The sequence below is a fragment of the Anabas testudineus genome, chromosome 11 (genome assembly GCF_900324465.2).
Source record: "Anabas testudineus chromosome 11, fAnaTes1.2, whole genome shotgun sequence".
NCBI lineage: Eukaryota > Metazoa > Chordata > Actinopteri > Anabantiformes > Anabantidae > Anabas > Anabas testudineus.
Genome location: NC_046620.1, coordinates 15,610,579 through 15,837,236, shown reverse-complemented (window position 1 = coordinate 15,837,236; position 226,658 = coordinate 15,610,579). Strand labels below are relative to the sequence as shown.

The 226,658-nt window shown below is 41.1% G+C and overlaps 6 protein-coding genes across 7 annotated transcripts; 2 read left to right on the top strand and 4 right to left on the bottom strand.

Annotated features, from left to right (window-relative positions):
• Window positions 1–6,373: 6,373 nt before the first annotated feature.
• Window positions 6,374–147,373, bottom strand: dlgap3 (discs, large (Drosophila) homolog-associated protein 3). Its single transcript, XM_026347788.1, has 13 exons — window positions 147,279–147,373; window positions 52,698–52,771; window positions 19,919–21,108; window positions 16,003–16,211; window positions 13,575–13,677; window positions 13,260–13,476; window positions 11,653–12,188; window positions 11,302–11,396; window positions 10,126–10,345; window positions 7,865–8,159; window positions 7,680–7,771; window positions 7,342–7,488; window positions 6,374–6,710 (listed from the first exon to the last, which is right to left on the bottom strand). Exons 3-13 carry the CDS (start codon window positions 21,032–21,034, stop codon window positions 6,405–6,407), a joined length of 3,336 nt encoding a protein of 1,111 aa, XP_026203573.1. The 5' UTR covers window positions 21,035–21,108; window positions 52,698–52,771; window positions 147,279–147,373; the 3' UTR covers window positions 6,374–6,404.
• Window positions 90,528–91,830, top strand: LOC113154091 (THO complex subunit 3-like; the record flags this gene model as incomplete). Its single annotated transcript, XM_026348099.2, has 3 exons — window positions 90,528–90,766; window positions 90,936–91,036; window positions 91,393–91,830. Coding segments are annotated over 3 exons (504 nt in total), but the record flags the coding sequence as incomplete, so codon positions are not given.
• A 6,765-nt stretch (window positions 147,374–154,138) lies between the features above and the next one.
• cx39.4 (connexin 39.4) lies at window positions 154,139–159,668 on the top strand. Its single transcript, XM_026346639.1, has 2 exons — window positions 154,139–154,415; window positions 157,493–159,668. Exon 2 carries the CDS (start codon window positions 157,502–157,504, stop codon window positions 158,666–158,668), a length of 1,167 nt encoding a protein of 388 aa, XP_026202424.1. The 5' UTR covers window positions 154,139–154,415; window positions 157,493–157,501; the 3' UTR covers window positions 158,669–159,668.
• A 4,983-nt stretch (window positions 159,669–164,651) lies between these two features.
• On the bottom strand, window positions 164,652–166,474 carry smim12 (small integral membrane protein 12). 2 transcript variants are annotated; one of them, XM_026346899.1, is made up of 2 exons: window positions 166,405–166,474; window positions 164,652–165,666 (listed from the first exon to the last, which is right to left on the bottom strand). In XM_026346899.1, the coding sequence occupies exon 2, from the start codon at window positions 165,636–165,638 to the stop codon at window positions 165,363–165,365; it is 276 nt and encodes a 91-aa protein (XP_026202684.1). In that variant the 5' UTR covers window positions 165,639–165,666; window positions 166,405–166,474; the 3' UTR covers window positions 164,652–165,362. The 2 variants fall into 2 exon arrangements, with proteins under 2 accessions (XP_026202684.1, XP_026202685.1); XM_026346900.1 differs by lacking the exon at window positions 166,405–166,474 and adding an exon at window positions 166,067–166,167.
• A 2,195-nt stretch (window positions 166,475–168,669) lies between these two features.
• On the bottom strand, window positions 168,670–172,930 carry pef1 (penta-EF-hand domain containing 1). Its single transcript, XM_026349656.1, has 5 exons — window positions 172,910–172,930; window positions 171,841–172,087; window positions 170,310–170,465; window positions 169,850–169,993; window positions 168,670–169,729 (listed from the first exon to the last, which is right to left on the bottom strand). Exons 1-5 carry the CDS (start codon window positions 172,928–172,930, stop codon window positions 169,500–169,502), a joined length of 798 nt encoding a protein of 265 aa, XP_026205441.1. The 3' UTR covers window positions 168,670–169,499.
• Window positions 172,931–173,244: 314 nt separating this feature from the next.
• On the bottom strand, window positions 173,245–177,280 carry cx30.9 (connexin 30.9). Its single transcript, XM_026346623.1, has 3 exons — window positions 177,182–177,280; window positions 174,493–174,958; window positions 173,245–174,366 (listed from the first exon to the last, which is right to left on the bottom strand). The coding sequence occupies exons 2-3, from the start codon at window positions 174,880–174,882 to the stop codon at window positions 173,932–173,934; spliced, it is 825 nt and encodes a 274-aa protein (XP_026202408.1). The 5' UTR covers window positions 174,883–174,958; window positions 177,182–177,280; the 3' UTR covers window positions 173,245–173,931.
• Window positions 177,281–226,658: the final 49,378 nt, after the last annotated feature.

Here is a 226,658-nt window from a genome sequence, read left to right as displayed (position 1 = left end):
GAAACGAGGGGATTCAAAATGTCAGATGAAATATGTAATAAATGTTGAATCAACAAACACAGCTACCCTGAAGTAATAGGAATGAAATTGTCACAAATATAATAGAGAAATACTGAAAAGGCAACTGCACTGATTTTTCAACTCGTTTCTCGGGGTTGTACTTTGACGAGTTCATGCAAACTTCTCTCTGCCTCCAACTGTAAAACTCTGCATTATCTTACATTGAGTTCAGATCTTATCTGGTTTCTTGATCATGGTTGATCTGCTTCTTCAGAACTTTTCCAGCTGACATGTTCTGAATTGAAAAACCTCCTCCAGATGATGTCATCTGCGAGATGTGGCAGAGTTAGCCTTGCATGGTTTCTTCTTGGCTGCTGTGTAGCTATGTTCTGGCCCACTCATGGCTCAGATTATGACCACAGCGATTCTGCTATGTGGTAATCAAGTTGAAAAACTGGTGAAGTTGCCCTTTTACTCATTGCTCAGATTAATTTCTTGCTTTTTTCTTTCAGCTTTTAAATCTGGTTGATGGAGTCAGAAAATAAACACAAAAAAAAAACGACAAAGGAGACACAGCACCCCTCATTTAACTCGCTAAAATAGCTTTATAATAATCATATTAATAGTAATAATATTAGCCATTAGAAAATGTTTTGACAACGTTGACAGTGTTACATTCTGTGTTGGGGTAAACCACGTCACAGTGTGCCATCTCTCTGGGCTTCAGCGCTATCAGACGTGCTTCATTGACAAATCTAGATCCATAAAACATACAAGATCAATAAATAAATTTGTATGTACAAAAATGAGAACCACAACACAACGAAGAGAATCATGATTTCCGCGTCACTGTGCAACACCCTTCAGGTTCAGGCTGTTCCCATGTATCTTGTGTATCCACTGGTGGCGTTATGAAACAAATTTCATATCTTATGGCATCACTATTGCTATATGCTCTTTTTGTAGGAGAACACAGAAAATAAACAAAAGCAGTCAATGCTTGTATGTACAATATGCTGTGTTGGCACAAATGCGTCTAAAAACAAGAGAACTCAAAGATAAAGCCGAGCTCAAAGACAGAAAAGCCGGCTGTATCAAACCCGTGTGATTGAAATGGTGTTCAGTGAGGAATACAAGGAAGAGATGAAAGAGGAGGGCAGGCGGGGACATTGCAGAGGGGCTATAAAGGTTTTGCTACATTGCAGAGTAGAATACAGAGAGTGGAGTGGCTGTGTCAGTTTGATGTCCGTGTTGTTTTCCTTCTCCGGCAGAGCTAAGAGTACAGAGTGGAATAAAAGCACATGTAGAGAGAAGGTTTTACGTTTGGATCTTCCATTCAGCCCATCTGTTCCAAGCTTACTTTTCCCCTTTTGGCGATCGCTCACTCCTCACAGGAGTGTCCATCATTCATCCCAGAGAAAAATGTCTTCCCAGAGTTAATGTCTGTTTGCTTTTCTTCTACTCCATCTCCTTAGTAGCAGCGATTTAAGATTTGTCATCATAGATTAAACTACAGTATTTTGTACACAAGACTCGCCCTTGAATACAGAACAATGTTTACCCATAGCTATAATTGACAACACCATGTAGAAGAATGAAAGTGATGGTAATAAGTAATCCTTTTAATGGCATGAATCATACTAATCATACTAATAATAATCATACTGTAATAATATATGTAATATTGAGAAGAGCAATTTCCATTGGCAATATCTATTTACAGTTTTGTAAACGTGAGCGTGGCAGGGTAGTAATATTATTTTTTTGTTAATTACATAGTAATTGCTCAGTTGTCTCTGACCCACTTGGTTGCCTGTGTACGTGTACTGTAAAGCAACATTACAGTGGTAATACACACACACACACACACACACACACACAAACAAAACACAATTACACGTGTGTTAAAGGCACATTGGAGTTCCAGTTAAACATCGTTTTAGGCGTGAACTGCTCTGGAGGCAGAAGGAAATTAAAACCTCTGGGAGGAAAATAGACTTTAATAACAAATGCACAACAAAGTATGAAGTATTAACAGTATCATCCGTATGACACTCATGAAATCAGATTTAATCAGACATTTTTATAAAATGATTGTTTACTCAGCTTTAGCCAATGGACTTATTTACATCATTTTGCTTCTTAAGGGTGTGCCATTCCTGAACTCAAATGAAACCCCTACTCATGCATTAGAGATTCTTCAACAGCTGCAAAGAAGGACTGCCTTTAGACAAAGAAGTTACATATTTACTTTAAACTTGTTTTTCACTCTGATTTCATGTGCAAATTGAAAATGGGCATGATGGAAATGCTCTTACTGCTTACTGTTCTCCTAACGCAGTATGTGAGTTAAATTAAGTTGCTGCTAATGCTAATGCAAACATTTCCTACTGTATGTAATGACTGGAACATGGGGTGATTGGGACTGATCATTTAATAACTGTCAACAGCATATGATGTGGTGATGCTTGTAACACTGGGTCAGTCAGGGTCAACACTGCACGGCTTAACGAACAATCTAACAGTCTAGACTAACAGCCTCATTTAGTCGAGGAGATTCCTTGCTTCGTCCACTGAATTTTAACTTGGCCAGTGACTTTACTTTGCCTCCAGAGCAGCTTAGCCTCTGATAAATGTCAAGCTAGAACTCAAATCTGCTGCTACAACATTCCTCTTGCCCCACTTTGTTGCAGATGCACAGTACACATCACACACAGATTGGCTACAGTTGAGCTCTTGCTTCAACCAGTGCTTTCATCACTGCCTCTGACTCAGCAGCTCTCCAGTCAAAAAATGGCTACTGGAGAACATGGGCTCAAACAAACCGTCCCCCCCCCCCCTTTGTTCAGAGAATATGGACAACATTCCATGTTCAGGGTCTGTCAGTTTTGTGGTACTAGAGAATCTCCTGAGGACAGAGGCCTGGGTCCGGGTTGGAGACACTGCTGCTAGAAACTGAGGTACTCAGAGTTGACTTCTCCGTCTGGCACGTCCACATGGGGTTTTTGCACTTCTAGAAAGAGGTGAAAGGGTTTGTACAGTAGTCTATCTGCTGTGTTGATGAGCGGTTGGGTTGTGTCAGTACAACTATACACCCAGATGCTATTTTTAGCTGAGGCCTCTTTATACTGTGCTGATAAATAGTAGGACAGATGGATGAGCGAAATACTGAATAAAATGTATGGAAATCGCAACCACCAAGTGTGTTTACAAAGGACCTGTTCCAAGGCAAGGTGGCTGGCTAACACCTCAACTTGTGATCAAAAGTTTAGAAGGAGAAAGTCGGTGAGAATTGAAAGGTAAAAGTAGTAGTTGCTACGGTGGATCAATATCCAACAAAGCCTCTTTGATTCCTGGCGTCTCCCTCAAGGCCAACGCGTAACAGAAAGACCTTGCCATTCCCTCTGCGTGTAGGTTTTTGAGGATTGTGAGGGTGGAGTCAAGAGTCCTTCACAGTGGAGTAACAGTATAAAAGCAGGTCTTTGTGCTTTGTTTGATGAGGGCTGTATCAAACGCCACTGAGATGCTGTCAAGTTTGAGGGTAAGAGAGGACAAAAGGCCGCTCCGCAACCCACACTGCTGCAAATGAATTCAATTCTCAGCCCTTTTCTCTTTTCATTGCTAGGGCAGCTTGTTTTACACTGAGGCCGTTAAATCGAGCTGTTGAGAATCAAATCAAAAACGCTGATTGCTGTTTCAAAGTCGCCGGTCGCCATTGTCCTCCTCAAGGTTTTAATCTTTGTACAAACAAGTGACATGTTGGAATAACTGCATTGTAAAATCCCATCAATTTTTTTTTTAAAACCAGAAACAAAAATAAACAAACAAAAAATTTTAGAAGCTACAAAATTTTCTTTCCTTTTATCGAAATTGAGCGCCAGACTTTTCACAGGAGGTTGCATGCAGTATTAACATCAACAAAACCTGCCAGTCTTACATGTGTATTGCAAGTGAAAGTGAGGGAGACAAAGGATTGCATGTCAGTACAATAAAAATCTTCAACAATATTCTCTGCAGATTTCTATATGTTTCTATTTACATATCTTTCTCTCGCTATATATATATATATATTAATAGATACTGTAAACTGTGTTCAAAGGAAACCTCCACATATAGCTGGTTAGGCACATGTAGTTGGTTCTAAAGAGGAAATACAGGTGGAAAATACAGCAGTATACGTTGTTAGAACCACAGACACATATACAGTAGGCCTAAGGAGGATCTTACTTGGCAATTACCACGCTTGCCAGTTATACCCTGTGAACCTGACCCAGCACTCACAAACTGAAGATAATAATAATCATCTGAAATTATTTTTCACATGTACTGAGTTCGGATATGCTCACACAGCTGTAGTATCACACAATGCTATAATCTATCATAATGATACTGTAGTATTTCACATTTTGATATATGCTTTTTTTTTGTACATATATTGTACTCACTAATCTAGAAATGTAGATTATATTATAAAATATACATCTCCCGTTAAAATATCCCCTTTAACCAACATATTCCATCCAAATGTTAGAAAAGAAATAAACAGGTCATGCTAAAAGATTCAAATATTTAGCAATTATTTTGTCTTTGTAATGGCTGATTTGGACTTTATAGTATTAATAGGGCATTTGCACATTTCGCTAATGACACCGCAGCCCTTCATGTTCACACCACACACACACACACACACACACACACACACACACACACACAATTCAGCCTGTACACAACATCCGTACAAAATACTTCAATAAGAAATATGTGTTCTGACGTAAATTCGTAAGTGAGACGCCTTCAAAGCTTGTGGTACATTTTAAGTGAAAACACCAGATAGTTAATTTTAGGAAGATGGTGGGAAAGGAACAAATAGTGCAACAAGCATACAGTACAGTTCTATTCATAACAAGTGTTATGAGCAATACCCTACCTACTTACTTCTTTACTGTCACTTTACATGATATGGATTCTTCTCTTTGATGACTCTTTGGAATAGGTTTGGAGAGAGCTACAGTACACTGAATATGACTCCTTTTGTTTATCATTTCATTAAACAAACTTTGAATCCTCTCTTCAGCGCTGTGTGACATTGAGATTACTGTACTTGAAGCTAGGCGAGTGGATTCTACTGAAGATCTTTTATGCCTTCTTAAATATCAAGGGAAAGTTCACTCAAACAATATTTTAGAGAAGAGAACCACACACAGATGGGAAGAAAAATATAGAAAGTAAACTCATCTTCTTTCATGAGTGTTTCATCAGGGTGTCTGCGAATTCCTAACACCTCCCCCTGACGGGGAAAGAACCGTCTACAGCCCACTGGTGTTGTTCGGGTCCTCTTTGGACCACTTGGTGGCGCTGTAATCTCACAGTGAAATAGGAGTCTCCTCAGCAAAGTCCTGAAAAGCCACCAAAACATATTCTGCTAAAAACTCAGTAGCCCCACTGCTGAATGCTTGAAACTTCAGAAACACTACATAAAAAGCAAAAGGCTCTGTATCTTTTCTTCTTTTTTATCTCTACCTGTAATGGCTGTGATGCTACACTGCAAAAATGGTTGGTGACACTATGTACAAATAGGATTTGCACATTCAAACAGCCTCACTGCTGAATGCCGAGGGTACTGGTTGGATAAGGGAGACTCATGAAATGCAGGAGAGATACAAAATTGTTTCATATTTGTTGACCGAGTGCCTGGGTGGACAGATGGTGAAAGGTGCCGGCTGTAGCTGGCTGGCGATGCTCGGAGGATATTCTTTGGGGACTGCCAACCATCTGACTTTAAGGGCATTTAAACTGATGGCAAGATTAATCTGTGTTTTTCAAAGTGGTAGCATCAGTGAAAAGTATGGATACATCTTGTGACTGAGAAACTCCACAAATATGACACGGAGTTGATCCCACTGCAAATGGCATCAGAGATCCATACAGGGAGATTCTGTCAGAGGTTTTGTGCCTGTTAAGCCCTTTATTTTTCAGAGATGGAGAAGTTCTAAGTGTACACGCACAGGCATGCTACTACTGCGTGAACCTCTGCTGATCGATGTTATAAAAAAGACAACTGTTTGTTGTCCGCCAAAATTGAGAAAAAAAAAAAAAAAGGAATTCAGAGACGTCAAAAGGTCTGTAACTCATACCAGCTAGCTACCATTTTAGGTCTAGGCCTCTTTGCCAGTAAAATGTCTAAATTTCAAGACACTAAAATGGCTGTCATTGCTTATTTCATGAGCACGATTACAGAATTTGCAGTTGTGGAAAGTGGACAGATGGAATGCTAAGAGGACTGTAGCAGATTCACAGCAATGACCTGCAGAATACTATGTGCAGGTCTGCTTCGCAACGGGAGTGGGGGGTCGGGGTGTAAGGGTAAGTGAGGAGATGGAGAGGGAGACACCTCAGTCTTGAGTTCAAAGACGAGTCTGGGCTTCAGGGATGTAGATCTCAATGCTGTCTGCGCTCTCTGTGGCTGAGTTCTGCCGGAAGGAAGCTGTTCTCTTCGTCTGTAGCAGCCTCCTCCTTGCTTCTGTCCTTTGCCGGTCGCCAAGATCCAGGGACTTTTCCCTGATGGGTAGGGTGTGTCCACCAACGCGAGGCACCACCAGGCCCCCTGACCCACCTCCGGTGCCCCCGTCCGTGACACTATCGACGCGGAGGCTGCCACTCACTCCGCCTGCTGGCTTCTTTGGTAAGGGAGGAGGAAGCTTCTTATCCTCCTGGCCCGGTGATGGTAAGATGTAGATATAAGACGTAAACAGACAGTGGATTTATCATGTCGGGTGGTTAAAAATGTTTTTGTATGGGATCCCATGCACAAAAAGTGAAGGGTTTTGGAATGTGACAATGAGAAACCACAGAGCAAAATCGACATAAAAAAGGATCAAATTCAATTGAGGAACAATGTGGACAAAGAAATACAAAAATCAGCGAAGGGTATTTGAGCATGCAGTTGCACATTGGGCGATGTGAAAAGGAAATGAAATGGGAGAAGAAAAGGTAAACAGAGATTGTGAAAAAGGAAAAAAAAAAAAGAAAAGAGAAACAATTGTTAGTTTGTTATCAAAAATAATGAAGTGGATCAGTGAGTAATTTAACTTTGATAGAACAGACAAATACTTCCTTCAGTCTAACCAGCTTCAATAAATGCAAAAATGCAATTTCTAGCAGTTTAAGACTTTGCCGTCTTGTGGGCAGCTCAGCTCAGTTCCTCTTGGTGTTCTGTATTTTCACAGCCTGCAAAGGCTCGGAAGGCACGGCCATCTGCATTACTCTTCTGCACACTGCCATCTTAGCTCTGGGGGAGTGCTGAAGGGAAACCAGGGCTGTTTGCAATTGCGGGCCTCTCACCTTCTTTTCAGGTGGGAGCCTCCACCCAGTGTCCTTGAGCCTCTGGAGGTCCTGAAACTTGACTCGGACATCCTCTATGTTGAGCTGGAGCAGGTCCCAGAAACCTGCCAGGTCCTGAGAGGTGGGCTGAGGGTAGGCTGAAGGGTCCTGGGTGGGCAGGGACATGGGAAATAGCATGTGACAGTTGACAAAGTAATATACAAGAATTTGACATATTTCCCCAATGGTAGTTTTGTAGCCAAGCTAATTTTGCTTGTGGCGACAATGAATCTTGGCAAAACCATGTACCATATGTAATGTGTGTTGTCATGATTTTGCATGCAATCGCACATACTCACCACACTTTGTTGGCAGAGGCGGAAGAACTGCTGGACTTTCTGAGACATGAGCATCTGGGCGCTGCCAACTGCATTACGAATCAGCTCAAGAACTAGGAAGGAAAGCAAATGGCACATAAACACTTGTAGAAATTAAATTTATTCATCATTTATGACTAATCTTTTCTTTCCTCCTCTCAACTCACTCTCCTCTGGCAGTTCATTCTCCTCTGCCTCTCTCTCCATGTTCTGGCACCAGCCCTCCATCCGCTCCACCTCTGTCTGCAGGAGGCGCAGGAAAAACTCTCCATCTCTCATGCATGGCGAAGCTCGGCCAGAGTCGGGCAGGCTCCGGGGGCCCTCCAGGGATGGTGTCCCTGCCCAAGCTCTCTCTGAGGTAATGGGCAGAGGCGAGTGAGAACGTGGAGGTAAGTGTGGGTGCTGATGGGCCCGTGGATCTGCTGGGCAGGCCTCCGAGTTGTAGTCACTCTGGATAAAGTCCTGGGATAAGATAAGAGAAAATAGTTTAAACTGAAGCTTCTCTTCATCATGATCATTATCACAAAGTTAATGACAGAATGTTAAAACTAGTAACTAGTAGATTTCTAGTTACTGGTTCAAAAAGATCTGTCACAATTGATTTAGATTCTTTGATTCCCCAGTGCTAACCAGAACCAAAAGAAGAGCACACAGTTTTTACACTGGTTCCTGTCAGCTTCCAAGTTGATTTTGATTTCAAAATGTTTCAAAGGATCCCCTTTGGCCAGAATTCCTTTTAAAAAATGATGTTGATGTTTGTTGTCTTTTTACTATGCTGGAAATTCGCTTTTTCATCTTCACTATAAAAATACTACAAACATTCCAGACCAACGCTGTAGTGACATTGAGGGTAACCTAAAATGTGTCATATGTAGGGGCAAGAAAAAGTATCTGAAGGTTTTCATGGTTTTCTGCATAAAATGTAATCTGATCTTCATCTTAGTCAACATTATTAACAAATATAATGTGCCTAAAGTAATAACACCAAAAACTCTTCAATATTTTTATTGAGAACAAAATCCTGGGAAGTGGAAAAAGTATGTGAATAATGACCTCAAACAAGTGGAGTCAGGTGTGAGCATAAGTTAAGACAATTAGTTTGTAGGTGTGGACTAGAGCCACTGACTGACAAAAAACACTCTTTGAGTTTTCTCTGCACGAGACAAAAATACTGATGTGAGCCATACCTCACCAAAAGCAGCTTTCAGAAGATATACGAACAAGAATTGATGATTTACATAAAGCTGGAAAGAGTTACAAAGTGATGTCAAAGACTATAGAAATCCACCAGTCTACAGTTAGGCAAACATCTATAAATGGAGACTGTGGTTACACTTCCAACAAGTGGGGAGCCAGTCAAAAAGACCCCAAGAGCACAACAAACACTCATCAATGAAGAGAAGAAGCAACCCAGAGTGACAGCCAAAGATTTAAAGGCATCTTTGAAACTGGCTAACATCTGTGTTCATCAGTCTACAATATGTAAAACCAACAAGCAGCGTGTGCTGCTTACTAAAAAGAACATTGCTGAACACCTTAAGTTTGCTAAAGAGCACATTGACACTTTGCAGCAGTATTGGCAAAATGTTTTGTGAACTGATGAAACTAAGATTGAACTATTTGTAAAGAACACACAGCACTACATCTGATGAGAGAATGAGAACATAGCGTATCATCATTAAAATGTCTTCTCAATTGTAAAGTATGGTGGAGGAAACATCATGATTTGGGCCTGCTTTGCTCCATCGAGGCCTGGCCATATTGCAGTAATTGAAGGGAAGAGGAATTCTCAAGTGCATCAGAAAATTATTCAGCATAATGTGAGGAGGTCTGTACTGAAACTCTGTAGAAGTTGGGTGATGCTACAGGACAATGATCAAACACACTGGAGAAAGACCACAACAGAACAGAATGGCTTCATAAAAACAAAATCCACCTTTTGGAGTAGTCAATTCAGAGCCCAGACCTCAACCCAATAGAGATTCCATGCAAGAACTTAAAAAGAGCTAGAAAAAAGAGTTAAAGCAAGTGAGGTTATTGCTGCCAAGGGAATATGGGGATCAATTCCTCTAGCACTATGAGGTTTTTATGGTTCTTCATGAAAGATCACAATTGTTTTGTCCTAATATTTTCGGCACATCATATTTGTTAATACTCTTGACTTAGATGTCATCATGACATCATATCACATGTTATGGCAAATGAATCCAGAAAACCATGAAATTTCAAAAGGTTCACATACTTTCTTGCCACTGTATCTACAACCTGGCATTACTGTTGTTGTCTACACTCTCCAGTTTCTCTGTGAGAGAGCTTTCATCGAGTCTGAAAAAGGTATAGTATGAAGAAAATAATCACATGAGAAAGCATCAAAGGCACCAGGAAGCCCCCACATAAAGGAGAGTTTTGTGCATTTTTGAAGACTAACCTCTCTGTAGGCCCACTGTCCTTGTGTGTGGACGGTACGGTGGCACTCTGTGTACTGGCTAGCAGATTCGGGCTCTGACGAGTGCCTTTGGAAGGAACAGCCGAACTGGAGACTCTTGTCCTGTGTTGGCACAGCTATGCTGAGCCCTGGGAAGCCCTCAGGGTCCAGGTCGGCCTGCACACTCGCCGTGACGCTGTTGGAGCGCTTGAAGCGGGCCCGCCTGCAACAAAGACAATCACAGCAATCCCTGAACCCACCAACCCACACACAGTATCACATAGCAAAAGCCTGTCTCAGATTATTATTTTTCTACTAATAACCGCACATTTCTGTTGGTGCTGGGACGGTCAAGCTGTTATTGCAGTCACTACTACTCACTCGGCTGTGATAAGTCCTGCTAAATCCTTTGGCATATGACGTACAAGTGTGTGTAAATGTCATGTCAACAGACTCAGTGATGAGTTTACGTTATTACACATTTATAACCCTCCTCCCCTCATCCTTCTTTGCTGTCTGATGAGGTGTAAGTGGTGACTCAGACATCCATTCTCACACTCCTGTTTTCTCCTCTGACGTCCCACCATCATCCTTGGGGGCTGGGGACATTGTTAACAGGTGCATGATCCAGAAAAGCTTGAGGTTTTGGAGTATGTGATGCTGCGTGTGTGTGTGTGTGTGTGTGTGTAAATCTGACCCGTGAGTGATGCTGGATATAATTAGAAGAAGGGCTGCATCATGTGTGAAAGTCATGTCGAGTGTATGATTTGCAGTAGCCATGGTTACAGTCATTAATGACGAAAAACAAGACATTCTTGGAACAAAGTGTTACCGAGTTCAAGCTGTGATGTCTGATGAAATGTTAAATAAAATAATAGGATCTAGCCTAGAAATCAACCATAGGTGGCTGCACTGTTGGGCGCCCAGGAGATGAAACCTTTTACAAATTATATATTAAAATTATTCACATAAATTACAGTACTAAGACCAAAAGCTCTTGATGAAGCTATGTATTTTGGGCCAAAGATGAATGAGCAAATAAACAAACGCACATCAACGAAAGCAAGTTTGTGTTCATAATTAAGCGAACTTAAATGTCAGGCAAAATAAATACACTTTAAGTTAAAAAATAAATACTTTTTCCTTGCCTCCCTTGATTATTAGTTGTACTTCTGTTACCTTTTGTCGTCTTCAACTTGGACTCCTATTGAGTGCACCTCTGTAAGTGCTTTGCCCTCTGCGTCTGAATCTGACAGAGTCTCTGAGCTGTCCACCTGGAAAAGAGAACGCCGCAGAACGCAGAGGTATTAAAACATAAAATATGTCATAGACAACTGGCATTACAGAAGCTTTGCGGTAATAATGTCTATAAGGATAATGTGTGAGTGTGTGTGTGTATATATATATATATATATATATATATATATACCTATATATATTGATTGGACACTTCAATCAACTTTCTAACTAACAATGGAAAAGTAACACTTGTTTAAATCTACAGTTTTTAATTAAACTGCTCTGTCTCACCTGCACAGCGATGGATGGCCGCCACTTTCTCCCACCACGTTCATCCTGCCCCCCAGCTTTACTCAGCACTATGCTGTTCTGAGGCAGAGAGGTTGACTTCCCCAAGCTGCCCCCCATCCTGCTGTCCCTCTCCCTGGCTGGCCTTGGTGGGCCCTCCAGCAGACTGTCTGCTGAGCTGCTGTGTTTGGGCCTCACTCCTACTCCTGGGCCCCCTCCGTATGGCACCAGCTCCCTCGAACCCCTGACTCCGTCTAGGCTCTCTGCCGAGTTACTGTGCTGTCTGGAACGTCCAGGGCCCGTGGCGGTGTAGTAGCCTCCTCTGGATGAGCGACCTGAGGGCCCGTCAGAGCTACCCAGGTCCACAGAGTTGCTGTGCTGCTTGGGGCGCCCGGGGCCTGAGCCTGAGGCCAACTGTCCACTGCTCTGGAAGTAAGCATCCTGGGTGGACTCGGTGCTGCTCTGGGCCCGCACTGAGAGTGAAGACTTGGACATGCGAGGTGGAAGTGGGGGAGGGGCACCTTTACGATAAGGAAAGACTGAAGTGTCAGAAGAACGGGAGAAAGGAAGACAGAAGCACAGTGGGCTGTTAAAAAACAAATGGGTAATATATCAACAGGGAGCAGGGGAGGCGGGTACTTACAAAAGGGACAGCCTAAAAGGAGAAGGTGCAAGGAAAGTTAAAGAGTGAGGACGCGAAAAAGGTGAAACAATAAAGACAGAGGAGAGAGAGAAAACAACAAAATCAGACAAATAAGGCAATTTCCTGAGAGAATTTTAAAAATGTCTTGCTTTACGCCTCCCTTCCAACTTCCTTCGAATTAGATTAAACTCTAACGCATTTCACTACAGGATGAGTGTGAGTGTATGTGCATGTGTTTACTGCATGTATGTATGTGTATATGCAATGGTGTTTATGGCTGATGTATGTGACACTTCACAGAGGCTTTAAAAAAAACCTCATGAGAGGAGATTTTCTAGTCTAAGCATAGAAATTTAAGGCCTGTGAGGCATCAAAATGACTTTACTGTGCACTTGAGATGGGTTTATATTAGGCTTTTTTTATTCAGAAAAATAAAACAACACAACACAAAACAAACATGTTTAAAGCAAAAGTGACGGAGCGTGAGCAGGGAGGGAATGAGACACAGACGGAAAGAAGCAGCTGGAGACAGTGAGCTATCATCATAATCATAAGCGTTCCTGTATCTATTACAGAGGCTGAGAACACACAGGGGAGGTTGATGGGAGTGGTGATAGAGAGAAAAGAGCAAGATGACAAAGAGCAAAGAGTGTGCACATGCCGTATGCACATGCCCATGCATATGGCGTACACACATAGTGGTGCAGAGGAGGAGAAGGCTGGGTTGAAATGCAAAGATCACAGCCATCCAAAGAAAAAAAAGGTTAAAAATTAAATATGGATGCACATATTGCACGCAGCTGTGCAAAGCGTAAATTGAGGGCAAAGGCTTGTGGATGTGTGTTTGTCTACGTGTCAACTTAATTTGACACAAATTGTCATAAAATTCCCTCTCTCTCTCTTCCACTTGGTTAAAACCGCATAAAAGACGAACACATCTCCTAGGCCATCACACACACACACTCACCGGCCCCGCCCTTGACGCTTCCCTGGGGGCCAGACATGGAGAAGACAGAGAGGCAGTCGTCGTCCTGGGAGCAGCCAGCTTGTATGGCGCGGACGTAGCTGTGACTGCGGGTGCGGAACACACCTGGAAGATCCAGGGCCTCGACGGCTTGAGACTCCACCTCCCCGAACATGGTCTCACACACTGCCTCAAACTGACGATTCAGCGACTCTCCCAGCTAAAGGCGGGAGACAGTAACCCTATGGTTATTGCTAAAATAGATTCCACATTTTCCCAGAAACGCATACCAATACAGAGTTCTATATTATTTGTTACCTGTGAGCTGGTCAGAGAGCGAGTGTAACTGCGAGAGCGGGTATGAGTTTTGGGTGTAGTTCTGCTGTTGGGGTAGGAATCCGTACACTGCTTACACGAGTACCTGGATTAAAAACAAACATAATCGCCATTCATTTAACAACAGTGGTGCATGCTGAAAGTGATTTTACACCTCATTGGTGTAATATTCTGACTTGTACAACAGACGGTTGCAAACCCTTATCTCAAGAAACGGATTTGAACAATGAATGACTCTGATATAGTCTATGGTAATGTCACAAATATAGTACCGTGCAGTTGTTTAATGTGTTTGGAGACGAAAGAAGTGACTTAGACCATGTATGGACATGTGCAATGAGGGTTTAATCACTTTTGCACTTTCCTACTGAGTGAATTTACAGCTAAACAGCAGGTTGCTGTCACTGTGTTTGTTCTCTGCTAATGTGAAAGATTGTAAGTGTTAAAGCTCTAGTTAAAAGGGCAGATATTACATTCTGCATTCCACGACCAAAAAGTGAGTAGTAGCTCAACTTTTACTTGTACCTGCTTGAGCATTTTGTGTGTGTGTGTGTGTGTGTGTGTGTTATTGCACTATGGGTATTGAGCAATGTAATGTAACTACTGTTACACACACAACCACAACCATGTAAGGTGTGTGAGAGATTTCTTGGATATATTTCACTTCATGGTTTAAAGGACAATAGGATAATTAATAGGCTACATTTATCACAATTGAGGATCAAAAAGGTTTATTATAGTTTGCGGTTAAAAATATATAAATGACAATTAGTTATTGTTGTAAAAAGGGGTAAAATATTGCATACATTGAGATACTGTTTAGTTAAAACACAAAAAAATTGTTATCATGTCTGGTAGTAATGTGAGAATTTGAATATGACATTCATATGGCCACAGATAATCATATTTTTATAGGAGTTTTTTTATTGTAATACAGACTTGTTTTTGAGATCTTCTGAAAAGACCTGGAGTTTGGATTACATCACAGAGAAGTCGAGCGTTCGTAGGACCTGAACACCTGTTTCCACTGAGGAGGAACCAATCATTCCTTCATCTCTGTTGTGATGGTATACCAGTGTGGTAGGACAGTTCAACCCCCATGTTGTGATTTTAACCTGTTGTATTATGATGAACTCAGATAAGAACCAAACCCAGACTTATATCAAATGAATGACTAAGAGCACAGCAAAGAAATTCAAAGACTTAAGAAAAAAATAAACACTTGAACATGTTCTCACTGTTGGGTCGGGCTGCACCTAACAATTATAATTTTTTAGGTTAATCTTTTCGTTATTAGTCAATGAATCTATCTATTGATAAACAATTACCAATAAATACTAACAATAACTTCTGTCAATTTTTTTCACGTATGAAATGTATGAATACAGTAACCATTTCGAGGTTAACTTTCACCTCATGACACTATTCATTGCAAATACTCTCCCTGAATGCACCAAACATGCAGTGAGTTCAAAATACTCAATGCACAAAGCAGTGTAACGACCTAACTACTAATATAGAAGGCTGTGTTGCCTGTTTGATCTATTTAATCTGCGTCTCTGTGTCTGTGCGTGTCTGTGTGCTCTGCAGCGTATGAGAGAGGGAGCTGCCCCTGTCTATCGCACTCAGGCTCAGAGAGAGATCTCCTGCATTAGGAATAGAGAAAATGCGTTACAGGTGAAATGTCTTAACTAGGAACAGAATTGGTGAGATCAAATATGTAAGACAACGTTTATGCAGCACTAATGACAAGAGCTCATTAACAATATGTTTATTAAAAATTTAGTAATTTAGCCCCGTTTTGTGCCAATCCCTTGTACTCATTCACCTAAGTAGAAATACCAGTACCACCGAGTACACTGTTTTAAGTAAACAGCTTGCGATCAAAGTGTCCCTGAAAGTAACTGTACTCATTTTTACTTTCTGTGTTCTGTCTTCACTTTTGAGGCTCACAGGGGTCCTAAAGATTTTTTTTTTTTTTTGCCTGTGAGTTTGTTTTGCTGTGGCCGATTCCTATCGGTACATGATGTTCCAGCAGAATCTAGAGTACTGTACAGTCGTATCAGCCATGAAACAGCAAGTGTGTGAGCTGGTATTTTAGTGCATGTATTCAATGTATGCTTTTTATGTGTTTGCATGGAAAATCTAAATAATATATATATAATAATAGTAATTTATACCAGCTACATAATTGTAATGAAGTATAATAGTTTTAGTATAGTAGTAGTACAATGGAATGTAGCTGCAGAAGTATCACTGTATACTTACAGGAAGAATAATAGTTTAGTCACTGAACCTACTCTTGATAAGTATAATATAGTAGCATATGGTTATGAACATTACTCCGTAGGATATAGTGTGCCCACTGATCTTTAGCACTAATATAAACACTTTATTTGTGACATTTGACCTTTGATCCATGCTGATCGATCGTCTGAAGGCATCCCTCTGGGCGATCAGGGTGGACTTGGGTGAGGCCTTGGGGCTGGTGTCAGAATCTGCACTGTCATCATCACCCATGGCCTTGATGTAGCTGCCGCTGCGCATTCGACGGCAAGGAATCTCCCCTCCGTTGTCACCTCCACCACCATATCCACCCCCCCAATCTTCTGAAGGGACCTGGGACATATTTAAAATGAAGGTTCACATGGTCACGGGTACATTAAAACATTAAAGTGATGACTAGGATTGTGTTGTGACGTGTATACGTGTACAACCATGTGGAGTATACACATGGCCAAGTTTGTTTAGTAAGATTCTCCATGAATGGGCAAAACACAGTTAAAATGAGTCCAAAGTAAGTATGCATTCTTCTTTTACACCAACTGTTAAGGGAAAAGCAATTAATCACAATGTGAATTAATCCATTTTGAGATATTGAAGATGTTTTCACTGCGCTGTTGGCAGCTTCTTACCAATATCTGTTATTCAAGTCAAAAATAATCAAAACAGAAATATATTTCATCACTGAAAAATATTTCACACCTCCAACAGAAGGGCCGTGGTGATGATTCACACATACAGTCATGGCACACATGCACCCGGTCTGGGACTGCAAAGCAAACACACGAGCACATGACAGCTCAAGCATGCTCGTGCACGCGACGAGAGCTCACTCGCGCACACAAATGCACATATGCGCATACGTGGGAGATGATGTTAGAGAAAGAGAGATAGGGACAAAGGGACTTACAGAAAGAGAGAAACTCTGACAGCTGGAGAAACACTGACACAGAGAAGGAAAAACAGTGTAAGCCAAAAAGCCTATAGAGAGCAAATAAACAAATACACAGACAGACGGACAGATAAAATGTAGGCAGACAGACAGAGAAGGTGGTTCCGCGGAGAGAAAGATCCATGTACAGAGCGGCAGAACAAGAAACAGCGAAGCTGAATAAAAGACTTAAGCGGGCAGAGAGCAGGAAGATAGATTAGCAGATGAATGGAAGTCAGATGAGAAAATAAAACACACGCACACACACATTCGAAGTATGGAAACACACAGGAACACAGTCACGACAAGTAAATAAGGACGAAAATAAGGACGAGGACAATACATAAGGAGAAATTAACTGAGCCTGAATGCTTTCATTACTCAGCAATATCTAAAGATGACATATAGTCATATAGCACATAAAAATGTGAAATATTTTCTGGCTTGTTCATATGAGACAAAATATTTGCCGTTTTTATTTTTATATTGTATGAGTCACATTTAGAGTTGATTAAACTGCTTGACTTGTCTCACCTGAAATACTGTGGGGATACAGATACAGCTAGTTCCTGGGATAATTAGATCTTTAATTATCAACCATTATCAATCATTCATAAATAGACGGTCCACTATTTTCACCAAATAGTCTCTAACTTTGTCTACAGTTTGGTTTTTGGAACTGTAGTTATGTATGCTAAAGAAAAGAAATTTAAATAAAAGTTTCAGTTTTTACTAGGAAGTAGAGGACGAATGGTCACGCTGGATAACACGGACGCATAATATGGATAAACATAAGATTAAAGTACTCAACGAGAGACTGCGCTAAGTTAGAAAAGCTAGTGAAACAGAGCGCCCACTGTGTCTGATATGTGTGTGTGTGTGTGCGTGTGTGTACCATCTGATCCCACTTCTTTTCCAGTATGATGAAAGCTTTACACCATCAAAAAGGAAGCAAAGGCAGCTGCTTGTGCTAAAAGACCCGTAGATCATTCAGTTCTTGCAAATTGCGGTTGAAATATGCTGTTTGACTGACACACACACACACACGTGACCAAATAAAAACACCTCCACACACTGTCAAGGCCCCAGGGTTTGGCATCCCGCTGAGTGTGTGTTTTTAAGGTCACCACTTAAAAGATGATTCAGCCTAATCTCCCGATCCCCCTGGCCTTCCACTATCGCTCTCATTTTCTCATCCTGCTCTTTCACTCCTCCTCTCGCTTTGCCCCTTGGCTACCATCACCTCCTTTATCTCCTTTTCCATCCCTGTGCTTGCTTTGCTATCTCTGTATTCCGCTACCTTGCTCTTTTCCTCCCTCTATCTTTGTCTCTCTCTCTCACCCTCGCTGTTCCTGCCTTCATTTCACTTTCGCTCCACATTCTCATTTTTATCATTTCTTATCTAATAGCCACAGGCCGCGTGGCTCGGGGAATGGAGAGTGCCGGGTTCTGATGCTGCACACTGTGACTGGCATTGACATCAAGGGGAGAAAACCTTGCTGAACAGCATCACAGAAATTCTGCACCGAGTTAAGCTGAGTAATAACGATTAAAAAAATAAAAAGTCTGTCAAAAACAGTTTGTGTGTTTTGCCAGGAAAAGACATCTTAAATACAATATTGAATATTTTTTTTTTAAGACAGTCAGACTTAAAAGTGAAAGAGTTGAGCCTCCAATAACTTTTTATATTGATTTCTTTCTTTTTTTGTGTGTGACAGTTTTTATTTGCTGTCAGCTGCCTTCATGCCATCAATAAAAGACACTATGAGGACAGTCAGTGTAAAAATGATGGGCACAAAAACCAAAACAATGTGCAAAACACCATAAAGCTCCATAGAGAAGCTGCAGGTCAAAGTTCTCTGGGTTAATCACCACATGTGGCTTTTATATAGGTGTAGTGATATAATCTGTTAATATAAGTTTATTGACAATAGCAGCTTTAAAGTTAGTTGTTAAATATATCGCACAAAGTCTATACACACCTCATTTTGCCCTTTGTATGGCAGCAGACATTTTAAAATTTGCTTCCAGACTAAGCTGTTACTCAACTATGACATCCGTGCTGCCGTTTGTCCTGAGGCCTAGTTGTTATTCCAAATAGTTCTATACCCGCAGCTCCGGGAAGCTGTCTTCTCCGAAGCCACGGATCAATCTGTCTGACTTCAGCACTATCTGACTATTTGGCAGTCTAAGTGCAGCACAATATGCACTTCGTACACAGTTTCCCCAACCCTGTAACGCAACTGCGGGTGACTCCGGGAGACTGCGCTGGGGAAGTTAAACTCATGGCCTGAGGTGTTACCGTGATGGCAGAGGCGAGCAGTGTTGCGGTTTCTCCTCTGAGAACAGCACTAACACACATCGCTGTGTCTCTTCTATCACCAGACCTCAGCTGTGTCTAAAGGATGGGAGTTGGAAAAACACCAGGGACTCCTGTGGCTACCTGCTGTTTCCGTAGAAACACAGCCTGCATGGCAGCTCTACTTCAGCACAGCTGGAGGTGTTTGTGTGAGTGTATCTGCGTGTGCGTTTTCTCGGCTGCCTTTGCAGGCACACTGCAACAGCCGTTAGCTTTTCGTTTTAGGGGTTTTAGGGGTTCATGCCTAACAATGAGATAAGGGGCAAAGGGAAAATTGTGTATGCTGGATTCAGAGAAATAAGGTGGTGGCTGGAACTTGGAAAACAAGCTCGACGTTAAATAATCTCTGCGTGGGCGAGAATCATTGTTTTCTGACTCATAGCAAGGCGGAATATGGTGTCTCTCAGCTGGATGTTTAACCCTTTAAATCTTGGACTGTTGTTGCTCTGGTTTAATGTTTTGTGTCATTTCTTTTACATGTTTTATGAAAAAAGATTAATGTTATTCAAAAGTGTTGCAGTTTGGTGGGTGTGAATTGGTTTTAACACATACTAATACTTTGAAGAGAAGTGTGTCTTCTTCTAATGCACACTCTCCTTATATTAGGGAACTGTGCAGGGAAAATTGAAGCTATTGTGGCTTACTCAAAGAAATATTACTTCTTTTCACTCCAGGTTTGAGCAGAACACTCCATATTCTCTCTGTGCACATAAACGCACACGCACATTGGTTGACATGCAGGCATACACACACCTGCAGATAATGAAAGGTCCTCTCCTTCAGCTTGCTCTCCATGGGCACCAGAGCTTTGTCATAGCCTCCTCCTCTGGTGGAAGGGTACACCTCCCTGGCCTGACTCACTGTCATGGCTGACCAGGTGCTCCTCTTCAGGGAGTGGCCGTGGTGCCCATGGTGTCCCCCTCCTTCACTCCCAGTCAAGGCCATGGTGTTACAGGCCATGCACTCCCCAGGCCCTGGCCCACCGCCACGTTCCTTGGGCTTCTTCATTGTGAGCTCCTGGATGGCAGCATCCAGGCTCTCGTGTCCGCTGGGATACGCCCGCCTGGCCCCGCTCACCAGGAAGCTGCTGTCGCTATCCAGGTTGTCATCAGAACTCCACCAGCCTGCTGTCCTGCTGCGATGGCGCCTGCCCGACTCATGTCGTGAGTCTCCACTTTTGCTACGCTCTCGAGACTTGCTCCTCCTGGTGGAGCGAGACTGGTGGCCTGAGTAGTGGCCTCCACCATCCTCCCCTCCACTCCTGTGACCTCCTCCTCCTCCTCCTCCTCCTCCCCCTCCTCTCTCACCACGGTAGTCCGCGCCTCCTCTTGTGCCGTTGAATTCACGTTTGGATGGTGCCTCCAGGGAATGGGACTTAGCAAAGAGGCGCTGTACAGAGTTGACTAGGTGACGGATGCGGGAGGGGCTTTCACTGCGTTGCTCAGCACCCCCGCTAGCAGTGCGCTGGTACTGCAGCGTGTGGAAGCCATCAGGATGAAAGGGCACCTGCTTCTCAAACTGGTCCATTAGGTTAGGGGGAACTCGGTGCATCTTCCCCCCATGGCTTGAGGACAGACACTCCTCGCAAGAGTCAAATGATTGGAGAGCTGGGTGCTGGCTGGGGTGGGAACGAGGGAATGTGCCCCCTCCAGAGTGGCTATGTGAGTGGGAATGGGAATGGGAATGGTGCCTCTCCAGCGCCAGAGCCTCAGCTGGACCTCCTGGAGGGTAATAGTGGCCGTCGCTGTGACCCTGATAGTAGTCTCTGCCTGGGCCATCACAGTCCTCAGGAGTGCAATGGCAGGGGCCTCCTCCACCACCACTGGAGGAATGCTGGGACATGCTACGGCTGACATGATACCCTTTCATAGGCGCCGGGGCGTGGTGGGCCGTCCGGGCCGAAAGGGGGCGCTGTGGGCGTGACAGGGCTGCACCGGTTTCACCTGGAAGCACAAAAGGAGTCAACATTCAGGCCTTGCATCTTAGGAGACAGTCAACAGTGTATTTAGTGTATTTAATTCAAATATTTATCAAATAATTGAATCTGGTGTTCAGTCTTGCAATCAGGAACATTTTACTGTCTCATTAGACAGAATAACCATGAGACGATGACGAAGTGTTGCGGATTACTACCTGTCACTCAACTGTTATCTCAGTAGCTATGGAGATTTCAAGCTTTCTAAACGGGCCAAATATCGTTCACATTAGATGAAAATGGATTTGTATTAACATGTTAAAATGGTGTAATATGAACGGACATGATTCAGCGTGCGTACAGGTGTGTATTTGATATTGTACTGTATATTTCTGTGTGAGACACAAAGGTGGGAGGTGCAGTGAAGTGTGAATTGAGTAAATCACAAAAAAAAAAAAAGAAAAAAAGAAATAGACTTCACAGGTTGATTCAGATTGTTTTCTCTCATCTATCAAGCGGTGCGGTTAACTGAAAGTGAAAATGTTTTTTTTCTGGTGAACATTTTTTATTAATGTTGCAAATCTCTTTTTTGCCTCACTGAAAATAAACAATGCAATAGCGGGCATTCGTCCTGCATGCTGTAATAAGCAGCCACAGTCAGCGTTCTACAAGTCAGTCACCTCAAATGCCATTGGGCTGATAAATCGAACTATTAGCTTCTTCCTTTTTCACAGTGTTCTATTTAGCATGCTCACTTCTGTCAGAGTATATTCATCAGCCCAGCAGCTCTTGTCTGTCTCTTTTTCCTTCATCCATGCCCACAGGGATTCTCTGAGCATTCACATGATTTACAGCTGTGGGAAAAAAAAAAAAAATGTGTTTATCGATCACCTGCATGCTAAAGCAGAGAAGATAGAGGGCAGAGGCAAAAACATCTAAGGATATTCACAAATGTCCGGGCTATCTATTACGGAGCCATTTCGCTGTTTGAGTGGCAGCTGAACAATAACACCTTTCACAATATCATCATTCACAATATCCAGGTGACGAGGGAGGCAGAAACCAACCTAGCAGAAACCTGCAGGGAGGGATAAAAGTGCAGAGGAGTATGGGATTCACTACAGAACAAACCCAGGAAATGAAATCAATACACCTGCAGCAAGAATGTGGCACTATGTAAATGTTATCACCCACACGCTATAGATACTCTAAGTTAAAGTGAACAGTATGCAAACAGGATAAAGCCTATCTTTGTATTGCCTTTCTCTTCAGGATAACAACAGAGATTACATTCCAAATGTGGTAATCATGTATTTTATTGGACTGGCATTAATTGCTGCTGCTGTAATCACATTCTGTATTACCCACGTTCTCAGCTAACTACATCATGAATCACAGGCACACAGCCTGTTTATAACGCACAAGAGCATTTCCCGTCATTTCTAGATTTGATTAAATTGAGATGAAATTACTTGATGAAAGCCAGAATGGAGGCGCTCGGCTGGATGGGATTCACTGAGCTCCTGCGAGTGTATTTGCGCTTGTGTTTGCCGGCTTTCACACAGAGATGAGAGATAGGGGACAGATGCTGGGATAATCATTAAATAGAGCGTGGCCTGTTTGCCTTGATTGGCTGAATGAGAGCCGCCACCCAGGAAGCTCACCCACATCCAGCCGTGTCATTGGTGTAGCCGTGACGACGGGCTTCTCCAAGTCAGCATCCCACCGTGGACAGATTTCAGACAGCCGTGGCACCTGGATGGACTTGCCTGCCTCTCACTAATTGGGTTTGTTTGTGTTCACTTCACTGCAAAAAAAATTTCCATCACGCTAAATAATGTGTTTCATGAAAGATTCTCGCTTTTCACACAAGTAATAGTAATAGTTAACTAGTTAGTGCTAACTTGTAAGCGATAAAATCACATATAGGAATCGAGAGCAACAATGAATATACATAAACAGCTAGCAATATTGTGAAATATCAGGAAACAAAGCAAAGCTCTACACTCTATACTGATTTCTTAGCAAAAATAAAATGTCAATTTTAAAATTTTGAGAATAATTTAACCCATGTGCAGATTTGTCTTGTAAAAAGTCTGAACACCATATCAGTGCTTGTTTCCGACAGATATTTTTTTTGCAGTGTGTTGTACTTGTGTTGTACTACCCTGTTTTTGGAATAGGCACAAAGTGAGCAGTGCCGCTCTGCCTGGAGGAGTAAATTAAACCATGTTCTGTTTATTATGAAGTCTTTGGCTTTGGAGCAGGCTGCCTGCTAGGAGCTGTCAATCTTAGTGACATGAACACACACGCGCACGTGCGCGAGCTCGAATGTGTGGTTGCTGGATGTGCAAAGACACCCCGAACGCCCAGACGGCTGAAAAAAGATGGAGGTAGAAAAGGCGCAGCTGAACGATGGCTCTGCCATCTTTATTTTCTTATTTCTATCCATCCCTCCACATGTCTCCGTCTCTCCGTCTCTCCTCCTGACCTACTTCTATCCGTCCTCCAGTCATGTCCCCTCCCTCCCTATGTTCTCCTTTCTTTGTTTTTTTTTTTTTTTTTGGTACCTGTCAGTATGTCTGGCTCTCTGCCTGTCAGCAGTTCTCTGTGTTGAGTTAATTGCAAAGTTTGTTTGAGTTTTTCGTCTGTTGGCCTTTATTATTCTGTCATCAGTCAATGCTCTCTCTTTTTCTTTTTATCCTAGATAATTGAGGAATTACAGTATTATGTATACACATTTTGTACACCAAACAATTCACCGAAACTTTCAGGATGCTTCTTTTGTTCACTGTCAGCTTCCTCCTCAATGACATCCCCTCAATTCAAATTAAAATTGGACTGTGTTTCCACTGTTTGGTTCATCCCACGAACAGAACATTCCCTCCGAGTTGTACTTCACATCTTTTTGTTTCCCTTCTACATTATATCGCCTTTCCATTTTTGGTCGTCACCCCGCACATCCCTCCCTCTCCGCATCCACAGAAATATTCAGTGGCTCTTCAGTGGGGAGTTGGAGCTGTACAACATGCTGTCATTGTTTAACACTCCTTGGCACCAACATGATTGTTACAGAAGCTTCAGTCTGGAGCTGTTTCATGTTAAATATTCATGCGATCATGCCAGCTGCTCTGACCCACTTTGCTAACAGCTGAGTCTGCCCGCTCTCTCCTGTCGCTGCGAGTGTTGGGTCAAAGGGTATTTTACATCAGTGAACATATACCTGAAATACCTAAAATAATAAATGTGGAATATAATAAATGTATTCTAAGTATACGTCAGAAAAGAAAAAAAAAATCTTTTATGTTTAATCTGTACAAAATAAAAGCATAAGCAACATCATTATTACTCAAGTCAAGACATGTAACCACTGGAGACATGGGTAAGGTACTTTGCCCAGCAAATAAAAAAAGTCCCCTAATGTTAAGTTAACGCCATGCAGAAGTACAACTTGTCAGTTTTACATTGAGGTTTGAATACAAAGTTCAGTTTCATATTTACCGTACAGAGACGAGAGTGGGATCCATTCAACTGTCTGCATAAGAGTGACTAAGAACGTGTCAAACTATTCCTACTTTAAATATTTTTATTGCAACCAGGCAGTAATGCAGACAATGGCAGACAGTTATTTGGACAAGGCGGTTTTGGCTTCTATTGAAATGTGCGGAAAGGACGAGCAGCAGTGGGTATTGTGTGCCTCAATGCTGGATTTGTTTGACTGCAGATACAATGAACCAAGCTACATCGTGGTCTGGGGCAGATATGTCGACTCATTTGAGAATACAAGAAGGTGAACTGCACAGAGCACTTATAGAATTGTAGTCAAACAATGGGAACATTTTGATTAGCCTGGTATCTGTCCATATGTGCCGGTACAGTAGACTTCAAAGATGTTATTAACCAGTAGTCCTCAGCACCTCCATCATAGACAGACAATGGTGCAATGTATAAATCTAGGAATGGGAAATAATAGGAGCTGGCTGAGCTGTCTGTTGGCGTGCACTCGCTTCCTCGCCAGCCAGAGAGACATGCATGCTGGGAAACTGGCAGAAGGACAAATTTGCTCTTCTCAGCTTTTAGCTATGAATGATCTATTTTCATTTTTTCCCACTGTCTTTCCCTCATATGTGCACACATACACACACTCCTCTGACAGCTGGGTGATGGCTGTAGCTAACCCATCGTGATCCAAAGAGAATCAAGGATGATGGGAAAGATGGGGCAATTCAAGGGTGACTCATGAAAGAAGACCTGTAAAATATGAGCAGAGCAGAGAGCAGCTCTATCCATGGAGAGAGGGAAAGAAATAAAAAGCAAGGCGCCTGCCGGCCTGGTGTATGCTTTCACATCTATTTTGGATGAAGATGTAATTGCAGACAATCAGTACAGAACGGACAGACTGCGCTTGGATGCACACTTTACAAATAAAAACAGGGCACAAAGGAGGCGACTGACACCGGATTGTATCGTGAGATGCCTATGAGGAGCAGAGAAGAGCCACAAAGTAGGAACAAGAGGAAACCCAAGAGTGAGGGCCAGAGAGTGTATGAGTGAGCGAGACGATGATGGCCACAGCACAGGGGAAATATGCTCCTATCATAAGGGCAAAATTGAAGAGTGTCTGGGGGGCAACTCCACTATCTTGCTCTCCCAGTCTCCTCCTCCTCTTGCCCTGTTTTCCCATTTCTTATCCTTCCCATGTTCTCTTGCACAGCCAGCTTTTGTCCTCCTACACCAATCTCCCATACTGTCGCTCCTTTTCTTACAATGCGTGTTAGCAGAAACAGCTGTCCAGCAGGCTTTTAATGTGCAGGGGTTCAGCCCTTTAGTTTTGCAGGAAGTTCAGCGAATGGAGCATCGGTACTATATACTGCTTTGATTCTCAGAGAATAGTCATTATATACCAGCACAAGAGGTCACTGGAAGCTATGGTCTATATAGTGTACATTGGAGAGGTTAACCATGCATCACATAGTATGTGTATAATGAAATGAAATAGATCACATCAAAGCTCATGCTCTTTTTACTCCACCGTTAATCAATTTGATTCAGTGCGCATGATGAAGAAACACATTTAACATAAGGCTGTATGTTTACGCCATGCAAAACAGCCTGAGAGGCTTTCTGACTGTGACTTAATGAGAAGGAAAATATCAACACCACTTAACAGAGCGCTGCTTGCTTGCTTGCTTGCTGCATTTTCGTTCTCTTCCCTGCATAATGTGGGAGGACGTTGCTGGAGACATTAGATTGGACTAAACTGAGATCAAAGGCAATGAGAGAATAGGGGTTACGGCTTTATTCAGGGAGTCGGCCATTAGACAGCAGGCCTTAACCTTCTGGAGGAGAGGACTCATACTTTGACGCACATGGTATAGCCATCATAAGCTTACTTCACTTATTTGAACAAAGCTAAGTGTCCCTCTGTGTCTTTCTCCTTCCTTCATCATCCTTCTTCCTCTTCTTTTCTGGCACTCCCTTAGCCCCTCAATTCTCCTCACACCTCTCTTTCTTTCCAGCTCTCTCGGCGCGTCACCTCTCCCTCTCCCTCACCCTGTCTCTCTAGTCGCTCGCGTTGTGTTGTATTACAAACTCTCCTGACAGAAAATCAAAGGGTAGATGCAGAAAGTACAGCTCGGGGAAGAATCGAGACATGCACACACATACAAGAACACACTGAGAACAGCAGCTAGATGCGTTTTCCCACTGTCATAAAGTTTGCCAGCCTTCAAGTGCCACCACAATCTGAATTTGTTTTTTAAACCCTTCTTTTTTTAGCCAGTATAAACCGACTTATACAATAATCTGTGTCTTAATTATGGTCTCGAGTCCCACCTTTCAAAGAAGGACATAAAATGAACAGCATATTATATGTTATCAATATGACAAGCACTTTAAATTAACGCAAGTTACATTTTGAAACAAACCAAAGAGCTGCAAACTAACACAAGATTATAATGTAGCAATAGCCTATTTTAATCAGACATACATTACTCTATGTGCAGTCCTAAAACTAAAATCTACACATATCTAAATACTAAAATAACAGATTAAGTGGCGTGCTCCACCAGCTAACCCACTTTGAAACCCACGTTAAAAATATTAAAATGGCATAACACACTGTGGCTTTTATTGTGACACAATGCAACAATTTTTTAAATTTTATTTGTTCAGATGGTCATTTTACATTTTTCCAAGTGATTAACAGAACAAAAAAAGATCAGCCACAGTGAACTAAAGTTCTCATGTTCTGTGTGTGGGTAGAACTTGCCTGGAAAGAAATTCCACTACATAAGCAGCAGTAGCCACTTTCAAGAGACAAAGCAAAAGAAAGTGAACCCTGTGTGTAGTTTATTTTGCCAGCTTCTCTTTCCAAGGTCAAGAATGATTTCTTATTCTTATCCACGCCAACATTCTTGGACACTGGCGAAATGACAGATCTGCTGTTCTCAGTTTCTCTCCATGAATGATGCGTGTTTTCATTTTTGACATTTTCACACACACAAACTCTCTCTCTCTCTCTCTCTCCTCACACACAGTTATATTCCTGAGATGTGAAAATCTCTTTGCCTCTGATTTACCAACATGGACAAGACGTCCTAGCAGTGCTCAGGAAAATGGAAATGTCTGCATCTACAATTCAAAATCAACTGGGCAAAAATCCATCTGATGAGAATTGTGCGATATGATCATTTAAATAAGTGGACAAGAACACAATGCTGAGGGAAGCTGCGTAGCCAGCATTCATAAGACAGGAAATCACAGGGAAAGGAAATAAATTGCAGCAAAGATCAGAAAACTGATCAAAAAAAAATAAAAAATGAGAGTGAGAAAAAGAGATAACTCACAAATGAACCCTCATCCAGTGTGATGAATAGCTGAACTCACAACTTTCCAGATTCCCTCCACACGGACTCCTTCCTAATGCTGCACATATATGGATAAAGGCTGTAGTTGTATCCACAGATGCAAATCACAGACTGACAGACAGACAGACAGAAAGGACACACACACACACACACACACACACACACACACACACACACACACACACACACACACACACACACACACACACACACACACACATCTAACCAGCTGACTCTAGTGTTGCTAGGTTACTTTGTGAACTAGGTTACTACATGCAGGAAATATTTGCATAAATCTCACATGGGTGCTAATACACCACGAGAGAGCTGTATGTGTGTGTGTGTGTGTGTGTGTGTGTGTGTGTGTGTGTGTGTGTGTGTGTGTGTGTGTTAGAGAGAGAGAGTAGAGTTGTCTAGCGATATCAATAATGGTGATCAGCCTCAGCTCGACTTCACAGCATCCTACACTGTCGGCAGCGAGATTAAGACCTATTCATGTGTCTTTAGTGGAAAATGTTTGAAATACAAATGGGAGAATGTTTGAAATTCAAATAAAGCATACATTTAAAATGCATATGTGGATTTGCAAGGTGCACGTGCATGTGCTTAGGCTGGTGCTTTGCTTAAAGATATTAAGCATTGTGCACCCACTCCTTTCTTTTTCTTCCCTTCACTTAACTTTCCCCATATTTCCTGCTTTATATTATCCCTTTCTCTGCAGCTCCTCGACAGAGCAAACTAATGTATAATACTGTGTCATGATTCTGGCTCCGTTTCCTGTCCCGTGCTTTTCATTTTGGTCTCCTTCCTGTTCCCTGCTGTGTTTCTTGCGTCCAGCTTCACTCATTACCTCGATTGGTTTCATCTGTGTCTACTTGTCCCCTCTACCTGTTCACCTTCTTCTCTGTCCTCTGCCAGATTGTTAGTCATCAAACAACTCTCCAGCCATTCTGTCCTGCCTCTTGTCTTAAACTGCTAGTTTATAGCCTCCTGTGTTTGGGACCTGTGCCTTTCTTGTTGATTTTCTGGATATCCTAGGACAACCTTGTTAACCTGGCTTCTGGACATGGACTGGACTGCTTGGACTGGACTGGACTGCTTGGACCTGCCTCTGGATCACAGACATTTACATTATCCCCCGTGAGTTTTGCACCTGCTCAAATAGCAGTGTTTTTACATTGTCACTTCTCAGATTTACAGCCTGCCTTTTGTTATTCCCTTTGACTCTAGTTCTTTGACTTTTGTGTTTTGCGTCTTCACTCGTTTTGGAGTTAATTTGCTGTCTTTCTGTTGTTACTTTGTCTTTTTGTATCTTGGCTATGTGGAGTATGCCATATGAGCATCCACCATTTTGTATTCAAAGACTACAACTCTGAGTCCCCTGCTTCACAATTGGGTTCCTGTTTTCACCTCAATCACCCTACTTATTTTACCAGTGACAAACTCCTTTCATTCAATCTCACCTCGTCTGGCATTATAATTGAGTTACCTAAAACCACAACCTTGACATACTAAGTGGAGCTCTAATATCGAACAGACGGAGGAGGGCTAATAACACCTGATCTCATTAGAGTGCAAAATAAATAGTTTAGTAGTTATCTTTCCTAAAGGGGCTGTGTTTACATCATTCAGTTAAAATGCAGGCTCTGTGTCTGCTGTGCTACATGCTGCATGAATCAATAGCTGGATGGATTTTTACACATGCACGCATGCAGGTAGGAAAAACAGCAGCCGACAGATACACTTAAAAAGATGAAAACTGTGTCATGCAGAGAGGTGTACTGTCACTCCTGGCAATAGGGGCACAGCTGTGCAATAGGTGAGAAGAGAGTAGAAATACTGTCTTATGTGATTGTGTGTGTGTGTGTGTGTGTGTGTGTGTGTGTGTTCCACCTTCTCCTGTTGGCTGTGCTTAGTTTAGCCCCATTCAGTATCCATCAAACATATACATAAACGTGCAGGTACACTGAAATGCTGTCCACTCGGTGGCTTAAAACAAGTTATAGAGCTCTATACACTTTCAGCATCTAGCTCTTTTCCCACATTGTGTCAAATAAATGTTTTGTATGTGTACTTGACTAAGTGCCACATGACACCAATGGTGTTGCAGGAAAATAGATTTTCATTGGATGAACATAACAAGCTACAGCCAGCCTGAATAAGTCTCTTTTGGCAGAGTTATATATTTTTTCCTCATATTTTAGGATACAAACAAATATTCAATCTGTCTTCATTATAGAGTTGAAAATAAATTAACTACACTCTAGGAAGTGACATGATATCCTAACCCAAAACAACTGACAATTGCTCATTCTGTGCCGGATGGTTCGTATTATAACCACCAGGAGTGAACTGAAACAAGAAAGGGTCAAAGTAACTGCTTTTCCTTGAGTAAAATATTTTAGTAATTTTAACACATCTGCATGTTGACAATTCTATTAGCACTTCTCCAGCTCATGGTATTAGCTCGACCTGACTTGCTTTTTTTGGTTATATGGATGAGCAACGGTTGTTGAATAATCAAGTCATCAAGAAACTATTTCCTTACTTTTAACAGTGCCAGTAAATAAAGCAGTAAAAAGGTCAGTGTGCAGTATTTATTTTTATTTTTTTATAGTTTCCAGCTAATAGTTACTAACCCGTCCATAGTACCTGGTAGTTTTTTGGTATCACCTTTTTTGATGTTCCAGGTGAGCTGAGGCGATACTAAAAGGTGACATGAAAATACTGCAGTCCCCTGATTGGTCAGAGAGAAGAGTTAGCAAATGTTTCATCTTGCTGCTTCCAGTCTCTTCTGAAACCAAATTTTCTCCTTGCTGTAAACAGCCTCATAGGGAAACCAAAACATCAGTCCTTTGATATCCTCCATGTTTTTTTTTTTTTTTTTTTTCCACGTGTCGGCAGTTCAAATGGCAGTTGACAGCACTTAATACATGTGGTGTTGCTATAACAACCAGCGATGCTGAGAAGGTACTATTAGTGGGAGACGGAGTATTCGTAGGTGAATGACGTGAATAGTAGGTATTATTATTCTAGTGCGTTAGCATACTAATGTTTCCAATTAGCACTATATACACCACCGGTTAAGGGAATGGTATTCATTTTGCATATTTGGTTATGAAATGTAGTCACTGAAATTTGAACCTGATAATTAAAGGTGGATAATTAAAATTCAGGTGAATTATTAGTATTACTTGTATGATTCCCATGAATATATGTTGGGGGGAGAGAATCATGGCAGTCCATCCCACTTTTAATTCGTATGTAGAAGCCTAACCCTTGAGTACAGTGGTGTACCATTAGACTTGCATAGCTATCCAGAGCCATGTCACTAGAGTAGCTAAATATAAATATGACAGCCACAGGTAGGCTTTGCACACTTACACACATTTAATGTAATGTACTGACGGATCTTAGTCCCAATTAGGCAAAAAAAAAAAAAAAGTAAAAAAGTTTAATGACCACTATTCGAACACCTGAAAGTCTTGCAGTCAACTTACAATTGAAGACTAATAAGTTGTTAGTGTGAACTTGTATTATTCTGACTCAGGTGTAAAGAGCAGTCTCTACAGGCGCAATTACATGTCAAGAACGTTTCATAGAACCGAAGGGGAAATGGCAAATAAAAAGAAAACCTTGAAATCCAGCTTATCTCACATCAAGGGGTTGCAGCTGTGTGCCATACTGTATGTAGACTACAGATAACCCTGCTCGCTCAATTCATATTCAGCTCAGAGCACCGCACACTTCTATTAGACTAATATTACCCAAATCAAATTAACTTGGACTAATTTCATTTCCGTAATAGATGCTGTCTAATAGGATATGCGCACAGCGATATAGCATTACAACCGCTGTGACAGTCACAATGCAACACTGCTAAAGCCGTACGATTTGAAAATCAAGCAGTTGAATTTTCTAAATTGGTGTTTTGATTTACAGACGCCTGGAGTGAAAAGTCTGTTTATAAATGGAAAGGTCCCCTCATTCGCTCCAGTTGCCATTCATAGTTAGGAATCAATGAAAACTGCTGGCAGAAAGCAAAGGACAGAGAGATTCTTTTTAAAAAAAAAAAATAGTGACATTCAGGAGTCATTCACTGAGAATGGAGACAAAAGAACAAGTATCTCTAAGGAGGAGAAGTGAAAACGTACTCTTCTATTGTTCCCTGTCTCATTATGAAGTACAAAATCAGGGCAATCTAACCAGGCAAAACAATGCGAGCGAGAGTGAAAATAAGAGGGAAAACAGGAGATAATGAAGACTTCATTAATCAGCGCTGATACGAGCCCTCATTTATCATGCCATTGTTGAAACCAATACAATCTCTACCGCTGAGATGTCCTTAAAACGCCTGATTGTGGAAACTTTTCCACTTGCTGTCACACTCGCACACAGCAGTCTGCAGAGCAACTGCATGATGAACGAAGAGCTCGTTTGCCTGAGCTGGAATCCCAAAAAAAAAAAAAAAAGTCTTCACACCGGCACCCAGACACCAGAGTTATGTACGTTGGATTTCCAATTAATTCAACGGCCTAGAACGTGAGGGTGAATGAATGCATGTGAAGGGGAAGCGGCGGCGTTTCCGCCGCCATTGGCTCGCTGTGCCTTCGGTGTTTATTGCTATGAAAACTGCTGGTTCAATAAAAAGTAACTGAGATTAAAATGATCAGACAATGAAAATGAGTCTGCAGATCTCATAAATTTGTCAAAGAAGATATTAAGGAAAGGTTATTTGGAATGAATAATGCCAGGAAAGCTCACTTTGTTTTTGATGGTAATGCAGTACAGCGTGTGAAATGCACTATATTAACTTCAAAAAGTGTATTTAATAGTAAGATTGCTCCTAGTATGGAATTGCATACAGAAAAAGACATATTTTTTGGTACAAACTAAACGTGATTAAAAAAAAAAGCAACCCAAAAACCACTGAGCGGTAACGCAGTTGTCTCCACCTGCATTTCTTTGACTATTTTTGACACTGTTTGTGCTGGTGGCTTGTATCGTGTCTTGACAGCGACGGTCACATCAACAGGATTGTGTTATTTTTTAGGATGTGTGCCTGCGTCCACCAGAGTAGTTGTGTACGGTGAAGCTTTATTGTTAGGTTTTCTAGTGTAGTGTGTAGTCAAACTCAAACCAACTTACAGTCTAATTATGGCTCAATCTAACCTCCTATGACAAGACATCAGGCTATAGGTCATAGATCACTGTTGAGTTTGACTTGTGCAGCAAGTCTAGCCTAGATGACCCTGAACACATCACAAGGGTCATGTATTCAGACTTGACAAATATTCTCCAAAGCTCCAGAAGACATTATACAATTGTTTTAATTGGCTGAATTGGATTCTCAGTGCACATAAACTTCATGTGTATAATCAGTGAAGGCCATTTATATGTGACTGTGCTGAGAATGTAATTGACTTCCAAGGTCTTGAGTCACAGATTTTAATGCAGCGGATACCTTGTTGAATGAAATAAATGGCTGAGTGAAATGATGACATTTGGCTGTGTGCTCAATTGATAAATGAGGTCTGTTGTGTCTTTACTGTTATTTATGAAGTATATTTTCTTGTGGAGCCAACTTCAGATCCACACATACTCAGGATCGCCGAAGTAGTGGAGTGCAGAGTAAAACGGTAATGAGTGCTAATGAGGAGAGAACTCATAGAAACAGTCACTTGATTACCTTTCTGACTTGGAGTAATGAAAGATAATGTACCAATGATTAGTGTGTTTCTAACAGCAAAATTCCAGAGTGTATCTGCAGTGTATATTCCTCTGTGCTATCAGTCCCCCTTTTAAACCTATTGTCTTTTTATCTCTGTGCAAGCTGTGTTTTGTGCCATGGGACCTTTTTTTTTTTTTTTTTTTCCTTCTTCTTTCAAAGCCATACAGCTTCACAGGCCTGAAAACGTGTGTGTTAGCAAGCTAGTGAGGATGGTCTGTCCATCACCCATCACCGAGTAAAATAGAAAGCAACCATGAGCCCTCAGAGAAATGTTTGTAATCAGAGAGAAACACTGAGAGTTGGGATGAGTCAGAGGGGCACGCTTAGAAAAACTTTCTGAAGAAATTTGGATCTCTGGTGAGTTGGAGGCTGCGTATGACTGACAAGCCATCTGTGGGAAACAGATGAGCTAGACAGCTACAGCTGAAAGAGCCTTCCCAAACAGAGGGAGAAGCTATATTCAGCAAAATCGTGCGGGTTAAATCTGGGGTAAAACCTTAACTCAGATTTATACATTTGTAGAGGAGTTTATACATCTGCTACAGATATCTTTTTGAATCTGTTGTTTACTAAAGCATTGAATAGTAAGAGGTATGTCCAAAATCTCTGGTGGACAAAGGCTTTTTCTGCATAATCAACACAAATAACACAGATCAGACATTGAAATAGGTGAAGTGAATACCATTCATGATCTTGTTACATTGGCACATGTCAATGGGTGCAATATATTGGGCAGCAACCCTGAACAGTCTGTCCTTAATTTGCTGGAATCAGGAAAAATGGGCAAATATAAGGATTGGGGTGACTCTTGACGACAACCAGATTGTGCAGGCTAGACTACTGGTTCAGTGTGTCTACAAAGCATCAGTGATCCTGGTATGCATTAGTCAGTTCCTATCCAAAGTGGTTTATAGAATAACCAGTGGTCAACCGGCAACAGGATCCTGGGTGCTCCAGACTCACCAATGTGTGTGGGTAGTGAAGGAAAGGCCGTGCATCGAAGGCTTGCTGTGTAACGGGCTATGTTGCCATAGAGCGGTGAAAATGTCAGGACATTAAAACCACCTTCCCAGGCAACAGGCTGGATTACTGTGGCTGACCGGTGTATCATCAAAGTGTAATGAAATTTATTTTTGTTTTGTTATATACTCAAAAGTTGGATACCTGCCATTTAGTCGAAGTAGGGCCAAGGAAGAGAGGAGGATTATACAAGTTGAACTGGGAAAGGATACAGCCACATTCACAATTTTATTAGGGAAGACTTCACTCTCCCAGTTATTCTACTTTAGGTCTTTATTTGGACTGAACAAAATACTAACAGGAAGTTTCTAACTTATATTAGCAATCACTGGATAATTCGGTCAATATTTTGTCCCCATATAATTCAAGGAATCCCACTGTTCACTCCCAGAACCACAGCTCAATTTAGTTTTAATATGGTTGTACATGAAATAAGTGTTCCGCTAGTGGCTCATTTGGAGGTCCAAGTCAATAGTCCAACTTTTTAATAGAAGTGATTCTACAAAGCACCGCTTAGTGTACAGAATCATAATTTTTTGGCTCATGCTATGAGATGACATAACTTTACAAGGTGAAGGCAATGTTTTTCCACTTATAATTATTTGAAGGCTACTTGTGTTGCTGCAGACCTTGTTTTTAAGCAATAAACCACTCTGGTTGAACTTCACAGTATTGTGGGAAAAGAGAAGAAGCACTGTTCGCTGTAAAGTGAAGTGTTCCACTAAAATGGCACTTGTGAGGTAATGGTTTTATAAAATCCACCAATCAATTATTTTCTTTTGCTTTACAGATGGAATAGCAATACTTTGTCTTTTTTAGATCAGGTGTGTGGTGTTATTGAGCCTCTGAGACATCACAGCATCACGCTGCTGTTCCCCTCCAAGATGTAATGTAATCGATAATAGTCAAGTACATTTCCAGACATACAGTAGGTCTGATAAACTAACACTACCTGTGTGGCACTAAACAGCGAACAGACATTAAGAAGCTAGTTGGGGATTATAGACAAACATCTATCCAGCTAAATGGCCATAACTCTGAGGTCAGAGGAAAACGAATTGGAGCTAAAGTCAAAGCGTGTAATTTCAATACCATTAGTTTTTTTTTTTTTTGTTTGTTTCATGCTATAGCACCCCTAGTGGCAATGCTGCAGACTGCAGTCAGGATTTTTAAGGTGAAGCATAAAAAAAAAAAAAGAAAAAGAAACGCATCAGTGCATAAAATCAACCAAGAGTAGCAAACACTGAGCACAAGAGACTAGCATATGAGGCAGATTTTAATTAGTTTCTCAACGAATTACAACTGAGAATAGCAACTTTTTTTTTTTTTTTTTTCAATAAAGTATATGTAGAGGATGTCTTCATATTGTGAGAAGCAGGGAATCACTGACTGTATGAAGCTGATGGGGTGGTAGAAAACTAAAACTGTGTGGGGAAAAACGCAGACAAGGTGCAGATGTGTTATGAAAGCTTGGCGTTGAGGTTCACTTTGTTAGTTCTGCCTCTCACAGGAAGCCGATCTCTCTAATCAGAATAAGCAGCTTGTCAGAGCAAACGCCTCATCATTTAGTTAATCACAATCAGACATGAATCCACCACACATTAGCACTACCTAGACATCCCACAAATTCACATCCTTGGTCATAGACATAACACAGCTGCCTTAACACAGTCTGACTGGTCATGAGTGTGCTTCTTTTTCCACCCCGGTGCTTGTGTACTTGTGACTGCAGTGTGACCTCACTAAGTTTCAAGGGTGCCATGAAAGCAGAACAATTTGGGCTCATCACATTGATAGTAACCCATGACGACCTTAAGTTCTCAGCCAGCTGTGACAAAGGTGGGGGGAAGAAAAAAAAAATCTTGACTCACTCGAGATAAAATTGCACAAGCCGAGAAAGAGTGAGAGTGCGAGAGAAGAGGTACGGGTGGGGAGACGACACAATTTAAGGAGCACAGTCAACTGCTCATTCCCCTACTTGACTCCTTGAAGATCAGACGAAAGCTTGGTGTCATTCGCTTGTCTGCTCTTTGATGTATGCTGCGTGAGAGGCGAGGCTCCCGGCCTTTCATGTCGTACTTGGTATTCAAGCTTCGCAACCCTGGTGAGAATTACAGTAAGATAGTCATTTAGTTCAAGCTCATCACGCAGCCGATTTGCTTCTTCAGAGGCATTCGACTATGCTTATGTTAAGGCTTTGCCCATTTCATGCAGAGGACATCAAGCTGTATTTCAAAGCATTTAAAAAAAAAAAAAAAAAAAAAAAAAAAAAAAAAAAGATGGAAAAATACCAAGTATCATTTCATTTCATGGTGTACTTATTCAGCTGCACATGTCCTGAAAACACCATGGCCACCTGTGTTCACAAACAGGAGAATAGTTTATTTGTCCTTTTAAATCACAATGGTTTCTAAATTCTATTTTCTAAAGGTCAGTGCTTTGTTTAGTTCAGTCCCCTACTCATGATCAAGAGCTCCAGACTGTAACACTGATACAGTACGAGATCATTGAGCAGGGTCTGTTTTTTGCCATTGTCTCAATTTGCAAGGAAAACTTATCTATGCCTGATCTTAAGGACACAACATGGTGTATAAGTACATTGGCCCACTATTCAAATTGTGCAGCATTCGCCACATTTGGCATCAAGTCCTCACATACACAGGGAAAAGTCCAGGCTTCAGGATATTTACAAGATGGGTTTGGTAGGCTAGTTGATAAAGCAAAATTATTTCTTATCTTATTACTTCATCGCTGGAATAATTGATGGAATACTAAAATAATCAATAGCTGCAGACCTGATCGGAGTGCAATGCTGCATAAAATCGGTGTGGCTACGCATTTTGTTTGGTAATGTGTTGATGCACACCTGCCAAGTATTCATAGTGCTTTGCCATTTTGACTTAGTGGACAGTGACTTCCAGATGACTCCTCCTGGTTGCCTTTAGTTTATACTAACAATGTTAGAATTAAAGTAAGTTAACTCACTTGCTGAAAAAAGAAGACACCACCACAGTGACAGGCTGCTGGAGAAAGAATTCCAGAGAGCCTGAAAGGCATTTTCTCCAACACTGGGCCAACTCTGGGATTGACAAATTTGGTAGGGTCTTCGTAATCGGAGACACCTGTCTCACGTCTGTCTCATTCTGCTGATCTCACACAACTCTGATCTTTTGGTTCTATTACTTCATCTACTTTGCCTTATAGAACTGTTCAGGCCTGCATTGTCTTCTCAAAAAGACTGCAGGAAGTTTTCACAGGGAAAAATTATTAAGAAGACAAAGGAGTATGGTAGAAAGTGGGCAAAACCAAAATCTGAAATTCAACACTTCAGATTAAAGAAAATTAGTTTCTAATAATAAAAATAAATGATACTTTATTGATCCCCTTGGGGACATTCATTGTTCATGAGTGAAAGGGTTCAGTCTCTTGTCCAGGTGGGACAGGGGGGGAACCGGGAATCAACCCTGGGGTTCAGAGACCACAGCTGGTAACAACTGAATCACATACATCCCTAAGCCTTTAGCCTTTAGCAAAGGATAAAAACTACCTGAGGGTGGCTTTTTATTTGAAGAAGCCAACTTTAATAAGAAGCTACTGTACCATAAATGTGTGCTAGAAGAGGCCTGCATACTTTAATTATCAGGAAGAGAATACGAGTTATGGTGTGGATGTTCTGCTGGGTCAAAACCCTCAGCAGCAATGACTCCATTCAGAGTCGCTCAGTTCCACTATGTACTTTACCATCAAAACATTTCTCTTTGAGTGGACTGGGATACAGCGAGAGCTTTGTGAAACTGGCCAGTGATTCACAGCCAGCCAAAAGAAATCGCTTAATGTCTTTACAGAGACACGGAATAGAAAAGATGAAAGACGGCTAAAGAACTCACAACAGGAGTGGATGAGACAGTTTTGCCAAACTGCAGGCCCTCTTATACCGCCCGTCTGTGATGTATAAGCATCCTAAATAAAATAAATAAATGAAATAATTTTAGAAGACAGAGAGCAGAAACAACACAATTAGAATAGTTTGGTATTTTGGGAAAGCAGCTCTAATTGCTTTCCTGCTCAGTTAGATGCAAAGAATGACAGCCCTCTCTTATCAGTACTTAAGAAGCTGCGAACAGCCACTAATTACAGTAGCTTAGCTTAACATAAAGACTGGAAACCAAAATCTCCCAACTAGCAGCACATCATCAGATCTGGACATTGTTCAGAGTTGGTTTTTCACACATGTAGCACACAACAGGACGCCGTTTACATCTCATCTGGGTAATGTTCGGAGAAGTATAGGGTTCCTGTGCATGTCTGAAAACACAAGTTGTGTGTTTTGGTCTGTGTCAAAAGTACAGTTTTGCTAATCAGCTGAATTCAAACCGTGCCTTTAAATGTAATTTAGGGAAAATACAAAGGTGGTGTGGAAACAAGAACTTTACCACTGTTAAAATGTTCACTAATTAAAGCTCCCTAATTAACTGCACTGGTTATATGGCAAGCTCAAAGTGATGATAAAAGTCACGCTGGCTATTTCCCCCTGTTTCTCATCTTTATGCTGAGCTGAGATAGCTGCCTGCCAGTTCTAGCTTCATATAATTTATAGACTTTATGTATCATCAAACAGGATCAAACACATATGGCAAAGAGGCCACGTGTCACATACTAACAACAGTTTCATCCCTGATAAATCAGAATCCACCAGGGCTGTAAGTTCTCAACAGTTCCTCCAAAGCTGAATAACTTAAAATATATTATAATATCAGAGGACTACTATATAAACCTACAGCACGGAGCTGCACATACACGTGGTTACTCTCACCCCAATCCATATGTGTACTCGGTAAAAGCATCTGATAAGGCGCTAATCATGAGGGTTTTTTTTTTTTTTTTTTATCATCAGATAACTTTGTGATGCTGCCTTGGTGGATGAATGGGTTAATTGTGTGTCTAATCTGAATAATATTCCTCTAAATTATAATTGGGCTAAATTTTTACAGACGTGACTGTGGTATCAATCTCCCCATCTGACTTGTGAGAATATGAATAAGCACATTTACAAAAATGTCAAACTATTCCTTTAAATTGATTTCATGACCTATTTAAGTTGTGTATTCAGTACCAGTAATTTCCCATATTCTAGCCTGACCTTTTGATTTGAGTGACAACAAAATAAAGACAGAAAAACTCTTCGTGTGTATCCGGCCTGCACTTTGTAATCCAGTGGAAAGGTTGGCGAGGACCAGGCTCTGACTCATGTTCAGAACGCACGCACACATACAAACACCCACACATGCCTGCACACTAACAAACCGCACACAACAGAGCGAGTGGAAACACTCTGAGTATCTGAAAAGGTCAAGGGTTGTGGATCAATTCTGACAGGGCCACCGGGATATGGACACAGATGGCGCATAATCTCCAATCCCCTCTGAGTTATGCACCATGACTGACCCTCTCTCTCTCCCCTCTTTACTTTTGTGTGGCCGAAATCGCAGTCAAAACATTCATTTAGACCTAGTTTCACTCTATTAAATGTCCTTATTCAATCATGCATTGTCAACATTTTTATACAAATAAACTGAGGACTGAAACGGGCAGGTCTTGTAACAGATTTACAAGATTATGCTTTCCGTGAAAGCATAATCACGGACATATAAAGGTATAATGTGCATATGTTGACAATGTAAATGGAACATGGGAAAATCTGTTGATGCTGAACATATGGGGCGGCTCTGTCGCAATTGATTAAGTAGCTGTGCAGGCTCAGTGGCTCCACATGCTGACAAGTGTTTGGATGCTCAACTTTGAACCCTTGACACCTGTGGCTACCTGTTCACAAAATGTTCCCCATGGGGATTAATAAAGTATGCATTTTGAAACATAATAAAATGCTCCGAAGCAATATATACATGTTTGAAAATAGATTTGTGATGTGACTGTCCTGTGATTACATTTCCTACAAAAACTGGTTGCCTTATTTGCTCACACAGTGTACAAACCGATGGCCCGATTACCCACAAAAAACATTTTTTATTATGATAAAGGGGGTGGTAACCCCTTTGTTAATGGTATTTTTCAATTTTCTTCACTAATGTTCGAAAGCAGGAAAAGATTATTTTAGACTTATTTGATTTGTGCTTTTTACAATGAATTTAAATACAAACGAGTGGAGCATTATCTCATAAAACCAGTCCCATTCAAATCCTTATTTTTGATATTCTGATAAGAGAATGACGGTTTTGTAGTCCCCGTTTTAAAGATTTAAGAAAGACTTATCCCCAAAACTAAATGAAAGCGTGAAAGATCACTAGGTTAGCATATAACAATGTACCTTTTCATGCAAATGTAAGTTCTTTCATGTGGCTAACATTATTATTTCTGCCATCACACAGGTAATTCAATTATTGATTAAAGCATAGGGCTTTGATTCAAAGAAAGGCAGAGATCAAAAACAAATTTTCTGGGACAAGTCTGTGACAGCTTTCTGCTGCTTTAAAAAAAGCAGGGACAAAGGGAGGGCGAGCACCATGTCAGATGTGTTTATAATGCATTATTTTGTTAACTACCTGAATTGTCCACTAAAGTGACAGCACTGCTGCAGCAATAATGATGCATTGATGCTAGGGTAAGCACATGTACAGTACATGCATGTATAAATATAAGAGATGAGAACAAAAAGGGGGTAAAAAACGTAGAACAAGAGGACACGGGATGAGCTTCACTGCCTTTCAATTACTGGCCCCTCTCTCCTTGCGCTCGTCCAACTCTCCTCTGAGACGGAGCTGTGAAATTGAATTGCGGAGCACATCTCGACAAACAAAGCAACTCTCCACCTTGTTGCCGGCAGAGGGAAAGACCAGCACCGTGACAGCGACAACACACCCATGTCAGACCCTGATAAGTTCACTAACTGTTGGAAAGAAAATAAATCTGGGGGGCTTAATACAAAAGTGCAGTGGAGCAGCTGAATCGACCAGGGAGGTGGGGAGTGATTGTCAGGGTCATGGTTCTGCGCTTTCCCCAAGATGCTTTCCAAAATCTGGTCCTTCATCTGGCGCTCGTGGGATAAACGTAGATCTATTCCAGTTCCTTATGTGAAAAGTCTGTTACCGTATGTGACTTACTACTTTTTCTTACAGTTTGGGAGTTAAATACCGTTCTTACACTGTCCAATAAATATGAAAGTACAGAAATCTGCCTTCTAGCAACTCTACTGTTCATTAAATAACATGTTGAAGCTCATGTGTTTAGTCTGTAAAAGAACCAATGTGTAAAAAAAAAAAAAAAAACAACCTCTGCTTCCCCCTCCCGGCTATGTTAACCAGCTGCTGGCTGTAGATTCATATGTAGCATACGGATGCGGCGGGGGTATTGATCATCTCATCCAACTCTTGGCAAGAAAGTGAATAAATGTGTTTCTTACAATGTTGAACTTTGTTTTGTTTTTTTTTTTTTGTTTTTAACAAGCCCAAGGAACTTTCCTAGCTTCATTCTTTTTAACGTTTCTTTACAAAGCAAAGAAGCCAGACTTGTAAAACCTGACACACGTCACGAATATGCTCAATTAAGATTTCTCTGGGCTGGGCAGACAAAGCAGTATTTAGCGTTCTGCATTGAAAACCAGAGTGACGGTACCATTCTACTTCTGAGTATATTGGAAAATCATTTAGATTAATCGGAGTTTAACTTTCAGTGGCAGAAAGTCTGTTCGACATCTGCAGGTTGAAATCTGATGACTGATATGAAATAGGCCATGTGGCTCAAATTGGCCCCTGTGGACATTGATTCTTTAGTTTTCACACCATGGTGCAAAAGATATTATGTAGAACACTTTCCTGCTTTAATCTGAGTTTTCTAAAGTAACAGGTTGACGGAGTTGAGAAGAATCATTTTCACTGGGAAGAAAGCACAGTTCAAGTAATTTAGTATCGCATTCAATTTAATATTCGTATTTTTTTGTGAACAGTGAAGTTCTGGGCTCTAAAAACCAAAACAATGAGCTGAAAGACGCTACAAAAGCTTTCTAAGGCTATAGAGAACAGCAGAGTCAGGAAATAACAATACAAACATATATTTGCTATAACAAAGTGACACCATATGTGCTCTGTTCATAAAAAGCATTTATATGTAGCTGTTTTTTAAAAAAGTGATCTTTGACTCGGCAAAGAGGAAAAACAAATTCTTCCCTCGTTCTAAGTTCAGTTGGATTCCTGCAACAAAATATACGCACAACAGATGTGCACAGTAGCAGAATCTCAATCCAGTTCAGACTAACGGTGGATAAAAGGGCAACGGACAGTAGTTCGAGATGCTACTGGCCTGTTTATCCAGGCCACTCCGGTCACCACCATGTGTTTGTTGCCCTGAGGTGCAGCACTGCACGGTAGCCATTCTGCCTGGTCCTTCTTAGCCATAACTCCCCAACCCAACTCTCCCTACCACCCTGGAGGCCTTGGGACACCCTTCGGCCAACCAAGCTTCCTCAGGCCCACAGTTGGTGATCTACTTTTGCAGGCTGACACATATGGGATCCCTCTATTATTCATACTCTGGCGAGATGTAGTACTACAATCTGTAGCGCTAAAGTAGAATGGGGGGTGGATGAGGGGGCGTTGCTTTCCAGTTTCTGCATTGTAACGGAGCGTGCGCATTCATTATTTCTGGGTGAAATAATTTGACGTGGAATTATGTAACACATCACGTGAGCCCCACACAGCATCATATTGTTTGTTTTGTTATTGCAAAAGTGTGAATGAAAGAGTTATCTATTTGCAGAACGAAAGAAGCACACACTCATAGATGGAGCAGCTCAAAAGATGACACACACACACACACACACACACACACTCTGATTACTTCTCTCTGCTTGTACAGTACATGAGTGGGTCTTCTGACCAGCAGAGAGGAGCTGGGAGTGAATTACAAACCATTATCTTTTGCGCTAAAGCAGTTACAGCTGTAACCTGAGAGCCCTTACTGGAGGGAAGAGAGGGGGGCAAAAAAAGAGGGGAGCGAGTGAGCCAGAGCTCTGGAGAGGGTGACTTTAGGACAAACGGAAACAAGGAGAGGAGAGATGGGTGGGGGCTGGGGATGGAATGACAGGGGGAAAACATGGTGATGGAGAGCAGTACGAACGAGTGGAACGACAACGCGCGACATTTCTCTGCGACTCTGCGTGAGGTGAACTTGGGTGCTAGGGTACCTTCGGGTTTGGGTTTTTATTTTTTTTTTCCTCATACCACACTCACCCACCCACCCCCCACCCCCTCCCTCTGTTCCACTTTTCCTCCATCACTTTGTCACAGGTTCATGGTTTACTCTGAAAGATGACATCACATTAGTCACAGTGTTTAATCAAATGTCATTATCATTTCACAGAAGTTGTTTTCTGTGTGTGTTGTGTGGAGGGGAGGATGTAGAGCAGTGATGTCATTATGGTGGGGTAGTGGTGGTGGTAGTAGTAGTGGTGGTGGGTGTGTGTCAGGGATAATCCTTGTATGCCATTGTCTCCTGTTTTCAAACCAATTATTGTCATCGGCAGCCCCGTGAGAGCGAGCTAATGAGGGGAGCAGAGCTTTGGAGTGTCAGGGCACAGTCAGGGGAATGGAGATTGAAAGAAGGGGGGAAAAAAAAAAAAAACAGGATGGAGAGAAATCAGACATACGGGGGAGAAAAAAATGTGGTGGTGGTGGAATAAAGGGATAGAATGTAAAATAAAGAGAGGGAGAAAAGGAAAAAGTCAAGTGTCAGGGAGGCAGGCAGGCTGCTCACTGATGCATTTTGTATGCCTTACACTTTCCTCCCTTTCTGCTCTGTCATATGTCCCGCCTGTCTTTCTGTCTTCTTCTTCTCCCTATTTTATGTTCCCTGGAGGAAACTAAAAATGAATCACACAGACATGTAGAATGAATCAGTTTTTTTTTTTTTCCCATTCACCTGATGTAAATACTATATGTAAGGTGTATATAGACATTGAAGTCTTTGAACCTGAAATGCTGAATTGAACAGACTCTACTATAGTAGTGGCTCCAACATGATAAATAAAGATCTATGCTCCCTTGCTATATTCTCTTGAATTTAAGGCTAGTTTATCTGCACGACTACTTTTGCCACTTGCTACTTTCCATAACAATGCGGAGTTGCTGCAGCTTATTTTTTCTTAAATGAAGAACTCTTGAAATGTTCTCAAATTAGATACACTTTACTCACTTAACTGCTTCCAGTGAATAGTCGCTTGTTTGAGAGCGAGGAAGTGTTTTTATTATTATTTTTTTTTATAATGTTTTTGTTTTTGTGAGATTGCACCTAACATTAAGCTTTCTTATGTTTAAGAGACCTTTTGTTCCCATTGTTACAAAGCGCCTGCTCCAAGAGATTTAGTTTAGTTTGATTTAGTTAAATTATAATCAACCTATCAATTATGTTGCATGATCAGCATTAAAGCCATAATGTGTCTACATTATCACACGTGTGGTACGTACAGTGTGACTGTTTTCTGTTTCCGCTGCAGTAAAAACCTGTACCTGAGTACATTTGTATATGTGTCATGCTCAAGGCTATGACCACAGGCTTCTCTCTATGTACATCTGACAGGTTGTCTGATATAAGCTGCTTTCACCATGGCAACCATAGCTGCTACGTGCCATTTTCGACCAAGTTTACAACGTCTCTGCATCGCTCCATACAGTGCAAGTCTTTTATGTGCGGATACGTTTCTAATGAAATAGCAGGTCACTGCTGCACAACTATGTTTTTGATTAGTACGCTTGGTGCTGGATGTTCAAAATCTCCCTCAGATGCTGCTGATGTAATCTATACCGCACACATTCCCAGTGACTGCTGGGGCAGCTTACATATGATGCAGCTTGAAACAACGTGCCATGATCCAACAACAAAGTGGATTGGAGTAAGCAGTGATGTCAGATTATATTTATGTCTGTGCATAATTCAAGGAGCCCCTTTCTTTTTAGACCAATGAATAAACACGCTTGCTAATGCTCACATTAGTCAGTGTGCACACTCTGCACGTGTCCTTTGTGTGCATGTGTGGCTGTCTGTCTGTCAGTCTGTGTGTGTGTGTGTGTGCGCTTTGTGGTGTTGCAAACACATGTTAATTCAGCTGTGACTGGCAGGGCAGGTCACTTTGGGAGCATAAATGCTGCAAGTGACTAGAATTTGCAACCGCCTTCATTTCCCCCTAGACACAAAACACACACAGTCATTCATGTGTGAAAAAACACACATGCAGATGAATAAATGCGCACGCGCGCAGGCACACACACTACAGTATGTGCAAGTGGAGTTTTACAGATTCAGAACTGCGCTTTCCTCACTTTGCCAGCCGATTTCTGTGACAAATCTGATGCGATTTAGGCTCAAACCCCCTTATTACCTGCACTGACAACTCAGTCACACGTGAAAATGACATGCAGCGAGAAAGACTGGAAGCGAAGAGCAGATAAGGTGATAACGACAAATGAGGATGTGATTTTCTTAGCCCGGTTTTCGTGGAGTGTGGCAGAGAAGGAGAAAACAAGTGATGTCGCAGTAGCTACAAGTAGGGGGGGGGAAGAAATGCTGTTAAGTTTCACCTTCCCTCGAAACTCTTAAAGTTGCGTTCTTGCCTCTCGTTCGCATGATAAATTTATAGCATGTGTGAAGAATAGAAGAGAATAGAAGTTAGATTCACAGTATCTCTGCTCCCAGTCAGCAGAGTAGGAGAGAAGCACCAAGATCCCAGCTCTTGGTGTAGGAGCACCTGCATGTGTGCACACATTCATTAGTCTGTATTGTTTTAAAATCCTGTGAGATCCCACCGGGCCCCTAAATTCCCCCTTACCAAATCAATGTAAACACAAACTCCCCGTTAAAACAGGATCACTGGAAGCGTAAGAGCAACATTGTTGGTTGATTATGAGGTAATACAATTTAAAAAAAAAAAACAAAAAAAAAAAACATCTCGACAGGATTACTGCTAATCTGTAATTGCGTGTAATTTGCAGAAACATTAATTACTGTCTTTTCTATATTAAGCATTCATATGGGTTATGAATGCTTAATATGTAAAATTACCTCTTTTGTCTAAAGGAGGTAATTTACTATGCAAGTAGAGTCAGAGCAAAGGCAGGATGTACACTTACTGTGACTGAGACAGGTAATCATTATTGCAATATTAGGGGATGATCCACGGGGGACTTCTTGATTCTTATTGGCCGAAAGGTGTGGATTCATTTTGAATAACCAGATGGCGATGACGGCATCAGTGAGGTGCAGTAAAATGAGAGTCGTTTGTGTAACTGTGAACAGCAGCAACCGGGTTATGACAGTCAAACACAGACAGGATAAGGGAGCTCAGTGAATGGTGGAAAGCAATTGTTGGTTCTTTCTAGTTTAACAAGTTGATTTGGAGATATTACCCAATAGTAGCTATTTTTCATATCACTTTTCTATATGCGCTTGCACTCACTAGTGACTGTTAATATAGTTATCGCCACATATAGTAAGTGCAGTATGTATTAGTTTATTATTATTATTATTATTTATTAGTTTTTATGTGACATCACATCCTTATAGCACTACCCATCTGGAGGACTAAACTTTGAAATCCAAGCTATTCAAATCTTGTTCCTAGAAAACAGCAGCATGCTACTACAGCAAATGATGCAAAGAAAGCAATAACATTAAATACAAGCATTTAAAAGATTTTATATATATATATGTATACGAGTAATATCACAGTCATTTGCTTTATAGTATAAGCTTTAAAATCCATTTTGCTTGGGAGCAAAGCTTTTATACAACTGTTTATACTAGAAATATCTTTTTGTGGAGTTAGATTGGATTAGATTGGTTTAAGACTTCACCTGACACTGAATTACATGTAGTTGCTATTCTCTGCACAGAGGCACTGTGTGTTGGTCATTAGCGGATAGCGCTCTCTGATCGCCAGCACTAATTCTACACATTTATTCGGCAATCAAGTGCTGAAAACCCCACTGACGAAGCCCAGCTTGGGCTGACGGGCACTAACTGCTCCCGGTTGTCTCTCCCTGACTGATTGTGTCAGAATTTTGTGCCAAGGTGTTTTTGCAGCGATCATCCTGAGAGTACGCCGAGCCAGTGACGGTGTTGAACCTCAAACTGTGTTGGGACTTTTCCTCTGCTGATGTTTCATACACAAGGGTATGTGTGTGTGTGTGTGTCTGTGTGCGTGTGTATGCATGGCTATATGGTTTTAGGGTAAGGGAGTTAGTTGTAAGGTAGTACATGTGATAAATAGAGTAGATTAGCTTGGTGTACTTGACAGTAGGGGGCTAGGGAATGTGTGTGTGTGTATGTGAGTGTGTTCTAACCAGTGGGCTCTTGTCATGCGATCCATGCTGCTGTCTAATTATCCAAATGTGATGGATGGCTTTGATTAAATCATACGAAGGGTGGGACAGGCACCGGCTCCCTCCACCACCTCCATCTCCCTCTTTTTCTTTCTCGATCACTCAAACATACATACAGTAGGTTGGCATCCCCTTTTCTTTCACTGTTGCTTGAGGACCAGAGCGGCTCAGAACAGATGAGCCTTGCTTTCAACGCTGATAAAACATATCCATAAATCATCCGGAGCGGGTGAGGGAGAGAGCGAGAGACGGAGGAGGAAGTGCGTGTGAGTGGCAACGAGAAAATTAGAAGAAAGACAGATACAGACAATCGGATAGAATACACTGTCACTAACAGTACAAGGCTGTAGAAGTTGTACAGGAGGCCCCGTGGTACAAACGGAGAACACATTTATGGCACTTTTGTGATGTTTTTTTTTCTTTTTATTGTGACCATTATCTCGTCAATGACACAAAGCTGTAGTCAGAGATTCTGACAGTGACAGATTGCCCCTTTCTAACGCGCCTCGGAGACGACGTGGCAGGGTAAATGACTGCTTTTATCTGAAGAAATTGCAGAACATCGCAGGAATAATAACAAAAGTAAAGTTTATTTTGTGCCGGCGAGTACAATATAGAAGTCGGAATATAAACCGAATAATATTCAGACATTAAGTTGTTGAAGAAGAGGAACTGGCACAATGACCGCCACGGAGAAAATGAATCCCTTATCTGCCGCAGATAAGCTGCACTGCAGATAATCAAGAGACACAATTGATAACCTGTTCTCCTGTTCTCCCTGCTTTTTCACAGTGTAAGGGGAAGTCAGTTAAAAGAGCACGTAGGACTCCCAGTCAGTCTTGATCTTTTCCACAGGACTAGCAGAATCCTTTATCCATCTCTTGTCTTCTCGCAGACCATTTCCACAGCACATTTAAAGCTCTGCGGAGCACCACGTACTTGTGTGTTTATTCTTCTTTTCATTTTACAATTTGCTGTAGTGTGTTTTGATTGATTTGTACCTTGCAATCAATAATTAGGATTATTAAAGAGACTTACTTCCACAAAATCATTGGCTACTTAAGATTATACTAATAATTCCAGCCTCTAGTGGCCAGCAAAGGTTGTTCCCTATAATAATTATTATACATACTCTCATAAATTGTAACCTGCTGGATGAGTAATTGTAAGTTATGTACAATCCCTTTTCATATTTCCCCTCCAGAATCATAAAACCATTTGAGCATCACAAATCCCTACAATCTTTTGGCAGATGATGTTGCTGATTAAAAAAAAAAAAAAAAAAAAAGAAGAATTCCAAATATTTTGTCATTTTATCTTATAGGGCTTACGTTCGCCTCTTTTTAATGTTCAAACGTGTGGCCACACTCCAACGACAGCAGCTGCACAACCTGAACTACACACATCGTAATGTACTTCCTAATGAGATGCCATCCTTCAGTGCCACAAAAGCTGCCGTTTGAAGTTTTACTGAAGCTGCATGCGCACAGCAGGCAGACTGGCCTCAGTCACAAAGCCACATGCAAGCATTTAAGTAAAGATACACAGGTTCATGCAGTAATGTATGCATTTCTCCAGACAGACACCCACTTTAGTGAAGGGTAAAAATGTAGGGAAGTTACTCTTCTAAATACAAACTGCACATGACATAAGTTTGAAGGTGTTCACTGTGCTCATAGACCTCAGGAAGATGTTATTATTTTCTGAATAATAAGAAATGGGCTGAAAAATTCCTGTTGGTGCAGATCACTTTCGGACCTTTATTCAAAGGAGCACAGCACCTTTTGTGTCAACTAGAAAGCTGTGACTCTGCACCCAATGTCCTCATTAAATTATACAGAGACACATGAGAAAATATCCTGCACCATTGTGCAGGAGCTTCAAAATCACCAAATGAAAAACACAGTAAATCCAATGATTAGCTCGTGATTTCTAAACCTGTGTGCAGCCACATTCAGTATCACCAAACTTCGCATCCTGCACCCTCTTACCATCGGACTCAGCATACAAAACTAACGAGACCTCCTCTGCTAAGCTCTACAGAGGCTTCTTCCTTCAAGCTTGGAGAATTCTTAACAGCTTGACCACCACATTTAAAGACTGTTCAGCATGTCAGGTTTTTAAGAAGAGAAAATACATTGGACCTTGTTTATATCAAAGTTAAATCCTGCCTGGAGCATTGTTCTTGTTTGTTCAAGTCGATCTGCACGTTTTTTTTTTTTCCCCCCTCCACACAAGCTCTGTTCGTCCTTTTTGTCGAGCTACAGCTAGATCCTGCTATTCTGATTTGAGCTCTGTTTTATTTCATCACATTTTGGCAAATTGGCACCATTACGTGTGCAGAATTAGCCGGTAGCAGTTCCTGTGTGCAGTGTACCCACAAATATAGAAAGGCATAAAAATGAGACAATTCTTAGGAAGCTTTTGAATTGTCTGTGTTTTTTTTTTAAATTTTTTTTCTATGATTTCATTTTCAAGGTGATTTAATCATCTGGATGACTGAGATAATGACATCTGTGGTGAGAGTAAATCACACTGAATGATATCAATATGTTTGTGTGCAAAGATTTGACTGAATTATGACTCAGTTAACCTCGCACAGCATCTGCCTTCAACTCTCGTTCTTCCTTTTGTGCAGGCTTTTGGTTTTCTCTTTCGCCTTTGTCCACTGGAATGCCGATGTCTATTGCAGAGTAGACCCTGTAATTTCCTGATGGTAAAGATGCTGCCCAGAAAATAACTCAGCAGCACAGTGAATATTTTATTCCTCATGTCCCAGCGTAATGTTAATCCAGTCTGAATGAGGCTTTAGTCAGGGGCTATACAGAATTATGTGAGCTCACAGAAGCATATGTGTCATGTAGCTGTATGTGGTAAGAATGAAGTGTTTGCTGCATTATTACCAATATTTGTGCATTATGATTGGAAATGCAAAAGTCATTGTCCCAATACTAAGATGGTAATTTGTGAAAAATCGACCTGTTTAACAGCAGACACTATCAACACCCTAATGACCAATGTAACTTTACAGTACTTCTGTATATACAAGGTGCAGAAAAACTCGAGCTCAAGTAGTATTTGTAATTTCACGTCACTTCATAGTAAGAAATATTGCTTTCACTGCCATGGTTACATCTACAGATACGTATTTGTAACTTATTAAATTGAGCTTCGAGAAAACATGATATGAAAAATGTATAAAATGTGATACAGAGAGTAGTTGAGGCCCTTGTTTTGTGTTAATAAATTATTTTTGAATCTAAAGCTCAAACTGGAAAACACCAGAGTACAGGAAATAATAAAATAAATATAATATAATAAAACAAATGCATGTATTAATTAATCATATCTTATTAGAAGGATAAGTTATATGGTAAAAGCTATTAAATAGCAAGTAACCACAGAATAAAACCTGCTTCACTTGCTAAACAAGATGGTTCAATCTGAAATGTCTTTATAAATGCTGAAGGACACCGTAGAGGAAAATGTATCATCTCCATCTTGTCAACTATTTTCTAATCAAACACACCATGTATTATCGCTTCTATAGCATACGTGGCAGTCAGCCATGACATATCTCAGTGGCAAATGTTAAAAAGAGGATTTCTTATGGCCACATTTTGATACATTTGTGATTCAGCTCGGACAGAACATCACAAGCGATCCTGTCTTGAATGCATATGTGCACATGCAGGCCACTTAGTCTTCGAGTGGCCCTCTCTCTAGCTTTAATTAAGTGGAATCTTCAGAGCTCCATATTGTCTGGTAAAATCTCTTATCTGGTGCGTAAAAGCGTAGTGTAAGGCAGACTCAGCCGAGGTGGTGACGGATAAATAGGTGAACAGGGAGGATAAATAAACAAAATGACAAACGGATGAGAGCTAGATTGATGGAAGGCAGTTAAGTGGTTTCAGCCAGTTACAGAGAGAGAGAGCAGACACCAGATGGGCTGAAGAGCACTGACGTCACGGTGGTAACGAAAGACTCGAGAGAAAAGAGGGAGGGGAGAGGGAGGAAGAGGCGGAGACTGTGGCTAAGAATAGTAGTACAACCTCAGGCCAGCATCAGTCGGCCCTGGCTATTTTTTACTTTACTACATCACTGCTGAGCCAGCCAGCACTTGTCTGTCATCTGTCTCTTATTCCTTTCCACCATGCACGCCGTCAGTCATTTCCCAAATCTCTGCAATGCCAGCATGTCTGTTTCCCACAAAACAAGTACCTACTGTTACTTCTGAATTTGTTGCATTCCCAACCCAACGCATTGTAGGTATGTGCAGCTCAGACTGTTGGATGTAGAGTTCAGTCATGAATGTGAACTGCAGCTGTAAAGGAACACCTACAGAGGAATAACACAGTCGATACTGCTTCACACGTGAGATCAAACACAAGACCCTGCATGCCATAGAGAGAGAACAGAGTCGGGGGCACGCTTCTGATCCCCACTTTCTTAGAACTGCTTCACTGACGTAGGTTAATCCTTGAGAGGTTCCACTGGGAACTCCAGAGGAGGGATTTCAAGGACGCTCAAGACAGAAGTGGGATTTATGTATATGTGAGGGTATAGGTGACAGGTTGCAGCAGGAATTGTACTTGTATGGTTGCGTACTAACCACAGTCTCATCAGGAAATGGTGCTCCATGTCTTAGGTGGAAACGACTGGCTGAATAACTCGCTGTCAGTCACTCTGTGGAAAGGCAGAGACAAAGAAAACATCAGGGAAGTCAAACTGCAATGAGCTGATTTGTGCATTTCCTATCACACCTTGCAAGAAGCTTTCAGTTCTGGTTCTCTGTCATTTCCCAACAGTGCATGCTTCCTTCTGTTGTGGGAAAAGCACCCCTCCCCATAAGCCCCGACCTGTAAATGGGTCCCTGGCGGTGCCTGAAGGTGCAATGTGGTGGAAAATGTGCGGCTGTGCCTGTTGGTCCCGATACAAGAAGCTTCCTCTGCTTGTAGCACTAGGCCGCAAATGGAGGGATGCCATGAGCATATGATGAGAGGACAGCGAGAGCGGCGGAGAGAGCAACATTAGTGATGGAAATAAAGGGTTGGGGGAGAGAGAGACGGAGAAGAAATGGAGAAAGAAACAAGAAAAGGGTGACTGAGAGGCTAAGAGCTTAATTGAGTGTGTGCTCCGTCCAATTACCTCTTGAAGGTAGCAGAACGTGTGAAATCACCTAGACTTGCAAATAGAAAATTAAGTACCCACTGAGGTTTACACAAAATAACAGTGTGAGTGTGTCACCTGCTGTTTGCACGTGCCTTTATATTAGGCAATGACCAACTTGTGTTTGCACAATTGGAAATTGGGGGGGGGGGGAGCATTGTGCATGTATCCAGCCAGACTGAGTTGTTGAATGCTATTGATGCCACAGGGTTCCACGCATTTTATTACCCCTCCATTTGCACTTTGCATTAGTTCAGTGATTACTATTAGCTGTTAGCATTAGCTCCCTGGGCCCTTTTTTTGCTGTTATTTTGTGCTTCATTATAGCTAATGCATGCTCTCAGTGTGCGTTTGGAGCTCCATGGCAACAGTGGATGATATACGGAGTAAATGAACTTGTTTCAATCCATGTTAGGAGTCATTTACATGATTTACATGATGATGATGCATGACTAGATGAGTTCCTTCAATTCCCAAAATGCCACAACAAGAATCAGATTTCTTCTTACATGCACATCACCTGGTAATTGGTTTACTTAGTAGTAGAACAGAGTTGTGTCAAATGCAGTGGCATTCAGACACCCAAGTGCATCGTCCATGACACACAAGGTTTTCAATATGTGTTATGTAACATGAGGCATTGTATCCTTTGCCAATCCTACACTGAGGATCTGCCGCTGTCGTCCGTCAAGCGGAGCATGGCAGATGCTCTCACAAGCTCCCATTGATTTGCCGGAGAGTGTGTATGCAAGTGTGCAAGCGTGCATGTGCGTGTGTGGGTGTGATGTGTCGCTAGCTAGCTGCAGAGATAATTAGAACACAACTCTTTTGCTGTCCCTGCAGGCCGCAGATCCAGCTGCTTTCATCTAATATAGGTCAGCTGTGACAAAGCCCTCAGCATGGACACTGATAAGCTCTGCTAGCGCTCTCATAGAGAAAATATGAACATGGAAACTCGGGATGAGGCGTGCTTTCTTCCATGGGCTCAATGCACGCAGAGATATTAGCCTGTATGTACGCACACTATGATCTGTACATTAATGATGGCGGTCACACCGGGTGTGTGAGTTCAGAAAGATTCACCCACGCCTCATCTGCCCACTTTCCAGCAACTTTTTCGGAAAACTCCTAACACCCAAAACATGAACGCACAGGATAGTGCAATTAAGTCAGATCTGTCACGGCAAAAATAAATTTTTTCTAGACATAGTCGATACAAATATATTCGCTTTCAGAATCAATGCTAGACTGGAAATTGTGATCCGTTTAACTGTCTTCCAGTAAGTGTTTATCTAACACTCGCTGGCCTGCGGGCTACATTAGTTTACAGTTATGCTATACACGTGTCTCTCAACAGGGGTTGACTCCAGGACCCCTATGACCCTAACAGGACAAGTGCTCAGGATGATGGATGGGTTGATGTGTGTCGTTAATTGATATTGTGATTATGGGAAAAGTAGTCTTATACTAATGTAATAAATATTTTCAATGATAAATACTGGAATTACACTTTTTCCTGACTTAACTCCAAATTTAAAAGTTTGTTGTTTCTTTTTTTTGAACCCTCTATTCATTGGCAACAGAGCTGTGGCCATTGAAATTCATAAAGCATAACCTTTCAGATGCACAGAGGGCTACAGCTTAGTGTTATACTAGTTCTAATTAGTGGACACTTTCTCCAATATACCACACACACACACACACACGCAGTGATTTATCCACAGCAACTTTTAGAAACATTGCCCAACTACCACATGCCCACACATGATCCCTGCAGGTCGCCAATAGTTACTTTACTGAAAGACCAGTGCAAAGTCTGCACAGATTGATGGGGTGTACACTAAACACAGAAGTAGAGGCTAAAAACAATTATTTTCTCCTTTTTGTCTCCATAAACTACACCCTGACCCTGTGTTTCCAAGGCCACATTTATTAAGTGGCACCACTGATATAGGAGAAGAGTGCAACTGAAGTGACTGCTCCACTTCCTCAGGTGTTTTTTCTAACTTGTTTTATTGATGACCAACTCAACTGAAAAGCATCATTATCTCCTATTTGCAGTGCAACAATTGGCTCACTAATGGGGCAACAATTGGTGCAAATTACGAAGTGAACTAGTTGCAGCGTAGCCTTTGGGATGGCTTGATTGAGAGACCCATGTTATGTCGCATTGCAGGAGATGCCTTCCCCTGAGTCTAATCACTTTCCTCATTCAGTGTTTCTTCAATTTTGTCTCTACACATGCCCTAAGAGTGCAAAGCTGGCAAGCAGGGTTACGCAGGGCTTTAAACAGCTGCGGCTCTTTATGCAAATACAGTACAATCAATATTTGATGGTTACCATCTCTACTAACTCCCTCTATCACACTCTCTAACAAGGGACTGCGCTAAGGGCATTAATTGGGGCTAGACATGTGCCAAGGATTCCCCACAGGACTGAGACGCTAAAGGCCAGTTCATGCCAGGCTAGGAAAGGGCAGGTTTGGCTTGACCGCTGCAATCGGGAAATATTGAGAAAATGCACAGAAAGCTATTCCTGCACAGCAAGGTAGGATAGCCGTGTTTAACTTTAATGGCTGTATGAAACTACAGCGTCTATTGCACAGGTGGGCAAACCCTGGTCCACAAGGGCCACTACGCTGCTTGTTTTCCAACTATCCCACAGCTGATGATGTGCAGTCAGTCAGAAGCTGCATGATAGAGGTGGAGTGGGTAGGCAGTAAAGAATGCAGTACACAGGAAGAATATTAACATAACAAATGATGTCACTTATGTCCAACCATAAACCACAAATTACTTGCAACATATATACAATAGCATATACTACAAAACATACATATACTAAAAAAATCCCCCCAAAATTTCATGAAATATTCTTTGTTAAAATCTTTGTGTTACTGTATTCTCAACTTTGTGGCAATTACTAAACCCTGAAAGTCTGAAGGCTTAGTTCCGTCTTCAAACCACTGTCCTACATTTAGGACATAGCACATAGATTCTTAATAACTTCTTAAGGATTTCTACAGGATTAGGTTCAGACAACCCGAGCAACTTTCTTAACACCAACCATTTCCAATTAGATCCTATTAACAGAACACTGACTTTAGCTTTGCAAACACCCTATAGGGGATTTCTGTCAGCTTAAGAGAGGTGAAAAAGTTTAATAACAGCTGCATGTATGCTTTCCATATAGCTTATTTGTACAGTTGTGATAGTCTTCATTCTAGAATATCATAAAGTGTGTAATAATGCCCAGATCCCACCAACATAAGGCATACAGTTAATTGGCATGATACATACTGCATCATGCTTATTTCAGGACATCTGTAGGATGGCATTTATGCATTAAAAGGCCCTGCCAGCAGAGAGGAGCTCAATTATGAGATGTAGACACTGTGTCAGGTATTTGTATTCAAAAAAACAGATGGGGAGAGAGCTGCAGTAATATTGTAATATTTCCCTATGAAAGCAAATGCAGATGTAGCAAATGCAAAAATAGATGATGAAAGATGTTTTAAAACTATTAATTCTGATATTAGATATATGGTGATAACATAAACAGAGAGGGATTTTGTAATTTTTCTTCATTCAAAGGGGAGTCTAAGATCTCTGCCTTGCCAACACAAAACCAGAATCAATGGAAAGAGAACTGCTCTTATTAGAAGATCTTAAAGCCTTTGTCGAAACTGCACACCATTTTGACAGCGCTGACCTCTGAGAGAGAACTAGAGTGTCCAAAATAGAGGAAGTCATCACACCAGCTCTATAACTTGAGTGTAAGCTGCTCCATGGAGGAGATCTGGCATGGTTTGCATTCAACCGTGGAACATCGAGAGAGACAGATGAGACACAGAGTGGAGGATGATGCAAATGTTATTAATTGTGTGAAGTTAGCAATTACTATAGCAGCTTATTGCTGAGCTTAGCTGTGCTTATTGCTGACCAGCGAGAAGCTACCTGAAACACTACCTGCTCATTCATGAAATGGCAGTCGGATAGTTAGCTGGTAAACATTGCAGAGCACTTTAGCAGCTCAAAATTGCAGATATTTCCAACTGTACTAAATGGATGAATGCTTCAAACCATTCCGATGTCACTAGACTTCTGCCACCACAATTACTATCACTGCGCTCTTTCTGTACACCAATACAAGAAGGATTTATGACACCATGACCTAAAACTGCTTGTGGTATTAGGAAGATTCCTTAATTGTTTTGTCTTGCACACTACTTAGATCATTTCCACAAAATATGTTTTGACGCTTTGAAACTCTTGCAGCACAAACTCTTGTTTGCACATCTTCGGCTGCCAAATGACCTGTTTCAATATCAGAGGTGTTACCTTGCCAAATCCTTTTCTCCACATAAGCAGCTGGACAAATAACTAACAAGTAGACACACATGCAGTGAGCTGGATGCAAAACAAGCACCCCCACCTTTTGTCTTAATGAGTCTTGGAGTTGGGTTTTCACTGCACACGAATCAACTGGGCATACCTGCTCAAGACTCGCCTGTAGAAACCCTTCACGTTCGGGTGAGGCGATAGTGATAATGACATTCTTAAGCTGGCGTTGACCTGAGGTTGACACGAGGATGGTTGAGATCGGGGAAATGAAAAGTGGAAAAAAATAAAGGAGGGACAAAAAGATTCCTTCTGCTTAGTAAGCTGTGTATTATTTTTTACATCTCTCTGTGTGTGCAGGCCTGTATAGCTTGCTTATGTGACTAAATGTGTACCGTATACATGGGATCGCAGCTGCAGCTGTTTCATGCTCATGCATTTTTATGGGCGCACTCACACACACACACACACACACACACACACACACACACACACACACACACACACACACACACACATATTCTTTGTGGTCAGGGCAAAACACTTAGAGCCCATCTCCCTCACCAGTACTCACCTGACAGCTCACCATTTTTCATAGCGTTCTCTCTCTTTCCTCGCTTCCTCAATTCTCAAAGCTTCCTCGGTTCTCACAAGGTGATTCCTTGGCAACAGCAGCTAGATACAGTAAGTGAATGTTTTTTCTCCATTCACTCTCTCAATCTTTGATTCTTTCCTGTTTACTCCTTTTACCCTTATGCTGCCATCTCCTTGTAAAACTCAGACCCCTCGCCACTTACATCCTCCTCCCTTGCCACGTTAGTGCCGCTGCTGCTCCTCTGTCCTTTCTTTATTTTCCTCTAAATTACTTGGCTCTCCAAGGACACCGGAATAGGACGATGAGAAACAACAGCACAAAACAAGGCAAAAACATTTAAAAAAAAAAAAAAAACAATGGCCTGAAAACAAATCTGCTGATTTCAACGTGAACCCACATTGCCTCCCGTTATTCGCCATACTCATAAACGATTTGCAATTTGGAGAATGACTAAAGTTATGATTAATTCATTCCCCTGCTGCTGGTGAAAATAGCAGTAGCAATGATGCCCCAGAGCATCTAGACAATGAATATCTTTCTCATTATGCCAAGTCAGACCTCCAAAAGATTTTGGTGTATATGAGGGTGTTAGAATGTATTCAAAATGCACAGTGTACAATATGCACAATGTAATTTTTCGTCCGTGTCCTTTCAACCAAAACTCAATTCCAAGCTTGCTAATACATTACGGATCATTGGACAAATATAGTGACAGCACACTGATTGCAGAAATAAATGATGCGTGCAGCTTTGCGCCATTGTTTGTGTGTGTGTGTGTGTGTGTGTGTAAATGTGCTCACTTACAATTGTGCGTGTTTGGATGAACTCAGAGAGGTCACTTAAGAGAGACAATCTCAAGCCAATAGAATGAATAGAATACAGTCCATTAGCAGAAGACTATTGGTAATATGACACAGGGGTTACAGTGTCGTTCTTAAGCACGTCATCTGCTTCGACTCAAGGTCACCTGCACGGAGTGTAAATGCACACTCGTGCACTCTTTCATTTTAAGTTTATTATAATGTAAATATTGATATAGAATTATCATATCTTGCACCGCACTGTAAACACAAATTGTTTTCAGTCTCTACTCATCAACTGACATTACAGCTTCAAATATTTAAACTCACATTTGATTTCACTCCTTACATACCCACTGACACTTCAACTACCTCCGGTCATTCAGTTTCGCTTTCATTTTTTATGCTTCAACTGACACTTTAACTTCTTCAGTACTTAATCTATTGAACGTTTTATTTTATTGCCTCAGTTCTGCAACTGTTACAAATGTAAGCACTTTGCACTTAGTTGTAAACAACATTTTAGGACATTTTAACCTGCGCCTGCATAAATATACGCGCTTGTGTTTTCTTCTCTTTCCTCTAATGGGCTCATTTGTAAATGGACTTTTTATTTTGATCGTGACCAACTATACTGAATCATTTCAACTGTCTTTTAACACATTTTAGCGAACGTGTTGATTTATTTAAATTCCTTACAACCTTTTGTAGAGTGCTTTGGGTTTATTTCTTACTAAATTTACACTCAGTATGATCACATGCAGCTATTGAAGTGTTTCTCATTTCGTCCTCTCTCTTTACCAAATGCCAATTTATAGTGTTTGACAAATGGCAACATGGCAATGACAACTCCACCTTTCACTCTATGTGGCACAGTGGACTTCAGCCAATCAGATGTTCCCATTTCCACAAGGGGAGGGGGGATTAATAAATCAGAGCAGAATGTAGGGGTCATGTTTAGGTCACAGATGATGTCACAGTGGAGCGAATCTCTTCAAGTGAAGTCATCAAAGCCTCATTATTCCTTTCACTCAGGTCTGCTTGGGAAAATTAGCTTCAACACTCAGGTGTGTGTGTGTGTGTGTGTGTATGCATGTGTGCGTTTCACAGTTTAATTTGTGTCAGTGCCCAGTGTGAGTGCAACCAAATTGGCTTTTGTATGCTTTTGAACGCGTGTATGTGTGTGCATCTTTGTGCATCAGTGCTAATTGAGTTTAAAATTCAGCCATTCAAAAAAAAAAAGCCCAGCACTTGTGGTTAGATGCTATTCACGGAAGAGGATGCATCATCAAAAACTGTACGATCAAACAGCCACATTACAATGAGAAGCATTAAGGGGGAGGCAGGAAGGAAGAGGATGGGAAGACGGCACCAAAACCGAAGGCGGAAATAAATGTAGCTTTCATTCTTTCACCTGCTGAGCCGTCCTCACTATTTTCATTTTTGATTAATCTCTTTCATTTAAATGAGTGACAGATTGTCACACTGAGAAAAACTGATGATAAACAAACAAGAGAAGAGTTTATTTATCTTGAATCATCAACCTGTCGTCACGCAGAGCAGTGGAACCACTAGGCGTAACATTCGTCACGGGCTGGCTGCCGCCGCTTGGATTTGCATATCCCTGTTTGCATAACGATCATAGGTTTGTGTGTCTAATTGCTCTATAATGAGCATCAAGATTGATTGCTTGCACATCGCTTCTGTTTGGGAAGGTGCTCCTGATCTAAACAGCCATTTTGGAGTGTGTGTACATGTGTCTGTGTTTGCATGCTTTCTAAAAGCAAATAAACCGCTGACCTTTAAGTGAGGGTGGGAGGAGACAAGCCACACACACACACAGTGCGTCATTCTGGTTTTATGCATTGCTTTTCCAGATTGAAGCTTCACCTTATCAGGGGATCATGTAAAACACTCCATCATATGGAGCTTTGCTAAAGGGCAGCATTATCACAGCTGCTTTGAGTCTCTAGGTAACTGCTGCATGTATTAGCCACATGCACACCACATAGTACATTTACATTTAGTCATTTAGCAGACACTTTTATCCAAAGCAACTTACAAGTGAGATACAAGGTACAAGGCAAAGGCAAGGTAAACGTAAGGAGGTCTTGTAGGAACCCTACTAGAGGTAGGCAGCAGCCAGAATTTGAACCGCAGTCACGTGCATGGAGTGCGGTAATGTTACCACTACACTATCCAGCCCCTACATGATGGCATGGCAATGGAAACGGAACCATCCAGTGCATGTCCCAGTCAGATGGAGATAGTTTTCCTTAGATACAGTATCTTTGAATATGTGTGTTCATGCACGTGTAAAATAAAACGTAAAGTAAACACAACAAACTGCCATTATTTGTTCTTTTTTTCTGATTTACCTATTTGGTCCATCTAGGGACTGAATTTAAACATCCATTTTCTGACTCTCTGCATATTCAGCTTATACCAATTAGGGGGACAGAAGTTGAAAAGAAAAGGGAATAAAAAAAAAAAAAAAAGGGACGACAGGAAACTAATGAGCAGATGGGAGCAAAGCAGCACTAAGAGTTTTGACAATGAAAAATGTCAGAACTCCAAACCTTTCTCTCCCTCCTTTTCCGTCCATCCCGTCCCTCTCATTAATTGGCTGTCCCGGTTATGAGCATCTTGATGTCTGACGTGTGTGTGTGTGTGTGTGCGCGCTTGTGCACATGTGATTATTGTCATCATCAGAATGCTATGGACTGTGGTTGCCCCCTGGGTGATGAGTGACCGCATCATTAGAGGAAGGTGATTATCTTATTCTGTTAGGCAATGTTGACCACATGCACCTACCTACACGCAATTCTCTCTCCCTTTTCTCATTCTTCTTTTGTCTGTTTCATTAATCTGTAACTTTTTTTTTTATTTTATTAATTTGTCCATGTCCTCTCTAACTTTGCTTTCCCTCACATTACAACTATGTATGAACACACACACACACACACACACAACAGGAGCTAGGGAGGCAGGCGAACTGTAAATAAGCAGATGGGTGTGGAGAATGCCACCTAAGTGTTAATGATAATGGTAATGAGAAACATCTCTCTCTGTGTGTGTGTGTGTGTGTGTGTGTGTGTGTGTGTGTGTGTGTGTGTGTGTGTGTGTTTGTTCGCCAAGTTCATGTGTGCTTATGTCCATATACTGCATGTGTCCTTTGAGGTTTATTAAAGTTCAAACGACACAAAAAAGGGAAAAATTGTGCGTCACAATGGATCGTCATGGAAGAAAGGATAGAAATTTAAAAATAAAAACTATAAAAAGAGAGATAACCAAGGCTCATATGAGCTATGGAGTTGTACTTTTTTTGCTGCTTGGCTTGTACCCCTTAAGCAATACAGGGATTAGTGTAGAATTTGTTCTGTGAAGCTCCTGCTGTACTGTGTGGCTGTGATCTAAAGGAATCTATCTCAATGCATTAAGACCTGCGGGAAAACTCTGTTAGGAGCGAGGAAAAACAAAGAGATGAAGGTTCTGTGAAAACAGTAGGTACAGGATTTGACCATTTAAGGTTGTAAGCTCTTTTTTTTTTTCCACAATGTAAAAGGATTGGTAGATAAAAAAAGGTTTCTGCCTACAATGTTACCTGGCTTAGGGAAGCAACACCACTCACTTTAGCTATTGCATTGTGTTTGAGTTGTTACGTTAATTAAAAATTTCGGTATAATCGTTTCCTGCTATTATGCAAAGGCTCACTGAGGGCATTTTTTTTTTCTGTCCGACACTGCTGAATGCCAGACCTGGCTGTTACCTTGTTACTTAGTAACATGGAAATTTGCTTTAGTTGCTTTATTTGAATTTGTAATTTTCTACCCATTGCTTGCGCTTATCATTTTCTGTTGTTCATGACACCAATTACATGATGCTTCGGGAATGCAAGAGAACAGGCAGGATGATATGAGAAAAATAAACCTTCTTCTATTCCAATCTGAATTGCAATGTGCCTATCTGATATGCAAAGACGGAGTGTACTGTGTCTTTTTTAGTTTGTGCTTGGTTTCTGTTTCTGTCAATCATCTTTTCTATTATGCAACTCAGATTGGATATGTGACAACACAGGATTTGAGCTACTACTTTGGCTGTTAGGCTATAGCTGCCACTTTGCCAATGTTTGGAAAAAAAAAAAAACGAATGAGGAACAAAATCACTAATTTTTTTTAAATGTTACAGGAGAACACGGTGTCCTGGTAGTGGCTTTGTGAGGAGGCAGCATATAAGTGTATAGCATTTTAAGTAATGCTAACATATTTGTACTGGGAATGTAAATAAACTAATGTTAATATTTCCATTATTTTCATTTTAGCAAGCTGTGGGACCAATGGGAATAATTTTGGAAAGGTCCAGCCAGGTCGAGTGGTTGTCCACTAATTGTGGGGTCAGTGGTTCGATACACAGCTCCTCCCATCCATATGTTGAAGTGTCCTTGGGCAAGACGAGGCTGCTGCTCTCGGTGGATCAGGCCAGCGCCTTGCATGGCAGCTTCGCTGTCATTGGTGTGTGTGTGTGTGTGTGTGTGTGTGTGTGTGTAGGTAAATGACAGGCAGCACTGGAAAATACTGATGAGCTACAAACACAAACGTTTAACACGTGTCTGCAGAGAAGACAAGAACATGACAGTTACTGTTTACGGGATGAATTCATCAAAGTATTAATTAATTGTCTTTAGAAGTTTTATGGATGTGACTGCTTGGTGAAATAACTATGCAGTGCTTCTAGTCATAAATCAGACCAAGCGATAGAAACATAAAGGGTCTGATGTGCAGCGGGACTAACTGGTTGCCGAAAATATGAACAACAGTTTTGGCATTGTGAGTCTCTTCCTGCAGTGCTGCATCTCATTATCTACCTGTGTTAATCCTAAGATCTGCTCATTAAACGGAGAAAGAACATCCACACAGTGACAGCAACTCCATGGACATAAAGTGCCAACACACAGGGAAGAGTTGACACACAAAGGTGCATTCAAAGAGATGCACACTGTGGCTTACTCACTCTCCGTGTGTGTCACTCGCACTGTAGAGTCGTTTTTGCTTGCAGCACATGCTGAAATACCTCGGCTACTGTATTCGATATGATGACGTGGCATTTCACTAATCAGTTTTTCATACTTGACAATCTCTATGAATTTACTAAGGCCAAGATTTTCACAGCTGTTCATGCTCGCCTGACAAACTAGTGCGTGTGTGTGTATGTAGCAGAATGTGTGTTTTGTGCGTGGGTTGGTATCTGTTTGGAAATATGAATTATCTCTCTGCCAAAAAAAACATGAAAAATTACAATATGTATGTTTGGCCAAAGAAAGCTGTCAGACCTGATCTCTGTCTGTGCCCGCTCTGTGCATCTGTGTGTGTGTTGCTGCTGCTTATTTTAAATTCATGCATTTCTCGTTCGCTGGCGAAACTACTTCGGAGCAGTTCTGGATCAAGACGACGTTAGATTTTCTCAAACCATATACTGTAAAACCACTTCACACGAGATGGATCCTTGCATAACATTACTGTGGTATTGCTTTGCTCCGTTCTAGTCCACTCTAGAGCACTCACTGACATCCATATTGCATGAGAATGTTTCTGGGAACCAGTCACTCAAACATGCATTGCACACAATCTCTCGCACAACAACACATAGAGCGACACGAGCGCATGTTGCAGAATGCGTGCATGCATGCATGCGCTCGCGCACGGCAACACTCGCCACAGAGTTTGAATTCATGAGTTCTGCAGCTCCTCTTCTTGTACTTTTATTAATTCATGAAATGAGATCACCGCCAGCCTCTCCAACCATAATCTAGTGTGCACTGTGCTAACGGCTGGAGCGCATCTCAAACAGAGAAAAGTTACATGTCCCCCCGCTGTCCTTTACATGACAACAAAGCCAGCAAATGCAGTTATTTTTTTTTGATGTGATGAAGAGCGCGCGAGAGAGGAGCACTACAGACGGAGAGAGACTGGGAGCGAAATTGCCTAAGCCCAGCGTGCTTCTGATGTTCATCAGCTAGCAGAAATGATGAGGGTTAAATGAAAAATGAGAGAATTATTGCCAGTTGGAGGAGAAGCAGGAGCGAGGCGTGTGGCTAACGGGGGGATTAAAAACCAGCATGTAGCGTATTGCACAATTAGGAGTATGTATTGAGATATTAAACATCGCATCTTCTCCGTCTTTCACCCTTTTGGATTCTCTTCTGTTTGTGCTACTTGTTGCTGATTTTCTTCTCCTCTGTGGTCTTGAGGATTCAGGCAGAATGCCAGCAAAGGCAGCGTGTTTGTCGCTCCCAGTGGAGAGTTTCTAAACTAGACTCCTAACCCACCCTTGAGAAAGCCAGACTGTCAAATATACATATGACAGCTGGCACAGCTGTATGGCTTACTGTAGACCCTGCTTCAGGCCCAGTACTGATGACATGCATTTGAATGTACTGAGAAGATGAAGCACTGAACCAATGCTCCAGTGGATGCTCTCTTTAGATGATTTGCTTTCTCGTTGCAGGCTCACCAGATTGTGACCCCCTCCTCTGCTCTTGCCCGTCTGCCTTTTTAGCTTGCATTTTTTTACTTTTATTTAATACATTTGCTCCCTCTCTATCTTAGCATCAGCAGTTTTTCTTCATTGCAACAGCACAAAGTTTCAAGGTTGCTCATGATGAGCGAACATTTCCGAGCGGCACCTCCGAAAGAGTAGGAGTGTGATGAATTGAGAATGTGCCTCACATTTGGTGGGTGTACGCCACGGTTCCAGTCTGTTCACCTGGAAAAATATGAGACAATAGGAGAGAGTCAACTGGGAGAGTAAATCCGTAAATGCCATCCAAAGACCTCACTCGGTGGACGGCTTCACACTGTTTCCAAAAGGGATTGTTATCATTCAGCCAGGATGCATTTGCTGGAAGCTATGGATGCTGTCAGACACTGTGAACTGTAATCCAATGAGCCTCAGCTTCTCTTGAGGTGAACTGGCTGCTACTTGAAGGTATTTCTACATAAACATGGATATAATTACAGACATATTAGTCTTTATCAAGCCCTCCCTTAAAGAAAAAAAAGATTTGTCACTGCTAGGTGTATTGTAAAGTCTTTTTTTCCTCCACCACTATCTCTCCAAGTATTTTACTCAGTTTATTTCTGCACAGTTAAAGGACTCTGGTTGAGCCTTAATAGTTTCACACACACAAGAGATTCTGTTTCCAGTGCGGAAACGCTCAACAAGCTTTCACATCACTTCATTGAGGTGAAACTGACATAGACAAGGCACTTTAAGAGAAAGTGGGTGCACCAAAAAAAGATAAATTGCAACATTTGGGAAAATGTCCCATCCGTTTTCTGTATGAGCACGTTATTGCACCAAGTGTGTACTTTTTCTCCGTTCAGTGCATTAGCGATTTCATCTCGCGACTCTTGAATAAAGGTTGGTAATGGATAGGCTGCCTCTTGTAACATACAGGGAGGGATTTCAAGTGATAAATATATATTAGGGAGAACACGTTCGCTTATACTCAGAAATGTGCACATTCTTATTCTTTTATTCTATTATTATTAGTTTATTTTCAGTTTTTTAAGTGCCTGTCAAATGGTGGGCACACAGCAATATCATACAGTAAATAGTGTGAAATGAAACGTGCATACTAATAAACAACCACTGAATGAAAGGGCATATGAACTAATCATGGGGATGTATGGGGCTGTGTGTCCCGACCACAACATTGGATTTAATGTAGTGACTGTATGTAGAGGAACCTGAAAAATCCAGTCAGTGTAAAGTCTCAATTCAGTGAGCATATCTGTCATATGGAGCTCAAAGAAGCACTGAAGTAGCAGGAAGATGTTATATGGACAAAAAAATAATGACTTTATCCCTACAAGGGGAATAACTGACATTTTCAGGTCAAGCATGGCCACCCGGAGATGTGGCCTCATAACAGAGGGTCAGATCTCAAAAGTCCCATTGGAATGATGAGTGGAGCTAACACACTCCTGTTTTAGAACATAAGAGGCCGATACAACCATGCATGGGTGGTCAGTGACACACACACACACACACACACATTCCGGTTATATTCGCTAGTCATAGTCTCTAATGAGCACTGAAACTTAGTTGTAAAAGGCAAAACTGTCTACAGGCTTTTGAGGCTGACACTCCACTGATAACATTCTAGTTTTCAGGAGAAAGAGAGGTGAGCGGTTGAGAGGCAGAGATTTTATCCCTCATACGCTATAACAGCTGATGGAGCGCTCAAAATGGCTCGGTGTTCCATCGGATATGACTTTCCAAGGCTCCTTTTGTGTGCGTTATAGTATTGATTGGTTGGTAATGGGCTGGCTGTTCACACTTTCATGTCACAGTGTGCGTACGTCATCGATACGACGGGAATCAAACGTGTCGGACAAGGAGAGTAAAATGAAAATGGATCAAGCTGAGATTTACTCTTCAGTTACGGTTTTCTTGCTTTCTCAGCCCATCCAATTCCGCCCTCCCCACACCTTTTTCCCAGGTGACTTTGCAGAAATCTCACCAAAAATCTCTGTGTGTCCACCTGCCTGAGCCAAACTCTCCGAAAGAGGCAACAATGAAGAAATGAAGCAATCGATGGCAATTGTGTTTAGAGTGACTATGACGGCATGAAGAGAGAATGGCAGGGCATGTAATAGAGACGGAGTGAGGCAGTTAGGGAGCACATGTGCACAAAGAGGCACAGACAGCCTAGTCAGAGAAAATTGACTTTGTGGCAGCGTGACGCTGAGGGATTTTCAACGAGAAAAGAGAGTAAATTGATTTGGGATGAACTTCGGAGTAGAGGTGCGCGTGCGACTATGAATTCATGCAGTCACATATCATCATATTTCAGCTAATGACCCTTTCTTTTCTTAGTAGTGAGAACGGTTTGAGCAGGACTCCACGTTGTACCGTCCTCCACTCACGCAGTCGCGCACAAATCCATCCAGGTGTCAGTGGAGCGTACGCAGGAGGTGAGCTGAATGCTGTGACGGGCCCGAAGCTCAATGGACCGCAAACCCTCCATTCTCTCTGTCTCATGTTGGAGCAGATGGCAACGCTACCCCGACCTCACACTCATGCATCATTCACCTTTGATTTAGCCAGGCAGTACATAGGTGGCTGTGTGTGTCAGTTCGTGTATGTGTGTACTTTTAAGTCAAGTGACACCGAGGAGATTGGCTGTCAAATGGGTTCATACATCGACTTTAGGATTTCAGGTCGGCTCTGTTTTTCGTGTAAAATGGTCCTTCAAACTACTATTGAACCTTCTGTTTTGGCACAGAAAGAAAAATATCCAGCATCTTCACTAAAATGTAAAAGGCAGCGTATTGGTAAAACCTATGATATGACGGATGCCGTGTGGCCCACTGTGATTGCTGTGAACACTGAGGCTCCTGAACTCTGCACAGTAAATAAAATAGAAAGTAAATATAATAAAAAGTGCCTTTACTGTACAGTAAAATAAATAATTACAAACAACAAAATGTAAGAGAGACAAAGAGAAATCTTATTAAAAAGCCAGCATCTGACAAGGTGTCAAAGGCCAAAGAGAAAAGATGGCTTTTGACAACTGGACAGTCAATATTCAGGAAAGGTTTTAGCCGATGGCCAGTTGCTTCCTACTTCTAACGTAATAATAGTGATTATGTGCTGCGCTGTGCAGTGTCTGGACCTACCCTCCTATGCTCGTAGCAGTGCACAAAATGGATCGAAAGATAAAAGTGAATCTAATGTCGGACACATATAAAAACCTCGGATGAGAAGAAAGAACACGGTGGGTCTATCCCTGACTCTATAAAGATGGAAACACTCCGTTTCATCTCTGTCTTGCATCTTTTACTTGTTTAACTTTTTCATTTGATCTGCCATTCAGCCACGTTCACTTTGTATCTCCTGCAATAGGAAGCCAGCGAAGGTGCTTCTTTTGATTTACTGCAGCAGGGGGAACTATTCTCTGGTAAACTTGGCTCTATTGCTGCTTTCTAAACGTGATCAAGTCAAATGACCCTGCACCCATCCCCATTCAACCAGTCTATTCATTAGCTAATTAAAATAAATGGCCACTTAGAGAAATCAATTCGAGGAAGACTGCCGCTACACCGAAGTTCAGCTCTCTCCCCATGGATCAAGCCACGATGGGACAGAGAGACTGACAGAGGAATGAGTCATTGCTAAAGCTCTACCCTGGTAAACATAGTTGGGTATCCTCCCTTTAATTCCTAGGGGTTTTTTTTTCCATATATTTATCAAGTCAAAGATGTTAGGTTAGTGTATGTGTGAGACACTCACACTCACAGAGAAGTGGTAATGATGTATTCATAAAAAATATTGCTGGACTATGAACAGTATCACAGGCTTCTGTCAACAAACAGGCTCTAATTTGACAGTGCTTCAACCGATGAATTATTCTGTTTAAATTAAACTTTTATTATGCTGCTGGAAGCACTCTCATGACCAGGGATAAAAAAAATTTAAAAAAAATGTTTTTGTGTGTTCAAATTGGAAGTGAATCAATGCGACAATACAAACCATTCATTTCAGAGCATAACAGTGCTAAATTTTTAAATACAGACGCAGAACAAAAGAGTGTGTGTGGGCATTAACTGCATGCGTTAATGGAAAATGAACTATTAGAAAAACTGAATAGTGAACAGTGAGGAAAATAGTTTTTTTTTTAGTAGTTTGATCATTTGTAAGGAAAAGTGTTTGAAAATACATAATGCATTAATTCCATATGTAGCCTCCTGCCTGTGGAGTCCGTTCTTCCAATTCAGTGTCTAGTATTTACGTGGTAAATCTCTTGACTTGCTGGCAAACTAAACTTAACTTAAACTTTAAAATCTAATATATACAACTTTCAACCAGATGCTAAGCTCCAGATTTGTTTGCATGCTCAATTTCCAAGCTCATGTCCTAGTTCAAGTTGTGTGTTGTGTCCAGCTTCACAACTTTGAGGGAAGTACACGTGTGATGAACATTACTGTGACATCGGCCTGTCTAACACCTTGTCCGTCAAGTCACATTAACACAGAAGGCAGGAAAAGACTTGGTGGGTCTCTTTCTGTCTCTCTCCACTGGTCGCACCTTTTTGTGTTTCCTTCGTACTGTTCCTTTTGTATCCCTGAACAGACATACACGAAATGCATGTAGTCCAAAGAGAGATAAACTTGATTTGTGTGGGAATCTATTACAGATGGATGATGATTAAGAGGGTTAAGAGCCTTCCAGTGCAGTTTCAATCCAGTCCAATCCAATCCAATTTACAATTTGTCTGTTCGAAGAGAACTCAAATGTCATTCACTGTGGCGTGCCAGTCAGTAGCAAAAAAAAATTGCACACTGAATAGGAAGATGGTTATAATATTATATGAAATGTAAAGGCCATCACACATTGCTAGTTTTGGCACACGTAAAGTGACATAATGGTGAAATTATGGTTTCAGACCTTCATAATGCGAGGCAAAATATAGAAAAGGTCACACGCAGCATTAGAAATGCATCATGGATTTTCGTAAGCTTTAAAAGGCTCTGTAAATGGCAACTGTGTCAAAGATGGCAGGCTGATGCATTTGATTTCGACTCGTTTTGTTTTCTCTGTTGCTCTGCTGCACATCTCTCTCCAGAGTGCAATCTGTTTTCTCAACTGGGCAAACAGGCCAAAACCAGTGGCCTCATGTACACATAGATACTAATAAATCTAACAAAACACACACACACACACACGTACACAAGCAAATAAAATAAGGCAAAAGCACACATGTGCATGCATAAGCACATCACACATACACCAGACATACAAGGTGGAGAGCATTGGAGCTGCTTTCCAACAGTGCAAACTGTAGCAGGGGAGCTGTATCAGGCAGAGATTGGTAATAAAACTTTCCCTGAGTCAATGAAGTCTGTGAGAGTGTGCTAGTGTGCGTGAGTGTTTACTATTTGCTGCTCTCAGCGGCGTGGGAGGTCTGATTTGTAGCAGTAATATCGACAGGCAGGGCCTCGGAATGAGGTCTTTCCTTCAGGGAGCCCTTCTACCCTATTCGTGCCAGCGCAGACACACACACACACAGAAACCAGGTTTGTATGAGTATACTGAGGACATTTTCACTAATGGCAGCCGATCTCGAACATCTCACATTAATACTAGTCTTCACATAAAAAAAAAAAAAAGACTGGTCATATCAACATTTTGAGAGAGGAGAGTGTGAGGCAAATTCAATCCAATATAATCCCTGTGACTAGGTGTTCAGACCCTTCAGGTAGGAAAACTGTGTAAACATATCGTTACAATAAAAACCCAGTTAAGTTCCTAAGTCACACGTTTGCCCGAATTATTATTTTTTACTAAATAAAACGTGTGCTGTGCAATGGTAAAAACAAGATGCCAAGAGAAGATAAGAGTCTAGTATGGAAAATAAATAGGAAGATAGACCTAGACCTGGCCTGTTATTGGCTGGCAGCATGTTAGCAGTTAGCTCAACAGCTATTAAAGAGCTGCCACTACATCACTACACTTCAAGAAGCAAGATGGGAAAATTGTATTCTCTGATGCGACCAGGTCTTAAATATAAAACTACACCTAATTATAAATAAATGGGAGGGCATTACAGACCCACATGCGCAAAGCATCCTCACACCAAAGAGCGAACACGAGGACAGCTCCACATGCAGTTCCACACCTTTTCTCACTTAACTTTGCAACACTGAGTGGACCACTAAAGACACAAGGGAAACTGACGATCAGACAGAAACACATCTTTGCCTGTAACACCTTGTAAATCTGAGAGAGCTTGGAGGGTGATGCACTCTCTCCCTGTAGTCGGCCGCACTTCTTTCACACCCTATTCCTCTACTGACACGTTGGCCAATTAAACTTCTAAACTCTGACACTTTTTGGAGTATCTAGGGTATTTGTCAGGCTGTGTGTGTGTGTGTGTGTGTGTGTGTGCACTCAGGATATACCACCCTGCCATTTCTATCAGGCAAAGGATTGGTTTCTGTTAAACTCTGAATCTGCAGAACTTCTAAAAGATATGAGACAGCAGAAAAAACAATAAAAAAAAACAGCATTCCCTTCACTCCTCCCTTCCTCTATCCATGTGCAGCATGGCATACCAGGGGCCTAAAAGAGGTCTTTTCATAGCCTATGTCTGTGTCTTTCTCTGGACTCACTTTAAAACATATTGAGTTGTTTGTTGTCCTCATACCAAGTCCTATCCATGAAGCGCAGCCAATCTACACACAGGCACTAAAACAATTTGTGTGATGCCAAGTGGCTCATCCACAACCACAATTATACTGGTGTGGGAAAGTCAAAGTCACCTTCAACTAAGTAGGAAGAACAAGTCCAAGTTCCAAGTGAGGTCGAAAACGAAATTCCTATGAGACAGAAGATTTCGACAAATCCCCAGTGTTTGTCCCTGACATATGGGATTAAACCTAACTTAAAACTTAAAGGAATTGCATGGCAGCCCTTTTACAGGAGCTACACAATCAGTTGATTTCAGTCACTCATTTTCCGCTACAAAGCAACGACACAAAGTATTTCAGATCATTTCCAGATGGCCAGCTAAGGCTGATTGACAAGGCTATTCATTTTCCGAAGGAGATAAAACAGCCAATAAGATCTCAGAGTATTTCAAAAGCCAGGAGACCATCAAAGATTCACTTCACATGGGACAAATCCTTCACCGTGCAAAGCCATAAAGATCGCAATGAAGACGGTAAATGATTGTCACACACTGACGGCCGTTTACACGGGTTATCGCAGACGTGCCGAAAACCTGCTGCAGGTATGTCGGTGCGTCTGCATAAGTGTGTTGTCTGCTGCTATACAGATTTAAATCCACATGTGTAACTGTATGTGTGTGTAAGAGAGGGAGAGAGTGACCAGTTGAGTGCATGCATCCGTGCAGGATTATGGAAACACTGGATTATTTCCTCCCTGCCTTGAAGAAACTCCTTTAAATCCTTAAATGTACAGTCAAGGAGAGGACAGCAGCTTGAAAAACCTCAAAGACGATTTTGAGGCTTTCCAAGATGGTTTTCTTCTGAATCATTCTGAGTGTTTTCTGCTGATACAGTAGCCAACGAATACGTTATTGTATATTTGTTTGTTTTTTTTTGGGCGCCGCCACTTTTTGGATGAATAAAATGCCAGTGAGGTTCCGTTTGTGTGCATGTACGTGTTAGTGCGTGCACGTTGAAGCGTGAAAGAAAGGTGTTTGTGTGTGAAGGAAATAGTCAAAGAAAAAGAGAGATGACAGAGTTAGACTGTTGATAAAGGAGAGATCAAGAGATACAAAACATCAAGCCCCTCCCTCTTTCTTCTTCTTCTTCTTCTTGATCTTCTCCTCTCAGTGTCTCCTTCTCTCTCCCTCTCTCTCTCTCTGTCCGGCATCTGTCACTTACTGGGAATGCCAGTGGCAAAGACAAAAGAGCAAAAAGATGAAGGGAGAGAGATGAAGCCTGCAGAAAGATGTGGCGAGAGAGGAAAAAAGAAGGAACAGTTGAGAAAGGGGTTGTTTATAGAGTCCATTCAAGAAGCTACGTGAAGATGTAAGGATAAATGAATGCATGGACGAAAACGATAAAACGGCTACCCAGACGAAGACGTACATAATAGGCAAGAAGAAGAGATGAGGCATTGTGTTTGTGTGAGATTGTGTGTGTGTGTGTGCAGATTCTGGCAAGCTTTCCTTTTGGTCTTTATGGGGAGCTGATAATTCCACAGCCATTTGACTCCTGCCAGACGCCGCCCCATACACACCACACACACACACACGCGCTCTGTGAACACTACGTCTCCATCTGTTTGGCTTGTGCCAGTTGCCCCTTTTCAATTACCCAGCATGCCTCGCTTGCACAGAGAAACAAGCCTATTCAATGGAGTGCTGTGAAAGAGAGACAGATGGACAAATAAAGACTTTGGGAAGAGACGACAGGTGCTGAAAGTATCCTCTCTCTATATAACAGTTAACTATATGGTATATAACTTATCATAGGCCCTAACCTGTTTTGGTGGAGGTTATATCATTAGCAGCGTTATACATTGCTGTTTAAGTTCGGAAGTCAATAATGACAATATTAAAAAATAAACGTACTGTATGTTATTAAAGGCATGAAATGGCACAGTATATGACAGTGTATTAATCTTCACCAAAGATTTCAATCATCATCAGCATCATCGTGTTTCATCTTGTGTTACTGTATGTTACATTTTTGTAATTATATCTTTGAAGAAACCCATTTGTCACCTGAGGCTCGATGTATTGTCTTACTCTATCAGCTGGTAGCATATATTACAGTGTATCCACCGCCCTATTATACTGTACATATGTAAATCTAAAAAGCTGTTGCATCTGTTAGATTATCTCCTTGGTAACAGGGATTGTCAGTCAGATGCTGTCACTTGTGGTGCTCTGGACAGAGATGAATAAATGCAGGAAGTTGGGGAGGGCCAAGAAGAAGAAGAGATGCCTGATTAACGGGTCACGTGTGGATGAAAGGTCAATTCTGCCTAAGGCAAAGCCATCAAAGCCCCTTAAATTCCTTCAGTCTCACATATTAATTCATTCTCACCTCACAAGTGGAGAGGTGAGAGTTAAACACTGTGAGCTTCCCTAATAGTTACCTCAGTCCTCAGGTGAGTGATGGTCAGTGCACTGCATTTAGTGGACTGCTGAGAACAGCATAAATTCAAGACCAAGTGTGGCCTGCAACACAAACCTCTGTAAATCCTTTTTGGTCATTAAGATATTCCTTGGAGTAAATGCGCTAAAGCGGTACTGCTCCTTAGTTGCTCCTGTGTGGAGGTTCAGAGTGTTGATTAAGGTGCAATGGTTTCCATTCTGCTGACTCCTTTAGGGACTGGCTCCTCTCCCCACCTCGTTTAAATAGGAGGAGAGCAGATAAAGGGCTCCACTTGGTCAAACAGTGCCGAAGAGTGTGAGATGGGCTAATGAGAGCTGCACGGCTCAGGCCTGCAGAGTGTGTGTGTGTGTGTCTGTGTGTGTTGGTGTGTAAAAGAGAGAAAGTCTTTATATTTTGTCTAATTTGAGTCTAAGCTTGTAAAATTAATGGGGAAACAGCAGCATAAAACCACTGATACGAAAACAAACCACACAGATGTTAAAGGAACAGCAACAAAGAGGCGCTGCATGTTGGCTGAACATGAAGCTAACCGAGTTACAGGCGCACACCCACATCCAGAAACAAATTGGCGTGATGTAATGCACAAAAGAAGAAAAAAAAAATACACACACACACACAAAACACGGTTTGCTTGCTTCCAAAATCTAACATCATTCCAGCCTCCCACCCTCCCTCTCCTGTCTCCGCTCAGCTGCTGTAAGTAGGGCACATCAATTTTTCACACTGTCTATGTCTCTCACTCAGTCTATAGCTGTGACCACAGCACCTGTCTGGGCCACATGTGTCATCCCTCTCTATATGTCCCATCTAACAGTATCCCACCCACCCCATCAAACAAATCCTCACAATCCCTCGCTGTGGGTATCTTCATCCATCTTTCTTACCTCTCCCTGAAATCCCTGCTCCCTCAGCTGTGAGTTTCACAGAGACATGCCGCCCACTCGCTAATGTACACAATATGTAATAATCACGGAGACAGAAAAACACACACGCGCCATACAACGTGGACTAGGTATCAGCATGGAGATATAATGATAAAAAAAAAAAGCATAGACTCAAAGTTCATTACGGCACACATACGTACATATACATACACACTGCATTGTGAACACCTCTACATCTCATATACACAGAATCTGGAGCACGACTCTGGCATCAAGGTGAGATCCTTCGCCTATTTAACCTTGAAAGCATTCTGACTAAGCTGCAGCAGTGCAAAGAAACCACATGTTCACATACACCCACAAATGAACCCATGAGTTCATATAATTACACAGTACATACACTGACACACACTAATGTTTCCTCGAGACAATAGGTTAGTGTAGGTGAAACTAAGGGGGAAAAAAATTAACAATGCTGTACATCGTGATTCCAAGAGGAATAGATACAATTCAGAATTGCAATTAAGGAACCTTAATATGGGCACATGGGGAACCCCAACAGGGTCACAGTTCATCTGTTTTCCATTGGTGTTTGTAGAAGCAGCTTCAGTTTGCGACAGCATTTCTAACATCTTATCTGCTGATAACATAAGGTGTTCGTTAAAACAGGTATGAGCCCTGAACCGTGGGGAAAAGGAGACAAATCACAAACCATTTGGATTTTGATAGATCTAAAGTAAATCACCAAATGGCTCTGGCAAAATAATGCATTATCATTCACTCATATATTTTATTAAAGTTACTTCACATTCAGAAACAGTGTATTTTGTTCAGTTTTACTTGTCTAAGTATCAAATGGTAATTTATGCATTCTCAACAAATTGAACCTACTTTTTCAATTTCTAACTAATCTTGCAACAGATACTGTAAATGCAAAGTAGCAACGTTGGTGCTGCAACTCTCTTCTTCATCTCTGAAGAAACAGGTGAATTGTAACTGAGTATGGGGTGGAGGATGTGCGGCTAAAGCAAACTAGTGGAAGAGGTGTGGGTTGCACATGCCCCAGCGCACATATTCAAGAGGCACAGAAAGAAGCCCAAGTTGTTCTTTGACATTTTATGACACTTCCAAATTCAGGTGTAGCTATGTCCTGTAGTGGAGGCTTTGATTATGGTATTGCTTTTCTATTGTGATGACCTTACACCCCTTCTTCACAACCCGCCCACGCACAAGTGGCAACTACATGAAAATAAGGAGAACACAATAAAAATTAATAAAAGACCACATCATTATGAGAACAAAGGTCAACCCTCTAATTTCATTACTTCCAGAATTCATCTTTAATTTACTTTCCAATGCAGCTTGTGAGAAATGTCAGGTCAGTTGGTGTCATGGTTAAAGTTCACAGTCCTGCGGTTGATGTAGCTCCCTGGGAGAAATATGGGCTGGGTGCGACAGGCCTGAGCTTTTACTGGTGGCTTCCACTGTGCAAATGCTAAATTATTCACCATAAAAGGGCAGTTTTCAAAAGTCTTAACCACCTGAGCTAACCTATCCACTATTGTCACAGCCTGCACTGAATTATATACTTTCATTTCGGCCTCCTTCAAGGCTAATATATCGCTAATACCAAAATGGACCACATGGGATTTTCTTCACATTACTTTTAAGGCCTGTGGGGAGCATTGAGAGGGAGATAATATCGCTGATGCATTAGATAATTAGAGGGATAGAATTGTACTTATTTATTGCTTGACATGAATCTTTTCTATTAAACCTTAAAAACGTTATTTAAAATTAAAATGCTGCGTATTATCTGTGATGATTAGATGCATGAAAAGTGTTGTGACAACAGGGAAAGGAAAAAAAAAAACAGATATACACGTGTGTTAGTGAGGGGTAGCACCTCGCCAGCAGCAATCTGCAAAAATGACAGCGATAAAATAGTAGCTGTAGCTGTTTAAATAAAGAGGTCTGGAGATCGTTATGCGATGTCTTTGGAGAGATAATCCATTTGTCAACCAAGCTGTGGGCTGAGGACAGGACCCAGTACACAGAGACAGACGGAGAAGAGGAGGAAGGGATAACACTTGGCGGTGGAGGTGCAAACAGAGAGGAGGGGTAGGAAATAAGGGATAGAAGTGGAAAGGGGAAGGCAAACAGCGAGAGAAGGCTGAAAGGAGATGATCGAGTAATTATACAGATGGAGGGTGTAAACACAAGAGAGAGAACGGAAAAAGAAAGGAGGAAAAAATGATTACAGAGCGACAGTGACAAAAGATGAAACTGGGAGCAGAGCGCTTGGAGGAGGAGGGGGGGGGGAATCGAGAAGCGAAAACTAGCTAGGGGCTTTGAGATACGAGCGTAAGAGGAATAAAACAAGCAGGCATGACAATACAGCCAGAGGGAGTGTGGGGGTCAAAAGAGCAAATTAAATGAAGGATGAAGAAAGATCAAGACAAGAGCAGGATCATAAAGATATTGGTGTGTGTGTGTGTGTGTGTGTGTGTGTGTGTGTGTGTGTGTGTGTGTTGTGTGAAAAGTACAATAAGGAGAAAGAGCAAAAGGGGAAGAGAAGATGAGAGAGAAAGGGGAAAAAAAAAGCTGGATGAAATAAGAGAGGATAGGAAAACAACAACAGAAGATATAGATGTGACAGGGCAGCAGAGTGGCAGAAGTCAGTCCCCTTTGGGGGGGTTGGAGGATCTGGGCATTAGAGTGCAAATGGTACATTATAAACACTCAGTCGTCTATAGCTGCAACGCAAGCCGTCAATTTGCCCTGGAAGGCACCGAAGAACATCCTCATCACTTCCCTTCCAAGCGTTTCCCCCACACCATTGAAGTTGCTGTTGAATCACTGCATGTACAGCCAGCAGAGCTTATGTCTCACAGGGTCAGCATCCAGAGCATGTCATGCTACCCTTCACGACGATGCATTTCATCTGATCTAGCAGAGCGGAGCTGGTGTCTCTTCCCTCTCAACAACGCGGTCACATTTCTGTCGTGTGCGTTTCAATCGGGGAGGGAAGGTTGCAGAGGGAAAGGTTCGTGTCGCTGTTTATGCGATTAGGCATAGTCCAGATAAGCTCGTGACACATTAATATTAATTGTTATGTGACCAATAAGTCCAGACTTTACCTGAATGTCCATGAATTGTACACATTGGGATAAAGGAATTACTAGTGTTGCACATTTAAGCAAAAAATAAATAAAAAATGGCACAAGAAGTTGCGCCCTGTGTGCTAAAACTGGTCCCTGTGATGTGAACCTGTAACCTTAGTCCCCATGTTACTGACAGATGATAGGAGCAGTGGGCAGATCGTAGCAGTACTGTACGATACTGTACCAACCAAATCTTGCGTTCAGCACTAAAAATGGATCTCACTGTGCCCGGATATGTTGCGCTCTTTTGTGCTTAACCGATCGAGACCGAACATGAGTGGCTTGCGAGTCAATGATACTACACAGTTCTAATGTTTTAATTTCATTGATAATATCACCTTGGCAGTCTGAGCCCTAAGCTCTCATCCCCTGGCACTGCATCAAACCTCTGCCTCCTCTCTTTCTCTCTATTTCTCTCACGCACGAAGATATACATAAACGCATGCGCATGCTTTGCACGCACGCTTGCGTACAAACCTGTAAATCTGCCTTGCCAGAGGTGCCGTTATTATTAAAATTCCCACAACCGGAGCAGAAGAACGGACACCTCCCCACAATTATCCCTTTTGCAATTATTGACACGCTTGGTCACGTGATGGCAGGTTTTCATTCATTCGGCTGACGTGTTTCCTTCACTGTGTCAGTTCTTTCTTGCCATTATTTTTCATACTCTGCCCTGAGACTGGCTGCCTCAAAGCCACTCTAATTGCATTGGGGATCTGCCTTTAAAGGGTTGCTATGGTGACCGGTAGAGCCTTCACTGCACCACATGTCTTGCTCATTTCCTTACTTTAGCCAAAGCTTGATCGCTCACTACTACCTCTCTCTCTTTTCCTCTTTCATGTGACTGTACTTCCTACCTCATCTATACTTCCCCACTCCACACTATTCACCCCTTAATTATTTCCCACTTTCCCATGCAGCTTGATGAAAGTGGGGGGGGGGGGGGGGATCTTCCCAGTTGATGAGTGATCTGCAGATGTGGGAGGAGAACAGCTCGCCAATAAACACTTTACAAATATGGACGCATGTGCACATCCACCCACACACAACACCCATGACCCAACCCCCCCAAACACACAGCAAACCTGCTATGCTGGCCATTGGTGTAACAGCAGGAACTGCTGGCCAGCAGTAAACACGCTTCAAAACGAAAAGGCAACACTGTCAGTCAAAAGGAAACACCTTGCTGGAACTTTTTCCACACTTCACCTTTAATCACTGAGGTGTAGTTGAGTACACGGTACTCTGGAATAAAGAAGTGAATACAAAGACAGACAAACAAGAACCCCATGCTGGCTATATTTGCATGTGAGCAATTTCTCTATGATTTTCCATTTGGGCTTGTTTGGTGTTCGTCGCCCATTCCTGTCAGTCAAACAGTGTAGTTGGTGCTGTCACATGTCTTTATCATGAATTTGTTGAAAGGCGTGGAAGGTGAAAACACAGTTCTGTTTGACGATGTTAAAAGAGCCATGGTTATAATTAAAGAAACACATTCATGCCCCCACAGGCTTTGGTCTCTGGCATCGGATTATTGGTTCACAATTATCAGATGCGCTTATGAACGGTGAAACAGGGTTTGCCTGCTGCAACTATTCCTGTTCTTCGTCTCTTTATTTTGTTTCCTTCATGATGTACTTTTACTGTAAGCAATACGTGAACAAAGCCCTCGATCTAAATGACAGTCTGAAGCTATCAGAAGTTAATAAAAGGCTCAGCAGGCAGAGTTAGATAAATCAAGGTCATATCTTCAAGTTGCATCTTTTCTTATGTTTCTTCCTCTGCCCGTTACTGGGAAACACGAAGAAGGAGTTTGTGTTAAAAGAAAACAGTAACTTTAACTTTGATTTGATTAACTGAGTCTGCTTAAGCGTCTTTGCTTAAAATTACTTAATTTAATAAATGATCATTTAAGCGTTTTATGTGTATGTTATGTCACATGAACAACAGAAATGATACAGCAAGCAAAAACTGTTGTCAGCGTATCCTTTAAAGTCATGTTGATTAAGCGACGTGGCGTGTCATCAGATTTCGCCACTGTGATAACGGCATTATCTTTTCGAGAGGTGATGGAAGTAGTTTGAGAGCTTTGGACATAAGGATACTCTGCAACAGCCATAGGCTCACTCATTGAGAATCAGAGTGTCTTTCTATGGCATCATTGCCTGCAGGGAACAGCTCTAAGCAGAACCAGAAAGCCCTGCAGAGAGTCATCAAAGCGGCGCAACACATCACCGAGTGTGAACCGCCATCCGCGCAGGCTCTCTACACCCACATGAGCACAAGGACAGCTGGAAAACACTCTTTACATGAGTGTCATATGGAAAACTATACAGAAGCATCAAACCCCGATCTACGGTAGCAGACCCACGTGCCCTCAGACGTTTGAACTCAGGGACCTCTGTACACTCTGTATGCACCTACACAGATACATACGCACACTCCTAACTGGGTTATATATAGATATTTAACATTTGCCAATCAGTATTTGTCATTTCAAGGTACAGCGAACTCAATAAACACAAAAATATACTGTATATGTTTGCTTCTCCTGGGATTTGAGACTGGGATTTGAAACTAGATAGATAGATAGACACTGTAGATAGAACAGAGTAGGAAGAATAGAGGAAAGAAACTTTTTGGGTATCACATTCAGTTGTCCAAATGGCTGCGGATTAAGTGTCTGTTATCTGTGCCACCTGCTGTTTAAACTGTAAACAAGTTAAAGCGTGTGTGTATTGGAGATGACATTGATCCGCAGCCATGTTCAGCTGGGTGCTGATACAAAGCCAGCACCAGTGGAAGTTGGAGCCCCACTACATTTGCCAGTTTATCGCACACACACACACACACACACGCGTGCGTCCACACACGCGGGGACGCACAAAAGTTTGCACGCGTAAACAGTGACGTGAGCAATAAAGCAAAGCAAAAAGCCCAGTAGCCTCTGCAGCTGCACTGAGCAGTGTAACCTGAGCATGAAGGAGACATTACTGAGCGATGTTTGTTTTTCTTGCCCTTCGGCTCCTTCACTCCTGTGGGGCATGGACTTTTATGTGTCTGTGCGTGGCATGCGTGTATTTCCGCAACTTGTTAAACTCATTGTAGGTAAAAAAAAAAGCCCCTTCTGATGTAGCCATTTCCTCTTTACATCAGCAGCCAAACATGCCACAGGGAAAACTACACATTCTACTTACTTCTACTTCTACCTCCCTTTCTTCATGTCGCGTCATCGCTCCATCTCTCCTTCAGCATCCGCACTCTCTGATGCGTTTCCTCACTTTCTACTCCTTCCCGGCGAGTCTCCACACACTCTTACCTTCCTCCCTCTCTCCATTTCTGACTGTCTCCGCCTGTCAACTTCTTTCTCATTCCACACAAGTTCCCCCGTTCACTCGCCATCTTTCTCCTTCTGCCTTCAATAATTCAGGCAGCCTTTTCTCTTGCTGTACAGTATGTGAGGTAGGACTCCCCTCAGAGACACAGACAGCAAGCCTGAAAGCTCGAACATCTCTGATGGAACGGTGTGTGCTCAGATATGTGTGCATGTTGCAAAGTGTGTGCACTTGTGGAAAGTGTTCTGCATGTTTGAGGATGAAGAAATGGGCTGTTGCGTCAGATACATCTATTTATCATATATACTGTATGTGGTTAGTGTGTAGAGAGTGGCTGGCTTTTTGTGAGTTGTAGGCAACGGTGTGTGTTTGTTTCTTTGAATGTTGCTGAAATCTCTCATCTGCAGCTGATTTCCACAGGACAAAGTTTAATTTATAGCTGCATACGTTACATTAGCTGCTACAGAAGTGGCATCTGACCTTTTTTGGCCATTTTGTAGTTAAAAGAATGTTCCAAGTCGTATCATCCCATTAAAACCTTATTAAGCAACATTATCAGACCATAATTCATATTAACACTTTTCAGTATAAGACAGATTTGGCTTAATGCTGTGACTGAAGCAGGTAAATCTCAGAAATCGTCTGTCTCGAGGCTTCTAAAGAGAACGAGGGGGTATGAAGGGCAGTGTGAAGGGAATGATGCGAAAAGATGAAGCCAAGGAACAAAAAAAAAAAAAAAAGGCCGGCGCCATTTTTTTCTTCCATGCTGAAAAAAAGGAATTTTAGGTCAAGTAGGGAAGTAGATAAGGAGTGCAGCAGCCTCCGGAGAATCCAAATGGGAAAACATTAGACTTGACAAGGACATTAAAATCCAGTATATTCATATTATGAGGCCAGTGCGTTTCTGGGGTTATTTTGGACAGCTTTTTGAGCTGAAGACAGCTCTCCTGGAGTGTCATCAGCAATATTATTTGGGCTTTGTCATTACGGGCACTTGACTGTGAATCCCAGCGATCGTATAAGCCTGATCACTCTTCATGACTGCACACGTCGATGCCCATAAATCCAGATTGATTTGAAAGCTAAGAATGGATGCGACTACACACACACACACACACACGCACGGAAATGTGCCGTCCTCCGACTTCTGAATCACACTCTGACAGGCCTGCAGATGGTGCCTTCTAGACACACACACACAAGTACACGATAACAACACAGTTATTAACATGAAGCAGTCGATGATCATTGTTTACCATTGGTTTAGGAAGAGCCCATATGCCTGTAAAGAATGGCATCAGGGAGCAGGTTGGAGACTACTCACTAATAGCAGGGTGAGTCTGACATTTCACCAGTCTGAGTATTACTCCTACAATTACCTCTTGACATTTCTGCATCAGACTCATATTTAGGCCCCTTTTGCCGGACTCGGGTGAGTGTGTGTGCCTCTGTCTGTGTGTGTGCTGAAAGTGGAAGATTAATCCTCTTATTTACCACCACTGCAAACATTTACAGCTGTAATGTCCACCTCCGTCTTTGATAGTGAGTGGACCTCGGGGCCTCGGTATATCTGCATGGACCCAGGCTGCAAATCCCACAATGGCTACAAACACAACTCTGTTAGGACTTAATCGAGTTTACTTCTTTATCACCTTGCTCTCATTTAAATAGTGGATGGAATTCGATTCTTTTGGAAGGGTGTCTTTTTTTTTTTGTGGTTGAAGCGAGAGATGTTAAAATGTAGTGAGGGATCACATAAAGGCAGGTTGAATCAAAGGCAGTCTGAGCAGCATTGATATTCCCTGACTTTACTACGCTATAAGGAAGAAGCTGCTCTTTGTGTGTGTGTGTGTGTAAGTGTGTGTCTATGCGTGTATGTAGCTACTGCTTCTTCTACATTGCCCAACTTCAAAAGGAGCATCTTCACTTTAATCTTCTCTTCTCCTGCACTGCGGACGCAAGGAAAGACAGAAGAGAGAAGACCCAGGCTCTTTCTGCCACTCCCATCCCTCAGAGATGTCTTCTTTTCTCTTTCTGCTGTTTTCCTTCAATTCACCCCTATATGCACACATGCACTTACCCTCTTTCTCACCCACGCACACTCACGCATGCATGCTTGCTGTGTAAACACCCTGCTCTCGCCACACAAAGTGCCTGGCCTTGTAGTGACTTACCATAATAGCCTCATCTTTCTTCCCCTCGCTCACGCTCGTGCACAAACATACACAGTCGCACTGCATTGCAAAGTGTTGGTGCAGTGAGGTGAATGTATCAGGCATATTAAGTCATACTAGAAGGGCGCTGGAGCAGAGGGGTGGGGGTGGGAGAACGCTGGCACTGGCACTTTGCGATTTCCACCACTGCAGCATCAAAAATTGAAAAGCCAATTCCAATTGGACCCCAGTAATTAGAACTGACCCGAATGGCTGCACTGCATATGAATGAGAGAGAGAGAGAGAGGAAAGGGCAGGGTGGCATCAAGGAGAATTGACCTACACTGTGGAAAGTATTGTTTCAGAGGATGGGTGTATACAAGTCACATGGAGGCTAATTGTGAAAACGATGACCACATAATAATAATAATAATAATTATGTATCAGCCATACTGGCTTCATCTGCAGGACTTACGTCGACCTTACAGCAGTAGTTCAAAAAGAAATTCTTGCTTCCGAGGAGTAACTTTTAATGTAACATTAGCTCATATGTATGGCAGTGAATGCTTGAAGGTCAGTGCGGCTGCTTATACAATTAAACATCTTATCAAGTTCACAAGAAGCTATTGATAATCTAACCAGAAAAAAACTTGAAGGATGAGTTTATAGGAGGTTGTGAGTGGCGACAGAAACTGTCTTACATCATACATACTAAAATATTAGTACTATACAATTTACAATAAACGCATAATCATCATATATTTGGCAACACTGTAAAAATGATCAATGGGTTTACATAGGAATTGAAGTCAGGTCATATTGGTCAATGCATCTCATTTAGTTGACTATTGCTGTTTGTTGTTTCGGGCAGAGTTAAGTATTTGGAGCTTGCTCCAACTATCTTGTTAAAGCTGAAGATTTTCTTTGTCCTGATACTGCGACACTGATTGACTCTGATAGATTACTGTGAAGCGAATGTGTAATGTGATTGATAAATCAATCGGCCGCTGAGTAAGATCTTTCAACGTGTACTTCCCTCATTAAATGTGTGGCCTTTGCCGTGCAATGTGGCACCGTCGTACATGTTCGGTGAAGCTTAAAAAAAAAAAAAACATTATTACTTTACCTAAATGTAATTTGTTTGACATTAGCAGCACCGCTCCTTATTTCATGTATGGTGCAGGCAGGGTACCTCCGGTGTCGGCTGCTGCACAAAACTCCACTGTTTCTTCCCAAATGTGCAGTGTCCTGTCCGTAGCGTAAGATGCCGAATATTGTGACACTGAGCGCTGTATTTCGCTTTGGTCTCTGTACAGCCGAGATGGTGCCAAACCTAGATGACAAGACTCTGGAAAGCTGCAGACAGTCCAAGTATGTCTCACTCAAGCCATGAATGAGGCAAAGTGTGCGAGGTAGCTGGGGCAATCTACCAGAGTCTGCTGCTACACTCACACACTGCAACTTAAAATCCAGACACTGTATCTTTTTCATCATGGCGCTGAATTTATGTTGTCAGTTGTTTGCTCACACATTTAGGACTGTAAAGATTCTCCAAATCCAAGGTTCCATCCAATTCAAATAGATTTTTGCATCTGAGAAAAAAATGTTCAATTTCAACAACTATTCCTTTAGAGTTTGTCTTAAATTGAGCACAGCATCAATCTAGGGGGCGGCCATATTTGGATACTAGCTAGAGAATTTGTTTTCAGTGTAACATACACACACACACACACACACACACACACACACACACACGCATGTGCCCACGTACACACTTACCTTGACAAATATACACATCAGTCCACAAGAGCTGTCAAAGAAAATAGTCACACTGGGCTGCCTGCCCAGGGCAAAGCATTGTGGACTCAGTAGACACATCCACACAAGCATACAACCACAACAAAACATAATCCCATCACTCTCTCTTAATTCCTGGCTGCTTTCACTCAAAGGTAAATCCACCACAGAGCACAGTAAACACTATTTAACCTCAGCAGGTCGTTTAATTGCTTTTTGAAGCTGAACTGAATGATTAAATGCAATGTTATGGCTCACAGCTTTGCAATGTAATATACATAATTTGCATAAACCATATCATTCTACTGATATGAGGTAATGAAATGCTGTCAGCTTGTAACAGAGAGCACAATCAGTGTTCCAGCTTCCAAATTCCATGTGAAGTGGACCAAAAGACTGATATCGGCTCAAGCACTATAATATCCACTGGGCCAAAGAGACAGATTTGTTCTTCTATGACACATTTAAGTGAGTCATTTGAAGGAGGGCCACAAAGAGGCTTGCTCTTTTCTTCTTTATTCTAACAAGATAAAGTTGAATCAAAGCCCAACGTTTCAGCTCACACCCGTCGTCAGCAGCAAAACAGTGATGTGTAAAATGGAAGTTTAGAATTGTCACCGTATGCCCGAAAAGCTGCGCTTTGATTCAAAATAATCTTGTTTGAATATTTTAAAAAAAGACAGAAAAGATTTGTAAGTCTACAAAGAGCACTAGCACATATCTGATGGGTTTGGGGTCACTGAACATTCAAGTGATACAATTATCTTGTTTATCTAAATCGGAAAACGTCATCATCAGCTATCTGATGATTATTTTTCACACCACAAGGTAAAAACATGCAATTGCACAATCTCTAATATATTATACATACATTTCTAGTGATCATTGTAAGAGAGGGCACTTAGAATCCTTCAAAAAATGAAATAAAGTAAATGTAAATGAGGGCAGCTAACACTGAGGATGAGCTAGATGCAAGCATCATGGCAGAAGTGAGGGAATACATGCATTTATGCATTTCGGCATAGAATTAAAGTACTGCACATACACATTTACTGTGCACTGTACCCCGAATGTGCTGCTCTCTAGTAACAGGAACAGCATAAAAACACTCAAATGCACACACACACACGCACACACTCACAGATATGGTAAATGTATTCCATTAGTGGATGGTGTAGGTACCAGAACCCTGGCTGTCCCTGGCTCAGTCTCTAATGGCCTCAGTCCTGCAGCACTCTGGAGAGCCAACCACTGCAGCTCACAGTCACAGTGTTGTGTGTTGTGTGTACATGCATGTTTTTGCACGTTGCTACTGTGTCCCCCGTGGAGCTTACTGTATCTCTATGTATCTGTATCTGGTATGCTGGTGTCACTACATTTGCCATAAATGTTTCACACAGCGAGAGGTCGCACATGATATTTTAATCTACTGTACACAACTCTTGTTGTATGTCAGACAACCACAACAAGTATTGTGAGTAATTACATTATTATTATTACTACTAGTAGTAGAAATAATAATACTGTCAAAATAAATAAAGTAACTCATCTGTCTTCCCCTCTATTTTCCTGTCATCAAATTATTATTCATATTCAGTGTGTTTCCTCATTAGCTGTGGCCATCACATCCCAGATAGAGGTCCAGGTCCCTGCAGCACCATGTCAGGCTGCTGGACCTTTGCTCCCCTGTATGCAGTCAGGTCAGCGCCGTGTGACAGCTGCGGGGCCCTATTGCTCTCCTCTTGGCAGCAGCTGTTACCTCTGGCCTTCCTCCAGATGAGCCACATTTAACCCAAACTGGCCACAACTGGAAAAGGGCCAGTGCTGTTATAATGACACGACACAGAACGGAAGTTTTAACAAACTTGTCTTTTCACCTGCGTTTTGTGCAAAGCTCGCTTCTTTTTTTTTTTTTAAATAATGAAAACAGATGTAATAGATTTCCAAACAAACTCAAGTGTAGTATTTAGCCAAATCGAATATGACAAGTAAATGGAGTAAGCCTGTCATGAATTGATTAGCACTGAGTTAGTTGTTATTGTAATGTTTTGCCAGCTAATGCCAAATTTGCTGCTTAGGAGACAAATATGGAAATTAATGTGGTAGCATTCCAGGGTTTGACTAACGGCCACACAATCACTAGGTGAGACTGAACACATGCTTGCTTTGTACCAATGCATACGTATGCAGATGGCAATGGCAATGTCATCTGTATCATGGTTAGCATGTTTAACCTGACACTCAAGGCAGGTATGCAGATGCAGGTAGCTGCAGAGTTTCAACATTTTCCACTATATTCTTGTTTTGTTAATTCAAAGCTGCTGAGGTGATTTCATACTGCCCCCACAGATCGTTCAAAGGATTGCCTCTCACATCATCGCGTTCATTTCTGACAACATGCACACTGACACTCCAGATGAATGCATGGTGTTGCAAGGTCGCCATGATTCGCAGATGACATGTACCTAAAGCAACTATGCTCAAGGCAGTCCGCGATTAGCCTGAGAATGTCCTAGGTCCTTTTAACAATGCATTTAACTGGTCGTGTAGTAAGTAATAATGCAAATAGAAGTATCGGTTGTGTGTCACTATGCATGTGATGATTCCCTTTTCCCGAGTGAAGGCTCACTACAGTTGCAGGTGTAATAGTGGAGCTTTTAGGGGCCCACATGTGTCAGCACATGGGGAAAACACAGCCCACAGGTGACACTCTTGCACACAATGTACCACACCTCTGATGGATGGTAGAATACAGCGTATGACAGGATTTTTGCTTCATCTGCCTGACACATTACAATCAAAGACAGAACCCCACAGAGACAGGTACACGAGGAGAGGGGTAAAAAGAGAGAGAAAATTGTTCTGATGTGCCTGCATGTGTGTTTGTTCTGCGAAAGACACCCTGATGGAGGACGCGGACCGCTGAGGCTTTACCTCTCAACATTCTTATTAAGTCTGTCTCTAGCTTCCTTTATTTTCCCTCTGCTCCCTCTTGTCTGTCGCAAAGCACCAGTCTCTACATCACATCCCAGTGTGACTCAGCACCCCACTGATCAAACACCGTCTAGTCCCACCTCTCCTCCATTCCTATCTACATCCCTTCTCTCCCATTTCTCTTTGACAGACAGCTGAAGGCAGCCGCACACAAACATCTCCCCTAAAAAGCCTCCCTTGGGCACTAACTGTGCATTCTTGAAAAGTGAGAGTCTCCCACCAGGAAAAGGATTTACACAAAATATAGTGAATAGCAAGCGAGAGAGAAAATAAGATCTCAATAACAACTCTTCTATCTTCCTTTTTCATCAAGCACCAGTGCACAGCTCTCAGCGAGGATATCGAGAGACAATGGAGAACATTTTTCTTCTTTACAGCTCCACTTTTTTTCCCCCTTTATGATATTTCCCCTTATTTGGTGTAGCATTTTCTGCTCGCTGTACTGTCCCTAAAACTGAAAAGCCTGAATAGCACAAAAGCCACTGTTTGTTCACAACTGACAGCTGGGCTTATAAATCTACCTGCATTTAAACAGACACAGTTTCCATAATCCCTTAACTGTCTGGGGGTGTTACAAATCAGGACTACCAAGGCTAATCTGATAGGCCAGCCAATCTCAGATGAGCTGCCCAACAGACCAGATTAGTGATGATGACAGAATGGATAACACTCAAAGTCATTAGTGCAGCGGCTTGTGAGAAACAGACACAGCTAAACTGTACCTCTATGATTGTGCTTCATGAGAGCATGAGATGAGATCGGATGACAATATCAGCCCTGTTGACATCAGAGGGAAGAAGGGGTAGAGAAGATAAAGGGGGCTGTGTTGGCGATCTTATCTTTCTCACTTGAGTAAATGGGTAAATTCTCCATTGGCGCTATCTCCTGAGCGCCTACAATATCTCTGTAGATCATCAAAATAACATCCAATGCACCACTTTAATATGAGTCAGGTAACCAACATCATCATCATTTATCATGTGTAGGGGCTCGTTCATGGTTTCCACTTGCCCTCAGACGCAAACAGGCACAGATACAGATGTGCTTCTGCTTACTGCAATGAACAGAATTTCTATCGGAATTATCTCTGAACGTATTTTTCTCCGGCTTCTACATATTCATGATAAGCTGTCTGACTACAGTTTCATGTCACTTTTCAAGCACTGACACCTGCCAGCTGCTCAGTGAAGCCACAGTCTGCTGAAGGTGTGGAGTTACATATTTATACTTGGCTGCAACAATTAACCCAAATTTTCCAGATTAATACTTCAGGCCAATATCTGAAACACTTATACCCAAAACTGGCATTGCAGGGACAATTTAGTGTATTTATTTGTTTATTTTTACATTTTTAGACAGTATTTTATACCAAAACAATAAAGAAGCAAATTTATTAAAATCAAATGCGTGAAATGTAACGTGTTGTCTTCACGCCACCTCTAATACATCTCAACGCAATATTGTTGTTACCAAAGGAGAAATCAACACAAGTAAACACAGCTTTTATTTAATAATTCCTGGATTATCGTACTTGATAATTGTGCTTTTGTAAACACCAGTGAACGGCACAGATCACAGATACCAGTCCATACAGTGTTCTCTGAACTTAAATACATTTGTTGTTTACAGTTATCCAGAGCTGAAGCCTATTCAGTCCATCAACGCTCACCCGTCCAACTGCATCTGCATCAAGTTCGACCCCACAGGAAAATACTTTGCCACAGGAAGTGCTGATGCCCTGGTCAGTCTGTGGGATGTAGAGGAGCTGGTGTGTGTCCGCTGCTTCTCCAGGTCAGTCTGTGTGTTTTTGTGTGTATGTGTTGAAATGACTGCTCTTGATAATCTGCTGTTTTATTTAAAATGCGTAACATCTGTCTGTTTTTTGGGATTTATCAACAAAAAGGTTCATTTCATGAATTACTGAATTGTTAATTTCTTTCTATTGCTCATGTCGTTACAGGCTTGATTGGCCAGTGAGGACGCTGAGCTTCAGTCATGATGGAAAGATGTTGGCCTCTGCTTCAGAGGATCACTTTATAGACATTGCAGAAGTGGAAACAGGTCCGTATTAAATGTTAATAGCAACACTACAAAACAAACGTTAGAGTCAGAGGAAGACTTTAAAAGGAAGCTTTTAAATGTTGTTGTCATTCATGATTTACGTCTGCACAGCACTTAAAAAGCTTTTGAGGGATCTGCATTCTCTTCATTTGTGTATTATCCCAAACAGATCTCACAGAACAACCTTCAGATTATTTAAATGACAGTTTTTCATTTGTCACCAACATAAGAATCTTAATCTACATTATCGCCGTCTGCCTTTTATATTTACCAGTGTTAGAGGAGTTGTTAACGAACGCCACATTTGTTTTTGCTTTTAAAGAACACAACACATTTTCTTGTTCCTTAATGTGTAGGAGAGAAGCTGTGGGAGGTTCAGTGTGATTCTCCAACCTTTACTGTCGCCTGGCATCCAAAAAGGCCGCTGCTGGCCTACGCCTGCGACGACAAGGAGGGAAAGTACGACAATAACCGGGAGGCGGGCACTGTCAAACTGTTTGGCCTCCCCAACGATTCTTGAGACTGATGAGCTCATTTTGTGCTGGTAAAACTAGTTTTCTCTCCGGTGATAAGAACCAGGGCAAAATAATTGAAGCATCACAAGGAAAAGTCCTTCACAGCTGAGAGGATGCTGCTGCGTCACACTTCCAATGCAAGTCAATCAGTAACTGTCTGCCACCAGCAGATGGTGCAGCTGCCCTTTCAGTTCTTAGGAATTGAAAACAATTCTCAGTGTAATGTATAGTTTTTATGTAAAGTACACAGCATTTTGATATTAAAATTGGTCTCTTTTATTATTCTTGTTTCCTGGGTAAGATTAATTTCTACTGAAGATGGATTCAAATGTTGGAACGTTTGGAATGATTGTTGTCAATCCAATTATTCATTGCTGTGTGTTCGGGCTGTAAGAATCTAATCTAGCTGATCTCGGTATCAAGCACAATACACAGGAGTAAAGTTTATTCATGTCTCTGCTCCTTAACGTTGTTGCCTTTAATCTGAGCTGTTGAAGGAAGCGTTACATGTTTTTATGTTATAAGAACGAACGTGAAAATCAGAACATTCATTTAATGACTCTGGACCTTCAACCTGCATGCAGCGTGGGTGTGCTGGGTGATAAAAGAAGGAGCTGTGGGCAGAATAAATAAACCAACACAGGTAGAAACATAACACCTTGAGTCAGACAATAGATTTGTTATCAGTGGACATGTCTTTCTTAGCATTTGTTGTTCGACTACTTTGTTGTTATGTCCATGATGTCGTTCACACCACGAGTCCAGATTTAAGGCCGTTGTTGTGGGCCGGTGACAGCTGGTGGCTCGCTTTCCCCTCCGCCTTAAACCAGCAGGTTGCAGGATGTTTTTGTCTCGTGGCTTCCTGTTATCTTCGCATGGATAACATCAAGCACCCCACTGTCTCCACTTTCTTTTAATTTAGTTCTAAACCACATGAGAGCTGTGTCTTCCAAAAGCTGCCAAACTTCTCAGAATCCTCCTGTGGAGAGACGGTGCTCTGCTGACTCGGCTTCTTTTGCATAAAATTAACTTTGATTTACTTCTTTTTAAAGTTTGTTAAAATATCTACATGTGTTACGAGCTAATTCATGTTTTCACTGCTTGATTCCTCTGAATCTCTTTTTCCCAATCACTGTTTCTCCCAGCTATTGTTGTGGCAATTTATAAAACACTCATGATTCATCTTCTACCAGTAATTTGAAAAAGTCACAAGAAAACCTGAAGAACAAATTCATGCAGACCATAATATATGTAACACAACAGAACAGCAGCTTTCACATCCATCCTTATAATGTTAAAATGTGGAGTGTGGGGTGATGAGGTCAGATCACATCCTCACCACAAACTAACCTCTCCAGAATCTGTGTAGGAGCAGATCGAAACCACGTCCACCAGAACCAGAGTTTGCAGTGAAATAAAGATGAGTTTGAAGCTGAAATTCTCAAATGACTTGATGAACACGGTCTCTGCTGAGGAATCCTGTTAAATCAGTCGAGTCAAGCACCTGATATTGAATGTGGCCTGGTCCTGTTCGATGGCCCTTGAGCGTGTCACCCCGTCGCTCCCCCTGCTCGTCCTCGCTGTTATTTATTGTAGCAGTGACATTGTCGAGGTCGTTCAATATCCATGGAGACAATTGCCAGCGAGCATCATGGGATAATAAATTAAATTTAGCTGCCTGCGGGGCTTCCCTCATCTGCCTGTCCCATTGTGTAATCAGGGAGGTCTATCTGATTTGACTGGAAATCGTTGGCTCTACACGGACCTACCTCACAATGTCATTTACAGTTTGCCTATAAATTATTTCTGTTAGGACATTTTGATGTTCCTCCAAAACTCACTGCATAGACAGCAGCATTAAATACTCTCGGTGATTCATGTGAAGTTTAAAATCATTTCTGGCTTTTGAGAAATTGTCAAGTCAGTAAAAGGTACAGAGCTAGCAGACAAATCTATTAAACGTATATGTCACTGCTGACTCCAGCAACACAGTTTATTTTATATATTTTATTTTTATTTGTAATGCTTCAATCTAGATCATTTAAATGAACCTCTATAGGATGAGAAAATGTTTTCATAGTTTTAAGAAATCAAATGGCAGAAGGTTAAAGAGTTACTATACTAATACATATATATGTGTTTTCTTTATAATTCTATATATAGTTATATTTTGTAAGGTCTTCAGATGACATCAGTTTGGCTGATTTGGAACAAAATAATCAAATTGAACTGGACTGAAAAATGACTCTAATGTAGCTTCTGTCTAATTGAATGTTAAGAATCCAAACTAAATTGTTGTAATGGAGATTTTGTCAGTGGGTGGTGTTTAGACCAACTCAGCTTCCATTTGTTGGACTTTAATCCTCCTGAGATGTTTTCTGTATCTCTTATTACCTTAACATGAAGGCTACATACCTCATTTCAACCATACACAGAGAACACACATCTGAGCTGAAGTAGAAAGGAGTCCTTCGTAGGCTGGTGTTCCAACAGGCTCAGGATGAGGTTCTGATCTTTTTGGCAATGATCGTATTTGATGAGTTCTTCAGTGACTCTCAGCTCACACAGCTTCCTCTACAAGTGGTCCAGCAAGTTCCACAGGATCCAAGCATCCTGTGGTCGGGTTAGCCACACCGCACAGCACAGGAGTCAGATGGACTTTGTATTCTCCTTCCATATAACCATTAAGGTTGGGAAAGGAGCCTCCTCTCAGTAAACGTTTTCCAAGACTGGGTATGTGGAACATCAATACTGGCTCTAGAAATTAGGCAACAGGAAGCTCGTGTGGCCTCGAACTCTAACTTTGCCTCTGAAGAGAGGGATTCATCCACACCTTCAAAGTCTGCCCTAGTCGACAGCAAGAGGTTTTAAATAATGGCACGTGGACAGAATGCTTGTTAGGATGCACCTCAGAGAAGAAAATGATGCTCAGTAGCAAATGCAAAGTGAGATTTTAGAAACATGTAGCTGAAATAATCAGTTACAGTTGTATTTGTGTATCTAGACCTACTACTGCAATGTAAGAACCTTTCAGGGGTTGGTTCTTCCTAATGGGCTTCACACAGTAAACAGATGGAAGCTGAAGCAGGTCAGAAATGAGCTTGAAGCTTCAATCAGGTTTCACTCGGATCAATATTCTCATTGATTGAACAACAGCTTTTTCCAAGGAGGTTCTCCTCTATTTCATCAAAAGCAGTGTTCAGATGAGCTCAGGCATGCTCATCAATCCAATCAGATGCTAATGCTTCTGGACAAGGTGTGTGTGTGTGTGTGTGTGTGTGTGTGTGTGTGTGTGTGTGTGTGTGTGTGTGGGTTTGTCTTGCTATACTTGTGCAGACCAACCCCTGACAGGACACCTTACTTGTGAGGGCAGTTTTACTTGTGAGGACATTTTGGGTGGTCCACACAAGGAAACTGCTAGGATAGCCTCCTTTAGCCCTATTGAAGCATCTGTATAAATTTCAGAAGAGGTCCACATTCAGCTAGAAATGTCGGATGTGTGTGTGCAAGCTAGTGCTCTAGCACTCCTACTACAGGTCACACTCCAGTAGTGCAGGCGAAATAATGCAATTTTCCAATTGGTTAAGGCAGAGGAATTTTGCGATTGGCTACTGTGGTCACATGACAACAATAGCCAATCGCAACATTTTTCTGCCTTAACTGGGGCCTGTACAGGAAGTAAATGAGAAAGTGAGGCAGAGAGCACATTTAAATGGGGAAAAAGAGGGCAAACATAGCTTTTACATACATTTACTGCTTATTTTACTATTACTTCATACTTATACAGTTACTACCTACTGGTACTAGACATAACAAGTATGCTGTAAAAAATATTAATGCTAAAAAATACTTTTTGTTAAAACATTAATGAGAAATGTCTGAATGATTTCCCCTGAAATAACTGAAACTATTATTTGCATTAAAAAAAAAACTGTATATTGTAAAAACCTAATAGTGGCACTCTGTACAATCACTTCAACTACACAAACTTGAATATTTAGAAGATAAGTACAGCATAAATGAATGGAAGGACAAAGAAATGAGTATAAGTAAGATGGTAAGTATACAAGTACTTAAGTACAATGCCACTAACAACCAAATTCAGGGCTTTTAATTTGTGAGGGCTTTTAAGGTTATTAATTTGATGGTGAACTCAAAAGATTGAGACTGGTTTGTGCTCATACATCATGTCAGTCAATCAGCGTATTTGAATTAATCATTTAAAATTGAATATAGTGCGTACTGAAAATGCTGAGTCACTGTTAGGGAATACACACTGAGGTACCACATCAAACAGACCTAGAGAAGGCTTTATTTGATCGTGATGTAATGATCATGAGGTATCTCTACTGTCATAAACAGTAGTGACATTTCAACACTATATAAATACTAGAAATGATGGTACTATCAGAACTGTAAGCAGAAAGAGAGAGAAAGTAGAAGATACATGGACTAGTGACAGCTCATCAATATGGCTACTAACAGAACAGGAGAAAATGAAGAAAAGAGAAGGTGTCCCCCTCTCTAAGACACCTTTGCCTAATTACACTGCACTTTAAAACATAGCCATAAAAATGCTCCAATGTGCGTTTACACAGAACATGATCATGCATGAGTATGGCCAGCAACTCAGTTTCCTGCGGCAACATGTAGATAATGAAAAACTGGAGGAGAAATGCTACTGAAAGACTGGGATATGGTAAATCATAATGTTACATGACTGGTTGGGTTATGTCAAATAACTGATCACCTTCTTCTGCTGCTTTCATCAAACTACTTGGACATTGTAGCAGTGCTTTAAGTCTCTTCTTCTCCTGTTAGTTTGCAGCATATGGTGTGTAGACACGCCTGTGACTTTTGTAAACCCTGAATAGCAGCTGAGTTAAACTAAGGTATAACTGTTTTAGATAAGCATGCTACTTAACCAGCACTCAATCCACCAGAGCCATAAAAATAGTTTCACCCAATATCTCTAAACTTTCCTGACTGTCTCACCCTGTAATTGGCCTGAAAATTGGCCTGTTTTGGAGTGTGAGAGAGGCTAACTTTAGCCACCATTTAGTTAGAGCCTGTTATCCTAAAATTTCATTTCACATTTGTTTCTGAGATTATGAATATCTCAGTTTTGAAGTGCCCTCATTGGCGTGAAGTAATTCAAGTGAGGATGGGAGAGTGTAGGTCTGTCTACTGCTCCAGTGTGACTGTTAGTATTAAATGGTGGTGTCAGACAGTTAACCAGCACTTGTTGGGATTTTTTTCAGTAGCTGTGTCCTAAATACTTGTTGCCCTGATAAGCCAGCTGCACACTGACAACGTATAAATGCATGTCATTTGTCATTGCCTCAGTCTTCATCAACCTGCCACATCATCATCATCCATACCCGCTTCTCACCTGCCATGACCCTGCCACAAGTTTCCTGGTTCTGTGTTCCCCCCAGGCCTTGCCCTTGCCTTCCCATATTTTAGATTCTTGCCTAACAATATATTTGCTTTCTCACAGATGTTTGCATCATAAGGCAAATCTCACTGTGCACTTATGTTTCTGCCAGTTTCTTGACCAGAAGCCCATTCTTTGTCTGTCAAAACGCAAAGAACCAATTATTTGCTGCTATAAAACAAAGTACTATGCTGATTAACAAAATCAGCTGAGCTTTGTTGTAAAGAAAGATTTATTACAGTAGTTCAAGTACCGGTACTACAGTACAATACTACAATGTGACTGATAAAATAAAGCTAAATCTATTTAGCTAGCTTGCTCTAATTAGCGTCACATCAAAATGAGCAGTGAATATGTGGTGACCCAGCAGTGTTTAGATTAGAGTGGAGGCGTTAAAAGTCAGGAGATAAACATATAGCAGGTGAAATACTACAGACATATATGATGTAGTGGCTCAGTGGTGGTTCTCTAGCCTATTTACTGGTTCTGAAAATGTTGCTAAGTGAAAACTATTTTAAACCAGCGCTAGCACAAGCCCGGAACTGCATGTGTATTAGTTTAAGTACCTGCCATACGCCTCGCCTTACCTATACATACTCAACTGCTTACCTAGCTCAGTTCTTGTTATTTGAGTGAACTTCCTTCATCTCTTGACCTCTGTGTTATGAATCTGCATTTGTGTGCTTATTTCTGTTACAGTTTGCACCACATTTTTTGCATAAAAAAGAAAGATGCCATGTCTAGAGCCAAGATTGAATATTAAACTCTGTTTTATCCTTTCTGAACATCAGCTTGTTGTTATAAAGAACAACAAGCTGTTGTTATAAAGAACAACAAGCGGAATCCAACTCTAAACAACATAGCTCCAACTCAGGCATGCTATAATGGTTAATATTTAGCTTGTTCAGCTTGTTCAGTGTGTGGAGTGCAGGATGTTTAGACAGTCTTCCTCCGTTGTTAGTCAAAATTTTATTTGTGATAGGCGTGTGTTAGGTAGCACTCTGACAGAGGAGATCTCAGCATTAGAGGGGGGTATCCAGAATTTAGGGAGTGTTAGAGAGCATTAGAGCCCTCACAGCGGGGCGAGTGGGTGATGGCCACAGGTAGAAAGAACCTCCTGTGGCGTTCTTTGGAGCATTTAATGTTAATGTGTCTTTGGCTGAACGTGCTCCTCTGTCCAGCCAACACAGTGGAGAGGGTGGGAGAGATTGTTCAGGATTAATTGATTCGGACAGCATTTTTCTCTCAGCTACAACATGTAGAGGGTCCAGCTGCACCCCCAGAACAGAGCCGGCCCTCCTGATCAGTTTGTTCAGCCTGTTAGTATCCTTCATGTTGCGGCCCAGCAGAACATAGCATAGAAGATGACACTGGACCCACAGACTCTTAGAACATCCTCAGCATGGTGCTGCAGACGTTGAAGGACCTGAGTCTTCTCAGAAAGTACATCCGGCTCTGCACCTTTTTGTACAATGCTGCTGAGTTCTTAGTCCAGTCTGCTGTCCAAGTATACTACCAGGAGAGAGATGACAGATTTCCTGAAGTCCGTCACCAGCTCATTTGTTATATTGATGTTTAGTTGAAAATGGTTGAGTCCACACCAGTCAACAAAACTTTCCACCACTTCCCAGTACTCTGTGACATCTCCACCCTTAATACATCCTACAGAGTCATTAGAGAACTTCTGAAGATGACAGGAGGGTTACGGTCTGTTCTACAGACCACTGTGGGTGTAACTGTTACACTGTGGTGTAACTGTGTCATACACACAGTTCTGCAGGCGGACGTCCTGTGGGCGGTTAGTGAGGTAGTGTCTGTTCTCTATTTTACTTCTTGTAGTTTATCGTCCACCCTGCATGGCTAACACCAAACATTGTTGAAGTCATGGAGAGAAGGAGGAAGGAGAACAAAAAAAACACCTGTATCCTCAACCAGCTGATTCCACCACTGCCACCATATGTGAGGGACTAAGCAGGCAGGCAAGGGGAAACACAGAACTGTTGATGCATTTTTTCTCCATAGTACACGCTTGCACAAACGCGGTCTGGTTTTGCAAATGAGAAGGGATTATTTTTTTGTACACCACATGCTTCCCTCTTGATCACAAGCAGGGTTATTGCACTGAGCAGTTCAAGGCTCAACATAAGGGCAAATGTTTTGCCCCGAAGTTTATTGTTAATTCTGCTTATAACCTGGATTATCACAAATGCTTGCGCAGAATTTGCTCAACTTGTGTTGTTGAAATGTCCAGTGCATTTTTGTTTAGGAGTGAAACTTGTGCAAATGTCACTCTGAGAAGCGCGTTATAGACCGGTGGCCTTTCATATATTGTCAGAGTTTGAACTCTGGAGGCTGCTGTCTATTCCAGGTGCTGGTAGACAAGCTACGTGTCATGTGGGAAGGGTATGGTTGGTCTGGAGTGTTTTTAATATGGTGTTTAAAATTCACTCTAAATAGGCAAAGGCACCTTAAGGGCCCACTTTCTTACACTTTCTTAAGAGGGGGGTTTTGTGTTGAAATGACTATTGAAGCTTCAGATTCCACAGAAATGCCATCATCAACTGACCTTTATGACAGGAATCCTTCAGGAAGTAACCTCTACCATTAAATATATCAGTGACTCCACTCAAAGGATGGAAACTCTCACTTCAGGCTATTACAAACGCTATTTGACACCAAATTAAGTTAACCATTTCATCTATATAAAACTGTGAAGCCATAGCATTTTAGGCTTGTATGTTACATCAGCATACAGCATAAAGGGATTATTAACAATCATGCATAATTTTGTCTTGTCAATTAAGTAAAATAAGTATATTTATCTTTAATAACTTCTTACGAATGCAGATATACATGTGAGTATAGTAGATTGTAAATAGCATCTGAAATATCTAGGATGAGAAAGAGAAGGGGAACAATTGTTTCATAAAGGAACAGGCCAAAACTATGTGGGGGAGACACATTATCAAGCTGAAGTGCAGAAAACCTTTTCTTGTAACCATGTCCTCGTCCAGCATTTTTAAAAATGTATACCAACTACAGTATTCTTAGTAGCATCTACACTCAATTTAATATGTGCACTAATTTAAAAACTGTACATACATTTTCGTATAACGTATGGATGATGATGATGTTTAACGCACATAAATTATTTATACATATATTTTTAAATGTAATAATTAAGTGAACTTCAGCTTTTGTCAAAAAGTTTTGTTTGGATACTGCTTAACTGGATCCATACGGTCTGCGTCTGTGTGGAGGCTCACAGCCAGAGCAGCAGCCACTGAGCGGGGGAGGGGAGCTCAACTGAACACCTGCACCTCCAAACCTCTCTCAGCTTTTATGATGCCTTTACTAGAACTTGTGAATTGCAGATTTCTGGGTTGTGGCTGAACATGTTTCTTGTTAAAATGGTAAATTACTACATGTCTTAAGCTGTATTAAAAAAAAAAAGTATAGCAAAATTTTTAAATGATTTTTTACATGGATGAAAAGAAAATATGAGTCCAATATATCAATATCTTTTAGACTTTTTAAATACATAAGTAATGCATGTAGACTTTCCTTAAAACATCATTATTATAATGTATTAATTTCTATTATTCTAAATGAGAGACACTACTTTATTTCAGGTTGAAATGTATTTTAAAAGGTGGAGGGAATTGAAATTGAAGTGAAAAACACTAATAGTTCTGCACTCTTCTGATGAACCTGAATGCTTCAACAATGAGCAGCAGCTGTGTGGTCTACACTCAGAGTGGGGGAGGGGAAGGAGGCGAACAAGTTATCAAGCTGAACTGCACCAATCTGTCTCCAAATTAACTTGATCAGGTTTTCTGTTCTACAATGTACTAGTTCAGCAATGGGGAGAAATCAACAACATCAAAACCACAGTATCAGAATTTTTTTTATGTTAAAAAGTTAAAAAAAAAAAAAAATTAAAAATCAAATAAAATTATATTATGTGCATGTATATTATAAATGACAATGATTAAATTTAATAATACGTACAGAAAGGTAAAGTGTAATTGTGCTTTCACCAGAAGTTGTGTGGGCTCAGTTTCCCTGATTTCATACTGACTGTGTCTCTAAAGGTCAGACAGGACATCAGGCCACTGAGTGGGGGAGGGGAGACAGACACAGGGTGATCAAATAAACACCTGCACCTCCGAACTTGTGATGCCTTCAATGGAACGTGGGAAATTTATACGCTCACTGAACCTGTTTTATGTTAAATGTAAAATTTACATATGGATATAAACTGTACTCAAAAACAGCGACTTTAACTTAATGGGATTAATTAATTCTTTGGCATGGACAATGTAAAATATCACTAAAATGTCAAATAAATCAATTTATATTAGGCTTTTTGAAAAGATAAGTACAACAAATATGTAACTTGCCTTAAATTACTATCATTATAATGTCATATTTGTGCTTATTACTAATGAGAGAGATTAAATTCATTTTAAATTGAAAGATATTTTATAAAATCCATTTTACCACAAAAAAACACAAATAGCTCTGCTCTATCCCGGTGAACCTGAATGCGTCATCAGAAGCATGCAGCGCATGTTACGGAGACTGCAGAGACTGAGGGAGCACCACCAGTGGTGTAGTGAGAGGTACGAGGAGGAGGTGAAGCAGGAGAACGACAGAGAACATAAAAGAACTCTGCAGTTGATTGAGGTAAGATATGTACAGTTTTTATTAAACAACTTTTGGCAATTTTTGGTAAAAGAAAAAAGTGTTGGGTTAGCTAATGCTAATCTTCGATTTAGCTAGCTAGAAAGCTAACCTAGTGCTGCTTAGCTAACATTTTAATATCTGTTTCAATCGACATTGTTGAAGAAATATGTAAAAATATTCTTTCTTAATTTTACTCTTATTCCTTTAAACGTTTTACCTAGCGTTCAGACTGGATAAGTAAATGTACAGTTTAGGTTTAGGTTGAGGTTAATTGTGGAGTATTTAAATGCTACAGCTCCTCAAGGCCAAGCTAACATTTAACATCTTCGATCTGTTCAGTCAACACACCACAAACTTTATGTACATTATTAAAATCATTCATACTAGAAATACTACAGTGCTACCAAATAAACATATTTACTGCAATTTCTTAATTATATTTAATATACAATTTTAAAAACATTGTGGAAGTTTTCTCTGGTTTTCTAGTGGCTTAGTGACCTTGCTGTCATTAGTAAAAAAAAAACATGTAATGACTAGGCAGATTTTTTATGAGGATGGTGACTTTGCATTTAGGAAGGCAAATATAGTCAGGTATTAGATGGCAGCTGTGGAGTTAAGTAAATAAAACCTTTTTGTTCTTCATTACTTCTTTTGAATATTTCATGTTACACATGTTGCCATGTACAGGTGTTAACTCTTTTGATCACTGAGTGCATAGTGATGGTATTATGATGGTAATTATATATGGAGGTGTTCCTTAAATTCTGAATTTACACATTTATGACAGTGTCAAAAACACTTAATTGGTAATAGCACAATTATGAATTCCTGTAAATTTACAAATGTACCTAATACAATACTCACTAAGTATATGTTTGCTTTACTTCTGATTGTTTGTTAGTTTGTAACATTGCTTGTTTATTTTAAATTGTGCTCTTAGGTGATGGACAGACAAAAGAAGCCACAAGACGAATTGGTATGTAGACCTGTTTATATTATTGTAGGCAAGTTTATAAATTATTTTTGGATAAAGGCAAGTACCATATCTATAGCATACAACCTTTAAATCCTTAAGAAACATGATTTTTAAATTTAAGTGCAAAACTAAATGATTTCTTGTCCAGATTTAGCTTTTTCTCAAAATTTTTCTGCACACTCTGCTTTGCTCTGTTCCGTTTAAATTCATATGAATATGCAATATTAATATGCATGCCTGCAACAGCTGTGCTCAGATTTTGCTGGCCTGAAAAGGCTCGTTAGATGAAACCATGGAAGGGGAGGTTGTGAAGGATGTAATACTCACACCTTGGCCAACCCCTCCTGCCCCCTAAAGTGGTAGGAGTTTGGTGTGTCCAACCTGGTGCAATCAACACTCACTCAGTTAACAGAGGTGGAGGCCTTAAAACCTTAAAAATCTCTTTATTCAAATGTGACAGCAAAACAGCACCGACAGCCTAATGCATTTTCAGTATATTGTTACCACGCTTTTTCTGTGTCAAAACTTAAGTGAAAATGCAATCTGTCAGTCCTCTTATCAAGGCGGAACCACACCTGCATCTGCCATCTCTTATTAGCTAACTCAACCTAACAACTACCAGCCATTAAGCCACTTGCAAAGTGCATTGTAAATTGCATGACAAAATCACACATTAAGTTGCCATCTGACAAATTAATTGCCATGTTAATAATTACACTTAAAAACATCCATATTAAATAACTAAGTTATGTTCTTATAGTCAAGCTTGTCATGATGATGTTATATTTAGTGTTTTGAAGGGTCTTCGAAGATTTTCAAGTCAGCGCAAGATTCAGATGGTATGAAAATAACTTGAGGTTTTGTTCATCCATTACATTATCTACTGTATATGGTTTACTGTACAAAATATTGAGGTGACATCCTATTTTGTTGTAGAAGAACCAGACATTTTTACTCAGGAAATTTCAATTACACAACCATCCAACAAATGCAAAAGGATTGCGAAAAAAGGTAAATCTTACATTAATTGTTTGCTTTACCATCTGTGTTGTAACAATCTTGTAGTGTCCAGTCCTGCATTACATATGTCTAGAGTAATGGTTACCAGCTGAAGTGTGGTGTGAAAGATGGTGAATAAGGAGAATAGAGGACATGCACACCAGCAGACTGAGTTCTAGTCCAGATCATGTCTGCAAGTTAAGTTTTTTGTATTAACCCATAGTAACAAAGAACACTGCTGTTTTGATAAGTTGTGTGAAGACAGTAAGACAGGATCAGTGAAATGATTAAATCCTGTATTATGTAAATGTCAGTCCCACATGAAGAGGGCACATCTTGTGGACATTTCAACATTTACAGGGCTTTAGATGAGATATTCACCTTGTCTTTACTGACCCTGCTGAACAAAATAAATGTCCAGAATCACCTGATCCATCTCTAACTATAAGCTTTACATAAAAGGAAAGTTTTAGGTCTAGTCTTAAATGTAGAGAGGGTGTCTGCCTCCAGAACCTGAACTGGGAGCTGGTTCCGCAGGAGGGGCGCTTGATAGCTAAAGGCTCTGCCTCCCATTTTACATTTTGGAAACTCTAGGAACCAAGTAAACCTGCACACTGAGAACAAAGTGTTTTGATTGGAAAATATGGAATTATGAGGTCTTGAAGATGTGACAGGGCTTGATTATTAAGTGCGTTAAATGTGACGAGAATAATATCTTCTATTTTTAATCTGCTTTAAATAATAATGGGCTACAATAGAAAGTTAACATAGGTCGGAGTGACCTGCTTTGGGGGTTGTAATATTATAAAAAGAAATTGTGTAGAAGCTTGTTGTATCCAAGACGAGGATACTCTCTCTTCACATGTGACGTCAACATAAGTAATTTAATAACTCTACTAATCCTATGCTGTCTTACTGTTACATATACTGCCAACGAACGTTGTCTTATGGTCCCTTCCCTTCACCTTAAAAGATCCAAGGCTAAGTTTTTCACCTCAGTGGTTCAATGATCGTGGAATGACCTACTCACCTTTGCACTCTCAGGAGCCTTAGTCCCAATTTTCAAAAATCTGAAACTCGTCTAAAACTTTCTCTGCTCTTAAATCTTTAAATCTTAAAATATAATAACAATTTAAGTGGTTTTCGAAAAAATAACTTTAAATAATTTAATGTATCATAACACCAGTGTTTTGTTATAATGGTTTAATATAGAAAAACACTAAAAACAACATCAGTGGACAGGTTTGATAACTGGAACTCAGTGTGCTGGTATAAAAGTTCTAAAAACTACTCCTTCAACAGCATCCACAACGCTCTTTAACAGATTTTTATTTGTAAAGCTTCGTTCATTAACAAAATTACTTACATCTTAATAAAATCCAACAATTACATGTTTCGTAGTCATAGTAGAATGAACTAGTACAAAACAGGTTTAATCCCAACTACCAGAAGACTCACAGAAACAGAAGAGGCAATTATTTCAGGGACTTACAGTACTGGATTATTGAGGTTTAAAAGATGTTTAACTGTGTTTTGGTATCATACAGTAGTTGTATCATAATAAATATGTTGAGAATTCATAAGCCAACTAGACTTTACTGTATGTGTATTTACACATTATACCTTTAAATATAACCTGTTTTTTCTCATGGGTTAATGCCTGGTGTTTTTATTCTCTTCTCTTCTCTTCTAGGGTCTTCCAAAGAAAAGATACCAAAGAGAGTTTTGAAGTCTCCTAAAGATTCAGATGGTATGAATATAGCTACAGGGTTATCATAGGAGAACTGCAAGAATTACCACAATATATGTCAGTATACTCTGAGCTCTAGAATGCAGACACATATAAAAAGTGAACATTATATCTTATAAATGTGAAAAGTTAATGATGGAGTTCCTAGCTATGTGTCTCAGTTTTTAAAGTGCATTATATCTGTTTTTGACAAGGTAAAAGAGATTAGTATAATCCAAAACATGCTGCTGCCTCTTTTCTCTGCTTGTCTTTGCTTGGTGTCTGATAAAGGGTGGGGCTCCACTATTCTACACTAAGAGTGGACAACAGTCGGCAGAGAAAAACATTAGATTGCATAAAAAAAAAGTAAAACCTATTACTTGTTACTAGTGTATTTGTGTTCACAACTATGTTACAGTAAATGAAAGAAAATGTTGTGAGCGAAAACCTAATAAGAGTAATTAGTCATAGTTTGAGTGAGTTAAACAAGCATAAACACAGAGAAAAACAATATTTTAAGCCTCTCATCTGCCACTTGTATGGTGGTAGTTGCTGTGATATGAACGTGCTAAATCAAAAGCTGACTGTAGGACTGTGTAGCCAAGATCTTCAGTTAGACTCAAACTACGGACAGTGGGTTATGTGGTTTTTGCTGTGACCATTTGGTTACCAAGGACTTCATCTTTATTTTGTAATTTGGTAACCTCATATATTGTAACATATCCTGATAATGATATTGTCTGTTGTTGGTTTTCTTCTCCTCCACAGGAAAGAGGTCAAAAGAGCCAGCTCAAGATTCAGATGGTATGAGTAGTTTTCTTAGTTTATAGAGACACTGTGAGATTAAATATTAAAGCATCTGTCTGTATATGCTAAGATTACATTGTCTTTTGCTGTAGAAGAAGCAGACATTTTGAGTCAGAGAACCTCAACTCCACGATCAACCAAGAAGCTAAAAAAGATGGAGAAAACAAGTAAGTTTCTTTTCTGTCCGCTTGCTTCTAGTTCCTCTTGCTCCTATGCATTACAGCAAATGTAATGTGGCTTGTTAGTGTAGTGGTAACATCACCACCTCCCATGTGGGAGACTGGGGTTCAAATCCCAGCCGTGGCCTACTACCAGTAGGGGTCCTTAGGCAAGACCTCCTCATGCTTACCCTGTCTATCCTTGTACCCTACTTGTAAGTGGCTTTGGATAAAAGCGTCTGCTAAATGTAAATGTTTAGTATTCAGTCAAGCTTTTTATTAAGGTGTATGTTATTTTTGTCTCTTGTAGGGTCTTTCAAAAAAAGTGCCTAAAGAAGAACTTTGAGCCAGCTCAAGATTCAGATGGTAGGAAAATAACTTAAGGAGCTCTTTAAGGTTAAATATTATTATATTTTTGTGTATAAGTTTTTGTTATGTTCTTTTGTTGTAGAAGGACCAGAAGTTTTGGCTGAGGTGACCAACAGAGATGATTAAAGAAACAGAGATAACAGGTAATGCAATAATGGACAAAAATGTTGGTACCGCTCTGTTACTGGAAAAAAAGCTCACAAAGGTCACTGAAATAACTTAAAACTGACAAAAATAATAATAAATCAAGATTTACCAAAAATTAATTAATGAAAATCAGACATAGATTTTGAGCAGTGGTTCAAGTTTACGTTTAACAAAGACAAAACAAAAAACTAATGAAACTGGCCTGGACAGCAATTGTGGTATTCCTGTACCTCAGTTGTTTGTGATTAGAGAGAAAAACGTAGACAAACGTGCTGTAAAACTATCTCCAAGCAGCTTGATGTTCCTGTGACTACAGTTTATTATTTATTTTATTATTTAGAAGTTTAAGGTCCATGGGACTATAGCCAACCTCATAGGACGTGGCCATAAGAGGAAAATTGATGACAAATTAAGTAGACAGGAAGTATAAATGGTAAAGAACCCAGAACAACTTCCAAGGTCAGGATACATCGGAGTCAGATCACACCATCAGTAACTGATTAAGCCACAGTGGACATAATACAAGAAAACCGAGGAGGACCATTGTGGGTTTTTCCTTTATTAACCGAGGGTTACCAACAATTTTTTCCATGTGTGTAGGCAGTATTCAGAGTCTGAATGACTATGAATTACAGTTGCTGTGAATTAGTAGTTTAATACTTTGGGAATACAGGTGATCAGCTGTATTTTAAGATGACTTAAAACATTACATTATGTATCAATTAATAAGTAGGGGGGAGCTGATCAGATTTTCAGTATTAAAATATCCATATTTTGTCCAATATTGGACAAAATCTGTAGATATCTGAACAACTTTTTAGACTCTCAGGTATAGGGGTCCTGCATGTGCAGGTGCCGTCATTCTCCGAACGGATTTGTTAGTTCTCACATTCTATATGTTATATATTATTATATTTTATATGCAATTCACAAATTATCTTGCATTATTATATAGCCTAGCAGTCTCATATGTTTCCTACAAGACAAATTTGCAGTTGTAGTTTGGTTGCACAGGAAAATTGCAGGTACAGGTATCTTATCTTCTGTTGGATGCAATATTGCAAAGCAGCTGCAAATATTGCTTAGCAAAATTAAAATGTATATGCTTTTGGATCAATGTGGTAAATAACTGTCTATATGTATTTATTCATGGTATTGGCCAAAAAATTCTTATGATTGGCATACAGAAACAAATATAGTATTGGCTCTAACTGTAAAGTTAGATAATCTTTGTCACATTTGTGATTTCTGTTTTAGCTGTGGAGCTACAACCTCTCGACCTCTCAAGACAAAACGGATGTCATCGCAGACCTTGAAGTTCAGCAGAAAAAGCAGCAGTTTGGCAACAGCTGGGGCAGTATATCACTCACATCACAAAGAGATGTTGGTAAAGAGTTGTCTCAGAGCACACTACTTCACAGTCACAGTTGGAAAGATGCACCAATTACACCAAAGATACACCAAGTAGTTGTTACATGTTGGTTTTGTTTGTTTTTGAAATACTTGTTGGAGTGACCATAATTAGTATGTTAGAATTTGTGGATTAGTGGACTTTGTTAAGGATTGTTTAGACTTAGTGTTGTGTCAGCAGGACTGGTGAGCCTGAAACGGAGCATTGCATGATCAGATTAAGCATAACTGGTGAACTTGCATGCCATGTTACCTAAAACAATATGGACTACAGTGGAAAATTGTTCAAAGATCAGTTTTGTAATTAAGCTGATTAATGTGTTGTTAAAATAAAGTCATTTTGGAATAAGAAATATCATCAAGACTTGATATTTAAAAAGACATGGTTGCATTGTTGGCTCCTCCTGTCATATCTCTAAGTGACAGTGGGCAAGAGACTTTTAAATAGGACTAAATGGAAAAGAACGTTTGTCACCTAATCTGCCTAGCAACAAGGGCTGGTCCACACAACTACACAAGAAAAAGATTTTTTTTACTTTGAGTTTTCTTACATTTGAAGTGACTTTCTAGCTCTTTACTCCCCCCTAGTGATAGCTTTGAATGGCCCACCATTGTAGCTATAGTGGAAGTGGTGGCCCTCACAAAGAACTTAAGGATCGTGGTCCTCACAGAGAAGTAAAGACATGTATGTGTGTGTGTGTGTGTGTGTGTGTGTGTGTGTGTGTGTGTGTGTGTGTGTGTGTGTGTGCGTGTGCACATGTGATTATTGTCATCATCAGAATGCTATGGACTGTGGTTGCCCCCTGGGTGATGAGTGACCGCATCATTAGAGGAAGGTGATTATCTTATTCTGTTAGGCAATGTTGACCACATGCACCTACCTACACGCAATTCTCTCTCCCTTTTCTCATTCTTCTTTTGTCTGTGTTTCATTAATCTGTAACTTTTTTTTTTTATTTTATTAATTTGTCCATGTCCTCTCTAACTTTGCTTTCCCTCACATTACAACTACGTATGAACACACACACACACACACATACACACACAACAGGAGCTAGGGAGGCAGGCGAACTGTAAATAAGCAGATGGGTGTGGAGAATGCCACCTAAGTGTTAATGATAATGGTAATGAGAAACATCTCTCTGTGTGTGTGTGTGTGTGTGTGTGTGTGTGTGTGTGTGTGTTTGTTCGCCAAGTTCATGTGTGCTTATGTCCATATACTGCATGTGTCCTTTGAGGTTTATTAAAGTTCAAACGACACAAAAAAGGGAAAAATTGTGCGTCACAATGGATCGTCATGGAAGAAAGGATAGAAATTTAAAAATAAAAAACTATAAAAAGAGAGATAACCAGGGCTCATATGAGCTATGGAGTTGTACTTTTTTTGCTGCTTGGCTTGTACCCCTTAAGCAATACAGGGATTAGTGTAGAATTTGTTCTGTGAAGCTCCTGCTGTACTGTGTGGCTGTGATCTAAAGGAATCTATCTCAATGCATTAAGACCTGCGGGAAAACTCTGTTAGGAGCGAGGAAAAACAAAGAGATGAAGGTTCTGTGAAAACAGTAGGTACAGGATTTGACCATTTAAGGTTGTAAGCTCTTTTTTTTTTTCCACAATGTAAAAGGATTGGTAGATAAAAAAAGGTTTCTGCCTACAATGTTACCTGGCTTAGGGAAGCAACACCACTCACTTTAGCTATTGCATTGTGTTTGAGTTGTTATGTTAATTAAAAATTTCGGTATAATCGTTTCCTGCTATTATGCAAAGGCTCACTGAGGGCATTTTTTTTTTCTGTCCGACACTGCTGAATGCCAGACCTGGCTGTTACCTTGTTACTTAGTAACATGGAAATTTGCTTTAGTTGCTTTATTTGAATTTGTAATTTTCTACCCATTGCTTGCGCTTATCATTTTCTGTTGTTCATGACACCAATTACATGATGCTTCGGGAATGCAAGAGAACAGGCAGGATGATATGAGAAAAATAAACCTTCTTCTATTCCAATCTGAATTGCAATGTGCCTATCTGATATGCAAAGACGGAGTGTACTGTGTCTTTTTTAGTTTGTGCTTGGTTTCTGTTTCTGTCAATCATCTTTTCTATTATGCAACTCAGATTGGATATGTGACAACACAGGATTTGAGCTACTACTTTGGCTGTTAGGCTATAGCTGCCACTTTGCCAATGTTTGGAAAAAAAAAAAACGAATGAGGAACAAAATCACTAATTTTTTTTAAATGTTACAGGAGAACACGGTGTCCTGGTAGTGGCTTTGTGAGGAGGCAGCATATAAGTGTATAGCATTTTAAGTAATGCTAACATATTTGTACTGGGAATGTAAATAAACTAATGTTAATATTTCCATTATTTTCATTTTAGCAAGCTGTGGGACCAATGGGAATAATTTTGGAAAGGTCCAGCCAGGTCGAGTGGTTGTCCACTAATTGTGGGGTCAGTGGTTCGATACACAGCTCCTCCCATCCATATGTTGAAGTGTCCTTGGGCAAGACGAGGCTGCTGCTCTCGGTGGATCAGGCCAGCGCCTTGCATGGCAGCTTCGCTGTCATTGGTGTGTGTGTGTGTGTGTGTGTGTGTGTGTGTGTAGGTAAATGACAGGCAGCACTGGAAAATACTGATGAGCTACAAACACAAACGTTTAACACGTGTCTGCAGAGAAGACAAGGACACGACAGTTACTGTTTACGGGATGAATTCATCAAAGTATTAATTAATTGTCTTTAGAAGTTTTATGGATGTGACTGCTTGGTGAAATAACTATGCAGTGCTTCTAGTCATAAATCAGACCAAGCGATAGAAACATAAAGGGTCTGATGTGCAGCGGGACTAACTGGTTGCCGAAAATATGAACAACAGTTTTGGCATTGTGAGTCTCTTCCTGCAGTGCTGCATCTCATTATCTACCTGTGTTAATCCTAAGATCTGCTCATTAAACGGAGAAAGAACATCCACACAGTGACAGCAACTCCATGGACATAAAGTGCCAACACACAGGGAAGAGTTGACACACAAAGGTGCATTCAAAGAGATGCACACTGTGGCTTACTCACTCCCCGTGTGTGTCACTCGCACTGTAGAGTCGTTTTTGCTTGCAGCACATGCTGAAATACCTCGGCTACTGTATTCGATATGATGACGTGGCATTTCACTAATCAGTTTTTCATACTTGACAATCTCTATGAATTTACTAAGGCCAAGATTTTCACAGCTGTTCATGCTCGCCTGACAAACTAGTGCGTGTGTGTGTATGTAGCAGAATGTGTGTTTTGTGCGTGGGTTGGTATCTGTTTGGAAATATGAATTATCTCTCTGCCAAAAAAAACATGAAAAATTACAATATGTATGTTTGGCCAAAGAAAGCTGTCAGACCTGATCTCTGTCTGTGCCCGCTCTGTGCATCTGTGTGTGTGTTGCTGCTGCTTATTTTAAATTCATGCATTTCTCGTTCGCTGGCGAAACTACTTCGGAGCAGTTCTGGATCAAGATGACGTTAGATTTTCTCAAACCATATACTGTAAAACCACTTCACACGAGATGGATCCTTGCATAACATTACTGTGGTATTGCTTTGCTCCGTTCTAGTCCACTCTAGAGCACTCACTGACATCCATATTGCATGAGAATGTTTCTGGGAACCAGTCACTCAAACATGCATTGCACACAATCTCTCGCACAACAACACATAGAGCGACACGAGCGCATGTTGCAGAATGCGTGCATGCATGCATGCGCTCGCGCACGGCAACACTCGACACAGAGTTTGAATTCATGAGTTCTGCAGCTCCTCTTCTTGTACTTTTATTAATTCATGAAATGAGATCACCGCCAGCCTCTCCGACCATAATCTAGTGTGCACTGTGCTAACGGCTGGAGCGCATCTCAAACAGAGAAAAGTTACATGTCCCCCCGCTGTCCTTTACATGACAACAAAGCCAGCAAATGCAGTTATTTTTTTTTGATGTGATGAAGAGCGCGCGAGAGAGGAGCACTACAGACGGAGAGAGACTGGGAGCGAAATTGTCTAAGCCCAGCGTGCTTCTGATGTTCATCAGCTAGCAGAAATGATGAGGGTTAAATGAAAAATGAGAGAATTATTGCCAGTTGGAGGAGAAGCAGGAGCGAGGCGTGTGGCTAACGGGGGGGATTAAAAACCAGCATGTAGCGTATTGCACAATTAGGAGTATGTATTGACATATTAAACATCGCATCTTCTCCGTCTTTCACCCTTTTGGATTCTCTTCTGTTTGTGCTACTTGTTGCTGATTTTCTTCTCCTCTGTGGTCTTGAGGATTCAGGCAGAATGCCAGCAAAGGCAGCGTGTTTGTCGCTCCCAGTGGAGAGTTTCTAAACTAGACTCCTAACCCACCCTTGAGAAAGCCAGACTGTCAAACATACATATGACAGCTGGCACAGCTGTATGGCTTACTGTAGACCCTGCTTCAGGCCCAGTACTGATGACATGCATTTGAATGTACTGAGAAGATGAAGCACTGAACCAATGCTCCAGTGGATGCTCTCTTTAGATGATTTGCTTTCTCGTTGCAGGCTCACCAGATTGTGACCCCTCCTCTGCTCTTGCCCGTCTGCCTTTTTAGCTTGCATTTTTTTACTTTTATTTAATACATTTGCTCCCTCTCTATCTTAGCATCAGCAGTTTTTCTTCATTGCAACAGCACAAAGTTTCAAGGTTGCTCATGATGAGCGGACATTTCCGAGCGGCACCTCCGAAAGAGCAGGAGTGTGATGAATTGAGAATGTGCCTCACATTTGGTGGGTGTACGCCACGGTTCCAGTCTGTTCACCTGGAAAAATATGAGACAATAGGAGAGAGTCAACTGGGAGAGTAAATCCGTAAATGCCATCCAAAGACCTCACTCGGTGGACGGCTTCACACTGTTTCCAAAAGGGATTGTTATCATTCAGCCAGGATGCATTTGCTGGAAGCTATGGATGCTGTCAGACACTGTGAACTGTAATCCAATGAGCCTCAGCTTCTCTTGAGGTGAACTGGCTGCTACTTGAAGGTATTTCTACATAAACATGGATATAATTACAGACATATTAGTCTTTATCAAGCCCTCCCTTAAAGAAAAAAAAGATTTGTCACTGCTAGGTGTATTGTAAAGTCTTTTTTTCCTCCACCACTATCTCTCCAAGTATTTTACTCAGTTTATTTCTGCACAGTTAAAGGACTCTGGTTGAGCCTTAATAGTTTCACACACACAAGAGATTCTGTTTCCAGTGCGGAAACGCTCAACAAGCTTTCACATCACTTCATTGAGGTGAAACTGACATAGACAAGGCACTTTAAGAGAAAGTGGGTGCACCAAAAAAAGATAAATTGCAACATTTGGGAAAATGTCCCATCCGTTTTCTGTATGAGCACGTTATTGCACCAAGTGTGTACTTTTTCTCCGTTCAGTGCATTAGCGATTTCATCTCGCGACTCTTGAATAAAGGTTGGTAATGGATACGCTGCCTCTTGTAACATACAGGGAGGGATTTCAAGTGATAAATATATATTAGGGAGAACACGTTCGCTTATACTCAGAAATGTGCACATTCTTATTCTTTTATTCTATTATTATTAGTTTATTTTCAGTTTTTTAAGTGCCTGTCAAATGGTGGGCACACAGCAATATCATACAGTAAATAGTGTGAAATGAAACGTGCATACTAATAAACAACCACTGAATGAAAGGGCATATGAACTAATCATGGGGTTGTATGGGGCTGTGTGTCCCGACCACAACATTGGATTTAATGTAGTGACTGTATGTAGAGGAACCTGAAAAATCCAGTCAGTGTAAAGTCTCAATTCAGTGAGCATATCCGTCATATGGAGCTCAAAGAAGCACTGAAGTAGGAGGAAGATGTTATATGGACAAAAAAATAATGACTTTATCCCTACAAGGGGAATAACTGACATTTTCAGGTCAAGCATGGCCACCCAGAGATGTGGCCTCATAACAGAGGGTCAGATCTCGAAAGTCCCATTGGAATGATGAGTGGAGCTAACACACTCCTGTTTTAGAACATAAGAGGCCGATACAACCATGCATGGGTGGTCAGTGACACACACACACACACACACACACATTCCGGTGATATTCGCTAGTCATAGTCTCTAATGAGCACTGAAACTTAGTTGTAAAAGGCAAAACTGTCTACAGGCTTTTGAGGCTGACACTCCACTGATAACCTTCTAGTTTTCAGGAGAAAGAGAGGTGAGCGGTTGAGAGGCAGAGATTTTATCCCTCATACGCTATAACAGCTGATGGAGCGCTCAAAAAGGCTCGGTGTTCCATCGGATATGACTTTCCAAGGCTCCTTTTGTGTGCGTTATAGTATTGATTGGTTGGTAATGGGCTGGCTGTTCACACTTTCATGTCACAGTGTGCGTACGTCATCGATACGACGGGAATCAAACGTGTCGGACAAGGAGAGTAAAATGAAAATGGATCAAGCTGAGATTTACTCTTCAGTTACGGTTTTCTTGCTTTCTCAGCCCATCCAATTCCGCCCTCCCCACACCTTTTTCCCAGGTGACTTTGCAGAAATCTCACCAAAAATCTCTGTGTGTCCACCTGCCTGAGCCAAACTCTCCGAAAGAGGCAACAATGAAGAAATGAAGCAATCGATGGCAATTGTGTTTAGAGTGACTATGACGGCATGAAGAGAGAATGGCAGGGCATGTAATAGAGACGGAGTGAGGCAGTTAGGGAGCACATGTGCACAAAGAGGCACAGACAGCCTAGTCAGAGAAAATTGACTTTGTGGCAGCGTGACGCTGAGGGATTTTCAACGAGAAAAGAGAGTAAATTGATTTGGGATGAACTTTGGAGTAGAGGTGCGCGTGCGACTATGAATTCATGCAGTCACATATCATCATATTTCAGCTAATGACCCTTTCTTTTCTTAGTAGTGAGAACGGTTTGAGCAGGACTCCACGTTGTACCGTCCTCCACTCACGCAGTCGCGCACAAATCCATCCAGGTGTCAGTGGAGCGTACGCAGGAGGTGAGCTGAATGCTGTGACGGGCCCGAAGCTCAATGGACCGCAAACCCTCCATTCTCTCTGTCTCATGTTGGAGCAGATGGCAACGCTACCCCGACCTCACACTCATGCATCATTCAATCTTTGATTTAGCCAGGCAGTACATAGGTGGCTGTGTGTGTCAGTTCGTGTATGTGTGTACTTTTAAGTCAAGTGACACAGAGGAGATTGGCTGTCAAATGGGTTCATACATCGACTTTAGGATTTCAGGTCGGCTCTGTTTTTCGTGTAAAATGGTCCTTCAAACTACTATTGAACCTTCTGTTTTGGCACAGAAAGAAAAATATCCAGCATCTTCACTAAAATGTAAAAGGCAGCGTATTGGTAAAACCTATGATATGACGGATGCCGTGTGGCCCACTGTGATTGCTGTGAACACTGAGGCTCCTGAACTCTGCACAGTGATGGTGATGCCTGTCAAAACTCCTCCAGTTTTATTTCTACTCTCTCTACCTTTTGTGAAGCACAGGAAGAGAGGAAGTGCAGATGTGTAGTTAGTGTTTCAACTCATCTCCCCCTCTTTCCTTAAAGTGATTTCTGTGAGTATGGAGTGCCTTGGGCAAAAACGCTGAAACCATCTGCTCTCCTGAGTCTCTCTCTCTCTCTCTCTCTCTCTCTCTCCATTTGGCATTTTTCTTATGGCTTCTCCAGCTTTTTCTTTGGTCCCTTTCTTCTGCTTCCTTTTCTATGAAGCTGTGCAGTTTCCTCTTCTTGCTCCACTGATTGCTAATTGTGCTTTGTTTAACCCATTCAACCCTGAATTCAAAGGCACACTCACTTTTTCTACAAACTTAGCTCCTCTTAACACTTCCTGTGACTGAAATGATGAGGCTCGGTGTTATTTTATTGCTTCAGTTAGCAAATAGCTAGAGGTTGGTTTTGATCAAGGAGTTGTAAAGAACCTTCACAGGATCGTTTTTTTTTTTTTTTCGTTCTTTTTTGTTTAGCATCTACCTCAAATTGAGCCAAATCTTTTTTATCAACCATTTGCTTCCAGTAGCTGAGAATAAATGTGAATTTCTGTCCTCATTTCTTCTTTAATTTATGCAACATAGTATATGTGACACAAGGAAATTAGATTTTGCATCTAGTCTATTTATTTGATACGCTGAACAGCCAATCATACCCCTTTTCTATCAACCCAGTACCAGGGCAGGTTCCAGTATTTTGACAGCCAACGAACTGGATCTTAGCCATAAAGCTAGACTGGCCCAAGTGCTCTCAAGGTTTAACCTTATCAAAACACATCATACATAATGTCTGTACATTGATCACAATGAGCAGCACATATGTGTTGGACCTCTAGCAAACTGGTTCTTAGGCAGTTCTTGAACAATTCCCATGTTCAGTCAACACTAGCGCCAGCCCGGACCTAGGACCAAGTTCCTTTTGGTTGAAAAAGGGTATCAGAGGGGTCTCTCTCAACATGATGATTTGGCTGAGAAGCTGCAGACAGCGGTCTATCCAATGAAAATGGTGCAGATGCTCACTGACCTTGGCCCACCGTCGGCTCAGTGTATCACTTAAATTAAAAACTCCCACAATGCACCAAAGCGCTGTACAAAGAATAGTTGGTAAATAAAAAGTAAATATAATAAAAAGTGCCTTTACTGTACAGTAAAATAAATAATTACAAACAACAAAATGTAAGAGAGACAAAGAGAAATCTTATTAAAAAGCCAGCATCTGACAAGGTGTCAAAGGCCAAAGAGAAAAGATGGCTTTTGACAACTGGAGAGTCAATATTCAGGAAAGGTTTTAGCCGATGGCCAGTTGCTTCCTACTTCTAACGTAATAATAGTGATTATGTGCTGCGCTGTGCAGTGTCTGGACCTACCCTCCTATGCTCGTAGCAGTGCACAAAATGGATCGAAAGATAAAAGTGAATCTAATGTCGGACACATATAAAAACCTCGGATGAGAAGAAAGAACACGGTGGGTCTATCCCTCACTCTATAAAGATGGAAACACTCCGTTTCATCTCTGTCTTGCATCTTTTACTTGTTTAACTTTTTCATTTGATCTGCCATTCAGCCACGTTCACTTTGTATCTCCTGCAATAGGAAGCCAGCGAAGGTGCTTCTTTTGATTTACTGCAGCAGGGGGAACTATTCTCTGGTAAACTTGGCTCTATTGCTGCTTTCTAAACGTGATCAAGTCAAATGACCCTGCACCCATCCCCATTCAACCAGTCTATTCATTAGCTAATTAAAATAAATGGCCACTTAGAGAAATCAATTCGAGGAAGACTGCCGCTACACCGAAGTTCAGCTCTCTCCCCATGGATCAAGCCACGATGGGACAGAGAGACTGACAGAGGAATGAGTCATTGCTAAAGCTCTACCCTGGTAAACATAGTTGGGTATCCTCCCTTTAATTCCTAGGGGGGTTTTTTTCCATATATTTATCAAGTCAAAGATGTTAGGTTAGTGTATGTGTGAGACACTCACACTCACAGAGAAGTGGTAATGATGTATTCATAAAAAATATTGCTGGACTATGAACAGTATCACAGGCTTCTGTCAACAAACAGGCTCTAATTTGACAGTGCTTCAACCGATGAATTATTCTGTTTAAATTAAACTTTTATTATGCTGCTGGAAGCACTCTCATGACCAGGGATAAAAAAAATAAAAAAAAAATGTTTTTGTGTGTTCAAATTGGAAGTGAATCAATGCGACAATACAAACCATTCATTTCAGAGCATAACAGTGCTAAATTTTTAAATACAGACGCAGAACAAAAGAGTGTGTGTGGGCATTAACTGCATGCGTTAATGGAAAATGAACTATTAGAAAAACTGAATAGTGAACAGTGAGGAAAAGAGTTTTTTTTTAGTAGTTTGATCATTTGTAAGGAAAAGTGTTTGAAAATACATAATGCATTAATTCCATATGTAGCCTCCTGCCTGTGGAGTCCGTTCTTCCAATTCAGTGTCTAGTATTTACGTGGTAAATCTCTTGACTTGCTGGCAAACTAAACTTAACTTAAACTTTAAAATCTAATATATACAACTTTTAACCAGATGCTAAGCTCCAGATTTGTTTGCATGCTCAATTTCCAAGCTCATGTCCTAGTTCAAGTTGTGTGTGTGTGTGTGTGTGTGTGTCCAGCTTCACGACTTTGAGGGAAGTACACGTGTGATGAACATTACTGTGACATCGGCCTGTCTAACACCTTGTCCGTCAAGTCACATTAACACAGAAGGCAGGAAAAGACTTGATGGGTCTCTTTCTGTCTCTCTCCACTGGTCGCACCTTTTTGTTTTTCCTTCGTACTGTTCCTTTTGTATCCCTGAACAGACATACACGAAATGCATGTAGTCCAAAGAGAGATAAACTTGATTTGTGTGGGAATCTATTACAGATGGATGATGATTAAGAGGGTTAAGAGCCTTCCAGTGCAGTTTCAATCCAGTCCAATCCAATCCAATTTACAATTTGTCTGTTCAAAGAGAACTCAAATGTCATTCACTGTGGCGTGCCAGTCAGTAGCAAAAAAAAATTGCACACTGAATAGGAAGATGGTTATAATATTATATGAAATGTAAAGGCCATCACACATTGCTAGTTTTGGCACACGTAAAGTGACATAATGGTGAAATTATGGTTTCAGACCTTCATAATGCGAGGCAAAATATAGAAAAGGTCACACGCAGCATTAGAAATGCATCATGGATTTTCGTAAGCTTTAAAAGGCTCTGTAAATGGCAACTGTGTCAAAGATGGCAGGCTGATGCATTTGATTTCGACTCGTTTTGTTTTCTCTGTTGCTCTGCTGCACATCTCTCTCCAGAGTGCAATCTGTTTTCTCAACTGGGCAAACAGGCCAAAACCAGTGGCCTCATGTACACATAGATACTAATAAATCTAACAAAACACACACACACACACACACACGTACACAAGCAAATAAAATAAGGCAAAAGCACACATGTGCATGCATAAGCACATCACACATACACCAGACATACAAGGTGGAGAGCATTGGAGCTGCTCTCCAACAGTGCAAACTGTAGCAGGGGAGCTGTATCAGGCAGAGATTGGTAATAAAACTTTCCCTGAGTCAATGAAGTCTGTGAGAGTGTGCTAGTGTGCGTGAGTGTTTACTATTTGCTGCTCTCAGCGGCGTGGGAGGTCTGATTTGTAGCAGTAATATCGACAGGCAGGGCCTCGGAATGAGGTCTTTCCTTCAGGGAGCCCTTCTACCCTATTCGTGCCAGCGCAGACACACACACACACACAGAAACCAGGTTTGTATGAGTATACTGAGGACATTTTCACTAATGGCAGCCGATCTCGAACATCTCACATTAATACTAGTCTTCACATAAAAAAAAAAAAAGACTGGTCATATCAACATTTTGAGAGAGGAGAGTGTGAGGCAAATTCAATCCAATATAATCCCTGTGACTAGGTGTTCAGACCCTTCAGGTAGGAAAACTGTGTAAACATATCGTTACAATAAAAACCCAGTTAAGTTCCTAAGTCACACGTTTGCCCGAATTATTATTTTTTACTAAATAAAACGTGTGCTGTGCAATGGTAAAAACAAGATGCCAAGAGAAGATAAAAGTCTAGTATGGAAAATAAATAGGAAGATAGACCTAGACCTGGCCTGTTATTGGCTGGCAGCATGTTAGCAGTTAGCTCAACAGCTATTAAAGAGCTGCCACTACATCACTACACTTCAAGAAGCAAGATGGGAAAATTGTATTCTCTGATGCGACCAGGTCTTAAATATAAAACTACACCTAATTATAAATAAATGGGAGGGCATTACAGACCCACATGCGCAAAGCATCCTCACACCAAAGAGCGAACACGAGGACAGCTCCAAATGCAGTTCCACACCTTTTCTCACTTAACTTTGCAACACTGAGTGGACCACTAAAGACACAAGGGAAACTGACGATCAGACAGAAACACATCTTTGCCTGTAACACCTTGTAAATCTGAGAGAGCTTGGAGGGTGATGCACTCTCTCCCTGTAGTCGGCCGCACTTCTTTCACACCCTATTCCTCTACTGACACGTTGGCCAATTAAACTTCTAAACTCTGACACTTTTTGGAGTATCTAGGGTATTTGTCAGGCTGTGTGTGTGTGTGTGTGTGTGTGTGTGCACTCAGGATATACCACCCTGCCATTTCTATCAGGCAAAGGATTGGTTTCTGTTAAACTCTGAATCTGCAGAACTTCTAAAAGATATGAGACAGCAGAAAAAACAATAAAAAAAAAACAGCATTCCCTTCACTCCTCCCTTCCTCTATCCATGTGCAGCATGGCATACCAGGGGCCTAAAAGAGGTCTTTTCATAGCCTATGTCTGTGTCTTTCTCTGGACTCACTTTAAAACATATTGAGTTGTTTGTTGTCCTCATACCAAGTCCTATCCATGAAGCGCAGCCAATCTACACACAGGCACTAAAACAATTTGTGTGATGCCAAGTGGCTCATCCACAACCACAATTATACTGGTGTGGGAAAGTCAAAGTCACCTTCAACTAAGTAGGAAGAACAAGTCCAAGTTCCAAGTGAGGTCGAAAACGAAATTCCTATGAGACAGAAGATTTCGACAAATCCCCAGTGTTTGTCCCTGACATATGGGATTAAACCTAACTTAAAACTTAAAGAAATTGCATGGCAGCCCTTTTACAGGAGCTACACAATCAGTTGATTTCAGTCACTCATTTTCCGCTACAAAGCAACGACACAAAGTATTTCAGATCATTTCCAGATGGCCAGCTAAGGCTGATTGACAAGGCTATTCATTTTCCGAAGGAGATAAAACAGCCAATAAGATCTCAGAGTATTTCAAAAGCCAGGAGACCATCAAAGATTCACTTCACATGGGACAAATCCTTCACCGTGCAAAGCCATAAAGATCGCAATGAAGACGGTAAATGATTGTCACACACTGACGGCCGTTTACACGGGTTATCGCAGACGTGCCGAAAACCTGCTGCAGGTATGTCGGTGCGTCTGCATAAGTGTGTTGTCTGCTGCTATACAGATTTAAATCCACATGTGTAACTGTATGTGTGTGTAAGAGAGGGAGAGAGTGACCAGTTGAGTGCATGCATCCGTGCAGGATTATGGAAACACTGGATTATTTCCTCCCTGCCTTGAAGAAACTCCTTTAAATCCTTAAATGTACAGTCAAGGAGAGGACAGCAGCTTGAAAAACCTCAAAGACGATTTTGAGGCTTTCCAAGATGGTTTTCTTCTGAATCATTCTGAGTGTTTTCTGCTGATACAGTAGCCAACGAATACGTTATTGTATATTTGTTTGTTTTTTTTTGGGCGCCGCCACTTTTTGGATGAATAAAATGCCAGTGAGGTTCCGTTTGTGTGCATGTACGTGTTAGTGCGTGCACGTACGTGTTCGTGCGTGCACGTTGAAGCGTGAAAGAAAGGTGTTTGTGTGTGAAGGAAATAGTCAAAGAAAAAGAGAGATGACAGAGTTAGACTGTTGATAAAGGAGAGATCAAGAGATACAAAACATCAAGCCCCTCCCTCTTTCTTCTTCTTCTTCTTCTTCATCTTCTCCTCTCAGTGTCTCCTTCTCTCTCCCTCTCTCTCTCTCTGTCCGGCATCTGTCACTTACTGGGAATGCCAGTGGCAAAGACAAAAGAGCAAAAAGATGAAGGGAGAGAGATGAAGCCTGCAGAAAGATGTGGCGAGAGAGGAAAAAAGAAGGAACAGTTGAGAAAGGGGTTGTTTATAGAGTCCATTCAAGAAGCTACGTGAAGATGTAAGGATAAATGAATGCATGGACGAAAACGATAAAACGGCTACCCAGACGAAGACGTACATAATAGGCAAGAAGAAGAGATGAGGCATTGTGTTTGTGTGAGATTGTGTGTGTGTGTGTGCAGATTCTGGCAAGCGTTGCTTTTGGTCTTTATGGGGAGCTGATAATTCCACAGCCATTTGACTCCTGCCAGACGCCGCCCCATACACACCACACACACACACACGCGCTCTGTGAACACTACGTCTCCATCTGTTTGGCTTGTGCCAGTTGCCCCTTTTCAATTACCCAGCATGCCTCGCTTGCACAGAGAAACAAGCCTATTCAATGGAGTGCTGTGAAAGAGAGACAGATGGACAAATAAAGACTTTGGGAAGAGACGACAGGTGCTGAAAGTATCCTCTCTCTATATAACAGTTAACTATATGGTATATAACTTATCATAGGCCCTAACCTGTTTTGGTGGAGGTTATATCATTAGCAGCGTTATACATTGCTGTTTAAGTTCGGAAGTCAATAATGACAATATTAAAAAATAAACGTACTGTATGTTATTAAAGGCATGAAATGGCACAGTATATGACAGTGTATTAATCTTCACCAAAGATTTCAATCATCATCAGCATCATCATGTTTCATCTTGTGTTACTGTATGTTACATTTTTGTAATTATATCTTTGAAGAAACCCATTTGTCACCTGAGGCTCGATGTATTGTCTTACTCTATCAGCTGGTAGCATATATTACAGTGTATCCACCGCCCTATTATACTGTACATATGTAAATCTAAAAAGCTGTTGCATCTGTTAGATTATCTCCTTGGTAACAGGGATTGTCAGTCAGATGCTGTCACTTGTGGTGCTCTGGACAGAGATGAATAAATGCAGGAAGTTGGGGAGGGCCAAGAAGAAGAAGAGATGCCTGATTAACGGGTCACGTGTGGATGAAAGGTCAATTCTGCCTTAGGCAAAGCCATCAAAGCCCCTTAAATTCCTTCAGTCTCACATATTAATTCATTCTCACCTCACAAGTGGAGAGGTGAGAGTTAAACACTGTGAGCTTCCCTAATAGTTACCTCAGTCCTCAGGTGAGTGATGGTCAGTGCACTGCATTTAGTGGACTGCTGAGAACAGCATAAATTCAAGACCAAGTGTGGCCTGCAACACAAACCTCTGTAAATCCTTTTTGGTCATTAAGATATTCCTTGGAGTAAATGCGCTAAAGCGGTACTGCTCCTTAGTTGCTCCTGTGTGGAGGTTCAGAGTGTTGATTAAGGTGCAATGGTTTCCATTCTGCTGACTCCTTTAGGGACTGGCTCCTCTCCCCACCTCGTTTAAATAGGAGGAGAGCAGATAAAGGGCTCCACTTGGTCAAACAGTGCCGAAGAGTGTGAGATGGGCTAATGAGAGCTGCACGGCTCAGGCCTGCAGAGTGTGTGTGTGTGTGTGTCTGTGTGTGTTGGTGTGTAAAAGAGAGAAAGTCTTTATATTTTGTCTAATTTGAGTCTAAGCTTGTAAAATTAATGGGGAAACAGCAGCATAAAACCACTGATACGAAAACAAACCACACAGATGTTAAAGGAACAGCAACAAAGAGGCGCTGCATGTTGGCTGAACATGAAGCTAACCGAGTTACAGGCGCACACCCACATCCAGAAACAAATTGGCGTGATGTAATGCACAAAAGAAGAAAAAAAAATACACACACACACACAAAACACGGTTTGCTTGCTTCCAAAATCTAACATCATTCCAGCCTCCCACCCTCCTCTCCTGTCTCTGCTCAGCTGCTGTAAGTAGGGCACATCAATTTTTCACACTGTCTATGTCTCTCACTCAGTCTATAGCTGTGACCACAGCACCTGTCTGGGCCACATGTGTCATCCCTCTCTATATGTCCCATCTAACAGTATCCCACCCACCCCATCAAACAAATCCTCACAATCCCTCGCTGTGGGTATCTTCATCCATCTTTCTTACCTCTCCCTGAAATCCCTGCTCCCTCAGCTGTGAGTTTCACAGAGACATGCCGCCCACTCGCTAATGTACACAATATGTAATAATCACGGAGACAGAAAAACACACACGCGCCATACAACGTGGACTAGGTATCAGCATGGAGATATAATGATAAAAAAAAAAGCATAGACTCAAAGTTCATCACGGCACACATACGTACATATACATACACACTGCATTGTGAACACCTCTACATCTCATATACACAGAATCTGGAGCACGACTCTGGCATCAAGGTGAGATCCTTCGCCTATTTAACCTTGAAAGCATTCTGACTAAGCTGCAGCAGTGCAAAGAAACCACATGTTCACATACACCCACAAATGAACCCATGAGTTCATATAATTACACAGTACATACACTGACACACACTAATGTTTCCTCGAGACAATAGGTTAGTGTAGGTGAAACTAAGGGGGAAAAAAATTAACAATGCTGTACATCGTGATTCCAAGAGGAATAGATACAATTCAGAATTGCAATTAAGGAACCTTAATATGGGCACATGGGGAACCCCAACAGGGTCACAGTTCATCTGTTTTCCATTGGTGTTTGTAGAAGCAGCTTCAGTTTGCGACAGCATTTCTAACATCTTATCTGCTGATAACATAAGGTGTTCGTTAAAACAGGTATGAGCCCTGAACCGTGGGGAAAAGGAGACAAATCACAAACCATTTGGATTTTGATAGATCTAAAGTAAACCACCAAATGGCTCTGGCAAAATAATTCATTATCACTCACTCATATATTTTATTAAAGTTACTTCACATTCAGAAACAGTGTATTTTGTTCAGTTTTACTTGTCTAAGTATCAAATGGTAATTTATGCATTCTCAACAAATTGAACCTACTTTTTCAATTTCTAACTAATCTTGCAACAGATACTGTAAATGCAAAGTAGCAACGTTGGTGCTGCAACTCTCTTCTTCATCTCTGAAGAAACAGGTGAATTGTAACTGAGTATGGGGTGGAGGATGTGCGGCTAAAGCAAACTAGTGGAAGAGGTGTGGGTTGCACACCCCCAGCGCACATATTCAAGAGGCACAGAAAGAAGCCCAAGTTGTTCTTTGAAATTTTATGACGCTTCCAAATTCAGGTGTAGCTGTGTCCTGTAGTGGAGGCTTTGATTATGGTATTGCTTTTCTATTGTGATGACCTTACACCCCTTCTTCACAACCCGCCCACGCACAAGTGGCAACTCCGTGAAAATAAGGTAAACACAATAAAAATTAATAAAAGACCACATCATTATGAGAACAAAGGTCAACCCTCTAATTTCATTACTTCCAGAATTCATCTTTAATTTACTTTCCAATGCAGCTTGTGAGAAATGTCAGGTCAGTTGGTGTCATGGTTAAAGTTCACAGTCCTGCGGTTGATGTAGCTCCCTGGGAGAAATATGGGCTGGGTGCGACAGGCCTGAGCTTTTACTGGTGGCTTCCACTGTGCAAATGCTAAATTATTCACCATAAAAGGGCAGTTTTCAAAAGTCTTAACCACCTGAGCTAACCTATCCACTATTGTCACAGCCTGCACTGAATTATATACTTTCATTTCGGCCTCCTTCAAGGCTAATATATCGCTAATACCAAAATGGACCACATGGGATTTTCTTCACATTACTTTTAAGGCCTGTGGGGAGCATTGAGAGGGAGATAATATCGCTGATGCATTAGATAATTAGAGGGATAGAATTGTACTTATTTATTGCTTGACATGAATCTTTTCTATTAAACCTTAAAAACGTTATTTAAAATTAAAATGCGTATTATCTGTGATGATTAGATGCATGAAAAGTGTTGTGACAACAGGGAAAGGAAAAAAAAAAACAGATATACACGTGTGTTAGTGAGGGGTAGCACCTCGCCAGCAGCAATCTGCAAAAATGACAGCGATAAAATAGTAGCTGTAGCTGTTTAAATAAAGAGGTCTGGAGATCGTTATGCGATGTCTTTGGAGAGATAATCCATTTGTCAACCAAGCTGTGGGCTGAGGACAGGACCCAGTACACAGAGACAGACGGAGAAGAGGAGGAAGGGATAACACTTGGCGGTGGAGGTGCAAACAGAGAGGAGGGGTAGGAAATAAGGAATAGAAGTGGAAAGGGGAAGGCAAACAGCGAGAGAAGGCTGAAAGGAGATGATCGAGTAATTATACAGATGGAGGGTGTAAACACAAGAGAGAGAACGGAAAAAGAAAGGAGGAAAAAATTATTACAGAGCGACAGTGACAAAAGATGAAACTGGGAGCAGAGCGCTTGGAGGAGGGGGGGGGGGGGGGGGGAATCGAGAAGCGAAAACTAGCTAGGGGCTTTGAGATACGAGCGTAAGAGGAATAAAACAAGCAGGCATGACAATACAGCCAGAGGGAGTGTGGGGGTCAAAAGAGCAAATTAAATGAAGGATGAAGAAAGATCAAGACAAGAGCAGGATCATAAAGATATTGGTGTGTGTGTGTGTGTGTGTGAAAAGTACAATAAGGAGAAAGAGCAAAAGGGGAAGAGAAGATGAGAGAGAAAGGGAAAAAAAAAGCTGGATAAAATAAGAGAGGATAGGAAAACAACAACAGAAGATATAGATGTGACAGGGCAGCAGAGTGGCAGAAGTCAGTCCCCTTTGGGGGGGGTTGGAGGATCTGGGCATTAGAGTGCAAATGGTACATTATAAACACTCAGTCGTCTATAGCTGCAACGCAAGCCGTCAATTTGCCCTGGAAGGCACCGAAGAATATCCTCATCACTTCCCTTCCAAGCGTTTCCCCCACACCATTGAAGTTGCTGTTGAATCACTGCATGTACAGCCAGCAGAGCTTATGTCTCACAGGGTCAGCATCCTGAGCATGTCATGCTACCCTTCACGGCGATGCATTTCATCTGATCTAGCAGAGCGGAGCTGGTGTCTCTTCCCTCTCAACAACGCGGTCACATTTCTGTCGTGTGCGTTTCAATCGGGGAGGGAAGGTTGCAGAGGGAAAGGTTTGTGTCGCTGTTTATGCGATTAGGCATAGTCCAGATAAGCTCGTGACACATTAATATTAATTGTTATGTGACTTTACCTGAATGTCCATGAATTGTACACATTGGGATAAAGGAATTACTAGTGTTGCACATTTAAGCAAAAAAAAAAAAAAAAATGGCACAAGAAGTTACGCCCTGTGTGCTAAAACTGGTCCCTGTGATGTGAACCTGTAACCTTAGTGCCCATGTTACTGACAGATGATAGGAGCAGTGGGCAGATCGTAGCAGAACTGTACGATACTGTACCAACCAAATCTTGCGTTCAGCACTAAAAATGGATCTCACTGTGCCCGGATATGTTGCGCTCTTTTGTGCTTAACCGATCGAGACCGAACATGAGAGGCTTGCGGGTCAATGATACTACACAGTTCTAATGTTTTAATTTCATTGATAATATCACCTTGGCAGTCTGAGCCCTAAGCTCTCATCCCCTGGCACTGCATCAAACCTCTGCCTCCTCTCTTTCTCTCTATTTCTCTCACGCACGAAGACATACATAAACGCATGCGCATGCTTTGCACGCACGCTTGCGCACAAACCTGTAAATCTGCCTTGCCAGAGGTGCCGTTATTATTAAAATTCCCACAACCGGAGCAGAAGAACGGACACCTCCCCACAATTATCCCTTTTGCAATTATTGACACGCTTGGTCACGTGATGGCAGGTTTTCATTCATTCGGCTGACGCGTTTCCTTCACTGTGTCAGTTCTTTCTTGCCATTATTTTTCATACTCTGCCCTGAGACTGGCTGCCTCAAAGCCACTCTAATTGCATTGGGGATCTGCCTTTAAAGGGTTGCTATGGTGACCGGTAGAGCCTTCACTGCACCACATGTCTTGCTCATTTCCTTACTTTAGCCAAAGCTTGATCGCTCACTACTACCTCTCTCTCTTTTCCTCTTTCATGTGACTGTACTTCCTACCTCATCTATACTTCCCCACTCCACACTATTCACCCCTTAATTATTTCCCACTTTCCCATGCAGCTTGATGAAAGCAGGGGGAGATCTTCCCAGTTGATGAGTGATCTACAGATGTGGGAGGAGAACAGCTCGCCAATAAACACTTAACAAATATGGACGCATGTGCACATCCACCCACACACAACACCCATGACCCAACCCCCCCAAACACACAGCAAACCTGCTATGCTGGTCTTTGGTGTAACAGCAGGAACTGCTGGCCAGCAGTAAACACGCTTCAAAACGAAAAGGCAACACTGTCAGTCAAAAGGAAACACCTTGCTGGAACTTTTTCCACACTTCACCTTTAATCACTGAGGTGTAGTGGAGTACACGGTACTCTGGAATAAAGATGTGAATACAAAGACAGACAAACAAGAACCCCATGCTGGCTATATTTGCATGTGAGCAATTTCTCTATGATTTTCCATTTGGGCTTGTTTGGTGTTCGTCGCCCATTCCTGTCAGTCAAACAGTGTAGTTGGTGCTGTCACATGTCTTTAGCATGAATTTGTTGAAAGGCGTGGAAGGTGAAAACACAGTTCTGTTTGACGATGTTAAAAAGAGCCATGGTTATAATTAAAGAAACACATTCATGCCCCCACAGGCTTTGGTCTCTGGCATCGGATTATTGGTTCACAATTATCAGATGCGCTTATGAACGGTGAAACAGGGTTTGCCTGCTGCAACTATTCCTGTTCTTCGTCTCTTTATTTTGTTTCCTTCATGATGTACTTTTACTGTAAGCAATACGTGAACAAAGCCCTCGATCTAAATGACAGTCTGAAGCTATCAGAAGTTAATAAAAGGCTCAGCAGGCAGAGTTAGATAAATCAAGGTCATATCTTCAAGTTGCATCTTTTCTTATGTTTCTTCCTCTGCAGGTTACTGGGAAACACGAAGAAGGAGTTTGTGTTAAAAGAAAACAGTAACTTTAACTTTGATTTGATTAACTGAGTCTGCTTAAGCGTCTTTGCTTAAAATTACTTAATTTAATAAATGATCATTTAAGCGTTTTATGTGTATGTTATGTCACATGAACAACAGAAATGATACAGCAAGCAAAAAACTGTTGTCAGCGTATCCTTTAAAGTCATGTTGATTAAGCGACGTGGCGTGTCATCAGATTTCGCCACTGTGATAACGGCATTATCTTTTCGAGAGGTGATGGAAGTAGTTTGAGAGCTTTGGACATAAGGATACTCTGCAACAGCCATAGGCTCACTCATTGAGAGTGTCTTTCTATGGCATCATTGCCTGCAGGGAACAGCTCTAAGCAGAACCAGAAAGCCCTGCAGAGAGTCATCAAAGCGGCGCAACACATCACCGAGTGTGAACCGCCATCCGCGCAGGCTCTCTACACCCACATGAGCACAAGGACAGCTGGAAAACACTCTTTACATGAGTGTCATATGGAAAACTATACAGAAGCATCAAACCCCGATCTACGGTAGCAGACCCACGTGCCCTCAGACGTTTGAACTCAGGGACCTCTGTACACTCTGTATGCACCTACACAGATACATACGCACACTCCTAACTGGGTTATATATAGATATTTAACATTTGCCAATCAGTATTTGTCATTTCAAGGTACAGCGAACTCAATAAACACAAAAATATACTGTATATGTTTGCTTCTCCTCTTTGAGACTGGGATTTGAAACTAGATAGATAGATAGACACTGTAGATAGAACAGAGTAGGAAGAATAGAGGAAAGAAACTTTTTGGGTATCACATTCAGTTGTCCAAATGGCTGCGGATTAAGTGTCTGTTATCTGTGCCACCTGCTGTTTAAACTGTAAACAAGTTAAAGCGTGTGTGTATTGGAGATGACATTGATCCGCAGCCATGTTCAGCTGGGTGCTGATACAAAGCCAGCACCAGTGGAAGTTGGAGCCCCACTACATTTGCCAGTTTATCGCACACACACACACACACACACACGCGTGCGTCCACACACGCGGGGACGCACAAAAGTTTGCACGCGTAAACAGTGACGTGAGCAATAAAGCAAAGCAAAAAGCCCAGTAGCCTCTGCAGCTGCACTGAGCAGTGTAACCTGAGCATGAAGGAGACATTACTGAGCGATGTTTGTTTTTCTTGCCCTTCGGCTCCTTCACTCCTGTGGGGCATGGACTTTTATGTGTCTGTGCGTGGCATGCGTGTATTTCCGCAACTTGTTAAACTCATTGTAGGTAAAAAAAAAAGCCCCTTCTGATGTAGCCATTTCCTCTTTACATCAGCAGCCAAACATGCCACAGGGAAAACTACACATTCTACTTACTTCTACTTCTACCTCCCTTTCTTCATGTCGCGTCATCGCTCCATCTCTCCTTCAGCATCCGCACTCTCTGATGCGTTTCCTCACTTTCTACTCCTTCCCGGCGAGTCTCCACACACTCTTACCTTCCTCCCTCTCTCCATTTCTGACTGTCTCCGCCTGTCAACTTCTTTCTCATTCCACACAAGTTCCCCGTTCACTCGCCATCTTTCTCCTTCTGCCTTCAATAATTCAGGCAGCCTTTTCTCTTGCTGTACAGTATGTGAGGTAGGACTCCCCTCAGAGACACAGACAGCAAGCCTGAAAGCTCGAACATCTCTGATGGAACGGTGTGTGCTCAGATATGTGTGCATGTTGCAAAGTGTGTGCACTTGTGGAAAGTGTTCTGCATGTTTGAGGATGAAGAAATGGGCTGTTGCATCAGATACATCTATTTATCATATATACTGTATGTGGTTAGTGTGTAGAGAGTGGCTGGCTTTTTGTGAGTTGTAGGCAACGGTGTGTGTTTGTTTCTTTGAATGTTGCTGAAATCTCTCATCTGCAGCTGATTTCCACAGGACAAAGTTTAATTTATAGCTGCATACGTTACATTAGCTGCTACAGAAGTGGCATCTGACCTTTTTTGGCCATTTTGTAGTTAAAAGAATGTTCCAAGTCGTATCATCCCATTAAAACCTTATTAAGCAACATTATCAGACCATAATTCATATTAACACTTTTCAGTATAAGACAGATTTGGCTTAATGCTGTGACTGAAGCAGGTAAATCTCAGAAATCGTCTGTCTCGAGGCTTCTAAAGAGAACGAGGGGGTATGAAGGGCAGTGTGAAGGGAATGATGCGAAAAGATGAAGCCAAGGAACAAAAAAAAAAAAAAAAGGCCGGCGCCATTTTTTTCTTCCATGCTGAAAAAAAGGAATTTTAGGTCAAGTAGGGAAGTAGATAAGGAGTGCGTTTGCAGCAGCCTCCGGAGAATCCAAATGGGAAAACATTAAACTTGACAAGGACATTAAAATCCAGTATATTCATATTATGAGGCCAGTGCGTTTCTGGGGTTATTTTGGACATCTTTTTGAGCTGAAGACAGCTCTCCTGGAGTGTCATCAGCAATATTATTTGGGGTTTGTCATTACGGGCACTTGACTGTGAATCCCAGCGATCGTATAAGCCTGATCACTCTTCATGACTGCACACGTCGATGCCCATAAATCCAGATTGATTTGAAAGCTAAGAATGGATGCGACTACACACACACACACACACACGCACGGAAATGTGCCGTCCTCCGACTTCTGAATCACACTCTGACAGGCCTGCAGATGGTGCCTTCTAGACACACACACACACAAGTACACGATAACAACACAGTTATTAACATGAAGCAGTCGATGATCATTGTTTACCATTGGTTTAGGAAGAGCCCATATGCCTGTAAAGAATGGCATCAGGGAGCAGGTTGGAGACTACTCACTAATAGCAGGGTGAGTCTGACATTTCACCAGTCTGAGTATTACTCCTACAATTACCTCTTGACATTTCTGCATCAGACTCATATTTAGGCCCCTTTTGCCGGACTCGGGTGAGTGTGTGTGCCTCTGTCTGTGTGTGTGTGCTGAAAGTGGAAGATTAATCCTCTTATTTACCACCACTGCAAACATTTACAGCTGTAATGTCCACCTCCGTCTTTGATAGTGAGTGGACCTCGGGGCCTCGGTATATCTGCATGGACCCAGGCTGCAAATCCCCACAATGGCTACAAACACAACTCTGTTAGGACTTAATCGAGTTTACTTCTTTATCACCTTGCTCTCATTTAAATAGTGGATGGAATTCGATTCTTTTGGAAGGGTGTCTTTTTTTTTTTGTGGTTGAAGCGAGAGATGTTAAAATGTAGTGAGGGATCACATAAAGGCAGGTTGAATCAAAGGCAGTCTGAGCAGCATTGATATTCCCTGACTTTACTACGCTATAAGGAAGAAGCTGCTCTTTGTGTGTGTGTGTGTGTAAGTGTGTGTCTATGCGTGTATGTAGCTACTGCTTCTTCTACATTGCCCAACTTCAAAAGGAGCATCTTTACTTTAATCTTCTCTTCTCCTGCACTGCGGACGCAAGGAAAGACAGAAGAGAGAAGACCCAGGCTCTTTCTGCCACTCCCATCCCTCAGAGATGTCTTCTTTTCTCTTTCTGCTGTTTTCCTTCAATTCACCCCTATATGCACACATGCACTTACCCTCTTTCTCACCCACGCACACTCACGCATGCATGCTTGCTGTGTAAACACCCTGCTCTCGCCACACAAAGTGCCTGGCCTTGTAGTGACTTACCATAATAGCCTCATCTTTCTTCCCCTCGCTCACGCTCGTGCACAAACATACACAGTCGCACTGCATTGCAAAGTGTTGGTGCAGTGAGGTGAATGTATCAGGCATATTAAGTCATACTAGAAGGGCGCTGGAGCAGAGGGGTGGGGGTGGGAGAACGCTGGCACTGGCACTTTGCGATTTCCACCACTGCAGCATCAAAAATTGAAAAGCCAATTCCAATTGGACCCCAGTAATTAGAACTGACCCGAATGGCTGCACTGCATATGAATGAGAGAGAGAGAGAGAGGAAAGGGCAGGGTGGCATCAAGGAGAATTGACCTACACTGTGGAAAGTATTGTTTCAGAGGATGGGTGTATACAAGTCACATGGAGGCTAATTGTGAAAACGATGACCACATAATAATAATAATAATAATTATGTATCAGCCATACTGGCTTCATCTGCAGGACTTACGTCGACCTTACAGCAGTAGTTCAAAAAGAAATTCTTGCTTCCGAGGAGTAACTTTTAATGTAACATTAGCTCATATGTATGGCAGTGAATGCTTGAAGGTCAGTGCGGCTGCTTATACAATTAAACATCTTATCAAGTTCACAAGAAGCTATTGATAATCTGACCAGAAAAAACTTGAAGGATGAGTTTATAGGAGGTTGTGAGTGGCGACAGAAACTGTCTTACATCATACATACTAAAATATTAGTACTATACAATTTACAATAAACGCATAATCATCATATATTTGGCAACACTGTAAAAATGATCAATGGGTTTACATAGGAATTGAAGTCAGGTCATATTGGTCAATGCATCTCATTTAGTTGACTATTGCTGTTTGTTGTTTCGGGCAGAGTTAAGTATTTGGAGCTTGCTACAACTATCTTGTTAAAGCTGAAGATTTTCTTTGTCCTGATACTGCGACACTGATTGACTCTGATAGATTACTGTGAAGCGAATGTGTAATGTGATTGATAAATCAATCGGCCGCTGAGTAAGATCTTTCAACGTGTACTTCGCTCATTAAATGTGTGGCCTTTGCCGTGCAATGTGGCACCGTCGTACATGTTCGGTGAAGCTTAAAAAAAAAAAAAAACATTATTACTTTACCTAAATGTAATTTGTTTGACATTAGCAGCACCGCTCCTTATTTCATGTATGGTGCAGGCAGGGTACCTCCGGTGTCGGCTGCTGCACAAAACTCCACTGTTTCTTCCCAAATGTGCAGTGTCTGTCCGTAGCGTAAGATGCCGAATATTGTGACACTGAGCGCTGTATTTCGCTTTGGTCTCTGTACAGCCGAGATGGTGCCAAACCTAGATGACAAGACTCTGGAAAGCTGCAGACAGTCCAAGTATGTCTCACTCAAGCCATGAATGAGGCAAAGTGTGCGAGGTAGCTGGGGCAATCTACCAGAGTCTGCTGCTACACTCACACACTGCAACTTAAAATCCAGACACTGTATCTTTTTCATCATGGCGCTGAATTTATGTTGTCAGTTGTTTGCTCACACATTTAGGACTGTAAAGATTCTCCAAATCCAAGGTTCCATCCAATTCAAATAGATTTTTGCATCTGAGAAAAAAATGTTCAATTTCAACAACTATTCCTTTAGAGTTTGTCTTAAATTGAGCACAGCATCAATCTAGGGGGCGGCCATATTTGGATACTAGCTAGAGAATTTGTTTTCAGTGTAACATACACACACACACACACACACACACACACACACACACACACGCATGTGCGCACGTACACACTTACCTTGACAAATATACACATCAGTCCACAAGAGCTGTCAAAGAAAATAGTCACACTGGGCTGCCTGCCCAGGGCAAAGCATTGTGGACTCAGTAGACACATCCACACAAGCATACAACCACAACAAAACATAATCCCATCACTCTCTCTTAATTCCTGGCTGCTTTCACTCAAAGGTAAATCCACCACAGAGCACAGTAAACACTATTTAACCTCAGCAGGTCGTTTAATTGCTTTTTGAAGCTGAACTGAATGATTAAATGCAATGTTATGGCTCACAGCTTTGCAATGTAATATACATAATTTGCATAAACCATATCATTCTACTGATATGAGGTAATGAAATGCTGTCAGCTTGTAACAGAGAGCACAATCAGTGTTCCAGCTTCCAAATTCCATGTGAAGTGGACCAAAAGACTGATATCGGCTCAAGCACTATAATATCCACTGGGCCAAAGAGACAGATTTGTTCTTCTATGACACATTTAAGTGAGTCATTTGAAGGAGGGCCACAAAGAGGCTTGCTCTTTTCTTCTTTATTCTAACAAGATAAAGTTGAATCAAAGCCCAACGTTTCAGCTCACACCCGTCGTCAGCAGCAAAACAGTGATGTGTAAAATGGAAGTTTAGAATTGTCACCGTATGCCCGAAAAGCTGCGCTCTGATTCAAAATAATCTTGTTTGAATATTTTAAAAAAAGACAGAAAAGATTTGTAAGTCTACAAAGAGCACTAGCACATATCTGATGGGTTTGGGGTCACTGAACATTCAAGTGATACAATTATCTTGTTTATCTAAATCGGAAAACGTCATCATCAGCTATCTGATGATTAGTTTTCACACCACAAGGTAAAAACATGCAATTGCACAATCTCTAATATATTATACATACATTTCTAGTGATCATTGTAAGAGAGGGCACTTAGAATCCTTCAAAAAATGAAATAAAGTAAATGTAAATGAGGGCAGCTAACACTGAGGATGAGCTAGATGCAAGCATCATGGCAGAAGTGAGGGAATACATGCATTTATGCATTTCGGCATAGAATTAAAGTACTGCACATACACATTTACTGTGCACTGTACCCCGAATGTGCTGCTCTCTAGTAACAGGAACAGCATAAAAACACTCAAATGCACACACACACACGCACACACTCACAGATATGGTAAATGTATTCCATTAGTGGATGGTGTAGGTACCAGAACCCTGGCTGTCCCTGGCTCAGTCTCTAATGGCCTCAGTCCTGCAGCACTCTGGAGAGCCAACCACTGCAGCTCACAGTCACAGTGTTGTGTGTGTGTGTACATGCATGTTTTTGCACGTTGCTACTGTGTCCCCCGTGGAGCTTACTGTATCTCTATGTATCTGTATCTGGTATGCTGGTGTCACTACATTTGCCATAAATGTTCACACAGCGAGAGGTCGCACATGATATTTTAATCTACTGTACACAACTCTTGTTGTATGTCAGACAACCACAACAAGTATTGTGAGTATTACATTATTATTATTACTACTAGTAGTAGAAATAATAATACTGTCAAAATAAATAAAGTAACTCATCTGTCTTCCCCTCTATTTTCCTGTCATCAAATTATTATTCATATTCAGTGTGTTTCCTCATTAGCTGTGGCCATCACATCCCAGATAGAGGTCCAGGTCCCTGCAGCACCATGTCAGGCTGCTGGACCTTTGCTCCCCTGTATGCAGTCAGGTCAGCGCCGTGTGACAGCTGCGGGGCCCTATTGCTCTCCTCTTGGCAGCAGCTGTTACCTCTGGCCTTCCTCCAGATGAGCCACATTTAACCCAAACTGGCCACAACTGGAAAAGGGCAGTGCTGTTATAATGACACGACACAGAACGGAAGTTTTAACAAACTTGTCTTTTCACCTGCGTTTTGTGCAAAGCTCGCTTCTTTTTTTTTTTTTTAAATAATGAAACAGATGTAATAGATTTCCAAAACAAACTCAAGTGTAGTATTTAGCCAAATCGAATATGACAAGTAAATGGAGTAAGCCTGTCATGAATTGATTAGCACTGAGTTAGTTGTTATTGTAATGTTTTGCCAGCTAATGCCAAATTTGCTGCTTAGGAGACAAATATGGAAATTAATGTGGTAGCATTCCAGGGTTTGACTAACGGCCACACAATCACTAGGTGAGACTGAACACATGCTTGCTTTGTACCAATGCATACGTATGCAGATGGCAATGGCAATGTCATCTGTATCATGGTTAGCATGTTAACCTGACACTCAAGGCAGGTATGCAGATGCAGGTAGCTGCAGAGTTTCAACATTTTCCACTATATTCTTGTTTTGTTAATTCAAAGCTGCTGAGGTGATTTCATACTGCCCCCACAGATCGTTCAAAGGATTGCCTCTCACATCCATCGCGTTCATTTCTGACAACATGCACAACTGACACTCCAGATGAATGCATGGTGTGCAAGGTCGCCATGATGCGCAGATGACATGTACCTAAAAGCAACTATGCTCAAGGCAGTCCGCGATTAGCCTGAGAATGTCCTAGGTCCTTTTAAACAATGCATTTAACTGGTCGTGTAGTAAGTAATAATGCAAATAGAAGTATCGGTTGTGTGTCACTATGCATTGTGATGATTCCCTTTTCCCGAGTGAAGGCTCACTACAGTTGCAGGTGTAATAGTGGAGCTTTTAGGGGCCCACATGTGTCAGCACATGGGGAAAACACAGCCCACAGGTGACACTCTTGCACACAATGTACCACACCTCTGATGGATGGTAGAATACAGCGTATGACAGGATTTTTGCTTCATCTGCCTGACACATTACAATCAAAGACAGAACCCCACAGAGACAGGTACACGAGGAGAGGGGTAAAAAGAGAGAGAAAATTGTTCTGATGTGCCTGCATGTGTGTTTGTTCTGCGAAAGACACCCTGATGGAGGACGCGGACCGCTGAGGCTTTACCTCTCAACATTCTTATTAAGTCTGTCTCTAGCTTCCTTTATTTTCCCTCTGCTCCCTCTTGTCTGTCGCAAAGCACCAATCTCTACATCACATCCCAGTGTGACTCAGCACCCCACTGATCAAACACCGTCTAGTCCCACCTCTCCTCCATTCCCATCTACATCCCTTCTCTCCCATTTCTCTTTGACAGACAGCTGAAGGCAGCCGCACACAAACATCTCCCCTAAAAAGCCTCCCTTGGGCACTAACTGTGCATTCTTGAAAAGTGAGAGTCTCCCACCAGGAAAAGGATTTACACAAAATATAGTGAATAGCAAGCGAGAGAGAAAATAAGATCTCAATAACAACTCTTCTATCTTCCTTTTTCATCAAGCACCAGTGCACAGCTCTCAGCGAGGATATCGAGAGACAATGGAGAACATTTTTCTTCTTTACAGCTCCACTTTTTTTTCCCCCCTTTATGATATTTCCCCTTATTTGGTGTAGCATTTTCTGCTCGCTGTACTGTCCCTAAAACTGAAAAGCCTGAATAGCACAAAAAGCCACTGTTTGTTCACAACTGACAGCTGGGCTTATAAATCTACCTGCATTTAAACAGACACAGTTTCCATAATCCCTTAACTGTCTGGGGGTGTTACAAATCAGGACTACCAAGGCTAATCTGATAGGCCAGCCAATCTCAGATGAGCTGCCCAACAGACCAGATTAGTGATGATGACAGAATGGATAACACTCAAAGTCATTAGTGCAGCGGCTTGTGAGAAACAGACACAGCTAAACTGCTACCTCTATGATTGTGCTTCATGAGAGCATGAGATGAGATCGGATGACAATATCAGCCCTGTTGACATCAGAGGGAAGAAGGGGTAGAGAAGATAAAGGGGGCTGTGTTGGCGATCTTATCTTTCTCACTTGAGTAAATGGGTAAATTCTCCATTGGCGCTATCTCCTGAGCGCCTACAATATCTCTGTAGATCATCAAAATAACATCCAATGCACCACTTTAATATGAGTCAGGTAACCAACATCATCATCATTTATCATGTGTAGGGGCTCGTTCATGGTTTCCACTTGCCCTCAGACGCAAACAGGCACAGATACAGATGTGCTTCTGCTTACTGCAATTGGGAGTGCCTGGTGCAGTATGCTACTCTGTCATTATCATTATTCTAATATTTTCCTTTGGAGGACAGTCTGCTTAGTTTCACTCTAAGAGCCAGCTTCAAGCATAAAGAGCAAAGTTATCTCATGTGGGGGAAAAAACAAAAATAACTACCACTGAGTCCCCTCCTCTCTTTTTTTTTTTTTTATCAATATTGCAAGCTTGCGAGCTGGCGTATGCATGTCGCCATCAGTGATGCCTGGCAACAATGCCTTCAGGATCTCCTGCATTATTCAAAGAGCCCGACAAGCGCTAGGGCTCTGCCATTATCTATTTAAATCTGAGCGCAGGCATGTCCCACTGAAAGCGGGTCCTCGCACCACCACCTGCCCCGCTTACAAGAGTTAGAGAGTGCTGTCGAGAGGAGGCAGGGGACATCTTGATGTAAAAGAGGTAGGAAGAACATGCAGAGGGAGAGTGATGGGGAGGCAGAGATGTTTTGGTTAGGTAGACGGGGAGCGGGGTTGACAAAGAGGCAGTGAGAACGACAGAGAGGTCACAAGGAGATGCGGGCGGAGAAGGGGAAGAAACTAAGCATGACAGCTATTATAGTAAGGCAGGGAGGTTAGACAAATGTAGTGAAATAGAAATGGAAGATGAAATCTAGAAAATGGAGGCAGGGTAAGAAATGATGGCGGCCGAAATTAAGAGGGCATTAGGGAGATAGGCAGAAGATGATGAGAGAAAGGAAGAGGGAAGAAAGGGGAAAGGAAGAAGGAGGAATGTGAGGAATAAAAGTCAAAAGACACAGAATAGGGAAGACAAAATGGGCAGGACGGAAAGGCATGAAGACATTTTTAAAACAGGCTGCACCTTGAGGAGAGAAACCAGGGGTAAATGAAATGAACAGCCACCACATGATGTAGTATTTAAAGACTACTGCTCTCTATCATTTCACATCTCTCTCCCTCCCTTCATCATCCATTCATCAAATGAGTACCGTCCCTTCAACGTGAGTCATCGATCCAATTGCTCATCCAGTCCATTAGGGCCGCCAGCCCACCCTCTTGTATTCATGCTCTCCCCCTCCTGCTACTTCATCTTTTGATCATCTACAGGTAAAACAAATCCCCTATGGGGCTGGCGTGGAGGGGGGAGATGTTCTTAAACCATAAAAACATCCAGTTTAACCAGTCAATTAGGTCTTCTAATGTCATTTCCATTTACTTGCCACCGGGGAGAGATCTTTTCATAACCAATCAATCAATTTGCTTCAAGGACTTTCCTTGACTCGAGCTCTTGAGTGACTGATCTGTCTTATTTGGCAATTTGAGCAAGGAGCAGGATCCTTGGCTTACAGTTTAATTACATTTTTATTTATAATGCAGCACCATAATACAAGGACTTACTAGTTCTACCCTTCAAGTCAAGAACAGTGCTGCCCCTTATTTATGTCTCCATCAAATAGTCAGGTTGCTGATGATGATTAGCTGTAGTTTAAGCTTTGTACATGTTTTTTCAGGGTTCTTGTTTCAAAATAAAAGCGCTGGAAATAGTATAGAGCTACTGTAGTTAGACTCAGAGTTTTCAGGTAACTTAAAAATTATTTTAAAAAAGTAACGTTGTACGTTTGTCCAGTAATCAGGTGTGTAGTAACCTTTTAACGATACCATTTCCCACAAGCCCTAGGCAATCTCAGGCGAAACGTCACAGCTTGACAGAAGTGCACGAGTGAGTTGATTCAGCGATTAACTTTATTAAAATCATGAATCATTTTTTTATGATTATAATTGTTTTTTACCAACAAATAATTTAATAAAGCAGATGATTAGCAGATGCTAATGAAATGCAGGCTAGCCCGCAGATGACTTCGCCTCTCTTTACTGATGCAATAACACACTAATTGTAGCACTCGCCAAGACTACAAAGTCAATAACGATGTTTCATTTAGACTTATGTCATGATAATTTAATGACATTTTAATGGAAACTGTGGGTCCTGTCAATGCAATCATGCAGAAAAAGAATATGTTTTTCCCAACTGGGTGCCAACAGCTTGTATTATTTCTTCTGCACACAATCTGAAATCGGAATTGGAAAACGCCATAAAGAATGTGGGTAGTTGCCTTGAAAATTACCATAGAAAACGTGTGGTGCGAACACAGTTCTCCTGGGCAGCATCTCTAAAGCACAAAACAAAGCTGGGAGCATGTCGGCCTTTGCTCGTGGTACAAGGAGAAAAGCATAAAAAGCATGAATACAGTAATATTTTTCAATCTATGTGACTCGTTGAACTCTAAGGCTTCTAATGTGATGAATGGCTGACGATATCAATAATGAAATTCATAAATCATGAGAGAAGGCAACAATGAAAACATGCCACATACGCACACATACACACAGTCCTCCCTCAATATATGAATGAACCTGTGCTAATTCCTTCCTCTCCAGAAGCACTTGAGCCACAATCCTCAAATCAGCTTCACTCACGCTCTGCTTTTCCCTCTCTCCCTGATTTTAGCATGAAATACTCAGTGATCGTTCTGCCGCAGTTCTCCATGCGGCCCATAATCATTGCAGTGCTTACTCACTTATTCTGCCAGTCAGAGAGGAATGAAGAGGGCCAGCTGACACCCAACATCTTCCCCAACCCAACTCACAAACACACACACACACACACACACATACGTCAACAAACACTCAAATAAAAAGCACACAGGCAACTGAAGGCAAACACAAAACCCCAGTGTACAAAGACACACATGCAGAAAAGCCAATTCGCCTGACTAGGGATGGGCAAAGGACTTGGGCTTTGGGCTAGCTAGGGTGAAAAGGGGAACAATTTCATGCCCAAGTGCATCAGAGAAGAGTACACTGGGAACTCAAGCAAACATTTTTCCACCCAGATAGGTTACAGCAATTACCCTCGCCTCTTTAACCTTGTCGCTCGCCTGCGAGCTCTGTTTCAGGTCCCATCCACGAGACAGTTCAGACACAGGGGTTTTGTATTGGAAGGCTGGGTAGTTATCTTTCTCTCCATTACGTCAGTTGAAGCACGGCAAGTCTCCGGCTCTACTGTGAGTGTGCACCGTGCAATTGCGAGGTTTGGGTTGACCGGTAATCCTGCAGCAGCGGGCGTGATTAAATCCTCATCATTCTGGCGGAAATGTGTCAAAACGAGCTGCTAACGCTTCACTATGAGTAGCTCCATCATGACAACAATGGAGGTATGAATATGTGAGGGGGTGAGCTGACAATTAAACGAGAAGTGTGAGGGATATGGGAGACCGTGTGTGCGTGTGTGTGTGTATGTGTGTGTGTGTGTTGACACCATCGCTCAGTCGAACCTAGATTAACAATACTGGCCTATTTTATTAATGCTTGTCTTGTCGCCAACACTCTACACCTGCCAACAGAGAGAGGGGAAGAGAAAGCCCTTTTGACACTGTGTAAAGATTAGCCATAATATTACTACAATTACACTTAGAAAATGTCAGGGTGGTATTATTAACAATTGGATCGGCCTTAACCTCTCTTTAATATCATTATATTGACCAAACTGACACATATTATTTTACTCAATGACTGTGCGTCTATTGCGCGAGTACCCCTAATGGGAAATCTTCCTATTAAGGGTGTGCTTTTAACTTAAAAAGTAATAAAGCAAAGTGAAAAGTCAATTAGAAAGACTAGATGTCATGTTTTTCCTCCTGCTGTGTATGTAATATAAATAAAGACAGAACACTGCCACTTTATTAGGTACACCTGTACAATCCAGTACAGCGGTTCTGAGGATTGCATTAGATTATACAGGTCTACTTAATACAGTATATACAGTAATATATGTTTATACCCTTCCCACCTCCAACTCAATCAGCTGACAGAGCGGCGCTGCAACAATTAAGTTGATGTATTGATTAACAGTTACAGTGATTTTTCAGGCAAATGCGCTCACCATCCTCTGGTTTCATCTTGTCAACTGTAACGATTTGCTGTTTTTCATCGTCATATATAAAAGTGCATAGACTATTCTACACTGTTATTTTATCGTGGGCTCTGAGAAACTGTTATAATTGTTAGTTGAACCCTGATGAAGATTAAGCTGGAAAAAACAATGAGGCGGAAAATTTTAAATTGGGGGTCACATCCTACAGAGGTCATTATTTTTGTACGCTGAGGACATCATTAGAACATATTTTGAAATGGGTATTTTCAGTAGAGTCAGGGAGCTGCCTTCACCTCTAAATTCCACCTCAGTGAACTTACTGCAGCTGTAGTGACAGAGGCCAATATGTCCTCTGTCCCCAAAACCTCCCACATTTCCTTAGATTTACTGAATTGTGACATAGTTAACATGAATCATTCCACTCGTATAACTGGTAGTAATGCCACTGTGCATTATGTGTGATGTTCATGACTAATATTTGATTACAATAAGCGCAAAGGTTTTTAACCTAGCAGCATTTATCCAATATTTAAAAAGAAACATGGCTGTACCTGGCTATTTTAGCTTTAATTATGTCTGCAGCAGCTAATCACTTCATCTCTGCTACCCTGCATTTTATAATCACAGTAAATCCTGTCCTTCTTTGTGTTTGGTGAGGCAGGTAGAGCTGCAGGACAGGCAACACTTTAAATGACTAATATTACATCCAGTGATTAACTCAAAGGTAAATATTATACTATTACTTATGATGGGAGTATTAGCAAGCAAGTCAAATTATCCCCATCGGAACCTGAGATGACAGAAAAAGAAGCTGCAGACTGAGTACTCAAGGAGAACCACGCCCCTGTCTCTTATTGCTTCACTTCAAAGCTGATCCCTCCTAAACTGACTTTCATCTACATAGAGCGTAGTTAACATCTCGCATCTGTACTTTGTTTGCTTTTTAACTCCAGTATCTGCAACAGGTTTAATGATATGGGTACATATAACTGCCTCCATATCCATAAAAGTTGACTAATTGATCTCTAGACTAAAAGTCTTTAAACCAAACCCAGATAAACACGATGAGGCCAGAGTTGCGTATACTGTAGGGTGCATGCACAGCTGCCAATGTGCTGCTTGTGTTTATGAGAACCTCATCGAACCCCCAGTGCATGTGTTGAATGCTCTTCAATATGCAAAATTGCTTCTTTGTGGCTTAACATTCAGCGTGGTTTATAAGTCAGGGCTGAAGAGGCGATATTTAGAGAATTGAGCAGAAACATGAAGCCAGGGAAGTGGGGAATGAAAGATGCTTTATGTTCACACTTCTTTGTCAAATCGTCCTCATATGCGTTCATCTTGACTTTAGATGAATGCTGGACATCAGCACTGAGAGCCTTTCTTTCAAATACCTCCAATTCCTCCCCCTTGTATTTTCATGCAGCAGTTGGCTTCACAGGCAATTCTAACAATGTGACAAGAGTTAAAGCCCTTCACCTTGTCATCCAGACCACTATTGCTTTTCCACAACTGTAGGATTTCAGCACGGACCTTTGATATACTGTAGAGACAGCAACAAAGTGCTTTGTTGCAAAGGGATACTCTATCATTGCCAGCTTGTATTGGGGGAATGATGTAATAGTGAATCTGATAGATTTGACCTCTAGGCAGCTATTAGTGGTGGGGGAATCTGATTTATGTAATTCAAAGACAGCCTACAAACCATTACATATCTTAATAACGCCCAGTGTATCATATTAAGCAAAAGCTAACCTTGTAAGAAGTCACATTAAGTTTCCCTTTTAAGTCAAGAATCATTTTAATAGGACTGCATGTAATGAGAAGGCCTAGGCAAACGTTGTCAGCGCTTTCTATGACATATGTCTCCAGCTGATCTGAATTTTCAGTTACGCTGTGAGGTATCTTCATCAATTGAGTGAATGGGATCAGCATTTTTGTCCATGCATTAATAGTTTCCTACCGGATTTGGCGATCCTGTTTCTCGTGCCACAACGAGCTTGGCATTTGTGTGACATTTGAAATGTCTCAGTAACTGACAGATGGTTTGCCATGAAGGTTCGCTACACACCATTCAAGCCACACCAATCATTGAGTCAACACTTCTGTCGCCGTCGTCGTCGCCAATTCCAGCTTGGTCCATTACTTTGGTGTTTTGACCAAATCGCTGCAAACTGCAAATATCTCAACTGTGTTTTATGTTCATTAGCAAAGGCTAAACTTGCCAACTAAATGTTGGCATTATCGTGGTCAGTGTGTTTGCACGCTGATGTTAGCACAGCTGCAGACTTTAAGTCGTGGTAGGCTTGTTGTTGCAATGATCAAATGAGTGTTAACCACAGTCAGTTAATGTTTTTAAAGTAATTAATAACCAAATAACAATATCCTACAAAATATTGTGCCACTTTGCCATCAGAAATAATGTTTAGCTATCATATACTATAATAACGTTTACCTCTCAGTCGTGCTTTTCTATGCACTATCATAGATCTCTGTATGTGTTGCTTTTCCCACCCCCCCCCCCCCCCCCCGCATCATTTATCCCTCTGACAGAACGGCATGTGCAGGAGCCTCAGCCAGACGCCAGGACGAACACTTAATCGCCATGCACCCATCAAGATGGAGCATCATTTACCGAGTCTCTTATGTGGCGGTGAAAAGAAATAATGGGATTTGTGCAAGGCGTGTTGATGCACCAAAATGAGCACTGGCAAATTCAACCCTACACACTGCAAGAAATGTACATCCCACACAAGTCAATTCTTTTTGTGCTTGGTTCATGAAAAGAAAAAAAAAAAATCAATTTTAAGGTTGAATGAGACTAGATAAGTCACAGAGAACCAGCGTTTTAATAGCATCTTGCTTCCTTAATGTGCTGCATTCTGCTGTGAATGAAGAGCAGACTTGATTAGACAGAAGAGGATTGGGATCATTCCAAAACCTTCCTTCCAACGTTTTGCAGGGTTTTTTATTTGCAATTGGGGTTTTTTTTGTTGTTTTTTCTACCCTTACAGCATAAAAATGTAATAATTAAAAAGTTGCACCTCAGCATTTGTGGCATATTCTGTAGTTGTACATAAGCTAACTAAGTCAGAAATATCCTGACTTTCACTGTCGTAACAATGTTTTTCTGCGTAACTGTTCACTGTCCTGTCACGTTTTCATTTTAAGGGACAAAATAAGCAGCGCGCCCCTTCTGTATAACAGGACATGCTGCTCATTTGCTGTTTCATCACATTTTCACATGTCACAGACTCCAGGCAGAAAACTACAATTGATTGAGGGTGCGGGGAAACCAGCAAACCACCATCTGCAAATTAGGGTGCGCAAGGTGGGGGAACTGCTCAAGAGGAAACCAAAAGGGAATAGCGGGTGCAAAATAAATAGGAGACGAATGGGTGGATTGATAGTGCACTGTTTATGAAGTTGAGAGATAGTTGCCCCACTGGAACCTTAATAAATGAGCGTACTGACATGTTAAGGTACAGTCTGGTCAGTTCGTCAGCAATATTTGATTTTATGATTTTAGGCACATGGTGTTGGATATCGTTTAGTTAACACACATCACACACCACATCAAGGCCCTTCAGTGCATTACTCTGCCCTCCCTACTCCACTGAAGCAACCCCCCACCTCCCAACACACACAGAAATGCACTAACACACGCGCTAAGCAAGATGCATCCTGGATCTCCAATAATCAGAAGGGAAAAACCTACTCAGGCTCATTCAATTAACTTCACATGCATTAGATTAGCACAAATCAAGCTTCTGCAGTCTGTGCTTCAATAGTCGTTTAACACACATCCTTTACATCTGATTTCACACCACACAGCATAGGAAGATCTAATTACGGACTGATCCATCTGGTTTTTAGACGCACTGTGCAAATAATGCAACTAATGCCATAGGGCATAATAAGGCGGTGCCAACAACGCTACTGTATTGCCACGGCCTGAACGGGGCGGTAACTGAGCCAATTCATGTATGTTGGGGAGGGGGGGAGAACGGTAACCGTGTTTCAAATGAGCGCCAAGCGTGCGTTAGAGCCACACGGCTGCGCTGTTAAAGCTGCCATCCTTTAATAATCCTATGCACACAGGTAGAATAAGAAATGTGCAGCATCCCAAACGACCACCTCGCCATCAGCGCGCAAGCCCCTGAAAGTCGCTCTGGATAAAAGCATCTGCCAAATGTCTAAATGTAAATGTAGCACAGCACCCCACGGAGGATTCCTGGACCCGGGGTGGTCCTCAAGAACCATCTCCCCCTCGCTGTCCCAAGCGCCGTGCTCGCCGTACGCGCCTCTCCGTGTGATTAATTAAACTGCTGTGCGCCTCTGCTTTGCAGGGGTAAATGCGAATTCCTCTCCGGGACACACGCACATTCACACGCTGAACGCACGCCACGCACACGGCGGCGCAGGCAAGACGCGCTTTTTCGCGGTCAGCGAACATTTACGCACGGATGAAACTGGATGATCACATCTCGGAGTCGTTTTAATGTGTACTGTAGACGTGTCTGTGTGTGTGTGTGTGAGAGAGAGAGAGAGAGAGAGAGAGAGAGAGAGAGGAGGGTCGTCCTGCGCTCTTCTCTCTCCAGCTTGTTGTAAGTTGACACTGCTGGAAGCCCCGCTGACAGCAAGCCAACCAGTCGTCAGTGTTCACATTAAGACGCTGATATAATGCAACGAGTAGTCGGTATCTCACAATCTAAAGTCAAGGACCACATGACAGCCCACTCGCACACATTTGCACAGGAGGACCCCCCTGCGCCTCTCACCCCCGTCCAGCACACTCGCGACTCGTCTTACCTTAAAGTCGAGGGCTTCTTTACGCGTTCAGTGAACCCGATCTTTCAGTGGAGGGACTGTAACGCACGCCTATTCCGCAGCTCCCCGATGGTGTGTAGAGGATGGAGAAACAGCACAACGAAAGGCAGCGGTGCCTCGTCCTCTCTCTCTCCCTCTCTCCCTCTCTCTCTCTCTCTCTGAGTTCCAGGCAAGGCTCCCCACTGGAACATTACAGGCAACCGATTGGTTCACAGGATCCCCGGTGGCCCTTCTTCGCTGTTCTAGGAGGGGCCAAACAAAATCACGGGGATCCAGAAAGCCAACACACTGCACTGCTAACTAAATCGGTCTTAAAATCCATTCAGCATTAATCATTAATGTCGAGGTTTTGTTTTGTTTTTTTTTTCTCATTATAATTATAAATTAGTGGTACTGTCTATAGTAATCAGATAAAATAATGCTAGGTTTGAATTTTAGAGTGCACACTGCAAAAACTATGATGTATCAGAGATATTACCTTTGTTTCTACTTGTTTAATTTTCTTAGAAACACAGAAAAAAGCTTCTAAAATAACATAAGCAACATCCTAACGACATATGTACTAACTTATTGCTCATAGGGTAATTATATTGGCTGAGTGTAACTGTGCTATTATGGGCTACTTAGCTTTCACTGTGTTTTGAGTGAAGAATCAACTTCATTACAACCTAATTAAGAACCCTCCACTTTCACTGGGGCACAACATCACTGAAGGGCAGGGCCTCGTTAGTCTGAGTCACAAACTTCACCCGTGATTTTCAACATCTCATGAACGCGGCATCACGTCAAGCACTTAACTTAGGCGGCAGCTACTGTAAATGGGTCAGAGCAGAGTGGGATTGAGAGAGAGAGCAAGAGACACACACACACACACACACATGCAAGACATGGAGGGAATACAGACCCGTTTTCAATAGGCCTTGAGGGCATTTCATGATTGCTTGAGTATTTTATTGCATGATTGAAAACCAGATGGGCGTACATGCAAATAATGACCTAGATTTATTTATCCCATTTCGTTGTTAGACAGGTCTTCTCATTCAATATGGGGGTTTGAGCCCGCGCGAGGTGCTCAGCAATCAGACAGCTACAACATGACATGTGTTGAGTTAAATCTTGTCTCCGTAAAGCCTCGCATCAGCTGCTGAAGGGTAAAACCTTGACGTGCGCGTGTCTCATTACAATATGTGAGGGAAGAGTAGAGACAGACTGATGAGGGCCTTGAAGCCTCCAGGGGTTCAATTCTAAGCAGGGCCCATAACCACTGCGCAGTGCCTCCAGTGCCTCCAGTGTTCATTTCTTTAGACTATGCTTAAATAAATACAGAGGCCGTCAGCGCTGCAAGACCCACGCTACCATGTGTTTGGTAAGAAAACAACTTTTTTTGCATTACCATTTCTCATCTGGCCAGGATAGATTAGGATCTGTGCTTAAAAATACCTCAACTCAGCTCCTCCCTCCTTTAATTTGCAAAACAGAGTTTACCCCCTTTCAGCTATGATAAATATTCATGATACATTACAGCAGTTTTTATTTTTTTTATGAAAATTGACTGAGGGGCATAATAGAAAGTTGTTGTTTTCTGAGAATATAATGAATTGTTGTTTCTTTTTTCACTGTATTTCCTTGTGTTTCTACCCACTGGCTATCGTACAGTATTTCAACCACTCTTTAATTTACTACTGCAGTCTTTTTGATGACTAGTCAGCTTTTTTCCAGCGGTTACAAAAACTCTATTGTGTGATGTAATCTGCAAATCTATTATAGCCTTCACCAATGTGTCATTATTTGCTTATAATAGTCCCGCTCATTTATTAAGGGCTGTGACAGCTGTGGAAGATGAGCAGCTTGGGGACATCAGCAGCCTGTAGTTTCAGCACCATGGTCAGTGACACTGTGTGAGACTGTCAGTACGTGTGTGTCGGGGGTATTTTAAACTGTTCACACCAACTGGGGGCCACTCCTCTTTCTGTGCCCAGGTCCCTATTTTCTTGTAATCTGTCAACATCAGTCCCTTTGTGGCAGCCCCAACGGCGGTTGTCACAAAGGGACTGCTGACGAATAAGGTTATGATAGTAAACACACCACTCCCCTACTCTGACATTTAGTACATCAGCCTTCAACACTGGGCTTCAAGCTTTGTTACAGGGCAGTATTTCACTCACATGATTCATTAATGCTAAGCTTGGGGGGAGAAAATCACACTTTAGCTTCATCATGGTTGTGGTGTTTCTTATCTCCTAGTCAGTTATACTCTTCCTCATCCATACCATTTCCCTGCAAGACCACTTAGTTTTGTTTTTTTTATTCAGTTTTTTGGGGAAAACTCTCTTTTTCTCCATGGACGGTAGCCTAATGAATATTTATTGGTCCACTTGGTCAAGGTGTAAAATCCACATTTTCAACATAGGCCATCATGCACCCTCACCCTTCATGTATGTGGCAGGACATTCATCACCAGAGTAAAATCGTTTACGGCTCGGCATCGCGCCACCTGCTTCACAGCCTGCCCGCAGATCTGTTTGTATCTTCATTAGCATTCGCCCAAACTATACTAAAGCCCTGACCCCGGTTCACTTTGAGTAAAGTCAGTCTGCTGGTAGCAGGTTTTGTTTTGTACAAGAATTTCTTTTTTTTTTTTCTTTTACCCAGCAAAACTGCTTCTGTAGCTCCTGTGATTGAACTCCTGATTTACCATGGTCAGAAAGGGAATTGGAAATGGTATTTTCTCCTCCAGAAACATTGCCTGGATAGTTATCTGGAAAACCCACAACCCCTGCTGTGCGTTTTCACAGCCCAGGTGTGAGCAGCTCAGGTATTTCCCCTAGGAACCGATATTACAAAAACAAATGAAAGTCCCTGTCAAAGGTAATATTAATCTCACTCTCTCACAGGGTCTCTCTGTGTCTAAAGTAAATTTAACTTAGCATGAGCATTCCCACATGTTCAGCATACATATTAATACACATGGAGTATTGATGTATACAGTAAATATATGTAGCCCATATTGCTTTTCACTACAAGTAGCCTCATTTGAAGAGTCATATACAGGAAATACCCACTGGAAGGTTTTCCATCTGCAATGGCTTAGGCTTACAGTATGTGTGGTTTGACTGCATTAACCCTGCTGGACAAAACTGATTACGTTCAAAAAATGGCTTCTCAATTGATCTCCAAACATATGTGATGAGCTCTATCCATGGTTCATCCCCTCAGGGCCTTTTGATGCGGGGGGAAACTTGCTGGTCCACCATGTCCTCCTTTTCTAATAAAGCTGTCATCAGCTGCCGGTGTCACAATGTTGCCACTTTCATGGCGTCGCTCCAAGCTGGCCGAGATCAATAGCAGCTGTCAGGGAGCAGTCCGTAAGCGTAATAAGGCCAGGAGACACATGGTAAGTAGAAGGGGGGTAGGTGAGTCCAGGCGGCACTTTGATTGGATGTCCAACCTGATTTAACAAAGGAGAGTCCAAAAAAAAAAAAGAGAGAACCGGTCAAATTATACTTTTACATAATATAGATAAGAGCCAAGAACCAGTGGTGACACCTAAAGAGGAGGAATCTAATGTAGAATATGTAAGATAGCTGTTCTTAGTTTCATTTTAGTTTAGGGGAGATGTGACAGACAGTGTCATTCCACTGTGATATCACCCTTCTTCCATGACCCTACTGGAGTTCTATTACCCACTATATATATATATACATATATACCTCCCACAGCAGTTAGAAAGGTGTGTATCTCTATCTATCTATCTATCTATCTATCTATCTATCTATCTATCTATATAGACACATGACATCAGAAGATCTACTCATCTTCCAGTGTCATGCATATTTCATCAAACAACATGCAAGGCTGGGGAGCCAATAGCTCATGTAGCTTTGACATCTTTACTAACCAGGCATCACTGACAGAAACACACACAGCTCACTTTTCACATGACACATTTGTCATGTGAACAATGGTATAATAATAATAATTTAGAGATCTACAGCTAAATCTATATTTGATTCTTAGACAGATTACTTTTATACAATTGTAAACCGCAAATGCGCCCATGTATGAAGTCATGACTATATTTCTCAAATAAAGTCAGGGAAGCAGAAAGCTGAGACAGCAGTTTCATAAACTATAAAAAAAGTACAGAACATGGCCATGCTAGCAGCTCTTTGAGCTTGTACTATGCAAAGTGGTGCTTCGAGCTACTGTGCATGCTAATATCACCATGATAACATGCTCACAATGCCAATTTTAAACATATTCACCAAATCAGTGTAGCTAAATGTTCGAATGCCAGCGGCTGCTACCTCACGCATGCACTCTACATAAAGTATCATGGAGGCAGGTTGGAATGTTTTTGCAGATACTTGGTTGTAAATAAAACACCAGATGTAAAAATCCATACAAATCAGGTGATAACAGAACATACCTACCTATAGTGAAGGACAGGTGAAAGTTCTGATCTGGTGTTGGTTCTATATGCATCATCTATGTGCATCATCAGCACTTTGGTGATGATGATGCACATAGAAAGTTATTTCAAATTCACTTCTCACACAAGCACATTGTGTCAGAAGATGAAGCTTATGCAGAAGGTGTTTCAGCCTGCCTTCATTCAGACCTTTTTGCAGTTAATCATTCAACAAAAGGCTGATTTAACGCTCTCTAAGTTATTTATTAATGTAAAAAGAAATCAGAATTTGTTGGCTGTCGGTGTGTTCTTTATTCTCAAGGTATAAGCTGTCAAGAAAAAGAATGAGGTCATTTAGCTGTTTTAGCTTTTGTTTCATACGCAGGCCTTGTAGGTTTTATCACAGGAAAACGGAAAAAATGAGTTTAAAGGCCGTAACTCGGTGTTCCAACTGCTCTTTGAATGAGTGTTCCTGTCATATCTGCATTACACAGTAGAATAATGCATGTTGAAATGGGTCAAGGGGTAAGGAATTGATTGAAGCTGAAGCTGGCAATTAGTTTCACTGATAACTGCACCGGCGGGGTGGAACACACCAGGCACAGGAAGACATAACACATCTCCTGAAAGGAAACAGTTCCATTACTCTCTGTCGGCTGTGCTCACTTCCCTCCTCGCCATTCATCTACAGATGTAATGACCAAAGAAAAGAGCAAGACGCTCATCTGTCAAGATGATTCACTGTCAATTTACGAGTCTTTTTTTTTTTTTCTAAAGCCCGGCTCTGAGCTGCCACCGGGGAGATGGACCCAGCCTCCTAAAAATTTGTGCCATCTACATATTGACATGTATGTTCCTACAGCACTGATTGGAAACAACTGTGAGGAGATGAATTTCTCAGCAAACGCCTCAATTTGGCTGCGTGATCTCACAAAGCGGCCACTAGATGTTGTTTTGCGACGTGATAGGGTGTAAGCTGTTTTAGAAGTATATCAATAAATAATTTAATTAGATTTGATTTTAAATAATAATTAAATCAAATAAAAATAATCACTTGCTTAAATTTCCCGATGACACGAGAAAGCCGGTGGGTTCAGTGCTCACGGCAGTGTGCAGCAGAGCTTGTGCCAACATTGATTTCAGATAGGCTTCCAGCAGCCTTTTACTTTCTATGTACCCTATTTACATATTTCAAAGGAGAAGGGCTTGTTTTGAAACAAGGACCTTTTCTAGCCAGTATTTTTTGCTAATGTTCTGCATTAGCTCCCCATGACCCCTAATAGGTATGGAAAGAGAATATGAATTATAGCAACACCTTGACAGGCTGCAGACACAAAACAAGGTGAGATGTACAGTAGCTGCATAGTGTGCATCAGCACATGGACGATCCAATATTAGATACTAGATAATGAAGATGAAATACTACTAACTAGGTGATATTAGAACTCATGATGTGACTGGACTGAACTGATTCTCTTTAAAGGCTTTTTTGGGGTGTGTATTAAATACACTTAAATCACTTTGTACCCCCTGGGTGTTTCTGTACATCTGTCTTCTATGTGTGCACTAAATACATTTACTAAGAGCAGCTGTGACATTAAAACATTGCAAACATGTAGAAAGCAATTCAACTGAAAGTTTACTGAATGTAAAACAACATACTCACACATGAAATAAAGCACTGGCAACAAAATGACTTTAAGTAAAGCTGGTACTTATTATTATTATTATACCTAATAATATGCTGTCATTGATATCACTGATATTATATCAGGATATTATTGTGCATTATTTATGGAATTTATCATCTGTTGTAGCTAATTCTACTACCTTATATGCACTTTTACACAGAGAGACCACATCTTGTAACCAATAAATGCAGAAAAATACACAAACAGGGGTCCACATACTTGGCAGATATCTTTACTTTAATTTAAAAGAAACAATTAACAAAAATAAATAAATGTGAATGTTTAGTGGATGTAAATTAAGCACTAACCTAAAGATTTAAACATGAAACACTCTTAACTCTTATGGTTGTGGGGGCTTCATTGATCTGTGCTCCCGTGCGCTTCTTGGAAATAAGGCGAGGGGCGCCACGGCGTGGCCAAGTGGGGAACTACACGAGTCATCATCTGAAGGAGCCAGTCATTAAAAATAAAACTGACAAGATGGCAAATGATTAAGGATGTTTGTGGTGCACTTCTTTATTTACTACCCTGCCGAATGAAAAAATACACATGTTCATGTTGTGTTGACATGACATTATTAAGTAGTCATTATTAGTATTATTAATATATAATAATCTCTCTCTGCACAGTCTTATCTATTGAAGCCTCGATTTTTTTTTCCAGCCTTTCCACCTCCAACCTTTAAATAACCGAAGGCAAACGGTATAATTACCATAAATTGGTGCTGCTTGTTTAAACAACGTTAAGCCCGAACGTGCGAGTGAAGCAGAACCACTTTGAGTTCATCCATCGCATTTCCTGGACCAAGTTCCTGAGGGAGGGCCGAAGGGAGCAGGCATGGGAAAGTTCTCCCCACTTTTTTCCGATTACATCGATTCCTTTTTTTAAAGAAGACAAACGCAAACCCACTCGGGGGCCAGTGTCGAGCAGCAGCAGCAGCAGTTTGAGGAGCGACGAGGGGGACTGACACCGGGAGAAGCCAGTCAGGAGACACGTCCAACTTCACGAGAGAGAAAGGTGAGAAGCTTATTAAAACCATGAAACAGTAGGAGCCAGTTTATCAGAGCATCAGCACACTGGTGCTGACTTTAATGAACTGTTTCCATCATGAACATTAGTTTTTAATCTTCTGGATTCCTCTTGTGAATGACAGCTTTAAATGAGGACTTTTAATTATTATGCACTTGGGTTGATTGAATCCCAATTGGTTTATTGGGAAACTATAAGAATTTAAAGTATGGATATAATAAATACAAGTCAGACTGAATTACTTAAAAAGTAGATTAGTCTCATTAAAAACACTTATTTTGAATTATTTTGTGTGTGTGTGTGTGGGGCAGTAACGATGACGATACTTTATATAGACTATATGCTGGTATTTTTATTTTAGGGATGTTTTCCTGTCTGGTTTTGGTGAAGTATTTGTTGGCATTCTGTGGCATGTTTTGTAGAGATAACAGTAATCCTCAAGACAATACTCCCAGAAGTGGATCAATCCGGTTATCATTTTTGCGCCTGTTGGTAGGAACAGATTCCCTGAGAGTCCATTGTCTTCTATCATCCTGCCAGTCGAGTTTGTATTTTCACTATTAGCAAAAGCTAAATTTATTTTCTCTCAGAGGGGAAGAAATAACAGAAAAACATAAATAGTCTAAACAAATAAGCAAGTGTCACAGCAGTGCCTCATCTCCCCCACACAGGATGTTTATTCAGTTGTGTGTAAGTGTGTGCGTGTGTGTGTGTGTGTGTGTGTGTGTGTGTGTGTGTGCGTGTGTGTGCATGAACTTTTCGAAAAGCCACTGACTGCGCCACTTATCATTAACAAACAAATTATGCTCAATACGTCATTAGAATATTACAAAAACCTAACCTGAACTTGCAAAAAACTAAACAAAAGAGAAAAAAAGAAAAGTCTAAACACATGACTAATTAGGGAAATTTTAAGGGAAATCAGGTTTTATTTGTATTGATTGGACTATTTTTTTTAAAATGTCCTTTTTATGTAGCTAGACTCAGGGTTAGTAAATGCAGAATAGGAGTTAGAGGTGTGTATCTCTTGCTTCACCTGGATAAAAGCATACAGCATTTGCGTCACCATAGATAAAAGCAAAGATTTATAGTAGTATCACAAGCTTTAATGAAAAATCTAGACTAACTCCTGTACAAAAACATTCACACTGGGAGAAAAAGGGAAAAAAAAATAGGTTCATTAGACTAAAATATTACAAAACTAATTGTAAATTTGTATTATAGAGATTTTGTAAACATCAGACTAAAGTAAGACATCCAAGCAATAACTAGAAGTGTTACAAATTAGAAGATGCTCAACAAGCCCGACCTCCCTGACCCTTTAAGAGTTTTTGAAATCCCTGGAGCTTCCATTCCATAGGAAACTATTAGAGTGAGTCACTGACTAACTACTGTATTAGTATAGTGGACTATGCCATCTCTGGACTCACGGTTAAGGAAAAACATGGATCTGTTGCTTAATAGTTAAACAGGGCAATTTGTATCAGTGAGAGCAGTTTATATAGGTCTATATCAGTTTTAAATACAGATACAGAAGAGGCATTCGGCTCAGTAGGGTGGGGTTATCTTTATTAAGAACTACTTCGTACTTAAAAACACCCGGCACATATTCACTGTATAGGTTAAACACTCAGATTCAAGCTTTAAACTACAACTTTCTTTTAAATGTTCACCTGTGAGGTAGATTACATACTCGCATATTGGCTAACTACAGTCATTAGGATTATTTACACTGATACACCAAATCAGTGGATTAAGGCAGCCCTTAGGGACCAGGTTTAAGACCTGCAAGAGATTCCACCTTGAGAGCCAAGTGCAAATAGTGAAATGGGTAGCATATGACTTTGAAGACTTTCAACCCTCTGGTCTGGATTTGCAGTTTAGGCACTGGTCCCATGAAGGTATAACAGCTTATTGTACTACTGTATATCATGCTGCTCTAGAGTCCTTTATGCATCTTCTAAATACATACTTAAACAAAGATATGTCTTCACATACCTCCAGGTCACAGGTTAAACAAACACTAGAAAGTCAACTTATGGATGCTTACAAGACTTCAAAACTCCAGAAATGGGAGAGGGAATTGTTCACATGTCTGTGGATGAATGGAATGATCTATGGGAAAGTTCGATCAAGACTACCAACTCCAGGACTTAGAGAGAGTTGTGTTGGACTGACTCTAAAATTGACAAATAGCCAGAGAGTCACCAGGGGCAGGGAGAATCCTGGAAACAATGTGGGGGATATTTCTTGGTCTTTCCCTACATTCAGTCCATACTAGCAAAAGCATTTCTAAAGAAATGATGGGAATATTTGGAACAGAAGAGAATTACTCTCTCGTCATATTATATCAGTGAAAAATCCCAGATGACCTAATGGCGCGGGATGAATAGCTTTTAAAATATCAACCATTTGTTCTTGTTCCATCCTTTGCTGTTTATTGAAAATAACACTTATTATTTAACTGAAAATAACAATAAAAACAAACTCAAGAAAAAAAAAAAATTTTAAGTTTTATTGGCCTCTCTTGGACTCATTCCCTCCAGCTTTACTGTGTACAGTGAAAGTGTTCACTATTTGCATTCATTTTAAATAACGTTAGTACCTTGTGTTTTTGTTTTAGTTTATTTTAGTGTATGGGGGCCTTGCTTGTTTTTCACATATTGTTGAGTTGGAGCTCACCCAACAGCAGTATGAGCTCATGGAAGAACTAATAGGGGGCCGCAGCCAAATACACATTTCTCAGTAAAAAAAAAAAAAAAAAAAAATCATTATACTGAAAAGGTTGGAGAGACTTAGCTCATTCGCTTCTTATAGAAATGATTAAACACTTATGCTTATATTATCTGTGTGTTTATGAAAACCATTTAAAAAGATAAATAAGAACGTTGGAAAGGTTAAAAATACGGCCTGCATAACAATTGAAACCAGACCTGCAGGCAGGGGTCCAAGCATCCTTACGTGTTTTATAGTTTTTATGCGTGTCAAGATTCACATTTACAATATTTACAATATGCAATATCTTCTCAAAACATGTTAACTATAAAATCAACTCTCCCTTTCAGGAGCAGAGGATGTCCAGAGCTGACTGGTCCTTCCTGGAGCACCTGCTGGAGGAGGGCCAGGAGTATTCGACAGGCGTCGGCCGCGTCTGGCTTACCGTACTCTTTCTCTTTCGCATGCTGGTGCTGGGAACTGCCGCCGAATCGGCCTGGGATGACGAGCAAGCTGACTTTGTCTGCAACACGAAGCAACCCGGCTGCACTGCGGTCTGCTACGACAAAGCCTTCCCCATTTCCCACTTTCGCTACTTTGTCCTCCAGGTCATCTTCGTCTCCACGCCCACCATCTTCTACTTTGGATATGTGGCTATAAAGGCTGGGAAGGACAAGATAAAAGAGGAGCAGAAGGATGGAAAGCAGGCCGAAGACGCGGGTGGAAGTAAGAGAGGCGAAATTGTTGTGATAGAGAGGGCCAATGAGGATGGGCGTGAAAGCAATACAGGGGAGAAGCAAAAAAAAGATGGTGGTGCTAAAGGTAGAGCGGCTGACAAACCTCCCGATGCTCCTAAACTAAAAGGCAGGTTGCTGTGTGCGTATGCATTCAGCATCTTCCTAAAAGTCCTACTAGAAGTTGGCTTCATAGTTGGGTTGTGGTTCCTATATGGTGGCTTCTTTTTGAAAGAAAAGTTCGAGTGCAAAAGGTCCCCCTGTCCTCACACAGTGGACTGTTTTGTCTCTCGGCCCACGGAGAAGACCATCTTCACCATCTACACTCAGGTGATAGCTGCCATCTCGGTTCTCCTCAACCTCGTCGAGCTGCTCCACCTCCTCCAGCTCGCCATCACCTACCACCTGGAGAAACGCTACCGCACCCAAGACCAAGTCTGTCTACCTCGGTCTGGGCAGATACCCGGGAGAAAAAGGACTCCAGAACTCCAAGCAGGGGTGTCACAGACTCACAAAGCAGGGAATCATGTTGACAGCCATGTAAACCTCTCCACGCAGCCTGAAGCTGCATGCTACCCTAAACCCTGTGAGAGCCACAGGAATCTAGCCATAGAGGTGAACTGGGATCCTGGGGAGGCTGGGACTGACATGCTTCCCAGTTATGTGAACTGCATGGAGGCTATGAGGACATCACATTCCTCCAGAGCACAGTATAAAAAACATGCGCATCATCCTGAGAGAAACACGCAGGGTGCCCATAAGGGACACTCAAAGCAGAAATATTATGTATGACACTGTCAGATGGCTCTTTTTTGACATCTGAGTCTTCCAGCTTATATATATATAAATATATATATATATATTTTTCAATTCTCAGGAGTGCATTGCAAGCGCTCAAATAAGGGAGAAATAAAGAACAACTACTGCACTGTGAACTCAGTGCCTCAGAGAAAGGCAGACATTCAAACGGAGATTTACCGGATAAATGGACCTATTCAAAATGAAACATTTTGAGAGCACCCCCCCCAAGGCAAAGAAAATGAGACTCCACTATGAGAAAGGATTACAGTCATAAGATGCCTTCAAGTTACATTAATAGCTTTTACGGCTGACTGTGACGGTAGTAAAAAGCACAGCAAAGAGGGGTCTGCGTAAGGTCTGGGGACACTGCATGGGAGGAAACTGCAGTGGAGTGAAGCATATTCTGCTGAGATTTGCACTGTAACCCCTGGAGTGATTCGAAGGCCCCTCCTCTCTCCATGGCGCTCTCCACACTGTGGAATGTACTGGTCTCTGGATCCCATTCAGCTCCCGAGAGGATGCTAGCTGCGTGGATGCAGACACGCATGCATGCACACACGCGCACACAATGTACTTTTCCCCTTTCACCCAGTAAGTAGTGGTCACTTGAGGTGGGGATACGGACTGGGACGGCACGAGCAAAGACAAGTGGAGCCAAACCATGGGAAATTCTGCTAGTGCACGTGACTTACTGCCAGAAACCACGGGATTGTAACAGTGAAGAAAGAGGGAGAGAGAGCAGGCCGCTGTGTACTCCATTATGAAAGCTTAATAATGCAGCAAAGACAAGCATCCACTCTGAAAATCAAACAGTTTAGCGAATTTAGAACTCAAAAGCGCATTAGTGATTGCACATCGAATGGGCTGAAAGCGGTACAGAGATGTGCAACTGTAACGAAACGAAATGACTAAATATGTGAATACCATATTTAATGTTTAAAGTGTTCATATTTATTATTTTGACGAAAATAAAGTCTGAATTACCACAATAGAACAGTCAAATGACTACTTCATGATGTGACATGATCAACTAACAGATTCAAATGTTCAAATAATCCATTATCCACATACTATACAAGATATACTTTAAGATAGGTCCTATCTAGATCTTTTGTGTATATGGTGATTTTTATTTCCTCTACTTGCTGATTTCTATGTTGGTAACATGTCTCAATAGTGTGCATTGTTAGGTGCCTAATCTAATACTTTATTCAAATACTGTCATAATACAGAGGCAACCAATCCCTCGAGAGAATGAACTGAAGTGAACCATACAGAGTGTCAGGAGCATAACCAAAGAAGTGAGATTGATTTAATGGCTGTTTTTTTTTTTCAAATCTAACCTTTGGTTGTACTGGAAAAAGGGATTCTGTTAGTTAGTAAGTTAGGAAGAGTTCATACAAGGCGGAGCAGCACTTGATGCCTGTGCTCTCAAATAGTCCTTCGGGAGTCCTCACTGCTAATGCTGTGTTTGTGGACAGTAATTGATAAAAAAAACCCAATGCTGCTCGCCTATGCTGTGAAAGAATGTAGCCATGTGTCTTTTCAGAGATGTATGCGCTATGGCACTCATTTCCAGCAATTTACTGACCTGTCTCCATGACGACAAGCAGTTATCTGTAGCTGGAAAGGGGGTTTATGGGAAGTTTAAGTGAGGCATGTTCTCATAAAAGTATGTGAGGCTGCACAGGAACTGTAGCAACAGAAAAGTTTTTTCTCCCCCTTTACCACACTTTTACCTAAATGTTGCACGATTTAATAACTATAGGAAGATTATTTCTCAGTGCTGTGAGTGGAATGTGCTTTTGGGAGAACAATCCAAACACAGTCCGCGGAAGCGGCTCGGTTGGCAGCCATTCCCGTGCAGCCTTGCTGTCCCAGGCCCAGGTGGGTCCGTGTTTGGCGTCCACGTGACAGTTCGTGTGTGTGTGTGTGTGTTTCCACAAAAAAAGTCAGTGGGTCACGGAACAGATTGCGCGGAGGGCGACCCCATATCAGCTCCCTGCTGCCAACCAAAGCCAGCAGCGGAACAGCGGAGCTCCCTTTAACATCCATCTTCCTTATGGCCGATCAAGGTAGAGAAGCTCGACGCCCTGTGTTATTCTCGCCGCAGACTAAACTCTCACCTCCTGTTCGCTGAAGCATATAAACCACCAGGATGAAAACAACAGTGAGTGCAGGCTATTTGCTGCTCCAACAGCCAGTTTGTACCTACACTCAATATTTGCAGACCAAAGAAAATGCAGCACATCGAGCGCAGATGAAAGTTTATGTGTTGGCTACAGGCTCATGACAGACAACAGGACATTAGTAAGCTGTTCTCAAAGACATCGGTTTTATTACCTGTTATTCACCTCTAGACTATTTCCCAGTCACATCAGACACTGCTGGCACAGGATATTCCAGTAAGAGTCTGACAATTGAGCTGTGTGTTTGTGTCAAGTTGAGCTAATAAAATGAATGAGAGGCTGGGAAGGCCCTGACATGCAGGACAGGTCATCCTTAACGGTTATACAGGCGACCTCTGGGACAAGAAGCCATTCTTACTGTGTTTCCTGACATTGTTGAAGTCACTGATGCATTTCCTCACTTCGCTGGTGCTGCTGACCACACACACACACACACACACACACACCACTTTACACAAGCTTAGTAGTTCACAGTGGCCTCAAGCAGCCTCCAGCAGGTCTTATAAATGGTGAGATCCAACTCTCCCTCGCCACCATGCTGGGCACTAACCTCTGGAAGGTCTTTAAAGAATCCCGTGCCAGCACTTCCCAAAATGAGTTGTCGAGTTGTTGTGCACTGCTGTCGAACTTCCCACCAGCTGCACCGAGTATCTCTAGAAAGCAGGCAGAGAAGGCACTCACACACACACACACACACACACACACACACACACACACACACACACACACACACACACACACAAGTCACAAGTTAGTCATTCCTAAGAAGTCATGTTAGGAGGAATGACTAATGTGACCTCACTTCATAAAACTCAGACTTACACACACACACACACACATAAACAAAGAACTGGCAGAGCATAAAATAGGCTAAAGGGTGCGTGAGGTCACTGAAGTTATGCAGTATCTCTTCATTTGGATGCAATTGAAAATAATATGCCTTTCAGAGAAGAGACCTCTTTTTACGGCTTAATGTTGAATGTGTGTGTGTGTGTGTGTGTGTTGTTACGTGTGCCGACTCCCTTTGTTCCTCTCACACACACACGGCATGCACACACACAATGCCGACACACGACTTTCTCTGTATCCATAACAATGTCACGTTCAAGCCATCAGGCTTTAATTTGGGCATTTGTGCCACTCAAATAAAACAACACAAAAAAAGCTTTGAGCAGTTCCTAAATTTAAACGCTGCTCAAGGAAGTAGGTCCGTATCTGTTTCCTGGTCCGGGATTGTTTCTCTCTAGGGATTGGGCTTTGAAGATTGTTCACCCTGACAATGGGGCTGCAGTGGGCATTGTTGCATTGTTTCGTGCCGGCTCCCCAGTGTTTTGTTGACCTAATGTCTCAGTCGCCCCATGAAAGGCCAGTGAAGGATGAGGGAAATGGGCAGAGCGCTGGCCGAATGTCTGGAGTCAATCAAGAGGCCTTGTAACGCAGAGATTTGTATGCGTGTTGGTAAAGCAGGAAGGGGGGGTTGATTGGCTTGTGCAGGTTTATTTAATGGTCCTGCAAAATCATACCATTCATGGTGTTTAACATTTAAAGCTGCTCAGTGAAGCATTTTAGTGTCTTTCGGGAAGCTTTAATATTTTGGTTACTTTTATTCCTCATTCCCAGCAGTTTTCAGTGAAAAAATATTGTATTCCCATACAATTGTGAGAGCCTTTGTATGTTTATGTGTAGAGTACTTGTCTGTGTTTAGGTTTGACATAAAGCAATACCTGGATTCCTGGATTCTGTGTACTGTATGTGTGTATAAGACTGTGTGGGATGTGGTGCCCTTCCAGCAGGCAGACGGCCCTATTGTTTCTGTAGCAGAGGGAACACCGTCTCCTGCCTGTCCACTCAGGATGTTGTATTGGATCTTTAAAAATAAAAAATAAAAAAGAGTAGCCAGCATCATCTACACCCATTATCCCTATCATCCAGCGAGAACAATGAACACCTCCCCAAACCCCCTTCCATCCTTTCCCAGGAGCCTCAGAGCTCGGTTCCCACAGTGCTGTCCAGTTGTTAGGAGCTGGGCCATTGTTAGTTCACCGACCTGTCCTCTGATTGTACCCAGGAGGAAGCACACACACCTAAACACACCACACTCTCCCTCAAGTATTATTTAGCTGCAGCCTCATCTTGTGCTCTCCTTCCTCACTAATCTCAGATGGAAACTTCCACCGGCTTGAAGTAATTGCCACTCTGAGCATGCACAACTGGAGTCACTGAAGTGGAGAGGGTCATTCCAATGATAGCAAACCTAAGAGGGGAGTACAAGCTGATGACTGCCGATAGCACGGCAGCATTTACCACTCTGTTTCCAATGTAAATCTGGGCCTAATAATCTTTCCCCATTTCACTGGCTGGCAGGGTAACGCAGCAGAACGTATCCTGGCACTCTGGAAAGGTTATCATCCATTAACAGTGTTCCTGGGGTGAAGGAGAGGTGGACATTTCTCTTTCATTATCTAACACAGGAAACGCCGCAGGACTGAAATCAAAGTGTCAACAAAATTCTTGTTAGAATTCTCCAAAGTGTACGTCACATAAAAAGCTTTAGGAATTATTTTTCGTTTTGCTGCATTCACGAAACCATCTCTGTCACTAGTCTTGTTCTAATCATGAGGACATTAGAGGTTGTCTTGACTGAATGTGGAAACTATTCTTTCTTTCTTCCTACCCATAAAGGTCATGTTAGGCACATGCAATAACACTAAAGCACTAACATTGACCTGTCCACCTCCAGAGAAGAGAGGCATTTTAACACATAGGAAAAATCAGTGAGTCACAAACCACTCTTTCACGATTAGAGCCCGATGAATCCTGACATTAACCACATGAGCGTCTTCCATTGGACAGTTCTTAACCCAGTTTTAGTAGTTTTATTAATATCCTTAGACGTTTTATTTGCTTGACATGCAACCTATGTGACTTCTATACAGTGTCAGGGCACTGTATTATACCTTTATGGAAAGTTTAAGGGGGTTCATATGTATGTACAGTACATTTGTACATACACATGACTGTTACTTGCATATAACAGGCTGTGTTTTTATTTTAAAATAAATAGACAAGGGACACCATCATGGACAGAAGGTTAAATCTATTTATATTCCTGCATTTTTACTGGTGGTCACTTACATTGAGCTTGACAAAAGTTCCACCTTCCATACTTCCACTGTTATACAATTAGTTAATTGTATGGTTTAGTGTCAGCAAAGTGTGTAAAATGTAATTTAATCATTTTTCTTTGATTTAAAAACTATAAACTTGGTAGATAAATACAGCATGTAGTTATGAGAATTCCATCCTAACATTGTGGTTAAACGTCACATTTTCTGGCTCCATCCATCCTTTAACAAAAAGTTTTTGACACCCTCTTAAGCCAGCTTTAACGAACTGGACAGTTCAGACTAACATCAGGCGATCAACATTGAGATCAGTTTCATTTTTTACTGAATGGATTTGGTCATCTCTTCAACATTGTACCACAGGTCTAAGTCCAAAAGGTGAACGGGTTTGCAATTTCCGCATTTATCATTGTTTTGTCTACTGTGAACTTCCTTCTTGAAGCTGAATGAGCACGGCCATTACTTCCTTCCTTAACCTTTAATCTTACTTTATATCCTTGGCAACGGTATAGTTTTTTTTAATAAAGGGGATGAAACTATCCTGCTGGAACATTAGTGACAGAAAATGAAACTGCAAGTTCTGTTTTATAAGTACAATTACAAAACCCTCATTATTCTTGACAGCTACAATGAATCCAAATGTAACTCAGGCACACTCTCTCAACATACACATTTCTTTTATTGATCACATTTCTCAGTAACACACAATGAAAAGTTTTGGTGTGCAAACCATCCAGACTTTCTAAAATGAAAGTATTGTATAGATGTTTCAGACAATAGGACTAAGCAGCTTAAACGTCCTGAGAGACCTCCCACGAGGGCGACTTATTGTATCACATACCATCAAAGATTACATGAGATAAAAGAACTACAGCAAAGACTAGTCTTTCTTCCTCTGCTGTGGTGTTTACAACCACATATCCCTTCTTAAAATAAAGAAAAGATGAAAAACACTTCATGACATGACGAAGAAAATGACGTGCGTTTTAATCACAATGTGACAACCAACAGAGAAACAAACAAAAATCATATTCAGTCTTTTCCAACCAAGAAAGCAAACATTATCTTAAACCTTGTAGTCAATTCTAGGTCCAAACACCCATAGGTTCAATATTCAATATCTTCTAAATACATTTTTTGTTACAGACCTATGCACCAACTGGTATATGCAACATCAGTGGGAAGGTCAGAGAATCCCATGCAGCACATATGAGCTATATCTGACTGAACAACATACTAAGTATGGATATTTGTGGGGGGTCTGAAGTGAGGATGTATGGCTGAAGTGAAGGGGAAGAATCTGCGTTTGCTCCCACTGCAGTACCCTCCCGCTGAGAATGGGCAAGCACGAGTCTTTCAAACCATTGGTAGCTAGCTCTTTTCAGGTCGATTCCTGTTCAGAGCTGCTTTAGGTGTAAACTCCAGTTTCTCTTTCAAGCTGAGCACCTGCGTGCTGTCCATGCCGGCTTGCTCCCGCAGCTTCCTCTCCTCCCTCAGCTCCAGGATGCTCTTCTCCTCTTCCCGAGGTTTGGGGGTCCCCCTTATAAACCACTCGAGGTGGTAGCCCACTGCTCCGACCACAAAGGCCACGGGGAAGGTGACGTAGGGAGCATAGGTCCGCATCGCCGCCCAAACAACAGGCCACATGACTGCACGCCGGCTTGGCTCCGAGGTGCTGCAAGAGAAGGGGGGTTTTTAGTCGTATAGAGGGAGTGTTATCCAATAGCATGAGTTTGTATTAAAGGAAATCACGTTTGTTGTCTAAGGAAAGAAAGAACAGTAACAGTCTCCTCTGGACATGACACCGAGGCAGAAATATAAGACATGAAGCAGCAGTCAGTGAATGAGCAGGTCCCTCTGTTCTCCTCATGCCTCCTCACCAACTTCCATCAGTGTTGCTTTCCCTTGAGTCATAGATGATGTGTACTACTGAAAAAGTTACTAGTTTATTCTAACCTACACATTATCGTGTGTCGTCTGTATGCCGAATAGAAAAGCTGATCTCCTTCATCCTATTTGTTTGTGTTTGACCTTGTCTGATTGACTTTGGACACACGCGGGACAAATTAACTTACATGACCGAATTAGTTTATGGAGTTCGACGTGGCGTCCTTCCAAATATCACGAGGACGACGAAGAATTGGGCTCGAACGAACTTCACCTTTTGATAACATATATATTTTTTTTAAATATAAAATAACACCCACCAGTTTTAATACGATAGAACATAACGTCAGTTGTACGACATTAGCTTCTGTTAAGGGGTAAACAGGTGATCTTACGAAACTGCCTACGAACTGCTTCTTTATTATGCGAACAGTCACCGTCTAAAGCTGTGATCATATCTGCAGTAGGTGTGGTGCTCATTTAAGTTGAGAATGAAAGCTGTTTATTACTGTAATACTTCACTCACCTTTCCTGACGGCACGTTGGAGCAACAGCGGATCAACGCAACTTCCGTGTGACCGTGCGTGAACTTCCTGGTTAAACGTCATTGGCTGATGAGCGAAGACGCTGTCTTCCTTAGTATGTTAGCACCACCTGGTGGTAGAAATAGTGCATTGCCCTTACTATATAAAAACTATAACAATTCCTATTGTGTTATGTAATACTGATGATAATAATAATAATTAACATACTTTAAAGTCCAGTATACATGTGGTCTGTGGAATGCAATAGAAAATTAAACAGCACCCCCCCCATCCAGGAATTCAAATATGTCTTAGTATATAAGAACTATCAAATGATGGTTGCACTTACTGGGAGTGATGGAAATACCAACTCTTTCAGTGTTCAAACATTCATGGCGTTCTCGCACTAAATCCTCTCCTCTCGAAGAATACCCGTGACAAGCTGACAGATCTGTCACCAGCGTTGTGTCACACGCTGACAAGGCGCGAGCTCCCCCTTCTTGGATGACAAACCCCGCAAGTGTCAAGATAGTTTTCCTTTAGTTTAAAAAGCACAGTTTGGCATAGAAAAACAGAGGCACATTCAAAGGCACGGTGTAGTGCATAAAGACACAGTATGTATCAGGAAAGCTTTGCTTTTGTTTGCTTTAACTGGGTAGGGGGATGCAGAAAAACACAGCAGTGAAGCAGAAAGTGCAGACTTGACTATAGGGGAAGAAAATAGTCCACTGTAGTGTTCTTTAGAAAGTTTGATGTGATTTATGACACTTATATTTCAGCTCCCAGTCGGAAAGGTTCTCTATAAGACTACACAAATACAAAAAGCTGATCTGTTGTAACTGGAATGCAGCAGATGACCAGTTGTGACTCACTGGTCATTTGTGCAGAAGCACAGAGTGGAAGACGTTGTTGTTATATCCAAATTTGTATCATTCCCTAAAAAAAAATTGTGACTAAAAGGATTCTGTGTGGGTGATTATGTTTCACGTTTCGTAATGATTCCTCCCTCAGCGCTGTCCATCTTGCAGTTGCCAGAACTGGCAATTGATCAGTCCTGTCAGATAAAGAGAAATGTGCTCATCCCCTGAGGGAAAACAACATTAGTAGTGCCAGTTCTGCTTTACCACCAACCTCGGCAGCGCCAGGATTATTTCATCAGCCCCCTGTTTATTAGTAAATGAGATTTAGAGCTGTGCTAGCCAAGATATTTCTGTAAAAATACAACCGTCATCAATCCAAATCACAAACCAAAGCTGACAGAGTGGAGCATCACCTCCTCACTAACTGAAGCCCCGTAGACCTGCTCTATTTATCGGTATTAATTACAGATGTCAGGCTTGGTCAGTGGTGGGAAATTTTCTCATTACACGGGAAATGACAATCAGGACTTTGGTTAAATCACCACTTAGGCACATGAGCCAGAGAAATGTTGCCGCACGGCTCTCTGTGAGTCGAAACCATCAAGCACGATGTACTTTTGGCCACACTTAAAAGTCCCCTAATTCGAGCTTTTGAATCACGTTCAGGTGACGTGTAAACAGAACGTGTTTAGCTCCATTTTGGCTGAACATATGTCTTAGCCTACGATTAAGGTGGAAGGAGAGAAGGTAAAAAGAAAATAGATGTGGTATACGACCAAAAAAAGATGCACAAGAGAAATGGATGAATTGGCCCCGATTCAACAACGAGGAGCAGGAGGACTCGACACAAACTGTGATCAATCTGAGTAACAGATGGTGAGGCAAAGACCTGCCAGATGTGGAAGAAGAAAGCAAAGACTGTTTTGATCTTTTGTGCAGCCAGTCTATAAAACAAAAGGAGGAATGAGTAAGTGAATCTGGGCATTTTGTGGCCAAAGGTCAGTAGGGTTTGGATATCAACTTACCACTTCAGTAATGACTACACTCCTGCTGGGATAAAATATCAAATCTGAAATTATTTTCCTCAGTTTAAGTAGTTTAAGAACTGTTCGTGTTCTCCCACTTTTTCACGCAGGTAAAACTTAAGGCCAAGCCAAACTATTGACAGTGAAAGGCTACTGGTGTTACCACAATAGGGCTGCATTTACGTAATATCGACTTTTTAGTCAGATCTGTTCTTTTTATGTAAGTGATGTGTATCGGACATAAAAAAGAAAAACCCCAACAAAACATGAATTCAGATCTAACATTAGCCACGTTGTCCTAGATCAGATGTGACTCGATACTTAAAAAAAGTTTTTCTAATAGTGTAAACAGCTGTAAAAACAAAGAACAACTTCATCAAAATGTCATACAGAGGCATTTATTTGCTTTTGGCATCAGGAATCATTTTGGCATTTTCAGTGATTTCGTTATATCATACATTATACACCTCTGTGGAGTGTGTTCTCTGTCAGGGCACTGGTCCCACAATCACCGTCAACTGGCAAACGTAAAGGAGAAGACTGTTTTTTTCAGTGCTTTTCTGTTATTCTTTGGTCACGGACATGCTTATTAATTGCTGATACTGGCTTACGGTAATGCAGTTTAGCAAAAATTATAATATAGACCTTTTTTTAAACTTGGCAACTATGCTTAAGCTAGTGCTCGCATGAGGTTCGAAGCCCTTCAGGTATTAGTCATTATCAAATTACAATAAGTATCAATTCTGCAAAACGTACTAATCAAGCACTAATTATTGAGAGTCTGTCTTAGAAGTGCGAGCCATGCTCAAAAACATTTAGAAGTACAGTAAATAGCTTTGCGCCGCAGCCAGTGCTGCTTCCACAGCAACTCTTCCCAATAAGATAAGATGTTTTGGAGCATAGTTCTATTAAAAACATGTGGAAAACATACATACTGTAGCTTTAATGTGCACACAAGCACATTTACAGGATATTAATTTGCTCTTCAGCACAGTTATATGGTCAGGAATGTGAATAGCAGGACTGTGGGGTGATCATTTGGCTTTTAAAACATTTGTAAGCTTAACTCTCCAGAATTATAGTGAACAAAACGCTTGCTACTTGTCACTGTCATGGAATCTATGTGAGCGTATGTACAGTATGTGAGAGGTTTAAACAAAATATGTCATCGAATCATACTGTGTCCACAGTGCAGAAACATTGTCAGTGGGCTCACATGAGCCTGGTGACGGCACCAGAGAGGAAATCCTCATAGTTGATACGGATGTTGCCCGTCATGTTAGTGTCCCTCTCCCTGAAGACCTGCGTCATGGTCTGGAGTTGGGTGCACACCTGGATGAAGCGGTCCAGCTGGATGCCAGGTCGCATGCCTGGTACGGCAAAGCGCCGCACCAAAGTCTCAGAAAACTGAGGGCTGAGGTTGTAACCCATCTGAGCCAGGGCTGAGGAAGAGGGGAGGACACAAAATAGCTACGAATGAATGCATCACTGCCAAAGGTGGAAAACAACAAAACTGTTTTCATCATTGTTTTTCTAAGCAGAAAAAAAAAACAGTTAGTTACCTTGGTGTAGCTCAGTGCCACTGATAGAGCCTGACCGGTCTCTGTCGTACTGCTGAAACATCGCTCTCCACCGCTGCATGAAGTCCCACAGTGCCGAGAAGCCAAACAGGTCAATTTGACCTGAGCGTGTTTTGTCAAACATGTCTAACAGGAAATACGAGACAGCATATTTAGCCAGACACAACTCAGGCTTACTGGTCAGACTTCTTCCAAAACATTACCATTAATTTATTTTTAGTTATTTGGCAGATGCCTTTATACGAAGCGAATTCCAAATGAGGTACAAGGCAAACAAATATCTGATTCAAACTACAAAGTAAAGGTCTCGAGCTGATTCTGCAGGTTTTAAGTGCAGAGAAAGGTTCGGAAGAGCTCCGTTTTCAGCAGGTTTTTGAAAACAGAGTGAGGCAGCTGAGCGTGCAAACAGAGCACAAATTCTCATGTTCACCACACGACTCACTTATCATCATGAGGCAGGTCTCGTCATTAAAAGCAGACCAGTTGGAGTTGACGAGCGCTTGCTTCAGCTCCTTTAGGTTGATGAAACCACTGCGGTCTGTGTCAACAGTATAGAACCACTGGTACGCTTCTGGGTTAACTCCAGGAGGGATGTTACCTACAGGAAGACAAAATGAGAGCAGAAATAGAATGACAGTGACGACTCTTTTCTTAACACGCTCTTGTTTCCATCATCATCTTCTTCATCCCGAATCTGTCGGGACCAACTAGTTTGATTTATTCTCTTTATCATTTCCTATCAATATACGTACTACCAGTTATTATTTCACTGAAGTGTTCGGGCTTTGAGGAGTCACAGATATGTTTGTGGTGGAAAAAAAAGGGAGAAACAGTAAAAGGGGGGAAAAAAAAAGATAGTGAGGATTCTTGGAAATGAAGCTTTTCCCTCTTTTAGTTGCAAAATGATTTATTTATTGAGAGATGAAGAAACGCGCTTCTGCTGCCTGACAGTTGAAACTGTGCTGACTCTGTCAGGCAGAAACTTGATCGTGAAAAAATAATACATCCCTGCTTGAGTCAATCTTTTGCTTTTGATGTTTATTATAGTTAGCATAGCTGGTAAGAATATACTTTATATTTAATTGATAAGCCAAATACAGCTCCTTCTACTGTACTTTTACATTTTATGGCTGTTTGAGTTACACAGAGTAATAACATTTGCCGGGAAACAAGTAGATACCAAATACAACATAAATATCACATCAAAGTAATATAGTGGTTAATTGCAACTCTAATTAATGTCCAATAATTCCACAAAGTAGTTGGTATTCTGCTAAACTATACCTCTACTATCATAGTTATACTGTACATGTTCAGTGTTTTTATAAGACATAGTTCTCTAGGATAAAAAGACAGAGGCAGGTCAAAGGTTGAGGAAAAGTCATCTCTGCACTCTTGCTGAGAGCGTGATGGGGCAACAGGCCATTACCTGAAGACACGACGAAACCGAGAAAATATGGTGTGAGATGAGAGAAGAGTGGAAGGAGGGCTGATTGTCAGAAAAATGAATGGGCAGAGAGGGACAGATGACACTTCAGGCCAGACCCTGATGGATTCTGTCCCTGTGGGGGAATGATGGCAACATAGGCTATCAGGTTCTGACTTGGGCTTAGCTGTTACAGGAAAAAGGGTAATCACATATACACACACACACAACACACTCTTTACCCATCTGTCTCTCACTCTGTTTAGCCCTCACTCAGTATTACCAGAGTCATCACTCCAGCCATGTAATCCCGCTGAGGGGCACAAACTGAACCCTGTCTCTACACGACTGTCTGGGAACGCAAGTCATTTTCTATCCATCATCCCACCAGAGAGTGAGAGGGAGGAAGAAAATGAGAGAGAAGCAATGAAAAAGGGGCAATGAGAATCTCTCTGCACTCCTCCTCCTTCACAATATGCCTGTTCATCTCCCACAGGCAAAAGGTACTACAGATGCTCACACAGCTCCAGACTCAGCCTCCAGTTACCTGTAGGAGTGTGTTGTCCATAAGGTCCCGCATGAGGCTGACCTCCATAACCCGCATAAGGCCCTCCGGAGGCACCTCCTGGTCTCTGTCCATATTGTCCTCCCTGACCTGGGGCACCATAACCACCATAAGGGCTTCCTTGTGGACCTGCTGCACCCCCGTATGGAGCTGAGGGTGGAGCCCCATAGGGACCACGGCCTCCCCCGTATGGAGCATTTGGCGGTGGGTTGCCTCCTCCTGGATAGCCCTTCAGTCACAGACAAAGGCAAATTCGTTTTACAGCCCTAGTTTGATCAGACAGTTGCAGTATCCCGCAGATTTACATTTTAGTAGCTGCATCAAATTAGTGTGTAAACTGTTATCACTATAGGATATTTACATTTACATACATGTCATTTAAGAGATTGAGTATTAGAAAAAATGGTATGTCTGACATACATTTAAAGTAATTGTTAGTGGCAGCCGTATACAGTATAAAGTATAGCTCCATTTGGCTGTGCTGCACTGCTTCAATTAGAGCTGAGAATATACAGTACATCCATTATTAATGTGTTGATCAGTTGCATATATAAGGCAAATAAAGCATTATTCAGCTAATCCAACTGTTTGTTGCAGAAGTTCAATGCTGCATGGAAACTAATGCCTCTACACTGGGTGCTCATCGAGTTTTCTGCATTACTTTGACTAGCATCACATTACAGTGAGGTTTGTTTTTTTACTTTAACCAAAGTACATAAGTTTCAACACCAAGTTCCCAAATGTAATGGCGACGTTTAAAGAACCAATCAATGCCATTAACATCCAGATGAAAGTGATCATTGTCCACGGAGGAATGAGGAATACTTTCAAAGTTACACGTCGATGAACGATACCTGCGTTTGAACACAAACAGCTCCAGTCAGAGAAACTCTCTGCGGCTCATAGCAAACTAATGGACGCCTGACGTTACTAGTTTGTCTATGACTATAAAGCTTCTTTGTTACGCTGTATCAAGGTAGCAGAATTCAACGACGTGTGCGTGTTGTTCTAATAAACGTAGACGAAACACAAAATATAGCATTTGGGGTACCTGACCGTAGTAGTAACTCATATTTGACGGACTTTACTTCCTTCAACAGAGACCGTCGGAATCAGGGCGGTAACTATTGGTTCATTTCCGGGTCTGTCAAAACCGCAGCGGCGTCCCTCTGCCTCTGATTGGACGGCGGAGTGGAAAAGCGATGACGTCAGGAAACGTACGTCTGAATCACTGCGCTGCGACTCGACGCACTCAACAAGTCCTGTCGCCGCACGGGGTTTAGTGCTGGGAGTCTACTGTGTTTCACAATAGTTTCTATTCCTTTACATGCGTTAGCACTACACTGATGAGAAATAAAATCAATGCACAGCGAGTGTTTTGCACGGGATCCACCTTTAATGGTAAAACATTGTAACATACTCCCTTTATAAATAGCTATTACTGTATGTTCTCTTGTGGTTAGGGTTAGGGTTAGCCTTTGGTAATTGTGAAGGTTTTTTAACACACACACCAAGATACTTTAACGGTGAAACTTTATCGATCATACAGATAAACAAAAAATACTATAAAAAAAAAACAATGTAATGTGTTGTATTATTGTGAACACATGATTTAATGAACACTTTTGATATGGTTGAACAATATTTTCTACCTACATACCGCTTTACCAGTGTGAGAGCACAAAATCACAGCATTTGCCTCAGTTTTCTGAAGGCGTGTCACCTCTGTGTCCTAAACACAGACTGTAAACTTTTTTAATTAGAAAAGCAAAATATCCACATTGAGTAAATACACTTAGAAGCAAAAAGCAAAACGTATAAAACCACACATGCACACATATCCATATATTGTAGTCTACAGTCGCACAAACACGCAAACAAACCAATTACCCTCTCCTTTTGCGGGGGTGTTAATTGGTATGCATAATGTGTGCTTTTCTGCAGATTTTACATCATAATATTTACTAAATACTGCCTTAGAAATTACTGAATTTATGGCTCTAGGTGATGAGCAGTAGTTCTCCATAGAGAGAAGAAGTGCATTTGCTAGCAGTGGCACCTTGAGTACATTTGTCAACACTGCTGCTCCTGCACCTTATCACTTCTTTTGTTCTTCTCAGCCTCTGTGTTATTGAGGTTCTGTATAGATGCTGTTGGATCCACTCTACATTTGGCCCTGAACTCTGACTTGCGTCTTGCCGGTTGTGTCTCTCCATGAACCTTGGCAGACATCTGCCTCTCAATCTTATTGTACACGCGCTTCTGGATGCGTTTGTAGATGAGATAAATAATCTCACAAATGCACATAAATATGCAGACAGCAGAGGAGACCACCATGAAGAGGGTGAAGATCTTCTTCTCTGTTGGACGAGATATGAAGCAGTCCACTTTGTTTGGACATGGCTCAAGGGAGCACTTGACCAGACGGGGCATGTTGTAACCTTCGTAGATGTGGTGGAGGATGTAGAGAAAGCCAGCGTCAATGCCAGCCTTAAAAATCAGACTCACCTACAAGGAGATTAAGAAGAGCTGAAGAGGATGCATTTTTCTACCAAATGCGAGTTTTTTAATAAAACATAGCTGGGTTCCTAAAATGCTACTACAAATTTTATTTGTTCCACTCTTTGGTCTCACCAAGTACGTCCACCACAGCCCCCCGCGTTTCCTCCCAGGGTTGGCATACAAGCTGGCACCGTTGTGCTTCATGTTCTTCTTCTCCCGATACTTGACATGTCCGACCACCATCAGTGATGGGCAGGTGGTGAAAATGAGCTGCAGGGCCCAGAGACGGACGTGGGAGATGGGGAACACATGGTCGTAGCACGCATTGTTGCAGCCAGGCTGAGCCGTGTTGCAGACAAAGTCTTTGACCTCATCATTCCACACCGGCTGGGCGGCCACAGCAAACACCATCACCCTGAAGATGAAGACCACGGAGAGCCATACACGGCCAAATGCAGTGGAGTATTTGTTGACTCCACTAAGAGCTGTCTCAAATGTGGACCAGTTTGTGGCTGATGCCATGAGGAGGGGGACAGATGAGGTTGAGGGAGATGATAGAGGTCTTCCAAAGAGCAGGCGAGACTGGTTGGATTAAAATCTGAATCAATTGAGAATTAAAATTAAAAATAAAAAAAATGAGAGAAAATTACAGAGTTGGTTAAAAAATAGCAATCAAAGGTTAATAATAAAATATTCATTATTGTACACTTTTTAAATGTAAATTTCTTTTCATAAAGCACAGAGCTACCTTTTTAATATGTTCTCATTATACATCAGTGAGTCTCTGCTGAAAAGGCAAACCAATAGTCGCAACTCTATTAGTCAGCTATTTGAACAGAGGGGCTGATCTGACAGCAATAGTAATCCCAAATGCTTTGGCAGTAAGGGATTGAATTTTGTTTCTGAAAGGAAAGTGAAAATATTACCATGTGGATTTGCTGGTCTGATCGTGTGTTGACTCTAAAGATGGGGCTGTAATGGATCACCTGCAAAATTAGTTTGCTCTGTGGCTCTTTGCACGTGGGGCGTGCTTCCTGATTTCTTGAGATGCAAATGTTTCCTCTTTTCTATTCTCCTGAGTTTGTAGGGTGTCTTAGCGTAGTGGTAGGTGGAGGTACGTATGCTTGAGTACCACAAACTGATATAGTTCAGGTCAGAAGGTCTGGAGCGACAGGTGTGATTGTTGAGTGCGAAGTGCTAACAGCTTTTCGACCTAAGGAGAGCCATGTTACATAAGAGTACAAGTTTCTCAAGGATTTCTTTTCAGCAGCAAAAAAAAAAAAAAAAAAAAAAAAAAAAATCCCCTTCTGTTATACATTTACATCTTATTCTGATGAATGCTCAGCGCCTGACGGGGAACAAGTTGGATAACAGCCTCGCTGTCCACTGTTCCATTTCAATTCTGTCTCGTCTAATCCCGAGCATTTGAGTTCAGAATCACTTTCCTTCAGCATTTCAGCGCAGACATATTGAGCTGTCAAATCAGATGCTATTTTCTCTCTCATCCAGCATTCCTGACTATTACATTACACAGCATAATAAGAATCGTGGGCAACGCAGGCTACTGGGAGCCAGACACATTAAATAACTCCTACCTACACTTTATTTTTCCTTCTAAGTGGATATCACAACCAAAGATATTCATCTTAGAATATACCTCAGCCTGTAACTTTGGGACTATGATATTGCTCATTTTTGGAGGTATGTGATAAAAAAAAACAGTATATACAGTATGACTCATTGCTAGTGCACAAACACATAGGGCATGTGATTTTCCTCTCAGTTTCATACAAAAGGCACACACGTACACAAAAATTGAGGTGACATTCAGCCCAGAAAGGAACGATAACCTTCCAGACAACAATATATCTTGTCTCAGGGAGATGGCAAAGCTGGACCACAATTTGTTTCCTTATTTGCGCTAGATTGCAGTGTTGCCTTCCCCCGCCAGCAGCAGCAGCCGGGCTCGTCGATCTCTTTGCCCGTGTTTGTCTTTCTCGTTGTTGTGACAGACGACACGCGTCATGCTTTCTCAACTGGGAAACGGCCGCTTATGTGATGCATTTGATTCTCGGTGCAAATATACATTTAATGAATGCTTTTGGCTATGTTCTGAGAAAATGTGGGTGAAATCAACAACAACAACAACAACAACAACAACAACAAAAACATCACGCAAACAGGTGAAGTGTTATGCAGGGATGTCCAAATGAGCCAGCATGCTCTCATTGTTAGTTAGTATTTACATTCGCTTTCTTTTCTTTATGTCTGTAGTTTTATAGATTGTCTAATGCAGTTGACTACTTCATCTAACACAGCTATAGAACCGTAGACTAGCTCTGCAGGTTAAGCTTGTTGCAAGACAATTGTATGGTTTGTATGGTCTGTATGAGTCAGTGCTGCTGACTGACAAGGCAGGGTTGAAGGGTTCTTCTGTGGTTTTGGTTTCTCAATCATACTTACCTCTTTTTATCCATCCGTAATTTAGTTTAACCTTTTTTTACCTTCAACTTTTTCGGGCTAACACACATCAGTCAGAAGATTAGAGCGCAAGCAATCCCTGTATGCTTCCAGTTATCTGTCTTTACAAATCTCATTCTTTTGAGGCTCTTCCCTTGACATACAAGATCTTCCCTAGCTGCGAGATAGAAAAGGAACAGAATGAGCAATATCATTGCCCATTCACTCTGCTGAAAGTGTCTTTTGTCCTGTGGAATCTTTTGTAGTATTCATCTAAAATGAAGCTGAATTTAGAACTTAATCTGAATTGCACTCGTTATCCTATTCTCATAATTCTTAAAACAATGAAACAGGATCTTACCTTAAGCGCATAGAAGCAGTTTTAAAGACGTTTCCTGACTGACGTGTCCCAGCAGGCCTCATGCTACAACTGACTGATTTGATCTCACCTGAATGGTTTGAGGCAAGTGCTTTGAGGTGTAATGTAGATCAACGGCAAACAGTTGGGTTGGGCATCGCATAGACAAATTGGGAATTCTGGTTTCAGTGTGAGTGTATCATGTCTAAGGAAGGGCTTCCGAGAAAAGAAACGTTTGCAGAGAATAGGTGGACATGAGTCAAAAGAAAACTATCCAATAACGTTACTAAGACCACAGATTATACAATACAGCCGTGTGACAAAACTACACAGCTGTCCTAATGCAAGTCTAATCTGTGAGCCAGCATGTGCACTTGGGCTCACTTGGGTCTGCTGGTTTCAAGCATTTAACCTTTAAATCCCATTCAGCGTCTGCCTCATCAGTTGCATTTAATGTCTTGCTACTGTGCACTGTGATGACTGTCTGTGCACAAAGAGAGCAGATTATTTTAGTCACTAAATTAAAGTATGTGAACATCAATCACATGACAGTTGTAGTGCTAAAAATGAAGGCGCTAAAATGAAAGCACTCCCAATGCCACCAAGCATAACAACAACACACCCGAATTTTCCCATGGCATGTTACTTTCATATTACAGTCAAGCAACTGTGATATTTTCTTGAATGTTCTTTACTTGACTTGGTCAAAAGTTATACATTTGTTGGTTTGTTTTTCTTTTCTTCTTTTCTACAGTGTATTCAGAAATCAGAAGACACTTTCACTTTTTTCAATATTTTTATGTTGCAACCTTTTACAACTGTTGTGTAAATTATTTTCCTCTCATTAATCTGCACTCAGGACCTTATAAAGACAAAGAAAGATTAATTTCGAATGGAATGAAATGGAAATATTTAGCAAATGTAAGGAAAAGGAAAAAACTAAATATCACATTGGCATCAAGTGATTAGAGCCTTTGCAATACCACTTTAAATTATACTGATTTGGCATAATTTGGAAAGGTACACACCTCTCTATACAAAGCCTCACAGCTGACAATGCATACTGTATCAGAAATTAAAAACCATGAGGTCAAAGGAACTGCCTGCAGAGCTCAGAGACAGGATTATTGTAAGAACAGATCTTGGAAAGACTACAAAAAAACCTCTGCTGCACAGGAAGTTCCCAAATTAATTCTGAAATTAATATGTATGGCACAACCAGGTCTCTTCCAAGAGCTGGTCTCCCAGCAAAACTAGGAGGGGCCTTAGTAAGAGAGGTGAGCAAGAACCCAATGGTCCCCCTGACTGAGCTCCAGAGATCCTGTGTGGAGATGGGACCCAGTTACAGACTGACAACCATCACTGCAGCCCTTCCCTGATATGGGCTTTGTGGCAGAGTGGCTTGATGGAAGCCTCTGCTGTGTAAAACATGAAAGTGTGCTTGAAGTTTGCATATAATCCTCCGAAGCATTCTCACACTGTGAGCACTAAGTTTCTCTGGCCTGATGAAACCAAGCTTGAACTGTTTGGCCTCAATTTTTAATGTTATGTCTGGTGGTGGGAGCATCATGCTGTGGGGGTGTTTTTCAGCAGCAGGGACTGGCAGACTGGTCAAGGTTGAGGGAAAGCTGAATGGAGCAGAATACAGAGATACTGTTCCACAACACTCAAGACCTTAGACTGGGCCACAGTTTCACCATTCAACATGACAAAAATCACTATCTATATACACAGCCAAGACTACACAGCAGTGTCTCAGAGACAACTCTGTGAGTGTACTAGAGTGGCCCAGCCAGAGCCCTGACTTGAACCCTATTGAGCATCTCTAGAGAGACCTGAAAATGACTGTGCACTGATGTTCCCCATTCAACTTGACAGGATTTGCAAAAAGAAAATTGCCCACTCCTGGTGTGCAAAACGTGTTGCATCATACCCCCAAAACCCCAAGACTGTAACAGCTGCCAAAGATGCAGCATTATAAAATTGAAAAGAGTGATAAAGTGAATACTGACTACTTTTGGAATGTAATGTATACCATGTACTCAGTACCCCATAATGACAAAGTCAAAGCAAACACACTAAGATAATAATATAATATAATAAAATGATATAGAGAAAAAGAGAAAAATGATGAAAAGCAAAGAATAATCTCGAAATGTTTACAAGAAAAACAAAAATAAATAACAGCAGTTCTAAATAAAGTTCAGCCACAGTGTACCAAATTAATTTTTAGAGAAGTTTACATGTTATTCACATACAAGCTAAAAAGCAGCATCTCTTTCATTATTTCAGTCAGTCCTTAAATGTCAGGTGTGCCTCCATTAAAACAAAGCATTCAGCACAAAGTTGGATTCTGCAATAAAAATTCATGCTATCTTACATTGAAAAGAAACAGACAGGAAGATGTTCAGACAGATAAAAAAAAGATGGATGCATTGCCACTAAAATATGTTATGCCCTCCACTGGCCTCTAGAGAATGCTGATGCTCCATTATTGTATTAGTTTTTTTTTTCTTCTGGTGAGGGGAACAAGGAGATGGGTGGGGGTGGAGGGATGTTAAGTAGACAGAAAAACAGATGATCTCATCTCTGCTATTAAAACTAAGCAGCCACATCATCTGTGAGAAAGAAGGCAGCCGCCAGCACCAAGGCAACGGCACAGTGTTGCTTATCAATAGTGGTGTTACATAGAAACACGCTGCTTGAGATGACTAAATATGAAATCTGTTGGTCAGTACAATTCAAAGACTTTTTATGAATCCGAAGAAATACCCGTGGAGCTCTAGCTGATCTACAGTATAGCTCTTCCATCGCTTCTTCATTACTCTCCTCACTAAGTCGCCCCCATCAGCACACTGAGTCTCTATACACACACTCAGCCAATCACAGTGATCCTATTTAATTCACAGTGCTCTGATCTAAATAAGGTGGGAGCAGTGCCTGTCCTCATCTATTAGGATATGTCCACATGTTGACATATCCCCCCTCTCAGCCACTTTATTAAGTACACCTGTATAATATATTGTAACGCAACACAGCAGCCCAGCCATGAATCCTACTTTTATAAGGTTAGGTTCACAGGTCAGCTGGGAAAAGCTTATTTGTTGTTTCCTGGATCAGAACCAATCAAAGTGAAGCAGCTTTTCATTTCCATGCCCCTTTAACTATGGAATAAGTTGTCTGAATAGTTAAAGTCTGCTCAAAGTTAGGGCTGAAAACACTAATGTCCACTGTAGCATTCACATAGTAGTGATATTTCTACTATATGTTTTTTATTAGGTCACAGTGGGTGTTGGAGTCATAGTGGACTGCATTATATTAATATGGTTTCTACAGTTTTGGCTACACACATAAACAAGGGGAGTAAAAAAAATTCATTTGTACAGGTGTACTTTATAAAGTAGCCAGTAAGTGCATGTCCTTATTAACAGCTCATCCACAGTTCCTTTATTTCCTTTTTCACGCCGGGGGTTGTTTGCCTGGTTGGTATGAGACTGACCCCAAATTTATTATTCTACCTACCTCCAACATTGCTGGTTTCCTGTACTGTTTTTGCAATAGGTGATACGTTTGTATAAATAATTCCTCATGATAATGCAGGTGGTTACCACACTTGCCAGGAAAAGGCGTTGGTTATTATGAAGAGTTATTAGCACAAGCAATTAGTGGGTGGCTGTTTGTGCAAGACCATGACCAAACACAGAAAGACAAGCTCTCTGACTAAGTTGTGCAGGTAGATTTCTAGGTGTGCACTGATTTACGCAAAAGATGCTTATATTGACACATTTTTAAATAATTGTCCGTTCCTGACAACACACAGGTACTGCCCAGACTGCCCAGACACTTACAGTAATTGTTTCTATCTAATGTGCCTCCAATTATGTGCCATTCTGTCCACACAACACATGCCATGAAAAGCAATGCCCCATGCTCTCCTCGTTATGTGGAGGAACGACAACAAAAAAACACCTGGCTGATTCATTCATGACCTGAATGAACTCTAAGTAACAACATCAGCTCCCACACACGGTCGCTACAGGTTTAAGCAATGGCTACGTTTCACTTAAGCAACTTTCTAGAAGTCATTGCTTATTCTCTGACTGCACCTGTGTGAATGCATAAAAAATGTCACTTTTCCAAAAAAGAATTCTAAAAGTTTGGGAGGTGAACTGTCTGAAAAGGATGTGACTCAGAGCCCTTTTTTTTATTAGACGATATCTGAAATAGACAGAGAGGAACACAAGTCACTCACTCTTATGAGCAAGAGAGGCCTGACTAATAATGTAGGTTCAAAAGGGTTTCGGGGCGCCTAAAGAATGAATAGCAACTCCCACCGAGAGGAATACATGACTGGATGTTTTCTCCCTCAACAGGTCGGGAGAAAACATTTTAGGTGAGAGTGGGCCAAAAAGCAATCTTTCTCCAAAATACATCACAAAAGTGCAGACGCAGAAAACGAGAGAATAGAACCAAATGAACAAACCACTTGATCAACACCTCTTCGCCCTCGCCGCTTGTAGGAAGCGATGTCTAGCTGTAAATCTTCACACGGTGGACTAGACCGCACGTTGCCCGCGAGCAATCCTAGATGCATGAGCCTTGTTAGTCCCGTCTTTTGTCAGACGGAGCCTGAGAGGATTAAACAGACTCAGAGTTAATGTTTCAGCACACTTTTTTTGTTATATAGTGCGTGACCAAAAATAAAATAGTGTGACAAGGTTTTTTGTGTGCACAGAGAATCAAAGACCAACACTGCAAGATACTGTTTTCCAACAACACACAATGAAAATGATTATATCACTTTAGATATATAATAATCAATGGAAATACTGATTCATTTGAGTGTTATATTGATATTTAACAATGCTACACATGACCTGAACTGTGTTTCATGTCATTTCAAATCCAAACAGAGCTGTATCCCTCCACGCTGACACAGTTGTCCTGCCTTGCCTGTCTGATCATTCTCAAAGAAACCACCCTCCCACAACTCACCACTCCACCGTCTTCTGTTTCTCTTCAAACCCCTTCCCCACCACCACCACCACCACCACCCAACCCATTCCTTTCCCAGAGACCTGTCCCATTAAGTCACAGTCATTGCTTCCAGCTTGGGTCTGTAGTGTGTCAGAGCTGGCGACACCGAGCCAGCGACTCCCCCCCCACAAACACACCCTCCTCCTCCCCACTCTTCGAGTTGTGTGTTGTGACAGCACCATGTCTCCACCGCCACTGTTGATGATGTCAGGATGCCCCATCGAAGAGGTCACCCTCTTCTTTCTCTCTCTTCCTGTCTTTCATTGTCCACCGACTCCACGGGATGCTGGTCTGTGCACAGTTTGTCAAACTTTATAGGGGATGTAAGCGAATTTCTGTAAACACTAAACAGTCTATGAGAGGCTTTATGCTGAGTGTTGCAGCCAATTAAATAACCGTTGCAGTACAGCATATAGTAACGATTAATATTTGACAATTACTATAAATTGAAAAACTAATCTGGACTGCTAGATTTTCACATTTATTTTCTGAGCAACATCAAATTCAACACTGTTTACACTACATTAATTTCTTAGAATATTAAGTACATTTTATTAGGTATGAGGTATTTCTACTTGTAGTGATTTAGTGACTTGCACTTCTCCTTGCGTTTGTGTACTTGTAGCACCTTTATTAGTCATGCCTTTCACTTTTAATATGTGGCTTTTAGTCTTTTAGTATAACATCATCTGTGCAGTCATCATGCATATTTACTGTGAGATTCTGTTGTAGTATTAGCTTATGCTGGCTATTCATAGCTGATAAAATGCTTGGTGATTGCAGTCATTTCAGTTCACTGTCATCTCCTAGAAAAAAAAAAAAAACAGGTTTGATTACATTTGTGTGAAATCAAAAATTACCGTAATTTTCACTTATTTGATTCTAAGTTCCAAACTGATTAGGACTGAAACTGAGTGAATCCCTTGACTAGTGATGCAGCACTTGCGCCATAATATTTAAAAGATGTAGTGTGAAGTTAGGAGCTATGGCAGAACATGCCATTTATTATCTTTTCTGTTAGTCTGAGTAGGTCAGGATTTGCTATTCCGGAGAGCAACCGTCTCTTTTTGTATGTGTGTCTGGCAGTGATTGTGTTTGAGCGAGCAGTGAGCTGCATGTAAAAACTACAATATCGTGCTTTGTTGTCTGCTAGAGCAGTAAATTTGCCTTTTTGTGATGAAGCGGTCTGTGATGTTGATTGTCTTTTCATAATTGGAGGACCATTAATTGGATGTGCTCAATATAAGCTCATTGTTCATGTGTTTGCATGATGTACAGTAGCTTCATCAACTGTTTTTTGTTTGCTTGTTTGTTTCTCCTTTGTTTCTGTTTGAGGTCTATGAAAACTGAATTATACCTTCCATTTAAAAATCTATTATTATGTAACCTCTCCTGATATTAATAATGCATGATGATTTTCAGAAATTATCTTCAATTATGTTGGAAGTGGAGCGATAGCCTGTGCCTGCATAACAATGCAGCGGAGGATGATGCCAAGTCACTGCATGCACAACAAGTGGTATTGTGGGTGGATCTTGGACAGATTGGTTGCCTTTCCTTTGGGGGGTTTTATTCTTCCATTCTGTGGACCACTTCACCGTAAGAAGACATATTCATCATCATCATCATCATCATTTCCCAGATATCCACTTATCCTACAGCTTAACAATAGCCAACTTCTGACTTGTATGATACAGTCTTTTTTTCCACTGCTTTGATCATTGTTAATTTTTGCTACAATCACATATTAATTTAATTGCTGAGCTATAGGAATGTGGATAGGTGCATCAGCAGCTCTTTGGGGCCATACTTTAAAATACAGTATGTTTTTTTGTTTTGTTTTCTTTTAAATAAAGGGAGGTACTGTCAAAGCCTAACCAATCAGATCATCTCGATTAATTTCTATTCAATTAGTATGTATTGGAACATCTAATTTATTGTAATTTAAAAATCACAATTACAATTACTTACTTGATACCCCGGGCTAGTGCTATCCTAAGTTGCATATTGTAGCATTAAACACAGAGGTAGCTAAATAGTTGATGTTAAGTATCACAGTGGCTAATCTTAGCTTGCTTGCATGTTCATGGGATGATGATAAGGATAATGTTTAGCGGGTTTACCACAATTGCTATTTTTAATGCATCACTTCACACCATAATCGCTAATGTAATTTGTAATGTAGCTTCGGCCGTGAGTACCGCCAGTGGCACCATCCAATGAATGAGATGAGGCTCAGTAGAAGGTCACAAAGTCAACTAATCACTAAAGTCATCAGGGTTTGTTTTCTGGTCACCGCAAATGCCTGCACAAGATTATATGCCTATTCATGTGGCATTTGACACGTGACCGACATTTCAATAAGAACAAGTGACTATGTGGAAGATCTGAAAAGTCGAGGAACAGCAAAATTCCTTCATTTTTGTCTCTGGGCGTCATGGATATCGCTAACTTAGTGACAATTCATCCAAAAGGTGTTGGAGCGATCAACCAACAGACTCATGTTTCATTTTCTTGATATAAAAGAAATCATTAAAATTAGACGGGCATAGGCACAACAGCAGTTCAGCTAGAGGAGACTTTGCCACAGTGATATGAGATTAACTTATTAACTTATTAATCACATTTTGAGCACACAACATGACTGAGGCTGGACTAACGCCCGACAGGTTGCTCTGCAGCATGGGCGTCTGGGCCTGGCACGACGAGGACTCCTGAGTCCTCTGACGGTAGGTGGAGTTTCATTATAATAGAAAAAAGACTCAGTAGAAGGTCTGAACACATGCAGTGATTAAATGAATAGGATGAAGTGGGAGGTAGAAGAATGGAGGAGAGGCTGACCCATAGAATGACTTTATCTGACAGTCTCATCATTGAATTACAGTAAACTGCCAAAAGTCAGACAAATATGCAGGTTTTAAACATCCAAACTTATCGCTATGTGGGACCCCTTCTAGCAACATTCAGCTGTATTCATTTTTACTTTTACCACCATATAAATAAAGAGAATCTACTGTACCTACATTGTTGGCCCGTGAACAACAATATCTCGCTCAGGGTTTTTGCTTTGTCTGCCAAAACTGCAAAGTGAGACCACAATTGTAATAAATAGAAATAATCTTTTTAATAGGTGTATTGTGAATTTAAGGGAAGCTTTTGTGAGTAATAGTCTAAATTTTCTTTTGTGGCTATAATCTCCAAGGGTGGCTATTTTTAAATAAATGATTTGTTTGCTTTCTGGAAATAATTCCAATCAGGCACTGAAGCCAAAGCCCAGTTTGTACCTCAGTAGACTCCTGTTCAGTGTTTAAAATACCCTAGGTTGTATTTCACACTAAAGGCAGCTTGCAGATTTTACTAGTTTCTGCTGTTTCTGAGCTTTTTAAACTTTTTAAAAATATCCTCCTGTTATCTTTTAGTTTCTAGGAAACTACGGGCACTCAAAATGAATGATTTGGCTCCCAATGTAGAGCAGAGGTGGTTAATAATTAAGTTCTCTTGTGCTGCATCTGTTACAACTGGCATGTATGAGCAGAGCTATTCTTCTCTATTGTAACAGTTGTTTGCAATTGCAAATACACACTCACACACACACACACACACACTACTGTTAGTCAGGTCTTGTCACTCTGACCAAGGTTTTCTAATTACCATGGCAATCAGAGTGACACGCTCAGCAGAGTGAGGTGATTTTTACCATCTACAAACTACTGCACTTCTAATGGCGTTCAAGTTAAAACTGCTAAATGAAGGTCAAGAGGAGTTCTGGTGAAGTGCTGGAAATGCGTGTGATCTAGATGGAAGAGAATTAATTTACACGTTTCTATCAAACCCCGCAACCCACATATGAAATTGAAAGCACACCCGTGATTGACATTCACGACGAGCTTCAGAGAGAGAACACTCTGCGTGACTCACTGCTGCATATTCAAAGGACTGTTCAGAAAGTGTCAGTGATTTGAATCATGAGATTGACCTTTTTTTACTGTTTCTAACGAAGTGGATGTTGCCAAAAAAGTAAAAAAAGAGAAAGCTTCAAACTTTCATTAATCCAGCGTGGATGTTACAAACTAGACTCTGATGCTTGCATGGATGTGGATTCTCTATCAGCAGTTAATGTGCCACAGAACTTTGAACACAGTCCTAAATGTTTTTCCTCCTTATTGCAACAGATGTAAAATTTTAAAAATATCTTTATGCTTTAATCTGTGTGGATAGTATGAGTGAGAATTCATTTAGCAAGGTAGACTTGTCTTTTTCTTTTTTGCTAAAACTTTGCGCTGACTTTAAAAAACTTTCCTGCTAATGAACGCTGCCACTTTAACTATATATATATTTTTTTTTGTCAGCCTCTCTCGCTCTCTTTTTTTTTTTTTTCTTGTCTGTTTTTATAATGAGTTTTTCAGCTGCGATTTTGTTTGGTTCCAAATGAATCAGCAGGACGCCGTACGTGCAACAAAGCAGCACCGTGAGAACACAGCTGTGGGAACAAACAAGCAAGGACAGGATCCTTCAGCGCCATTTAAAATCATCAAGTTACAAAACTTATACAGCAATTATCTATCCGAGCAAGTCAGCGGTCATTTCGAAGTCTGATCAGTATTGATTTTAAAAACAGTCGTAAGAAAAAGTATGTATTGCCACTGTATTTGCAGTCTCCTAGTTTCCTGCACGAATTGGTCATGAAATGTGATTTAAACTCCACCTGAGTCACAAACTTTCTTTCCGAGCTGATAAAACACAAACAGTCATGATCTTTTATGTCCTTTATTGAACCAGATGTCCTCAGAGTATGAACGGTGCTAAAACCTCTCCTGGATGTTGTGCAGGTGCATCTATAGCCCCAGGAAGCACTTGCTTAAAGTTATTGCTGCCAAAGGTGGTTCAACCAGTTGCCAAAACAATTTTTCCACCATCGCTCTGTGTGTTTCGCATGTTCAGTGAAGACACAAAAAGATCATGATCGGACGACATTTCCACGACCAGCCTACGCAGAAAACAAGGAAACGGAGAACAGTGTCATTACCTCTCTTTTCAACTTTATATTATATCCAAAGGAGAAGAAGTCTATTTAAAAGCAATCAATAAACATAACATAAATACACACTGAAGATTTCCTCAAGCAGCTCTTTGATGGCAGCAGTCTGGTGTACTTATCCTGTGTGCTTTTTAAGGACTCTTCAGGGATGTACTCCACTCCTTGTCTATTGCTTTCATACACCAACCTTTTTTTTTTTATTATTAACCAAATATGTGCTCCTGTATGTCTGCATACATTCTGATTTTCCATACATAATCCAAGAATTATTGTTAACTAATATAAGCACGACAGTTACTGATTGTTATCCTTAGAGGACTGAGGACGTGAGTGTCCTGAGGAAATGTTTGACCTTTCTCCAGCGTTCCTGTTGGAGCAGAATCAAACACACACCTAATTTTTCTGAGACACTCTGGCTAGTAAAGTGGCTTGGAGGACATTTAGCTTGAGCATTACTGACAAACTCCTTCTTTGACTAAGGTAAAACCTGTGAGCACAATGTACTGTACGCTGGTGGTTCCTGTCTCCTGGTTGATTTATTTTGTCATCCACAGATGACAGAGAAGTGGCACTCTGCCCCCTCCTGTGCTACTGACATCTCTTTTGTGCACTGCAATCCCTTCTTTCTTTCTTTCTTTCTTTCTTTTTTTTATTCTGCAGTCGCTTTCAGGTCAATCCATTTTGTTCTTCACCTGTACCACACTTCTTGTTACAGATGACAAAGTGTTCACAGTTTTTGCCTGCTAGCCCCATGCTGAGCGTTGTTTTCTTCGACAAGGCACCTGTGAAAGTGCCAGATAAAACACTTTGCTTTAGAAGACTCTCAATCAGCACAATCTCAGCCTCATTGTCACTAACGTTGGTCTTCCACGTTATTTCTTATTTGTCTGTTTTTTTTTTTTCCAAAACTAATAGAGCTATTTATTGCATAATGGACCTTTAAGATAATTATCATTATCACATAGAGTACATTCGATTAAAGGGGAAAATATCTGTACCTCCATTAAGGAGGTACAGATATTAAAAAACAAGACAATCATCAAATTGATACCCTTCTCTTTAGTGTGAGGTATGGGTTAAGCCTCCAAACACTGGATCCTACATTTCCCATAATACAACTTAACAGTATACTTCCTTGCCAAGAAAATGCTCCTGTCTTTCAAACTGTTACCCACTGTTTTTAACTCAGGTCTTCCACAAAAAGACTGTAGTCTAGTAGTTCAAGACCAGATAGTGTAACCCAGACATCATCACTATGAAATCATCAACAGTTAGAGGATAATAATAAAACAAGGTCTTATTAATAACAATGCAGAACCATGCAGAAGATCATCAGGGTTTGCATCCGGACTCAACAACATGGACTCAACATAGTAAGAGTGGTCGACTTTTAGGCACTTACATAAACATCCATCTGTTGAGAGCACTTTACTTGTTGTGTAATGTCATTCCCCGATCTGTAATTACCTTGTGCATTAGTACTGCTTTGTGTGTATATATCGTACCTTGCAAGTACTTGAAAACTCCATTATCCTTTAACCATATGGGTGCAAACATGCACATATACACACATATGTCCATCCCAAAAGTGATTATTGAAGAAGGGAGAGGTGGAAAAAAAAAAAAAAAACTAAGTATCTTGTCTCTCTTCCAACTTCTTTCTGGGCAAACAATCAATGATGGCCCAGCAACAATTGCGTTACAATCATTTAGTGTTTTCCAGCTCCGCTTTGATGCCGTCTACTTCCTGATGAGGCTTGATGGGGCAGGGGGATGAATTGAATTAACTTAAGTCACAAGGGGAGAATGGCACCTGAAAGCCTTGGTTATTCAATAAAACACCTTTCATTCTCTCTCTCTCTCTCTCTCTCTTCCTTTGCTTTTCCTCTTCCTTTTATTTTTTAAACGCACTTTCTCTAGTGTGCATTAAATGACTGGCTGCTTAGAGACAAGGTTAAGAGAGACACAGCAACAATGAATAAACAAAGTCTCTAATCCACGCGGCAGACCCGCCGACTTCACCAGCTGTTTTGACTTGTTTGCTTTTGTTGACTGTAAATGGTCTGGGATTGTGAATGTTTAAAAATCTTTAAAGCATTACATGGGCATTTTGGGCAATTTCCCTGACTAAACCATGCTTTTGCTTGCTTGTTTGTTGTTGTCAAGGACATTCTGTTCAATAATTAAATTGAATAAAGTAATTATACATCTCTCTTCAAATAGACAAAACCCTCGGCAGCTTAATTGAAAGTTGGAGCTTGACTAAAATGTGTTCACTTCCAATTTTGATGTTGTCTGTTGGAAATAATAAAGCGGAACAGGTACCTGCTTGGGATGTACTGTGAATGAATACAGATACACGTAGCGATGACAGATGCAAAATTTGAATGTGAACTGATGATTCTTTCATTAACAGTTTAAATTGTTTTGTTTTTTGTTTTACTCTTGTATTTCATTACCGAGTTGCGAGTTAAACAGATGGGCACCCTTTTTGAGATTGTCCTGAATACAAATATTTCATGTTGTACCCACACGACATGACACGAAACAAAGGAAGCTGTGAGTTTAAAATGTGTTTAACAGATTGTGATCACTCCCGTGACCCTTTCGTGGACGAGCGGTTAAGAAAATGGATGGATGGATGATTACTGTAATTAGTTATGGTACAAATTCAACTAAATGATTTCTTGTTGCTTGTAAACATTGTAACTTACCTTTGTAATATTTATGATGAATTTGATAAGAATATGAAACATTAGGTTCCAAAATAGGTTCATACAGATTCAACACTGCGAAGGTACGTATGTACGCATATTAAAGGAACACACCACCAATTTTACTCATGGTACTCTGATAGGGCCTTCCCATATATCTTAGCATATATGCAGCATATTAGTTTTGTTTTTATTTAGCTGTGGTTGCGTGTCTTGCTTCTGCCCAGATTAGGCCGCTACAAAGTCAGTGGGATCACCTTGATTAGTATTGTACAGTCTGTGCGCGTGTGCATGTGTGCATTGGTGGGAGTGTGTACAATTTGTGTTCCCGTATGAGCGTACGGGCCACTGTGTCCACCTTCTTCTTGCTTCATCTCCAGTCTGTGGAGGTAATGAAGATCAATGAGAGGGAAGGTGGAGGCCGGCTGAGATCCAGGTACTGTCTTCCTGTTTCAGGCCAAAGCCCTATCGATCTCCTGCGCTCCACTCTGCCAGCATCTGATAAAGGGCTTTTCTAGACACACACGCACACAAGGTTGTGCACGCTTGTACACACACACACACTTGCGCGAAGCCTCACTCATGTGTATTACCAAAGAAACACGCCAAGTTGCTGGGCTTACTCCCTAATGCTGGGGAAGGAGTTAAGCCTCCATCACCCTTTTACAGTTTTCTGCACTGTCTCAAACACCTGAAGGAAAATGTAGAGCTCACATTTCATCATTGTCAAATAATGCTAGCTGAGTATAGCTATTTTTCACACTGCAAATTGCCTTGTGGTGGTGTTGCTTTCAAGTACACTTTGTAAGCCCCTACTTCAGACTGCAGACGATGGAGACACAAGTATATCATGCATTCAAGTGCTGTTTTTGTAGGCAATAATGAGAGAATGGATCCTGCAATAATAGCCGTCAATTTTTAATGGCTGTTATATTACTTTAGAGATCTGTGGCGCCTGGAGCCTTCTATCTTGCGGAATGCAAAAGAATGGTGGCACAAACACGTTCGCTTTCACACTCATTTGTGTGTACAAATAAGAGGCGTGTTTTACGAGACACTGCAACATGCTGTTTCCTGTTGTTACATCATATAAGCATGCGAATGCATATAGATTGTGCTATTAATTTACATTAATGGTAGGAGCTTCTCCAACTTTAAATGTCAGTTCTGTTGAGTTATCCATTAAGAAAGAATGGAGAAAAAAATGCTGTTTATTTCTAACAGCATTTGATGCAGTGCAACCTTCATGTTAAAAGAGCAGGTGTTGAAGGTGGTTTTGATACACCGCCAAACCAATTACAAGGTTGGCAATAAAAAAAATTCTGTTTGCAATGTAGCTTTAAGTGTAGTATGTGTGCATTAGGGTTAATCTTTTACTTTGAATGAATGTAGTTTCAAGAGCTACTACATGGCCTTTACAATATCTACATAATGATATTCAGAGTGGAACAAAATTTGTAGCCCGTGAATGAAATAACCCCCATTGTAATCTCTTTCTTCAGAAGTTGGGGAAGGATCTCACTATCTTTAAAAAGCAGGGCTACGTTCCAAATCACAACCTCCCCCAATGCCTTTTGAAATTTGCCCAAGATCTATCTCGGTGTGTTCTAAAAGGTGCTAATTGTCTCGGCTTTCCCAGAGCTGTATTTCCAAGCGAAATAGTTCATAGAGAGATTAGATAAGTGTACTTTGCAGACAAACAGCCTCCTTTTTCTGCTTTATAGTGTTTCAAGCAATTAAAAGAGTCCGTGAATGCCAGAGACTGGCTCAGTGCTGCTATTTCATTTAAATGAGCAAACCAGAGAAGCCTTTCCCTCAAATGCAGTGTGGCTGGTCCTGGGCCAGTTTTGTATGTCTCCCTCTGATGAGAAAAGGTAAGTCCACGCAAGAGACTAAGCGGCACCTGCATCTGAGCCAAACTGTAGTGTCTGAGCAGAAATTTGCCACAGATTCGCAATTAGCATGACACTGCTGTTAATGCTCTGTGAACTGCACCAACTGCTCGATGATGCCAAACATGCATTGGATTAATTGACTTAATTAGCATAGCTATGAGAAAATTGAGCTCGTTTTTTGACATGGTGTTGTGCTACTACTCATTTACATCTCCTTTGGGTGATGTGTTTTTTATATGTATCTTTGTGTGCAAGACTGAGACGGGGAGAGAAAGGAAAACTAAAAGTTCAATCAAGCAGGCGTTAGCTATGGGCAAATGTTAGCCTAAGCCACCCTGTGTTTGCATCTCCCCTTGCCAGAGTCTATTTCTCTGTCACTGCAAACATTTCACTTTTCTGCCTTCTCTTTGTGAGTGAATGAGACAAGAAACTTAAATACTCGTGGGTATCTCCTGGCTCGAAGCGATGCACCGAGGCATCTTGCCTTTTTTCCTCTTTTTCCTTCCCTTCCTTTTGCTCTCTTCTGTCGATCCTTCCATATTCTTATCATCTTTGCTCTCATGTCTCCTCGGGCGAAGCTTAAGGAGGCAACACTCTCAGATGCATGGTTGGATGGATGGATGGAAGGATGGTAGGTGGGAGGACAGACAGGAAACACTTGTCACCCATTACGAAAGAGGCGAATCCCATTATATGATTCGGATGGCATTTTACCTGAGGGTGTCTGATATGCCCATTATGCAACTCAATCCACTTAGCGATGACGAGGGGCCACTTGTCACATTCACATCAACATGTGAGAGGGACCTGCCTGCAGACAAAGAAGGTGGACTATCAACAAGATAGTTCTAATCTTTTTCTGGACGTTGGTCTCATTGGAATGATTCATCATATCACCCTGACTAATGGTTTCCCCTAAACCTAATCACTCAACATTGTTGCCTAACCCAAAACATATTTTTCTTAAGGTCTATCTTCTGTACAGTTGAACAAGTTCTGGTTGGTATCAACTATTTCCTGCCAAAGCCGTCCACCATCTTTGTCTGCAACCAGCATCACTTGCAATATGTGATGAGAAAAATCCCAAGGGTAAACATTCAAACTATATACAACTACTATATTTCTACCTTTCACCACCTAAGGTGGCCGTGACAGCCCTCGCAATGTATTCTGACCCTCATTACTTTCCCCAGCAGTTCATGTGCTCAACTACACATCAAAGTTTAACACATTATCAGACGCTTTATCAAAGAGCACACATGTACATACACAGGCCTGGTAAGCTCATACTCCACCTCTCCGTGAAGTGATGGTGTCATGCATTTTTATGTTGGGCCGAGGACTCTCTCTAAATAGCGGTGTCACGGGTGCCAGGTTCAGTAACCTTGAGTTTTATTGTCTCAGGGCTGGAAAATGGGTTTTATTCCAAGCTGAAGATGAGATAAGGCTCTGTCAGGAATGCTGGCCTCTGTGCCTCTTAGCCTCGCCGCTGGAGGCTTATTGCAGCAGAGAGGACTAACATTCCATCTCTCCCTCGCCCCCTGTCTTGTATAGATTTTCCCTACTGCCACTTTCATTACGTTTGGCACTTTCTTTTCTGCTTCGACTTTCATGTTCTCTAACTCTTTCTTCGCACCCGCCATTTCACCCATCTTCATTATGCTGTCATTAAACCAGTTCTGAATTCATTGAGACCATTTATCATTCTCTTGCGTGGATTCATTATCTGGATCTTTTATTGCTTTTTTTTTTTCCTTCCCCTTCTGTCTTTTTCTCAGTCTGACCCTGCTGTGAGATGACCCCAGTGCATAGAGATTTAATGGATTGAGTGTGTGTGTGAGAAAAAGAAAGCAAGTTTGTGCATATTTCCCACTATTCAGACATTCACCTTTAACTTACAGTGGTACTGTGACCACTACTTTCTCTCTTACCCCATCTCGCCCATGCTGTGTTCCCCAGCTGAGGCAATGTATCATGGGATCACATCTGTAGACAGGCCTCCCTCCCCATAAATTACCGCTGTTGGATAAATATGTGTGCAGGTGTTAGCCAGTGCTGACACTTTACCTCTAAGTGCCCCCCTGTTGCCAAGGGTTGGCTGGCCATGAATTGACCCAGGCTGTGAGGCAGGAGACTGTAGTGGCTGTGAGATGCTTCCTGATCTCATAATAGATGCTCTTCTCTCTCACATGCAGTGATGAATGAACTTTTTAGTGAACTTAACATGAGGTAAGGTAAGGTGAGGTAAGGTAACACTTTACTGATCCCCCAAGGGGGAAATTCAGGTGCCACAGCAGCAGATTAAAAAATAATATCAAAAATAGTCTCATTAGTGTTATAGTGTTTCTCCACGAGAGACGACAACAACACCAAATTGACAAGCGCCCTGAGCTCTGCAATCAGGCAAATCAGTCAGTAATATTACTTGAAAATGATCATTTTAAAAGTAAATGCACATTTTCTTTATCTGTCAGAAATTCAGAGGAAAATGAAAATCAGTTTCACAAAAGAAAAGCGTTCTGCCACAGCGGACTATAAACTGTGAGGGGCAAGAATGAGAATGTAATTGGTTGGTGTGTTTTTTTTGTTTATTTTTGCTAGTTGTATTTCACTGTTCATGAGTAAACCGAATCTATCACACACAAAACTGATCCATGGACTCCAGTGTTCTTAGCTGGAGGAGCAACAGAGCTACAGCATCTCAGTTTCTGCCTGCGGTGAGCTTTGTGCAGGTGGGGAGACGACTTAACTGCAATGACTGTAAAATGTGCTCCTGCACGCTGCTCATTTTAAACAAGATTATTATGTTCAAATGGAATTTACATGACTTGTAGAAGCCAGGACCATGTGCGACTGACAACTCATGTGGCTTCTTCAGTACACACAGGTATTTCTTCTGAGCCGCTGTCGGCGGCAGCTTCCCACACTGTTCCCCTACTGCAGATCCAGCCTGACATAAACACGAACCTGGGCTCAGACACCAACTCATCACGCAGCATCAGTATTACTCAGGCTATTATTATATTAACTTTATTGCAAAAAGAATATAACTACCACTCTCCCTCTCTGTAAAATCGACACACCGTTTTTTGATCAACATTTGCACTTGCTTAATTTATATTCTTAATGTTTAAAAAGCTGGTGGTTTCTAGTCAGTTGCCATTAAACTAGATGGCAACAACAACATAATACAATAAAGACAGTGCAGATATAAAGTTTTCCGTGATGACAAGTCAAAATGTTCGCAAGGCCTATAAAGTTCTGACTTGGATCAACTGTAACATTGGGGTGCTGCGTTTTCATTGAAGCACCTGTACTGTAATCCCAACAGTAAAATCTAAATAGCAATACATGATATTACAACATAAAAGAACATACTCAGGTAAATATATGGCAACATGTGTCATTTAGAGCTTAAAAATGTAACAGGAACATATAAATGCCCTGCAGGTTTGTGCAGTAATTCACACTAACATGACCTACTCCACCCCAAGCACCACCTGTCCATGGATCATTGCAATTAGGGTGGTTTACTTAAGGTGTGTAAGCCCCGCCCCCTTCCATTCCCTCACTAATGAGCTAGTTTTTGCAAGTAAGTTGCTGCTGCTCTTGTCTGTTGTAATGTGTAATCCAGCATTTCACAAAAGATGGATGGATTCCTCCTGACCTGCTGGAGGACACAGCTTCCCTTCACCCAGGTAATGTTTGGTTTGTTAATGTGATGCGCTGACGCTTAAGCTTTTGGCTGTTTGTTCGCCCTCCTTGGTTTCTCTAGCTGCTAACTTTTGCTGTGCCTGCTGTGTACCTGCGTGAAGACTGCGGATGAGCTTATTTTGCTTTGGTTGTTGCTGGGCATGTGCACTGTGCTTTCATGTTAATTTATGTAGAGGTACAATATGAATATTCATGTAATGTTACTAATTAGTTCAGATTTTCAAGTCACGCCAGGTTGTTGTGGTTGTTTTTAGGGGCTAATAGCTTACTGCAAATGCTGACTTCAGGGTGTTAACATGACTTTTATCTTGCACTCAGCTCATTCATGGTTCACTGTAATATTGACTTCACAAGAACTCAGCATGGCCTTTTTTTCTTATTCAGCTACTGCATGTTCAGTTCATGTTAAGCATTAGAGAAATAGTTTTCTAACTCACTGTGCCAGCTTCCTTTACTGTTTTTCATATCATAATTACATCTAAACTGCTGAGCTCGTCTTCTTGCATGGCTGCTACACTCAACTGCTCTCATTGCCAATCTTAGGTTTATATCCATGATGCTTATCAATGCAACACAACGTTCCATAAGAGGAGAGTGCTTCACTCCTCCAAGCTATAAAATGTTGTGTTTAATGTGCTTAAGTTAATTATTCTGTGATGCATAACTGTTGAGTAGACACAGATCACAGCCTGGGTTTGCAGAGATTGTTAATATTTCTTGTTTAAAGGTCATAAGGCTCAGTTAAAAGACATTAAATGACTACACAGAGATGCAAATTACTCCCAAAGAGATTCAAAACAACCACAAACAGATGAAACGTGACTACAAACGATGTAACTGCACTTTTCCAGTCTAGGGGTTCTGTTTACAGTAAGAGGGGTAAGGGTTTTTTGTCTCTGCTCAGGATCCTCTGCCCATTTTTCCATAAATTGTCCATGTCCTTGACCTGCTGCTGGAAATGTGGAGGACTTCTGACTTTGAAATGTATTCATCTTATAATATAAAATGGTTTATTCCTCACAGTGGTAGCCCACACATACATTTTTAAAAGGATAGTATGATACTGGAGATTCCTGGCAGTCACTTAACCCATCTGATGATTAATAATAGAATTTCACAGCAAATGTACAAACATCTGACACATAACCATACGTGGCAATTACTTCCTTATGTGCAGACAGAAAACTATTTTAAAGCAGCGGGTAGGTCGATTTTGTTGCCTTTGGACAGAACCTGCTGTCTTTAGCTTTAAATGCATTTCCTGTGAAGACACAGGAGTGGCTTCCATCTTTTGTAGCCTAATCTGTCCCTCTGCAAGGAAGCAAGCGATCCCAGAATGCTGAGCTATTCTGTTATTCCCATTAAATGTGTTTCTTGCCTTCTCAAACAGAATGCCTACTTGCTTCAAGTGCGCTTGCCTCATATTCCTCATATTTTGCATTATTAAAAGCAACAATCACACTTGAAGTCATTTTTAGAGCATCCCGCCATCCGATATTTCAAGCAAGCTTTAGCTCTGTTTGTGTTGAAAGAGAAGATTCTCTTTCTGCTCTGTGCCAAATTCCTGTTATGAACTCACACAATCTATGTTGTCTTGAGAAGTCCAACCCGCTTGCACATAGTACAAAAGTAGTGTAGAAGGTCACAGTGAGTAATTAATGAAGTCATTAGACACACAGAGATTACACATTCTACTGTTCAATAATACAAAACCAGCCTACATGACCTGAGGTAACCTCCTAAACCTAAGAGACCTTGTTGTTTTTCAAGTGTGATGTAAAAATGTCTGTAATGCCAAAGGCAGACAATGACCCTGGATTTAACTGCTGTCACCACCGTTCTCAAAGTGCATAAATCACATTCACCTGTTTGTATTAAATAGTCAGTTTATTAAATTGAACAATGCCATGACCGAACGGGCTTGCGCTACAAGAAAAGCACGCAGCGCCGCAGCAAACCAGTACATCATTATCTACGAGACCCATCAAACGCGATCACATCTGAAATTCTTGTGTTGTGTCTGGTTCATTCTCTGCTTGCAGTTATTACCAGTGGCTTGGCTAAAGGGTGCATAAGTGAGTTGGGTGTTGCAGTAAATCAACACGCTCGCCGCAAACCAAACATAAACCAGGACGTCAACTTTGATCCCTCTGTGGAAAGAAAGGATGTTAATTGGTTGGACAGACTTGCAGTTTAGCCCGATGATCTTAAAAGAACAAAAGTCTAAAATGCCCCGAGGGGGCCGAGAAGTTAAAGCTAGGCTGGTTTATATCTGACAGTAGCTGGAATACATTTTATGTGATGTTCTCTTGTGTGTACATAAAACTTAGTAAATACATGATCTGAACTACTGTGGAAGACCACAAGTTTGTCTGAATTCCAAGTCACCAGTCTACTCTCATCTTCAGCTTTATCTTAACAAACAATAATGAATCTCACTAGGGCATATCATGAAAACGTATATGTGCGATAACATACTTAAATATGGTGATGGCGATATGATTTCCGTGCAGATCCCAGCTGGCCAACACCTCACATAATCCATGAACTGTATTTTCACTGGTGTGCGGTTCTGGGAAGTACACACTTGCTATCTATGGTCTAGTTGGTATCTACGGTCCAATTCGTTTATCAGACTTACAAAACCCTAGATCTCACCTCATCTATATTTATTTTGTAGCTCCAAATAAGGTCTCACCACACAAAGCATTTGACAGTATCATGACTGGATGAGTCAGTTGGGTTACCATGTCTGATTGGATGCTCCTTCATACACAAAATCCACCTGGGCCCTGCGCGTTACATTACTCCGTCTAAACACAAGTTAGGGGTCATTATCAGGCAGTGAATAATGTGCGTGCCGGATTCTTGGGGGACAAGCTACTTGTCTTTTGCACAGTGGGAAGCCTGGGCTGTAATTAAAGAAAGTTAATTTGAGTCTTTGTGTGGAGTAGAGGATCTTTTCATCACGAAGACAATATGCTTGCTTCTTTCCTGATTGATGTTTTAGGATAATGCGTGCAGGCATCTATTTGGTGAGGGAGTGTGACTAATCTATTGTGCAGCTGTGAATGGCCTTCCTATGACACTCCTCTCCTCCATCTGCCTCATGATACATCACAGATGTGCTCTCTTGTGGCCTCACCTCTATTTCCTTACGGCGTTTTCAGCAAGTGATCAGGCTCGGGTATAATTATGAAAATGCCAACTGCTATCTAAGAGTTGGGAAAGTTGAGAGAGTTGTTCACATTAGCAGCCTAAGACATAGCCAGTGAATACAAATAAGACACACCTAGGGGTGCTGCATTAACCAGATATTATGGTAGGATGAATTCTATTAAGATTTATAAACAGTACAGTTTTATAAAACCTATAATATTGTTGCAAGGTGAACGTGAGTTAGCTCAAATGCCAGCATGTTCCTGCTTGATCTGCTGCTGAAACTCGTCTGCTGCTTCTTTATGTGTGATGCGAGGACTCTTCAAATTATTCAAAAATTGTTTCTCTGAGGAGCGTGGTGAACTTTTTTTTTGATTGATGCCTATCTTCATCCTGGAGCAGCGGCGTTCCACAGCACCGCTTCGGTTAGACTGGGTTGGGGTGCTGCTGACAGAGTGAGACTGCCGCCTGGCTCAGTGAAGCTTAGAGCCGACGTTTGGATTCCCCCTCATTCTGTCACCGTGCAGAGAGTCTCAGCTCTCTGTCTCAGTGCTTTTCTAGGTCAAGACGATCATAGCACTGCAAGATACTCACAGACAGGCACAAGTGCATCCAGAGACACCGACATAGCCGTGTATGATCACACACATCAGAGTGGGTGTTTGTGCACCCCTGACACACATGAAAAGATTAGTGAATGCAAAGGAAAAAAAAAAAACGTTAAATGCATTGGATGCATACAGGCTCAGCAATTTGTTGCCTTGGCCATTTCTGTTTAGCTTTTGATGTTGCTCTCTAATAGAGACAAATATAGTTCTGTTGTAATGCTGCAATTACACAGAGCAACATAAAGCATTAGGTCATTTAAACAAGGTCAGGGACTGTACACTTAAGCTCACTTTTATATTTATCCAGTGAACATTTGGCACAAAAGTGCCAGCTAAAATGGAATATTGGGGGTTTGCTATTCACCATTTTCCTGTCAGCCAGTTTTATTTACTTTTCAGTTTTAATACCTTTTTAAACACTCAAGTCAGTCACAGTGGTGCATGATGGAAAGTGCTCACCAGACTAAAAGAACTCCCTCTTCAAGTAGGAAAATATTATTGTCTGATCGCACCAGGACCCTTTTCCAGAGGAATAAATATATTTTTTAAATGTATGTTTGTGGAAATGTTACACACAAGACTATTGAGGTTGTTGTAGGCTATGAATGAAACATGAAAATCCTTACAGTTACAAGTTATAATAACAAAAAATTGCATTTAGATTGGACTAAAGTTACATGGGACGATGTCACTGTTGCAAGTGATATGTAAAGTGGTTTATTTAGGTTTACTGCATGATTGCAACAGTTGACAAATAATATAATTATGCAATCTTGCTTACACAACTATCCATAGTTATTGACTCATACAGTAGCATAAACTGTAACCTCTCGTAGACTAGAACTGTCTAGTACTGTCTTGTCTTTTATACCTCTGCTAACCAGTCATGTCTATGTGCATGTCTGTCCAGAGTCATATTCTAATCAATTCACCCATGAATCCATTATATTTTTTGTGCCTGATATAATGAAACCCCCTCCAGGCTTTACTGAGCCATTGCATTGACTGGAATGAGACAGTTGTGAAGTCACAGTGACCTTGACTGTTGACCTTTGATCATCTATAACCAACTTGTTGCAGTGGTGGTCATGCGAGTCCTCATGCTGCCATGAAATGAGATCCAAGGAACAGTGTGAAATAGATGGCAGATTGTAGCTGGAATACCTTTTGAGGAGGCAAAGAGGTGTGTTTACAAAAGAAACGGGCTGCCATTATCCAAAATTAGCAGCAAAGTGTTCAAAGAGTGCCTCCTAATTAACAGAAATGAGTCCGTCAGCTAAAAAGACTTTAGCCATCGGTTCCTGAGACACTAAGTGAGCTTTCTCTGTCAACAAATTACATTATAAGGTTGAGGTTTCTATCAATGCTTTTCTAAAATCCCTATGCCAAAATGCTTCCTCTTCAGCAGCCGTAGAGAGTCCCACACAAGAAAATGGAGTTTGACAAAGTAGCTTGTTAAATGACAGCGATGACAGTGCACCAGTGATGTGAACCCTCATTTATAAGTTGTCGTGTCAGTATTGGCACTGTGTTAAAGCACATTTCGAACCAGCTAGACGCGTATCAAGTAGAGGAGAGTGCAATATCGCCGAGAGATGAGCAGCGCTCAGATGAGACAGCACAGTTTGCCATGGAGAGATAACCAGGAGAGGAAAAAATGTGAAGAGCTAAACAAACAAACAAAAACCATACAATAATGAGCATTCCCCTGACTGGTTTGATTGCATAACTCATCAGCTTTCACCACTGTCTTTTTAGCACTCTCCCTGAGGTACCTGCTGTGCAGAGTTTACAAGCATAAGTTTGATTGTTTTGTGGACTTTTCTCAATGCTGCAGATTTGGGGAGGGGGAAGAGAAAATAGAGCTTGTAGATTGTTATATGCAGTGGCTGAATGTTTGCTGACGAGAAGGCCAGGAATGTTGTCTGACATTATAATGACGAAGCCATATTTGAACACAAAGCTGAGCAGGTGAAAAGGTGAGCTAGCGAAGACATACTGTAATTGGCATGCAATTTAAATTATGGAATAAAAACAGGATTCTGCATCAAATGTGATCATGTCATGTTTTCCACGTGTGGAGTGACTCCGCATGCAAATTGATGCTATTTGTGAAACTCATCACCACACAGTGTGTTGTTACTTTGCAATCATATCCATTGTAAGGCTCTACGACGCTTATTCCCACGCTGTCGATTCCACTGCAAACAATCGAGTAGACGCAGATTCACTGAGCTTTTCAGATGTTCAGTTTCTCTACCTGTGTGGGTGTGTGTGGGGGTGGGTGTGTGTGTGTGTGTGTGTGTGTGTGTGTGTGTGTGTGTGTGTGTGTGTGTGTGTGTGTGTGTGTGTGTGTGTGTGTGTGTGTGTGTGTGTGTAGATGTGGGTCTTCTTGTCCCACCGTGGAAAGCCACAGAGACCTAACAATAATGTGGCAAAGTTGCTCAACATGGCGTGAAATGACTTTATTGCGTTTTTACATTAAAAGCACTGATAGAATACATTTCTAATAAAAGGACCACAGTGCCCCCGGGGAGCAAGCATGGGGTGCGCCAGTCATGCGGGGGTGACATGCGTGTGTGTATTTTTCTGCGCGCGTGAAAGAAAGTGTAAGTGTGGAATCAGGATCAGAGTGACAGGGTAATCAAAATAGCACGGGAACCAAATGAAACATGTCGTATTTGCTTGGTGTTGTCCCCGCACACACACACACACACACACTAACACACACACACACACACACACACACACACACACAGCTTGTTTTAAAGCTGCTAATCAGTGTTAAGTTGTCGAGACAACCATGCATGTTTCCACAAAAGATGGATTACCTGTTTAACATGTGACAAGAGGGTGATTGTATGCATGAACAAGGTGCAATGAAGCAGGCTAAAGGATGGATAGCGTGGGAAAACAGTGGTTTATTGCTAATGCTGTTGTTGTTGTTGTTAATAGACCAACTACTAAACCCATTCCTTCTTAATGTATATTTATCAATAGTAGTATCCAGCTTGTCTCAGCTTTAATTTTCCTTCTATTTCATGACAATTTGTGCACAAATATTTAGTAACCAATGTTCTTTTTTGTTGGAGAAAACCCCTCTCAAAAGACCATAAAAACTACTTTAGCTCAGGGAACATGTTTTTTTGAGAATCCTTGGTTGCTCTAAAGCACCTGATACCCTTTCTACAAGAAAAAAAAAAAAATCCAGATAGGATGAGTCATACTTATTTGTGTAATCTTTTTCAGACATTTCCCATCAGCCATTTAAGATACATCTATATTCATAGGCTTTTGATCAAACAAACAACATTGAGTCGTTTATAATTCCATAAACCTTTCAGACAGGTGTCAGACTTTAGTAACAGTGAACATCGTGGCAGTAAACTGTGACTTTAATGATCACTGTCACTGGTCACTGTCTTTGTTTCTTCCATAACCCAAACCCTTTTGCAACTGATATTGATTTAATCTACATTAAGGTCCAGTCTTACTGTGTACTTAAATCAATTCAGAAACCACGAATGACTGACTGAAGATTTTTTTTTCTGGTTTTAAATGTCCCTCTGTTCAGAAGCAATGAGTTCACTGCTGCCATCTGACACTCACTCCCAGTCTGAAACCAATTTCAGACGGTTGATTGCTGCAAGATTCTCATTAACTATTCTGCTTGGGTTCAGACAACTGCTTTTATTTTGGATTTGGTTCCCAATCATTACCAAGATTTGTACAAATCTCACACCAATGAATCATTTATTAGCTTTTTTTTTTTTTTATCTCTTCTTGTCTATATCAGCAAAGAGCCACATAGAAGCCTCTCAGATATCACGCTTATTAGCCAGGCCATTTTTTTGTAGGGGTTCCCATCTGTTTTGTTGGTTAAAATTACATCAGCTATCACAGTTAACTTAAATTCTGTAAACTTTATCTGCAGTGCAAGCTACCAATTGCTGGTGGGGTATTTTCTACTTGAAAAGTCCTGTTTCTGGGTTACGGGTCAAAATAAAGGTGATTGCATTGGGATTTTTGTAATTTCTAAATTGTTTTATTTGAAAGTGTAAAAGCTCATTTTAATTAGATTGAATTAGGGATTCTAAAGCATCCACATTCCATTAACAACATTTTCAAAATGCCCTTGAAGTCTGATAATGATGTCTGGGCATGTGGCGAATGCCAGTGCTTTGTGTTTCTGATGTCTTTCTTACATTTCCTTCCTTCCCCCAGCACCACCTAATAGAAGCGCCCAGAACTGTGATTTGTCTGTCCACTTTATGGCTGGACCGGCATTACTCCCATCCAGCTAATGTGTGTGATCAACCCACAAAGGCATCTGCCTTGCAGTCTTCTACAATAGTTCAAACAAAATATCAACTGGAAAGTGTTGGACAAGCAAATCCAGCAAGCTGAGACATCAACATTCAGAAGTATTTTGTTTGAGGTAAACACGTCGGCGCTATCATCTGAGAAACGGGTTTTAGAGCAGAACCTTTCTGAAGATTAGTGCTTGGGGCACAGTTTGGTTTTCTGTCCGTTAGTTGCTGGTGGCCCTTGGGCACTGGCTACACATGATAGAAGCATAAGAAAGAGGAGAATGATGGGAAGGCAGCAGAAACCCTATTTTGCCTTGCTCCAGCAGCAATCTGTCATGCTTTCACATCCCCTCGCCTGACATGTGATAATGCTGTCAGCCTCCACCACAAACCCCAATGTCAGACAACCGCTTAATTGCCTGGCAACACGTGTAAATAGCCCATCCACTGCTAGGGAACAAGGCTAATTCAAGCTGAACCCCATGGCTCGGGGGTCTCTAACACATAAAGTGACCTAGCAACAACATTGCAGGGTGGCTAGACCAGCCTAATGTGTGAGTGTGCGACGGTGAGTGAGATGGAAAGGGAGGAAGACAGAGAAATAGACTGAGGTTATCATCATTACAAGGCTAATCACCAGCATCTGCAGGGCGTCTCTATGGGCGCAACATCATAGGACCATTAAGTCAATGCTGCTTTGCGTTTGAGACTATGGAGGGCCAAGGCAAGTGAAGCAATGGTTGGCATTATTTCGGAAGTTGAAGAAAGCAAACCTCCAATGCATGATCGTCTAAATGGAACCAAATATCTTAATCTTCTCCATTGCGCTCAATTAACTTGCAACTGCTCACTGTTGCATTAATGCCTCATGTCACATCTTGTGCTCATGGATAGTAAAAGAGACCGCAATGAAAAACAAAGCAAAGGTAAGAATAGCTGCGATTTGTCATGTTGGAAAATCAATTCAGTGTTCTTAGTTCTTGTTCCATTCTTGCAAACTTTTTGATTCACTTCTGTCCTTCATGGCCGATGATCCATAGAGCTTTCTATGTTTTTCTTTGTGCACCAGAGTGAGTGTTAGTCAACAAGACTATTTTGGTAGTCTATTTCTCATAGCTTCAAAGCTGAAGCATACCCCGTCACAACTGCTTCTCGGATGATCGAATGAACTTTGGAAACCTAATTTCTTCCCCAAAACATTTCAGACATCTGAAAAAGTCCAATGTCTAGTTGTATCTCACCATTTCTTTCAAACTTTTCAAAGTGTGAGAGTTTGCGTGCAGATGCACCTTCAGTCACTGTAGAACCCATTCGAGAAAGATAGAAAAAGAGTTCCTGGTAACTGAGAACATTTCAAACTTAAATCTTTACAAGGGGTCAAAGTTGAGTCAAAGCTTTTATTTAGTTTTAAGAAGAGGGTAATGATTAAGTTTGAGTTTGCTGAATGTGGTGTTCTTCAATTAAAAACCATCAAAACATCAATCCTTACACTATAGCCTACTTCATCACTTGATTAAGACCACCTTAGCCGCAAAGATGATGAAAACTCCAGCTAGTGATACAGTCAGATGAGAGACTTGTGTTAAGCTTGCAAATGCACTGATGAGGGAATAAATGGCCGAATGACCGGTGCATGGTCTTGAAACACACACCTGCTTTCCTGCCTGTACAGTGCACTTTTATTTACTGTAGCTTGCAGTGAGATTACTGAGCAAGGCCTCTCTGCCAGTTCTGCTTCCAGTAGTCATTAGACAGTTATCAGGACAGAGAGTGTGAAATTATCTCTCACTGGGGTGATTGTCCACTTCCTCTGTCCCTTAGCACTTTACAGATACCCTGTGCCAACACACAGATACTGTTCTGGGAAAGACAGACACAAAGAGGATTGAATCCTGGGACACTCACATGAGTACATTTACCAACAGACACTGACCCATGTGCAGCTCAACAAAAAACATTATTACTTTTGGTTTGTTTTCATCATCAACTTCCCATCAAACAACTCCTAATATTAGCTTTTATGTTATTTCAGTGAATGAACGTGAGTAATCCTGACTCGTGCACTATATCCTTGTGTTACTGATGTATCACTCAAGCACAATGAGCTTGAAAAAGTAAAGACCGTCACTTATTGAAGCAGTGCATGACTGTGTATTAAGTGATTCACAAGTCACACAACATATTGGCTTCTTCAGTTATAATTAAAGACTGTTGCATATGATGATCTTATGCATCATGCATAAGATGATCCCGGTTGAAGCACTTGCACAGAGTTCTAAGCAAGCTGTTCTTTAACTTTGTAATTTTACTTTATAATTAATTAGAATAATTACCTAACAGAGGAACACCCTCTGACATTTTGAAGAATTAATCACATTGTTATTCGTGGTTCGCCAGGGAAACACATGGCCAGAATTGTAAATCACCAAATAAGTGCAGCTGTAAATATGAAAGTAAATACCACAGATTGTACATCACAGGTTTAGAACATAAAGTTTAACATCCTAATTCCATAACTTAACACCCTTAATAATGCTGTAACTTCTCTATAGTCTCAATCTTGCAGTTGATGATGGTCCATAAACCACATGCATTTCCTATAAAGGATTATGGAAAACGGCCGAGATATGCTGAATGAAGCGTAGTGACACACACATGAAAAAAAAAATTGCTGTTCCACTAACTTTTTAGCTTTTTAGAACCCTCTCAGGCCAAAAGAACGTCAGTGTTTAAAAATGGGGAAGATGAGAGGGGTTGAATTGGACCACCCCTCTTGGCTGGAAGTCTCTAGCTCATATAAACTCTGTAGAGCAGAGGGGAACTGTGTTAGGGAGAGTTGGCCTTGTGGGTGTCAGGAAGAGATGTAGTTTGGAAAAAGAGACACAAAACTTGTTGTTTTTAGCTTGGCCGCAGGATTTAATCAGCATTTTACACCAACGCAAAACACATGATTTATTTCAGAATTAACTGTACAGTAGCTCCCATGTAACACCAGCTATATATTACTAACTTGTCCATAAGCACAGTGAATGTATGAAACTAGTATTACCAGTATTATAGCATCTTTACACAACTGTGACTCCAAGATGTGTAAATACATTAATAATAGCAATAATGATGGTGATTACAGTTTGCACATATAGTCACTGTGATGATCCTGTTAACAGAACTCAAAATTCATAGCTGTTAGTAGAGATGCTGTCAGAAGTGGAAACCTAGATACAAAAATGACAGCAGTATAATGTTATTTGGAACTTTAAGGGTGATGCAAAATCAAATCCAGGCATGTTAGAACACATTCTCCCAAAAATATGACTATTTCTCCTCGTGGCATCAGACCCCCGGAGAGCCACACAGGAGAAATCGGCCAAGCAGGCTGCAGTACAAAAGTGAATAAAACAATGGCAAGACAAAACTAGAAATGGAAATGGAGACTTTGAAGAGGTGCATGGGACTGACTGTGACAGCAAGACAGAGGCGAGGAGATGAATGTATAGAGATTTGAAGGAAGTTGAAATGGAGCACAGGAAAAGAACTGAATTGAAGCAAAATGGAAGATGGAAATGGAGGGAAAAGGGACAAAGCTACTGAAAGACTGTAGAGACAGAAGGAAATGAGGAGAGGATGAGACTTGGCGAAAACAATAAAAGTGATGAAGAGAGAAGAGCAAGACAACAAAAGGCCCTGGAGAAAGAAAGATAAGACCAGCTAAAGAAAGTAACACTCGAGTGGAAGCAAACTGAGAATGATGGAGGAAGACTGGATCAAAACTTCAGAACTGCAGAGAGAGAGAGAGAGAGAGAGAGAGACCCTGAGATGGGGACATATGGGTACAGTCAAGAATGGAAGCTGAGGAGGATGACCCTCGTGGTGAGGAAGAGGAAAAAAAAAAAGAAATTACATTTGTCCTGCTGGTTTTAGTGGCAATCTTTCCGTGACAAGGTCACCGCTAACAGCAAAATCAGCAAACACAAAGTGATGAATAGAGTTACTTGTAAATTTTTAATTAATCTCTGACATTATATGCTTAAGTGGGCCTTGGGAATCCATCCATCAACAGCTGTTCAAATGTTTTCCACAGGATTTTCAAAGGTCATGTCATCGTTTCTTTTTTTTTTTTGTGAGATTTTCTCCAAGCCCCCCCCGTGTCCTTGAGCAACTGCACAGTTTTCAGACACTAGCTTTATTTTTATTTGTAATTTCAAGTGTGAAATTGAGGCATGAACATTCACTATTATATCTTGGATACTGTAATGTATGACATATTTTGGCTGAAAATGAATCAATCTCATTAGTGAATTTGGAGCTGAAAACCATTTTCAGTTACTGGGGGAACACTGCGTGAGTGTTAATAATTCAGATATTTATGGCTGTTAATGCCAGCACTCTGCAGCATTTCTTTTGCAGATGAGGCATTTATCACCAAAAAGTACATTTAAAGATCTTTTATCCACTTCATATTTTTAGCAGGATAGGCTTTCCTCAAGCCAACCTATTATTTTTACTAATAGTAGCATTAAGGTGTTGTTAACAGAGGGACAGTGTTACAAAGGCACTGAGACATTTGAGCAGAGGGTCTGTCTGTCAATAAGACCACATTGTAGACCTTGGGTTTTTTTCATTTCCTCTAGCTTTCTGTCCCCTTACATCCTCCTCAAAATCTATTCCAACAGACCTGACAAGTGGTAGTGAAGCATTAACACTGAATTTTGCTGCCTCAGAGACCATCAGCCGCACACAAGACAGAGTGATAAAGACACAGAAGCCTGAAGGACCCCAAAAAATAATGAATTCAGTCACCCTGGACCAACAATAAAATATGGTATATGGCCTTTGGGATCTAAGTGTACTCTATGACTCGGCCTTCAACAACACACCTTGTTTAAAACGAGCAAAATTCACACCTACACTTGACAGCAGCGGCACACAGCACGATACCATAAAGCATCCCACTCCTTGCTACGTTTCATTTTTCTCTGCCGGCCCACAACTTTCTTTTTTTTTTTTTTTTTCCCCTCACCCTGCCATGCAAAAGCGGTGCGTGTGTTGCTAATGGCAACTTCCCATTAACCAGCGATGATGAAGAGACTGGTCAGGGAGGATCACAGTGACCACAATGTACAGTACTCGCCATTAGGCTGGTTGGAAGTAAAGCCCATGATGTGCAGAAACAGACATCAGGAAACAAAGGCAGCAAACAAACAGCACTTTCTCAGAGGAGAAGATTAAAGGGTAGCCATGAAACATTTGGCAAATTCCTATGTATCTAATGCAAGTGGCATTTGGTTACTATTTCATAAACACTGAGTAAGTGGCAGGTTGTCTGCTGTTCTGTTGCTTCCCCAACTCAAAGCGCAAAGTGCCGTTAATGTTTTTTCATGCTGTATAGCTCTGTGCTCCTGTCCTCTTTCAGTTATCCTGTTTAAGAATGGGTGAGAGAAAGTGTAGATCAGGGCATAATGAGATTTTTGGAGATAGATGCTATGCAATTATTTAGAGTTATGCAAACATGTGTTTGCTGCATGACTCATAGCCGGTGTGGGTGGTATTTTTTCCAGAGCTCTCCAAATGCAAACCAAAACAAAGTGCTCTGTTTCTCAGTGCAATAGACCCCCAAAGGATGACGCGAAAAACCTTCTGCCAAGGATGAAGAAAAATAATGCAAGCAAACAATCGCAACGCCAGCAAGAGATTTAATACAGATGATTTATTTGCCTACTTGTTTGTTGCTTGTTACGTCTGGAGTTGCTCTGGGTCACACGAAGTAAATGTAGCATATTAGGAGGTATAATTAACCTCGGAAAAACATTGTGTGCCGTCTTTAAGTTTGCCAGAACAAGAAGAACGTACCGTCATTGAAGGCCACCCTTCCTTCTAACATGATTTACACACACACTGTGATGCATAAAAGTAGTAACGTAAAACATGCTTCTATGCACTTGTTATTCCTTCTGACAAGTTCTTGGCACAGCGCATGGAGAACGCTCATACATACTTTACAACGTGGCCCCAGTGATAGCCTGTGTCCTGCGACGTTAGTCCATACAGTGAACTGCTCTTTGATTTACCAAGGTGTCAGAGGTAGGGGGTCTTTTCACTGCTGTGCGTGAATAAAATGAAAATCATGTGAGGTGTCATAAAGGGATTGAAATGATGACTGCTTAATGTCCTTCTGCAGGCCTTGGGGAGGGGAGTAAGTACAGTAAAGGGACACGAGGTAACATATATTGCGCTATAGCTTTTTATTAAAGACATGCAGTACACAAGGCTTTTAATATTTCTTGATTAAAGAGTTGGAGAACATGCATATCTGGAGGGTTTGGAAGTGCATTGTGCCCTAACTGTGCAGCACTTGAGGTGAGACAGAGCAACTTTCTTCTTGTTTTTGCGTCTACTGTATTATGCAGATCTATGTTAACCACCTAATATTCAAGATGTAGGGGTATAGATGGGGGAAAAGAGCAAAGTACATAGAACATCAGCAACTCTGGCCTGCAAGGAATATATTTTATTTTAAGTAATTTGAGTGCTCTGACTTCTCTTTGTCAGCATTCTTTTCTTTTATTGTGCCCCCAAGGCATTATATCAGTCTTTTACACAAACACAAAGGCTGCTTCTCCTTCTCTTCTCCTCTCTTCTCTTCTTCTCTTTAAACAAATACAAATATTCACACACCATGTGTGTGGCACTACGTCTAAATTCTGCAGTCGCGTCTCATCCTCTGTGTTTTTTGCCTCAGGTGAGGCCAACTGGGAGCATGTTGACATTGTGGCACCAGTGTTTGCTGACTGTAAAAAGATCCTAAACATGAAACATACTGATTGAACACTTAGAAATGGTGATGGAAGGTGAATTATAGTGATATTTCTAGCAGATTTTGTTTTCAATTTCCATCACAGATTAGCCTATAGATCTAATGGCGCTGTTTGGCATCATGGAATCTGCCACACTGAACACAATGAAGAAAAATAATATAGTTTTGCTGAGGAGCACAGGAAGAAATCAGTTGTCAAGTATCGTCAATGTAACATAACTACTATTGGTGATATTACTACTTAAGCTCCATGGGACAATAGGACCCCAGACATGGTTGTAAGAGACATATTGTGCCTAGATGACCCAGAGGCATAGTTTTGAAAGGTGAAAGAACAATCAAAGACAAAGACAAAAAACTAATTGGAGTTTGCTGAAATGCATGTACACAAGCAGCAATGTTTCTGGGAGAATGTTATTTGGACAGAAAGATCAAAAGGATGGGTTTTTTGTAAACCACATCGACTCCAGAAGAAGACATGATTATTTCAATAAATAAATAAATAACACCATGTCTTCTGTAAAACATGGAGAAGGCTCAGTGATGCCATTAAGTTGCTTTGCTGCATCTGGACGCTTTGAATCTGTATTGCACACAATTGAATGACACGATTATCAAGACATTTTTGACATTCAGCAGTAAGCACGAACAAGGAATTGTTCCTAAAAAAAGAAGGGAAGGTGATTGAAACACATTAGTCAGAGAAAGCTATGGGATGGCGCACATTCATGGTGAGAGAGACTGTCTACAAAGGAAGAAACAATAGCGAACCTACCCAAAAGTGTCCAGTCTTTCAAAATTAGTCCAAAAACACAGTATCAACTCAAAACATCAAATGAACTGCAGGCATTTCTCATCTCAAATGTCAGTTCTCATGACCCCACCACTCAATAGACACTGAGTAGAAATGGCTTCCATGGGAGCTTGAAAAACACTGTTAACCAAGAGACTGACATTAGGACCTGTGTGAATTCTGCCCCAACACACTTAGCACCATTAGCCCTTTGGGGAGAATGCTCCATGAGTCAAAAGTCGAACTGGGACATCTTGTTACAGCTAATGTAAGCCAAACACAAAAAGAACATAATTTCTGCCACCGACCACGTGGGGATCCTTTACTGCTTCAGGACCAGCGCGCCTTGCCATAACTGAAAGAATATAAGTTCAGAACACTGAAGCAGAACATCAGGTCATCAGTGTGTGAGTATAAGGTCAACTGTAACTGGATTTATCCAGCAAGACATTGATCCCAAGTGTAAGAGTTAGAATGGAAGTCCAGATCAGAACCCCGTTGAGATATTGTCGTGGGACGTTTAAAGAACAGTTCACGGTTGCTGCCCCTCTGGTGTTGTTGCACTAAAGTGCCTCTGCAAAAAAGAGCCTGTGCAAAAATTCCACCACTACCAGAAAGTAATCTCAAGTTATCAGAAGTGTTTATTTTACAATTGTGCAAAAGGTAGGATAAAAGGTAGGTAGGTATGTGCAGCATGTAGCTCAGTTATTAGTGCATTTCTCTACATCCCCAGGGTGGTTCAATTCCTACTGCAACAACAAACCCAAACAACAATTTCAATAAAGTATGTGAATATTATTAAAAATAGCTGGGACGTTCAGTGGGCAATACATACCATTATGATTTAAAACTTGTATTTTGTGTTTACCCAGGTTGCCTTTGTTTTGTTCGACTTTGTGTGTGAAGATCTAATACAGTTTATTAGGAGATACTGTATACACACATAAATAGAACAAATCAGGAGGGAGTTGAATGTTTTCGCAGCACTACATAGAGTTTGACTGCAGTTATTGCTTCAAAAGGGTATGCTTCAAAATGCTCTTTTAAGGATCTCAACTGTGTTTTTTTCCTCCCATTTTTATTTTATTAGAATAGGTACCACCAAAAATAGCAATAATAATATAAAAATGTTAAATGAAATTGAGAATACTGAATGGCAGCTACTTTATTCAGTGAAAATTGTTGTTTTTTTCCTCTTAGTGGAAGCATACAAATACTTTTATCCACGTCTTTATCGGAATCTAAATATATTTATTGCCAATGTCTGCAACAGCATAGCCAAAGCTTTTTTGTTTTAATGATTTGTACGCCTTTGAAATGGATTTGAAGTAATGCATTTTCCAGTTTTTAATCTTGTGATTGCATGCCCATGTTTTCTCACTTGTCTAGCCCATCTACTGGCAAACATTTGCATCATATAATACTCAAAAAAAAAAAAAAAAAGGAAAGGCCAAGAAGAAACCACAAATATTTACCCAGTCTCACTCATCTGTGCAAACATGTGAACGAGGAAAAAGAAATGGAAAATTAAACTAAGCAAGAAACAAACTCGGATTCAATTCAAGATATGAATTGACTGAGCTGAGAATTGGAAATGATATTGGATTAGTATTCCAGCCCCTGAACAGAGAGGGGGGAGGTGGGGGGTGGGTGGCTTGTAGTGACAGATGTGCTTATATATCACACGCACCACTGTGCTGACAGCTGCTGCCGTCGTAGCTCAACTCCGACCCCTCAGCTTCATTTATCCGACTGCATGTGTGAGCACATTCCGGGGGGGGGGGGGGGTTTCGCCTCTGCTGACGTGGAAACCTTAAGCGCGCGCGCTTGGACATGTGCCACGTGTCAAAACCGTGTCCCACATTATCTGACTCTGCGTAGTTATGACAATACTGTACACACGTGTCCACCCTCAAAGACGCACACAGACATCTTCATATGCGCCATTTTCCCCATCGGTCAAATTCTCCTTCCATATTGGTCATATATAAACTGGAGGAAACGATAGGGGTGATGGCACATAGGTAGTGCTGAACTACTACTTTGTCTCATAATCATCATGTAGAACTGGTGTACTCTATGACTTTGAGCAGGTTATCATGATTACTTTGGCCACATTAGCAGCATGAATCTAGGGATGCCAATATTGGTCTACCACTTTTGTCCATAATGAAATATCGCAGGAAGTGCTCCATGAACTGCCACTAGATCTTGTGCAGACATTTATGGCCCCTAGAGAATAAATGACTGCACCTGATTTTGTTTTTCTACCAGATACATATTTTCACTTTCTTCACTCTTTGTTAAATGGTGGCAATATCTACATCACAGATTTACACACATTCTTGGTCCCCAGAGGATGAGGCCAATTGACTTTAGTATGTCTCTTATCTTATAATATAAGTTATGGAATATATAAATAATATAACATAAAATTGACAGTTGTGGTTTTTAGTGAACTGTCTTGAGAACTTTGATGGATTTCTATGGAAATTGGTAAAGATATGTAATGTTTCCAGAGGATGACTTATCTTGTAACACCACCAGCAATGTGACTGTAGTTCAGAGGCATTGACATGGTCTCTGTAGACTATTGTGAACCCCTGAGTGTAATTTTCTGCCATAATCAAGTAAAGAGGATTCTCAGGATATAATTAAATATGATCTGTCCAGTTGGAGGTACAGACTCGGCTCATCAGACATTAAATCGCTGCACAGTGGATTCGGCCAGGTTCGTACACCTGTGAAAGTTGTGAAGTTATGAAAAGTTTATTTTCAGATACAGCAGAAGAACAAGATTCACATTAAAGAGGAACCCACTGAGGATGCTCGAATGCATGAATGGCCAACACAGCACCTTGACTTCATGTTGCATTGTAGAAAACGTTAAGTCAGACCAAACTCTGTTTACCATGCGACTCATTGTTTTGCAGGAATCACCTCTTCCTGCTGTGTAGCACACTTTAATTCAAATGAATGCCATGTTATGGGATCTTTGGCTGCTTTACTGGATAGTCACGGAGAACAGCTACACTTGAACAGTAGTAGTAAGAGCTGCAGATACACCTCCGACGACAATCAGTGATACAGTTAAAGTTATTTACCAGCTGGTATTTCAAGCTGTGAGGTCCACCTCTGGTCTACAACACCGCAGGAAAGCCTGCAGTCAGGAGTGCTGACATCAGGGGAGCTCAAACGATGTTGTGGCAATGGAAAGATGACAGGTTTTCATTCCAGTTAAATGCAATTGCAGTTGATTTCACTGATTAGCACATATTAAACCAAAGAGGGGAACTAATCAGTGAAATCAGCTGCAGTGTAGTGTTGGGGGTTGAATGGAAAGCTGCAGACTTTTGGCACAACACAGGCCCCCGGGTTTAGACCTTCTGCTCTATGTGTATGTGTCACAGCCAAATGAATCACTAGGGTGCCCCAGACTTGAATATCAACTCTGTATTCATGTTTCGGAGGCAAGCACGCGCTCTTTTTACAAATCAGATCCATGATTATATGCAATAAATCTGTGACAGTGATCTTAAGTTATTCTCAACAGAGTCAATGGACCAGCACAGTGTGGCTGGCAGTCTTTGGATCTTTTCCTCTGTGTTTCAATCCTTCCTGTCCACATCTATGAGGCGCTTGCCTCACTCCACAGATGATACGTGCCTCCCAGAGCTATATTATTATTATTTTACACCCTCATTTACTTTTAATGCCGCAGACCCTAATAAATCCAGCCTGTTTTTGTCTTACTCAGATCTTACTCAGCACAGTGACTGCGCGGAGATAAGGACCTTTTCGATGCATGATTCACCAAGTGTGTCCTCGGCAATGACAACAACATCATAACTGAGCCGCATCAAACAAAGTTGTAAAGTGACTAGGCTGTGCAAATAAAAGTTAAATGATATAAAGCAATAGGAATGTTTTTTTTCAAGTTGTTGAGGGATTTTGAACCTAATGTTCGAGACTAAAAGCAAATAAAAATCTACTATGAATTCAAATGAAAGCCTAAATAATATAAATAGAACAAAGTCTGTTTTTAATGCTCATTCAGCCATCACATAGACTCAATTGTTGTTGTTTCTTCTCTCGGCTTATTCCCTGTGCAGTATGTTTCAATGTTCCCTATGCACTGCTTGATGATCCCCTTATCCAACACATGATGTGCATTTCACAGGGCAATATTTTTATTTTTATCTATATCCATATTACTGAAAGGCTGTAGAAGCTTTCTTTAAAGTATAAGCAAACTAAAGCACTGAATACATAAAAATCCACATTGCAATGCATCACATCTTGAATCCTTTGCTAAGGTCGGGGTTTTCAGCCATTGGAAATTAATTGGCATACAGGATTTTCGGCACACTCTGCAGGATAACAACAGCACATAAGCAGAACAGAGGCAATGGTCAGCCCATACATAGGATGCATATATAGGCATGAACATTATATTATCAATGAGATAATATTAGCATGCTAATGTTAGTATTTGACTCAAAGTGTTGCCCAGTATAAACTGACTCTGCCAGGAAAGCGGCTGCGATACGACACTACAGAAATAAGCAAAATCCAATGTCGTTCATTGCATATTTAGTAATGTAATTATTCACCTCACATTTTCCGGTTCACGTATCCGTGTGTGGCTAGAACAGCGTGTGTGAGTGTGTGATAATGATGTCAAGGACGTAGAAAAAGCCTTGAAGTGAGCAGAGCTGAATACGAGCAGCAGCCTTGTGTCGTTAGCGCTGTTTCAGAACAACTTGTCAGCTGCGGTAAGTGACAGGGGAACAAGCAAAAGCTGTTATTGTTGTGGCTGTCAAACAGAAATTCAGGACAGCACACCCATCCTTCTCGCCGACGTTTATCTATTCTTCCAGCTGCTTGACTTAAAAGCAAATGAACACTGCAACTTTTAATTAATTAGAATACAACTAGTTTCGTGTTTGCCAACAATTCATTCACCACAATCAATCTACAATTATATCCTTGTAACATAATAAAGAACTGAATCTAAATTATCTTTTTCATGCAACTTTCTTGCTGAGAATCGAGTGAATGAATGTCATAAGGGTGTTGTAAAAGGTACTTGAGGAATGAGGTATGAGTAATAATGGACTGAATAGACCCTGTGCACAGTGCTTTTGATTTATCTACATGTTGCATCTGGGTGTGAGATGTTACAGTACTTTTATATGTTACCTAAAATGGCCCGAACTCTGCAGAGCTTTGACATTGATCAAAGCCAGTGACTCAGTGACTGTGTTCAAACTGAAGATTAATACATTTAATACAGTACATCACTCTCCACTTAGTGGAGTAAGACCACAAAGCCATAGTCACCCTGTACCTTCACTCACTGCCTCTATGAGGTTTATGTTGCATGTTCTAGGCATGAACTAAATTAGTTGGAATTGACATCATAAAATCTTTAGTCACCGCTTTCCCACTTTTATTGTTCCCATCAATTTTCGACTTGGCGGTTTGACCTGATTCTAAACTCTACATTGGTAAGCGGTTCACTTAAAACTAATAAATATCTCAGGAGTGTATGAAGTTGCTGTCAGGATGGGTTTCTCATAACCTGAGGGATAACATCATAAACCCCACAGTGGTAAATATGGCTGCAGGTGCACACAATCCAGTATGAAGGCAGTGACTTTTTTATTAGTGTAGGTGCGACTGATGGGTTTCTCAGCTGTTTTATGAAATTATTCAAGTGATACTTGAAACAAGTGATCACTTTGTAGCAGTTATTCAATTCATGACAGGCTTTTTTATGAACGTGACGTTATCTGACAGTCGGTGCAAAAACAGGCATATCCTAATTATCTTCTGCTTACAATCCAAGAAGACATTTTTTTGCATTAAAAAAATGCTTATTGTAATCTTATCTCAGCGATTTACTTAAATACTTACTTACTTACCATAATACACTGAAAAACCTGTTTAGACAGTAAACATTCTTAAAAAAAAAAATTTATATAATCAGAAAAGTCTCGGGCTGTCAAAAGTTTGTCAAAGGAAGCTGCTTTAACACTTTTCAAAATTAATGTGCTTCTCACAACCCCACGTCTGCCATTCCAACAGACTGGAATCAATAGGTGAAGAGGTCACTTTTCCTGTCACCCAACTGAATTTCATTTTCTACCTCATATACATAACTCTTCTTAATTTTTATATTCTGACCACAACCAATTTTTCAGCCGCTATAGCTTCATTTTCACTGCGAAGCAGTGCACACATTAGCATACAGTCCACCGGCACTGCTCTAGTTTTAAACATCACATATCGGTCGGTGTCAGCGAAAAAGATGGAGCATCTATTGTGATCATAGCCCTTTTAAAAATTTTAAAGAAAAGCTAGTTTTCTGTCATCTGTAGGACAAACTATATTAACATGAGCTATCAAAACATAGTGAATTAAAATCTTGTAGCTTTAAAGACTGTAGTTGAAAGAGAACAAAGGCTGTTGAGGGACAAGGATTGAATAACAAGTATCTTTCTGACCTGGGATCATATTCATTCATATTTATGCTTACTGTTTTTCTTTTCTTTAGAAGACTGGCTGTCTTCCCCTTATATGCATATTGTGGCCTTCGCCCAACTTTTAAACATGTGTGGCACACGTTTTGAAATGCAGCTCTTAAAATGTGAAAAGCAGGCATGAGCAATGGCCATATACGCATTCGCAGTTTTAAAAGCTACACTGCTGAATGTGTGTACCGCTATGTGTGCCAGGGTCAACTTTGTTAACCCAATGTACGGTAGCCATGGAAGACTTATGGAAAACGTTAACATCAACTTAAAAGTCGACAGGGCAGAGGCGGTGGGGTCAAACCGTGTTGTGAATGATGAGATGGTGCTAGGATATATACATATAAAAGAACAGAATGATTTTTATTTGAAGGGCTTTCTGAAAATAATCGAAAAATGCAAATGAGCTGATTCACGTTGTTTACGAACAGTGCAGACTTTGACAGATGGTGTCTCTTAACAGTGGCTTCAGAAACAAGGAAGCTTATGCTAATTTCCTCCCACTTGATTACATTCCAATGGTATATATTATATTATTTTATATTGTTTTACATTTCAGCAGGATTTTTGAACTGGCCTTGTGATGCGGCTTCAGGACACAGGTGTTTGACATGTACACCCTTGTAATAAGGGATAAAATAACCTGAATCGCTCTCAAGTGTTTACGCAGCAACTCTAAGGCAAAATGCTTCAGTTGCAGTTGTTTCAACCGAAGTTTGACAGAAAAACAAATGTGATCCATTGACAGAGATTGATGCCTTGTTTAGTTTAATTGTAAGATCTTCGTTTTTCTACTTTCAGTGAAACAAATTGTCATTAAAACAACAGTCATCTCTCTCTATGAATGACAGTTTTTAATCGTCTGAAAGATTTCCTTGATTATTTCATTTTATTGCAATCTTTAATTCTAATGTGCACAGTGAAGATGGATGATTTGGAGTATGAGTGGAAAATTAATAACTTAATTGAAATTATTATTCGATTTTTTTTTTTTTTTATATTGTGTTATCCAAAATTTGCTGTTCAACTGTGGCAACTGGAATTAAGTTGGATTAAGTTTTTTTTTGTTGTTGTTGTTATTGTTGTTTGAACACACACACACACACACACACACACACACAAACAGTACTTGCACATATACTCCTTAGTCCTAGTAACATCCTGTATCTGTATTTCTGATTAATACTACCCTGTGGTCATCCATCAACATATGGCTGTCATTACCCCAATCGAATCCTCACTCTCCGAAATGCATCCAGGAAAAAAAAAAAAAAGAAGGAAAGAAAAAGAAAATCTGACTTTCTTTTGCTTGTCGTCCCATCTGGTGACATGGATAATTAATCACCTAAGCGATGTGCCTCCGTTCTTCATTATTTAGCCCTGGAGAAGAAGCTGATGCTTCTCATGTTCTTGAGAGTGTGTGTGTATGTGCGAGCGTGCGCTCGTGTGTGTGGTTTGTAGCAGCAGAGAGCACGAGCGTGAGGTCTGGCTCACTGTTTCAGCTTGTTTATGGCAGCTTGTTTGCTCTGCTCCCAACATAAACACGATCAGATTAACAAACAGTATTGCTTAGGCAATCAGCCCTCCTGCGCTAAAGTATAACGGTTCATCTAATGAGGAGCTTGAGGAGCTTGAGGTGCTCAGGTGCGCTTTTTCATTTGTTGCTTGAATGATTTTTCTACAAAGAGTAATATAGCAAAACAGAATAGCAAAAACGTGTGGAAGACTAGTTGACAAAATCCTCATGTAGTGGACAAGATTTCAACTATGCAGAGATTTCAGTTGCTGAGAGGTGTAGGATTTGTTTGTGCTGGAGGTGCTTTGCCAGTCCAAAGTTTGGCATCGCAAAAAGTGTTAAAATTTTAGGGGAATTGGTAAGTTAAATCAGAAAGATAGTTACCTTAATTCTAATTCTAATTCTTTTATTCTTGTTTATTAATCCCATTTAATGGCCAAAATGAGAATGGCACCATTTCAAACACTCTACGTCGAGGTGCAACCAATGAGTTATGAAGGCACCATTTGTATTTTCTATTTTTTATTTTTTATTTTGGCACAGTGGGCTGTATCCTTATTTATTTCAAAACAAGGTTTCTATTTGTAACTATACAAAAAAATAAAGAACTGTTGCAAAGGTGTTACTGCTCTTCTACATTTTTGTGTTAAAAAAAACCAATGAGAGCTTGCAGTGGTTTTAAATGGGAGACCAAGTACTGAACAACACTTTATAAAGTATGGGCATTAACCCACAGTACTGTGTGACCCTGCGTTTTCCTAACACTGTATCTCACTGAGCTTGTTAAAAGATGGTAAGCTGCACAGTCATCTATCTGGACTGCTGAGTCTAGGTGTGAATCAATTATTTGGTGCTTACAAGTGGGAAATTTGATTCAAAGTGTGCGAGTTTTTCTAATAAAGGACAGGCGATGCCTTACAGCAAAGAGGTCTTTGTGCTTTATTGTGTGTCTTATTTGCAGAGAAAGGCGTTCCCATTTAGGCTTTTTTCTTTTTTTTAATGTGGAATAGAAAGGAAAAACAAAGGAAAACCCATTCCCCCTTCAAGGTTTCTTGCCAATGGAGAAACCCATTATATATACATTATTTTTAAGCTCTTACTGCAGACCCACAGCAAAATCTAAGAACATACCAAACCACCAACTATCTTGCTAACAAAATTTATTGAGACTTTTGATAGTTATCCTATTTACAGTAACCTCATACATAATAGGAAGAAGAAAAGGCTTCCATGTGAAGTGAATTCAGCAAGAGCTTCCAACCATTGTCAACCGTTGCTAGCTACTTATTTCAACAGTAAAACTGTAATTATTACACCTTACAGCTAATGAAAATCAAAACAGAAATGTTCAATACTTAAAAGTATGTCTATTCATGCACTCAGTACACTACTCATAGATCCTTTAGCACAACTTTCTGTATCAGTGGCATGCAGGTGATCTGCCTATGGGGTTATTGAAGGAAATCAGCATCTCCAGGAAGCTTGTCAACATAAAGAAGCATGGAATGCTCTAAAGTCTCATGGTAGACAGCTGCATTAATGATGTACCAACACCAGTAGATGACGTAGCACGTCAAATCATCACTGACTGTGGAAACTTCACAGTGGACTTGCTTCCACTCTTCATCCTGACTCTGGGATCTTGATTTCCAAAGGAAATCTCAAACTTACTTCTCTCCTCTGAAAAATCTTTCTTTACAGTATTAATTGCAAATGTAAGCCTATGTTAGGACAGAAAAACAAGTGTGAGCCGTGGAGTGTATTTGCAAGTTGTGTGCTTCCAAATTGTTCCCACACCTTGCCAGTGTTGGAAACAGTGCTCTTGTGTTTCATGGCTAATTTTATTGGGCCCTTTAAAATTGGCTGCAACAAATGTTCCAGTACTGCCACTGAACCTCATCAGCCAGTGGATCCCTTTTTTTTTTAGTAGTCGCTTATGCTCATATTAACTTGGATTGTAAGCATTATAGTCACAAATTTGTGATTTAATGTAGATCATGAGCACGTTGTTCAATATTCCTGTATGAAACATTAACTAGAATTTGGAAATCAACTAACACACACATTAAATGGGAAAACACACAATATTTGGAACTACAGAAATGTACGAACAAACGTACACACACACATAGGAGTGGAGATGATTGAGTTACCGGTTATTTAGCTTGCACTGATTTCAGTGTAATGAAACCCTAACATGTTCCTAATCTGAACTTTATTACGCCATGTCGGGGTGAAATGAGCGGGTGTTGAGAAAGAGAAGGAGGGGGAAGCGGAGATTTGACGTGACAATATAGCTTAGATTTGTGACACAAGTCACGACCCTGCAGAATGGGGACATGTTGTACTAGTAGTGGTACTGGTGATGTACTAAACAGAGTCGACAGCCAGCACAAATAGCTACAGAAAAAAACAGCTAAAGAAGTTTCCCAACACCCTGCTTAAACATAAGTCTGTCACATACAGTAGTAGATAAACTCAAGTGAGTATTTAGCTAATTGGTTGTTAGTTTGGCAATGTATAAAAGCAACCTGTTAATTTAATACTGGTTTAAGATTAGCTACAACCTGCAAAGCATTGTACTTTTAACCATAGGCTGTATGAATAGCCACAGAAAGACTGTCTAAAAGAGGAGCAATTTCACTCTCTGCAGACCAAACCAGAGCACAGAAATCTCTTGAAACAAGCAAGAAATAAACATGGCTCTAGGACAGGCCTGGCAGATGATCACCACAGAAGATGCTAGTCACTGACTGAAAAGGATTTTGAAGCCAAATATGATCACTCCATTTATCTTCTGCAGTTGCATTGCGTGTCTTGAAATTTGCTTAAAAATATCTACAGTTGATCTTTAAATGTTTAAAATTTCAGCCTACAGCTGAGAGTCGGCACTTGACTTCAATGCGTGTTTAAATACTGTTTAAATCCCAGATTTAAAAAATTTGAACTATTCAAATGATACACTGCTAATTTTGCTGCCATTTTTTAAACAGTTTGAATAAATGCCTAATAATTGTTGGCACAAATGTTCAGTTTGCCTTGGTATTTGTCACACCAGCCTGGTTGTGCCAACCATTATTTAAAAGTGATTTCTGTGGGTTTTTTTTTTATTTTTTTTTTATTCACCATGGCATCATTTTGATAAGCCTATGCAACGTCACAACATTTATTTCCATCCAGAGTTGTATTAATCTCTTGCCAAGGTGTGTTGATGATGGAATTGGACTCCTGTGTAGTCTTCTCAAGCACATCTCTAAGATTTTCAATGGGGCTCGAGTCCAGAGTATGAAATGGTTGAAAATCCATGTGTAAAGATGATGCCTCACAATCCCTGAACCGCTTTTTCACAATTTGAGCACCATGACGCCTGACAGTGCCGTCTTGGAATATGCCACAGAAAAAATAATCCATTGATGGAGAAATGTGATCATTCAGTGCTTTGGGGTAGTCAGCTGACCTCATTCTTTAGTGAGCTGAGACATATTCATCGCTGCAGTAATTATCCAATGGAAGGCTGTTACCTGTTTCTTGGTAAAATCCAGGTAGTGGCAGTGTAATTTATTTTCCATAGATAAAATACCACTGGTAATTAATTTATTTTAATCATGGTCACATGAAAATGATACATTGGATATAAAAGTATAAATAACATAACATAACATTAACTGAAAGCACCATAGTGGTTATGCAGCCTTGTAATTGCACCTAAATGATAAACTAAAGCAGCTAATCTACTTGAATACCATTGCATTAGTTTTAGATTATTTAATAATGGTATGCACAGGTTTATCATGTTTGTTATAGTTTCCTTGTCTTGTTTAACAAATGCAGTGGTTACCTGTGCTGTGTCACTCCATTTATTTCACCTTCTTTCACCCTCTCTCATTTTTACAAGCTCACTCTTCCTGCAGTTCGTGCCAAGGACGTGCTTCCACCTGCATGAAGGGTGTCGCCAAACCTGCTTATAGGTAACTTTCGGAAAATAACGACGGCGCCGTAAAAGTCTGCTGCATGTGCTTGCACATGCACAAAAATTACAGCTCAGATCATCGCGAGTTAACATCCTGTCATTTGTCTTCCACGCTCCAGGTCACATAGCTGTTTGTAAAGCTGTCAAAGTAATGATTCTTATCTGTGTTCATAATGACATCTGTTCCTCTCGACGAGTTCTGTTCAAAATGCCCTCAATAAGATGTACATGGTGACTGTGTGTGGGTGTGTGTGTGTGTGTGCTCCTGAAGGATGAGTTAGGGCTAGGTATAAGACGGGAGGGGGGTGAGGTGAGCAATGTAGTGATGCCAGTCTTGCGTAAAATACATCTGTGGGAAACAATGGCATGTTTCTTGTCAACAATTTGATCACACAATCACACCATTTGGTGCAAAAACACCTGGTACCTTAACTAAGGCGATTCACTAATGTCAAATGCACTTTTGCACAAAACAGAAGGCAGAGCTGGCACAAGGTGACAAGAAAAGAAAGATCATAGTGTTCTGAACTTATTGTTAGTACATGTCCAAGTTGATGCTTTTAAAATAAGTATATTTTGAAGCACCAGCCTATGATCTTGCCATTAGGCAGTGCACTGAGAGGTGCATATTTGGCTGTAAAGCAGCATGCACTTAAGTAAAGTGGAGTGAAACTGCAGGTCATCTGTGGTATTTGTATTTTCTGTCACCATTTCCCCTTTCTCTACCTTTATAGCTTCACCATTAAGGCGCATGCAACTCTACACAAGGTCTTAGATGTTCTCTTTTGGACACCGTCTGCATAAGTGAGTTCATACAGTGATTTTTTTTTATAGTCTCAGCACAGGCACAAGATCCTTTTGTGTTAAATCAGGAAAAAAGTGCACTGAATATCAAAGTAGCATCAATTCTGAGGACACTCGTGGATTTGTTTATTCCACAGTTGATATAAAATGAGCCCAAGTATAGAAAGAAAGGATTTTTCATTCTTTTTATCCAGCTTCCATCAGATTTCTCTGCGATACGGTGACACAAGCTGTGGCAGAAATAAATAAATAACTATGTCACCATATAAGATAAAAAAAATAAAATATCAAGACGCAGCCTTGGTGAATGCAAGGTTCAATTTTTACTTAAAAATATCCCCCTCTATTTCTGAAATTGCATCATGGCCTTGAAAAGAAGGCATCCATATTTATAAGACCTTCTCCATGACAAGAGTCACTTGGAAGGTAGCGGCACGGCCAAAAACAAGAAGAGCCTTGGACAAAAGGTCAAGCTGAAGCTCAGCCCCTTATTCCAAATGTTCCTCTACAATGCTGATGCCCAAGATCCTGCCTCAAGCACAATGCACTCCATATCAAAAACGTCATGGGGTCTTGTTTATCTTCAATAACCAATCCCAGAGGGCGATATGAGTATGATGAATAGATTGACGTTTGGTAAGAATTGCCCAAATTATCATCTAAATGACACTGTAGTGGTAATTATGATGGTAACAATAGCAGCTGTGATCAATGAGATAATACTTGCAATTATAAACATGACATCTCATGGTGAAATAATGGGGATCATGTACTGCAGTTAGCTGTTATGATGTCCTTTGTGGATCAGATAATTGGAAAATGCATGGGTCAAAGACAATGCAGCTGAGGACAAATCCGTATATCAGTCAACACCAAATAAACTAACAATAGATTAAGCTGCAGCTATTGTTGTGACGAGCTGTGGGTGATGGTGAATGACAACACGACGTTCTTATAAATATTTCACACGAAATGGTGCCTCCAGCTACCTGTGTGCGTCTGCAACAAGAGCTTTCTCGCCCATTTAAGTCCTTGCATTGCATTGTAGCCTCGGTGCGTGATCTCAGAGCTGTGCCCGAGGTTGCTGCTCAACAGAGGGAAGGTGTGATGGACTGAAGCCCATCAGTAAGCGTTGTAACCCGAGCCTGCTCACCCCTGCAGAAGGGGAGTATTCAGCAGCGGGCCAGATAACACAACCACTCAATAGCTTTGTCTGGCTGGCTAGTATTCAGGTCTGTGAAGCCTGTCCAACTCAATCTGCTGCTATTGTTACGCTGAGAATGCTACAGCAGCTTTGTGACAGGCTGCGGTGTTATATGGCCGTTCGCTCTCCATCTCTCTCCCTCGCTGCGGCTCTCCCTCTCTCTCTTTATGCCGTTTCATTTTCTTATGCCGAGACTTTTCTAATTCTCATGCAGCTTGATGACTCTCTTCTCTATCTCTGCTGTCCTTGATTTCCTCATTTTCTGCCTCCCCCTGTGCAGTGCCCTAATATGCTCTCTGTCTTCCTCTCCTGAATGCGTATAAGTCACTTTCTTGCAGCCACCTCCTCTCCATTTTTTAAGTCTCATCATTCCCTTTGCGGTCCTGTCAGTCTACTGTTTATTTTGTGTGCCAAACATTTTGCTCCTCTTATGTTTCAGGGAGCAGGAACATTGACAGGAGACATGGAAGTTCACTTACGCAGACGGGAGCAGCCTGGAGGCACATACAGAAACCAGTGGATTCATAATATGCCCATGTCTCCTGGGTGGGTTTTTTAAAACCACAGCAAAGAGGGATTATCTTGTTGCATAAAAACTGTAATATGGTTCACTAGTGCACGTTCTAAGAGTTGTGGCTAGTCAGTTTGAAGTCTGTCATCTTTAAAGATTTAAGCTAGTCAGATTTTTATGTAAAAATAAACAGGCCACTGTAATTCATGAAGTAGGGCAGCAAAAATATAAATCATATCATATGCTAAGATCCTAAGAATTCACTGTGTTGTAAAACCAAACCCTCAAAATAATAAGTAAACATATGGGTATTCTATAGGAACAATGTGGAATGGGAAGTTTTGAAACATCTCTACTGACTTCATTGCCTTACTGGTTAAAGACAAATGAGAAGCTGTGTGAAGCTCCTAAGGGGAAACGATGTGGTAGTCTGGTGCACACAACTTATATTATCTTCTGCTCAACATGTGCACCATTTTTATGCTCATGTCCCTTTACAGGCCCCAATTTATGCCTCCAGGCTCTGTGTTGACTGGTGTGGTTAATCATCAAACCCACACGGGGTAATGGCCATCTCACTGCCGCCACTGGGCATGTTTGATGGTTAGCCACACCTGTCACCACACAGCCTGTCAGCCTGTTGGTGTGTATCAGTGCTGTAACCATCTTTAAACATCCGGGCAGAGATTATGAGTTCATTTGTTATTTATTTCACAGATTTTTGCTTTTCTGTACTCCACACATACTGCATTTGTAGTTTCAACCTTGAAAACATATTGTCAGGTCCTAGAGATCTTAGTTTGATATGTAACAAGTAATGTTGGCGTGTAATAATTCCCCAAATCCAGAGTTTGCTT

What these genes read in the sequence shown, in the direction of transcription:
- dlgap3 (XM_026347788.1), bottom strand. Translation starts at nt 21,034, where the DNA reads ATGAAAGGGTATCATGTCAGCCGTAGCATGTCCCAGCATTCCTCCAGT. An exon ending in GGCCATCCATCGCTGTGCAG is followed by an intron (nt 11,397 to 11,652) that starts GTGAGACAGAGC and finishes TCTCTTTTCCAG; the next exon opens with GTGGACAGCTCAGAGACTCT. An exon ending in GACAGTGGGCCTACAGAGAG is followed by an intron (nt 8,160 to 10,125) that starts GTTAGTCTTCAA and finishes ATCTTATCCCAG; the next exon opens with GACTTTATCCAGAGTGACTA.
- cx39.4 (XM_026346639.1), top strand. Translation starts at nt 157,502, where the DNA reads ATGTCCAGAGCTGACTGGTCCTTCCTGGAGCACCTGCTGGAGGAGGGC.
- smim12 (XM_026346899.1), bottom strand. Translation starts at nt 165,638, where the DNA reads ATGTGGCCTGTTGTTTGGGCGGCGATGCGGACCTATGCTCCCTACGTC.
- pef1 (XM_026349656.1), bottom strand. Translation starts at nt 172,930, where the DNA reads ATGAGTTACTACTACGGTCAG. An exon ending in TGAGTTACTACTACGGTCAG is followed by an intron (nt 172,088 to 172,909) that starts GTACCCCAAATG and finishes CTGTGACTGAAG; the next exon opens with GGCTATCCAGGAGGAGGCAA. An exon ending in TGGCACTGAGCTACACCAAG is followed by an intron (nt 169,730 to 169,849) that starts GTAACTAACTGT and finishes CCTCTTCCTCAG; the next exon opens with CCCTGGCTCAGATGGGTTAC.
- cx30.9 (XM_026346623.1), bottom strand. Translation starts at nt 174,882, where the DNA reads ATGGCATCAGCCACAAACTGGTCCACATTTGAGACAGCTCTTAGTGGA. An exon ending in GGCTGTGGTGGACGTACTTG is followed by an intron (nt 174,367 to 174,492) that starts GTGAGACCAAAG and finishes ATCTCCTTGTAG; the next exon opens with GTGAGTCTGATTTTTAAGGC.